The 288358-nt window shown below is 43.8% G+C and overlaps 6 protein-coding genes and 1 pseudogene across 15 annotated transcripts in view; 4 read left to right on the plus strand and 3 right to left on the minus strand.

Moving 5' to 3' along the window:
• Positions 1-4182: 4182 nt before the first annotated feature.
• Gja10 (gap junction protein alpha 10) lies at positions 4183-9800 on the minus strand. The gene is made up of 2 exons (XM_052175446.1): positions 8361-9800; positions 4183-4221 (listed from the first exon to the last, which is right to left on the minus strand). The coding sequence occupies exons 1-2, from the start codon at positions 9798-9800 to the stop codon at positions 4183-4185; spliced, it is 1479 nt and encodes a 492-aa protein (XP_052031406.1).
• Positions 9801-29334: 19534 nt separating this feature from the next.
• On the plus strand, positions 29335-68096 carry Casp8ap2 (caspase 8 associated protein 2). 3 transcript variants are annotated; one of them, XM_052176186.1, is made up of 11 exons: positions 29335-29409; positions 38366-38448; positions 44531-44599; positions 45323-45423; positions 46468-46542; positions 49432-49547; positions 54133-56327; positions 58664-61784; positions 63165-63264; positions 64410-64495; positions 67483-68096. In XM_052176186.1, exons 2-10 carry the CDS (start codon positions 38394-38396, stop codon positions 64464-64466), a joined length of 5889 nt encoding a protein of 1962 aa, XP_052032146.1. In that variant the 5' UTR covers positions 29335-29409; positions 38366-38393; the 3' UTR covers positions 64467-64495; positions 67483-68096. The 3 variants fall into 3 exon arrangements, with proteins under 3 accessions (XP_052032146.1, XP_052032149.1, XP_052032147.1); XM_052176189.1 differs by having other exon boundaries at positions 64410-64462; XM_052176187.1 differs by lacking the exon at positions 29335-29409 and adding an exon at positions 29438-29656.
• A 2443-nt stretch (positions 68097-70539) lies between these two features.
• Positions 70540-70716, minus strand: LOC127679851 (DNA-directed RNA polymerases I, II, and III subunit RPABC4-like). The gene has a single exon (XM_052175447.1). It carries the CDS (start codon positions 70714-70716, stop codon positions 70540-70542), a length of 177 nt encoding a protein of 58 aa, XP_052031407.1.
• A 958-nt stretch (positions 70717-71674) lies between these two features.
• On the plus strand, positions 71675-192594 carry Mdn1 (midasin AAA ATPase 1). Of its 3 annotated transcripts, none has more exons than XM_052176190.1 (102): positions 71675-71886; positions 80379-80605; positions 83715-83939; positions 84403-84510; positions 84594-84786; positions 86110-86352; positions 86600-86731; positions 88005-88108; positions 88799-88913; positions 90298-90482; positions 91366-91447; positions 93102-93197; positions 95360-95472; positions 96532-96680; positions 97908-97968; positions 101633-101844; positions 102753-102856; positions 103978-104122; positions 104607-104703; positions 107605-107718; positions 109245-109392; positions 109823-109933; positions 112401-112552; positions 113416-113594; positions 114056-114264; positions 114681-114827; positions 117129-117270; positions 119156-119290; positions 119369-119507; positions 119967-120105; positions 120323-120450; positions 121040-121184; positions 123495-123624; positions 126521-126739; positions 127328-127525; positions 127972-128180; positions 128886-129008; positions 130439-130636; positions 131901-132008; positions 132341-132529; positions 134685-134774; positions 134860-135123; positions 135264-135525; positions 137304-137463; positions 138157-138273; positions 139734-139942; positions 140217-140365; positions 140684-140895; positions 141447-141667; positions 142905-143018; positions 143676-143808; positions 144817-144932; positions 146197-146330; positions 147761-147918; positions 148080-148200; positions 148450-148651; positions 148938-149166; positions 149412-149529; positions 150084-150254; positions 151638-151852; positions 152152-152539; positions 153173-153282; positions 153997-154699; positions 157096-157257; positions 157392-157665; positions 158215-158450; positions 158835-158930; positions 159394-159488; positions 159738-159859; positions 160239-160385; positions 160914-161023; positions 161517-161590; positions 162049-162244; positions 162806-162968; positions 163816-163962; positions 164737-164863; positions 165925-166030; positions 166644-166759; positions 167683-168165; positions 168392-168618; positions 169060-169215; positions 169353-169534; positions 170287-170448; positions 172055-172192; positions 173551-173689; positions 175184-175353; positions 175758-175901; positions 176390-176537; positions 177587-177891; positions 178120-178284; positions 179120-179221; positions 180156-180351; positions 182109-182279; positions 182664-182821; positions 183887-183976; positions 184752-184867; positions 185468-185642; positions 187901-187974; positions 188494-188608; positions 189280-189343; positions 190686-190828; positions 191301-192594. In XM_052176190.1, the coding sequence occupies exons 1-102, from the start codon at positions 71785-71787 to the stop codon at positions 191487-191489; spliced, it is 16734 nt and encodes a 5577-aa protein (XP_052032150.1). In that variant the 5' UTR covers positions 71675-71784; the 3' UTR covers positions 191490-192594. The 3 variants fall into 3 exon arrangements, with proteins under 3 accessions (XP_052032150.1, XP_052032152.1, XP_052032151.1); XM_052176192.1 differs by having other exon boundaries at positions 177590-177891; XM_052176191.1 differs by having other exon boundaries at positions 175187-175353.
• Positions 192595-196271: 3677 nt separating this feature from the next.
• Lyrm2 (LYR motif containing 2) lies at positions 196272-198039 on the plus strand. Its single transcript, XM_052176199.1, has 3 exons — positions 196272-196344; positions 196710-196850; positions 197210-198039. The coding sequence occupies exons 1-3, from the start codon at positions 196300-196302 to the stop codon at positions 197288-197290; spliced, it is 267 nt and encodes an 88-aa protein (XP_052032159.1). The 5' UTR covers positions 196272-196299; the 3' UTR covers positions 197291-198039.
• A 2781-nt stretch (positions 198040-200820) lies between these two features.
• The window catches only part of Ankrd6 (ankyrin repeat domain 6), a 147594-nt gene continuing 60056 nt past the window's right edge, over positions 200821-288358 (minus strand). For 2 of the 6 annotated variants that reach the window (XM_052176195.1, XM_052176196.1), the window contains exons 2-16: positions 254669-254928; positions 233097-233195; positions 224806-224904; positions 223139-223237; positions 220362-220460; positions 218976-219074; positions 217843-217941; positions 216941-217018; positions 213990-214094; positions 212686-212817; positions 212075-212260; positions 210230-210382; positions 205992-206105; positions 204578-204704; positions 200821-203452 (exon numbers count right to left, since the gene is read on the minus strand). In XM_052176195.1, coding sequence (XP_052032155.1) covers positions 202926-203452; positions 204578-204704; positions 205992-206105; positions 210230-210382; positions 212075-212260; positions 212686-212817; positions 213990-214094; positions 216941-217018; positions 217843-217941; positions 218976-219074; positions 220362-220460; positions 223139-223237; positions 224806-224904; positions 233097-233195; positions 254669-254788 — 2136 coding nt within the window. In that variant the 5' untranslated portion in view covers positions 254789-254928 and the 3' untranslated portion in view covers positions 200821-202925. Of the gene's footprint in view, positions 203453-204577; positions 204705-205991; positions 206106-210229; positions 210383-212074; positions 212261-212685; positions 212818-213989; positions 214095-216940; positions 217019-217842; positions 217942-218975; positions 219075-220361; positions 220461-223138; positions 223238-224805; positions 224905-230015; positions 230352-233096; positions 233196-254668; positions 254929-257267; positions 257406-288358 lie in introns of those variants that run through there. The other 4 variants (XM_052176194.1, XM_052176198.1, XM_052176193.1 and 1 more) reach the window with 4 other exon arrangements.
• LOC127680227 (enoyl-CoA hydratase domain-containing protein 2, mitochondrial-like) lies at positions 278298-286995 on the plus strand (annotated as a pseudogene).

Here is a 288358-nt window from a genome sequence, read left to right on the forward strand (position 1 = left end):
GTCATTAGAGTGGACACAGGTGTGAAAGGCTAAAGCAGACTCATGAAGGAAGGTTTCACTGAAGCAGACACAGGAGAGAGGATGTTCTGCTAAATCAAGCACATGAAAGGACATGGGATGAAGGACTCTTTGCTAACAACATGCATGTATTGGTCTGCCTTACACTGCATAGTTGAACTGAATTTGTCATAGAGAGAAACACACTAAAAACCTTCTGGGAGTATGCTGCAGTTTGTTGCTGCTTCCAAGGACTTAGACTGATTGGATGCACGTGCTGAGGCTAGACATGTGGAGGACACGTGATGGAGAATATAAGTAGGACTCCACGGAGTGACAGAGACAGAGCTCGGCTTGCTCATAGGGTGAGCTGTGCAGCACTTGTGGCTCTCTCATCTTCGCTGATGTTCTTTTCCCTGACTGAACTTCTCCTGGTGTTCCTATTGATCCCTCCTGCTGACTCGAGCCAAGGCTGAGGCCTGGCTGTCTCTGCTAGGTTGTGTCACCACTGTTGCTAACCCGACTCTAATGAACTGGCCTGCTAGTGTATCCATGAAGTGTTTGCGAGTGGATGGAGCTGCTGCCACCTGCTAACCTGTGAGCTGACTGCTGATTTCCAGACAACACAGACAGGAGTTGCTCCAAAGAACCTTTCTAAACAGGTCCACTCCCCCTCCCCGTACCCTTTCTTCTCCACTCCCTCTGGTGGGTGGTGGATTTTAAGGAAGGTTAAAGCGTTTACAAAACATCATTAAAAATAGGATTCGAGGGGGCTGGAGAAATGGCTCAATGGTTAAGAGAAATGACTGCTCTTCTGAAGGTCCTGAGTTCAAATCCCAGCAACCTCATGGTGGCTCACAACCATCCGTAATGAGATTGGATGCCCTCTTCTGGGGTGTCTGAGGACAGCTACAGTGTGCTTATATATAACAAATAAATAAATCCTTTAAAAATATAGAATTTGAAAAAATTAGTTATATATACATGGCAGCTCAAAACTGTTGATAACTCATACCTGTACACAGACATATATGCAGGGAAATACCAATGCACATAAAATAAAAATAAGATATAAGCAAACAAAAAACTAACAAGCACAGAATGAAGAAAGGAAAAGGGAAACAGGAAAACATTGTATATAGTGAGATACTAAAGATGGGGGAGAAAGGGAGTCTGGGAGGAATGGGAGGAAAGGAAAGAGAGGGGAGGGGAGGGGAGGGGAGATCAGGTGCTTACAAGGCAGGTACAAGGTTAGTGGAACTTTGTGAGTCACGTGCCACATTAACAAGTTTTAAGTATTTATCTCACAGCATGTCTTGGTTAGGGTTTCTGTCTCTGTGATAAAACACCATGACCAGCAGGCTGCTTGAAGAGGAAAAGGTTTATTTGGCTTACACTTCCATATTACTATTCATCACGAAGGAAATCAAGACAGGAACTCAAACAGAGCAGGGATCTGGAGGCAGGAGCTGACGCAGAGGCCATGGAGGGGTGCTGCTCCCTGGCTTGCTCCTCATGGCTTGCCCAGCCTGCTTTCTTATAGAACCCAGGACCACTAGGCCGGGATGGCATCACCCACCATGGGCTGGGCCCTCCTACATCAAACACTAAATAGGAAAATGTCTTACAGGATTGCCTTCAACCCCATATAATGGGGCATTTTCCTAATTGAGGTTTCCTATGACTTTAGGTTGTATCAAGTTAACATAAAACTATCCAGGCCGGGCAGTGATGGTGCACGCCTTTAATTCCAGCCCTTGGGAGGCAGAGGCAGGCGGATTTCTGAGTTCGAGGTCAGCCTGGTCTACAGAGTGAGTTCCAGGACAGCCAGGGCTCTACAGAGAAACACTGTCTCAGGAAAAAAACAAACAAAAACAAAAAACAACAAAAAACAACAAAAAAAAAACTATCTAGGACATGGCACATAAACGATACAGAGCTTCATAATTCTGAACCAAATTGATTCTCCTTATGGACTTAAAGTCTTTGTTGCAGGGTACATGGCCAGTGTTTCATGGCAGTCTGGTCATGTGATACAAGATAAAAGAGCTAAATAACTCCTCCCACACCCTACCTGCCTCTCTGCACAGTGGGGTCCAAGTGCCCTTTGAACTTCCTCTCCTGGGTGGGTCCTGACTACAGGAAGGGTGAAGACAAGGTAATGACTTTTTTTTTGTTTGTTTGTTTTCAAGACAAGGTTTCTCTGTGTAGCCCTGGCTGTCCTGGAACTCACTCTGTAGACCAGGCTGGCCTCGAACTCAGAAATCTGCCTGCCTCTGCCTCCTGAGTGCTGGGATTAAAGGCGTGCACCACCACTGCCCAGCTCAAGGTAATGCCTCTTGGTAACCTCTGGGAACATTTTTTGGGCCACAGTCAACATTTATTATCACTGACAGTGAATGTGTCAGCAGGGATATAAGCCGATTGTGGGCGTATTTGCTGCTGTTTAAGTCGTTGCTCAATCTCTATGACATTTATAAATTAAAATTTCAGGGGCTGGAGAGATGGCTCAGTGAGTAAGAGCACTGATTGCTCTTCCAAAGGTCATGAGTTCAAATCCTAGCAACCACATGGTAGCTCACAACCATCTGTAAAAGAGATCTGAACCCTCTTCTGGTGTCTGAAGACAGTGACAGTGTACTTACATATAATAAATAGATCTTTATAAATTAAAATTTCATTTTCTTCATGCTCACAAAATGAACTGATGTGAGAGATCACGTGAGAAGTTTCTCATTGGCCTCTCCCTTACAAACATAAAGTGTGCTCAAGCCCAGGTTGGGTTTGGAGTGTCCAGCTTGTACTGGATCTGTAGCCTGCTGCTGCAGACCTGGTGCTCTCTTTTTGTGTTATTAGGGTTTTCTATGGTCGTGAAGAGACACCATGACCAAGGCAACTCTTACAAAGGAAAACATTCAACTGGGGCTGGCTGACAGGTTCAGAGGTTCAGTCCATTGTCATCATGGTGGGAAGCATGGCAGCGTGCAGGCAGACACAGGCGGCAGAAAGGGACTAGGTTCCACACTGGGCAGAGCTTAAGCATAGGAGACCTCAAAGCCCGCCCACACAGTGACACACTTCCTCCAACAAGGCCACACCTCCTAAGAATGCCACTCCCCATGGGCCAAGCCTTCAAACACTTGAGTCTATGGGGGCCATAGCCATTCAGACCACCACAGGTCTCTCACTGGGCTGCTGAGATTAGGAAAGTAGAATGGTATTCCAATCCTCAGGGCAGAACTATGAGCAGTTGTCTCTAGAATTTTTCTCTCACAATTTCTCCCCAGTGGGTCTTCAGACCTGCCACAGATGACATGACCAGGCAGAGCTGTAAGAGGCTGCCTGCAGTCCCCATAAGGGGCTCCAGCAGAGGTGAACCCTGCCTGGTAGTGTTAGTCACTTGCTGTGACTCTAACAAATACCCAAGAGAATTAACTTACAAAGTGGAAAGGGTTGCTTTGGCTGGTGGGATTAGAGGTCTCAGCCCAGGGTCAGCTGGACTCATTACTTTGGCAACTATGGCTCCCCAGCATGTCATGGCTGGAGTCCATGACAAGACTTACCTTGTAGCCAGTATGCAAAAGAAAAGAGGGGAAGGACTGGAGAGATGGCTAAGTAGTTAACAGCACTGACTGTTCTTCCGAAGGTCCTGAGTTCAAATCCCAGCACCCACATGGTAGTTCACAACCATGGAATTTGATGCCTCTTCTGGTGTCTGAAGACAGCTACAGTGTACTTACATATAATAAATAAATAAATCTTTTTAAAAGATAATTTAAAAAAAAAAGAAAGAAAGAAAAGAGGGGAGCTAGACTTGGTGGCTGTGTATTTAGACCCAGCACTGGAGAGGAAGGCAGGTGGATCTATGTGAGCTTGAAGGCAGACTTCTCTACACAGAGAGTTCCAGGACAACATGGGCTAAATAGAGAGATCCTGACTTGAAAAAGAAAAAGAAAGGAGAGAGGAGAGCAGTTCCATCTTTTCTTCAAGGGCACATCTCCAGTAACCTAAGAGTTCTCACCAGGACCTCTTAAAGGTTTTACGATCTGGGACCTTTAACCTGGACCTTGAAAGACACTCCAGATCCAAACATACAGCCTGGCAGACAACGTAGAGTTCTTCTAGATTCTTCGAGATGACAAAGGCATAGCTTTCATCTTGTAGATGGCAACTTCTCTTGGTGCATTATTTTTTCATAATGGATGAAAGTTCTAGGAGCATATTCTGAAAGAGATTTCAAAAATAGACTCAAAAGGGCTAGTGAAATCAATTCTGCCCATCCACTTAAAGAGTTCTGTGTCACACACATGAGGGATCCAAAGCCTGCTCCACAGAGTAACTCTGTGCAGTTCCCCAGACGTGTGTCATGGAGATGGTCCTGTCCACTAACTTTAGTAGAAAAGCTTTGAATCCTACCTGCAACTGCCCCATCCTTTCCCACTGTCATCTGTCCAAATTCCAGACCTAAAACAAAGGTCAGTCTTTTCTGAAACCCCATTATAACTGTCCTTCAACTAGCCAGATGTTCACAGGGGAATGTGTCAGGTCCAAAAAAAACTCAGGACACATAGCTGTGATGCCTATTAGCTTACCAAAGTTGCTGCTGGCCTCCAGGTTTTGCAGGATTTTGAATTCTGGTTGCTTTTCTCAGCTCTTCTCACCTCATCCCTACCCTAAACCTCTTCAGCTCCTGGATTTCCTTCCCTTCCTGTCTTCTCATTCCCTTGTAACCCTGTCATGCCAACCCTGCGCTCTCCTGCTCCCTCTCACTTCTAGCTTTCCCTCTCGGCCCGCTCTCTCTTGCTCCTGTCTCACGGTCTCCTTTGCCTGCGCGCTTTGTTGCCTCTCACTCTTCCTGTCTCTCTCCTCTCAAGGCCCAGTCCAGTCTCCAGGCCAGGTTCCTCATACTTCCCTCTCTCTGCTCTGAACTATTCTAGATTCATCTGGCTGTACCATCCCTCAAATCTACAAGAAAACCCTTCTCCTCAATCACACCTTGGAGTGGTTATATCCTCAGTTTATACATCTGGTGCCCAAATCCTCAGTATATACAGAAAGTAATTCAAATATAGAGCAGTCCCTTGGGGCTGGAGACATGGCTCAGTGTGGATCAGGGTACTTGCTGCTCTTGCAGAGGACCAGAATTCAGTTCCCAGCACCCATGTCCAGTGGGTGGTTCACAAACATCTATAACTGCAGTTTCGGGGGAGGGGAGAGGTGGTCCAAAGCCCTCTTCCAGCCTCTGCAGAATGAGCAGGGAGCAGCAGTGAAAGATGAGAGGTTGAGCTTGGATTGAAGCGGATAGCCTTAAGACAAAATCCAAGCCTATTCACAATCCAATAAATATAGACTTAGCCCTGGCTATGTCCCAAGAATTGTGGGTCTCCAAACCAAATAGTACCTCCTGGTACAAGTAACCCACTTCCTTTTCCAAAACGTGGGCTTTATCATGGACCAACAGAAGGGAGCCTGTCTAAACCACAGCCAGGCCCTTGCTAGAGTGGGAGACCTGCCTCTACTTTTTTTTAAAAAAAATTTTTTTCTTTCTTCTCTTCTCTAGCAATTGACAAATAATAAAATTTTCTTTCTTTTCTTTTTTTTTAAAAAATTTATTTACTTATTTTATGTATATAAGTACATCATTGCTCTCCTCACACACACCAGAAGAGGGCATCAGATCCCATTACAAATGGTTGTGAGTCACCATGTGGTTGCTGGGAATTAAACTCAGGCAGGACTGGAAGAGCAGTCCTTAAGTTAGGTGCTCTTAACTGCTGAGCCATCTCTCCAGCCCCTAGTAAAATTCTCTAGGCCAGAGACTTAATAAATCTTAACAAATCTCCCTTCAAATGCCCTTGTTAATAATCCTGAGGTAGTGGGGCATAGTGCACCCTTTAATTCCCATACTTGGGAGGGAGAAGCAAGTGGATCTCTGGGAGTTCAATGCTAGCCTAGTCTACATACTGAGTTCTAGGAGAGCCAGGCCTTTGTAGAGAGGTCTTGTATTGAGAAGAAAAAAAGAAATATTGAGGCAAAAGTTCCCTTCTGTGTTGGCTATTTTTATGTCAACTTGACACAAGCCGTAGGCATCTAAGAGGAAGGAACCACAATCCAGAAAATGCCTCCATAAGTTGGGCTGCCAGCAAATCTATAGAGCATTTTCTTAATTAGTGATTGATGTGGAAGGGCCCAAGCCACTGTGAGATATGAGCTCGACCAAGTGAGCTCAGCTTGGAGTCCCCCGCCCCCCAGACTTGGGGAGAGTTTCATTTTACCGGAAACAAGCAAACTCTGGCTGTTCAGAGCAATCATTAAAACAAATGTCACCCTTTGTTTCTGAATTACAAAGAAACAAGAATAGCTGTTCACTGTGCTTACAATGACTGTGGAAATATTACTCTCGTGGTGGAACAAAGTTAAGCCAAGGCAATGCTAGTCTTAGCCTTTGTGTTGCCTTTACTGCCCGAGGTATTAACTCAACAGTGCATGGCCTCCTTAGATGAGAGCAACTCAAGCTTACACATAGTATCTGCTCTAAGTCATTCTCTACACTTTGACAGACACAGCTTTCTCTTTGTGTGTGTGTGTGTGTGTGAGAGTGTGTGTTTCTGAGTGTGTATGGGATGAGTGTGTGTTCATGCACAGTGTGGAGGCTAGAGATTAATATAGACTATCACTCTGCACCTTTTGTGGAGGTAGGCTCTCTCACCAAACCTAGAGCTCTTCGGTTTGGCAGGTTTAGTGGCCAGCGACTCTCTAAGAACCTTACCGTCTCCACCTCACCAAAGCTGGGATTGCACATGCATTTTGCCACTACAGCCCTATATGTCTATATTGGGGATTGGAACTCGTGAGTATTTTACCACTGACCCATTCTCCCAGCACCCACCAACACATACATGAGCATATGCACACGCATGCACATACACCTACTTTTTATTTTGTAATTGCTTAACTAGCTGATCTTACAGACCCTATCCAGCAGTAAGGAAAGACATTAGCTGGTAAAAACAAGTCTCTGATATGGCGGTTGGCTGCTGCTCATGGTAACCACTGCGTGTTATGAACACACAGTTAGTCAGGAGAACATTGATTGTTATGCATTCAGTTCCCCAGTGAAACTTGTCTTCAATGAAAGTAGTATTAATGCTGCGGGTTTTAATGCTCCTAGAGCCATCTCTTAAATAATACTTGCCATCCTGTCTAACAGGGCATGTGGATTGCTACCATAACGCATGTGTTTACCAAGTGGGCCATCTCTTCAGCTCTGCTTCTGGTCCTCTGTTGGTTCTGCACTCCCTCCCCTCAGGGCCTTCATGCAGGTTTCTCTTGCCATCCCTGTCTCTACGCCTCTCATCCTTCTCTATGCTCTGGCCACCCACAGCTGCTCCTCTAGGGAGCCCAGCTGTTAGGGTTTGCGTGCCCTGCACTTCTGATGGTACAGCCTTCTTCCGTGTGCTGTAGTCCTCTCAGCTCTGAAGAAACATCTTTCAAGACTCAAAGTGACTTCACCCATAAGTGTCCCCAATCTGCCATTGTAGAATCACCTGCTCCTGCCTCAGCCCCTTGACACCCCCTTTCACCAGCACAGAACTTCCATCTGCCTTGCTTGCACAGCTACACTCTGAGACTTATAATGGAAGAGATGGTATTTTAACCATACCACACATCACTTATAATCATGACTATTGTCATTTTTTTCTTTTTAAAATTTATTACACCAGGCAGTGGTGGTGCACGCCTTTAATCCCAGCACTTGGGAGGCAGAAGCAGTCAGATTTCTGAGTTCAAGGCCAGCCTGGTCTACAGAGTGAGTTTCAGGACAACCAGGACTACACAGGAAAACCCTGTCTCAAAATAAAATAAAATAAAATAAAATAAAATAAAATAAAATAAAATAAAATAAAATAAAATAAAATAAAATGTATTTATTTATTTTTATGTGCATTGGTGCTTTGCCTGCAATGCATGTCTGTGTGAACGTGTCAGATCTTAGAGTTACAGACAGTTGTGAGTTGCCACATGGATTCTGGGATTTGAACCCAGGTCCTCTGGAAGAGCAGTCAGTTCTCTTTACTTTGGAAGACATCTCTCCAACCCCATAGTGAGTTTTTCTATAAATTTATTTTATTAATTAAATGGTTATTCTTTAATTGAATGATTACTATTTAATATTATTCACTTCAATTCTTTATTATTCAATTATTAATTAAATAAGTTTAACTGAATATAATTAATGAATTGATTTTTCATAAATTAATTTCTCTCTCAAGTCACTTCTCTTTTAATACACATATACATATGTCCATATACAATGAAAGTATAAGAGTAAGAAGGTGAATCAACATGGTTGTTTTACTTACCATCGATGCTCTGTGCCCAGTGGTGGACGGCAGAGGTGATGGGCTGTTTTCCCCGTGCGGAAAATCCAAGCAGGAGCTATTCAGAGACCGTGAGCTTCCTGAGTCACTATGCCTTTGTCCCTTTTCTGACAGCAGCCTCGATAGAAAGCTGGCCTTGCGACTAGCTGGGCCTAACCTATCTGCCCAAACCTCACTTTCTCTTGCACTGCCATCACTGCCTTGGAGGTGACTCTGGCGATCTGTGAGAGGTTTGCCTGAAACTTCTGGGCCCTGGCTTTGCTCCCAGGTTTCTAACGCAGAGGATGCACGGTGATGAGAAGCTGTCATTGTACTGAACCAGGACTGAGACATTGCGGTCTTGGGGCCAAAGACAGAATGGCATGGTTGCTGTCCGGGGTGCTGAATTCTGGCACTGCGGTCGTGTGGACATGGGCTATGGACGTGGAGTTGTCCACTGTTCTCGACTTTCTCAGCCCAGTCTCTTTTGCCACAGGGAACATCCACCTCAAGTTGCCTGGGATGAGGAATTTGCCACATGCTTTTAGACCTTGGTATATTGACTCGGATGACTTGCTGTTTGTTGTTGGGTTGAAGCAGTGTGATCCTTTCAGGCAAAGAAGAACAGACCACACACGGCTGGGCCCCTGAGTAGTTTGTTGAATGGAATGGAGGGCCTGTTTCATTCTCAGCCTTCCCACTGCTGGATTTGCCATGGAGTGCCCTCATGATTTTCCTGATGCCAAGATGAAATATTTCCAGGATATTGAGTAACAAGGAGATGGCTGCAATGCTGTGCATAAAGAGCATGAAAATGGTCTTCTCTGTGGGCCTGGAAACAAAGCAGTCCACTGCATTGGGGCAAGGGGGTTGGGTGCACTTGTAAATGGGGCGCGTTTGAAACCCATAGAGAATATATTGGCCTATCATGAACCCTACTTCTAGCACAGATCTGGTCAAGATGTGTAAGACATACGTGCGCAGCAGACATCCTTTCAGAGGGACCTTATGAATCCTCTTCCGCTCCTCGAGTCTCCTCAGCTCCCTCTCTACCCTTTCTTGCTCTTCCAGGTCAAGCTCTGGATTCTCCATCTGGGCTCTAAGGAATAACTTCTTCTTCTGCCTTTGCTTCTCAAAGTCCCTGAGTCTATAAAGTGCATGGCCCATATATACCAAAGAAGGGGAAGACACGAAGATAATCTGCAAAACCCAGAATCTGATCAAAGAGATGGGGAAAGCATCATCATAACAAATATTGTTGCAACCTGGCTGCTGGGTGTTGCAGGCAAAGGACGATTGTTCGTCATCCCAGACATCCTCAGCAGCGACACCAAGTACTAGCATTCGGAAGATAAAGAGAATAGTCAGCCAGATTTTCCCCACTATAGTGGAGTGGGAGTGCACTTCCTCTAGGATGCCACCCAATAAATTCCAATCTCCCATGGTTAGGAATTCACGTCTGAAATATACAGAAAACAAGGGGTTATAAAACTGAGGGATGTCACTTATTAAAGGTGCAGGCTCATGAGTAGCACAGATTCTTTGCTTAAATCAACACAATTCCTGATAGCAACTTCATACCTGAAGAAACTGGAATTTTCCAAGGAGTACTTGTTTCTGAACAAAACACTAACCCCCTATAATCTAACACTAACCCCCTAGAATCTAACACTAACCCCCTATAATCTAACACTAACCCTTATAATCTAACACTAACCCCCTAGAATCTAACACTAACCCTCTAGAATCTAACACTAACCCCCTAGAATCTAACACTAACCCCCTAGAATCTAACTCAATTTACTTCTCATCCTTTTCTTTGCCACATACATTTCCCTTTCATTCTAGGATACCCATTAGTTTCCATATTTGTACAATATATTCCACAGTCTTGCTAACTTTTCTTCTCCTTTGAGAGGCCCAATTATCTCACATCTAGAACGATCTTAAGATTCAAATACTCCAGAACTTCTCTCTAAGCAGGCCAACCCCCTACTTTTCCCTTTCCTAAGCTTCTACTACCACTGATTTGACATTTAGCCTAGAAGAATTTTGTGATGTGTTCATTTTCTGTCTCACTTAAAGGTGCACTCCCTGCAAGTAGAGTCTCTCCATAGAATACGGGTCTCTCTACACAGAAGGTATCAATATGTTCCCCTGAGTCTTTCACTGAATTTACCATCAACAGGGAAAGCAAAAGAGGATCTCCTCATATTACCACACTCACATCTCACACATTGTGAAATAAAGCACACATAAAGAGAAATCAGCCACTGGGCGGCGGTGGCGCACACCTTTAATCCCAGCACTTGGGAGGCAAAGGCAGGCAGATTTCTGAGTTTGGGGCCAGCCTGGTCTACAGAGTGAGTCCAGCCAGGGATACACAGAGAAGCCCTGTGTAGAGAGAGGAGAGAGAGAGAGGGAGAGAGAGAGAGAGAGAGAGAGAGAGAGAGAGAGAGAGAGAGAGAGAGAGAGAGAGAGAGGTCAAGTAAATCCTTGGGAACTGTTTCCAGCCAAGGTAATGTTGAGGCAGACACAAAAATAGTGCCACTAAAACACATCTGGAAAGCCAGGTCTTCATAGAATTCTTTCTTGGTTTTTCAAGATAGAGTTTAACTACATAACAGCCCCAACTTTCTTGGAATTCACTTTGTATAGCAGACTGGTCTCGAACTCACAGAGATTTGCCTGCCTCTGCCTCCCAAGTGTTAGAAATTAAAGGGCTGTGCCATCACATCTTGTGTCTTTATGGAATTCTTGAAAACTTGTAAAAGATAATTTAAACTGTTTCTCTAGAAAGTTTGGAGTCAAGGCAAAAGTGCCATACTCAAGTGACTTTGTTTATCCTGGAAAATTATGTTTTTCAAGGTTCTGTTAGGTCAAAACACTGTCTTAGGGTTTCTATGACTGCCATGAAAACACCATGACCAAAAAAGCAAGTTGGGAAGGAAAGGGTTTATTTTTTCAGCTTATACTTCCAGATCACTGGAAAAAGTCAGGACAGGAACTCAAGCAGGGATGGAACCTGGAGGCAGGAGCTGATGCAGAAGCCATGGAGGGTGCTGCTTACTGGCCTGCTTTTCATGGCTTGCCCAGCCTGTTTGCTTATAGAACCTAGAACCACCAGCCCTGGAATGGAACCACCCACAATGCACTGAGCCCTCCCCACATCAATCACTAAGAAAACGCCTTACAGCCAATCTTATGGAGACATTTTCTCGATTAAGTTTCCTTCCCCTCAGATAGCTCTAGTTTATGTGTCAAGTTGACACAAGACTAGTCAGAACAATTACCTAAAGATATCTAATATGTGGAAGGCTTTCAGATATGAAAATCACAGGGGAAAATATAATTAAGTTGAAGTAGACAAAGGTAAGGAACAAACAAAAGAAACGTATTCTAAGTACTACCATTTTGCTTTAAGACTACATTTAATCATAAGAACAAACTAAACTCAAGGTCCCAGGCTCTAGGGACTTCCCCATAGCTGAACAGTTTCTGTTGTAAACAGTTGTCTGAGTCCAGACACCTCAGGGGCAAACTGTAAGGAGACAGTCCTCAGAATCCACCCATCTCAAGGACAACGTCTTCCGTCTTGCTGGCAGGGTCAAACAAGTTCAAGTTCCTAAGTCTAGGAACGAACTCCTAACCCACTTCTCCAATGTTTTCTTAATCATCTGTTAACCAGTAAAAAATTATAGAAACTGCTGTTATCTAAACCAGGGTGCATAAACTATAAAATATATGTCCAATCGCCTGTTGTGCCCCAATTGACTCTGCTGCTCGCCCTCTCCTTTGCTCCCTTATCATTCTAAAATTCCAGCCCAGAGTCCAGGAGGGGACCTGGCTGCAAAAAATGAATTTGCACCTTGAAGCCAGGTGCCCTGGATACAGCCCAGACAGGTACTTTCTTGCTTAACCCAGCTTAGCTTGTAATGTCAAATTACAACTGGCTAACACAGCAGCTCCCCCTCCCCAGCTCCCTCAGCTTCCCCCAGTTCCCCTCAGCTCTCCCTAGCTTCCCCCAGCTCCCCCCTTGCTTTGTGTTCACATCCTTTAAAAATGTACACTCACCCTTCTGGGAAGCAGTTCAGATCCTGAGCTGGCCACCTCCCTGAGCACTCAGAAAACTTTCTTTTTTGGTTTTTTCGAGACAGGGTTTCTCTGTGTAACCCTGGCTGTCCTGGAACTCACTCTGTAGACCAGGCTGGCCTCAAACTCAGAAATTGAGCCGTCTCTGCCTCCCAGAGTGCTGGGATTACAGGCGCGCCCACCACCGGTGGTTGAAAACTTTCATTTTTAAGCCTCTGCTTCTGAAGTGAGTTTTCTCAGCTTCCACCCTGAAACCAACGACAATGGCATAATTTATAATTTTTAAATTCGTCTCTCCAATATTTTCTGAAGTGTTACCTCCTCTACCTAGGCTTTATCTCAGAAGCCACAAATTCAATCACAGTTATGGTATATCTGAGGTGTGGGACACACACACATTGGAATTTCACCTGAAAAAAACCAACAGGAATTGGAAACTCATTATTATTCCTCATGTAAATTATTCTGTAGGTTGTTGTAAAACTTTCAATCACTGAATAAAATAAAATGCCATAAGTGTACACATATACACATGTGTATGCAAGAAATACATGATTATATGAGCATATATATGAGTGTGTGTGTGTGTGTGTGTGTGTGTGTGTGTGAGCATGGGAAGGAAAGTCCAGGAGTATAGTTGCAGGAAGAATTAGAAGGGAGAAGGAAGAGGCAGAAAATAGGTAAAAAAGAAAAGAAAGGGACAACAGATTTCTAAGAAAATATGACTGAGACTGGAAATATGGCTTCGGTTATAGTTATGATTGGAATGGTTATGTCTCCTAGCACCCACATGGTAGATTACAACCGTTCATAACTCTAGTTTCAAGAGATCCAACTCTCTCTTCTGACCACTGCACTTACCAAGTTGGAAGTGGTGCACAGACATATATCCAAGCAAAACATTTATACACATAAAATAAACCTTTTTTTACAAAAGAAAAATATGATTTTATTTAATAAAAACACTTGTGTAAACTTTACTTGTTTTCACGCATACATATGAAGAAAATTTTAAATATAATTGTCTTAGGGTTTCTATTACTGCAGCAAAACCTCATAACCAAAGCATAAGTTGAGGGAAAGGGGGATTATTTTCCTTACACTTCCATTATCATTGTCCATCATCAAAGGAAGTCAGAACTCACTCAAACCGGGCAGGAACCTGGAGGCAGGAGCTGGTGCAGAGGCCATGGAGGGGGGCTGCTTAAAGGCTTTCTTCCCATGCCTTGCTCAGCCTGATTTCTTATAGAACCCAAGACCACCAGGCCAGTGGTGGAATAGAAACCAATCACTAATTAAGAAAATGTCTTACAGGCCTGCCTACAACCTGATCTTATAGAGAGATCTTTCTTAATTGAGATCGCCTCCTTTCAGATGAACCCATCTTGGGTCAAGCTGACATAAAACTATCCAGCTAAAGAACTGAGAAAGGAGATGTTTCTCAGAATTTGACGATCTTTGTTTTAAGACATGATCTCACTATACAGCTCAGGATGGCCTCAAAAAAAAATTCTCCTGCGTTAGCTTCCCAAGTATTAGGCATTCAGACATGAACCACAGCACCCAGTCTTCCTCACAAAAACTGGAAAAATAATGAGGACATTTTTACATTTTATTCTCTATATTTCTGAGTTACTTGAAATGTAAAATAAGAGTGTAAAAATTATATTTAATTTATATTAATTTAAATATAATTTAAATTATATTTATGTATTTCAGTCATTTAAGTAGTAATTCCTTAAGCTTGAGCCTATCTAAGTTATATAATTATTCTTCTAAAAATGTATAAAATATTCAATTTTATTCTTAGTCTCTATTTTGACATCCTAAAATATATATGCTTAATTTGTCCCTGTTTATTTTAAATGTGGAAATTGTTTTTAAATAGCAAAGAAAATTTTTCTGAAGTTCCTAAGAAATCACAATAAACTGACACCAGTATGAAAAACAAGGTCATGTACAAAAGTTGTTCTAAGTTCCCTAAAAAGAACTTTCCAGTGGGGCAGTGGTGGCACACGCCTGTAATCCCAGCACTCTGGGAGGTAGAAGCAGGCAGATTTCTGAGTTCGAGGCCAGCCAGGTCTACAGAGTGAGTTCCAGGACAGCCAGGGCTACACAGAGAAACCCTGTCTTGAAAAAAACCAAATCCAAAAAAAACAAAATAAAACCAAAAAAACAAAAAACAAACAAAAAGAAAAGAAAAGAAAAGAACTTTCCACCGACTACAGTTAACTGACTACAGACCCTTCAACCATTCAGGCTTGTTTTGCTACCAAATGCCACTTTAGCATCCCCTGTTTAATAAGCTAACAGTCCTCGGCAGCATTTGATTTTAGATTGTTTCTTTCTGTCCCAAGAGGGACCTCTTATACATTTCTCATAATCAGCACAGCCTATACATTTATCACTTACCTTACAGTTAGACCAGAAAATTCCACTTGAGTTCGCAGAACCTTCAAGTTGCACCATGTGTGGCTGTTTAACAGAACAGATGCTTCTGCTGCTGCTTGCTGGTACAAAGGCTCTGGTCAGGTGGCTGCAGGGCTCTAATTCAAAATGAACACAGCCGTTTCGATCAATGTACCTAACCTAGTTGCCACTCTGATCCCCAATTAAAACTGTCCTTTACTAATTTGAAGTTTTCTTGTCGTATTGGTTTAGTTGATACCACCTTAGGATAGCATCTGGTAGAACTCAACAAATAATAGTCGTCCCTTTTTGTTTGTGAATAAGTTGATTTGAGTTGGGTATATTTCTGTAGTCCATTGATTGCTCTAGAAATTAGCACTCACAGATCAATAAGCCATGTCCAGTTTCACAGCTGCCTGGGGAGAATCTGGTCTCATCCAGTGTGAGCAAAAAATGCAGAGTGACAATCAAACCTAAAGTGTTCTTGCAAACTATGCCATGCTAAAATAAGAAACATCTCCATAGCAGGATCAACACTTATACACCAGAGGCGAGCTGCGCCTGTGTGTACACTCCATTCTAGTGAGAGAGAGTCCATTAGACTGTGATCTATGGCTCAGGAAATACTTTTCTCCATATAGAGAGAACTGGAATGCTAAGAGTATCCTCAGAACCCATGTCTGATTTTTTGAAGAGAACTAGAATTCCAGAATGGTCAAATAACTTGCAGAAAATCAGGAACTAGTTTCTCTAATTTGTAATCCCCAGCATTTTTAATAGTCATATTATAAGAGTGTATCATCTTGCTGGGTAGTGGTGGCGCATGCCTTTTATCCCAGCACTTGGGAGGCAAACTCTCTGAATTCGAGGCCATCCTGGTCTACAGAGTGAGTTCCAGAAGGAAACCTTATCTCAAAAACAAACAAACAAACAAATAAACAAAAAAGAGTGTATCATCTTGCTGTAACATTAAAGGGTACAATTAGGTCTCAAAGAAACCTGAGACCAAAGGCTGAGGTTCCTATTTAACATATCAAAGTAGATGCTGTCGGCCAGGCTCTTGGAGTATACCTTTTACACAATCTCCTACCTATTACACAGTCCCCTACATATTACACAGTCCCCTACCTCTTACACAATCCCCTACCTATTACACAGTCCCCTACCCATTACACAGTCCCCTACCCATTACACAGTCCCCTACCTATTACACAGTCCCCTACCCATTACACAGTCCCCTACCCATTACACAGTCCCCTACCTATTACACAGTCCCCTACCTATTACACAGTCCCCTACCCATTACACAGTCCCCTACCCATTACACAGTCCCCTACCTATTACACAGTCCCCTACCTGTCTTTAGCACCTCTCTCTCCTCCACCCCTGTGGTGATTTGAATATGCTTGGCCCAGGAAGTGGCACTATTTGAAAGTGTGACCTGTTGGAATTGGTATGGCTTTGTTAGAGGAAGTATTTCACTGTGGGTGTGGGTTCTAAGACCCTCTTTCTGGCTGCCTGGAAACCAGTCTTCTCCTGTTTGACTTCAGAACAAGATGTTGAACTCTTGGTTCCTCATGTGTCAAGCCTGCCTGGGTGCTGCCATGCTCCTGCTTTGATAATAATGAACTGATCCTCTGAACCTGTAAGCCAGCCCCAATTAAATGTTGTCCCTCTCCAGTTCTTGACCTTGGGTTCCCTCCTGTATTAATTGGGGTTCTCTACAGTAACAAATTTTATAAAATGAATCTATCTATCTACCTATCTATCTATCTATCTATCTATCTATCTATCTATAGCTATTTACCTATTCATCTATATATTTGTGTATATATATTCATCTAAATCTATGTCTGTATATATAGTTATATATATGTATCTATATTCATTTATATGCATCTATATGTCTATCTATAGATATATTTATCTATTTATATAAAGATTATGTTTATATGTCTATTCAGAGAGAGAAAGGAAGAGAAAGAAAGAGGGGCCATTGTCTGTAGGCTGCAGTTTGCTAATCCAACAATGGCTGACTGAGATCAGAAAGCCCAAAAATTCAGTAACTGCTCAGTCCAAAGGCTGGATGTCTCAGATGGCCTTCAGTATATGCTGGTATCTGAAAGAAGAGGCTACCGTGCTAATAAAGGAAAGGATGTGCTTGCAAGGCAACAACCAAACGAGTCCTTCTTTTATGTCCTTATATAGGTTTCCAGCAGTCCAGTTCTTCCTGCCTCAAGCTCTAGATCAAAGGTCCAGACTAGAAGTGGATTCCCACACTTCAAGCCAAGCAGAAAAATCTCTCACATGTGTGCCCTCCATGTCTGGATTGAAGTTCATTCCAGATATAGTCAAGCTGACAACCATTCTCTTTTTTTGGCCTGTTGGTCTTTTACTCCTCTCTTCATCCATTTTCTTTCTCTCCCTTTCCCTCTCTCTTCTCTCCTCTCACGGCCTGGTCTACTCAGCTGGCCATGTTCAGTCTGGGTTCTTCCAGATGCCTCTGCCTGTGCTCTCCCTCATTTCTACAACAAAACCCTTCTCCTCCGCCATACCTAGGGACTGTCAGATCCTCATTTTCATTCAAATACTAGAACCCAATGACGGTTCTAAAGCATAGCTCTGGGGTATGTTTCTTTCTTTTTTTGGGGGGGGGGAGGGTTTTTTGTTTGTTTGTTTGTTTGTTTTGTTTTTTTCTTTTTTGTTTTTCAAGACAGGGTTTCTCTGTGTAGCCCTGGCTGTCCTGGAACTCACTCTGTAGACCAGGCTGGCCTTAAATTCAGAAATCTGCCTGCCTCTGCCTCCCAAGTGCTGGGATTACAGGTGTGCGCCACCACGCCCGGATCTGGGGTATATTTCTAAGCATGGACTTTTCCATATAAAACGTAGAAGTAAATGTAAAAACACTGATATTTCTTACTACTTGCCTATCCTATTTTTAGGCAGATTTTGTTTTGTTTTGTTTTGTTTTGTTTTGTTTTTTACATAAAAGATGACAATGAAAGATAAATTGGTAAGGAGTCAAGTTGTTTTTTCTTTATTGGAAATAGTTTTTCACACAATATATCCTGATTATGTTTTCCCCATCCTCTCCTCTTTCCGATTTTCTATATCTCCCTCCCAGATCCACTCCATTTCCATGTCTCAACAGGAAAAAATAGCTTCTAAGGAATAATAATATAATATGACATAATATAATATAAAACAAATGAGAATAGGAAAAAAACAAACAAACAGAAAACAGCCCAAGAAAAGGCACAAGAAGCAGATTTAGATGCAGAGACTCACAGTCGTATGACAACCTGTGAAGACCTGCACGAGCTGCCTCAGCCTCTGAGTTCATATGTGCATCAAGAATGCTGTATTTTAGATTTTTTTTTTGAGACAGGGTTTCTCTTTATAGCCCTGGCTGTCCTGGAACTCACTCTGTAGACTAGGCTAGCCTCGAACTCAGAAATCCACCTGCCTCTGCCTCCCAGAGTGCTGGGATTACAGGCATGTGCCACCACTGCCCAGCTTGACTGCTGTATTTTAAAAGCCGTGTTTTCTTGGTACCGTCCATCCCTTCTGCCTCTCACACTCTTCCTGCCTTCTCTTCTCCAGGGTTCCCTGAGCTGTGAGGGGAGGAATTTGATGGAGACATCCCATTTAGGGCTGAGTGTTCCTCCAAGGTCTCTCACTCCATGCATAGTGTCTGCTTGTAGGTCTCTGTATTTGTGCCCATCTGCTGAGGAGGAAGCCTTGAGGAGTCAAACTTATCTAGCCTCAAGGATAGACTGACCGTCAGGAGGACTGAGTGAAAACACACTATAGATGCATACACATATTTAAGTAGTAATGGATCATTGTCCAAGGAGCTTTTAACATTTAATTATAAAATCTACAAGCAAAATAATGAACTCCATACATTTAATGAATATATTCAGTATTGAAACACAAAAATTGTGGCCACAAATGTCTTTAAACTCAACAATAGGGCAGCAGATACAAGCCAGTCTCTAAGTTTACTGCCAGCCTAGTCTGTATAGTGAGTTCAAGGTCAGCTAAAATGACATGGTGAGACCATAACTCAGTAATAAATAAGTAAATAAATAAAATTGTTCATTCATGCATAAGCTAATTACAAAAGAGAACAAGAAGTTCCTAGTATGAACGGTCTCAAAGCAAGTTTACCATATGAATAAGAAGGAGGCAGGAAAGGTACTTGTGCAATGTACCTCTGGTGTATATACTCAAGAAAATAAATGTTCAAATTACAAGACAAAATGAATATTAACTACATATGTATTTACTTAATTCAAACTTTTATTATGATCATAAAGCACCATTAAATTTCCTTGACTCTCACAGATCAATCAATCTGATCAGCTCATCCTTGAAGGCTTTGAACAACTGATTGAATGCTATGAAGGCAGAACAAAGGCTGTGAGGAGACTACATCCTCATAACCTCACAGCAACAATAAGGAATACTATCTTGAGAAGGGTACTGGGCTGGTTTGAATGAGAACGGCTCCTATCAATTCAGATATTTGAATGCTTGGTCCCCGGGTTACTGGAACTGTTTGGGAAGGAATAGGAGGCATGGCTTTGATAAAGAAGATGTATCAGTGGGGTGGGCTTTGAGGTTAAAAAAAAAACTACAGCCATTCCCAGCGACTCTGCCTTGTCTCAAGATTTAAACTCTCAGCAACTGCTCCAGCGCCATGCCTGCCCACCTGATGCCATGCTGTAGATGTTAAGCCTGAGAAACTATGAGCCCCCAAACAAATTCTTTCTTCTGTAAGTTGCGTTGGTCATGGCATCTTATCATAGCAACAGAAAAGTAAGCGAGACAGCCGATGAGGAGACACTAGCTCTGAGAAGGAGGCTCACAGCAGGATGTAGGGCACACAACAACCACAGAGAACAGTGAGCTTCAAATTTCCTGCTTCACTTCCACCAAAAGCTGTGCTGAATCTACGAGCGCTTCAGGCAAGCAAGGTCCAGAGAGTGAAAAGGAAGAGCAGAAAGATTAGAGATCGCACATATCTAAAGATGAGAAGAAAAAAAAGGCAAAAGATGGAGAGAGCCAGGGAGACGGTAGGTGGGTGAAAGCACTTGGAGAGGAAGCCTGATCTACTGGGTTTTGATCCCAGAACACATATGGTGGAAGGAGAGAACTAGCTCCTGCATTCTTTGCCCTCTGCACACACTGTGGAGTGTGCGTGCCCACACCCATATACATAGTGGTAGAGCACATGCACAGGAAGAAGAGATTTACACAATGTAAAGACAAGGAGTGCTTCTAAGCTAGTTCATAGCACCAATATAAGGCATGCTTAGTGTGTGAGGGGCTGGGTTCAGGGTAAAAAGAATAAGAAATAGAATAGAATAGAATAGAATAGAATAGAATAGAATAGAATAGAATAGAACAGAATCAAGATGTACCCATAACTAAGACAGAAACTCCTTGAGAACAGAAGGGGAAGTGTGGTCTCTGTGAAGCTGTTTAACATTTATGGTGGTGGAAGATGACATTAGAAAATACACATATACCACTAGGTCAAGTTAATGTAGTGGAGGGTGGGTGGGTACAGCAGACAAGAAAGGTGTTTTCAGGAAGCTCACTTGTGTTTGGGTCCTCGCCAGAGGAATATTATTCAGAGGAACCTACAGTGAGAAAATAAGGAGCTAAAGAAGAAATTTTATAAACTACCAAGTTCTCATGACTTAGCAGATAAACACTGCTAAATCGGAGAGTAGCCTCACCAGTAATAGCAGAGCACAGCTACAAAAATTCTTCATGACCAAGACTAATGCTTTTCAAAAATATTTTTTTGCAACAGCATCTTAATTTCTTTTTTTTTTTAAAGATTTATTTATTTATTATATGTAAATATACTGTAGCTGTCTTCAGACACCAGAAGAGGGCATCAGATATCTTTACGAATGGTTGTGAGCCACCATGTGGGTGCTGGGGTTTGAACTCATGACCATTGGGACAGCAGTCGTGCTCTTAGTGACTAAGCCATCTCTCCAGCCCGCATCTTAATTTCAAAATGGTGGTTTGAGTAGTAAGTTTCTCCCATAGTCTCTGGTATTTGAATACCATGGTGTTTGGATGGGTTTGGAAGGTGTGGCCCTGCTGTGGAAGTCTATCACTAGGTCAGACACTGAGAGCTGAATGCCTACCTTACTCCTCATTTGCTCACTGTGCTTCAGCTCTCACCTTTGTGATCCCTCCACCATGCCTGCCTGCCACCATGCCTCCCAGCCATGATGGACTTCTATGTCTCTAGAATTGTAAGTCCAAAAAATTCTTCCTTCTATAACTCGCTTCTGGCCATGGTGTTTTATCACAGCAATAGAAAACTAACCGACACAAAGCATTCATGTGTTAAGATTTCCAGCCAAGGGGCTGGACCTGTGATTGATCAGTGAAGAGCACTCAGCAGTTGGCTGAGTTTTGGCTCAGGATTTGGCTTTGGTTTCCAGCACCAACCTTGTGGCTCAAAAGTGTACTGAAACTCAGTTTCAGGGAATTAGTAGCCATTTCTGGTCTCCATAGCACTGCACGGAACATACCATGCAATTACATGCATGCAGGTATAACACTTATACACATAAAATAAAAATAAATAAATATTTTTTAAAAGTTTCCATTTGCCAGGCCGTGATGGCACATGCCTTTAATCCCAGCACTCAGGAGGCAGAGGCAGGTGGATCTCTGTGAGTTTGAGGCCAGTCTGGTCTACAGAGGGACTTCCAGGACAGCCAGGGCTATAAAGTGAAACTCTTGTTTTGGAAAGAAAAAAGTTCTAATCTAAGTGCCTCTTGTGGTGGTACAGCCTCTAATCCCTGCACTCAGGAGGCCGAGGAACCACAAATCTGAGTCCAGCTTGGTCTGTGAGACATGAATATACCAAAAACATTTCTAATTTAGCAACCTGGGATCTCAGGGGCAGTGCAGGCTCCTCTGTCCTGGTCTACACACCAGGGTTCTGCAGTCTAGACAGATGCCATATGCTGAGGACCTTGGTTGTTACTCATTCACTTTGATCGTTGAGAAACTAAATCTATTGGGTTCAGACTCCATCTTAGAAAACCTGACCTAAGGTTGAACTCAAGTAAACTAACAGGCCGGTACCTAGCACCTGTTTCCAGGTTACCCCTGAACAAGTCCTACTTCTAACACCAGTTTCCAGGCTACCCCCCATCCCCCACCCCCACCCCTCCCCCCACCCTGAACAAAACCTACATCTAGCACCAGTTTCCAAGTTGTTCACCAAAAAATCTGCACCCCTAGGTTACAAGCCTGTCCCCCACACTTCACTTCCTAACAACCTCCAATCAGGAGGAAAATGGAAGTTAAGTTTGTGGTTTGGTTCCTAGCACCAGCCAATTATGTTAAAGGCCATAATGGCTCCCCAGTCAGAAGTATACCAGGCTAGATGCCCCTTTCTTGCCTCTATAAATGTTTTCCTGAAACTAGGCTCAGGGCTCCGCCTTCCTGCTGTGTCAGGGTTGGCGGGAGCCCAAGCTCAAGCTTAAATAAAGGGACCCTAATGCAAATACATTGAAATCAACTCCTTGGTGGTCGTTTGGGGTCCATGAACATTTCCTGGCACAAAATCATCATTGTGACAGGTGTTCCTTGATTGAGAAGCAGCCTAGGAGGAAGAGGCTCTGGTCCCTGTGTTTCCTGGCCTGAAAAAATATCCTGAACCTGGAAGAAAGCAGCTTCTTGCAGAAAGCCCTGCAGTGGGTTCTAGGACATTGGGGTGCAGGCCTGGATTATCTATTCTGTGCTCCTCAAGAGCTCATCAAACAGCAGCATCCAGAGAAAAGGGAAGATGAGGCAGAAATGGGAGCTGAAGAGATGCTAGACTTGGACAAGGGGGACATGACAAAGGTTACAGGAAGAAGACTCATGTTCTTTCAGGATCCACGCATGCTTCCTGGGTTCATCTTGGGAGACTCGTGGTTACAGGATTCATGGTTGTGGGATTCATGGCTGCTAGATTCAGGGTTCCGGATTAAGGGTGGCCAGATTCAGGGATGAGGAATTCATGGTTATAGGAGTCATGGTTGAGCTAGAGAGATGGCTCAGCGGTTAAGAGCACTGACTGCTCTTCTGAAGGTCCTGAGTTCAATTCCCAGCAACCACATGGTGGCTCACAAGCATCTGTAGTGAGGATCTGATGCCCATATCTGGTGTGTCTGAAGACAGTGACAGTGTACTCACATACATGAAAAATAAATAAATAAATACATACATACATACATACATACATACATACATAAATCTTAAAAAAAAAAAAAAAGAGTCATAGTTGCCAGACTCACGGAGGTCTAGATTCATGGCTACCAAACTCAGGGCTGCCAGACTCGTGGTTTCTGGGTTCACGGCTCCCAGCTTCACAGCTGACAACCTCCAGACAAAGTGGCGGCACCTGGTACTCCTCCCCCTGCATGGAGTTTCATGTTGCTGAGAGGAAGCAGCCAGACTAGTGGGTGCTGGATTCCAAGTTCCAGAGTCACTGGGAAGAAGAAGAAAAGAAAAGGAGGAGGGAGGGAAGGAGAGAGAGACAGAGACAGAGACAGAGACAGAGACAGAGACAGAGACAGAGACAGAGAGAAACACTGGCATGGGTTACTTCTGTAAGCCTTAGGGAACCTGTGGCCAAGCAGGCCGCTGAAGCTCCTAGGTTACCTGACCCGGAACCAGGAGGCTGTGTAGAAGCAAAGCCAACAGCAGGTAGATAGCTCAAGGGGTTCCTGAAGGATTAAACCTGGTTTCCCAGTAAGGTGTGAGGTCTTGGAAGCTCTGGGTGTCTTATCCCTTCATTACCTTTCATTTCTGACACCCTGAGCTCCCTGGATAGCACCCACCTGAACTCCATCCTTGCCTACCGCTTCAGTTGAGGGATCCCAGAGCCCCTGTCCTGCCAGCTCCACAGACCTGCACCTCTTCCTAAGCCTTGGCTGAGATGACCACATTTCTTTCCCAGAAGTGGTAGAATTGAACTTTTGATATTAAAATCTAGCTTTTGTCTCCTTCCCAGTGTAGCAAAACCAGCCATGTAAAAACTTTATCTGATCCCCTGCTTTAAATCATGAGCAGTGTGGTGGAGAATACATTTTTAGGGGATAGTCAGACATATCCTATAGGTCACAGTTTGTGCACAATCTTGCCTTGTCAGTCCCAATAAAACAAGTGCCCAGGTTTAAAAAAACCAACAAATTGGAAAATCCAAAGTGTATCTAGGGAATTTCTCTACCTCCTCCAGTCTAGAACTCAACTGAACTTGAAATATTCTGGATTCTATTAATGAAGGTAGAAAAAGAAGGTTCCAAGACTACATGTTGCTTAAAGACACTAGGAAACCATTTAAAGTACCTTATAACTGAAGGTCAATAAATTATAGATATATGGTTCTTTTCTAAGACAAGAATTTTGTTTCATGTAAAAAACCTTTACTTCCAAAAACAGAAAAAAAAGAGAGAAAAAAGGAAAGAAAGGAAGGAAGGAAGAACTTTAGGGAGGGCTTAGCTGTTAAGGGCACTGGCTGCTCTTGACAAGAAATTGAGGGCACTGGCTGCTCTTGACAAGAAATTGAGTGTGGTTCCCAGCACCCACATGGAAGCTCACAAGGAATCTGGTATACTCTTCAGGTCTCTACAGCAACAGGCATGCACATGGTACAGAGAGAGAGAGAGAGAGAGAGAGAGAGAGAGAGAGAGAGAGAGATGTTTCATGCACAAAGTGTAAAGACAAGAAACAGAGCGAGTGTCCCCAGTAATTGCTCTTTCATACTTCAGTTCTGAGGGGGCAAGAAGACACATTTCACCTCAGGATCACCACACTCCTGGGAAGATGTTTTGTCTTACAAAGTGTTGTCTTTAAAATATGCTAACACGAATACTACAGCATTTAATAACATTTGTCTTCAAAACCTATCACCAGAACATCACTTCTGGCACTTGATCAAAGGCAGTTTTACAAAGCATGAAATTACAACCTAATTTTTGTCTGTAAAAATGTTTTAGAAAAATGCCAGTTTTACAGATTTTATAAATCTTTGAAACAGAATCAAGACTATCTCCTATTTAAGGCACACTGTGTTTCATAAACAAAGCACTTCTTCTTTGCCATCTTTAGCCAGTTCCTCTCTTAACCCCAAGTTCTGACCTGCTAACATAATGAAGTCTCTTGCTCTGGAACTTAGCAATATTCTTATTCTCTGTGAGCCTGGAATTAAGAAATGGTTTGGCTAAGAAATGGTTTGGCTCTTCTGGTCTCCGGTGCTGTGGGAACCTCAGTTTACCATGCAGACATGGTCAGGTCCAAGAACCACATGGCACACAAGGAATCCTGCAATTGGCACAGGAATAGCATCAAGAAACCCAGTTACAAAGATACAAATCTCTTAAGGAGTTGGCCCCAAGTTCCTGAGGAACACACTCTTTGCCAAGAAGCACAACAGCAAGGCCTGAGGAAGATGCAGACGAACACTGCAAGCACGACGAGTGGACGAGCAGAGGCCGTCAAGGCCTGTGAAGCCTAAGGCGGTTAAGCCCGGTGTACCAAAGGGCCCGGACCACAGCCTTAGCTGTCCCGCTTTCTCTGCTCACCCCACCCTTGGGAACTGGATTTGAAGCCGGCTACATAGCCAAGGACCATAGGCGCTGCCAACAAAAACCCAAGGTTCAAACCAAAACAGAGGCCCAGCTTCAGCTCCAGCTCAGGCTCCCCAAGGCGCCCAGGCCCCTGCGAAGGTCCCATAGAATAGGCTTCTATCCACCAATGTGAAGCCAGACGGGCCGCTGGGACACACCTAACTACACACGATCTGCAGATGACCAGTGACCTGTGCTGTGTTTACAGATGAACTTGAGGCCAGATCTGTTTAAAAAAAGAAGAAACGACATCTGTGAGATGACTTATTATCATATTGGTGGCATTTGCCAATGTACCTACCAATAAGGGATCTACTTAAACAACCATGGTATAGTCACATAATGTTACATTTCCATGTATGCCAAATAATTGAAAGGCTGGGTATGTTGATGCATATCTATAATCCCAGCACATGAGAGGTTGTGACAGAAAGATTATGGGTTTGAAGCCAAGCTAGACAATAGAGAGAGTTGAAGGCATTTGGACTAAATAGGAAGACCCTGTCCCAAGAACCAAAGAAGAAGGAGAAGAGGAAATAAGGAAGAAAGAAAGGAAGAGAAGGAGAGAGGTTGTGTGTGTGCGTGTGCATGCGCGCTTGTGCTAATACAGATTATGCTCCAAGGATCAGGAGTTGAAGAGCATTATCAGCTACATCATAACTTTGAAGGCAGCCTGGACTATGTGAGAACCTATTTTATGGGTGGGGTTTGGGGGAGAAGAAAGAGATGGGAGGGAGGGGTCAGCAATTAAGCGTACTTGCTGCTTTGGCACAGCATCTGAGTTCATTTCCCAGCACCCACATGACAGTTTAGAGCCATCCACAATACCATTTCCAGGGAGTAGGGGGCAGCAGCTCTCTCTTCTGGTCTCCACAGCACTTGGTATATACATAGTGCACTGAAATGCATGCAAGCAAAATACTCACATGTATAAAATAAAAACAGATAAATTGAAAACAAAAATACCCCAAATAGATTTTTCAATGTAGGTGTGGTGAACATATATGTATATATTCATGTTTGCATATGCATGGGCACATATGCAAGCAAGGTACACACATATGTTTGCATTTAGAGACCAGAGGTTGACATTCATTTTCTTTTTTGATGGCTCTCTACCTTATGCCTTATATATTGAGGCAGAGTCTCTCACTTGAATTCAGAGCCCTAGTTAGCCACCTTGCTCCAGGGATCCCCTGTCTCTTCCTCTTGTGACCGGACCAGCAGGTCCAGTTATTCAGGGTCCCGAAGGGGTGCTACCTGAGGGTCAAAGCGGGGAGAGAAAGGAGGAGGCCAGGCAGAGAGGGGTTCAATTGTCGAGGCCTCCTCTAATGCATCGGGGTACACAGGTTTTAAGGCTTTCAGGAGGGACGTGCCTCAAGGCAAGGACAAAGAGGGGCAAAGGTATTCCTGGCATTTATGGCAGAGGTAAAGAGGTCATCTGATGAAGATACCCGGTGTCAGCGGTGTTGACGCAGGCAGGACCATTCTGCAGTTATCTCGAAACAATGGCTAAACCAATGCCCATGGGAGAGGTTCTTATTTTCTTTTCTCAGGACCTTTGCTCTGTCAGCCGAAGTGAGGGTCTCTAATGGCTTCCCACACTCTTGAGCCCTGAAATTACAGATGAGCCACGAACCCAGCATTTACATGGGTTCTGGAGATCTAAATTTCATACGTATGTGGAAAGCACTCTCCTTGCAAAGCCATCACCCCAGTCATACGGATACATCATTAAATGAAGTAGTCAAATGTATATTTTCATCTAAGGACTATGAATACATTTTTATTTGCATAAGTACTGAGCTGGGTGCAGTAGCTCAGTGGTAGATCACTTGCTTAGCATGCACCATGAATGCACTCATTCTGTACCATTATGGGATGAAAATCCTAAACAGATATTTAAGAACATGGAAAAGTTAAGCCGGTGCCCAACTAAAAGCGTTCCACTACTGACTAGTATTCATGGTGATGGAAAGGTATTCTGGATGCTGCTGGAGGTGAAAGATAATCATCAATATTACCTATCTATGGACCCACCCACTTACAGCAAGAGTATCTGTAAAACAGACTTGTATGTTCCCGTGTTTACTTACCGGGCCAAGGTAGAAGTGGCCGTTAGAAATCATATTAGCCTAGTTGGAGAGTCCACAGTAAAGTTTACGCTGTGGCAATTTTGAGAGCAATTAGATATTTTATACCTTTATCAGAAACAGAATTTAATGGCAGTTACCAGGATCAATACAGTTGTCATTGCCAGGATACAGTGATGTTTGCAAACTATAAAGGGTACACAAAATTAATGTCTAAGACCTGTTGTTCTGTCAAGCTTCCTTCCATGTTTCCTTGACTTCTGAGGGACCATATATAGAAACCCGAAGAGTCCTGAGCACTTCACTGCCTGAGGCATTTGGTCTCTCAGGAACTGGAAGGCACATTGTGTGCTTCAGGAGCCATGGACTCTATAAACTGAGAACCTATTACACATGACCCTTAAGGCATCAAGGCAGGGTCACCGCCATGGGTCCCTGCACATACTAGTGCAACAGTGGCACGCTTGTATCACATAGGAATAGGAATAATAAACCACTTTCTGGGTGGATTTTAGACCTGCTCAACGAGTCCACAGCTGACACTTTCTGGAATGGCCAAGAACCTGAGACTAGATAGTTCATAAGCCTAGAAGGAAAACTACTACTATGATTCTGCTAAGGGCGATAAAATACTCATCATGACATAGTGCTATACCCCTAAATCACTGCATTATTCAAGTCTCATCAGAGAAACTTCTTACAGTAGGAAGCAACTAACAGCAGGCAGGGAGTGAATCTTTGGAGCACGTAGCACTAAATGGGATGTCTTCATCAAACCCTTTGCCTCAGGGATCAGGGATCCATTACCCAACTGGAGGCAGAGAGACTCTCGACAGCCAGAGGTGGCAGATGACTCCAAGGAACAGCGTCATCCAAACACAACAGGACTAATACATATTTGAATGCAGAGGCTGATAGCCCACATAAGACCTGTTGGAGTTCAAGCAGGAGGAGGTATTTACAATTGAAACCTGTGGGGAAAGGAGACAGCAGTTTTCTTTAGTAGAGTGACACTGGTGTATCAGCCATGTTTTGGGGAATGCCCAGGAGAGGTTGACCAATATAAAACGAATTCTATGTTTTCGTGTCTGAGCTTTTATGTTTTGTATTGCCCTGGCGTTATTTGTTTCTTACTGGTTTCTTATTTGTTTGTTTCTTTATCTGAGAGAGAGGAAGAGAACGTGAAGTTCGGTGGGTAGGGATGTGGGATCCGAGATGAGCCGTGGGAGGGGAGAAACGATAAAAGTAATTTATAATTGTATAAAAATTTTTAATTAAAAAAACCCTCTTGTGCCCCGCCGAATGAGTAATTCTGAGCTACGTTTACCATCCAAGATGGCATCTAAAGGCCTTTAGCACGCAGCTGACATAATCTATAGACTAAAGAACTAAATAATCAAGCCCTCTCCCTCCGCTCTCAGCAGAAATAGCTAAGAGCCTCCATCCTTACTTTCCCTTTCATTAGCGTCCCCGCCCCCCCCCAGACCCGCCTCACTTCCGCTCTGGTGACGTCTTTTCCGCGGAGAAATCCCGCCCCGTGGTCACTGAGGTCACCGCCCGCCCATTTCCCTTTAGAGCCACAGAATTGTACACCAGAGTTTGGCGCCAACTGGAATTTTTTTTTCCGCCTTCTATGGCGGGAACTGGCTGTGTGCGCCGAGACGTGCTTTGCGTCTTATCTAATTGGCTGGCGGCGCTCGGTCCCGCCCTGGCGTCCTTCCTGAGGGCTGGGATTGGTGGAGACCGCGGAGCGCCTGGCGTCCCGACAGCAGCCGCTGTGCGGGGCTGGCCGGCCGGGTAAGTTCCTGAGGGCCTGTGGCGGGGCTGCTGGGGAGAGGCAGCGGGGTGCCGCCGGGGATGGCTTGCGCTCTGGGCGAAGGGTTGTGCCTCGCTGGGCCCCAAGGAGCCAGCTGCTGTCCCCGGGGACCGCCCTTCGGGGCGTCTCGGGGGGCGCTGGGGCGAGCACACGGAGCATCGCCCGGTCTACGGGGCGCCCCTCCCCTCCCCCACCGGTGTCTCCCAGGTCCCTACTTGCGAGCCTTCGGTGAGTGTGGAGAGAAGGCTGTCCCGGGTGTCAGGCGCTCACTGACGTGGGCATGTTCCCAAGCTGATGCCTTGAGAGAAGAAGTTGTTTCTGTTGGTCTCTGCAGCGTCTGGAACCATCGCTGACAGGGATGTGAGCGAGGATGTGAATGTAGAATTCTCGGGAAGCATTTGTGCTCCGGGATCGACTTGGCGGTCTTTTCTGTTCTCTCCGCACTGACACCACACCTTTTGCTTAAGGCCTTTCTTTCTCCTATGAGCTTCAACTCCTCTTTGGAAGGGAATAAGCCATTAGGCAAGACTTCTTGGCGCTATTACCATACCCCCAAATTATTTTTTTCATAGTATTTCCTGCCGTCTTACAGGAGATGCCCAGAGATTTATATTTGAAGGGCTGCTTTTGATTTTTGACATCTGACTGGAATTTATCCCAGCTCTCCACTCTCTGTTGGCTGCAGCAGATTTTCTAATTGGCTCTGTTAGTTTCCTCATCTCTTTCAATGGGATAAGAAATAATAGAGACTTGAGAGGAACTTCAGGATAATTTAAAGTGAATCAGTACTTTAGCGCATTTATAGCAATACTTGACTCATAGTAAAGGTGCAATGTATGCTGTTTTTCATGTCTTTATCGTCCTCAGAACCTAGAATGAGATTTGCCTCTTAGCTTTTGCCTGCTTCCCCCCCCATAAATGCATGTTTTTCTTATATTGAAAGATTTGAACTTCATACTGCTTTCAGAAAAGACCCCTAAATGACCTGTCTCTGCGTTTGCTTATGAATCTGTTGGAGCTGTTTATCCTTCCAGATAAATGGGTATCAACCTGTAACGTTTTTAAAGAACATTTTGGTGCTAGGGTCTGGTATGTTCAAAGCCTGTGAGGACTGCACACTACTGAGCAATGTTACTAGCCTAGCAGCTGTTATTAATCATTGGCTTCGCGTTTCTTAAAACTTGGCTTCTGCATGTTTCGAAGTTGTGCCACTCCACTCAGTAGTAACTCAGATGGGAGATGAGAAGAAACATAGAAAGATCTCTCTCCTCTCTCTCCCCTCCTCCTCTTCTTCTCCATCCTTTCTTCAATCCTGGGAGACTCACTGACTTGTAATTTTTGGCTTGTTTTTTTTTTGTTTGTTTGTTTGTTTTTGTTTTTGTTTTTCGAGACAGGGTTTCTCTGTGTAGCCCTGGCTGTCCTGGAACTCACTCTGTAGACCAGGCTGGCCTCGGACTCAGAAATCCACCTGCCTCTGCCTCCCAGAGTGCTGGGATTAAAGGTGTGCGCCACCACTGCTGCCCGGCTATAATTTTTGTTTCTAATATACCTGTCACCATGATGCTAATGAGTCCCAAATCATAATATCTATCATCTTAACTCTCTTTTTCTTTTAAGAAAATCTGTTAGGTATCCAACTCTATTTCTAACCTGGTCATACATTTTCATCTGATTCACCGGATCTTCTTTATTTCTCCATTACCATTAAAAGAATGCCTTCCACCTTATCAGAGGTAGAGATTTCAGAATCATCTTGAACTAATTTGGCATTTCATTAGCTCAACAAATGACTATTTTATTACTTACCAACCACTAAGCCAGACTGTACTAAGAGCTGATAATGGTGGGGAACAAAACATGACCTTTGTCCACCTGGGCCTGTATTGTCAGCAAGGTGGGCATTTTTTCCAAGTCCCATGGGAATGTAGAGTTGAATATAAATGTAACTTTATTCACCTGATGTAATTGTCATTTCCAAGGCTTACTAACTCAGTCTGCTAAACTAGGCCTAGTCCTGAAAGCTTCTGGCTGCTGTATAATCTAATTAGGCCTGGAGTGTTTTCAGCCTCTGAGACTTACTGCTCATCTTTTCTCGTTCTTTCTGAACTCTGGCTGGCTCCTTCTGTCTTTCTGTGTCTAGCTTGTTCTCTCTCTGCAACCTGTCTCTGTACAACTGTCCCAGTAAAGCTGCCTCCTCTTGCTTTTTTTTCTTTCTCTCACTTCACTGCTCTCTAAGTATCATCCCTTTCCTCTCTGTTCTAGTGAGAGTTGAGCATATTGTGGTCTATCAAATCTTTCTCTGATTCAGAACTTTGCCGTTCAATTAGACATCACTTTCAGACATGGGTGTTTCCTTCTACAAGCTCTACCTTGGTTTGGAATTAAAGGAGTGTACTGAGGGCATGCCTATATTCCAGCCAGAGGAATTAAGGTGTGTCATAAGGGTTGAATCACACAAATAGAAACAGACGGGACTTTTCAGTAAATAAAGATCCTGGGTTCACAATGTGATATCCTGCAGCAGTGAAAGAAATCCTATGGGGAAAGGATGCGGTGGTGTAAGGATATAGAACTGAAGCGAAGTGGCATACACTCTTGGTCCTGGCACTCAGGAGGCAGAGGCAAGCAAATCTCTGAGTTTGCACATTGCCTTGTGTACAGATTGAGTTCCTGCATGGCCAGGGCTACATGGAGAGCCTTGTCTCAATGACCTCACCCATATGCTCCCCAAAAACCAAAAAAAGAATATAGCAAAGGTCCTTACTTAGTGGGTTGAGATTGCGCCTAGGGGACATTACTTAGGCCAAAATATCAGTTAAATAATGGTAGAGTATTAAGCAGACAGCACTTTTCAGAGTTGCTGACTGGGAGAGAACAAGTGTGTTCATAGAGCTATTTGTGAGATCTACATAGACTGCAGGGGGGGTGGAGAAGAACTGTGTACAGAATGACACTGGTGCAGGTCTGGTATGCAAGACCTCTGCAGACCTGCTAACAAATGTGTTTATTGTCCTAAGATCAGCAAGAAGCACCCAAAGATTGTTAGGCACAGCAAGAATACGATCAGATTGCTATTTTGAAGACAGCTCAGGGTGGGTGGAATAGCTTAGCCAGGAGCTGATGCCAAACCTGACAATCTGACTGAGGTTGACACACGTAGTAGAAGGAGAAAATAAACTCCCCCAAGTTTTCCTCTGACCTCAATTTGTGTATAAACACAATAAATAAAAATATGTATATATAATATTTATATATAAATATTTATTTTATGCTTTATATTGTATATATAACATATATTCTAAGGACTTTTGATATAAAGGAAATTTCAAATCAGAAAGAGTGGACATTTGAATAGGTTTGCGTGCAATAGAACTACTTTGCCTTGGAAATCTCAGAGCTAGACTTTGTCTTTTGCTAAGTCCTTGATTCTTTGTCTTGCACAGTTTTCTTATACTTGTTTTGAGGTAGGATTTCACTGTGGTTCCTGATTCAGCCTTCCAGCTACTGAAACTAGATGTGTATGCTGTTGGATGGTTTTTCTCTCTAGCTCCTGGCCACTAGCATCTGAGATGTGAATTTGATTAGCTTCTGCTTTAGATTTTAAGTGAACCCTCTAGTCGCTACCAGAGAGAATTCAAGTATCTTAAACATATAAACTGTTTCTTCATTCTTTAAAACCTCACATTCTGATCTTGTGTTCACACATTTTAAACTGAGAACATTCATATCTTGTACTCATTTATATGTGAACTCATAGGTAGACTTGGTACAGGATAGATCTGGTGAGATAGTGTCAGAAAATATGTCTACAAACAGAATCCTCAGAAATTTGGAATTTTAGAAATCAAGGTGGCTAGAAAGGTACCAGTTTAAATCAAAATAAGGAATTTGGGCAAAATTCACTAGATGTTGGCAAGTTATGGAAAGTTTTTGAGCAAGAATTGCTACAGGCAGTGCTTCTATAAAAGAATTAGAATTGTTTGTAGCATGTATTTAGCAAACTTGGTAGCAACAGTAGGGCCTAAAGCACATTGAAACCCCAGTGAATGAGGGCAAATGGACAGATGGATGTTACAGAGGTGATGTCAGTAGTCTAGAGTATGAGTGTTATTCATAAAAATAAAGATGTCAGGAAATATTCTTTTGATCTGGACTTGGTGAATGTGTAGTTTCAGAGGAATGTATTTGTTTTATTTTTTTGTCATATTACTGACTATTGCTTTCTGTCTTAGTATAAGCAGTTCTTAACTCTCCAGTACTCTGAGGAGGCAACAGGCATTCTGTTACTCCTACCAATCAGTCTTTTCGCTCTTGAATCCTGTGCTCCTCTTACCCCATCAGCAGTTAGACCAAGGAGAAAGTTTATGTTAGTGTAATTAATTAAAGGTAAGATCATATCTGAATTCATAGCCTTTGGAAATTACTCTTTCATTTGTGTAAGTGCCCAAAGGCATTTATAGTTTGTTACTGAGCTTGTAATAGCCACAGCTCTGAAATCCTTTAGATGGAACTTTTCTGTGGTAGATGAGACTACCTAGGCCAAGAGTGAGACCAATGGACTCATCATAAAAATAAACTATGAGCTTAAACTTTTTGGCTCCTTTAGTCTTTTTTTTTTTTTTTTTTTTTTTTTTGAAGGTGGGGGAGGTTGCTTTGCTTTTTAGTAAATATTTGTGTCCATATGTATATATTGAGTATATAAAACTCAGTCCTTACCTTCAGGTCATCTGTGATCTGACTGGTATCTGTTGGCTACGGTGCTGTTATTTAAATTATTTAAAATTTAGCTGGGCAGTAGTGGCACACACCTTTAATCCCAGCATTCAGAAGGCAGAGTCAGGAGAATGAGTTCTAGAACAGCCAGGGCTACATAGAAAAACCCTGTCTTAACCACCCCCTCCAAAAAAAAAAAGGATTGAATAAATCAGTTCATTATGGCCTCCTGAAAGATAGCTGATTTCATACCTGTCATCTGTAAATATATAAGCAAATATGACAAAAGAGATTCTAAAGATATGTTTAAGGATTTTGCTTCGAGGCAGAATGTCATGTATCCAGGCTGGCCTTGAAGTAGCTGAGTGTCTGCCTCTGAGTGCTGGGATGACAGGCAGGCTTTGTGTATGTGTGATAGGCAAGCACTCTACTAATTGGGCTACATTTTCTCTCATGACTAAGAATTTTGAAGTGGGGAGAATTATCCTGAATTCAAGTGATCACAGAATCTGTCACCCAGGTTCTAATAAGAGAGGAATAGGAAAAGAGGTGTTAGGATTCTCCATGTGATGATCGGGGCCTAGAGGGAGCATAGCAGGCTAGCATGCAAACGTAGTTATGGAAGCAGACATTGGAGAAGAAAGGAGATGGTAGGTCTTAGACTCTGAAGATGGAGAAAGGAGGTTCCAGTCCGGGAATGTGGCGCTATTAGAATGTGGAAAATGATGCCGGGCGGTGGTGGCGCACGCCTGTAATCCCAGCACTTGGGAGGCAGAGGCAGGTGGATTTCTGAGTTCGTGGTCAGCCTGGTCTACAGAGTGAGTTCCAGGACAGCCAGGGCTACACAGAGAAACCCTGTCTCAAAAAAAAAAAAAAAAAAAAAAAAAAGAAAAGAAAAGAAAAGAAAAGAAAAGAAAAAGAAACTGGAAAATGTGAACAGCCTCTCTCAACCCCCATAGAACCACAGCCCTGATGACACCTTGATTGTAGACCAGTAAGATTTCTTTTTTACCTCCAGAGCTATAAAAATACTATGTGTTAAACTGTTTGGTGTAACTTGTCAAAACAGAAATAGAAGACTAGTTACACAATCTTATTGTGCATATTTCATGTATCAATGGCTACATGTGCTTATAGCTACTCTTGGTAACAAAGCATTTTGACTATCATAGAAAGCTGTTTGACGACACTGGCTTGAAATATTTTATGATTATTTTGAAACTGTCTATGTGTGTGTGTGTGGGGGGGTGGAAATGTGCCTCTGCCTAAGGAGTCCAGAAGAGGCTGTCAGATCCCCTGGACCTGGAGTTATGGGTGCTTGTGCGCAAGCCACTTGATGTAGGTGCTGGGAACAGAACTCTGGTCTTTGTAAGAGCAGCAAGTACTTAGCCCTTGGGCTATCTCTATCCCCAGTAACACTGTTTTAAAGATAGTCTAAGCATCCAAAATCAAAATGACCAGTTCTAAGCTTAGAATTACTAAATGAAAAACATTGAGGAAGGAACCTGTATCAGTCTTATATTTTAGTTCTTCCAGGTGTTTCTGATGTAGGCTGTCATCTAGGAGAGCAAATTAGGGAGCCTGCAGAGATAGCTCAGTTGATAAATTACTGATTAAATATGTAGATATGCATTCAGATCACTAGAATCCATGTGAATAGACAGGCATCACATGCCTTATATATAATATTAGTGCTGGCTAGCCAGAGACTAGTGGATTACCCAGAGTTTAGTGCCTAGCTAGTCTTGTCAAATCAGTGAGCAGATATAGAGACCCTGTCTAAAAAATATGGTGAAGACACCCAAAGTGGCTCTTTGGCCATACATGAACGTGTATACATACATACATGTGCTATCCACACAGGTACACATGTACACTAAAGCAAATTGTAGTAGTTGTTGCTGAGTGTAAGAAGTTCAGTGTGTTGATGGCTAAGATTAACTCTTCTGTACACAAAGGTCATTTCTTTTGTGGTTGCTCTTGGATCACCATTCTAAGAGGAAACAGGATGATCACAATAAGATGAGTTAGGAGACTGACCTGCTGCCCTTGCTACCTGTGTTCTAAGAGGGTAACAACATAGAATACTTCAGAAATTGCACATACAGCCATTTCTGCTTTGGTGTGATATGTTAAAGTGTTTGTTTGCTTGCTTGTTTGTTTTGGTTTTTCGAGACAGGGTTTCTCTGTGTAGCCTGAGCTCCAGGCTGTCCTGGAACTCACTCTGTAGAGCAGCCTGTCCTCAAACTGAGAAATCCACCTGCCTCTCCCAAGTGCTGGGATTAAAAGTGTATGCCACCACTGTCCGGCTGTTAAAGTTCTCTTAATTTTTTTTTTTCTTTTTGTTTGTTTGGTTTGATTTGGTTTTGGTAGTAAGGATTGAAACCAGAGCATTGTGCTTGGTGAATATGTTGTGCCACAGAGTCATATTCCCCATCCCCTAATACAAACACACACACACACACACACACACACACACACACACACACACACCTTTAATCCCAGCACACAGGAAGCAGAAGCAGGCAGATCTCCGAGTTCTAGGCCACCCTGGTGTACAGAGTGAGTTCCAGGACAGCCAGAGCTACATAGTAAAATTATGTCTTGGGAAAAAAAGTGTGTGTGTGTGTGGGGGGGGGCTTGCTTGCTTTATTTATTTATTTTGAGATAGAGTCTTGCTATGTAGCACAGACTGACCTGGAACTTTCTATGTGGACAAAAAATGGCCTCAAACTCTTAGTCATTTTGCCTCTGCCTCTGCAGCACAGGTTCATGGCATAGCTCTAAATGCAATGCATGCACCTATGTATTGTTCTTTCTTTGCACCATGTGGGTCCTGGGGAGTTAAATGTAGGTTATGAGGTTTGGCAGCAAACATCTTTACTAAGACAATTCACTGGCCTTCTAAAGCCATTAAAAAAGAAAAAGGTCTGGGTTTGTTTGTTGCTTGATGACCTGAGTTCAGCCCTCAGGACCCACGGGGTGTAAAGAGAGAATAGACTCACGAAAGTTGTCGTCAGACGTCCATATCTGTACATCATGGTACATTTGCACAACTCCCTAATCAATAGGTAAAAGTTTTTAAAAAGTACTTCTTGCCCATTTTTCTAGGTACATATACATGTGTATTTGTGTCTTTTTAAGATTCATATTTGCATGTGTGTGTGTGCCTGTGCATGTGTGATGTGAGTGCATGTGTGATGTGAGAGCCCATACAGGACAGAGAACAACTTAGTGGTGTTGATTCTCTCTTGCCTTTACATGGCAAGTTCGGGAATGAACTTGCGTTCAGGCTTTCACGACAAGTGCTTTACCTAATGAGAGTCTTTCCAGCCTGTGTGTTTCTCTCCTATTTATTTGTTTTTGTGGCACTAATTATAGAGTAGAGGGCTTCACACACGCCTGCAAGTGCTCTACTGTTGAGCCATACCCCAGCTTGGACGCATCTTTTTTATTTTTAGTGTTTTATTTACTGCTGTTGTATTTGTGTGAATGGCGTATGTATGAGGGCAGGCATGTGCTTGCTGCAATGCGTTCTCTTTCCACAATGGGTTCTGAGAATCGATGGATCTTAGGTTGTTAGGCTCCTCCCTGTGATCCGTGGGGGATAGCATTTGTATTTCTTGTTATATGAATATGTTTTATGAGTATGCTTTTAGTGCTGATGGTTCTTATTTTAGTGCAAAAGTTAATTTTTGGGCTGGAGAGATGGCTCAGAGGTTAAGAGCACTGACTGGTCTTCCAGAGGATCTGAGTTCAACTTTCAGCATCACATAGTAGCTCACAACCACCTCTGATTCCCTCTTCTGGTGTGTCTGAGGACAGGTACAGTGTACTCCTATACATAAAATAAATAAATTATATTAAAAAAATTAATTTGTATTTTGAGATTCCTTTTTCCCCCTGTGATAATGGGGGCCAAATTCAGGGCCTGGTACATTCTAGCATAATTTGGCCTGTTTTATAAAATTAGTGTCATTTACTATTTTCATGGCCTATCTGTACTAACGACTTTAAGAGTTTCATTTTATTAGTGTAGACTTTTGCTCTGAAAAGGTTAGACTTTTTTTTCTTTTAATGTATAGGTATGTTTTTTTGGGGGGGCGGTTGTTTTTGTTGTTTTTTTTAATGAGAATGAAGTTATTCAAGTGTGCTCAAATTAGAAGGTTGCTTTGTAAGATGAAGCTATTCTAATGGTGGGAATCTTTATGCTTAATACCATAGATGGCACCTATGAAAAGGATATAGGACCATGGCAGCAGATGATGACAATGGTGATGGAACAAGTTTGTTTGATGTCTGTCCTGGTAAGAACTCTCAGTTGTCTCTCTGAATTTACTTACTCTTTGTTTTGTTCTAAGCTTTGGTGCTGGGAGCTTAGAACCAGGATCTTTCAAATACTAGGCACATATTCTGTCCCAGTGATAGCTTTAACCTCCCTTGATCTCAATTAGAAAACCATTTACTTATTCTTAGGGAAAATGATCCTCACCTTTTTTTACTGTGCATAAGTGACTTAACATAGCAAAACTCTTGGAACATAGGGAGTACTTAGTAAACATGAACTTTTTTCTTGTTTTGTTTTGTTTATAGTGCTGAAAATCAATCCCAGGGCTATATGCTTGACTACACAGCACATTACTCAATAGCTATATCTGTACCCTTTGTGTGTAGTTTGGGGATCTCACTATGCTTTGAGGCTGGGCTAGAACTCCTAGGCTCAAGTAATCCTTTTGTCTCAGGCAACTAAGTAGCTGGGCCTGTAGGCACAAAACAATGTGCCTGGCTGACTTTATTCTCTCCCTCTCCCTCTCCCTCTCCCTCTCCCTCTCCCTCTCCCTCTCCCTCTCCCTCTCCCTCTCCCTCTCCCTCTCCTTCTCCCTCCCTCTTTCTCTCTCTTTTTCCCACTCCCTTCCTCCCTCTCCCTTTCCTTTTTTTCTTCCTTTTTCTTTTTTGTTAAAGATATGTTTATTTTTGCATTATGTTTATAAGTGTTTTGCCGGCATGTATTTATATACATCATGTGCGTGCCTGGTGACCAAGGAGGTCAAGGGGCGTTAAATCCCCTGGAACTGGAATTACAAATGGTTGTGATCCACTATGTGGGGGGCTTGAACTGAACCTGATGTGTAAGAACAGCAAGTGTTCTTAGCCACTGAGCCATCTCTTTAGCCCTTGGCTGACCTTTCTTGTTGTGTGCTTTTAAGTCTCTAAATATAAGTAATCAAGGAAGCAATTTTGCTAACATGATAGGTCATAATATCTATTGTCATATTCCAAATAGATATGTTTTACTTTTGAAGTAAAACTTTTTGTTTGTTTGTTTTGTTTTGGTGTTTTTGAGACAGGGTTTCTCTGTGTAGCGCTGACTACCCTGGATTTCATTCTGTAGACAAGGTTGGCCTCAAAAGAACTCAAGAGATCTGCCTGTCTCTGTCTCCCAAGTATTAGGATTTAAGGCAAGTGCCTTACTTTGAAGTACCTGCCTTTGACTGCCTGACTATGAAGTAAATATTTTTAATAAATGAAGTTATGCTTTTTATTATTGTTTAGGGAAGCATTGATAGTCATTGATAATTAATTTAATTATCCATTCCTGAATGCGGTGGTACATGCCTATAGTTTGAGCACTTGGAAGGCAGGAGAACTGAGTTCTAAGGCCAGCTTAGAAAAAATGGGAGTCATTGGTATAAAGAAGAGAAGCAACAAGAGGGGCAGGGGAAGAAGGGAAAGGTGGCAGTGGGGTGAACAATGATACATCAAGACATGGTAATAAAATAAGCTCATAAAATAGCTGTTTTGCAGGGGATTACAGGAAAGGGGAGTCCAGAGCCTCATGCATGCTAGGGAAATACTGCCAAATGAGCTATATCTCCAACCCTAAATAGAAATAGCTTACATGTCAAATAGAGTGATATGTAGGTTTGTGTATCACATAAACATACACACAGATACATTAACTCCTCCCATGTCTATAACCCACTCCTTCTCAAATTCATTACCTTTTCTTTAATTATGGCCACACACCCATACCCTGCTGAGTCTGTTTAGTATTGCTTATATGTGTATATTTAAGGGCTGACTGCTTGGGATTGGACAGCCTCTCAGGGGCCTTCTCTTGTTCTCGTTGGGCCTTATGAGATTTCCCCATCCATGTTGGCATGTCAGAGATGTCATTTTCCAGGTCTTGTTTAGGCACAGGCTATTTTTGTGATTTTTTTTTTTTTTTACAGGTGCAGCTTCCCTGTAATATATAGGAGCAGTCTTACAGCAGTTGTCCTAGTTTTCTGGCCCTTAACAATCTTTCTAGCCCCCTCTTCTACAGTGTTCCCTGAATCTTAAATGTAAGGGTTGCAGTGTAGTTCTATCACTGTGGTTAAGTATCTCTTAGTCAGTTCTTCAGTCTTACATAAAATGTATTTTTAAAAGTTAATGTTGGTAGACATAGAAGGGCTCCTGTCCCATCAGCATTATTAACACCATGAGTAGAATAGTTGTTACTTGTTTAACAGCTAATGTAGTTTCAACTTTTTACATTGCTGTTATTATATTGTAGGTTTTTCCTTTTAAAAAGCTAGGCATTGGTGGTGTACACCTTTAATCCCAGCACTCAGGAGGCAGAGGCAAGGAGATCCCTGAGTTTGAGAATAGCTTGGTTTACAGAGGGGGTTCCAGGACAGCCAGGGCTACACAGAGAAACCTTGTCTCAAAAAAAAAAAAAAAAAAAAAAAAAAAACCCCAAAAAAAACCAAAACCCAAAAAACAAAAAAACCAGAACAAACAACAACAGAAAAATTCGAAGTATAATATAATGAATACCTTCATTTTTTTCAACTAAATTAAAAAAATGTTTAAATTTTTAAAGGTTGTGCGTGCTTTTTTTGTTTTGTTTTTTGTTTTAGTTTTGTGGGTGTATGTGTCTGTCTGTCTGTCTGTGTATGAGTGTTTTATCTTCATATGCTGCTCCATGGATATGCTTGGTGTTGAAGCCATGGAACTGGAATTACGGATGGTTGTGAGCTAGACATGAGTCCTGAGTACTGAACCATAGTCCTCTATAAGAATTTAACTGCTGAGCTATCTCTCTAACCTCTCACAAATGTTTATCACACTATTAATTTTAAAGGGAAAAAATTACATTATTCTCACTTACTAGATATAGCTTCCTGTTTTTTGTGCATTACTCTCAAGACTCTTCACAGATTTACTTTTTTCTTACTTATTTTTATTTTTGTGATGCTGAGAATTGAACTCTGGAGCTTGTACATGCTGGCAAACATTCTACCACTGACCTACACCCTGACCTGTATGTTTAAATAGTGGAAGACTGCCATACATTCTGTTTTGAGTGTGCTTTTGAATTCCATTTTAATCTTTATTTATATGTGTGTCTTTGGATTATACTGCTTTGCTTTATTGTTGGTTGTTCAAGGAATTGTAATCTTTTAGGTATTGTTAACATTTGTCCTATGACTTGGTCATTGTTAGGAGTGTCCTGATGGCAATCCAAATATGGTGTGTCTACAGAATTAACTCAATAATAAGATGCTTTAACTTTTACTTTAAATAGTCTTAAAGAAATTAAAAGCATTTAGGAGGATAACTTTGATCATTGCTAGTCTTTTAATATTACCATGGTATCATTTTCTCTTTATCCTTTCTTTTTTATTCCTAGACTCCAGTTATATCTTGTGGAAGATTTTGACCGTATTCTGTGAAATTCTTTAAATATTTTATTAAGCTTTTTTCACCTTATTTTATTTGTGTTTTGTCTGCATGTAATGCACATGTATCTGCATGTCTGTTAAGGGTGTGCTTGGTGTCTGCAGAGGTCTTCATGGTTGTCAACCACTATGTAGGTCCTGGAAATCAAATCAGATCATCTCATCTGTAAGAGCAGCCAGTGTTCTTCCCTACTGAAGCATCACCAGTCTCTTATAAGACTTCTAAAGGCTTTCTCCTCTTTCCCTCTTTTTTTTACAGACTTAGTTTAAAAAAAAAAAAAAGAGTAATTTATACTAATCAGTGTAGTTCACAGTCAAGCATATCCAGAGATGATGATGATGATGATGATGATATTATAATTATTATATGTAGCTTTCGGTTGTTTTAGAGTTTTCGGTTGTTTCTTTTCAGTTGGTTGGTTGGTTGGTTGGTTGGCTTTTGTTTTTCAAGATAGGGTTTTTTGTGTAGTCCTGGTTGTCCTGGAACTCACTTTGTAGACCAGGTTGGCCTTGAACTCTCATAGATTCACCTGTTTTGTTTTCTAAGATGAGATCTTACTCTGTAGGCCTGGCTGGCCTGGAACTTGCTGTGTATACCAGGCTAGCCTTTAAGTTTTAGGATTATAAGTATACACCACCATGCTCAGCCAGTTGGTTCTTTTGTTGTTGTTTTGAGACAGGGTCTCACTGTGTAGCTCTGATTGTCTTGAAACTCACTCTGTAGACCAGCTACTCCTGAGTGCTAGGATTAAAGGTGTGTGCCACCCGGCCTGGCCCCACTTGGTTCTTTTAATTGTTTCTATTTCTCTGGTGAGGTTTACTAAATTTGGATTGTGTTGGTTACAGTCTAACTTATATGTAATCCCAGCACTTGGGAGGCAGAGGCAGGAGGATTTCTGAGTTCGAGGCCAGCCTGGTCTACAGAGTGAGGTGAGTTCAGGACAGCCAGGACCACACAGAGAAACCCTGTCTCAAAAAACAAAACAAACAAACAAACAAACAAACAAAAAAACAGTCTAACTTATAACTGTGTGAGGACTCAGGATTCTGTTCCTATTCTTTATTTTAACAGGTATTTGACTTGACTGAATTTGCACTTAACACTTTCCCTGTAGTTGGAGGAACTAAAATCTCTGTCTAGGTATTTTAGCTTTTGGTGTATTTCGGAGTTTGTTCTCTTTGGGGGTTACATAGCTGTCTAAAGCACAGTTTGGGGGTCCTGTCCTTGGCTTTCTGAAATTGCTCTCTCAGCCATAGTTGCTCTTTCCTTAGAGCCTTTCCTCTGGTTTTCAAGCCTGTAGGTCTAGAAAGGTTGTCTAACCTGTTGACGTTTCAACATGATGATGCCACCTACAGATGTGGCAGGCTGCATCTTAACTATTCCAGTATGCATGTGACCTGTGGACCTTAGGTTGGACATTCTTGGCAGAGATTGTCCTTCTGTAGTTACTGCTGTAGAGCTCTAGTATAGACCTCTCTTTCAACAAACAGCAGTGATAAAGGGGAGAAGGTACTTAGAGCTTCTTTTATTTATTTACTTATGTATATGAATATTCTGTCCATATATGTGTGTGTACCACGTACATGCCTGGTGTTTGTAGGCTATAACACAGTATCAAATCCCTTGATAATAGATTTATAGATGGTTGTAAGCCTCCATGTAAGTGCTGGGAATCAGACCTGGATCCTGTGAAAGAGCATCTACCTCCTCAGGTAGCTTTACTATTTAGTTTGGTGTTTATAGTGTTATATGAAGATGGAAAGTAGCTTATTATTGTTGAAATTAAAACCTCATTACATATTTTTTAAAGATTTGTATGTGTGTTTGCATGTGCTTGCACATGTGCCCCTAAGTGCAGATACCATGAAGGCCTAAAGGTGTTGAATACTCTGGAACTAGAGTTAGTTATTAGCAGTTGTGACCCATCTGATGGGGTGCTGGGAACTGAATTTGGATCCTTTGGGAAAGTACAAGTGCTTTTAACTGCTAAGCTGTCTCTTTAGTCCCAGCACTAGTAGATTTTTTTTTTTTATTCTACAAGAGATTTTAAAAAAAAAAATTAATTAGGTGTAAATGAATGTGTCCATGAAGGTATGTGTATAGATAATGTGTGCTGGTATCCATAGAAGTCAGAAGAAGGCATCTGATTTCCTGGAGCTAGAGTTATGTGTTTGTGAGCCTCCTAACATGGATGATGGGAACCAAACTCAGGTCCTTTGCAAGTGCTCTTTACTTAAGAACCATCTCTCCCAACTCCATATATTTTTTTAAAGTGAATTTTTAAAGTAGTCAATTAATAAATCTCTACATCAAAAATTTTCTATTGATAAGCACATATAAATCTTGACTTTTTTTTCTTCTCCTTTTCCTGTTTTTCTTCTTTGATTGTTTGTTTGTTGTGCGTTTGTTTTTCAAGACAGGTTTCTCTGTGTGGCCTTGGCTGTCCTGGAAGTAGCTCTTTAGACCAGGCTGGCCTTCGCCTCCCAAGTGCTGGTATTAAAGGTGTGTGCCACCACCACCACTACCACCAGGACCCTTGTCTCATCATGCTTTAAAGCAGAAATAATATATTCCTTTCCTATCCTTCCAAGTAGGAATTGAAACAAAAAAAAAAAAAACCTCAGCCGATAAGCTAGTTTTAACTAGTCTTTGCTATTTTTGCAGCCTCTCCTCTTAAAAATAATGATGAAGGCTCATTGGACATATATGCTGGGTTGGATAGTGCTGTTTCTGGTATGTAAATTTCATAAAACAGTCTCATCTTGTTTGGTTGATTTACTGTGTTTGTTTTATTGTTAATGGCACTTGGTAACTTCACAGCTCTAAAATAATGTCTTTGAAAGGATTCCACTGAGGTAATTAGTTTTTGACCCAAAGCTTGATCAGAACATATTAACACAGGCATTATTAATATTAATTATTATTAATCTGTGATTCAAGTTTTATTAGGTTTTGTGCAAAAATCTTTCATACCATTGAAATGGCAGCTAGTGCTCTAGTGTTATGTGTTTGTGAACCTCCTGACATGGATGATGGAAACATGCATTCCTGGCTATGCTGTCACAGAGAGACTATTTCTGTGCATGTCTTCAAATGCATCAGTAACAATGGTAATGGAGTGTCTCACCACCTGTTCAATTAAGAGCTTTCTACAATCAGATCTGTCAGTGTTTTGTAACAGATAATTATCACACTGGATTCATTGGAACAGCCACCTTGTGGCATTCTTGTGATCATCTGTAAAATTAGTATAGGCTGTAGGAAATGCTGGTAAGGAGAAATGTAATAACCCTTTGATGTAGATACTACATCAAGAATTCTAGTATAAAGAATAATGGTATACATGTAGAAAATATGAAAATAACAAACCATTCTTTATGCTTACTAAAATGTTGATAAAACTAATTCACAAAAATTCTAACAAGTATCTTAATGTAAGTTTTTGTTTGTTTTCAGACAGTACTTCTAGATCCTGTGTGTCATTCAGAAACTGTTTAGATTTGTATGAAGAAATTCTGACTGAAGAAGGAACTGCGAAGGAGGCAACATACAATGACGTATGAGTTGTTCTATTATTAAGAATGTTTATTTGTAGCTGTAATCCCAGTACTCTGGGAGGCAGAGGCAGGCGGATTTCTGAGTTCGAGGCCAGCCTGGTCTACAGAGTGAGTTCCAGGACAGCCAGGGCTATACAGAGAAACCCTGTCTCAAAAAAAAACAAATCCAAAAAAAAAAAAAAAAAGAATGGTTATTTGTTTTTGTAGCTCCTGTAGGCTACAGCTTACTATTGGACAGTCTGTGTTTAGGGATGACTTCCTTTTTATTTATTTATTTATTTATTTATTTATTTATTTATTTATTTGATTAATTTATGTGAGTACATTGTCGCTGTCTTCAGACACACCAGAAGAGAGCAGCAGATCTTATTACAGATGGTTATGAACCACCATGTGGTTGCTGGGAATTGAACTCAGGACCTCTGGAAGAGCAGTCGTGCTCTTACCTGCTGAGCCATCTCTCCAGTCCCGTAGGGATTAGTTTTTAAATTAATATTTAAAGCAGTTTCTGCCTCTGATTTGTTAAGAAATACTTTTAGAATACATGTCTAAATTCAGTTACAATTTTATTTGACTGAACTTAAGTATCTAAATATATATAAAGCTATAGTAGACTATCAGTGAAATGCTACATTTTATTTCTTTCATGATTTATATTAAGTTGTGTGTTGCATAATGTGTCAAGACTTATATGTCACAAATTTCTTTTAACTATATTTGAACATTAAGGTTCAGAGTTACACTAAGAAGCTTACAAAATGTACCATGAATGAGGTGAAATTTAAAAACCAATAGTCTGGGCAGACACAGTGGCACTTGCCTATAATCTCAGTGCTAGGGAGGCTGAGACAGGAGGCTCAGTAGTGAAGCAGCTTTGCCTATCTGGAGACACTGTAGGAAACAATAGCAACAACAGAATACAACATAATCTGACTTAACAGCCTATGAGTACATTGATTCCCGCCCCCCAAATTTTAAATTTTAAATGTCATTTAAGCTAAGAAAGTATAATAATGCCAAAATTAATCCTTTTGTGTTTTACAGTTGCAGATAGAATATGGAAAATGTCAGCAGCAAATGAAAGATCTGATGAAAAGGTTTAAGGAAATACAGACACAGGTATCATGGTTATTTCTTCTTCATTAACATTTATATGTGAGTGTGCACATATGAGAGAATGGGTGTGAGTGAGCTTGTTTGCACATGCATCTAGAAGCCAGATGTTCCTTGGGTGTTACTCCTCAGACACCATCTGCCTTATCTTTTGAGGCATGGTTTCTAACTGGCCTGCATCTCACAAAGTAGGCTAAGCTGCAAAGCTAGCAACCCGCAGGAATCCACCTATCTCCATTTCTCCATTACTGAGGTGATAAGCATGAAGAACCCAAGATAGCTTTTCCTGTGAGTTCTGAGGAATCAAACTTACATTCGCACACTTGCGTGCCTAGCTCTTTACTCAGTTCTCTTTCCAGGCAGCCCTTTGTTTTAGAATGCCTGCCCTCCTAGCAGAGCTGTAGCCATTTTGTTCCATGACCACCAGCTGTTTCATATTGTTGCTGTAATATGCCTGCCAGTCACTAATGCAGAAAAATAACTTGACTCAGAGCAGGGTCATGCTGGCTATATACCCTGTTTTGTTCTGTATGCTGTGAAGTTTGTTAATCTTAAGACAGTCTACAACCATAAGCTTCATTTAGGAACACCGTCAAATTAAAGGTCAATATGAACTGTTACATCTGAAATGGGCTTGAATCAGGGCCGACCACCCTGCAGTACTTCCTGCACTTGCTTATGAGTTTTTTTGTGGTTTCAGGCTTTTTATGCTGCCCCTGAGGAATTCCCTGCGTGCAGCTTTCAGTGCGCACTGCCCCCCCCCCCTGCCCCCAGTCTGACGCTGTTGCCCTGGTTGATCAGTCTTTAGGTGCACGTTTAATAAACCGCCCCTGTCTGAGGTCATTGTTCTCGTGCTTTGTGGGACAGCTCCTGAACATCAGCAGTATAAGAACGTAATAACTTGGGCATGATCTCCAGGATGGGCAGACAGACAGACATAAGAATCTTTTAAGCACAGTACCTGTAGTCCAAGTTACTTAAGGGACCAGGCCGGGAGGATCACTTACCGGTGGGGTTCTGGGCCAGCCTGGGTAACATGGTAAGAGTATCTCCTTTTTTTCTTTTTCTTTTCCTTTTCCTTTAAGGCAGGGCTACTCTGTATAGCCCTGGCTGTTCTAGAACACCCTCTGTGAAACAGGCTGGCCTCAAACTCAGAGGCCTGCTTGCTTCTTCCTCCCTATTGCTGGGATTAAAGGCATGTGCCGCCACTGTCCAGTGAAACTATTTCCTTTAAAAGAAAAAAGTTATAATTAAAGTTAAAATATTAAAATCTTAGCAGTTTAAACGTTTAATACTGGGGCTAGAGGGATGGCTCAGATGTTAAGATCACTGGCTTTCCTTCCAAAGGACCCTGGTTCAATTCCCAGTGCCCACATAGCAGCACACAACTGTAACTTCAGTGCCAGGGCACCCAACACCCTCACACAGACATTTGGGTAAGCAAAACACCAACGCACATTTTTTTAAAAGTTTAATACTCAAGTTTTGTGCATGTCTACCACTGAAGAGTACCCCCAGCCCTATTTTGGGTGGCATTAGCTATTAAGGTGGTAAAGTATTGGCAGCTTATGAAGTTTTTTCTATTTGCTAGGGTTTGAACCCAAGCCCTGGGTGTCTATCATGTGAGCTAAGTATGCAGCATCTGACATTTCTTTGTATGTGTAAAAATTCCACTTATTCCTTGACAATTTCCTACATGTTTATACTATACCTTGGTCATGTCTATCTATACCTCTCCACTTTTAAGAGTGTTTTGTGTCATTTTTCCATTTTAATTTTTTCTTGATTAGTGAAAGGATTATAGGAAAACTGCTTCAAAGTTAAAATGACATAACAGACATAAATGATCTGTTGGATGATTTAATAATTGTGTGTTAAGTTTAGAAGTGGGTGGCTTAAAAGAGGGTAGTTCTCTTTTGTTTTAAATGATCCTACTGTGCAGCCCTGACTGGCCTGACCTTCCTGTGTAGACCAGTCTGGCCCTGAATTCAGAAATCTGCCTGCCTCTGCCTCTCAAGTGCTTGTACTAAAGGCATGTGATACACCATATACAGCTAAAAGAAGAACAAAGATTAAGTTTTTTGGTTTTGTTTTGTTTTTTGTTTTTAGGAAAAAATGGTGATCCACAGTTGTCAGACGGTTCTTTTTGTGATTGTGCCGCAAAAATAAAGAATGTCATGGTGTTCTACTTTTTTGTGCTTCTCTTGATTCTCCTTTCTTTCCCTGAAAGAATCAGCTCCAGATTCTGTTTTTGCTAATTTGAAAGCCAACATATCTTTGCATGTTTAGTTTTTTAAATAGCTAATGCTTAGCATTTCTTAGTGGTTTTTTGTATTAAGGCATGATCCCACTGTGTAGCTCTGATTGGCCTGGAACTTTGTATGTGGACCAGGATAGCTCTAACTTTCAGAGAATCTGCCCTGCCTGTGTCTACTGAGTGCTGGGACTAAAGGTGTGCACCACCACACCTGGCAGATCATGTTTTAGTTATTAAAACTAAGCAGAACTTATTGCTTGTGTTACTGCTTTTACAGTACTTGTCTGAAGTATGTCTGATCAGGTGGTTCTTTCCTGGTATTGCTTATTGTCTCAGAATCTCAGCTTCTGTATGTGAGCAATAGGAAAACTAATTTTTAGGGAGCCGCATTTCAGAATTACACATAAGATAAAATGTATAATGCCTAGCATTAGTTAGTACTCAGCAGTTAGTAGAAAGCTGGGTATGGTTTCATAGAATCCCCACATTGGAGGCTGGGGCAGAAGGATCAAGTGAATTCAAGTCTATCATGTATAGCCAAGCTTTATCTTTAAAAACCTTACAACTAACACTACAAATAGTACTATTAACAGTTGTATACATTTTGGGTCTGTTACTGTGTCTTATCTGTGTTTTAGAACTTGAACTTAAAAAATGAAAACCAGTCTCTTAAGAAGAATATCTCAGCACTTATCAAAACTGCCAGAGTGGAAATAAACCGTAAGGATGAAGAGATAAATCACCTTCACCAAAGGTGTGTAGATGTCACCTTTCACCAGTCGTATAAAGTATGGTTTTACTTTCAGTCAAAGGGCGAAATAATGTATTTCATTAAAGAGTTATGGTCCTAGTATAAATGGCAACTACCCTGCTAGTGATTTATAATGATATCTATGGTTACTGATGGAACAGTATCGCCACAAGATTCCTAAAATACATAGTTCTGTAAATCCTTGGGGTCTTGCTCTAGTACTGCTTACTAGAGAAAGTCATTGTGCATGTACTAAGTTCTGCTGGTCACATCAGAAACTGAGACACCAGGAGCAGGACTGGGGAAGTAGCTCAAGGAAGCCTGAGCCCAGAACACCTAGAAGAAAGAAGGAAGGAAGGTTGAGCGAGTGAAGACACTTGGGGCCAAGCCCGCTGGCCTGAGATTGACCCTTGGGATCCGTCTGCTAGGAGAACCCACTCCCACAGGTGTTCTGGGACCTCTGCATGTGTGCTGTGGCATGCTTGCGCTCCCTCCTTCCCAAATAAGGAAACAAAGTAATGCAGTTTATAGATGATAGTAAAGGAGAAATATGCACTTAGCCTTTTAAATAAATAACTCTCTAGAGTGGATTTTCTTTCTTAATTTTTCTCACTCTCTTAAATTCAGGATGACCTTTTTGTATCTATGGCTACCCATCTTTACCATAGACAGAAGTGAAAGAATTATCGGTTAAACTTGCTGCTACCATCTCCTCCCTTTCAGTTGTGTTTTGTTTTGTTTTAAAGGATAGGATGTCTAAGGCTGGCTTTGAGCTTTCTGAGTATCCTCATGCCTCATCTTGAAGCATGCATCATCACATCTGCTTCAAATTCTGCTTTTTGTAACATGTTCTTTGTTGTAGTTTTGATTTTGGGTGGTGTGAAAAGTTGAACCCAAATTTTTTTGGTATTATGGGTTATGCAAGTGCTTTACCACTGAGCCCTTGGTACTTTGTAAATAGTGCGTAGGTGTTCCTTGGTGGAGCTTTACTTCCATCGTGTGGGTTCCAAGTATTAGATTCAGGTCAGCAAGTGCCTTTACCCACTGAACCATCTTGCCCGCCCCCGTTGTACTTATTCTTGAGCCAGATCCTATCTGACTTTTGATCATCAGCCACTGGTATAAGTCCATCAAATAGCTTCTGACTTTCCACTTAGATTGTCTTCCTGTGGGCTGTTTCATTCTATTACTCTCCTGCTTTGAAGCAGTCTCCCTGTAATTACATTACATTTGTAATGTGATTTTTTTTTTTTTTTTTTTATTTTCCTGGGATTTGTTTTTCTGCCTTGACTGTTCTTTTGAGTTTTTCAAAGATCAAGCCTTTGTCCTTTTTCTCTCTTTTAGATTTATTTTCTTTGTATATGTGCTTGCCAGTGCCCATGGGGGCATCAGATCCCCTTGGAGCAGGAGTTTCAGGCACTGGTGAACTGCCCAATCTTGGTACTGGGATTTGAACTCTACTACTCTAGTACTCTACAAATAGTAGAATGTTCTTAACTAATGAGCCATCTCTCCAGTCTCCCTGCTTCATTCTTTTCTCTTTTAGTTTCTTCATATGAACAATCTCATGCATCCTAGGCCAATTTAATTTGTATGTATGTATGTATATATATATGTATGTATGTATGTATGTACTTTATACCCACGTGAGTGTCTTACAAGGACTTTTGAAATTAATCCAAAATGTTTGCCACAAAGCCTTTTCTGTTGTTCTGTAGCTTAGTAGAGAACAGTGTCATTTATTCGGTTGGTATAAGCCAGACCTCTAGGAAGTGGGTGGTATTTAACTTACTGCAGACACGAGAGTACTTGTGAGAAGTTGCTGTTAATAGCATCAAGACTCTTGATAAACTATAACACATCATCCCTGCCTATGAAGCTTCCCTCTCGACACTTCTCAGAGCCACCACTTGATGCTTCTGTCCCTGTGATCTATCTGGCAGTGTATCTCTTCATTTATTCACATGCTGCAGCCCACCTAGTCCATGCAAACCAGCCATAAGCCATTGTGCTGCCATCTCTGCATCTGCTTTGCTTTCTTTTGCCTCTGTTTTTTTCTGAAGCACATATCTGAACAAAGTTATCTTATCCTCTTCTCTTGATTAAATCTATTAGGAGCTTTTGACTGTTCTTGGAATGAAAGGTCAAGTATCGGGGCTGAGAGATGGCTCAATGGTTAAGAGCACTGACTACCCCTCTGAAGGTCCCAAGTTCAAATCCCAGCAACCATATGGTGGCTCACAACCATCTGTAATGGGATCTGACACCCTCTTCTTGGGTATCTGAAGATAGCTACAGTGTACTTACATATAATAATAATAAATAAATCTTTGAAAAAAAAAAAAGAGAAAGAAAGGTCAAGTATCTTAACTTGCCCTTCTGGTCCCTTGCACTATAGGCCCAACCATTTCTTAGCCCTGCCTGTGCTTACCTCTGCATGAATACCATGGCCCTGGTGTTCTTTCAGGTACCCCAAGTTCTGCCTTTCCTTGCGTGTGTCCTTTCTCTACTGTGTGGAATGGCTGTTTCTTCATCCTCTGGTTTTAGCATAGCCATCTTGTTTTTATTGTTGATGATTGTTTTTAATGTGTATGGGTGTTTTGTCTGTGTGGATGTGTGTACATCATGTGTGTACCTGGTATTTGCAGAGGCCAGGTGAGGGTGTCAGATTCCCTTAGGACTGGAGTTGCAGTTGGTTGTGAGGACTTGAGCCCAGATCCTTTGGATGAGTAGCCAATGCTCTTCACCACTGAGCACCCCTCCAGCCCCTAATTAGCCATCTTTCTGGCTGGAGATACTTATCTGTTCTCCATCCCAAGTCAGATTTCTTTTGTGGGTTTATGCATACTTGTAGTTCTCCAAATGATTGAGATTCTTTGCCTAGTGTCTTCTGCTTTTACTGCAGTATACATTTCATGAATCAGAGATGTGTTTGCTTGGATTCAGCATTTTCCAGTTACTTGCCATGGAATCTGGCATATTGTAGATCATTGTTGAAAGAGTAAAGACCTCCATTGTGTGGACTATTTTGCGTTATTTAGGCTTTTACTAATCTAAGTCATTCCCAGTGTACCTTGTATTAATGTTGGTTCCTGAATGGAGAAGTTATTTGGTTTGTTGTTGTTTGTTTGTATATAGCCTCGACTTGGATTTTTGTGTTAGATTAGATTATCCTGGAAGATCCTCTGCTTCTAACTCCGAGGGTTGGGATTAAAGACATGTGGCACCATACCTAGCTTGAAAAGTTGTGTGCATTCATGTGTAACCTTAGTATTAGTTCGTTTAATGTGGCTATGCATTATTAAATAAATATTCTACCAAATATTTATACTGTGAACTAACTAGTATTATAATAGTAACTAATGAGCATTTAGTAGAAATTTAACATTTACTGAAGCAAAATTGAAATATTAACATATAATGAAAATAGAAAAATTAAGCATGTGAATACTGGGAAATGTATAATGTAAAAGTATATTTAAAGGTGAGACTTGAAGACTGGTAAAATGGCTTCTTTGATGAAGGCGCTTACAGTCAAGCCAGATGTGTGAGTCCATTCCTCAAATCCTCGTGGTGTAGAGAACGAACTCCCACATGTTGTCCTCTTATACACACACACACACACACACACACACACACACACAAAACTCAGAAAAATAAGTAACTATAATTAAAATCAAACTTTGAGTGGTAGTGCTTTGTAGTCTGTACCAGAATCTGTGACCCAGCACTATCTTTTAGGAATTAGTAATTTGATAAGTATGGGGTGCATTACATGTACACAGCGTGTTTTAGGTAAGTGAATTGCAAATGTCTTTCATTCTGTGACTTGCCTCTTGCTCTTTTTTTTATGTCTATTGAGGACAGAAAGTTCTGTCTTTCTGTTCTATCTAAAATTAAGGTTAGTTATATTTTCCTTTTATGGATGCAGTTTTTTGTCACATTTCCCAGTTGTCTCAGAAGTATCTTCTAGTAATTGGTTGTTTTTCTGGTGGAGAGATTGAACTCAGGGCCTCATACATGTTAGGCCAAAGCTGTATCATTGAGCTACTACTATGACCCCTAATTGAGTTGGGATCTGTGTTGTTTTTGTAATTTATTGTGTTCAAATAAGGTTATATTCTGAGATACTGTGTTAAGACCTCAGGGTGTAAACTTACTTGTGGTAGATGGGACCAGTACAATTCAAACATAACAGAATTAATATAAGGTGTATATGTAACTGTGGGTTGTGTGTCTCCTGAGTGTGCTGTGCTGACTTGGGAGTTATGTACCTGTCCTGAGTCCAAAGAGAACTGGCAGGTGCTGGGGTAGAGTTCCTTTGAAGCAAAAGCAAATGTGAGTTCCTTGCATTGAGAATGGGTCTGTTTAGTTGAAAACGGATACATTCTGTGTTTTTAATCCAGTGTTTCCTGCATGCTAAGTAAATACTTTCTCATTGAGCTACACCCCAGCCCAAATCACTTGTTCCTACTGGTTTTGCCAATTTGTAGGCCCTTAAATTTGAAAGGTATGTCATGTGAGTAAAATCTGGAATGCTATTAAATATCAATTAATTGCTTTTTTGTTAATTCCTGTATCTTAATAGATTGTCTGAGTTTCCACATTTTCGAAATAACCATAAAACTGCAAGAACAAAAGATTCACGATCCAAATCTCCCCATTTGGACGATTGTTCAAAGACTGATCACGGAGTTAAAAGTGATCTTCAGAAAGATGTACATCCTAACACTTCACAGCCAAACTTGGAAAAGGAAGGAAAACCACATTCTGAAGCACAAAATCCTTTGCACTTGCCTACGGGTATTGAGAAACATTGTACCAACAATGTCTGGTCACGCTCTCCTTACCAGGTTGGAGAAGGTAACTCCAATGAGGATAATAGGAGAGGAAGGAATGGCATTAGACATAGCCAATGTAGCAGAGGAACTGATAGAACACAGAAAGACTTGAATAGCAGCTGTAGTGACGGTGAGCCAAGGGACAAGGAGGCAAATTCCAGACTACAAGGAAACCCTGAGAAACATGGAAACAGTGAAGCAAGGGCCGAGAGCAAAATTTCAGAGAGTAAAAGCAGCACTGGTTTGGGATATAAAAGCGAGCGGAGTGCCTCTTCTTGGGAAAAAGAGACTTCCAGAGAAAGACCACACACTCGAGTGGAACCTCAAAATGATAAAAATCTAGAGAGACAAAATGAAAGATTACAAAATACGCACAGAAAAGAACTTCCATCTCAGGACAAAGCAGAAAGAAAAAGTGATGTGAAGTCTAAACCATCAGGAGAGGAGCAGGGGCATCGGGGAAGAGTGGACCGGGCATTACCTCCTCATTCCAAGAATGATGCGAAATATTATAGCTTCAATAAGTATCATCCAGAAGAGAGAAGGGGAAGAGAAGATTGTAAAAGAGACAGAGGGATGAACAGTCATGGCTTTCCAGATAGAAGATGTTCATCTTCTCTTTCAAGCAACAGAAATAGCAAGTACCCACACTCCAAGGAAGTCAGTGTTACACACCAGTGGGAAAATACACCTTTCAAAGCAGAAAGACATAGAACCGAGGACAGGAGGAAAAGAGAACGAGAAAACAAAGAAGAAAGTAGACATGTGAAAAGTGACAAAAAATCACCTCCAGAACACTTACAAAGGACTCATAAAGACTCTAAGAAAAGCACTGCTGATGGAAAGAGACAGACTGAGCCCAAGCATGGTAAAGGTGCAGTCTCGAACAATGACCTTTCTAAAGGGACAGACAATAAAGAATGTGCAACGAAAGTGGAGAATGGGCCAAATGAAGCAAAGGGCAAGGACTTAAAGTTAAGCTTCATGGAAAAACTGAACTTAACTCTTTCTCCTGCTAAAAAGCAGCCTGCTAGTCAAGATAATCCACATCAAGTAGCTGGTGTTCCCAAGCCCAGTGGCATGTGTGAATCACAGTCCTTGGAGAAGACTGAAACGGTGGCATGTCTTTCTTCTGTCAGTAAACATAATAGAGAGGAAACCAAATCAGAGTTACCAGAGCCAAAGGAGGCTCTTTCAGCTACATCTCAACTCAGGATTAGCATTCCAGAAAACAAAATGAAGGAAGAAAATAGGTTGTTATTTAAATCTGTTGAGAATACCGTGCCTTGTGAACTGCTTGCTTGTGGCACGGACATTTCCTTCCCAGCACCTGGAGAAATTGAACAAGCAAGATGCTTGTTCCAGTCAACGGAAGTGGAAGAGACGAGTAGTGGTGCAGGGGCAGCTGCTTCTGCGGTGATGCATGTATTACCAGAACATTCTTCTGAAGACTTCAGCCAAGAATTGGGCACCAAAAGACATGATGGTATAAATTCTTGTGATATTTCTGAAGGTGAAAAATCAAAGGTGGTTCTTTCACCAAAAGCAGCTGCAGTCAGTGAGAGCCATCTAGAGCCTTTGGTTGAAGAACCTAGCAGTTCACTAGTTAACTGTTCAGGAGACAGTAATCCTAAACTTGAATCTTCTCTTGAAGAGAGACCTATAGCTGAGACTAAATCTTATCCTTTGGAGCCTTGTTTACCTAAAGAGACTTTTGCACCTTCACCACAGAAGACTGAGTTGATTGACCACAAAATAGAAACTGGAGAATCAAACTCAGTATATCAAGATGATGATAACTCAGTTTTGAGTATTGACTTTAATAATCTGAGACCTATTCCAGAACCCATCAGCCCTCTGAATAGTCCAGTGAGACCAGTATCCAAAGTTCTTAGCGTGGAGAGCTCATGTGCAAATCCACTGTATGATAACAGTCATAAAGGTAATAGTTTATGTTATCTTCTATAAGTTGTCCTTTTGTCACTTTGAACAACAAAATAAGTGCTTTAGAGAATTACAAAAGTTATTCATTTACATTATGTGTATATGTGATGTGTAAGGGGTTTGTGCTGAGGAATGCTTGTGGAAGGAAACCAGAGGACAGCCATGAAGTTGGTACTCTAGTACACCTTTACATAGGGTCTAGGGATTGAAATCAGGCCGCTCACTAGACTTATTGAAGCAAGCTCCTTTCCTTAGTCTTCCCTGATTTTCAGATTTATTTGTGTGTATGTATAAATGCCTGCATGTGTGTATGTCCATCAAGTGTGTGCTTGGTCCCCCTGGGGGCCAGAGGAAGGCACTGGTTCTCCTGAAACTGGTATTAGAGGAAGCTGTGAGTTGCCATGTGAGTGCTGGGAAGTAAATCCTGGTCCTCTGGAGCATTAAGTGCCCCTAACCAAAGAGCTACCTCTCCAGCTCCTGAACCATCTTTCTTGATATAAAAAAAAATTCAGATATTAACTAGAACTATACTCTGAGTCTTTAAACAACTTAATTTTCTTATGTAGCATGTTTTGATCCTGTTTTCTACTCCCCAACTCCTTAGCTCTTCCTCACCTCACCCACCCAACTTTATATTTTATTTTACACACCCCCTATAAAACCACAAAAACACAAGTAAAAAACAAGTAACAAAAAAAAAATTACAAAACAAATTGAAACAACGCCCCCCCCCCCCAAAAAAAAATAAAGCCAAAATATCTTGTGTTAGCCAACTACTTCCAGACATGGTCCCTGCCCTGGAGAATGGTTGATATACCAGTGAGCTTCACTGAAGAAAACTGATTTCCCCTTGTCAGTGCATATCAATTACAAATAGCTTGCTGGATGACTCTGTCTTCCAGGTACAATTGATAGACATTTCTTAATTGCTGCTGGGAATTGAGCTCATGGCCTCTTGTGCTACATATGCACTCCTGCCAAACTCTGCCCCAGCTCCGTAAGGTGCAAAGGTTTTTATTACATGTATACGTGGTGTCCAAATGTACACATGTTCATATTTATATGCACTAGTGTGGAGACCAGGTTGATGTGGTATGTCTTTCTCAGTCTCTCTCTTACTGTATCTAATTGAACCCAGAGCTCAACAATTTGGCCAGTCTAGCTGAGTGAATTGCCAGAGATCTCTCTCTCTCTGCCTCCCTTACACTGAGATTGGGGGTGGATTATCACACCTGCACAGCTTTGTGCTGGGAATCGGAACTCCAGTCCTCACATTTGAGTGATAAGTACTTTATTCACTAAGCCATCTTTCTAACCTCTCCTCACTCCTCTCAACAAGTGTTTTCTGTCTACCTAGCTTGGCCTTACTTTCCTAGGTGTTAAAATTGTACTTGTAGCCGGGCAGTGGTGGCGCACTCCTGTAATTCCAGCACTTGGGAGGCAGAGGCAGGCGGATTTCTGAATTTGAGGCTAGCCTGGTCTACAAAGTGAGTTCCAGGACAGCCAGGACTATACAGAGAAACCCTGTCTTGAAAAACAAAACAAAACAAAACAAACAAAAAAATTGTACTTGTATACTACCATGCTCAGTTTAATTGTTTTTATTAAAAAGGGGAGTGATTGGACAAATTATTTCAAATGATCTTTACTTAAACATATACATACATACATACATACATACATACATACATACATACATACATACATACATAATTCTATTATACTGTGCTTGAATATTAGGCCCAGGGCCTTGAGTATTCAAAGCCTGTATTCTACTAATATTGAGCTATAGTCTTAGATTTCATATATACTTTCATTGTTCAGAAGCAATCATCAAATGGCGTTAGAAGAGGTGATGCTGGTAAAATAAAATAAAAATTATTCAGTTAACTGACATTTTGAGACATTTAATTTTTTTTTTCCTTTTTCGAGACAGGGTTTCTCTGTATAGCCCTGGCTGTCCTGGAACTCACTTTGTAGACCAGGCTGGCCTCGAATTCAGAAATCTGCCTGCCTTTGCCTCCCAGAGTGCAGGGATTACAGGCGTGCGCCACCACCGCCCTGCTATTTTGAGACATTTATTTTCCCAATGCTCAGAATCAAATTCAGAACTTCAGTTCACACTAGGCAAGTGCCCTATCACTGAATCACAAACCTAGCATCTTTTGAATTCTTTGTAAATAAAGGTCAGGGGAAATGATTTTAAGTATTAAGCATAACATTTTGCCTTAAAATTGGAAAGGTTATTAAAATAATGCTTTGTTGTTTTAGGATGCCAATGTCAAATGACTAAGACTCAGTGGTCATGTGATTTTAATATATTCTTCTCCACAGATGAGTTTCCATCCAATTCAACTCTTTCTACTTTCAAGAGTCAGTCTGATCTAAATAAGGAAAATGAAAAACCAGTTCCCAAATTTGACAAATGTTCAGAAGCAGATTCTTGTAGGAATCTGTCTTTAGATGAATTAGAAGAAGGCGAAATTAGAAGTGATGATGAAGAATCTGTAGCACAAAAACGCTTGGAAAAGAATGCAAAACCTAGAGCGTCTACTGAAGTGCAGCCAGGTAAAAGCAGCCCAGGAAGCAGGAGGAGCACTGAGCATATGCACAGGGACAGTGGGAGGACAGCTGTAAAACTCCCTCGGGACAGAATCACATGGAGTAAAAGATCGAATGACTCCAGACCATCAAACACAGAAAGGAAAAGTAAAACAATGAGCATCTCCAGCTTGGAAAAAATACTTCCACTTATTCCTGCACCCTCTTCCGTATGGGAGGTTATGCATATGTTGCGGTTGCTAGGGAAACATGTAAGGAAAAATTATATGAAATTCAAGATAAAGTTTTCATTGACACAATTTCATAGAATTATTGAATCTGCAATTTTGAGTTTCACATCACTAATTAAATGCCTTGATCTGTCTAAGATCTGTAAGTCAGTAAGTACTTTACAGAAGAGTCTTTGTGAAGTTATAGAATCTAATCTTAAACAAGTGAAGAAGAATGGCATAGTTGACCGTTTATTTGAACAGCAACAAACAGATATGAAAAAAAAATTGTGGAAGTTTGTAGATGAACAACTTGATTATTTGTTTGAAAAGCTTAAAAAAATCCTACTAAAGTTTTGCGATTCTGTAAACTTTGAAAATGACAATAGTGAAGGAAAACTTGGAAAAAAATATAAAGAGAGAACCCAACATTCAAATTGTCAGAAGAAAAAGATGGACAACAAAGAAATACGGAGAGAAAAAGTGCTAAAATCAGAAAATACTGTGAATTTTAAATCTTCGCCGGGATGTGAAAAATTTGAAGAAAAACATCAAGACCAAAGTAAAACCAATACTAGTATAGTAAAGCATGATGTAAAAAGAACTTTCAGCACTTGCACTGATAATACAAAGAACTTTGAACGTAAAGAGCAGTTTCTGGAAATGAACTGCCCGAGCACCCCCAGGCTAGGAAAAAATGAAGGAAATACTGAGGAGGAGACACGCGTGGCTCAGCATGCAGGCGCTAAGTCAGAGCGGAGCTTTGAGATCCTTACTGAGCAGCAGGCATCCAGCCTTACTTTTAACTTAGTGAGTGATGCACAGATGGGTGAAATATTTAAAAGTTTGCTGCAAGGTTCTGATCTGTTAGACACAAGTGGCACTGAAAAAGCAGAGTGGGAATTAAAGACTCCAGAGAAACAGCTGCTAGAGAGCCTCAAATGTGAATCTACACCAGCTTGTACAACAGAAGAGCTAGTTTCAGAGGCGGGCTCTCTTTGTCCAAAAGTGATCAGTGATGATAATTGGTCTTTATTATCATCTGAAAAGGGTCCATCTCTATCTTCAGGGCTTTCACTGCCAGTTCATCCTGATGTGTTAGATGAAAATTGTATGTTTGAAGTATCTTCTAACATAGCTTTAGGTAAAGATAATGTATATAGCTCCGAAAAGAGTAAGCCCTGCATCTCCTCCATACTCTTAGAAGATCTTGCAGTCTCTTTAACAGTACCATCACCTCTGAAGTCAGATGGCCATTTGAGTTTCTTAAAGCCTGAAGTTTTGTCAACTTCAACTCCTGAAGAAGTTATCAGTGCACATTTTAGTGAGGATGCTTTGCTTGAGGAAGAGGATGCGTCTGAACAGGACATTCATCTAGCTCTGGAGTCTGATAATTCAAGCAGTAAGTCAAGCTGTTCATCATGGACAAGTCGGTCTGTTGCTTCAGGCTTTCAGTACCACCCTAATCTTCCCATGCATGCTGTCATAATGGAAAAGTCCAATGATCATTTCATTGTAAAAATACGGCGTGCAACACCATCTACCTCCCCTGGCCTTAAACATGGTATGGTTGCTGAAGAGTCATTGACGTCTTTGCCTAGAACTGGAAAAGAAGCTGATGTGGCAACAGAGAAAGAACCTATCCTGTCTCAGAGTACAGTTTTAAAGCCTGTCAAAGACTTGGAAAATTCTGACGAAAATATTGACAAGAGCAAACCAACTCATGAAGAACAGAGCTCTATAATACAAACACAGGTTCCAGATATATATGAATTTCTTAAAGATGCCTCAAATAAGGTGGTTCATTGTGATCAAGTGGTGGATGATTGCTTTAAGTTGCATCAAGTATGGGAACCAAAAGATTCTGAGAGCCTTCAAGAATTGCCTTCAATGGAAAAAATCCCGCACTCTGTTGATAATCATCTTCCTGATACACACATAGATCTAACCAAAGATCCAACCACTGAGACTAAAAGTTTGGGGGAGCTGATGGAAGTAACAGTTTTAAATATTGATAATTTGGAATGTTCTAAAACAAACTTAGGTCAAGATGCAGCGGTAACATGTAGTTCTTTACAGCCTGATACTATAGATGCTTTTATTGATTTGACACATGATGCTTCAAGTGAAAGTAAAAATGAAGGTAGTGAACCTGTGTTAGCTGTTGAAGGTGCGGGATGCCAGGTGATATGTATAGATGAGGATAGTTACAAAGAAGGAAAGATGGGAAGGGCAAACAGTCCTTTAGAATGTATTGTTGAAGGAACTTGTATTGATTTGACCTCAGAGTCTCCTGGCTCTTGTGAAATAAAGAGACATATTTTAAAATCGGAGCCTCCATCAAAGTTGGATTGTTTAGAGTTGCCTGAAACTCTAGGTAGTGGTCACAAGAAGAGAAAAAACAGCCCTGATGTTAATCACTCTTCTCATAAAAAACAAAGAAAGGACATAGACTTAAGCAGTGAAAAGACCCAGAGACTTAGTCCTAATTCTGATAGAAATGGTGATGCTCACAGAAAGCAAGACAGCAAGAAAAGAGAAGCTGCAGTAAATGACACGTCCTTGTCGGCAGAGGCCAGCCCAGAGGTGAAGGGTTCAACAGCAGCACTTGCTACTTTTCCAGCAAGTCTTTCTGCAAAAAATGTTATCAAAAAGAAGGGAGAAATTATAGTTTCATGGACAAGGTAAGACTTTTCTGAAATGTTTTAAATTAGAAAAAGATGAGAAGTGGGCACTCTAATCCAACACTTCCTCAGAATTCTATTGCATCCTAAATAAGAAACATGATGGATTGATTACTTTAGTAGTGGCCAAAGTGGGCTGGAGTGGGTTCAGTGGTTAAGAACACTTGCTCTTATGTAGGAGGATGTGACTTCATTCCTAGCACCCGTATCAGCTGGCTCACAGTCCAGGTCCACGAGAACCAATCTCTGCCTTCTGAGAACATTTGAACTTCCTTGCGTGCTCTCTCTCTCTCTCTCTCTCTCTCTCTCTCTCTCTCTCTCACACACACACACACACACAATTTAAAAAGGAATTGGCTAAAGGTAATTGGTAGTGGGTTTTTCTTAGTACAGCCTAGCTGTGGTGTAGAATAATCTAGAATAATAGTTTTTATTCAGTGGTATGAATGACTTGTCTTAATCAAGCTATTTATTTTTGGTTTGGTTCTGAGATATGATCTCATTGTATAGCCCTGACTAGTCTAGAACTCACAGATCTAGTCGCCTCTGCTTCCTGAATGCTGTGATTAAAGGTGTGTGCTACCATATGCTAGCTGGTTAGCTTTTAGAGTTGATCTCACTGTAGCATATAGTGACCTCACACCTAGAATCTCCCTGCCTCTGATTAAATCTCCACACTAGGTTACATTTCTTTTAACTTTGCTTTTTCTATTTTTTTTTTTTAAAGAAAAAACTTCTTTCATTTGGAAAGAAATCTTTATAAACACAGTTTAGTAGGGATGTGCATAGTTGGTGTTTCTAACTTGTCTCATAAATGGAATGTACTTTTAGTTTTATGTGAAGTTTTAAAGAAAAGTAGATTTTGTCAGCTGCAGCTGTTGCACATCTTTAATCCCAGCACTCAGGTGTAGAGTTTGGTCTACATAGAAAATTTTAGGGCTACATAGAGAAGACCCTGACTCAAAAAAAGAAAAAAGAAAAAAGAAAACTTTGTTTTAAGTAACACCTAAGCTAAGTATTTATGATTTTAGCATATAATTTCCTTTTTAAAAATTTATTTTTTCTGTAGAAAAGTAAGTTGGGTGGAAGCATGGATGAGGCAGAAGTTCTCTGTCACAGTCACCAAGACCTAGTTTGTTTCTTGACTAGACCTAAAGAGCAAGGAGGAGGGGAGATTAGAAATTATTTGCTGTCTATACTACAGAAAATTTGAGAAAATATGGGTCATTGATAGCGGTGTTGGTTTTGGTGTATACACACACACACACACATATACATTTACTATGCATTTTAATGAAAGTTGAAAGATACGAAAGCAGTAGTAGAATTTATTAACTTTTTAAATCAACATGAAGCTAAATACCAATCTTTCCTCCTTAGAAATGATGACCGGGAAATATTATTGGAATGTCAGAAAAGAATGCCATCCCTGAAAACATTTACTTATTTAGCTGTTAAGCTGAACAAAAATCCAAATCAGGTAATTACCCAGTGTGTGTGTGTGTGTGTGTGTGTGTGTGTGTGTGCTTTTTTTTTTTTTTTTTTTTTTTTTTTTTTTTTTGGTTTTTCAAGACAGGGTTTCTCTGTGTAGCCCTGGCTGTCCTGGAACTCACTCTATAGTCCAGGCTGGCCTTGAACTCAGACATCCGCCTGCCTCTGCCTCCCAAGTGCTGGGATTAAAGGTGTGCGCCACCACTACCCAGAAGTTTTTATATTTTTATTAGATCACAGATGATTGCTGCTTGACTTGCTTAGATTTATTAATTAATTTACTTAGTTTTATGCTGGAGATTGAACCCAGAACCACATGTATTGCTACCATTGATCTTGATTTTGATCACTATACCTGAGTGCTGGGATTAAAGATATGTAAAACCCACACCTGACAAGATCTACTTTTCTTTAAAAGTACATATAAAATTCAAAGTATATTCTATTTATGAAACAGTTTAGAGACATCAGTTATGTTTAAATTTTTAGTTAACATTTAATTTTTAACCTACCAAAAGACAAAAGATGTTTATCGACTAACTTGCTTAAAAATACTGCTTCCTGTAGTACTATTGTTTTATGATTGTATAAGAATTGAGAAAAATGAGCCTGACACCCCCCCATTCATGTATTTATTTCATTTCAAGGACCTTGATAGTGGTGTTTCCTTATTAATTATATAAGATTTTGTATCGAGAATTAAAGCAAAAAGAGAGTGCATGAGTGAGTGAGTAAGTGTGTGTGTGTGTGTGTGTGTGTGTGTGTGTGTGTGTGTGTGTGTGTAAAGAGACAGATTGATTCCGACAAGACTTGAATGAATAGCCCTTGAATTTCCTGGGGAGCCAAAGATAACCTTGAATTTTAGATCCTCCTGTCTCCCTCAAGATACCAGGGATTACAGACATACACAACCATGCCTAGTCTATGTAGTACTGGGGATTAAACTCTAGCCTTGTACATGATAGGCACCACTCTGTCAAATGAGATATGTCCTCGGCCCCAAAGATGTTTTATTTTTCTAAACATTATTTTATCTCTTTATTATTTAAGATAATTCTGTTTATATATGTTTTATGAAAGTATTCATCAAAGTCTTAAAAATGAATATATTTGTAAATGTTTTTTATTTTTCAGGTTTCAGAGAGGTTCCAGCAGCTGAAAAAGCTCTTTGAGAAGTCAAAATGCAGGTAGTAGTGGGTCCATCACAGGAGGCTAATGCTGTAAGTGCTAGGCCCTGCCCTGTGTCCCAGCCTTCCTCATTGAAGATCACAGTAGTGGTGTGAGGATGATTACAGTTGCTAATGTCTCCTTATCTGCAGCGCAGTTATAGTGAGCACCAGTGAAGACCAGATGATTAGGGCTGGCCCCTCAGCTTAGCGCCTGTGGATAAGTCATTAATTGCTGAAATACATTATAATAATTAATGAATTATCAGTAGTTCTGGAGATCAATCTCAGTGCCTTGTGCTTACTTGGCAACTATTCTACCACTAAACAATACCCCATCACAAAACACATTTTTAGGGGCTGGAGTGATGGCTCAGCGGGTAAGAGCACTGACTGTTCTCCCGAAGTTCCTGAGTTCAAATCCCAGCACCTGCCAGGCAGTGGTGCCCCACGCCTTTAATTCTAGCACTTGGGAGGCAGAGGCGGAGGCAGGTGGATTTCTGAGTTCAAGGCCAGCCTGGTCTACAGAGTGAGTTCCAGGACAGCCAGGGCTACACAGAGAAACCCTGTCTCAAAAAATGAAAGAAAGGAAGGAAGGAAAGAAAGAAAAAAAATAAATACATCCATCCCAGCACCCACATAGTGACTCACAACCATCTGTCATGGGATCTGATGCCTCTTCTGGTGCCTGAAGATAGCTACAGTATACTTACAGGTCTTAAGTAAATCTTAAAAAAAAAAAAAACCAACATTTTTTTATAGACTAAGAATAAAAAAGCAATGTTTTATTATCACAGGGTTTATTACATAATCTGATCACACACACACACACACCAGGGCCTCACTATGTAGCACCGTCTACCCTGGGTCTAGCTCTGCAGACCAACCAGCCTGTCCCAGAACATAAGGGCTCTGTTTCCTGAGTTGGGGATGTGTGACAGCATTTCCAGCCTCATTGTTTTTTTTCTTTTTAAATGTGTTTGGATGTTTTGCCTAGATGTGTGTATATGTACCATGCGTATGCCTGGAGCCTGAGGAGACCAGAAGAAAGTATTAGATCCCCTACAACTGGAGTTGTGAGCTACCTTGTTGGTTTTAGAAATCCAATTTGCTTCTTCTAAAAGAGCAGAAAAATGTTTTTCTTTTTGAGACAGGGTCTTTCTTTGTAGCCCTGCTGTCCTGGAACTCACTCTGTAGACCAGGCTGGCCTGCATCTCACTGAGATTCTCCTGGGTATACTCCTGGGGAGCTTGGAGTGAAGGTGTACACCACCACCACCTCCGATGTATGCAGCAAGTCCTTTTAACCACTCAGCCATCTCTCCAGCTCAAACCTCACATTTTTTAAAATATAAAAAATGTGTTCGTAGATGTTAATCTATTGTCATATGACAAGACTGACTTTAGTCAACTATTGTAGTGTTTGAAGTCATGTTTCCTTGGTTTTCGTTTAAGCCATGTTATATGGGTTGATTAAAGCAATGATATTTAAATTATCAGCAATTTTTTCTGCAACATCTCATATAAACTATTTTGTGTTTTGTGGGGTTTTTTTTTTTAGATTCATTAGATGATCATCATAGATAGTCATCATAGTCATCAATCATTCATAGATTTATTTTTAATTATATGTATGTTTGTGTGTGTGTGTTGGGGTCTGTACATGAGTGCCAGTGTCCTTGTTGACCAGAGATGTCATAATCACCTGGAGTCAGATTTACAGGTTCTTTTAAGCCACCCAATGTTGGTGCTAGAAACTGCAAGAACAGTAAATGCTCTTAAGTAGTGAGCCATCTCTCCAGTTTTTATGGAAGGAAAAACTATTATGGTATTTAATGTATCATTGTATTTTTCAGTTTGTCATCAAAATTAATTGAATGCACACCTCAAATTTTAAAATTAGACATGGTGGCACATCCTTGTGATTCCTGCACTTGGGAAACTGAAGCAGGAAGATCTGCTCAAGTTTAAGGCCACTTGAGTTGCATAGTTCAAGGCCAGTTTGGTGTAAGACTCTGTCTCAAAGAAACAAAACAAAACTACCTCAAACAAAATCCAATTTTTAATTAAGCTTGATTTAAGTCTAAATGGAAATTTTATTGGGTGCTTTTAAGATAGCTCAGTAGATAAAAGCACTTTCTGCCAAGCTTGATGAACTGAATCTGATTCCCAAACCCCACTTGGTAGAAGGGGAAAACCAACTCCTACACATCTTCCTCTCAGCCCAGCTGTGCTGTGGCACACATTTTCCTCCTCCTCCATCCCTCCTCTTCCTCCATCCTTCTCCTTCTTCATCTTCCTCCCTCTTCCTCCTCCTCCCTTTTCCTCCTCCTTCCTCTTCCTCCTCCCTCTTCTCTTCCTGCACAATAAGTAAATACATGTAAAGATTTTAAGAGTCATATTTGAATATAGATCTTATGAAGGGCTCTAAATATTTTTGAGTTACTCTCCATTTCTAGCCCATTGAGTTACTAATCATCTAGCCTCTACTATGTCTGATCTTTTACTATCCATGTCCTTGTAAAGCAATTGATTTGCTAGTGAGATCCTTAAAAGATACTTAGTTTATTGTGAAATTTAGTTTCTGTTTGTATAATTCAGACTATAAGACTTAAAAATAATAGACTATTTGAAGACTAACTTACTCTTAAACTTTTAAACAGTAGTAATGCAATGGCATTGCTGTCTTTTGTTATTTCATTTTTAACTATGTCCGATTCCTACTACCCTTCCAATCCCTACCATTATAGCTTCATTTAATTCTTGGGGGCAAAACCAGTTTATAATTAGCAAATTGATTCTGTATAAACCAGTGTTATAAGTTTAGCTGATTTAGAAGGTAACAGTATGAAAGTGGGTGTGTATCAGAAAAACCCCCAGGCATGGTGTCACACAACCAAACAGCACTTTGGAGGCAAATGTGTGAGTTTGAGATCAGCCTGGTCTGTAAAGTGAGTTCCAGGACAGCCAGGGCTGTTACGTAGAGAAACCCTGTCTCAAAAAAAATCTTAATTATAATGCCAGCATTTTCTTCCGTTACAGATGAGTTGCTGGATTTCATGGTGCCTCACTGATAACTCTTCTACAAAGAAGCTTCCATTCCTCGTGTTTTAAATGGGGAACTAGATGGAGGTTTTGTCTCCGTTTTGACGTCTAGATGATCATCAATTTTTTTTTTTTTTTTTTTTTTTACTTTCCTGGTTGTTGTGCTTGACTTATTCAGATTAACAGTCTGATTTCACTTACCTGTTATTGGTCAGAATATTTATTTTTAATCATTAAAAGTTGTTATTAAATGAAAGAATAAAAGCAACCTCGATGTAATACTGAAACCTTAGTTTTGATATTGGATGAAATAACTTCTTTAGATTTAAAGAAAACATTTGTAGCATTTTAAATGTAATGACTATTTAGTTCATCTTTCTATTCTTTTTGTTTTTATAATTGCCTCATTTTGGAAAATTGTCAAATAATTTAAATAGTTTATTTGTATATATGTATAATTACTGTGATGTAAAATACTGTAAGTGTATTTGTCTGTGTGTATGTATGCACATGAATGGTTTTGCTAGCCAAGGGTTTTTTATCTATATAAAATATTTTGTATAAACTTTCAGTTACTCATGTATAATAAAAACATGTAAAGTCCTGTTTTATTTTTATTAGTATGCTTCTTTTATTGTATTTAGATGATTTCTAAAGAGGTAATATTCCAAGGGAGAGTAGGGAACTCTTTGAAGTATTTCAAGATGTGAGAGTAACTAGCTCAGTTACTGAGGCTGGCGTCATTAAATTCTTTTGCCACTGCCTGCTCTTTCACACCATGTATTGATACAGTGAACCCTACCTATTCTGCAGATGTCTTCACAAATACAACTAAGTCAACACAGAAAAGTGATTCAAAGAAAACTAGTGTAAGTATTGATTCAGCCTGGATACCTCTTTCTAATCTCATGAAAGTGCTGGGTTATAATCTAATCCAGGATGTCCAAGGGGGAAAGTCTTAACGTAAAAGATTGCTTGGTAGATAGAAACTTGAAGAACGAGCTGGTTTTGTAGTATGAGACCTTGGCCCCTTTCTTCTGTAAACTGGAGGCCTGGCTTTGGATCATCTTCCAGGGCATCTTGTCATCCTCTACCATGAGATAAATGAATTCACAGAGTAAAATGATGAGAAAGAGATGTTACTGGTTCAAAAGAAACCAGATTAATGAAGACCTTTGGAATTTAAATGAAGGTAATAAGCATTGAAAAAATATATTAAAGCAAGAATGATGAATAGGATATTCCTACATTTAAAATATTTTAAAAATGGGGGCTGGATAGGTGAGAGTTAACTACTTGTTGATCAAACACCATGGCCAGAGCAAACTGGGGAGGAAAGGGTTCTTTCACTCACTGCCATATAACAGTTGATCAAAAGCAGGGCAGAAGCTAAAACTGGAAGCAGGAGCTAATGTAGAGGTCATGAAGACTACTGGCTTGCTTCTCATGTCTTGCTCAGCTGGTTTGGGCTAGAATCATAATTAACTGGGCCCACCAATATCAATCACTAATTTTAAAAAAATGCTATACAAGCTTCTTAAACAGCCCAGTTACAAGAGAGGCAATTTCTCAGTTTAGATTCCTTCCTCTCAGATATTTTAGCATGTTTCATGTTGACATAAAACTAGCCAGGACACTGCTTTTGAAGAGGATCCAGTTAATGGGTTGCAGCAAGTAGATGGCTGCCTAGGAACCAAGCAGTGGTGTTGCATGCTTTTAATCCTAGTACCTGGGAGGCAGACCAGGCACATCTCTAAGTTGAAGGCCAGACTGGTCTGCAGAGTTAGTTCCAGGATAGCAAGGCCACACAAACCCTCTCATGAAACCAAAACAAAAGAGCAAAAAAATAACTGCCTGTAATTGCAGTTCCAGAGGATCTGAAAGACTCCCGAATCCCAGGAGACCCTCACTCAAGTCTTGGGATAAGACGAAGCCCCAAAAATTCATGAGAGACCGTTCTTGATGCAAACACAAGGTTTATTTATCTAGTGCACTGGGGCCGAGCTTGTTTCCCGCGCAGCTGCAGTCGGGGGTTTTTAAAGAAGAAAATTACAAAGAAATGGGGAGGTTCAGGCAGTGATCTATGTCATAAGGAATGGGGAGATCAATTCATGGCTCAGCGGAAAGTTAAACAGGAGTTCCTGGAGCAGGGAGGGAGCACTATCTTAAGGTTAATGGTTTCCCAGGCTGAGAGCAGAAAAAACAAGTTGCTTTGTGTTTAGGCTAATTGCTAGGGCTCTTGGATCCAAGCCCTCTTGGAGTTGGGGGGGTCTCTTGGATCCAAGCCCTTTCTGGCATCTATGGGCTTCTGCATACATGTACACTAAAAAATGCAGGTCCACGCACACACATTGTGATGGACACTCCGAATCCTAACATTTGGGAGGCAGAGGCAGTCTAAATGTGGGCCCAGTCTCATGTGTATACCAGGTTCCAGGACAGCCAGTGATATATAGTGAGATCCTGTTCGGCCCCCCTCCCCAAAAAAAAGAAAAGAAAAAGAAGAGAAAGAAAGAAAGATAGCATAGCATAGCATAGAATAGAATAGAGGGACTCCAGACATGGCTCAGTAGTTAAGAACTTGGATCCTCTGAAAAAACATGTGGTCTTAACTGATGCATTTCTTATCCTCTCCCCAATGAATCTTTTTAAAAAGAAAGTAAAATCAGTTAAAGAAAGAGTAAGCTGAAAAATCAGGTAGAGAAACTCCTAAAGAGAACCCAAAAGGAAAGCATATTTAAGAAATATAGAGAACAGAAATAGATGTGCTGATACTGAAAGACACAGAGAGAGAATATATCTAGATATGTGTTGACATTTGTAAGTACTAAAGACAGTAAAAAAAAAAATCTTAAAGGTTTGTAAAGTACTAGAATAACTTTTTTGAACCAAATTTTCCTTGATACAAAGTATTGAAATACAATTGCCTTTCTAAAGTGAATTCATAGATACACAGTTGTAGTCATTAAGTAAACTAAGTTAATAGCTATACAATAAAGAGAAACATCAATGGGGCAAATGTATGAATAAAGACACTCCTGAATTCCTCTGTTTTTATCGAGTATCAAAAACCACCAATCTTTTAGTCCTTTTCTTGTACTTTATTCTGTATCCGCATTCTCTGCATCTGATTGAATCCCTGGATTTTATTTCATTTTTGATGTGACATTTTGCCCAAATATTTATCATTAGCTGCTGCTTTGAAGGTTGAACACCTTTCTGGGTGTCCATTGTTAGTGCCTCCATAGCTGGAAGAAGTATCCCTTCTCTGTGCACCCAGAATAAACTACTTAAGTACTTTTATCTACTTAAGTTCTTTGTGTGGGTTTCAGAGATTGAAATCAGTTTGCCAGACTCGTGGAAAGCATCTTTTACCTCCTGCTGAGCCATCTAGCCAAAATCAAAAACAAAACAGTCAGGTGTTAAAGCCACTCTTTTAATTCCAGGCCTGAGGAGGCAGAGGCAGGTATATCTCTGAGGTCGGAGGCCAGCCTGGTCTACAGAGGGAGTTCCAGGACAGCCAAGGCTACATAGAATGAAGGCCCACATCTGCCATGGTGCACAAGTAAGAGGTCACAAACCAACTCTGGGATTGGTATATCAAACTCAGGTCATCAGACTTGTATCACAGAACTTTTAGCCAGCTAAGCCATCTCACTGGCCCCTACCCTCCGTTCTGTTGTAGTTGTTGTTTTGTATTGTTTTGTTTTTTCAAGACAGGGTTTCCCTATATAGCCCTGGCTGTCCTGGAACTCACTCTGTAGACCAGGCTGGCCTCGAACTCAGAAATCCACCTGCCTCTGCCTCCTAAGTGCTGGTATTAAAGGTATGCGCTACTACTTCCAGGCCCTACCCTCCTTTTTAATTAAGCAATTATTTCTAGTATTCGGAAGAATACATCAAGGGCCATTTTCTCGTAGTCACTTTTCTATGGGACAGCGAATCCGCTTATAGTTCACATCGGACATATTTTGATACAGAGTAAGTCACTGCGCTTAGGTTTCACGCGCCTGCAGCTCCTCGTTTGGAGACATCCGTTTGGCTCACAGAAAGAGCACCCCAACCTGACAGCCGGCAAACCTCAAAAGCTACTTCCGCTTCCCTTCCTACTAGCAGTGGCGCGACGGTGACGCATTTCCGCTGTTGTGGGCGTGGTAGTAGTTGCGCCGCCGCAGGCTGATGACGCAAACGTGAACTCCTTCACCACGTGTGTGTTTGCTTGCCGGCTCTAGGCGGTCTCCTTGCCGTCGTGGGTTTTCGTCGGTCCCCCCCGCGGCCTCGTGGCCGCGGCTGGAGACTATGGAGCACCTTTCTGTGGAGCTGGTAGCCGGGCCGCTGCGTCTAATCGCCACCAAGAACGAGAAGAGCAGCGGCGAGCTGAACAGGTTCCTGACCAAGTCGGTGAGCATGGGCGAAGGGAGGCGGGCCCGGGTCGGTGAGCGCGGATTCCCGGGAAAGGCGAAAGGGCCTTTGTTTTTCGGGGTCAGCTCCATTTCCTCGCTCCCTGCCCGGCGCTCAGACCGTGGTGGAGAGCATGCCCTTCCCGAATAAAAGCAGGTGGCTTTTCTGCGAAGCTGCTTCTGTCCGCCTCCCCACCCCCGAGACACGTGCAATGCCTAAATCAAAGTTTACCTTTCCCTATCCCTCGTTTGCTTGCAAGTATGTTTTTCTTTACTTTGTCCCTTCTGTTTGGCCTGTTGACGTACATCGGTAGTATTTTTTTCTGGGCGTCTCAGTATACCACTGAGGAGACAGGAAAATCTTGTCTCTACACCAGGGGAGTTCGCATCTTCTTCTGAGACGGTTCATAACAAACAACTGAAGGCCATAGCGAAACAGTTAGCTTTAGGAATTGGGAGGCCAAAGAGTTTATTTTATTTTATTTTGCCAAATGGGTTCTTGCCTTATTGACTACTGCCAGAGCTGCGCATCCTTTCTAGGCAACTTTCCACCTTGCATTTTAATTTCCTTTTAAATTTCTCTCCCTGCTCTGTCTGTAAGCGTGAGTCTAGAGAAACGTGCTTTTAATTTTGTAAAACTCATCCGGTCAGGAGTTTATTAAGTACATATATACTTAATCGTTTTAGTAATCAACATATATCCAGTGGTTCTCAACCTGTGGGTCACCTCCGACCGTCGGAGGACAACATGTTTACATTACGATTCATAATAGTAGCAAAATTACAGTTATGAGTTAGCAACGAAAGTTCTACGATTTGGGGTTACCACAAATGAAGAACTGTGTTAAAGAATTCCAGCATTAGGAAGGTTGAGAATCACTGGCATAGATAGAACCTGAGCCATTTGGAGCATCGTACAATTCGCCAGAGAAAATTCTGAGAGGTTTTTTTTCTGAGGTGTTGAGCCTACATTCTGTCTCTGAATTATACCCTTAGCCAACGGGCATTTTGTTTATTCCTTTTGAGACAACATCTCTTTTATGTAGCTCAGGATGTTTCTGAATTCACTGTGTAGACCAGGTTGGCCTCTAACTCACGGAGATCCATAGCGTGCTGGGATTCAAGGTAGGCTTTAGAACCAGCTTGGCTCCCAAGGCATTTCTGATGCTAAATTAAATGTGAGAAGCCAGACTTGGTGGGATCATCTGGATTTCTGGCCTGTGGCTCCCTTATCAAAGATGATTAGGAAGCTGGGCGGTCACGCCTGCAATCCCAGCACTCTGGGAGGCAGAGGCAGGCGGATTTCTGAGTTCGAGGCCAGCCTGGTCTACAGAGTGAGTTCCAGAACAGCCAGGGCTATACAGAGAAACCCTGTCTCCAAAAAACCAAAAAAAAAAAAAAAAAAAGAAAGGGCACGATTTTAAAGGTACCCCACATGCTGCGGGGCGGGGAAGGATGGGGAAGAAAAGGAAGACAGGAAAAGAAAAATATGAAGCCGTGATGACCAACACTTCAGTTTCTTACTTCGTGGTCCCGAAGAACCGCCATCGCAGGAGCTGGCTCAAACATCAGACTCCACAATCAAGAAGATACTTGATTTTTCTCTTCTTCCGGCTTGAGGGGGGGTTGGAGCTGGCACGTGAAGCAGCCAGGGTGGAGGCTGGACCCTTTCAGGTGCTGCAGCTTCCTTGACTGGGGTCCTGCTTTAAGCATTGACTGGAGGCTGGGGAGGTGGGTGGTGGTGGTGGTGGTGGTGGAGGTGGAGTGAAGGGCTCTCTCTTCCCGGAAGGCACTTCGGTTTGGGGCTGGAGCACTAGCTGATCTGTATTTGTCGTAATCATCGCTGCTGATCTGTATTTGTCGTAATCATCGCTCTCTCTCGGTTCACGTCTTAACGGTCTTTCATTCTTCACATTTGCACTACACTTCCTGAGCTTTTCGACTCTCCTCTCTTGGGTTTGTTGATATGTTTATAAAAAGATAAAAGAGAGGAGGGGCACGTTCCACGGAGGTGTGGCGAGGTATGGGGGAAGGGGCGCCTTTGCGGGCGGGCACATGCTGGGGCACCCCTCCCCCCTGAGGGACTAGCCACACCACCATATAGTATGAGGACATGGGGAGGGGAGTTAAGAGGGTAGCAGAGGCAGAGAAAGGCAGAAAGAGAGTAGAGGAGTAGAGGCGTAGTGGCCGGCCATGCGCACAAGGACAGAGAAGGGGAGGGAAGCAGAGAAAGAGCAAGGGAGGAACAAGAGGGCAAGAGAGCGAGGAGGGGAAAGCAGCCCCTTTTGCAGTGGGGCAGGCCCACCTGGCTGTTACCAGGTGACTGCGGTGGGCGGAGCTTAGACGGAATGCTAAAGTTTGTCCTCTCTGTTTTCCTTCACAACCACTCTGAAAGTATCTTAGTTTAATCCCAGCCCTTGGGAGGCAGAGGCAGGCGGATTTCTGAGTTCGAGGCCAGCCTGGTCTACAGAGTGAGTTCCAGGACAGCCAGGGCTATACAGAGAAACCCATGGGGGGGGGGGAACAAAAAGTTGCTTACGACTTATTTAGACTGTAGATGGTCTAGAATTCTTGAAGTGGAAGAGCATCTGCTTAGCATACAGGACATCCTAGAGTCAACTCTTAGCGCCTAAGGTGATTCAGATTTATGTTTTGGGTGTGGGTGTCTTTGGATGTGGTTATAATATTTTAGGACCACTAACACGTACATGTAAGAACCATGTACTGTAAATTCTGAAAATAGTATAGTAATGCCACAAAACTAGAAAGCTTCCTTGACTTAAAGACTTGGGACCTTGTTGAATTCTAGCCAGTCTCGGGAATCTTTCAGATTTATTTCTCTCTCTGTTGGAGAATAGCTTATATATTTTCATCCATGGTTGTTTACTGTAGTTTTTGTTTTGAATTTGGTAGTCCCAGGGCTGAGGGAACTGGTACATACTACCATGTTCATACACATCCCTAGTTCTGGAAACAAAAACACTTCATTAGAGAATAATACAGATGGGAAAATATTGACTCACACTGGAATTTGAGATTTGAAGAAAGAAGTTTTTAGGAGTGTTTTCTTTTTTCTCCCATTATCCAGTGATTATATCCTGATTCCAAGAATTGGGTGCCAGCTGTTGGTGGGAGGGTTGGGTGCATCATTCTGGGTATTGAGTCCAGGGCCTCACACACCACTGAGTTTGTTTTTTGAGACAGTATCTCATGCTGACCTAAAATTTGCTATATAGTCTTGGTTGGTCTGGAGATCACAGATCCTCCTACCTCTTCCTCCTGAGTATGGTTATTAAAGACATGTGCCACCCTACTTTGCCTTGGTATTTTAAAAAAAAATTAACTTTTTGAGACTAGATTACAATGCTGTATATATAAGGATGACCTTGAATTCCTCATTATTCGGCATGTTTCCAAGCACTGATTGCTGGTGTGTACCATGGGCTTATTTTCCTTTTTTTTTTTTTTTTTTTTTTTGCTGTTGTTGATTGATTGATTGATCGTTTTTCCGGACAGGGTTTCTCTGTCTAGTCCTTACTTACTCTGGAACTCACTCTGTAGACCAAGCTGTCCTTGAACTCAGAAATCCACTTGCCTCTGCCTCCCAAGCCCTGAGAATAAAGGTGTGCCACCACTGCCCAGTTTTTTGGTTTTTCCCCCCCCTTATTTTCAAAAGTTGTCACTGCAACTGTGATGCCTTCTCTACTTTGACCACTGTCTACATTTACATTTATAGAGAGCAGAGGGTTTAATATAATACCAAACTTAGGTACAGGGACAGCGTAGCATAACTGGAGATTTGTGTACATGGAGGCCAGAGGAAGGCGTCTGATTCTCTAGAGTCCTAGTGCAGGACACAGAGATCTGCCTGCCTCTTCCTCCTGAGTGCTAGGATTAAAACCATGCAGCACTACCCCCAAGTTACTCTCTGTATTCTATGTATTTAATCTATCTTGATTAAATACATATAGTGGCTTTAAAGTAGAATAGTTGTCAGTAGAAAAATGTCAGCATTTTTCTTTAGTTTATAATGTGTAAAATGGGGGTGACAGTATCTGATCTGAGGGTCGGTATAAGGAAAAAATGCATGGGGGATTATAAGTGCTGTGGATAAAGTGTTTGCTGTGGTAACTTCTATACATACAGTTGCTCTGATGACTAGAAAATATAGGTGAGGAGGATGCCAACAGCGCCTACCACTAAGTAGTTAGCAAACTACTGCAGTGAGCATCGTTTTAGTATTTTTGTGGGATTGGGCTTCACTGTGCTAGGCAGCCTGCCATTGGACACTCCAGCCCTAATGTATTGCTGTCTTTTTTTTTTTTTTCCAATTTTTTTTTGAATTTGGTTTTTTCGAGACAGGGTTTCTCTGTGTAGCCCTGGCTGTCCTGGAACTCACTCTGTAGACCAGGCTGGCCTCAAACTCAGAAATCCGCCTGCCTCTGCCTCCCAGAGTGCTGGGATTACAGGCGTGCGCCACCACCGCCCGGCTATGTATTGCTATCCTTATTATTTGTATTAATGGTAATATTTAGATGGGGTCTTGCTGTGTTTTCCAGAGTACACTTGAAATGCCCACCATGTCTCAGACTCCAGATTACCTGTTACAAGCTTGTTCTTCCACAAGGCTTGGTTCTACAGTCTTTTTTTTTCTTTTTTATTGTTTGTTCATTTAATTCTGTTTGACGCCACAGTTGAATCTAGAGCTTGCACATGGTAGGCAGTTTACCACGTGATCACAGGTTGACAGTCCCCTGCTCCTGGCGTGTGCCCCTTTTTTGTTTATCTTTGCATTGTTTCCACTTAGAGTGCTTGTCTTTCCTCTCTCTTGCTGTGATTAGTGCAGCGAACGCTAACGTGGAGTTCATGGTAGAGAAGAACAGCCTCTCTGGGTTCTTTTAAGGTGGAAAAGAGAGCAACATCATTCTGCAGTTTGGTGTGTTTGCAGAGCACTGCAGGTTACTGGGGCATCAGGCCTTTATAGAGCTTTAGAAATCAGGGTTCAGAGCTACTTAATGAATGGATGTCTCCAAAAGGGCGCACCTGAAGGCATTTTCCTTCTGGCAGCACACTGCCTCTTTCGTAATCAAAGGGACATGTGAATGGTAACGGAAGAGTTAAGGTTTGCCCTAAGAGCTTTCCAGGCCTGTGAACAGCCGCACTTGACTTCTGTTTGTTCTGGAGAACTGTTTTTGCAGTTATTTTCATGAACCCGTAGGAGGATTTGTCTCTGTCACTGCTTACTTTGTTTCAGACTAACAGTTGGAAGCACCTACCTTAGGAGGACTGTAGCTCTGGTGTTTAGTCCAGTGTCAGGCAGGTAGGGGACACAGCCTGAGCAGGACTGTCTGCTTCTACATTGGGATTTCCTGTTTCTTTGTAGAACAGTTTGAAAACTTTTCATTGCTTCCAGCATGGGATGACACATTAAGGCTTTATCTAATTCAGCTTCGTTGTAATAGTAACAGCTCCCTGGTGTGTGTGTAGAACGAGAAGCAGGACATTTTTCTTTGTTGTTGTTTTTTTTTGAGGCAAGGTAACCCTGACTGGCCTGGAATCAACTATGTAGATCAGGCTGGCTTTGAACTCCCAGAGATCTGCTCTGCCTGCTTCTGCCTCTGCCTCAAGTGTCTCTTGATTACATCATCATGCTCAGCTTTTTTTTTTTAAATTGAGTACCCTGTAGACACACCAGAAGAGGGCATCATCTTAACCACTGAGCCATCTCTCCAGCCCTAAAGTACATCTTTAATAAATGAAATTATAAGTAACTGAGTAGAGATAAAAATCACAAAGGAAACTTATACATCAAACTCAGCTTTGAGAAAAGGCGAATCTCTTTTATCTCAGTTCAGTAAATAGGCAAATCTACAAATTATGAAAAAAGTTTTCCTTTTTTTCCTGGGCTGCTTTTGGAGATTTTGATAAATCTTAGTGATTGTGCTAGTTGAATGGAAAAAAAAAACTGAAATAAAAGGAGGAGGAGATGACTCCTAAAGTATGGAGAAGGTTTTTATTACACAGCTATAAGGGGAAAGCAGGCAGGGGGAAGAGTACAGGAGAGGGGAGGGGAGGAGGATGGAGAGTGCAGAGGGGATGCTGATAAAGAGAGAGACTGGCAAATCCAAAATGGCTGCGTTATATGGAGCCAGACTGGGGGTCCGGAAGCCCAGCTTATAGGGGGGAGAGATTTGCAGGGTGGGAGATGGGTGGGGTAAGGGCTGCTGGGGGGAGCCACAGCCTGCTTATTCCTGTACTGAATGAGACTTGTCTTAGGTCTTAGGCCTAACACTAGTTATAGCAAAGGAACTGAATTGGTTGCTCGGTTTTTTGGTGTGTTTTTTTTTTTTTTTCAAGACAGTTTCTGTGTGTAGTCCAGGCTGTCCTTGAACTCATATTGACCTGCCTGTCGCCAGTGCTGGGATTACAGTGCCATCACATTCAGCTGGTTGTTATGTTTGGTAAGGAGCATCTTAACCACCCTAAAATGTTTGATTTTTTTTTTTTTTTTTAAATTTTACATTTAACATGTGCAGACAGCTTGTAGGATGTTCTCTTCTTTTACCACCTGGACCCTGGCAATCACCCTTACCTGCTGAGCCATCTCACCGGCCCAGGATTTGGTAGTTCAATCAGTGTCTTGAGCTTGCCTCTGACTAGCATGCATGTTAACCACCTAAATAACTCACTCGAGCTCTGTGAAAGAACAGCAAGGATGTAAGTACCCAGGAGGCTTCTTCGGCAGTGCTCATTTACAGAGGCAGGATTTCCCAAGAATGCCTTACCTGGGTGGTCTGGGAGCCTTGGATTTGGGGGACAAAGCCTTGAACATTCCCTGTCATTGTTGCTCTGGCAGCCAGGACACGGGATTAGAGATGCTCTGGCTTGCAAGCTGGGCCTATGAAGAGAAAGTCGGTTATATAATTAATTCTCCTGGGTAACTGCTGCCCCTGCATGCTCATATGTTTATATGTGTTGGTGAGTGAACCCTCAGGGCTTCATGGATGCAAAACAAGCACTCCATCAGCGGAGCCGGTCCTCAACCCTAAGCTTTCTTTCTGTTTTGAAACTTACTATACTGTCCATCCTAACTCCTGCCTCAGCTGTGGGAGCGGCGAGAGTGGCAGGAACCATAGACATGCCCTGTTAACTAGCTCTCCATGTTGCTCAGGCTGGCTCAAACCTGTAGTCCTCGTGCCTCAGTTCTCCAGCTCTTCGGATTGCACATGCGCCACTACGCTTGCTTTCATTACTTAAACTTCATGAAGTAGTTTTATTTATGGCAGAGAATTGAGGAAACGTAGGACAGTACCAGTTTTGTAGTTCATGCCAAGACTGGGGATATAGCTCTGTAGTATGGGGCTCTGATTCATAGCACTGCAGAACAACAGCTTGTAGCTACCAAAAATAATAAGAACGTCCTGGCCCCTAATATTTGATGTCCTTTGGAAATGGGGCCTTTGAGACCATAATAAAATTATCCTAGTTTCTTTGTTATTGTTGTTGCTGCTGCTGTAATAAAATACCTAACAGAAATAATGCAATGGAGCAAGAATTTATTCTGGTTCACAGTGCATTGTGGCTGGGAACTCCGTTCAGGAGCAGGCGGCTGCTGGGCGTATGTCCACAGCCAGGGTTGGAGAGGATGGATGCTGCTTCTTAGTTCTTTTTATACAGTTCATATCTGCCCAGGGAGTGACCTACCAGATTTAAGCGACTCTTCCCGGATCAGTTAACATAACCAAGGTAGTCCCTCATTGGCACTCTGGAAGGCTGACCTTGGAGAGACAAGTATGCTCAAAAGATTTGGTCAGTTTGACCATACTAACTGTCCTTCACAAAGGTAAAATATGAAATCATTAGAGTCTTAATTCAGTGTGACTTAATTTTGTGAAAGGATGGAGAAATAGCATGGGTGATCCTGATGAAGCTAAGACTGGAGTGGTGTAGCTGAATGCCCTGGACCATGCAGGACTGATAGCCACTGCCAGACATGGCCTATCCAAGCAGGCCAGTGATGCTCCTGGAACCAACCACCTGACTTCAGACTCCAGAGATAAATGACTCTACTGTTGGGTTTTGTTGTTGTTGTTGATGATGATGATGTTGTTTTTTGAGACAGGATTTCTCTGTGTAGCCCTGGCTGTCCTGGAACTCACTCTGTAGACCAGGCTGGCCTCGAACTCAGAAATCCGCCTGCCTCTGCCTCCCAAGTGTTGGGAGTAAAGGCATGCACCACCACTGCCTGGCTTTATATCCTTTTATATACCCTATATAAAATCATTATTTAGATAACTAGGCTAAAAAGAAATATGTGATTTGTTTTTGGTACTGGGAATTAAGCGCGCCCCTCCCATGCATGATAGGTCAAGTGTTGTATTACGAAGTCACTTAAGAAATTTAGGAATTAGTGTTTTGATAGTAAGCTAGTATTCTGATCATTCTGGTACTAAAGAATATGGCTTACATAGACATTGCTTGCTTCTCACTCAGGTGTGGACACCTCAAGATCGTCAGTGCATCCTGAATGCCTTGGCACAGTTGCTCCTGGATAAAGACTATACCCTTTTGCTTGGGCGCCAGTTGCGCCCTATCCTTTTGGATTTGCTGGAAAGAAATGCTAAAGCCATTAAAACTGGAGGCCAAGTCAACCACGATCTGCATGAACGGCTCAGTGTGTCAATGAGCAAACTCATTGGGAGCCATCCTGACGTTCTTCCGTGAGTAGCCATTAGATTCATATTTCTCTGTAAGATGATCACCTCTTTTCTCAAGTCTACTGGGGTGGCTCTTGCTGTAACCAAAGCACTTGGGAAGTTGAGGTGAGAGGCTTCTGAGCTTGTGGCCAGAGTCCATTATATAGCAATACCCCTGTATTTTTTTTAAAAGAGTCTTTAAATTTTATTTGTGTATTTTTTTTTTATTTTTATTTTTTATTTTTTTTTATGTAGGAGTCATGTCAGAACAAGCCATCAGATCCCTTTATAGATGGTCATGATCTATCTTGTAGTTGTTGGGAATTGAACTGAGAACCTGTGGAAGAACAGCCAGTGTTTTTAAATGCTGAACCATCTTTCCAGACCCAAGTTTTGCTTTTTGTTTTAAGTTTTGTTGTTGTTATTTCGCATACATTTGTAGAGGTGGCACAGAGGTCAGAGAACAGATTGGGTCACTTTTCTCCTTCCATGTGGTTCCTGGGAGTTGAGTTCATGTGTTCATGCTTGGACATGCTTGGAGATGCTTAACCCCCGAGCCATCTCCTCCCCAGCTTTTACTGGATATCTAGACTGACTTCAATCTGTGGTCCTCTTCCAGGAGTCTACCAAGTGCTGGGACTACTGGTATGTACTGGTATTCCTGGCTTAGCTGTCATGACATGTTTGAGAAAACAGCCATGATGTCCCAGTTGTCGCAGAATCTGGCAAGATGTGCAGATGAGGTAGATCTGAACTTACATGATGCTATTGGAGAAGCAGAAGGAAGCGACCTTAGAATTGAGTCAACTTGGAAGTCCCACCTCTAGAGAATGTGTTAGGAATATGTTAGAGATTCATTAAGCTAATGAATTAATTTTCTGTTTTTCCACCAGCATCAAATTTATGTTCTTTTGTTGTTTGGTTTGGGCCTCAAACTCGGAGATCCACCAGCCTCCACTGCCCTAGTGCTAATATTAAAGGCTAAAGGCATGTGCCATCCAACTCCGTCAGCCACCCCTGGTATATTATCTTCTCTGTTTCTTGTCTGCGTCTTGTTTTAGTTTTTGTTTGTTTTTGTAACCTTTTGAATTCAAGTAGTGCAATCTGTTGGAAAGCAGAATGGTCTTTTGGCTGGATGCTGTACAGGTGACTTCGTGACAGCAGTGGCCATGTCATGTCCAGAAGACAGCCTGACACAGCACCCTGAGCCATCCTCGGGTCAAAGAAAAGCATGCTTAGCTGACACTAATGTGAAAACTGCCCTGGGCTCTTACCTGAATTATGCTATAGCTTTTCTTTGAGTCATAGGTGTATTTCAGCATTATCCATACCAGTCCATCATTAGAGAACACCCCAGATCCTTCAGGATTCCAGAATGGGCACAAAGCCTTGTTTAACAGTATAATACAGACTCTAAATAATTACAAGTTCATGCTTGGGGATATGAATAGCCTGGGTTCCTGTGGCCAGAGGAGGCTTGTCTTTCAGAACTAAAATTTCTGTAAATTGTAGTGGTGCTACAGGCAAGACAGAAAATGAGGATATCTCCACCCCCCAGCTCTGGTGTAAACTGTAAATTAACTCATTTGATCTTAACTGATCTCTGTCTCAGGGTTTTGGTAAGCAATAAATCTCAGACCCCTGGTAAAGTTTTCTCGCATATTTATTTTGTGAACAATGCGATTATGTACACTGATGTATTATTAATGGGTGAGTAATTAAAAATGACTGTAGTTCAGATATAGTTAAGAGTAATTCATGTTATATGCAACTATCAACACAGTCATGTTAGAGTTTTTGTATGTTTTTTTTTTTTCTCCTGTGTTTTGTTCCTGGCAATTTAACTTGAGGCCCTGTACATGTTAGGTAAAGTGTTTAGACACTTCAGTCTTCTCTAGTCCTTTAAGTAATATTTATAAAATTGCTGACTTTGAACTTAATGGTCCTGTTGCCTTAACCTCTGAAGTTCTGGGAGTATTGGACACCTGATACCAATTCTTTGAATCCTCTCTCTCTCTTCCTTCTTCCCCCACACAAATCTGAAAGTTTACAGTTTTGTTTTTGTCTTTAGAAAACCCAGCTTTTACATTGGTTTTTATTATTGAACTCAGTTTTTTTTCTGTTAATATGATGTTTACTTTCTTCTAATTTGAGATTTCATATAAGATAATAAACTTTGCAGTTAGTACTACTTTGACTGCATCCAGTAAGTTTTTTAAGGTTGCAGTTTTAGTTTCCTGGATGGCCAGGGATTTTTGCGTGTGTGCGTGCATACGTGTGTTGGTTGGTGGTGGAGAGATGGATGATGTAGGGGTTGCCCATGTGTCTGCACCAGGATTTCTCAAGGACTCAGATCTTCCACAGAATGTATCTGCAGAGACCACCATCTTAGCAGAGTGGAGCCCCAGCATGTTTCCATAACATCTGCCTTGGAGAGTAACCTGGTCCTGTCCTCCTCAGTACTGCATTTCCTGTCGATGACTTCTTGTTCTTCACCTGTCACACGTGCACTTCATATTGATATATGTTGAATTTCGTGTTTTATCTGCAACTAACTATTATTTGTGTGTGTTTGTGTCTGTGGGTACATTCTCATAAAGATCTCTGTGTGCTTTAATTTGTAGCCTAATCACCTGATTTTGCCTCCCCCAGGTTCAGTTGAGCATTTCTCTTTTGTTCCTCTTCTGTTTCTGTATGTGGCTCTCCCTTACTCTGCAGCATGTCAGGGAGAATTGTAGCATGGGTTTTTGTATCTCTAGTATGTTCCTTATGGTGAGAATTTAGTAAGTGTTGAGTGAGTACAGTTAGCAAGTACCACCCAAGATGTGTGCTGCTTTTGTGGGTAAAGCCTTTGGTGATTTGCAGATTCTCAACTGGTATCTCATGCCTGGGCCTGGGTCCTCACCCTGAAGTGGTTTCCATCTTTAGGATTGTATGGCTTCTGCACTATGCTGCCCACATTCTGAAGTAACAAAAGTTCTGTTATGTTCTGCAGTCCAGTCCCTGAGGACGATTGGGCACCTGCCTTCTTCTACAGTCAGTGAAGATGTTCATTTCTAGTCTTGTCTCTGAGTACAAATGGGCACATGAATGCTAGTACTGATGATTGATGATATTGTCTTCTTTCTTGAAGGTTTGCCATGCACTATTTCAAGGACACCTATCCAGTGTTTCAGAGACTCTTCCTTGAGAGTTCTGATACAAACCCAGTGCGCTATGGCCGTAGGCGGATGAAGCTCCGGGACCTAATGGAAGCAGCCCATATATTCCTACAGCACAGGCAGCCTGTTTTTCGGGAGCTCTGGGACTGGAGTGTGTGTGTCCCTCTCCTCAGGAGCCATGATGCTTTGGTGCGCTGGTATGTGAATTAGCCTGTGATAATTTGGGAGTGGGGAAAGATAAAAACTCTTTAGATATGGGTGTTGAGTTTTAGTGTGTCTGCATGTTTGTTGCATCCCAGGAATTGCAGTTCTGGATGCTTGTGAGCTGTCGTGTGGGTGTTAGGAATTGCACTCCAGGCCTCTGGAAGAGCAGTCAGTGCTCCCTACTGCTGATCATTTCTCCAGTCCTAGAGCTTTTTGTTATGTTTTGTTCTTACCCCTTTCCTTAATCATCCTGGTTTGCATTAGAAAAAGATTATATACATGGAGTATCACCTTTTTTCCTGCTCTACCAAAGGAATTCATTGTGTTTACTTTGTGTTTTATACGCATAAGTGTGCGTTGTGCTGGTTAAGACTTTATTTTCTAGTGTTTAGCTGGTAAGTCCTTTTGTTAATTAACTAGAGGTCAGGAGAATAGATGTGCTTCTTTTTACTTCAGGCATACAGCTAACTGTCTTGCTTTGGTGACGTGTATGAATGAAGAACACAAGTTGTCCTTCCTAAGGAAGATGTTCAATAGCGATGAGCTGGTGCACTTCAGGTTAAGGTAAGCAGGGCTTGCTTAAGGTCCTTGGAGGGCTTGCTGTGTTCTTTCTGTAGCGATTCATGGACCTTTTTTTCCCCTCTCAGGTTGTTAGAAGAGGCTCAGCTACAGGATTTGGAGAAGGCCTTGGTTTTAGCCAACCCAGAAGCCTCCCTTTGGCATAAGGGAAAGGAACCTCAGTACATTCAGGGACACCTAGTTTCAGCTGACCTCTCTTCCAATGTGGCCGCTGTGTGTGGTGTGGTGCTGCCTAAGTACTCCGCCAGTCCTGGAGAGCAGGTATTGCGGCCTCACCAAGGGCTGTGCTCCATTAACTGTGAATATACAATTTCTTTGGTCAGGGTCCACAAATCATGTGTGATCCACATCGAGTGTGCTAAAGTGATGTTCCATTTTAGAAGTGTTTAGTGAGAAATGAAGATAAATTCATCCCCGAGTTTGTCCTGAGTCTGAAAGTAGAAATATAATGTCATCTGTGTGATGCCATAAACTTTAGCAAAATTTGAAGCTGGGCATGGCAGGCCTATGGTCTCGGGAATAATAAAGAACAAAACAGTAAACCAAGACTGATGGTGAAAGAGATTAAGGACTGAGGCTATAACTTGGTACAAAAGCACATACATTGGCTAGGCCAGGATCACCTGACAAAACAAAAGACTGCAGTTCTTCCTGTACCTGAAAACATCACATGTACTGAAATATAATACATTCTCTCTGTGCCTACATTTTCCCAGCTGTCTCACAGGCTGTGCACTCTTTTAGTATATGTGTGTTTCTACATCTGTGCAAGAAGTACATGTTTAACATGTACTAAACATATAACTAGACTGCCAGTTCCCACATTGTTGATCTTTTAAAGTTTTCACAAATTTTCTTTTTAATTTTTATGTGTAGCTGTGTGTGCCTAAGTGTATGTTTTGTGCATCACGTGAGTGCAGAAGGTCAGAGTTTGTGTTGGATATCCTGGAATTGTAGTTGTAAAAGCCTCTGCACTGGTAATGTTAAGTATAAAATGGAAAGTGGAATGAAGGAAAAAAAAAACCACTGGTGATTGATGAGGCTCTTAAATTAATTTAGAAATTGTCCTTGGACTGGAGAGATAACTCCAGTATTAAGAACAGTTAGTGGGCCAAGTACGGTGGCCTTTAGTCCTAGCATTCAGGAAGCAGGGGAAGCCAGGCTACCAAGTGAGACCCTGTTTCAAACGAAAACATTCAAAAGAGCATTTACTGCTCTTCAGGGGAACCACAGGCCCTTCAGTTCCCAGCATCTATAGCAGACAGCTCACAAGGCTGTGTGTTTTGCCAGTTCCAGAGGATCTGGTGCCCTCTTCTAGACTCTATAGGCAGCAATATATACACATACATATAAGTACATATAAAATAAAATGATTTAAGTGAATAAAAAAATCAAAAGGGTACCTCACACTTCTGCTCTACACAAAAATAGTTTTTAAAATATGAAGAGCATATCCTTCTGAGTTTGGCTCATACACTTGTTTTAATATGAGCTCAGTAGAAGCATTGTTGAAGAAATTAACTGTGTCATTTGGGAGAAGGCCTCTCTTAATAGTTTTTTTCCATTTCTCACTTTTCTTCTTAGGCAAGTGACAGGAGTTCTTCACGGGAACAGGAGCTGGCTCTTAAATCCTTTGTGTTGGTTGAGTCTGTGTGTAAAAATCTTCAGATGCTAGCTGTTGCAGTGGCTTCTCAGAATGCTGTGTTGTTGGAAGGACCAATAGGCAGTGGCAAAACTTCCTTAGTTGAATATTTAGCTGCAGTAACTGGTAGAACCAAACCACCTCAGCTTCTCAAAGTCCAGCTTGGAGATCAGACAGACAGCAAGGTAACTATTAAGAATGGCAAGTATTGCTGGCTTGGTTTGTTTGTAAATATCAGCATTCTAATGTTTTTGCTAAGGAAACATAGAAACAGTTATTGCCCTTGCTTCTGACTTTTGGAGCAAGCTATTTATACGTCACATACCTCCTTTCCTTGTTGAAATTTCATATGCCTTTGAAAGTACTGCCTTTGAAAAGAAGTACTCTCGCTATCTCAGGTCTTTGATTTCTCTAATTCACCTCTTTCTGCAGATGTTACTGGGCATGTATCGTTGTACAGATGTTCCTGGGGAGTTTGTATGGCAACCTGGCACCCTGACACAGGCAGTCACAAAAGGTCACTGGATACTTCTGGAGGATATTGACTATGCTCCTTTGGATGTGGTATGTCATCTTGCTAAGCCCTTTACTCTGCACACTTGGAAGACCGTTTTGTCCGCAGTACCTGGGGATGGTTTGCTGTTCTGAGTCTTAGGTTTTATGTGATACGTTGTAAGCAGCTCATTCATAGTTACCTGCCTAATCTGACTTGAGAACTTGGGTTTCTTCACTTGTCTTCTGTTGCATAGAGTATATTGAATGTTTTGTGCTGTTTTTGTACTGATTGAGTACAGTGAGCTGTCTTACTGCCTGGTAGGAGCAGTCAGTGAGACTTAGGGACCTTTGAGATCAACTTCCCAGGTGTGGCAGCTGTAGAATAGGGCTACAAATGGTTGGGCTTTTGAGAAGCTTTTTATTATATACAGCTGTGAACTTTACTATAGAGTCCATGCTGATCTCGGATTGGCATGCTTCTTGCCTCTGCAGTGATTATAAGAGCATGCCACAGTGTGGTCTGCTTTGGTGTTTAGAACAATCACTTCTGCAGTGAAGTGGCAGTCTCTGTTTGCTCTGAAATCCGTAAACTATGACCAAAAAGATGTCCTATGGTTAAGGTGTTTCTACGCAGGTTCTATAAGTGCATGTTAAGTGCATATTGAATTGTACACACTGGAGAAGACAAATAATGGTTATGTGTTGGGAGAGGCATTTCTCTCCCACCAAATCTAGCCGGTTCTGGCTCATTCTTTGTAATTTAGTGAATCTTTTTTGTTTTGTTTTTTGTTTTTGTTTGTTTGTTTTGTCTTTTCGAGACAGGGTTTCTCTGTGTAGCCCTGGCTGTCTTGGAATTCACTCTATAGGTAGACCAGGCTGGCCTCGAACTCAGAAATCCTTCTTGCCTCTTCTGGGACTAAAGGCATGTGTCACTACTGCCCTGTTTTTTATGTTTGGAGCAGGTTCAGTGAAATTTTTATGAATCTTTTTATGTTTGGAGCAGGTTCAGTGAAATTTTTATGAATCTTTTTATGTTTGGAGCAGGTTCAGTGAAATTAAGCTTATAATGCTGTTTGGCCATTTGCATCTTCTGATTTTAAAAGTCCTGAGTCCTGTGTACATCCTGCTCTCTTGCTTTTTTTTATAGTAGCACTCAGTGAGTTAATAAAGTGTACTGGAATGCAACTTGGAAAACACAGATGCATTTGATTGCAGTTTGCACTGTGAAAACTGGATGGAGTTTCCTTTAAGGATATGTAGTACATTTGGTGTTTGCTTATTTGCATGCTTGCTTGTTACTACCTCTGTCCCATGGCTTTATCAATGGGGTTTTGTGACTTAGGTTTCTGTGTTGATCCCTCTACTGGAAAATGGAGAACTTCTGATTCCTGGACAAGGTGACTGTTTGAAAGTCGCTCCTACATTTCAATTGTTTGCAACCAGGAGGTATGTGTGACACTTTTTGTTCCGATTCTCAACCCATTTTTTTGTTTTTATTTGGCTGAAGTCATTTATGCTTCACAGAAACATCTTATCATTGATATATAAACACACCATGGCATTATTCCAGTGATTTAAAAACAATTTGATAAAAATTCTATCAGTCCCATTTTTAAAAAAGACTTGTGGGTCAAATAACCTGCCCTAGTTTACCTGTATCTAGCACTGAAATGGCAGCTTTTAGTTATTAATAAGGAGTTGTATGTATAGCAGTCACCCTTTTATGATTTCACTTACCATGGTTTTAGTTGCTTAGTCAGTAGGATTTGAAAATATTGATGGAAAATTATAGAAATAAAATCCATAACATTTATATTGTTCTAATTGATTATTTTAGAATTTCCTAGATTTGTTGTAGAGACTTGGAATAGTCTGTCATCAAACTCAATTAATAAGCTTCTGTTTCTCCCAGGAGTGGGGCTATTATACTTTATTCTTGTTTGTCATCTCTTGTTTTGTCTAATTAATAAAACTTTACCATTGGTATCTATGTGTAGATTTTGCACTGTCTAGTTTCAGTCATCCAACATAGTTTTGGGGGGGCATGCTCTACATATGAAGCAGGTTGTCTGTAACTCAACATGAAATCTGAACCTTTTATGTGCCACTGTTTGAATTCTCTCCTTTAAAATGCAGGCTCTTGAGCTGTGGAGGAAGTTGGTACCGACCACTGAATAGTCATGCTACTATGTTAGACAAATACTGGACCAAAATTCACCTGCATAATCTGGACAAGAAAGACCTGAATGAGGTATGCAGCTTTGGGTAATAAGAGTGCTTTTATTTCTTTTTTTCATCACAATGCTCCACTTAGGTAGAAATATAGGAGCATGTCTAAATGAAATATCTGAAGTCTAGTTCAGAAAAAGACATCCAGTGCTCTAGAACTAGAGATACTGCACTTTAAACAGAATGTTGATCTCAGGACACCTAACATTTTTTTAACCTTCATTCTTTTTTTTTTTTTTTTCTTGGATTTTTTGAGACAGAATTTCTCTTTGTAGCCCTGGTTGTCCCAGAGTTTGCTCTGTAGACCAGCCTGGCCTTGAACTCACAGATAATCACCTTTCTCTGTCTCCCAACAACTGAGAGTAAAGGCTTACCACTGTTCTACCATTTTCTCAAACTTTGTTTCTCAATTATATCTTTTTTTTTTTTTTTTTTTTGGATTTGTTTTCCTCCCCACCCCCACCCCCAAGACAGGGTTTCTCTGTATAGCCCTGGCTGTCCTGGAACTCAGTCTGTAGACCAGGCTGGCCTCGAACTCAGAAATCTCCTGCCTCTGCCTCCCGGAGTGCTGGGATTACAGGAGTGCACCACCACTGCTCGGCACTCCCAATTATATGTTGATTGGAGCCTGTATTCTCTGCTGGCAGTGTCTGCTCAGCCACCTGTGACTGACAGGCTCCTTTTCTACTCTTTGAAATCTTCCTTGTCTCCCAAGCATCCCTGACCACTTGTTCATTTGGCAAGGTGATGCCCTTCTCAGACAAGGCAGATGAACCTAGGATTTCTCTTTTATGTTAATTTACCTGTCAAGCAGAAGTGTTGGTTGGGTGGTGTATATGTGATGCTCTCCACTGCAGTGCTGCTCAGCTGTTGGAAAGATTAGCACTGGACCTGGGGCTTCAGAATTTTACTTTAACCTTGCAGAATTTAACTGTTCATCAGTGACTCTTTTGTGTTCTGCTTTAATTTTCTTTCCTACATACCTTTTTATTTATTTATTTTAAGATTACATAATGAACAACTTACACAAAGTAGTTCTCAAGGAGTTCTTTAGTGAATGAATTCCTTGTACTTGGGTACCTATGGGTTGTTATTTGAGTATCTTGGTTTTGTTCTCTGTTGTAGAGCTAGTTTGTCAATGAGGAGGGGGACAAACTGAATTTAATTCACCAATGGTGAATGGGTGGGAGCAAAGGGAGAGCACAAGTCCTGTGCTTGGTAAAGGTTTTATGTTGTACAAGAACTCTTTGGTTGACTAGTGTCAGTAGTTGGTATGCATTCCCCCTCCCTGTGTTAGGGCTAGGACCCAGGTCCCTGGCCAGGCTAGGACAGTGTTCTTCTGCTAAGTTGCTAAGATACTTTTAAGTCTCGCTAGCTGTTCAATTTTTCTTCTCGTCCTGAGTCAGGTTCTTCAGAGCAGATACCCAAGCCTCTTAGCCGCAGCTGGTCACTTACTTGACATTTACATTGAGCTTACTGGAGAAAAACACTGCTGTCCAAGTGTTGGCTATGACAAGGCTCCACAGGAAGTTTCAGAAGCTGAGGAAGAAAGCAGAAGAGTGGTCCTTGAGGGAAGAGAATTATCTTTAAGGTACCGCCTTCGCTGGAAAGTTTGTAGTTAGAAGCTGATGGTCTGGACAGGTCAAGTTTACAGATTAAGCATGTGGGTTGCAGGTGACATCAGATCCCACTGGGCTGGGTTGGTTGGGGGTACCTCGAATGTTGTAATTCTAGCATCCTAAGTGTCTGAGGCAGGAAGATCCTCCAGGCCTGGCCTGACTGTAGACCCAAACTGGGATACGGAGCTTACATAGCACAAAACAGATGTTTTAAAAATTAAATAGCTGGGCGGTGGTGGCGCACGCCTGTAATCCAAGCACTCTAGGAGGCAGAGGCAGGCAGATTTCTGAGGCCAGCCTAGTCTACAGGGTGAGTTCCAGGACAGCCAGGGGTATACAGAGAAACCGTCTCAAAAAAACAAAAAACCAAAAATAAATAAATAAAATTAAATAGTTGCTTGTTTGCTCATTTGTGTGTTCATTTGTGTTCTGAAGTGGTGGGGTGGGGATTGAGACAGTCTGTAACCCCCCGCTGTCTTGGAACTCTATGTAGACTAGGCTTGTCTCTAACCCAACACAGCCTGCAGCTACCTCCCAAATGTCGGAATTACAAATGTGGGTCACCGTTCCTGGTCTTTATTGAAATGTCTTCAAGCCTTTCTGGATTTGCTCCATATAATGAGTTCTATGCCTCAGCTCTCCAATCTTGGTGGGGATTAGGAATGAGTGAGTCACCTTTTCTGGTATGGGTCAGGAAGAAACTGGTAGGGTTAAGGACTTAATCTATAGTACTTCCTTCATATTGGTAGAAAAATGGGGGAAACTTTAGTCATCACATAATGTTAGATTTAAGAGTGCTAAATAGATTGTCATCTCTTCAGCCTATGTTTTGTTGTTTGTTTGTTTGTTTATCAGGGACCTGCTGAATTGGTGTAATAGAATTGCTCATGGCTTTGACAGTACATCTTCTACAGCATTAGTGAATGTTTTTCAGGAGGTAAGATGCTGTTGATGTCCTCAGTGCCTGCCAGCTTCTCTAGCTACCATATACCCCCTAGCTACTTAAAACTGAGCTGCCCTCAAGCTAATCAGATACAGTGAATAACTTACCTAGAAGAAGTAAGGATTACAGTAAAGCAGTGAGAGGAGAGCCTGACTAATGGGTTGGTATGGTGCATCACAGTCCTCCAGAGCTGTGGTCCTCAGAGCTCATGTTCTTCTCTTCATCTGTTTATCTTTGCTTTAGAGAAGACTATGGCAGCTTCAAAGTGTAATGGAGAAAGTAAAAATTGGGGAGAAGGGAGGCCCTTTAGGAGAAGAGCTTTGTTAATTCCCTAGAAACACAGTAGGTTGCCTATAATGGGCTCCTAAAACACTAATGGAAGGGACAGCCACAACCAATGTAGTTTGCATTCTTTCAGTGTGTGTGTGTGTTAAAGTCATTTAAGTAGAAAGCAACCTCCTTTGCAGTACATACTCTGTTTTCTGCACCTTAAAATACTTTGTGGCCTCATTGATTCACTCATTCATTCAGTTTTTCAAGGCAGGGTTTCTCTGTGTAGTCCTGGCTGTCGTAGAAGTGCTGGGATTAATTTGTGAGGTTCAAAAAAGAGGAACACCTGATCCCAGGAATTTCGCATTATTTTTTGCCACATTATGAGAGCCTGTCTGGTCTGTTTTGTTGTTATTTTCTTTGAAGTTAAATAATTTTGAAGATTTATGAGTATGGATATTTTTTGTGTGTCTCTGTGTGTTACGTGCATGTCTGATGTCCGTGGAAGTCAAAAGAGGGCATCAGATCCATCAATTGTGAGCCACTGTGTGGGTCCTGGGTTCTCTGCAAGGATAGTAAATGCTCTTAACTGCCCCAATATAAAACAGAATGAAAAAACAAATTACTAATATATAACCCACTGTAAAATTTCTCCCTCTTGTTCATTTTTAACCTCTATTTCCTAATTTTTTTTTAACACTCTGGAGAAGGCTAATCTAACCGTCTTCAGGTGTCTTTCTACTTGCTCTCCTAGACTGGACATAAGGAGGGTCATGTCATCTATCTGCCTTTTTAAAGCCAGCTGCTGCCTTCTGCATGTTTCATCCTGTACCACTTACTCTGTTTTCAGACAGAATACTATTTCAGTTGTTCATGACGTTTGCATTTTTCTTTTAAGTTGTTCATAGGGCTTTATGCATCTTTGACAGTTATGATGTATGCATCTGTGAATATTCCTATACAAGTACTTTTTTAGTAAATAAGCAATATTTGTGTTGAAAATAGGAAAGGTGTATTGGTTTCTTCCATCAAATGGAAAAATTATGGTGGCAGAAACTTGTGTGACTGCACCCATAGTCAGGGAAGTGGACAGAAATGAATCTGATGACACTCCATAATTTACTCTGACAGATGGAGTACTGAAAGATTTTTAGTGGATGTGTCTGTCTGCGCTTCCTAGATATGAATGTAGACGCCTATAAAGGTCAGAAGATGGCTTTGCATGCTCTGCAGCAGAGTTCCAGACTGTTGAGAGCTGTCCAGCATTAGTGCTGGGAACAGAGTGCAGGCCTTCTGCTAGAGCAGTGCATGCTCTTAAGCACTGAGCCTTCTTTCTTGCCCAGTGCATTATTCTTGTTCCCTTGGTTGTTCTTACTAGGCTCTGGACTGTTTCACTGCCATGCTTTCTGAGCAGACAAAGAAACTGAAAATGGCAGAAGTTATTGGAAGCAAACTGAACATTTCTAAGAAACAGGTATGTACCTGCATGTTGAAAGACAGTTGGGTTGCTTTGCTGGGGTATTGATTCTTCTTTAGACATTACTGGTGTGTTACTCCCTGCCGGAGATAGTAGATTCTTTTTGTTTTTTTTTGAGACAGGGTTTCTCTGTATAGCCCTGGCTGTCCTGGAGCTCATTCTGTAGACCAGGCTGGCCTAAATCTCAGAAATCTGCCTGCCTCTGCCTCCCAGAGTGCTGGGATTACAGGTGTGCGCCACCACTGCCCGGCCAGGATAGTAGATTCTTAAAGTGACATTATTCCTGTCATCTGTGTGCCCTATATACCTTGTTTTCTAGCATTTCAGTGGACATCTTGTTTTCAGAGTAGAAACACTCAGGAACATCGTAGTCTGTATTTCTGTGTACACATTTTTTCTGTTTTAGTTTTATTATTTTTTAGGCAGTGCCTCACTGTAGCTCTTTCTGGCCTGAAACATACAATCTGTTTAAAGACATGTGCCACAACCGCAGCTTACTGTTTTTCATTAAAAGTGAAAGTGAGTTCATTAGGTCCAGCACTGAGGTTGTGGGGATATCTTACCTTTTAGTTTTTAAATCAAGATGTGTGTTTTTGAGGGGCTAAACTTGTAACCCAATGATAATATGTGTGCTCAACATTCGTGAGGTCCTGGGTTTGATGTACAGAGATATATGTACAGTTTTTAAAGGTTAAAAACCTTTTAGCACTGGTATTGGTGGTATTGAAGCCTGCAGAAAGGCTGGACTAATTAAGGCATTCTTACTTGTAATATGACATTCAAGAATTGAAATAGTAAAATTGTTTGTTAAGCCTTTGCAGACTGTTGAGTACCCTCCTGAAAACAGCTGATAAGTATGTTCATCACAGTAAGCAAAGGGTGCGAAACTGTGATTGGCTTAGATGGGTCAGTGTTTCCTCTGCTGATTGGAAGGTGAGGGCTCCCTGTAAACCTTTTACCCATTTATTCTAGGCTTAAACCTGAGCTTTTATCCTGGACATTGCTGTAGTTTTTCTTTCTCTAGAGATAGACCGTCTTACTTTATTGTTAGAAATGCAAAACTGCCAAAAGCACAGATAAGAACAATTGACTTTTTATGTTGGGAGTGGATTTTCTTTCCCTCTAAGCTCTTGGTAAGGGTCAGTGTGTTCACTTTTATCAAGGTACTGTACTGGCTGGTTTTGTGTCAACTTGACACAGGCTGGAGTTATCACAGAGGAAGGAGCATCAGTTGGGGAGGTGCCTCCATGAATCCATCTGGTATTTTCTCCATTAGTGATGGGGCGGGGGCAGGCCCCTTGTGGGTGGTGCCATTCCTGGGTTTGTTATTCTTGAGCTCTATAAGGAAGCAAGCTGAGCAAGCCAGTAAGAAACATCCTTCCATGGCCTCTGCATCAGCTCCTGCTTCCTAACCTGCTTGAGTTCCGGTCCTGACTTCCTTTAGTGATGAACAGCAGCATGGAAGTGTAAGCTCAATAAACCCTTTCCTCTCCAACTTGCTTCATGGTCATGATGTTTGTGCAGAAATAGAAACCCTAAGACAGGTACTGTTATAGTTTCTTTTTGGTTGCTATGATACAATCCTCTAACAAAGCAGCAGAGGGAAAAGGTTTATTTCGGTCACAGTTGGAAGTGAAAGCCCTATCACTGCAGGGACATCAAGAGGTGGGAGCTTGAGAGAGCTGGTCAGATTTTATCTCCACTTGAGTAACAGAAAGCAAGGAATGCTTTATTGGTGCTCAGCCTGCATTTGTTTCTACCGTTCAGGGCACCTACCCAGAGAGTAGTCCTCTCCAGAATCAAGATGGATCTTCCCACACCAGTCGTCATTGTCATGACAGCTCTTCATAGGTGTGGCCAGAGACTTTGTCCTCTGGGTAATAATGCATTCAGTCAGGCAGGCAGGCAGTTAACACTAGCTGCCTTCGGTACCACTCCTTGGATGTGTGTTCAGGGTTAAGCATTTAAAAAACCTTGGAAAGTAAAAGAAAATAAGAAAGCAGAAACCTTCATGTAATGCTAACTTGGATGTCTTGGAAGTAGACACTGCTTTCATGGTGAAGCGTTGGTGAGAAGGGTTCATTAGGTACATTGGCTGAAGAAATGTTTAAAAACAAGTAGTTTTTAACTTACTTATTTGGAATCTTTCTTTCCCACAGGCTGAATTTTTCTGTAAACTTTATAAACCAGAAATCGTCATTAATGAGCTAGATGTCCAAGTAGGTCGAGTGCGGCTTTTGCGGAAACAAAGTGAAGTTGTTCACATTCAGAAGTAAGTAGAGCTCACTAGCTGCAAATTGAGTCTGAACAGAGCATGCCTGGGCTGACAGACCTCCAGTTGCTGCATGCTGGAGGAGTAGTAATTGTCCTCCAAAATAGGTTCTAGGATTGAGATATTGGTAGCTGTTAGCAGCTTGGAACTGATGGAGGTCTTTGATCTGACTTAATACAATTTAAATAGTGAAATATGTTCAAGTGTGTATCAGACTGTCCTGGTGTATAGATTCCTTGATGGCTAGGATCATATTAAATTCTAAATAATGTGTATAGGAAATGTGGTTTTTTTTGACATATCATGGTGTTAAGAGTTACAATCAGTCGCACCAGCCATTGAAGTGAAGCAAGCACTCCCCCTATCCACCTCCCCTACCCATCTCAAGACAAGTCACAATTTAGACTCAATGTGGGGGGAAGACATTTTAACACATTATAATTATATAATCTTGTTTAAGTACTTCAAGATAGCTGTGTATCTTTATGATGTGTGTGTGGTTGTGTGCTGTGGCATGCAGTGTGAACATCACAGGGCAACTATGGTTGTCAGGCTTTGGTCATGGGTAGAAAGTGCCCTTACCTGCTGAGCCATTTTCCAGTTCTGTGTAAATGAGGAATTGAAGCTAATATAGATAATGTGAGTTGTTCAAAAATATGCTTTGCAGGTTTTGTCTTATGTTCTGGGTGTCCAGAATATTGCATCTTAACCACAGGTGTTATCTTGTTATTTGTGACACTTAACAGCTGAATGGATGTTCAGTATTTGTAGAGCACAATAAGTTTGTATCCCGCATGTTCTAAGAATATATACAATACAAAGAAAATGAGTTATTTTCTCATTTTTCTTTGGATTTGTTTTTTATATCCAACACAAAGAAAAACATGAAGCCTACATGTTTGTTTTTCTGTTATTTTTCTGCTGGGACTTGCTCAAGACTATCTCTGAGCTATATTCGTAATTACTGAGTTTGAAGTAGGATATTACTAGATTCTCTGGGCTGCCAGAGTCATCATGCCTGGCCTGGCTAGCTTATCAATCCCCTTTTCCTTTTCCTAGAGAGAAGTATACTTTCGCTGCTACCCGCCCTTCCTCTGTTCTCCTCGAGCAGCTCGCAGTGTGCGTCAGTCAAGGGGAGCCTGTGTTGTTAGTAGGAGAGACCGGAACTGGTAAAACCTCTGCTGTCCAGCACTTGGCTCATGCCACAGGTAACCGGTGGCGGATTATGAGCAAGTGGGGAGGACACAGGCCCCACACATAACCTGAGGAGCAGGGCAAGGACGGGGGAGCAAGTAGGGGAACATAGGCCCTGCCTTGTAGCCTAGGATTGGCCTCAGACTTGGAGTCTTCTTGCCTTAGCCCCCCCTCCCATGTGCTTGCATTATATGTGTGCGTGCATCACCATGCCAGGTGTAATGTTTTTGTTTGTTTTCTTGTTGTTGTTTTCCTCTAAATAATAAATCTTAGGACATTAAATTTAAAGTGGCCTCATTTCTCTGGAAAAACCTCTAGCTACAGATTGGCATTAAATTTTTTTGTTTTTGTTTTTTTTCGAGACAGGGTTTCTCTGTGTGTATCCCTGGCTGTCCTGGAACTCACTCTGTAGACCAGGCTGGCCTCAAACTCAGAAATCTGCCTGCCTCTGCCTCCCAAGTGCTGGGATTAAAGGCGTGTGCCACCACCACCCAGCTGGCATTAATTTTTTTTTTTTTTTTTACAGTTTCTACATACACAAACAAGCATACTTATGTATTGATTCAAAACAAGTGAAATACCGTACATCTGTGTTTCTTTTATAGCTTAGCCCAGGTTGACCTACTTAGGAACCTTCTGCCTCAGCCTTCTTGAGTAACATTACAAGAGGGTGGCAGACGTGCTTTTGTTTGTGCTTAATTAAGTTTATTAGACAACCTTTAAAAATGTCTTAATCCTTTTGATGGCCAAATAGTAATATTTATTTAGTTCTAATTTATAGGCATCAACTTATTCAAGGATCTTTTTATTGTTTGTTTTCTTGAGACAAGTTCTGTATGTATCCCTGGCTATCCTGGAACTCACTGTCTAGACCAGACTAGCCTTGAATTCAGAGATCTGTCTGACTCTGAGACTCTGACTCTGGTGCTGCCACCACCTATCTGAAGAGTTGTTTTCTTGGTTACAGTTTTTAGATGTTAAGGAATTCTAACTAAGGCTTGTTAAATTAATAGAGATGGTCAAAAGAAAACGTGTGAAAATTTGTCCTGCCTTTTTAAGGAATACATTGTGATTTTCCAATAAGCTTTGTTTGGTGGTTTTTGTTTTTTGAAATAAGTTTTGTTTGTATTTCTTCAGACCAGGCTGGGCTCATAGAGGTCTCCCTGGGATTACAGACATGCACCATCAAAGCCTGACTCGTTTAAATGTTTGACTTAATTCTTTTCCTTTGTTTCTTAAAGGCCAGCATTTGAGAGTTGTCAATATGAATCAACAAAGTGACACTGCAGACTTGCTCGGAGGGTAAGTGTCATTCACATACAACTTAAATTCTATGTTGTGTTCACTGCTAGAGTTGGGAAATGCCATGTGCTTACAGAAGTCAAATCTACTCTGCTTGGAGGTTATGCAGAGACCTATCTCCTTCCCCCATCACACTACACTTTGTTTTTTGAATCAGGGTCTCACTGTAGTCTGGCTAGTCTGGAGCTAACTATATAGATCAAGATGACCTCCAACTCACCTGCCTGGCTCTGCCTCTGCAGAGTACAGGAACTGTTCCCAGTGTGCAGTTCAGTAACGGGCTGGTCTGTTAGTGCATGAGTGCCATAGCACACGTGTGGAAGACAGCGGGCAGGTTGCCCTGCACCGTGTTAGATTAATTATTGCTGTGTGCTTGAAGTTGCATGTCTGTTTCAACATGAAGGCAAGTTGCATGAATTCATTTTTTCTCACCATCTGAGTTCTGGGGTTGTCAGAAGAAGCAGCAAACCCCTTTACCCACTGAGCTATCTCACTGCACTGAGCTATCTCACTGCCTATCTCTTAAATTTAAGTGACAGCTTAAATTGAAGTCCTTGTGCTCAAAGAGGTATTTATTTCATAAAACCTTTATTGTTTGTTTGTTTTCAAAAACAGGGTCTCACTTTCTGTAGTTTTGGCTAGCCTGTAGCTCACCATGTAGACCAGGCTGGCTTTGAATTCAGTGATCTACCTGCTCTTGCTAGGATTAAAGGCTGGTACTACTTGACCTGGCTCAAAGGCTCTTGAAGGAGAAAGTTTCAAGAAAGCAGATGTGTATGTCACCTAATGCTTGTGTTAAATCCTTGTTCTACATAACTGCTTTTACAGGTCTGTTTTTTAACCAGACATGTTTATAATACCATGTACTTGTTCTAAATATGTTAAATATGTTTTCAGCAATTTGCAGCTAATGGACATTCTTAACACAAATGGCATTGATCTTGCATCATTGATCATGGCCTGAGTCCTCTTTCAGGAGCTGGTAGTGCTATGCCAGCCATGGTAAGAGGGCACTTTAGTTTGGTCTTCCTTCCCCTTAGTGATCTGAGGGTTTAACCCTCTAGTACATTGCACATATGTGCAGAAGGATGACTCTACCCTCATGCAATAAAACATTTGGGCCAGTGTATACTAAACTACAATTTCGTTTTAGTTTCAGTTTCATGAATAGAAGATATCTTTTTCTCTATTTAATGCACTACCTTCGTTACCAAAGGAAAATGCTACATTTTCTTAAAAATGAAACATAATTGCCTGGCAGTGGTGGCTCATGCCTTTAATCCCAGCACTTGGGAGGCAGAGGCAGGCGGATTTCTGGGTTCGAGGACAGCCTGGTCTACCGAGTGAGTTCCAGGACAGCCAGAGCTATACAGAGAAACCCTGTCTCAGAAAAAAAAAAAAAGAAACATAATTTATTTTCTGTACTATGCAGAAATTAGTATAAATCCGGTCTTTTAATATAGACTACATTGTTTAAGAATCATTGTGCATAAAATGAGAAGGCCAAAAATAAACAAAATTTGGTAATACTCAGGGAGATATGGTAATATCCTATTCCTATGATGTGTAATTAGTTTCATGGTTTATAACTCATGTTGAATGTATTTAAATATAACATGTATTAAAAGTGTAAGTAGGCCTAAGTGGCTTACAAATCTTAAGTCGTTGTAAAAGAAATTTATTACAGCAAAGACACTTTAAAATGAAGAACTTTATAGCTTTTCAGATTTATACTGAAGTTGCTTTCTGATTGTTTTTTAATTTTGTTTATGTATATTATTCCAGTGCTCTTTGGGTGTTTTTTCCCAAACAGTATTTTTATTCTTTGAAAATCCTATGTATTTGTGTGATGATCTCTTAACTCTTCCTATCTTACTACTTCCCATCCCTTCCCTCCCAAATCTGAGAAGTTTTTTTTCTTCCTTTCTTTCATTTTGTGTTTCTTGGTTTTGTTTTTTATTTTATTTTTTCTCTTTAAGTCTAGTCTAGTTTGTTTCCAGCAAGTAGTTGCTCTGGTTCTTTTGTTGGTAAGTTTTTGTTAGTGGTGCTTTTGTTTGTTTAGAGAAAGTTTTGCCATGTAGCTCAGGCTTCCTTTAAACACTGGGTTCTCCTGCTTCCACATTCTAAATGCTGGGATTATGGGCCTCTGCCACCATATCCTGTCTAGGCCTTTGTTTTTTTATTAATTTTAAATGATGAATGTTATTAATCCCTTCTTAGAAAGCAGACTCTGGGCTGTGATGATGTTGGGCAAGCAGTGTGCTTCTGGTAGGCCACACACACCAGACACACAGACACACCTACCTTTATATTACTTGTGAGAGAGAAAACCAGTTTCCAGGAGGGTGAGGATGAGGAGAGCATAAAAACTCTGTGAACCAGGGACTGGGGTGTAGATGGAGCCGATGGCGCCCCCAGGAGGGACGTGACTTAGCACAGAGCATGTGACCATTTATCATGAAACTTGAGAGTCATTTATAATTCCAGTTAGTAAAGAGGGAAAATTTCTCTTTGGAGAAATTGAGAATGAAGAGAAGAAAAAGACTGAAAAAAAATTAAACTTAGATAAAATGGCTACTCTTGACTTGCTTGCCATGCTCAGACCGTTTTTAGAAATAACACTGAAAAGGGATGGATGGATGGATGGATGGATGGATGGATGGATGGATGGATGGTGCCAAGCTCGCTCTGCCAACCCTGAGGGAAGGCGTTGTGGTTCTTTGTTTCTGCGTCGTTCATTTTCATAATTTAGCCTGGGCTGTTTTCTGTCTTATTTTTCTGTTTCTATCAGTGTGATAAGTCCTCCTTTGTTGTAGCCATTTTAAGATGAGTTCCTAAATATAGCCCCAGTATATGTTATAGGTAGCTGGTATCCTTGATGGGGGCAGATATTTTAGACCCATATTCTGTTTGGCAGAAATTTCTGAACTTGCTCCTAAGATACCATTTCCAAAAGACACGCTGAACACTTTGCATGAACAGTTGCGTGTAGGTCTGTTTTTGTATTCTTCCTTTAGCTGGATTCCTTTGAGTATCTGTGTTGCATTGATTGATGCCCCTATTGATTCTTTACCACAGTTAGTGTAATCCATAGTACCTAAACCACTGTCTGATGGTATATGGAAATGTTTTCTGTGTCATCTCTCTGATTAGGTTATAAACTACATCAGACCAGGACCTCTTGGGTATTGGCTGATTCACAGCTTAACAAATGAAAGGTGCTCCATAGATTCCTATTGAATAAATGAAGTTAGAAAAGGCTTGTCAGTGTGCTAGTGAGCGAAAGCCTGAAGCTCCTCTTACCCACCATTCTCTGCAAAGTGCTTCTGACTAAAGCTGAGGGCAGCTTCCCCTGAGCCACCAGACTCCATCTTCCATCCTTAGAAACTGACTGAAACATGCTTTTTTCCTTATGTATTTATTTAAATGAGTGACAGTAAAATATCTGACGTTATCTTTTACAGGCCATTAGAAATTTCAAGCTTTTCTTAGTGCTTAAAATGTTTACTCTTCATCATAAATATGTCATACACTTGCAGTAGATCACAGCTGAGGTCCTCAGAGCTCTTTGCCATATCTCTGACTTTGAGTAGTTTGCATTGTGTTTCCTACTTTCTGCTTCAAGAATTTGTAAAATTATCTCTCTCCCCCCCTCACCCCCTAGGTTCAAGCCAGTGGACCATAAGCTTATTTGGTTGCCTTTACGAGAGACATTTGAGGAACTATTTGTACAGACATTTTCAAAAAAACAAAACTTTACCTTTTTGGGACACATTCAGACCTGCTACAGGCAGAAACGATGGCATGATCTCCTCAAACTAATGCAGCACGTACAAAAGTCAGCTATTACCAAAGAAGTGAAGGAGAGCCAGCCAGGTAAGATTGACTGAAAGACACTAAGTGAGAGAAAAGTTGAACTTTGTAGTTCTTCAGCCAAAGGTGGCAGGTTTGCAGCTCCTGCTGCTTTGCTTGTAGACAGTTCATAGGGGGGATGGATGGTGCTGGGGACTGCCTAGTAATTAGGATGACAGGTGCTCTGAAGCATCTGGCTTCCACAGGAAGCGAGTGCTTGTCTTCACATTGCTTCCTCCCCTAAGAAATGGTAACTGCAGGAGCTCCTTCAAAGTCTTCTAAGGAAATGCATCGCACAGTGTGTGTACATGTGAGCCAATGGTGACTAGCACAGAGTTAGCATTATGGGTGTTTAGACTTAGTTCCTTACACTTTGTCTACGATGCTTACTTAACACTCTTGTTGCACAAGTCTTAAGGTTGTTTGAGAGTCGTGCTGTGTCCATATGCAGCATCTTCACAAACTTTTGCATCACTTAACCAAAATATGTGACATCTTTAAGGAAAGAAGGTTTATTTGGCTTGCGCTTTAAAATTAATTTTAGTCTATCATGATAAGGAGCTGTGGTACCAAGCAGGAGCAGTCTCATCTGTGGCATTAGGACTATACGATGATAGTTGGTCCTGTCAGAGTAGTCCTGACAGCAGAGAGCAGCTGGGAGTCAGTTCTCTCTGGGCCTGTGGAGCCTAGGTTGTCAGGCCTTGTGACCTTTATTCACTGAGGTGTCATCTGTGAAGAGCAACGCCAGGGCGTTCTGACACCCCTGGTCTCTGGGCGCCCACCCTGATATACACAGTATTAAGAAAAACAAAACTAAATTAAAAATAAAGTTCTGCACAGGGAACGTGCACTGAAAACATGTGCCTATGGGAATACTTTAGATGGAAACTATTCCACTTCAACTGTGAGGTCATGTCTTTATTCTTTCCTAGGAGTACTTCTAAAGGAGAAATGGGAAGCATTTGGCCTCAGACTCAACCACGCCCAGCAACAAATGAAAATGACTGAAAATGCCCTTTTGTTTGCATTTGTGGAGGTATTTTATTTATAATTGAGGTTAATGAATGTTGGTTTGATGGAGAACAGTCTGTGGAGGGTTATTATTCTGTATTGTCTTTGTGTTTTGCCTGCTGTTTAAGACAGAAACTACTTAATAAACAACACTGTGAGAAGGTGGGGAGCAGTGTTCGTCCCAGTGTATAAGGCTTTAGCAAGCACCAGGGATATGCACTGAGGATAGTGTCGTCTGTTACTTTTCTTTCGTATAATGGACCAAGTACAGGCTCCAGCATAGTTTTCCATGTGAACATCTGCATTTGGGTGTGAATTGCATGTGATCCAATCAGTGCCTGATTTGATTCCAGGCCATGGTCCACTTCTATTTGCTGTGGGCAAATACTGTCTTGATTAAATATAGTCTGTGGGCAAATACTGTCTTGATTAAATATAGTATCAGTGATGTAGAACTGAATAGATTCATTTTGATATTCTTAAATACACACTCTGGTAGACTATGAATTACAAGTGGTAAATTGATTTGAAAATTTTGGGGTAAGATCTTATTAGTAAGATTTGGGGGGGGTGCTTTTTTGTTTGTTTTTGACAGGGACTTGCTATGTAGCCTTAGTCTGAAACTCAGATCTGGGATCAAGGGGTGTCTCCACCCCCACCCCACCCCTCCTCAGGTGCTTTTAGCTAATTGGATATTTTCCATCATCTGAATTTGTTGTACATTTGTTTGTCCATCCATATAACTCTTGTTTTTGTCATCTTATAGGCTTAAAGATACTTTCTTGACCATTTTGAACATTTACAGAGTTTACATGGCCTAGTAACACTGCCAACTGTCTGTAGTCATTTGTCACTTACAGTATTGGCTTATTGTGGGAAACAATATGCCCTTGCCTCTGTTCTTCACCCCACCCCCACCCCCCCAGACAGGGTTTCTCTGTATCTGACTGTCCTGGAACTCACTCTGTAGACCAGGCTGGCCTGGAACTCAGAAATCCGCCTGCCTGTGCCTTCCAGAGTGCTGGGATTTACAGGCGAGTGCCACCATCGCCCGGCTCCTTGCCTTTGTTATTCTTAACCTCACTTGTGTAACTACTTTTGCTGAGCCTTCTTTGGAAATACAGTCTTTAATATGTTATCTTCCAGGGTACCTTAGCTCAGGCTATAAAGAAAGGAGAATGGATCTTACTGGATGAGATTAACCTGGCTGCTCCTGAAACCCTGGAATGTCTCAGTGGCTTACTTGAAGGATCTTCTGGCTCTCTGGTTTTGCTTGATCGAGGAGACACAGGTAGCATTTAATCTCCGTGGGGTTTAACTTGTTACTAAGTCTTGGTCAGTTAAAGGTGAGATTCTTTTAGCTAGACATACTGCATGGGTCTTCCAATGATATCTATTATTTAGGTATAAGTTCTTGGAAGTATATTGAAATATAATTAGCAGCTATGGGGTATGTAAAAAAGAATGAGGCAATTTGTTAAGGCATTAAGTTGTAGATATGCAGACACTGTCCAAATAAATACGATACAGGTAATGTGTAATAAAAAAACATTAAAAGTGATCAAACACACCAAGCTATGAGAAAGAGTATGTGTCTCTGTGTGAGTGCATGTATTTACAGTCTGTCTGTCTGTCTGTCTGAAAAGATCCATTAAGGCATTAATGATAGAACAGGTCCTTGTGCTCTGTGAGTTTAAATTGTTTTTCCCTTGGGTCCTCTAGCAGATCACTTGATTGCTGAAAGTTGTTAAAATTTTCTAATTTTCTCTTCATAGAGCCACTGGTTCGGCACCCTGATTTTCGTTTATTTGCATGTATGAATCCAGCTACTGATGTGGGCAAAAGAAATCTCCCACCAGGAATAAGAAACAGGTAAGAACTTTGTTTTCCTTTTTTATTGGTAATATCAACATAACCAAACTTCAAACAGTGGCTGAAATTTATTGATATCTGATAGAGGAATCTTGGTTTCCTTGTTATTTCTGTTTTTATAAATTGTAGGCATGTCAGCAAGTCTAGAACATTGGAGAACCCTTCTCTGTTGCTGTTTATTATTATTTATGCTACTTCTACGACTTGATCCTAGGCTGTGTACGTAGTTCTTTGGTGGTTACTGTGATCTTAGTAGGCTTTGTTGAACACAGAACATCTTTTAGCTACTAGGGAAAATTCATTTGTAGTTAAGAGCTTAGTTTTGGCATTTTATATATTAATCCTCAAGAATGAGATTTAGTGTCAGTAATATTTATGTTGTTTCAAGTTTGGAAAGAGTCACTGAAGAAAATTAGGGGCCAGCAAAATGGCTTTGAAAGCAAAAGCACTTGTAACCAAGCTGAGAACCTGAGTTCAGTCTAGAAACTACATGTTGGAAGGAGAAACCTAGCTCCTGCAAGCGGTGCCTGAGTGTATAGTGGCAATATGACGGACAGTGTGACACCACTGTCCTCTGTACATGCCACAAAAGTAAGTTTTTAGAAAGCCTGTTCAATCTACCATTTACATTATTAAAAAAATAATGGGAATATTATGGATATTTTTTAGAAAATATATTAAGATAATTTTTCTATACCATTTTAGTTTTTATTATGTGACGGAGAGAGTAGGAATATGGGTGTGTGGGGCTGGTCAGGGGATTGTTATTATTGTTTATCTTGAAACAGGATCTCACTGTGTAACCCTGGCAATATTGGAACTTGGTATGTAGACTAAGCTGGCTTTGAACTCAAAAGATCAACCTGTTTATCTTTAAATTCAGAAGTAGGGTTTTGTTTTTTAAATCAAATTGAGCACCCTACTGCTTTTACATTTATAATAGGATAGTAATACCTTCTTAGTTACTTGTTGCCTTGAGTAGAATGAAATGTCCCTCTTCGTCACTTCTGATTCATTTCAGTTGGTATGATTCTGCTTTGTCAGGTATCAGAATAGTGATGCCTACTTCATTACAGCCCCATTTCATTGGAACACTTTTGTTTATATTACTCTTTACAACTAAAGTGTTTTTTATAGACCACATATAGACAAATATTCTCTTTAGATCCCTTCAGTCAGCCTATATGTATCTTTTGATTGGAGAATTGAGGCCATTGAAGCTAGTGTTGAAATATGTGTATAAGTTGTTATCATGTTACTGGTTTTGGTGGTAAGGCCAGTGTTCGTGGAGGTAGGCGGGAGTTCGTGGAGGTGGGGCTGGTGTTTGTGAAGGTGTTGTGTATTTAGTGCTTTTCTCAAGCTCGCCGCTCCCTCCCTAGTGCTCATTCCTCTCTGCAGCCCAAGGACCGCTCCGTGCATTCTCCTGGCTTTAGTTTTGGGATGTAAGTGTGTATACCTATACTGTAAAAAGATTTTCTTTCTCTTTCAGTTCTGGCAGGTGTTTTTGCTTGGTGTTTCTGTGGGTTAGCCATCTTAGTCTTTTATGACTTGGAATGCCTTGTTCCAGGCTATTCAAAGTTTTCATTGAAAGATCAGCTTTTATTTTGGTGGGTTTTCTTTTATAAGTGACTTGACTTGCATCTTCTCTCTCGTGCAGTTTTTGATACAGTTTCTTTGTTATGTAATGCTTAATGTTTTAACTATTATATGCTATGGGTGTTTTATTTCCTGTATTGTCCATTTAGTGTTCTGTATGCTTTGTGTATTTGTAGAATTGTGTCTTCACTTTAGGCACATTTTCTTCGTTGACCTTGTTGAAAATGTGATATGCCATTGATTGGGATTTTTCCTCATCTGTGTCTGTAATTCGAAGGTTTGTTTTTGTCATGCATGGTGCTCCACATTTCCTATGTGTTCCTTTCCTGTGTTTCTAAAATGTTTCATATCCCTCTATTTTGAGGATCTTTGAATCCTAATAAGTCATCTGCTTGCTTCTACTTGTCAAAAATTTTTGAGGGGGCATTCCAGCGAGGCTATTGGGGGTGTGTTTTGTTTGTTTTTTCAATTCCTCATCAGAGGAATTTATATCTCACAATTGAATTTTGTTCTCAAGTTCTATATTGTCTTCATCGCTTTGGTCGGCCTTCTGTGTCTGTCTGTTTCCATGGGCTTCACTCAGAACTTTTTCCTCCTCCTATTCTTTCCCTTTTCTTCTTTAAACTCCTTGAATTTTTGATCAAATTTATGATTGTTCATTTAAATTCTGAATCTTTTGCTTCATCTCTATAGGACTGGTAGGTTCGGAGCTAAGATACTGTCTTGATCTCTTATGTTGTTACTTTTGTGGTGAGATCTATACATGTTGTTAGTTCTCTGTCTGATATAGACAGAAGAGACAATGTATGGGTGAGTGGACCTGGAGCTCACAAATGACTTGGGAAGAATGACATCAGATAGGCATAGAGGACTGGCTGGTATACAGGGTGTGCTTCTTTGTCCAGTCCTGCAGTGTGGGGGGGTAGGTCTGGCTGACTGTATAGGTTAAAGGTGACATGGGAGAAGCCTGGTGGAAGTCTACAGGTTGACTCCAAAGGAGACTCACCAGGCTAGACCCTAGAGCAGTGGTTCTCAGCTTTCCTAATGCTGGGACCCTTTAATACAGTTCCCCATGTTGTGGTAACCCCAACCATAAAGTTATTTTTGTTGCTGCTCCATAACTAGAATTCTGCTACTTTTATGATTCATAATGTAAATGTTCATGTATTCTAATGATCTTAGGCAACCTTTATGAAAGGTTTGTTCTCCCAAAAGGGGTCACTCCCTATAGTTTGAGAACCGCTACCTCAGAGAATGATGTAGGACTTACTAACTAATTTCTTATAAACGATCATTTTCTTACAGGTTCACAGAACTGTATGTAGAAGAATTAGAAAGTAAAGAAGACTTACAGATTCTTATTGTGGATTATCTGAAAGGACTGAGTGTGAGCAAGAGCACTGTGCAAGGAATTGTGAAGTAGGTTGTCCTTTGCTTGTCGTTACAATTACCTCTGAACATAAAAGACCCATTCCATGCAGATACACATTCTCATGATTCCCTTCTGAGTGAAGAAAACTAGTAGAAGGATTTGCTTTAAAATGGAAATCTTACATGAATACTCTGAAAGTTTCTTAACCAAATTACTTGGGCTGGAAATGGCTCACCAGCAAAGAGCACTGACTGTTCTTCCAAAGGTGCTGAGTTCAATTCCCAGCAACCACGTGGTGGCTCACAACTGTCTGTAACATTGTGACCTCTGACCTCTTCTGGTGTGTCTGAAGAGATTGGCAGTGTGCTCACATACATAAAATAAATGAACCTTAAAACAAAAGCTGAATGAAAGAAAAATTACTTACACTACTAAGAATCAATGCCTGTGAAAATAAATAGGTACAGTTTGCTTGATTAATTCTGTATATATTCACAGCTTAGTACTTGAATTCCTAAATAGTAAATTATTCTTTTATTTGTCTTTTGCTTTGTCTCTTTCCTACTTAAAATTTCCATAGTAACTAACAATAGTTAGCAGAAACGAGAAGTTAATTTGCTATTGTTGTAAATTGAATCATGTTTAGAATTAAGAGACTTGCATGTGTAAGCTATTAAACTGTGGTGTGGGTTGATACTTTGTGTCTCTTTCTCATGTATTGCAGACCATATACAGTCTAAGGTGCCGTTTTGACCCACAAAGCTGGAAACTATTTGGTAGTTTTGAGCAAATCACTCTCCTCCAGAAGGCAGTGTGGGATAGGAAGGGGTTGAAATAGGACATTAGCTTTTCGCTTAGAATTTTATAGCTTATTCCTTACCCTACCCCTGAACCTTTGGTTGTGCTGGATATCAGACCCAGGGTCTTGTGTATGCTAGCAGGCACTCTGTAGCGTTGGCTGACATTTGTTTAAGAACAAATGTCTTGTATTTCTACAGGGGCTTGGACTTTATCTGTGATTCATGTTCGGTTTCATGTGGGCATACAGCTGATCACCAGTCACAAAACTTGACAGTATGGAGATCATATTTCAGTTTTCTACCTTGTGAAGGACATTAGTATTAACAGTGTAGACATCATGTCCCTGTAACAGTTTGACATTACTGAAGATAGAGCTGTGTTCTTTGAAGTCTCATGAATTCTGTTTCCTGTGTATAGTTCTTCATTTGCCCCTCAGGTAAAGCCTACTCTGGCACACTGCATATGAGTCAACCTTTTCAAGTCACAAGTTTCACTCCATTGGTTCCTTTTGGCCAGTGAAGTGTAGGATGTTGCATTTCCTGATTTTCAAGGATACTTATTAAGGTGTTTGAAAGATACACTTTAGATTATATGATCTCTGTGAGTTCAAGACCAGCCTGATCTATAGAGCTAGTTCCAGGACTGCCAAAGCTACACAGTGAAACAAACCCCATCTCAAAAAGAGGAAAAAGGAAAATAGCCTTTGGAGTTTGAAACAGCAGAAAAATATTTACAATTTAATAAAACTGCCCAAACTTCACCCCCTTTGTAGCTTCTACACTGCTTTGCGGAAAGAGTCTGGGAGCAGATTGGTAGATGGAACTGGCCACAGGCCTCACTACAGCCTTCGGACCCTCTGCAGAGCTCTCCGGTTTGCAGCATCCAACCCGTGTGGCAGCATCCCACGCTCACTCTATGAGGTGTTTGTACTGACTGACTTACAAGCCGGTAGATGCGCTCACTGGAAACGGGAGGGGTAGGGACGCAAGCACACGTGTGCCTGTGCTTGCCGTGAGATTGTCTCTTAACACTTCAGGGGAGGGCTGCCCTGCTCGTTTCTCTTCCACTGTACCACATTAAAAGTTATTCTGGGGAAGCCGGTGGTAGCATACACCTTGAATCCCAGCAGAGACAGGCAGATTTCCGAGTTCACAGCCAACCTGGTCTTCGGAGCAAGTTCCAGGACAGCCAGGGCTACACAGAAACCCTGTCTCAAAAACACAAAAACAAAAAAAGTTGTCCTAGGAGAAAAAAAAAAAGTAGCTCCAGGAGGCTAAATTTTAATCCTGAAATAAATTGGACTGTTATAGAAGGCTAGGCTGGGTTCATCTGTTTATGTTTTCTTTCTAGGGCTTTTGTTTGGGATTCCTAACACAGCTTGATCGGACATCACACCCCATAGTTCAGAAGCTCATCTGCCAACACATTATTTCTGGCAATGTCAAAAGTCTACTGAAACAGGTTTGTTCTTCAACTTTCAACTTGTGATTTTATATATATGCTGAATTAATCACGATTTTGGCTGTTTGAGGAAAACTCTTTTTCCTTTATTCCATGTGCCTGCATGTGTTGACTATGGAACACTTGTGCCTGGCATACGGAGGCCAGAAGAGGGAATTGGATCCCTTAGACTTAGTGAGCTCTGAACCACCACAGAGGTGCTAAGAATAGAAGAATTGAACCTGAGTCCTAGAAGAGAAGTCAGTATCTTTAATCTCTAAAGCCATCTTGCCAGGTCCTTGTTGCAAGAAATTTTAAAAGAGTACAGATGTGTATTGTCACCATGCCACTGGTAGTGAGTGAGACCCGGGGGAATGGAGCCTAACACTGAGGTGGACTAAACCTCACGCAATAGCCGACTTTATTCAGAGCATCAGGTAGCTTATACTTTGAGAGCTGAAAAGAGTCTCTTAAGTGTACACTCACAAGGACAAGCCATAATCAAAAGCGTGTTTTTCCACAGTCATATAAACAAATAAAAATATCCAGTTGTAATGAATAATCTGGTGTAAATTCACTCTCATCTGCTATACCTGGTAGGAGATTCCTACACATTCCTAGAACAATTCCATGTTTTGAAGAACTTACAAGACTCTTATTTTCTTGTAGTTTTCTCAGAAACACTCAAAATTCTTTTCACATGACTCCATTCTTGGACCATGTTCCAGTAGTATATGTCTAAGATGGTAAAAATTTCAATTGATTTTGCTCACAATTTAAATTTTATATATAACCATTTCCAAAAATATGTATCTATGTATTCATTTTCTTATATGTTTAAATTCTAGTGAGCTTGTTGATTCATTGTGGTAAATTCTGATACATATTTTGTATATGTGAGGCTTTTACACAAGGATATTACTATGTAGCTTTCCTGATTGGAGTCAGGGAACTACTGGGATCAAACTTAGGATCTCAATCATGTTGGCAAGCACTTTAGCCTTGAGCTGTATTCCCAACCCTAACTTTCCTTGAAAAAAAAAAACTAGTTAATGAACTTTGTGTGTGAGTGCAAATACACAAGAGCCACAATATGTACGCCATGTTCACGGGGTAGCTTCAGTGGGCCCTCCTGAGCTGAGGGAGGGGCTCGCTGTTTCTACTTTTGTGTTGAGTACTCCAGGCTAGTTGTCTCGTATGCTTCTGGCTGATCTCCTGTCAGCCCTTCTCATTTCTGTAAGTGTTCTAGCGTCACAAATGAGCATTGCCACATAGGTTCTGAGATTTGAATCAGGTTGTTAGGCCTGTGTGTCCTGTCTTTAACCTAGCTTTTTATTTAGCCTACCCATTTCTTAAACATATTTTTTTTAATTGCCAGTCAGTCATTGTGATTTCTCTTTGCTCTATTGCTGTAAAGAGACACCATATCCAAAGCAATCTTTATAAAAGTAAACATTTACTTGCAATCTTGCTTACAACTTTAGAGTTAGTCTATAATGATGATTGTGGGAGGCACAAAGGCATACATAGTGTTGGAAGGAAAACTGAGAGCTTTATAATCTGAACCATAGAAAGTAATCAAAAATAGAGAATTCCGCCTGGCATGGGCTTTTGAAACCTCATAGCGAACACCCAGTGGCACACCTCCAACAAGACCATCACTCACAGTGGGCTAGGTCCTCCCACTCTAATCATCAAACAAGAAAATGTTCTAGTTTAATTGAGGTACCTTCCGTTCAGTTATCTCTAGGTTGTATAAAGTTAATATATTAAGAACCAGCATACTCATAAAGGATCAGTTTCTATACAGGGTCAGTTTGTGTCTTCCAAGTGATCCAGAATCTACCAGTGTAAAACCTCTTCCTTCATTATAGTACTGGACCAGTTTTGCGGAAAATGATAGGTATTTTTGTATTTTTAAAAAAAAATCAAATTGGTCCTTTTGCTAGGTGAGAAAGCTGAACCATATGTTTAAAATTACTTTAATCTCTGCATTTTTTCCCTAAACCTTTCTACTCATTTAATTTTCAAACCAATATGAAAAAAAATGTTCTTATTCCCGGAAGTAATTTTGTGTTTTTTGATTTGGTTTGGTTTGGTTTGATTTGAGACAGGGTTTCTCTGTGTAGCCCTGGCTGTCCTGGAACACTCTGTAGACCAGGCTGGCCTTGAACCAGGCTGGCCTTGATGAACTCAGAAATCCGCCTGCCTCTGCCTCCCAAGTGCTGGGATTAAAGGCGGGTGCCACCACTGCCCAGCAATTTTGTGTTTTGCTCACAGGTTTTTTTTTTCTTTCTTTGGTTGGTTGGTTGGTTGGTTGGTTGGTTGGTTGGTTGGTTGGTTGGTTGGTTGGTTGGAAGTGCTCAGAGCAAAGAAGTATTCTTGATAAGTACTTTATTTTCTACTTTACTCTCCTCGGAAAGAATGCCAAAGTTGACATAGGACTCTAGTCATTTCTCAGCGTCCTTTTTTTTTTTTTTTTTAATAGCCTATTCCAGAACCCAAAGGAGGCCGCCTTATTCAGGTTGAAGGCTACTGGATTTCAGTTGGAGACAAGGAGCCTAAAATAGATGAAACATATGTCCTGACGTCTTCTGTTAAACTGAACCTGAGGGACATTGCCCGAGTGGTTTCTGCTGGGTATGTGTGGGTTTTCATTTCTGGTATTGTGAAATTTCTGTAAAAGGCATGGTGGTTACTTAGCCTGGTTTCTTAAACAAAGACAGAGCTTCACTGGTGCTTACTGGCTAACAGAATTATTTCTTTCAAAAAACAATTGCCCTATGATGTATTTCTACTTGTGTGATTGCTGAGAAAGGTGTAAAGATACTACTTGGATGGTTTTTAAGTTGTGTTTCGGGAGACGTGGCTCAGTGGTTGAGTGGGCTTGATGCTCTTTCAGAATCTGGGTCCCAGCACCCATATCTAATAGCTTACAGCTTGCCAAAAGTAGTGCCACAGGATCCAAAATCAGTTCTGGACACACATCCAAAAATGAAAATTGAAAGTAATATTGCTTTGTAATTTTGTTGATTAACACTTACATATCTTATTGTTGAGTAAGTGATGAACAGTAAACTCCGCTTTTTCTTACAAGACCTGCAAGAGATGTTGGAATTGCATCTCAAGGCTGGGCATGGGATACAAGCCTTTAATCCTGCCCCCACCACCACCCTGTCTCCAACCCCAGCTTTGGCAGGCAGGAGATTCTTGACCGATTTATTCAAAATTGAAGTAATCTCACATAACGTTTGAGACTTGCATGGCAGTTGACAAAACAATATGTTCAGCCAGGCGTGGTGGTGCATTCCCTTAAGTCTAGCATGATGGGGCAGAGACAGACAGATCTCTGTGAGGTCAAGGCAATCCTGGTCTACATAGCAAGTTTCAGACTAGCCAGAGAGAAATCCTCAAACAACAAAATAATTGAACCTTCTTGATGCATGGGTATCTAGCTTTTCTCTTCTCTTTTTATAATTGCTCTGTTGGTTAATATTTTACAGAACCTATCCAGTACTGATCCAGGGAGAAACATCAGTTGGTAAAACAAGTCTGATACGGTGGCTGGCTGCTGCTACTGGAAACCACTGTGTGCGAATCAACAATCACGAACACACAGATATTCAGGAGTACATTGGTTGTTACACGTCTGACACCTCCGGGAAGCTTGTCTTTAATGAAGGTAGTGTTACAGCGTCCCTTGGGTGTACTGCTGTTAGACCCATTTCTTCTTAGAATCCTTCCTAATTGAGTCTCATGAATTAGAGTAGCAGAGAGTTAAGGATAATTTCTAGAGCACTGGGATTCCTGTGTTGGGCTAATCTTGAACAAGACAATTAAAGAATAGAGATCAAAGAATAGGGCAAAGAGAAAAGCTTAGAATCAATAATGAGAATTTGATGATTTAATAAAATTAGATGTCAAAGAGAAAATTTAACAGTCCTGGCTCCTTCTGTGGTTAGGAAAAGGCTATGTCAATTACAAGTCTTATTTCTTGGATCATTAGTATCACAGATTGTTTGAGGGTCACAACTAGCTGCACAGTAATTTTCTTATCGATTAGGACTTTGGTTTGTACAGACACATTTTAAGGCCTTGGAGTCATTGATTATACTTTGGATATTTCTTATCATTTCCTCCTAGGTGTTCTTATTGATGCCATGAGAAAGGGCTACTGGATTGTCTTAGATGAATTAAATTTGGCACCCACTGATGTTTTAGAGGCACTCAACAGACTGTTGGACGATAACCGTGAATTGCTCATAACAGAAACACAGGAGCTTGTTAGGGCACACCCTCGCTTCATGCTTTTTGCCACCCAGAATCCTCCAGGACTTTATGGAGGCAGAAAGGTATGTAACATTTTCATCCAAAATCTGTTCATTACCATGTGAAATGGTAAACTCTTGGTTAGGAATAGCACATTTGTTTTTTGTGGTGAGTGACTAGCCTGCTATTTGCAAATCAAAAGAATAGGAGCTTTTTAAAAATAAGATTTTAATTTAAATGATTGCATCACTTTATTTCCACCTACCAGACCCTTCCATGTTTCCCCTTCCCCTTCCAATCTTCCCTGCCCTGATTCTATAAATGCATTATGGATAGCTTGATAGATAGACTGATGCACAAATACATAAATAAACCTGCTAAGTCCACTTTTTGTTCTCACACACACACACAGATTGAGGGCCAGTCGTGTGCTCATTGTTAGATTAAGGCTTCTCATACACACATACACATGTCTTACTTTATTTTGTACATTCCCTAGGTGCTGTCTAGAGCCTTCAGAAATCGATTTGTGGAGTTACACTTTGATGAGTTGCCCAGTTCTGAGTTGGAAACAATTTTGCACAAGCGATGTAGTTTGCCACCTTCTTACTGCAGTAAATTGGTTAAAGTCATGTTGGACCTTCAGGTATTTTATTTCTTCATCTGCACTTAAATGTAGTTGGAATATATTAATTAGCATTGGCATCACAGTTTGATAGCTTTCTTAAGCAGAAGTATGTTCATCCGTTTAGTTTTAGAGAGGGAGGCATTTGTTTGGTAAGTGAGTTTGTTTTCATTGGGGGAAATCTTGTTTCTAAAATATATCTGGTAATATCCATTTTTTGTGTGTTTTCTAGGGGCTGGGGAAATTTACCCCAGAGCTTGTGTGTGCTATGCAAACTCTGTTACTGAGCTGTGTCTCCAGCTCCTGATTTTCTAAATCAGCACTTGTATCATTGTACATTTTTATGTCATTTGCTATATACGATGATAGTTTGTATAAATAATATACATGATATGCCTTTGTACTTAACAATTTTTTTTAAAAAAAGCTACTTTTTTTTAAAAACACCCATTTCCTTATGTTGCTTCATGTAGCCTAGAAGTTGTGCCTTTTTTTGGCTTGGGGGGGGGGTGTTATTTTGGTTCGTTAGATGTAGGCAGTTGAGCCAGTGCAGTGGATAAAACACTGACAACCTGAGTTAGATCCCAGAACACACTACAGCAATGAGAGAACCAACTTTGGGAAATTATTCTCCTATATTTGTGTCTGTGTACTTATAGACAGTCCAGAGATGATGTTGGTTCTGTCTGTGATATGACACTTAAGTGGAGTGCTGGTCATGATCATCTTACTTTTCCTTTGATAATTATAAACCTGCAGTTGATTCCTTCCACCCCAACCAAGGCTGGTGATAGGTTGAGGGCATGGCACAAGCTAAATGAAGCATTCTACTAACCCCTAAGGTGCCATTGTTAAAAGTCGTCCTTATCCGAAATTAATTAAATTGGATTTGAAAAATCTGTTAATCCTCACAGCTTCATGTGGGTTTTTTTCCCTGTGTTGTGTAATCAATTGAGTTAGTTTAGTGCTGTCTGCATGAAGTGGAGGCTACTTCCCAGTGGTACACCTCTGAGGAGAAATGGTTCTGCCCTCTGCAGCCGGCAGTTGCCAGCAGTGTGTCAGCTTCATTTAGCTGGGCTCCATGAGTCCCTCCTTCATTCACACTTGAATTTCCACAGTTTGTGTGGTGAATGACTCAGTATGCGAGGGCAGTGGAGTCAGATGACAGCACTCCCAGTGCTTCCTATCACCCAGCTCTTCTTTATGGTGCTCCTAAGCCTTGCTGACGTTGATACAAATGTCTCATTTGGGCCGAACATTTAATCTGACATTTTTTAGACCAAGGTTAAAACAGCACTAATTTATAAATGAAATTTTAGAAGGCAGATAATGAGATTTCTATTTAATAAAGTAGGACCCTCCCTAGGACCTACTTCAACATGTCTTTACCAACCATGCATTTGTGTTTAGGTTTACATTACCAGGCATGATGTCCCTCCTACAGAGCAGAGCAGGCTTCATATCCAGTTAGAAGATAGTTACCCCAAACCATGGCTCTGTTGCATCAGTGGCTACATTTTGCGTGGCCGGTCAGTGTTGCAGCATTCAGGGTCTACTGCTGGGTACTCCACTAATTATTCTCCTCAGCAGACTGTTCAGGTTCCTTTTGTACTCTGAAAATTAGTTAGCAGGGAGACAGTTTCCAGATCAGTTTCAACACAGGCTCTGTCCTACAACCAAAGTATGTTGCATCTTCAGTAGTAGGATTTTATGGTCTAGTTAAAGTGGACAACCAGTGGCAGAGCGTGTGTTGTTTAAGGCCTTCCTGAACCCCCTAGACCAATAACAACTCATAGGGAGTTATCCCATACCTGGCACAGGTATTTGGGGGTTTGTTTGTTATAACCCATGTTTTCTGAAGGGAGTATTGTTCACCCATGCAGATAACCCTCTTTTCCAATGCCTTCTATTTTTTTAACTTATATTTTGTAATTAATTTACAAAGCAGTTGACTTCCATAATGATTTTCATACACCTTTAATTTTGCTGGACCCACCTTCTACCCTTTTCTTCCCTCAAGCCTCCTGCTCTCTTTCCTACTGTATCTCCAGTGTCCTCCCCTTTCACATGTGTTCTAGTATCTCATTCCCCCAATTTTCTTACTATCTAGATTATTCTCTTTTTTTGCTGTATAGGCGATAGGATTTATTTGTTTTCTGTAGGTGTATATTACTTTGAACATTTTGCCCAGATAATTGTGGGTGATTTGCATTTCTGAGATGTTAAATTTGGTAAATGAGTTAACAATATTTTTATAAGATATAATGTATGCTTTCTATTCAATACAGTAAGAAACAATTATTTATTTTTATACCTTGCTAGTCCTACCGGAGACGTTCCTCGGTGTTTGCTGGAAAGCAGGGCTTTATTGCCCTTCGAGATCTGTTCCGATGGGCTGAAAGATACAGATTGGCTGAGCAGACTGAGAAAGACTATGATTGGCTACAACATTTAGCTAATGATGGTATGTTTTAATACATAAAGTTATGCCAGATGTGCAATTACAACAAACACTTTCTAAGTTATGTGTGGTGTGTTCATTTTCTTGCTTGTTCTAAGGCAGGCTTTCCTCTCAGCTTTCGCTGCTCTTGTGAACAGTTGTCAGTCCTGCAGGCATCTGCTTCCTGTGCTTCTCTTGATTTTGGCTGGCTCTTGCTTCTTCAGCTTTGCCTATTTTGTAACTCATGAATCTCTTGCCACCAACTGTGAATGCTGGCATTATAGACTTGACCAATATGCCCAGCCTCATAGACCATTTGCAGGAATTATGCAGGAGGTTAGTACTTACTTTCAATGTGCTTTTACTTTCAATGCCGTGACCATAGTCCAAACACTGGTTTGGTTATTTTAGTAATATATGGAAAGAATTTAATGCTATTTGCCATGAATCATTTCGAAAATGAAAAAAATAAAAATCTTGAAAGCATTTTGTACTCTTCTGGTATGAAAAGTACCAACAAATCATTATATGGCCCTTTTAAAATAGGTAGCTTAAATAAAATTGGCCTGTGACTTGTTTTTCCCCTCTAGCATTAAGGTTATGGTTTGCTTGGGCATTAGGGATCAGTCCTGTCACTACCGAGGGTAGGGACAGGATCCTAACTCAGGAAGAATGGTTCTTTAGTAGGTCAGTTCTGGACGCTTGCTTTCAAGTACCCTGGTGAAAAGTGATGAAGTTGGGAAGACATCTGTTCTGTTTATCTATGATCAAGGCTGGGGCTAAGCAGGGCATGGGACAAAAGTGCACAGTCTGATGTGTTCAGTCTCATAGGAGCTAACCAGCTTTTGGAGGACAAGAAGTAAGTATAGTTAAACAATGTCTAGGATCTGGTTGATCTTTTTCTTAGAGTTTAACAGTGTGTGCTGTCAGCTGTAAAAAAGTCTCTGCTACCTGAGGGTGCTGTTGAATCTTGTCATAGGGTGTTTATCCTTTCTATCCGTTGTTTTGGAATATAAGGTACACTGCAGGAGAGGGTGACTCTGAGAGAGGACAAGCCAGGGTGGACAAGATAGTGGACAGCCTTCAGGTTTAGCACAGTGGCTATACACTTCTGGGAGCTGTATTGGTTAAGGTGGCAATGGACAATCTGTTGATTATGATGCCCCTTTGGACCTCGGTAATGCCAAAGTTCTGTAACCCTAGCACTTAGATTAAGGCAGGAGGATTAGAAGTTTGAAGCTATCTTGGGTAGCATAACGAGACTCTGTTGGGAGTGATAGATAACACATTTTTTTTCTATTAATGAAATATAGGATGAAGCATTTTTATCTGTGTATGCATCCAGTATTCTCAAATTTCAGATGTAGTTCATAAGAACTGAGACTTATTATGTAGCCCAGGCTAACCTTAAATTCATAAATCTGCCCTGACTTTCAAAAGATGATAGGCTTGTGCTACCTGTAATGCCCAATTTCTTTTCTCTTGTATGTACAGGTAACCATTTCTTCTGACTTGTCCTAAGTATATGTCTAAGACATATACTTAACTATACTTTATGAGCTTTACCCACATGGAAACTTTTGTGTTATTGTGTGTCGAGGGACCAAATCCTCTATTTTCTTTCTTTACAATGGTACAGTGAGTTATCCTATGGCAATAGCCCAGTTGAGGCGCTTGCTCTGTTTCTCATAGTCATAGGATCCTTGGTTTGGGCTGTTAGGAAGTATGTGATAATCTCATGTTTTTAGAGCACGTGGCTCTAGCATCTGGTTGGTTTACTAGGCTCTCGTTTCCCAAGGTTTCTTAGATTCCTGATGCAGTGACATCAGTGGGTAACCGTTACTCTTACTTCGTGTCTCAACATTCTTCACTATCAGATCCTTAAATGCTCATTTATTTCAACCCTCAGGCTTCATGCTTCTGGCAGGCAGAGTCAGGAAGAAGGAAGAAGCTGATGTGATTCAAGAAGTCCTTGAAAAACATTTCAAGAAGAAATTGTGTCCTCAGTCTCTTTTCTCCAAAGAAAATGTTCTAAAGTTACTGGGTGAGTAAACCCAAACCCCATAGGAACATGAATACTGTTGTGGTCGGTAGAGCCTACAGTTCTGTTCTGTGTTGATAGGTAAATCATCTACCCAGACAAGTGTGTTGGAGTCTGAGTTCAGTCATGTGGTGTGGACTGAAGGCATGAGGAGACTGGCAGTGCTGGTGGGCAGGGCGCTGGAATTTGGAGAGCCAGTGCTGCTGGTTGGAGACACTGGGTAAGCTCTGAAACCGCTTGTTGAGAAGTCCTGCCTCAGCAGTGGGCTTGCATTACACCTCCAGGGCTGGTGAAGTTTTTCTTCTCTTCCTTTCTTTCCCTCCCTGTATCCCTCCCTTTTCTTTTAAAACAAGATCTGTTATTTCTTTACCTTTATACTCAAACGTTATTTAATACGTGTGGAGAGAAGTTGTTAGTGTTTCTTACAGAATTCATAATGATTATTTCTTCCTCTCCATTGATTGCTGTTGGAAGAATTAAAAGAATGAAATGTATGTAGTTGATGGCCTTTTGTACAAGGATCTGAGAGGGGCTGCTGTTCTACAGAGGAACACGTAAACCTGAGTTGCAGGCTCCTGAGTTGGATTAGGCTTATAATGAGGTCTCAGTGTGGCTCACCTCTTGCTGATACAATGTCTGTGACTACGATACTTCCTAATCTAGTGTATACTTTTAATAGGTGTGGGAAAACTACCGTCTGCCAAATGTTTTCAGCCTTGGCAAATCAGAAACTATACTCAGTCAACTGCCATTTAAACATGGAGACATCAGACTTCCTGGGTGGCTTAAGACCCGTGAGACAAAAGCCAAATGACAAGGTTTGTTTAGTAGCGAGTGTTGATATGTTTATTTAAAGAAACAATGTGGTTTGCTATCTAGTTCAGATTTATGTGTGTTGCTACTTTAGGGGCATGCAGGGTATCTCCACAGTTTTGTCCCTTTCTTAGACCCTTGCTTCTTGAGGATTATATGTTTCACCTCGGACATCTAGTTCTGTGCGTATTTAATTCACCCTGCTTCTTTCCCAAATCATAGGAAGAAGGAGACACAAGGCTCTTCGAGTGGCATGACGGACCACTGGTTCTGGCCATGAAGGAGGACAGCTTTTTCCTCCTAGATGAGATCTCGTTGGCTGATGACTCTGTCCTAGAAAGACTGAACAGGTGATATAAATGGCTTGTCAAATTATTGGCCTGGTTCTGGCCTTGTGTGTTTATTGATGCTCCGTGCTTGGCTCATCGGGAATGAGGGAATGTCAGAAGTTGCTGTGCTTTTGGCTTTAGGGCTGAGGTGTTTTTTTTTTTTTTTTTTTTTAACTCTTCTTTGTCAGCAAGTCCCACAAATGCAAACTCAGCTCCTCATGCTTGTACAGCCGTCCCTGTATCTACTGAGCCATCTCCCTACCCTGCTGAAGTAAAAACTGGAAGTTGGGGTGTTACTGGCCCCAGTCGTCTTCCCTCAGTTCCCTGACTGAATGCTGGGATCCCCAATGTGAGCCGCCGTACCCATGCAGCTCTGCAGTGGCCTACAGCATTGTGCTCACCCTCACTGTCTGTTGGTATTCTTGTTATCTCCACTTTGGGTGTGCTATAAATGGTGGAAGAGTGAACCGCTGCATTGGAGACACCTACTGCCATGATGCTGCGTTACTAGGGCAATGTAAACAAAGGAATTGAGTGCTAAGAATGTTGACATCCACAAAATATAGTACATATGCCTTTTCTAATTTTTCTTCCCCATATCTTCTTTTAGTGTCCTTGAAGCGGAAAAATCTCTGGTATTGGCTGAGAAGGGCAGTTCTGAAAATAAGGACAATGAAGTAGAGCTCCTGACAGCTGGGAAACATTTCCGGATCTTGGCAACCATGAACCCCGGGGGTGACTTTGGTAAAAAAGAGGTAAAATTGCTTCCTGGGAAAGAATATTGGTTTCTTTTTTTTTTTTTTCCTCAGATATGGACATGCATAAATGTAGTATGTTATAATACATTTGAATTATATTTTTGTTAACAATTCAGCAATAGATTATAAATCCATAAAATATATCTATAATTATAATAATTATTGAAAAACGTGGACATTTCTATATTTGACATTTCATTCTGTCTACCAAAGATGTCATGCATCTGAGTTGTTCCTGTGGGTTGCTCCCATTTTGTCTGACATCATGCTAGTCTGGCTTGTACCTTGCTTTGAAACTCTTTCCATGTGTATTTGTCTTTGAGACAAAGTCTCTGTGATCAAGCCCCCTAGGAATGCAAGTGTGTGCCCACATGCCTAGATAGGACTTTACTTTTTTAAATGCTAGAGTGGACTTATCAGTGATTTCAAGGTATAAGTAGATGTCACAGCGATTTTAGCCTTGTGGTGCATGCCTGCAGTCCCAGCATTGGGAAGATAGAAGCAGGTCTACAGAAATCTTGAAGCTAACATGGCCATATAGCTTTGTAGCTAGAATATGTTTATTCTCTCATGAGTTGTGTGAATCACCATCATTGTGAGTAAAGTTCTTTTTCTGCAAAAGGTTGGGCTTAAAATCAGGCAAGAGCCAATCAATAATCTTGTGGTTTGAAAAAGCTCGGGGATCCATTTGATGAGAAGGTCATCATTGTGTCCCCTGGTCAGGTATGACAAGAAGAAAAGAGAATTGCTGTTTAATGAAGCAGTTACAACTCTTGACTAATTTGTTGGCTGTCTAAAACATGAACATGGTATTTTCTCAGAAGCATAAGAGGAAAAAAAATGTCACGGTACTTTAGAGATCTCTCTTCAAGATTATTTACATTCACTCATACACATAATGAAGACACACATGGTTGTACATACCACAAATAAACACGTTTAAAATGAGAACAACAATGTTTTATAGCTGAGCAGACTTATAACATTCTTACAAGTGCAGTGTACTTGGTTAAGAGCCCTAAGATCCCACTTTGTTAGCACTGAATCTCTACTTGGCTAGACAAGCATCAGTCACTGCCTGGCTAGGCCAACTCTCCCATAGCATGTATATTATATTCTGTATGTTGAGCTCAGGTTCTTAAACTGTAGCTTGTCACCACATAAAGAATTGTGCCAGTGAATGTGGAGATCATAAAAAATGTGACATTAAAAGGTTGCTGAATCTGCAAAGACCAAAAATTAATTCAAAATCAATACGTTATGATCCAAAGTATTCCTCGCAGCTCTTACCATCTTGCCTCCTGCCACGTGGCTGAAGTCTTTTTTTCTGAACACATGACATAACATGCTTTGTCCTTCATATAATGTGAGTGGCAGTGAACACTACGTGAAATCTCTTTGCTCACATTTAAGGCCATTGTGAACTATCCCTGGTGCTATTACTGCATGGGCAGATTGTGGGAATCTTGCAGAAACAACTGGCTTAATTATCGAAAATAAGGCATTATTATATTTTAGAACAGTCCCATCCACATGCCCATAACAAAATAACAGCACAAACATTAGTTATGTTGACTTGACTGCCAGATTTTGCTTACACTTTACGGAAGATAAAGTGGTTATCTTTTACATAGGAAAAGCTGCCTTTTTTTTTTTCTGTCTAATAAAAGAGAGGTAAGCTCCTAATAGAGCAAGTACTAAGGGGGTTGATCATCCTGAAAGGCAGTGTGTATATGAGAAACACGAACCAGGGTGAGCTGGCTATAGAGATTGTTCCTGCTCTCTGAGTAGTAGGCCAGGTAGACGATAGTCACTAAGAAGTTGATAATAAATATTGTCCGTATAGCACTGTAGACCTACTTCATCAGTGGTTCTGATAACATAGAACAATAGAATGTAGATCAGAAGCTGTAGGACTGCAGTAGTTAAACAAGTTTTTGTTACATGTGAGGTGAGATGGCACATGTCAGCTTTGAGTCTGTAAATGACATTCTCCTTTTTACTCAAGATAGCACTTCTCCGGGGGAGATAGCTGTTTGTGAAACTGGATAGGAAGTAAAGGGAAGAATCTATGCTTAAGGGGTAGAAGTCACATTTGACCAGTCCTGGTGTCCTGTCGCTGCTACCACTTCCTCCCTGAGGTCCTGATGCTCTGCATAACATCAGTAAATGGGCCTTGCATCATCTGTGAGGATCCTAGCCTTCAGTAGATTGTCTGCTTGCAGAGGGAATAAGCAAGACATCTGGTATTCACTGCAAATGTCCCTTTCAAGTTTTAATTCACATTAGCCATTGTGTTCCTTACAGCTGTCTCCTGCCTTACGAAACCGATTTACAGAAATATGGTGCCCTCAAAGCACGAAGCGTGAGGACTTAATTCAGATAATAAATCATAATCTTCGTCCAGGATTGTCTCTAGGCAGAGTGGGTCATAAAGGTGAGTCTGGCTGGTGCTGGTGGTAATGGTTAGAAGGGCTGTTTTGGAAGTAATGCGACTTTATGGAAAAGTATTGTATGTATAGTCAGTGTGTAATAAAAATGAAAGTGATAGAAATAGGAACAGAATAGATCTGTGGGAAATACAGTATTTGCCTCTTATCTTCTAAAAGTATCTCTTCACCTTTTTTTCTCTTTCTGTTTTTATAGGTTGATTGTATATGTATGTATGTGCACATTTGACATGTATATGGGGCAGGCTGAAGTCAAGAACGGTCTTTTGTCTACTTACTCTTTGAGGCAGGCTCTGTTACTCAGCTCCATAACACACCAATACGGTTACTGCTAGCCAGCTTTCCATGGAGAATCTCCTTTATCCTCTGAGGTGGATTATAGGCAGGACATTGTGCCCACCCAGCATTTCCATGGTGCCAGGGATCTAAACATCAGTCCTTAGCTCTGGGTGTTAAGCACTTAAACCTCTGAGCCAATCCCTAACCCTGTTAATTTACAACTCGACAGGTTCATATGAATGAATCTTTTACTCTGTCCTGCTTCCAAATTTCCATTTTCCATTTATAAAAAAACCATTCAAGCAAAAGGAAATCAGAATAATACTTTAAAACTCCTTTTTTTTTTTTTAAAAAAAAAGATTTGTTTGTTTATTTAATGTATATAAGTACACTGTAACTGTCTTCAGAGACACCAGAAGAGAACATCATGTCCCATTTTACATGTGCCACCATATGGTTGCTAGGGATTGAACTCAGGACCTCTGCAATAGTGCTAGACGCTGAGCCATTTCTGCAGCCCTGGTTTGGTTTTTCAAGACAGCCCTGGCTGTTCTGGAATGCACTCTGTAGATGTAGATGACCTTGAACTCAAGGAAGTTGCCCATTCTTAAATGCATCAAGTCTCACCATTTTTTAAAACCTTGTATTGGTTTAATAATATAGGTTTTAATTGTGGAAACCAAGTGGACTAAATTGAGACTCTAGATTTGGTTCTAAATTCTCACACACACACACACACACACACACACACACACACACCTTTGCAGACCTGTGTTCTTTTTTTTCTTTTTGGAATCAATGAGTTTTATTGGGGCTACTCACAGGAATGGGGTTAAAGGTTTGTTTGGTTTTTTTTCTTTTTATTGAATACATTCTTCATTTACATTTCAAAGGTTATGCCCCTTCTTGGTTTTCCCCCTCCCTCAAACCTATTTTCTTAATAGAGAAAGGAAGGGTATGTGTTTCTTTGGGTTGTGATCTGTAGAGATGTTATTCCGCTTTAAAAACATATCCTGGAAGATGGTTCTGGAAACTGAGCTGGGTGTAGAATCACCTCCACATTGCCTGTTCACTCTTGTTGCAGGAGAAACTGGCACTGTAGTCACCCAGTAGAGGCATACTTGTTTAAACACTAGATCCCTGGAGCATGGAGGAGTAGGACAAGATATACAGTTCCATCTGGCAGTGGATCAGAGATACAGTGTAAAATCTTGGCTAGGTAGCCCAGGACAGCTGCATGCATACCATCCTCTGCCTCAGTCTTTGAAACACTGATCATGGTCCACTACTCCTGGCCTATTCCCCATTTTCAAATTACCGTTCATTGCACAAGATTCATAGAGACTTCTCTGCTTTTCATTTATGATGCTTTGGATCTTTAAATATGTACTGCCTAAGAATGTTCTTTGTTTTCAATTATTTCATGATATAAAACTTTGTAAGTATAGCCATTTGATTTGAATCTTGAGACAATTTTATGTGAAGCCTCACTCCATTTGCCAAATGGATTAATACCTAGATTAGAAACATGCGGAAAGAAATAAAAGAACTGAACTAATGCCACCAAAAAAGGTAGCACTGCTCATTACAGTAGAAAGAATACTGGCAAATTCTCTCAGGTCATGGTGAGCTTTAGAAATTGGAAATACATGTAACTCCTGCCATTGTTTGCTCTTTATTGCTGTGATCAACACTATAATGAGAAGCAGCTTGAGACAGAAGGACCTTATTTGGCTCATCACTCTACATCACAGTGCATCGTGTAGATAAGCCAGGCAGGAACAAAGGACACAGAGGACATAAGGAGAGGAACACTGCCTGCTGGTTTGTTCCTTGTGACTTATTTCAACTTAAACAGTTGAGGGATGGCACTGCCCACAGTAGGCTGGCCTGGGCCTTCCCACATAATCAAGAAAATGATTAGTAGACTTACACACGGGCCAACCAGATGTGCAGTTGAGACTCCCTTTTTAATAATGTCTCCAGCCTGTGCTGTTGAGAGAAAAGAGGGGAGGACGAAAGCCACCAGCACAACTATCAAACATGGGCGCTAGCAATAGGACAGAGGAGCAGATGAGGTGTTTTCTCGAGCAATTCCTTTTGTTTTTTGTTTTTTTTGTTTTTTTGTTTTTTTTGCATAGGAATGCTTAGTTACAAGAAAAATCAATGCAGAGGTCGTTTGTGTTGTCCTGATGTTACTGTGATGTAACTTCACACTTAGATGTTTTGGAAATGAACCTTGTTATCTAGGTTGTCCGGTGCTGAGCATGTAGCAGACTGGCGTGAACCTTAGATCTCCTTCTGCTGAGCCTCTCAGTGTGTCAAGTGTGTCTGCCATTCCACTGCCTTATAAATGCTTTTTTCCTGTGTGTTTTCAGGGCAGCTCTTTAGTCTTGGGTTTTACTTTTTATTGTAGTTTAATGGATTAGTACTCCTCCTGATTTCCTTGGAAATACAATAAAAACTACTGACTCCCTTCCTTTGCAAACAAAGCTCTGGTGCACATTCACAACATTTTTTATATAAGCTGAGAAGCAGAGAGACCTTGCCTCCTCACTGTTCGGCCTGTTTCATAGAAATGTCTTATTTTTGCTTTATTTTAAGGAGCTGACATAGCTGAGGTGATGCTGGATTTCATTACCTGGCTGACCCGCCAAGAGTTTGGGCGAAAGTGTGTGGTCAGTATCAGAGATATTCTGTCTTGGGTTAACTTCATGAACACCATGGCAGAGGAAGCTGCTGTGAAAGGGCTGGAGGCCATCTCTTCCGTGACGTCCCTGGTCCACGCCGCGTGCCTGGTGTACATAGATGGAATAGGTTCTGGTATGTTTTCTTTTGGGGCACAGTAGGCTTGACAGATAGAGGAAAGTTGGGAAAGGAACCAGGACCAGATCATATATTTTCAGAATCATTTTAAGTATATACTTTTAACAGTCCTTATGCTTGTGAAAAAGTTGGCACTGTTTAAAGGTAGGTTCTAAATAACATAAAGGGATCAGCCAGTGAGGTAGATCAGGGTGGAAAGGCATTTGTCACCAGGATTGATACTGTGAGTTTGGTCCCTGAAACCCACCTTGTAGGAGGAAAGAACTGTTTCCCAGTTGTCCTCTGACCTCCATTAATGGGTGGGGCACATGTCCTGCCCCGCCCTGAACACAAACTCAGTAAGTAAAGGAGCCCAGTCTCCAGATGAGCTTGTGCTGGGTTCATCCCTGAAGACGCTGCTTTATTTTGGGTGGAGAGACTGTTGGCTGTGCATTCTTCCCGTCGTCCTCAGGGCTGTTTTATGGTGTAAGGTATATTTAGCCTGTAGTTCTGCTGAGCCCTTTTCTTCAGCAAAGGTTTAAGCCCTTGCTAATCACAGTGGGTTTGATGGTGCTAACTTTCTTAAGACCCGATTCTCCTTTATAGGGGTAACTTCCTCTGGATTTGGTACAGCCCTCTTAGCTCGAGAAGAATGTCTGAAATTCCTAATAAAGAAACTTTCCAAGGTAGCCCGACTAACAGAACGTCAGAAAGACGAGTTGAAGATTTATGATAGACTCAAACACAAAGAATTCACTAGCATAGGTGACCTTTGGGGAGTTCATCCATTCTTTATACCAAGAGGTAAGAGTATTTTAAAATAAATAGCTTATAAAAGTACTTCTGTTATGACTTAGTTTTGTTTGGGGTACTCAGGATTATTTTTCTCTAAACCTACTAAGGCTAGCAAACCTGTAAACAAGCCCTGATGTTTTATAATGTATCTTTAACTATAAATCCTGTTGTATTTTTTACAAAAAAACGCATTTGTGAACCCTTAAGAGTTGGTGGTGCCTCTCAGTGGCAGCTGATATATAACCTGGCAATTGGAGAAATTCAGAAAATGTCTGCCGATTGAGTTAGGTAGATGAATTAGTGGTTAAATGATTGTGTTATATGTTATATATTATATATTGGCATTTTATAGATTCAAAAGCAGCAGAGTTCCGAAAGGGGATAAATATGTTCATTCCAGTAGAACTCAACTGATGGTGACTTACACTGTCTGACTTTGCGCTTCTTTACCTAAGGACCTGTCCTGAATGAGCACAATATTGCTGACTATGCACTCAGTGCAGGCACCACAGCTATGAATGCCCAGAGGCTCTTAAGAGCTGCTAAACTGAACAAGCCCATTCTCCTGGAGGGTTCACCTGGTGTTGGCAAGACAAGTTTGGTGGCTGCATTAGCAAAGGCTTCAGGAAATACCTTGGTTCGAATCAACTTGTCAGAGCAGACGGTAAGCTTAGGTATCCTAAAATGCACATGAGATGAAGGAAGGAGAGATGATCTGCATCTGCTTATGAAGTTTCCTGGGCAGAAATCATGGCTCAGCACCAAAAGCATGTCATGTGGTAATGTCACAGAAGCATCCAAACTCAGTCTTGGAAACTCATTCCTCATAGGTGGCACTAACAGTGTTCTCCGTTTTTTTTAGATGTTTTTATTCTAATTTTCCTAATTTTCCTTTGGCAAAGGACTCCTCGTTTTAGTGTGTCATGTATCATTTTTAATATTTTTTTCTTTCTCAGAAACCTTAGAAGTAAAGTAACTTTTTCAAAAAGTCTGATTAAATGTGGGCCAGAAATGAAAACTTGATAGGGTCTGGGAGCGCAGTCCCGGCGTTGCTCTGCTTGGCTAGTGTGTTCTGGGGCTCACCTATTAGTCTCCAGAAGTGATCTGAGCAGCTACTGAAGGAGCCTGCTCTCAGGTGCTTTCTTACCAGTGTGGGGTGGGGGTCCTTGTGCTTCTGCTAAGGAGTGTCAGGAGTGGTTGCGACATCTGGATTCAATTTCCTCACTCCAGAAAAAAGGAAGGGCAGCAGTATTGTGTAAGGTCTACCCAGGCATTTATCATTTCAGATTTAAGATTTTTAGGTTCCAGGAGATCTGTTTGCCTCTGGTGTGTGTTTTGTTTTTTGGTAATGATGTGGCCTTTGTTACAGGACATAACTGATCTCTTTGGAGCAGATCTACCTGTTGAGGGTGGCAGAGGTGGAGAGTTTGCCTGGTGTGACGGCCCCTTGCTGGCAGCTTTGAAAGCCGGCCATTGGGTTGTGTTGGACGAGGTGAGCATCATTGCCAGGATGGGATCACAGGTCAGTGAGGAGGCAGGCGTGAGACCAGGCCTCTTAGTGGAGGAGCGCATAAAAAGATCCTTTACTGTCATTGCCAGTCAGAAATTTCACTTGGCAGAGTGTGCGTACAAAAGGGTACGTCATGTTGTATTCTGTACTCCACCATCATTCCTTCACCAGAATCTATTTCAGATTGAAAAACTATACCTTGGGGCTAGAGAGATGATTCGGTGGTTAAACGCACTGCACTGGCTGCCCTTCCAGAGGTCTTGAGTTCAATTCCCAGCAACCACACGATGGATGGTCACAACCATCTATAATGAGATCTGATTAATTCAGAAAGTGCTGAACAGAAGAAATGATGTGGATGACAGCTTTCCTGATACAGACTCCTCCCATGGTGCTGGTGACACAGGATTCTATAAGAGTCAGCCAACTGAGCTGCTGTCTGCTGCTCAGAGCCGATAGCACAATAGATTCCCTCAGTTCTAGTGGGGGCCAAGTCAGAGTATCTTACACAGAAGAAAATGTAGCTTTACGCTTACAAAAGAAAGTGTAGCTTTACACTAACAGCCACAGGGGCTGTATTTGAGCTTGCATCCAGGGATTGTGGGGCATTCTGGGCTTAAATGCCCACTTACAGCAACTCTCTATTTGGGGGATTCCAAAAAAAGAGGACTTTTCTGTGCTTGTAGATGAGGTTCTGGTAGAATGCATTTTACCAGTTGATTTTCTTTTCAGATGATCTAAAGAGCATTAATGTCTTCCATCCATGAGCTCCACCTCAGCATCTGAAGGCCTATTAGTTAGCTCTTTCCATTCTTTATGTTCTTGATCACAAAACTGCTGGTGAAAGGTTACTGCAGTATTTGCTCATGTTATTAGAGAGACCAGTGTAAGTTCATTATCATTCCCTGATTATCTGTGTGTAAAGATTTTTAAAGCTTTTTTAAAAAAAAAGTTTCCTTATTTTACTTTAAAAACTTTTACAAGGGGTTGGATAGATAGTTTGTTGTTGATTATGAACACTTGCTCTTTCAGAGTGCTGCTGTTTCCAGTCTTCATATTAGTGGTTCACAGCCATCTATAACTTCATTTCCAAGGAATCTGAGAGTTTCTTCTGACTTCAGCAGCCACTAGGCGCATGTGACACATACATACATGCTAGTAAAACACTAATCCATATAGAATAAAACAGATAAGTCTTAAAAAAAAAAAAAAGCAAAGCCCCATATATAGGCCCTAATTGATGAATACTTTTAAATTTTATTTATCATAACAAATTTATATATAAAAGTATATACAGACCCCCGAATTTCTTAAAATACATGAGAAAATTTGAGTTTCTCTGACTTCAGGAAAGCCTATTTTACTTTATTAACCATAACTATTTTCTTGTCTCTTGTTTCTCTTCCAAATAGCTTAACCTGGCTTCTCAGTCCGTACTCGAAGGACTCAATGCTTGTTTTGATCATCGAGGAGAAATCTACATACCAGAGCTAGGCATGAGCTTTCAAGTTCAGCATGAGAAGACCAGGATTTTTGGTTGTCAAAATCCCTTTAGACAAGGAGGTGGGAGGAAGGGCTTGCCTAAGTCTTTCCTTAACAGATTCACTCAGGTAAGATTCCTGCTACTCTAGAAACCAAGGGCACTGTTAGTATGCCCACTGTGCATATAATAAACGACCTTCTGAATGCTCTCCTGAGAAGGAGACTTCCTTCCCTGTCTTTGACCTGGAGTTCTTGGTGTCTTATCATTTAGAAGACAGATTGCTTCCATCGTAAGGAATTTATTAAAACACTTTGGCATATAGGCCAGTTATTAATGAATACAAGTGGCCCTCTGTTGCAAAATTTCTTTACAAGTTTTGTAATCAAAGTAATGTATTTCAGTTTTTAGAATGTGAGAATAGAAAACTTAGTGTACTGACACACACCTTTAATCTCCACACTCAAAATGCAAAGGCAGGTTGACCTCTTGAGAGTTTGAGGCCAACATGGTCTACATAGTGAGTTCCAGGATCCACAGAGCTACATACTGAGTCTCTGTCTCAAAAAAAAAAAAAAAAAAAAAAACCAGCGACTGCTAGTAATAAAAGGTCTAGTATCCCTGAATCTATCATTAATAAAATCAAAAATATGTTAAACCTTTTTTTTTTTGCAGAGGGATTTGTATATACCTGCTTATTTTAGTTGGTATTTTTCATTTTGGCTAACTTAGCATTTTGAATTGCCCATAGATGTTAAGCTGTAATATTCCTATTCATTGATGATAGTGAGATTATGTCATTTAGTGAGGTTTATTGTGCTGGTGAAGTGACTCACCAGTGAAGAGCTGGTTGCTCTTGGAGGGGGCCCCCTTGGGGTTTGATTCCCAGCCGAGTTGTTCATATAGCCATCTGTAACTTCATCCCAGGGGATCTGACACACTCTCTGACATCATTAAGTATCAAGTACATGTATGATACACATACATACATGCATACATACATGCAGACAAAACACTGACATAAAATAGTATTTTAATAGAATATTATTAAAATTGTCAAATACTGGAAAGTTTGGTGAATTTGGTAGTGATGGTGTGTCCTGTCCATCTGAATCTGAACGTATTTAAGAGTACTTGTAGGAAATTGTTGAAAACGGCGGTAGAGTTTAAAAATGGAATTACACATGCCTCTTTAACTTACATGATACAGCTTGAAAGCCAAGCTTGTTATCTGTATTTTGAAAATTCTATAATTCTTTATTTTTCAAAATTTCTAAAACTCAGTTATTGGTACTTAGTTATTAAGTAGGATAGCACATAGCTTGGTAGGGTAATCATTTTCTAGTGTTTTCTAGACAAAAGCATTGATACTGTGTGATGTTTGGATTTTATAGGTCTTTGTGGATCCCCTGACAGTAGTTGACATGGAGTTCATTGCCAGTACCTTGTTCCCAGCCATTGACAAAAATATTGTTAAGAAAATGGTAGCTTTCAATAACCACGTAAGTACCAGTTTGTGTTTTCCTGGCTCTTTTGAACCAGCATTTCCTTAGTATCAGACTCTGCCAAATTACAGGTCTAACAAAAGAAAATTGTATAATTATGTACATTTGTACTGGAATGTTTACTACCCTTTGGTAGCTATCACCTTGGTGTAAGGCATAGCAGTAATGCTAGCAGGGTCTTCTTGGCATTTGGAGGTTTAGGTTATTAGGAGGAGCCATTTGAATCAAAGCTATTAATTTCCATTATAAATCCCACATGTAATATATTATCAGTATAAAATGCATTTCCTGATAGGATATGCTTTTCAATAATAATGTTTTATTTCTAGATTGATCATGAAGTGACTGTTGAGAAGAAATGGGGACAAAGGGGAGGACCCTGGGAATTCAACCTCCGAGACCTTTTCCGTTGGTGTCAGTTGATGCTGGTTGACCAATCTCCCGGCTGCTATGATCCTGGTCAGCATGTGTTTCTAGTTTACGGTGAAAGAATGAGAACCAGGGAGGACAAAGAGAAGGTGAATCTCGTACTTGTTCATTTTATCTCTCTATATAAAAAGCAATTCCTTCTTAATCTATCAAGAATCGTCCCACGAAAACACCAACAATTGGAAATTCTGAAGTTGCTAGAATGAATAAAGCATTGTCTTATCCTAATGGAGTTTTGAATCTAGACAATTTGGTTTTGTGTCTATAATTCCCCATAGGCACAAATCTAAGACCAGAATGGCTAGAACTTCCTTGGTTTTAATGTATTCTATATAGAAAGAATAGGTAGAAGTATAAAAGAGAAGATTGTTTGTATCTAAGTGAGGTAAGATTACATATTTGTAAGAATAACATAATACTAGAGTTTGTAGCTTACAGAGTTATATCATGTGTGCTTCTGTTTTCTAAGGGATTTTTCTGTGTTGCCCAAGGCTGATCAAAAATGTCTGGGTTCATGTAATCTTCCCACTTCAGCCGCCTCTGCCAAGATTACAGGCATGCTCCACTGTACCTTGTTCTTCTGCATTTGAGTTTGTGGTAAAGACTTACTCATTAAATCTCAAAACAGATGTGGAAGTGGCATCATGACCTTTTGAAAAAGGAGCCATGTGTCACTCACAGAGTCTTGTAGGTAGCATTAGCCATAGGTACGGTGAGCCTGTTTAGGTGCTATAAGTTTTGCCGCCTGTTAGATTCTACTACATCTCACCAATTAAAACTAATTGTGGGTGGGAGATATGGTTCAGTGGCTTTGAGTGATAGTGAGTGTCTATGTTGTCTCTGAGAATGTTAGGGAAGGAGGTGAGCTTTGGTGTGAGCTGTCTGCCAGACTCCTGGAGCTGGAGCATCGCAGCAGTGCCTTGTCCGTGCCTTACTACTCCACTACACCACTCTATAGTGAGGGAGGTTCCTTACTTTTATTTTCTGACTTTGATATACAATTAAAAGAATATTGATGCTTTTCAACTTGATAACAGTTTTGGGGGTGATTCTAACTTTTCCTCTTTCTGTGTGCTACCTAGTATTTTACCCCTACTCATCTCCCACCAGTTTCTTAGGCTTTAAAAAGCAGTCAATTGATGAGTAGTTGATATAGAAAGTTTCTAAAAGCAGGGTTTTGGGGGAAATCTTTCTTATTGATTAGATGACTCATTTACGAAGTGGAAACAATTATTCTGTGGCTCTAAAGGGCAGAAATAGTCCCTGCCTGTTTCTTTTATTTTTTTTCTTTTTTGGTTTTTTGGTTTTTTGGGGGTTTTTTTATTTGTTTTTTTCGAGACAGGGTTTCTCTGTATAGCCCTGGCTGTCCTGGGACTCACTTGTAGACCAGGCTGACCTCAAACTCAGAAATACGCCTGCCTCTGCTTCCCAGAGTGCTGGTATTACAGGTGTGCACCACCACCGCCCGGCTCCCTGCCTGTTTCTAATGCAGTGCTCTGGCTGCTACATTTTTCCTCACGATACTCAGGTTAGCACTGATATTTTTATGACATGAAGGCAAATGTTTTATCTTGAGATTTGCTGTAGTGCCCATGGCTTCATTTTAATTTATTTTATAATTTTACTGTAATTGCAAGTAATTTGAGGTCATGTAACTACTATATAATTTTAATTTTATGTGCATGGATGCTTTGCTTGCATATATGTCATGTGCATGCCTGGTACTCACCAAGGCTAGAAGAGAGCATTGGATCCCCTGTAACTAAAGGTTCAGACAGTTATGAGCCACTCTGTGGGTAATGTAACCCAAACTGGGGACTTCTTGAAGTGGTCTTAACCACTGAGCCATCTATCCAGCCGCGTTGCTCAGTTCTTGAGCTCAGGTTACTTTTGTTGTTAATACAGTTTGTGCTTTTTGTTTGGGGTTTTAATATTAGGTCTTAATGTACTCGAGGCTGAACTAACCCTGACCATGTAGCCCAGACTTGCCATTAACTTGTGTTCTTCCTGCCTTAACCTTCCAATACTGTGGTTATAGGTGCATGCTACAATGCCCAGCCTATCCTGCAATGTTTCTAAGAGAAAACTCAAAGGGATGGGAAATATTTGCTGGTATCGTCTTAAGTGTTGACTTGCTGCTCTGCTTATTTTCTAGGACCGTCCATTTCAGCATCATGTAAGAATTTATAATGATTTTTAAGAATTTATAATGATTTATATTCTCAATGCATTATCTTCCTTTAGGTTCTCACTGTGTTTAAGGATGTGTTTGCTTCTAATTCCGTGCCATACATAGGAACTAGAGTATTTCATATTACTCCCTATGATATTCAGGTAAACAGACTGGAATTAACCTTTTCCCTATGACAATTTTCCATGGCTTCTATGTCGCTACATATGACTTCCATGTTTTCTTCAGATTGGCTACTCAGTCCTTTCTCGCAGCAGCTATGTTCCTCACCCGGCCCGCCGGCCCCTGTCACTCCTACACCAATCATTACAGTCTCTGGAACCCATCATGAAGTGTGTGCAGATGAGTTGGATGGTTATCCTTGTGGGGCCAGCCTCTGTGGGCAAGACCAGTCTGGTCCAGCTTCTGGCACACCTTACTGGCCACACCTTAAAGATCATGGCTATGAATAGTGCAATGGATACTACTGAGCTTCTAGGCGGATTTGAGCAGGTACCATGGTATACTTCTACATTGACAGGGTAACATGATAACTTGTAGTCTGGCTAAGGGGCTTTGGCATTGGTGGAGACTACTTGCAACAGTATCCTCTCACCTGGCCAACGGCTCTTGATGTGCTCTGGAAATTTCAGGTTGATATTATCCGGCCTTGGAGGCTACTACTTGAGAAGGTAGAGCGTACTGTCAGGGTCCTGCTAAGGGATAGTCTTCTTATCAATGCTGATGACACGGAAGTAGTGTTGCGAGCTTGGAGCCATTTCCTTCTGACATACAAACCTAAATGTCTTGGCGAAGATGGTAAAGGTGTCACCATAGAGATTGTCAACAAACTGGAAGCAGTGTTGCTGCTTATGCAGCGACTCAATAATAAAATCAACTCCTACTCCAAAGCAGGTATGTGTATAGGACGTATGTGTCATATAATCAGCATTACCATGTTGTTGTCTGTTTATAGTAATATATCAGCGAATGTCATGTCACAGTTTTAATACAGGTAGTGATTATTCCTCAAAACTTGTTTACTTCTAAAGTAAAATGCTATGAAACGGGATTTCAGATTGATGACACTGAAACAGCCAGTGCTAGAATGGCTGGTTACCAGGCTCTGCTGCTCATTACATGTTTCCCCACTCCAGGCCAGTCTTGGCTAACACTAGCAAGTGCTTTGGTTTTCTTTTAACTCATTTTCTCACAAAGTGAGCATTTTTCATTTTTCTCTGTCTAAATTTGATTGAATGTTAGACATTGATTTTATGTTGTGAAGTACTGCATTATATAGTGATATATTATATTTGGACTTTTCTTGATAGGTAATAACTTCCTTATGGATTATTTTAATCTTAAAATAATTTTAAAGCTTTTCAGGGTTGGGGAGGAGGAACATTTCCTCTGTGACATGACCCTAAAGCATCTCATTTGCTGAGGGTTCTCTTTGGCCTGATGGTAACTGAAGAGTCCCAGTCTTACTCCAGACCAGTAATTGCTGCTTCACCTTTGGGCAGATGACTTTATGGATGTGCAGGGTTACTTAGCCATGGGCACATCTGCCTCATTCGGGACTTTGATGCCTCTGAGAAGCCCTCCTTTCATGTATTCTGCTGCTCTTTCTAGTTGCCCCTCCTGCCTTGCCTCAGTAAGAACCTTGGCTTCTCTTCTTGGGTTTCCCTCCTGTCTTCTACTCCCTACAAAAGTGGTTGTAGGTGGGGCCTCTATTGGTTTACCTCCTTCCTCTCAGGCACAGTGCTGTGCTGCCTCTTAAACTCTCCTGCCTTCTGGCCAGTTTTTAAGTTAAAAATGGAAACTTAACTATATTCTCATGTGTAAATGAATTATTCTAGTTGGTGCATATATAAAAGACACCCAGTCTTGGTATTTTGTTTATAAGCTGTAAATATAGATTGGGTGGGTTGTGAGCTGTTCTAGCTTAGATCCCAGCCATGTCTCTTGTTATGTGTTTGAGTCTCACCTGGGTTATTCCTGCTCCATCAGCAGCCCTTGGAGCCCATTTCCCCTGGCCACATGCTCATGGTCCATCTCCTCTCACTGCTGCCTCCTCTCTCTGTCTCCTTTCTCCTTCTCCCCTGCTCACTCCTGAGATCTCTCACTTAATCCTCAAAACCCACCTTTCTCACTGTCTCACTCTCACAGGCCCCAGCCTTTTATTAACCAATTAACTTTTAAGTTGGGGGCACAGGTTTACATAGCATCACTTGGTATACATGAGGTGCTTGTTGGGGGCAGCACCAGACCAATCCCCAGTACTAATAGCTCAAAGCAAGAATCCAATAATATAACATAATTTCTAACAGAACACCATTTGAAAAATTCTGGACAAGGGCTGTCAGTGTTAGACTATAAAGTATTTGTGTGATACATCTATAGATAGATGGATGGATAGATTTTAGTGGCATTAGTTCTGCTATCCTGGTTTATAAAGTTAAAATGGATGAGACTATTCCTTCAGGCATTTGAAAAATTGAAACACTAAAATTATTCATCAGAGTTAAATCCAACTATGTAACTTAAATTATTACAAGTGTTTGTGCTAAACATAATTTTATTAGCTGTGTTTAAACAAGTGTTGGGATTTGTTTGGGGTTATCCTGGCTAGGAGGCTGAACATTGCTTTAACATTGAGTACTGGATGCTTATTCTTGTCTGTAACATTACAGACTTTGCCAAACTTGTTGAAGATTTTCGGGCTTTCGGAGTAAAGCTTCTGCAGTCAGCCAGCGGCCGGAGTCATGGCAGCTTTGAGTGGGTTGACAGCATGTTAGTTCAGGCCCTAAAGTCTGGTGACTGGCTTCTGATGGACAATGTCAATTTCTGCAAGTAAGAACTATTATATACAATCACAAGTGGGTGTGACTGATGGAAACTTGGCTTGTGCTTGTTAATTGTAAAGACTCACATTCAGGCTATATTTTTAACCTATTGGCTTTCTCACCTTAGCACTACATCTCCAGCCATTCTTGGACTCTGGTGTAGTGAACAGTCTGAGTTGGTCATTAGTTAACTGAAGTAAAGGCTAACAAAATTTGATTACTTCCTATTAACATCATCAATCTCTTGTTATGGTCATTTTAAATACAAGAGCTAATACAGGCAAACATTAGTAAATACATATGGCTAATGACCAAAATCCTTATTACTTGCTATCCCACTAGGAAATGGACAAGTAGGAAATTGCTACAATAAGAAGCTATTTTTAAGTGATAACTTCTATTCTTGAAATTTTTTTCAGCATGTTTTTTTGTTTGAAATTCAGTTACCTTCCGGTATATTGGTAATTTTGAGAAGAGGGAGTGTTGCCTTTCCATGTTTCATGGACTGTGTACTTTTACCAAGCTATGTACCTTAGAGAATGGGAAGGAGAAGAGGGAATTGACTCTTGGAAGAAATCAAGCTGAGAGAGTGATCTCTGGAAGGGAGATGTGGTTCCAGAGGCAAGTGTAGACATGTGTCAGAACGGTAGAGTGAGGGCAGCATGTCGGCCTGAATACCATCTGAACTCTGTCTGTACAGCCCATCAGTGCTGGATCGTCTGAATGCCTTATTGGAACCTGGAGGTGTCCTCACAATTAACGAGAGAGGAATGGTAGATGGATCCACTTGCACAGTGACACCAAATCCCAATTTCAGGTATTCTGTCTCTTACAGTAATAAAGAACTTGGTGACTTCTGAAAAAAAAAACCTCTTTGAAAACTGTGTACCATTTTCTGAGAAGACCACTTGATCATTCAGTTAAAGAGAATGTATTAAGGGCCAACTGTTAGCCAGGTACTTACTAGACTTTGAGGTTAGCAGAATACAAAAAGAAGTGAGGTCCTTCTCTAGTGTTAACTAACCAGAAAGCATAGAAGGTAGGAAGTCAGTCACAGTCCTTTGACAGCCTCCAGAGAAGGCTATCCTCCGTAGCTTATGTTGAGGGGGGCAATCATATAGGTGGGACTTGTGAGTTGAGGAAAAGAGACAAGGTTGATATCTCTGGTTTGGACTGGAGTAGTGGGCAAATGAGAAGCCGTTTATTAGAAGGGTAATACTGGCAAAAGAGAAAGTTTAGTATAGGACAGGACAGCCAGCCAGAAATTGTTCTTTTGTTTCTAACATAAGTAGAACTGTCACATGAGGATGTGGAAGGACATTGATGAAGAAAAAAATGACTGTTATAGAAAAGTTGTGCTGGCTAGATTTGTGTCAGCTTGATACAAACTAGAGTCGTTTTGAAAGAGGTAGCATCAACTGAAAAAAATATCCCTACTAGATTGTCCTATGGGCAAGTTTGTAGTGCATTTTATTGATTGATGATTGATTGATTGGTTGATTGATTGGTGTGGGAGGGCTCATTGACTCTGGGCCTTGCTACTCCTGGTCAGGTGGTCCTGGATACTGTAACTGAGCAGGCTGAAACTAGCCAGAAAGCTGCAGTCCACCATGCCTGTGCTACAGCTCCTGCCTCCAGATTCCTGGCTGGCTTCAGTCCCTCCTGCATTCCTTAGATGATGGGCTGTGATGTGGACCTGTGAGCTGACGTAACCCCTCATGCTGCTTTCCCCCCACAACCTCCCCGAGACCAAAGTTCACTGCTGTCCTTTCTCTCAGTGTGGCTTGATGAGAATAATAAATAAACTTGGCCTGAGTTGGGAGTATCTGAAATCAAGACTTTGTAAGTCCTTAGCACAGTTCCTTAAGACAGCCAGTATGTGAGGTGGAGGGAGAGGTGGCTCTGGTTGCAGCTCCTGCACAAGTCACCAACACCCATCTAGGGCACCTCATAACTAAACTCTTAATTCAGGGGATCTGAGTCCCTCTCTGCAAGCACCCACATATGGGTGTATAAACAGACTCAGATACATACATGTAGATAAAAACAGATCTTTAAAAGCAAAAGTAGCTTTAGGGAAACTGATTGGTATTGATATGTATTTAAAAAGAGGTACAGGTATCACACAGTGAGATGGAGTTAGCTTCTTCCATGGATTCCCTGTAGGTGAGGGACGTATAAATTGCCCATAACAATTGGTACTAGAAGCCATTAGTTACTCTGGAATTTGGTTTTTCTCTCTCCTCTATTTTTAATTTATAATTTCCTCTTCATTAGGCTTTTTCTGTCCATGGATCCCGTTCATGGAGAAATTTCCCGAGCTATGAGGAACCGTGGACTTGAAATCTACATTTCAGGAGAAGAGGATGGAAGCACCTTAGATAACCTGGATTTAAAAGTTCTGCTGCACAGCCTTGGATTGGTGGGCGACAGTGTGTGTAACATCCTCTTGGCTCTGCATACAGGGGTCCAGGGCCTTGTGAGAGGTGAGGTTCTTGATTTCTGGGCCATTGCGGTTTTAGTCCTGTATCTGATAATGTTCCCTGTAGTCTTGGAGTGTTCTCATTTGGTGTACATTGAAATAAAATTGATCAGGAACTCGTGTTGAAGATGTAAAGTTCAGATGCTTCAAGAATGGCGTTCTCATCTGGGAGAAGTATAACCATCAGTGTGTTAAACTCCACATGGAACTACTCACTAATGGCAGGAACTTGCTCTTCCAAAAACTGTTGGTCATATGTGACAATGCTTTGTCTCTAGGTTCTCCCGCATCATCTGTCTCCGCTCTCAGTCACACAACCATACTCATTGTTCAGTACCTGCAGCGAGGCCTGAGCTTACACAAAGCCTTTTTTGAAGCATGCTGGGAAGTATATGTCTGTTCTCAGCATTCAACAGCAAACCAAAAGGTATTGTAAATGTTTCATACCACTGTCCAAGTTGTAATGTTGACAGAGAGGAAATTACTTTTGTGGATAGCAACATTTAGGAGAGTTGACTGCTATTTTATTCCAGTTAAAGGTCTGGTATCTGGGTACTTTTCTGGAATTAATTTAAATGTAAATATTCTTTTCCTGAAGCATTAGCAAAACAAACCATTGTAGAGTGTGTCTCAGAAGTGTTTACAAGTAGCTGTGTGAGCCCTAGATTCCCTCAAACGTTGTCTGTTGGTAACTTTGATGACAGTACTTTGTCAGTGCCCTTGACTCTGTGCTTCACATTTACAGCTTGTACAGGCTTTGCTGGAAAGTCAGATGTCATCTCTGCAAACCAGGGAAACTTGGGGACGCTCCATTCTTGCCCCAGGGCTGTGGCCAGATTCTGTGCCTTCAGCTCTCTTTGCAACAGAAGACTCTCGACTCTCTGTCGTCCGGAGTGATGGACAAATCCTGGCATACTGCCTCAACAGGATGAGCCTGACAGCTAGCAGCTGGACAAGGTCAGCAGACTCTGTAGTGTGTTCTCTTGGATAGATTTTGGCTTTGCTGAGAATGGCGAGCACAGTGTTGCTCACTCAGCATTTGTGGCCACTTATTGTATTGTTTATATCAGTCCCATATATTTAGAAGTCCTGTGCAGAAGTAGATCCTTCTAGACTGATGAGCCAGAAGTTATGGCTATGACTGTTTGTTACATGCTCACAGAAAGCAATCAGAATGTATAGGCACATACTAGGACAGGAATTCAGGCCTTTGTCATGCTGAGCATGTGTGTATTAGCCACACACCATCCCTTAGTACCCATCCCTAAGTATAAAAGGTGTCTTTTGTCTTTGTCTCTTCACTTCTTTATATGGTGTTTGTAAACCAATTAGTGGGTTTGTTTTTTTTTAAATGTCATGAAACAACTGTTCTAATTTGGGTTGGGGATTTAGCTCAGTGGTAGAGCGCCTGCTAGGCCCTGGGTTGGTTCCTCAGTTCTGTTAAAAGAAAAGAAAAGAAAAGAAAAAAAGACTGTTCTAATTCTAACTTCTCGTTCTGTGAGCTTCAGGAGTCAGCCTCTTACTCTACAAGATGTAGAGAGCATTATGCAGACTTGCAGCCCTGAGAACCTGACCTTCAGTGCAGTGGAAATGGATGCTTGCTGGGTCGATGAACCAGAGGTTTTATCCATGGCTGTTAAATTGCTCATAGAAAGAGCAACCAATCAGGATTGGATGCTCAGAGTTAAGTGGCTTTGTCACTTAGCCAAGAACGTACCACAGGGGCTTGGTGAGTAGCAAAGCTTGGCCGTGTGGGAGAGGTTTGTTCAAGGGGCAGACACAGTAGCCTGTGACTACACTGTGGAGAGTATAGCAGAGAGAGCAAAAATGTGTGACACTGTATTGTTTATATAGCTGTTAAATTAGGGAGATGTCTGCACCTTATGTATCAAGAGCGATGCCTCAATATTTCAGGGACTGTCCTTTTCAGTTCAGAAGGAAAAGGTATTGCATCATGTAACTTTTTAGCATTATTTAGACTTTTTTTTTTTTTTTTGAGAATAGTGTTTTTTGTAATTCATTTACCCTTACAGATCTTACGATTCTAATTTATTTTTTGTTTGTTTGAGACAGGGTCTCACTATGTAGCTCTGACTGGCCTAGAACTCACAAGGTGTACCAACCTCTGCTTCCCGGAGTCCCGAGATTAAAAGCTTTTACCACTGTGCTCAGCCCCAAGCCTGTGCTTAATTTGTTATTCAAATTTGGGTTGAATACAATTTGGGAGAAAAACAAAAGTAGTAGTCTACATGCCTACATTGTAAGTCATTGGATAGGGAATTTGTTGGTAATGGGTAATTCCCACTTCTTGTAAACAGAAGTGGGAGCTCCTGAATTCTTTTAATGCCAGCAACAAGGAGACAGGAGGTGGCTTGGGGCTTGTTGGACAGTGTAACATAATTGGTAAATTCCAGACAAATATGAGACCCATCCATCTCAAAGGAGTTAGAAAGTTAAAAGTTGTCAAACATCTTTCTGTGTATGCATACCCATTTCAAAATGTCAACCCAGGCAGTGTGGTACACACTTTTACTTAGTACTTAGGAGATAGAGCCAGGCAGATCTCTGAGTTTGAGGCCACTGTTGTCTACAAAGAGAGTTCCAAATTAGCCAGGGCTAAATAGGAAAACCCTATCTTGAAAAACAATAAAGTCAACCCTAGTAACTGAATATATATGAAATCTTGTGATTCCCGAGAACTTATAAATAAGCCACTGTATACATGTCTCTAAGTATTTGTAGAGGGAATTTGTGATGTGTTTCTCTACATTGTTTCATATGATTGCCAATACCAGAGATAGTAACATAAATGAGCAGAACAAAGTCTTGGGAACTGAGTACCTTGTAAACCCAGTGCTTTATTTGCCCTAACCCCAGTTCAGTCACTCCCTTGACTGTTCTACCACTGCACAAAGTTCATTTGCACAGCACAGCTTTGGACCTTAACAATGCCTCTCCTCCTACAGAGCCAGTGCGGATTCATCTGGAAGCCAGTGCCACTGCTCTTAGGAAGTTTTACTCAACTTCTCTCTCAGCTGGAGTTAGTAATGTCTTGAAAATATTACAGACAAACATAACAGGTATTTACCTGCTGATTTCTTCTCTGAACACGTCAAGGGAAAAGGTCACTCCCACTGTCAGCACAGCCCATCAAAAGATGTAATATGGGGGCTGGAGAGATGGCTCAGCAGTTAAGAGCACTGACTGCTCTTCCAGAGGTCCTGAGTTCAATTCCCAGCAACCACATGGTGGCTCACAACCATCTGTAATGGGATCTGAAACCCTCTTCTGGTGTGTCTGAAGACAGCTACAGTGTACTCATATACATAAAATAAATAAATCTTTAAAAAAAAAAGATGTAATCTGGGCAGATGGAAACTGACTGAAGGGACAGGAAAGACTGTTCTCAGCTCTTAGAGCGTAACTAAGAAAAGGAGAAAAATTAAGATTTATATTTCTCTGAGTGTTTTCTAATTTGAAGATTCTTTTGTTTACTGATAAGTAGAAGAGTTTTCAGCATAAAATGTTTCACTTGAAGGGAAAGTATACAGGATCATTTACTTTAGATAATGCAAAGCCTTATTGGTAAAAGTTATTAGCCTATGGTGTTTCTGCTTTTGATAATTGTTTAATTCATTTGAAAGTTGGTATCACATGTTCACACTGACAGAAAACAGTAAAAATACTGAGGCTTGCTAAGCCAGGCATGTTAATTATTTAACTTTTCTTTAAACTAGATGACTTTGTGATCCCCTTGGACCCTCGGTGGAATATGCAAGCTTTGGACATCATTAGAAATTCACTAGACTTTGATCCACAGTCAGACCAGGCTGAACAGCTCTTTGCGCTCTTAGAATCAGTTGGAAACAAGTAGGTGGCTCTAGACACTTTCTCTAATGGGCTTTGATTTGATGAAACAAACTTTAGGTGTTACACGTCCTTGTGTTCTCTCAGCATTAGTGGTGGACAGTTGTGTTTCTGCCAATGGGTCCCAATACCCTCCCGTTACCTTCCCATCTTCTCACGTGTCTGCCTTAGAGTTCATCTTCAGATAAGGCAGACAGGTGCGACTCCTGCAACTTAAGTAAACACACATGTAAATAGTCTTTTTTTAAAAAGATTTATTTATTTTATTTATTATATATGAATACATTGTAGCTGCCTTCAGACACTCCAGAAGAGAGTTCAGATCTTGTTACAGATGGTAGTGAGCCACCATGTGGTTGCTGGGATTTAAACTTAACCGCTGAGCCATCTCTCCAGTCCTCAGTAAATAGTCTTAATACATTCTTTATTTCATTTTCCTTTTTGCCATGCAACATTTTGGTGTTCTGTATTTAACCAATAATTGGTCATTAGTGTAAAAAATTTTAAATAAATGTATAATAGAAAAATAGTATGTATTACCTGAAGGTGTGCTAAGAATGAACACATGATTTTGATGAAATTTCTTCAAATGAGCGCATGAACATGTCTAGTACTCTAGGGACCATCCTGCTTCATGCTCATTAATGCAGTGACAACCACTATGCAGAGCTCAGGTTACTGTCAGATTACGGCAAAACAGCAGAGTGGGATCCAGTTGTCTTCCTAATGCCAGCGTCTAACAACCACGTATAGTTCTTGCACTCTTACTCTCCGGTCCAGAATTCAGAGAGACAGAATAGACATGGGCTTGATGTAGGGCTTGATGTTACCGACGTTCAAGACTTTACTGTGCTATGGCTCAGTGAGAGGATAGTTACCCAGTGTGCTTACTGCCTGAGTTTGGTTGCAGTATTACTCGTGCAATCCCCACCCCACCCTCAAAAAAACAAATTTGTTAATTCAAAAGAGGTTCTGTTAACCAGTAAGAAACTGTTTTGGATCTCATTATAGGACAATTATTTATCTTGACCGGGAGAAGAGGATTTTCACTGAAGAAAATTTGGTATCTATTGGTAGTAAAAAGTTAAGAAGCAGTGTTTTGAGGATGTCTTTTGAATTTCACAAAGGTAAAAACATTTTCTCTTTTGTAGTCTGTTTATGCTGTTGAAAGAGTTAGGAGACTGAGTATGTCTCCTAACTTTGAAATTGCTACTGCTTTTCTATTCCCTTTGATGTGTTGACCTGGTATGAAATATACTCAGTATTGATTTACTGAATACTAGCTATGCCAGGTGCTCAGCAAAATGCTGTTTCTGCATTCTCACAATAACCCTCGAAAGCTAAGTAAGGTTCTCATGCTCAGGAGCAGAGAGGTTCAAGATCACATAGTTTGCACGTTGCAGAACTAGCTGTTGAAAAGCAGATTGCTTAGCTCAGAGAGTATTGTCCAGAAGCACGTGGCTGTATGGGAGTCAGTAATTCCCTATTCCTTACATACTGTAAAACATGTGCCATTTAGGAAAAAATCAATACCATATGAAAGAATAAATGTTTTAAAAGCTATTTTTTTTTCAGCATAACACAAACTGGGGTCATTTGAAAGGAAACCTAAATTAAGAAAATGCCCCAGCTGCAGCAGGGCCCAAGGGGCGCCTGTGTGCGCTTTCCGGATGGAACGTGAACTGAGCTTTGTAAGCCAAGTAAACACTACTTTCAGTCTTGGTATCTTATCTCAGCAGTGGACATGCTAAGATGCCATCCAAATACATGTGCTCTGGTCCAGTGTTTTCTGATGGGTTAATTTTTAAGTTATGTGTGTGCAGGTTTTGCTTGCATACATCCATTGTATCACATGCATTCCTAATGCTCTTGGAGGTCAGAAGAAAAGCATCAGATCCCCTGGTATCAACTGCCATGTGGCTGCTGGTCCTTTGATTAAAAACAGCAAGTGCTCTAACTGCTGAACCATCTCTCCAGCCCCAGTTTTTTGTGTTTAAATACAGGTATAAAATATGTAACTTTGCTTTTTAGCTTAAATTTTCCACTAGGACTTTTTTTTGTTTGTTCGTTCGTTGTTTTTTTTTTTTTTTTTTGGAGACAGGGTTTCTCTGTGTAGCCCTGGCTGTCCTGGAACTCAATCTGTAGACCGGGCTGGCCTCGAACTCAGAAATCCACCTGCGTCTGTCTCCCAGAGTGCTGGAATTACAGGCGTGCACCACCACTGCCCGGCTCCACTAGGACTTTTTAATACATACAAAATATGTTTTTGATTTTGAGCTTTCTAATAAACCTTTACACTAGAAATGAAATTAGAAACTAGATTATAATTTATTTTGCAAATGTTTTAAAGATTAATGAAATGTAATTGTTTTATTTGTGTCAACTCTTAAGATCCAGAGAGCTGTCATAGCCCGCCCCATGAAATTGTGGCCAATCTTGCTGCTTTTTTTGAATTGATTGATGGCCTAATCCTGCTCTGGGTACAGTCTCCCCATGGAGTGGTTCCGGATACTCAGATCAATAAGGTGAGGCAATGCTTTGACCTTCAGTGGTTTTAGAGTACATTTCGACATGCATATATGCTTGTAAAACCAATACAGCGATGAAGATAGTAAGATACTTATTCTCATCCCTAAAAGTTTCCTTGTGTCCTTTTGTGTTTCTATTCCTCTCTCCTTATCCCTATCTGTAATCATGTAGCCATTGAATGGAAATATACATTATAGATCTCTGGTGTGGTTAATTTAGAGATGTGTCTTAGTTACTGTTCTATTACTGTGACAGACAGGATAACATTTAAGGCTTGCCTGCAGTTTCAGAGGGTTAGTCCATGGCCATCACAGTGGAAAACAGGGCCATGGGCAGCCAGGTGCAGCAGGGCAGCCGTGGCTACCCATGGCTGAAAGTTTGCATCTTAGCCATTAAGTACGAGGCAGAAAGAAAATCAGACTGAGCCTGGCTTGTGTGTTTGAAACCTCAAAGCCCACCCCCAGTTCCTCCAACTAGGCTGTACCTTCTAAGAAGTACCCTTCTAGATAGTCCTCCAACGGGAGACCAAACATTCAAATATATGTGCCTATGGGACCATTCTCATTGGAACCAACAAAACTTAGATCCACGTAGTTTCATGTATTAGTACTTTGTTCATTTTTATGACTGATACTCTCTTCTAGCAATGTTCTACAATTTATCGCTTTGTCTCTTAGTGTGCATTTGGTTTTTACAATTATATTCTAATTTACCTAAAGTTTCGTTTATGCCATTTTAAAATATGTGTTAAATAACATTTTGTTTATTCTTGTAAATCTAGTAAAACTTTTTAGCCATCGAACCCCTTTCCCATAAAGGTTATCAAAAACCACAGAAAGGTTTTGTTTCTATGGTTGTATTCTATCAATATTAAGGACCATTTAGGAACTGACATAGAATATCTTATATAGTCTGTTAGCATGAATGATACAGTTTTTTAATAAAAGCCATTTTTCAGTTTGAAATCCGCAAGATGAGCAACTATAACTAGTAACTGCTCTAATGAATAGCTTCAGAGACAAAGGCTGGGTTTAGTGTCTGCTCCTGCTGTTTGTCTTGTGAAGTGCAACTGGCCTCCTACAGCTCAGGAGGTTGGAAAGGACTTAACACTACTTAAGACATGAATGTTTCTAGTGGTTCTTTATAACTCTGACGGGTTTGGATGGACTGGGAAGCACCTTTACTTTGTCTGTCTGCGAATGTTCCAGTTTAGCTTTATACTACTTATGTCAGGCTCTCTTGGGTTTTATTTCAGGTCAAACTGATAGTGGATTGTCTTTGGTTTTTTGAAATAAGGTAGCCCAGGCATTGGGCTCACAATAAATTCTCCTGCTCTCCAAAGTGCTGAGAGTAATAGTTTTCAGCACCATGCCTCACATGTTGTATGTACTTTACAGACAATAGTCATGGTTTGTTTTGTTTTAAGATCTTAGGTTCTGTGCAATGGCGGGACCGGTTTTGGACTGTGGCTGATACAGTGACAGTAGATGCTTCCGGTCTGGCTTTACTCGCCCTCCACTGGCACTGGGTTTCGAAACATTTGATCCATCAGATCCCCCAGCTCCTGGTGAATCATGAAAACAAGTAAGACCCTATTTCAAGTAGTAATGTTAAAAAATAAGAGAATTTTGAATTGAAAACCATTTCCTCTTACTTGGTGCACTTCTTTGGCTTTCCTAAATACATTAAAATATAGAAGTGTAGCTTTCTCTTTATTACCCAGCATTTCCCTCCATTTTTTGAAGATATTATAAAGAACTGCAGGTGGTCTCCGAGCACATACACAGTTGTCTGGGCAGCCCTGATGGCAGCTTTGTTGGTGTAAAGATGCTGCAGGCGTTCCTGGGACGACCATTCCCTTTTAAGGTACACCTAGAAACATGTGGTCAGTGAACCTGGATTTCTCCTGAACCTGAAAGCTCAAGTAGATTTGGTTTTGCTCCAAAGCTGATCCTTTATTTCATAAGTGCATGCTACCTTGTATTCACTTGAGGCTGGGTAGAGCTTTATTACCTTAAAGTCTACCAAAGCAACTGGAGTATATATACTATGTCTAAACTATTGAAAAGAACTGTCTTTCAACTCTTGAGTCAGCTCTCTTTGGTTTTATTTTAGGACGAGCTGGTTGTGGACTGTTTTTTGCAGCTGCAAGCTCTTAATAAGGCCCTGGCTATTGGAGAGCAGCTGCCGGTCTCTGGGGGGCAAGAAGACATTAATCGCCTCCAAGTGGTTGCTTCTGAGTGGACTTTGAGGAAAAGTCTGCTACAGGCCTGGGGATTGATTCTCAGAGCCAATGTTCTGGAAGATGTCAATTTAGGTAATATTTTCTGGTATTTGGTTTGCTGAGTGCCTTCTTCCCTGTTGCTCATAAAGTTTCCCCTTTGGACTCAACTTCACAAGTATTAGTTATAGCATTATGTGTGTAGAAATTAATATGATGGTACTTGGGAAATCTCGAAATTCGGGGTGAACAGCCAGCTGATGAACTTGGGTTGATAACAAGTACAGCCATGATGATAGAGATACTGCCATGCTGCCAGATGTTGGGAATCTAGACCTTGGTTACGTTGTTCTAATGCATGTCTTTCTGATTGGAATTGAAGAGGAATTGAAGAATCTTGTGAACAGTCAGTGTTCAGAACTAAAAACCAGAGGACTTTCACGAGGCATTCTGGAGAAAGCACATGAAGCTTCTTCCCCATGCCAGCCAGTCCTCGGCTCTTTGGTCCACCTCAGCAGGCGTGTCCAGCTGTGGCCTGCGACTGAGTACCTGGCTGTGCTGTGGCAGTACAGAGTGACAGCTGACTTCATAGCACAGGCCTGTCTGAGAAGGTAAATGCTTTTTTCCCCATTACTCTCTGGAGGGGGACGGATTCCCTTGTTGTGCTATCTTGTGGAGACCGTGTGGAGTGATTGCTGAGGCACAGGGAAGTCATTGCCGTTTTGGTAAGACAGATGTTTTCCTTTGGCTTTGGAGTCCAGAACTGTAGGCTGTGTGCTCCACCTTCTCTCTAAAGGAAGCTCCTTGGTGGCTGTCGGTGGCCCACTCCATCCTCTCCCTGATTATTTTGGAATAGGTCGAGCAAACAACAGATGGATGAGGAGATAAGTCAGCACATCACATTTTGTCTGAAGCACACACCAATTGCACCTCAGAAGCTTTGGAATCTTTGGTCTTTACTCCATATTCAAAAGGTAAAGGTCAAGAGGAAAATAAGCCTCCTTCTATCTTGGTTGTCTCAGTCTTAGATTTCTGCTGGACATTGTACTGACTTTCAGAGTTCAACATTGTGAACTTGGATTTTCAACTTCTGCAGTTAACAAAGGTTTTATATAACACTTATCACAGAATTGTCATATTGACTACTTAAAAATTCCCAATTGGCTAGAATATCATGTTTTCTTTACTCCGATGTTTAATGTGAATTATGGTAGAATGTGGTTAATATAATTCCATTAGAACAACCTTAAATTTGGAGGGAAGGGAATCATATTTTGTATATTTCCTGTGCTAATTTTATAATTGAGTGAGTTATTTTACTTACTGTACTAGCTTATAAAACATCTAATCTTAGTTTATAAAGCTGCAAATGCCCTATATAACTTCACCAAGATAATTAAAGGGTGATGAAAATAGGAAGTTTAGGTTTAGTACCTTTAACCACTATTGAGTATTGGATGGCAGACTTGATAACTATGCTTGATGGAAACTTTTTCAAATATTCTTTTATCTTATTCTTAATCTCTAGTTGTCTGCTCAAGAAGTTTCTTGTTTGTGGTCTGAGTTATTCACCTCTACATTCGGGTCTTCCTGGAGCAGTCCAGTTATCACAAATCCAGAGTATTGGCTCACATGGAGCCCTCTACCTACCGTGCAGCAGCAGGAAGTGCCCAGGTCCCGTTGGGACTCTACACTCAAGGTTGGTTGGCATAAAAGTCTTAAAAGTACCTGTAAGTTAAGATACTTTTAAGTATCTTAAAAGTTTCTGTGTACCAGTTGGCTTACATAGGTGTTTTTGATACATTTTTTCCCGGGGGAATATTAAGCATACTGTTGTCAAAATATTGAATGATTTATATAATTCTGGGTTAAAGTCAACAAAAGTTATCTTTAAAAAGACATTGAGTTTTGCTGTGTATGGTAGTGCATGCCTGTAGTCTCAGCACTCAGGAAACTAAAACAAGAGAATGACACAAAGCAAAGTTAGCCTGCCTGTGCAGCAAATGTCATACGATGCCCAAGTCTCTGATTTATTCCTAAGCATAAAATATTCAAACTACAAAGAAGTGTGTGTATATAATGCATCCTTGCCATTTCTTATATTTCTAATAACGCTTTCTTTCTTCATAAGTATGGCATGAAATGTGTCTAGCTCACTCTTTACTTTATTTCAGCATTTTAGAGTTTATGTATTTTCTTTTTTAAGTTTTTGGTTTTTGAAAATAGGGTTCTGCTATATAACTTTGGCTGGTCTGGAGGTCACTATGCTATTAACACAGTCAGCATAATTTCCCACAGGCCTGCTCCAGGTCATTCTAGGTTCTCTTTAGTTGACATTGAACAGAACTGACATTATTCCAGCACAGAAAGGTTTGAGAACATCTGTGTGAGGACCCATTTCCTATACGTTACTATGTAGTTACTGCCCACTGACTAATCATTGTCTGTCTTGATTATAACTTGTATTTTCTTTGATAATGCTTATAAACATTTTTTTTCAAGTGTTATTATTTACACCCCACCAACCATGGTACTGGGAATCAAAACTCAGAGCCTTGTATTTGCTGGGTACATACATGACTTTAAGTCTTGTTTGTTTTTTTCTTTTTACTTTTTATTCAAAAAAATTTTCCCCCAATATAGTATATTCTGATCATGATTTCTCCTACCCTTCAAACCCCATGCCTTCTCTTGCTTTAGAATAGAAACAAACCGTGGACTGGAGGAATAGCCTAGCAGATAAGAGCATTATTGCTCTCCCAGGGGTCCTGAGTTCACTTCCTGACAGCCACAGGGTGGCTCACAGTTGTCTGTAATGGGATCTGATGCCTTCTTTAGGTGTGTCTGAAGATAGCAGCAGTGTGTTCAAATACATAAAATAAACCTTTTTAAAAAAATATGTATCTTTCAAAAAAGGAGAAAAAGAATCAAACAGGAAAGGAAACAAAAAGAAAAAGCATGAGAAACATGCACACAGAGACACACGCTGAGACACAGTGCGACTGTTACGTTGATAGTCCAAGGAAGACAGCATGACAGTCGTGTGCTTCCATCTGAGTTACTTGGTTCCCTTGTTGTTCAGGGCCCTGGCAGCCTCTGCAGAGCTGTGTTCTCCAAGTGCTGCTTCGGGGTGCTAACCAACAGTAGCAGAGCAAGCTATTGGGATGTGAGTGGCCTGCCCCTCCTGTCTTCCTCACACGTCATTCTGGGAGAGTGGGTTGAGAGAGCACAGCAGCTCCAGGACGTCAGTGCATTGCTGTGGACCAACATGGCTGTGCCTTCAGTAGCCGAATTCAGGTATTTCTCTCCTTGGAATAGTCTAATGCTGTTGTCTGCTTCCCATCATGTGTAGCAAGGGCTCACTCAGAACTTCCTTCTGAATGAGCACAGATACCTGATTCTGGTGAGCTAAGGTGAGAGTAGTTTTTTATACATTTACTTGCTTAGCAATCCATAACAGGCTGCTACGAGTTCAATTCCAGTATGAAAAATTCACCTCAACAGTCTATGGTTATTATTTCCTGAATTGATAGTATGTATTCAGGATGTTGTTTGATTCACAGTGCCTCTCTAAGTGCTGTGTCATGTCCCCACAGACGCACAGACTCTCGCCTCCAGGGGCTGGTCCTGTGCCGGCACCTGCTAGGCCTCTCGGAGCTTCTTCCTACAGCCCAACGGCAGGAATACATGCAGAACTGTGAACATCTGCTGCTTGGGAGCAGTCAGGCCTTCCACCATGTGGACCAGATTCTTGGGAATATAGGTGCTCAAGAGATGCTTCCCAAAGAACTACTCTGTCTCCTGCTCACCTCTTTGCACTACTTTATTGGTGAGGGGGAGAGTAAGCAGAACCTTCCTGAACCAGTGCGTCGTGGGAGGCTCTGGGTAAGCCTTGGCTTACTGCAGATTCAGACGTGGCTTCCTCGGGCCCGCTTCGACCCTGCGGTGAAGAAGGCATATAAACTCAGATATGCCCAAGAGGAGGTGAGAGGCGGGTGTGGAGCCCGAGCCCTTCACTGCTGGCTGAGCTTGGTCATGGTTTACCCCTGTACCCCATAAGACTACTTAGGGTCTGAGAGAGCTTAGGAGTCTTGTTTTGAGGGGTGTTTGGTTGTTTTGTTTATTTTAGACATGGTTTCTGTGTGTCTTAAGAACTCACCTTGTAAACTAGGCTAGCCTCAAATTCACAGAGATCCATTTGCTTCTGCCTCCTGAGTTCTGAATTGAATGGGAGCACCACCACACCCAGCCTCTTACGAGTCTTATAAAGACTGCATTTTCCTTTTAAAATTTCTGACTCCATTAGACAGGGAGATCTAGGCATTGTCAGAGAAATAGTGGACTCCTGTCCCTGGACCCTAGAGATTGTGACTGCAGTTCACATAATATGGGACTCTCTTTGAACATCCCTAGCTGACAGGGTGAAAGCCTCACTGCCGTTGGTGGATACTGGAGAATTTAGTAACATGAGGAAAGCAGTTTCTTTTGGCTGACAGCACTGAACTGGGTCATTCAGAGTCTATCCCTTTTACTGCTCTAACCATACTCAGGACATTGTCTTCATCTGCATGGTCGTGGCTCTTAGCACAGAAGGCCTTTTATTCCTTTTTCCAATAGTTATGCCAGCTGCAGTGTGAGCTGAAGACCCGGAACCTGTTGTCCCACCTACAAACCGGAAGAGACCTGGAAGACGACCTAATAACCCGACACTCTCATCCACACATCAAGTAACGCAGCAAAGTTGGGGGTGGGGGGTAACTGACTCCTTGTTTTTTTAAAGGCAGTATGAAATTGACTGTTGTACTATAATTATGCTAGTGTGGTAGTGATGTATATCTCAGAACTACATGACCAGTTACAGCCCAGATCCTTCATTGTGGTCACAAAACATGTATATTCAAAAGACATGGGGATGGAGTAAAGAGGTAGCTTGGTCTTTTTTTTTAATGTGTGCTACTCTGGCAGAGGACCTAAGTTGGATTTGTATCACTCATACCAGGAGGCTCATGGCTGCTGTAACTGCAGCTCCAGGGTATCCTGATGCCTCACCCCTCTGGCCTCAACAGGAGCCCCCATTTTAGGGTGCATACCTACATAGAGACACACAACTAGAATTAAATAAATCTTGTGTTTAATGCCATTATAGGCTGGGCAATGGTGGTGTGTGTGCTTAATTCCAGCACTTGGCAGATCAGAAGCACACAGATCTCTGTGTTTTAGGCCAGCATGGTCTAGACTAGCTCCAGACAGCCAAAGGTGTGATAAGATGCGTTTATAGTACTTATCAAGCAAGTGCGGTAATCCATGAAGAGTAAAGATGGTCCATTTTCATTATCATTGCTATTGCTACTCCTACAGTTTTTCTTAGCAGATTGTTTTTTTTTTTTTTTTTTTTCATTCTCTTTTCTAACAGCATTTATATGTTGTTAATTTACCTTCAGGTTACTTCCCCAAAGGATCAGTCAGCTGGAGAATTCAGTTCACAGCCTGTCAAAAAAACAGGCCTTCAGACCCCACCTACCCAGTTATGAGACCTTGGTACAAGAGATCCACCACTACATCACCAGCATTGCTAAGGTCACTGCTGTTCAGGACCTACTCGTCCGGCTTCTTCAGGCACTTCACACAGATGGACCGAAGTCTGCTCAAATGCTCCAGAACCTTCTAAAGGAGGAGGCCTCTTGGCAGCAGTCACATCACCAGTTTAGGAAACGACTAGTAGAAGAGTATGCCTTGTATCCAGACACTGTGACCCCATTACAGGCATCCATCTTGCAGCTCCAGCATGGCATGAGGCTAGTGGCATCTGAAGTCCATGCCTCCCTCCACAGTGGTGTGGTCTGTGCAGAGAATCTGGGGGCCCTGGCCATGGCTGTGCTGGCTTTCCCGTCTGTGGGCCCCGGCTTCCCTACCTACTATGCTCATGCAGATGCTCTGTGCTCAGTGAACTCTGCGGAAACTCTTCGAGGTCTCGGGAAACTGATGCTCAAGCGTGGGGCAAGAAAGGAAGAAGCCAGGAGCCAGCAACTTTATCCTTCCCGGGAGCAGTTGCTGATGAATGCTCTCCTTTACCTGCGTTCCCATGTACTGTGCAAAGGGGAGCTAGACCAGAGGGCCCTTCTGCTCTTCAGACACCTGTGTCAAGTAAGTCAGTCCCTATGAGGTCTACCTGCACTCTCCTAAGGGAGCTGCTGTGCTAGAACATGGTTGGAAAAATGGGTATCCACTTGTCTAATGCTGTCTCTTCTTTCCTTTGACTACAAAGTATGTAGGGTGGGGGTTTGCTTCTTTGTTGCTGTTTGGATGTTTTTTGAGACAGCATCTTAACTATCTCTGGTTGCCCTAGCACTCATTATGTAGGCCAGGCCGGCCTCAAACTTAGGACACTTATCTGACTTACCATCTTAAATACTGAGATTTCAGGTATGTGCTAGCATAGCATAGCATTCATGGCCAGCCCCCCTCCATCTTTTAAATGATCAACTAGGCCCTTGTTTGTGGTACATATTCCAAGCATATTTTTCTTTTGAAATAATATACCTCAAGTTTGCTGATTTATTTATTTGTTTATTTATTTTTTGTAGAAACGACTTGCTAAAACTTAATATTCTAACATTAATGACTCAGAATTCAGCAACAAAAAGATGGTCAGGGTCAATTCTGGACTATCTGTGGAGCCTGATTGCCCTTAAATTGCTAGAGCTGTAAGACAACACAGCAAGACAATGAGTTCATCTGCTTAGTATTCAAACTTAATAGCATTTGGTAGTCACTCCTGCTCACTGTATTATTTATTCATCATGTGTTCTGTTGCAAATTTCCTACTATATGTTAGCATATTTAATATTTTGTTTACTGTTTTGAAGGGGAAAACAATGTATCTCATAGTAAATAGTCTTACATTTTTGGGTAACCTAGAGACCACGATTACAGGACAAAGTTTAAATCTATGTTGCAAGTATAGGTTAGTGAGCAGAGTGCTGACCCTGCACACCATAGGACCTGAGTTTGATTCTTCAGCACCTCCTAAACCAGAATGCTTGCATGTAGGCATGTCATCCCGATCGGATGATCATTCCAGACTTCAGCCAGTTCTTTGCTTACCTGGCTGCTTGAGACTTTGTCTCAGAATTTTAACTCTTATCTTTTAAAACATTAATAAACTGAAGATGTGGCTCAACTGTTCTTTAGAAGACCTTGGTTTGGTTCCTACAACCCACATGGCCTCTCTCACAATCCCTGTAATTCTGGCTCCAGGAGATCCAGTGCCCTCTCTCAGCCTCCCAGGGCACAAGGCATGCACATGGTACACTTACATGAATATAGGCAAAGCACTCAAACACATCAAAACTGAGTCTTTGAAAAATGTAAATGTTTAAACTTCTTAGACATTTAACTTAAATACCTTTCTTTAATGATAAATGCTATTTCTTCAAACCTTAAAAATATTTGGTGGCACTGGGCAGTGGTGACACATGCCTTTAATCCCAGCACTTGGAAGGCAGAGGCAGGTGGATCTCTCTGAGTTCAAGACCAACCTGGTCTACAGAGAGTTCCAGGACAACCAGGGCTATAATGAGAGACCCTGACTGGGGGGGAGGGGGGGGGGACGGCGAGAAACAAAATAAAAATAGTTGTTGGCAATTGATAATTCCAGCACTAACAAAGAAGAGGCAGGAGGATCAGAACTTCAAGTCTAATTGCAGCTACATACAGAGTTTGAGGATAGCCTGAGATGTAAGAGACTATTTTTAAAAAAGAAAAGGTGTTAGAAAGATGGCTCAGAGACTGAGAGCACTGGTTGCTCTTCCAAAGAACCTGAGTTTAATTTCCAGCACCAATGTGGTGTGGTGGCTTACAGCCATTCGTAACTCTAGTTCCAGGGGCCCTTCTCCATCTTTTGGGCCGTGTTTGGCACTAGGTACACCCAGTGCACAGGCAAGCAGGAAAAACGGACATACATATTCAATTCGATTTAAATTTAAAAAGACTTAAATAAATAAGGAAACCAAACAGTGAAAAACCACATTGCTAGTATGTTGGTGTCCTTCATTTACTATATTTTTGTTGTTGGAGACAAGATTTCACTGTAGCTCTAGCTGGCCTGAAACTCACTATTTAGATTACTCTTTTCTCTGCCTATTGTCATTTATAGTTTGCCCATCTAATGGCATTCAAGAAGTGTGTAGCATAGTCTAATGTTGAACTCTAGGCTAGCTTGCCAAAGTGCCCACTAAATGCACTCTTTGTCAACTCCCTTGAACAAAAAGGGCACTAGGATTAGTTGTGTTGTAGCAGACTTGGAGACCTTTGAAATTACAACAATATAGAAAGAAGCCAGGAAGTTGCTGAAGACCCACGCCTTGAAAGAAAGCTCCTTTGCTCTCTGCTGGTGGGGGTAGGGGGTGGAGTTCATTTCTAAGCTGTTGACCTTTGTTTGGGGGCCTATGGAACTTTTTATATTTGTGAGAAGCTAAGATTGAGGAGTCTTGCTTATGTTTTATGAATGCTTCCTTTTTTCTGCCCATATAACTTTTCAGGAGATCATCAATGAGTGGGATGAGCAGGAGCGAATAGCTCAAGAGAAGGCAGAGCAAGAGAGTAGCCTGTACAGATTCCGGAGCAGGAGCCGCAGGACAGCCCTAACTGAGGAGGAGGAGGAGGAACTGGAGCTCAGGAAACTGTTCCCACTGCATGAAAAGGTAGCGAACTAAGTCTGTGGCTGTGTTGACATTCAGTGTTTCAGTCATTATGTCACTGTTCTCTTGATAGTTCATTCTCCTCCTCTTCGTTTTCTACTGATTATAACCAGATGAATTGTCTTATCACTGTTTAGGACTTCGCAGATATCTTAATGGAACCAACACTAGAAGAGAAGAAGAGAGCTTCGGATGGAAGAGAAGAGGAAGCAGCCACAGACCCAACTCTCCTGTCCCAGAGTTCAATGCAGGCAGTGATGCAGATACACCAGCAGCTGTGCCTCAGCTTTGCACGGTCCCTGTGGTACCAGCAGACTGTGCCACCACACGAAGCGAAGCACTACCTCAGCCTGTTCCTTTCTTGCTATCAGACTGGAGCATCACTGTTGACACACTGCTACCCTCTGATGGGTATGGAAGTGCTTGATAATACTCTGGGAGGTCAAAATGAGATGATATTGCTATTCCAGAATAATTAGGATAGCAAAATTCCCAATTTCTTTCTTTTAGTTCCTAATTCCTGTAGCTTGAAAATTGAAGAAATTGATTAAAAAGTCTGCAGTAGTGCAAATTTTCATTAGCTTCCTATGAGAAAGGATGTAGACTTGGTGTCTGCTAGTTTTCCCTGAATTGTTTCCACTTTTCCTAGTCATGCTTTCCTAACAGATTCATGGGGGATGTTGACGAGGGATCTTTAATTGTTTATGGTGCAGGGAGGACAAATGTCATGCCTCACACACCAAGAAACGTTCCTTTCCTCTAACTTCATATCTCTTTAAAACACTTCTGAGACTCTTAGAATCTGGTCGATATCAGTTGGTTTCATGAAGTTTCCCACATGGTTTTATCAATTACTTTATTGGAAAGAGGCTTTAGTCTCAATTAGCTCATTGTTTCTTTGTAATGTACTGTTCCACTGTCTTTGTGAGTTCACTGACTTTTCTACAATCTTGTTCACAGGAGTTGAGCTGAATGACCAGCTCTTGGGAAGTCACCTTTTGGCCTGCACCCTCTCATCTAACACTCTCTGTGGGGAAGCTACCTCAGACCTGATGCTGAAGCCTGAGGGGCCCTATGATTTCTACCAGCACCCCAATGTGGCAGAAGCACAGCAGTGCCAGCCTGTGCTTCAGGGCTTTTCAGAAGCTGTCAGTCAGCTGCTACAGGACTGGCCAGAGCACCCTGTGCTTCAACAGGTAGTGTAGCCAACTAGGAAGGAGGGACTTGCCCAAGAATGCATGTTTTCTCAGAGGATGCATCTCCAGGGATGCTGACTTGTACATTTATACATAGAAATAAAGACTCAACTACCCTCTAACCCAGTGAGGTTTTCCTCACATGCAGGATGAACATGCCAGCTTTAGCAAATTTTATATTAACTCAATATAGAGACTAATATCATCAGAATTAGTCCTATTTCCAGGATAAGGCTTCCCTCAGATTCCATGACCACATAAGCTTTCTTCCACAGGTTTTTGTAGGTGTTTGTGAAGCACAGAGTAAAACTTCTCGTTAGGACTCTACACTGTCAGTCACTGATAACTCTACTGAAATACCCAAACTTTTTTTTTTTTTTTAAGCTACTGGTTGTAATGGACAGAATTCGTGGTTTCCCGCTTTCCAGTCCCATCTCCAAACTCCTGAATGGCTTAGAGATCCTTCTGGCGAAGGCACAGGTAAAATGAATCATTCCTGCTATTCCTGCTTTTCCCTGTTTAGCTTTTGTCATTTGGACAAGATTTTTCTGTTGATATTTGCATTATAACAGAAAGGTACAATAAGGTTTAAAGAAAGACTTAAGATTCTTGCTTGGTATTTATGAGTTGGGATGAGGTCGTTGCTAGTGAGCTGGTAGTGAGCTGCCTGTGGTAAGGAGTGAGCAGCTGTTTGAAGGGTGGGGCCTAGTGGCCCGGACCCCAGGAGCTCTCCCTGTTGGGCAGCCTCTGGCCTGCAGTCACTCTGCCCACACACACTAACTTTGGCCCTGCTGGTGTTGTATCACATGACCATTTGTTGTAATTGATAAAGTTCTTATGGAACCAGTAGTCTTCTCTTAAGGGAAGTACTGAGATGTTACTGGGGGAGAGGAAGTGACTAAGGTGTTGGATGACAGTGGCGAATGGGTCTCTGTTTCTTTAGGATTGGGAGGAGAATGCAAGTCGAGTACTGTCTCTTCAGAAACATCTTGATCTAGTCAGTCAGATGATCATTCGGTGGCGTAAGCTGGAGCTGAAGTAAGTGCCCTCTCTTCTGCCTGCCCCTGGGTTTATCTGTAAGACGGCAGCTACAGCATATGCTTAACTGTGGAGTTTAAAGCAAACACTAAACATGCTATACAGTCTTATAGTATAAATGAAATTTATTTGCTACCTCAGAATGTCTAAACTGACATTCTGAGGTAGCAAATCAATTGTGAATCTGATTTCAAAGGGATTTACCTAAATGTTTCCACTACCTTTTTTTAACCCATCCTTTACGGTCAGCTGCTGGTCAATGAGTTTGGATAATACCATGAGACGCCATACTGAGAAATCCACCAAACACTGGTTTTCCATCTATCAGATGCTGGAGAAGCATATGCAGGAGCGCACAGAGGAGCAGGAAGGTAGGCAGGTGTCTGTAGCGGGGCTAAAGACCCAGCCCTGTGATATCAAAAAGGCATGCCAGGACATAAATCTAGGAACTAACTCAGTGCTTATTGCCTGGTGTGAGTGATGGTTCATATCAAAAGCTGCTTCACAGTAATACACTTACATACAGGTTCTACGTGTCAGTCATCCCTGTAAACATAATTGTTGCTTCAGTTTGATGTGGCACCTACCTACTGGGCCTTCCCTTCGGTTTGACGTTTGCTACCCTGGATGCATCTTATAGATGGGAAGGGGGTTGAACGTGCATAGGGATGGGAAGGGCGGTTGAACGTGCACGGGGGTGGGAAGGGCGGTTGAACGTACACACGTGGTTTGCTTTTTGTATCTCTAAAGATGACAAGCACATGACTCTGATGTTGCTGGTTAGCACGTTACAAGCATTTATTGAAGGCTCTTCGCTGGGAGAATTCCATGTACGACTCCAGATGTTGCTTGTTTTCCATTGTCATGTCTTACTGATGCCACAAGCTGAAGGAAAAGGTGAGGGATTTTTCCTCATTTATGATGCACTATTTGTTCATTTGGAGATACTGCCTCACTGTGAAGCTATGACTTGCCAGGAGCTCGCTGCATGGTAAGGATAAGCTCTGTGTAAAAACTGCTGTCAGTTTTAGTCACAGCAAGTTTGGAATTAAGTCATCACTAAAAATTAAGTGTATATTGTACGTGAATGAGCAATTGAGACCAACATTTTAATATGCCATTTTTCTAATATAAGCATGGTGTCTGTTGATTTTTATGAGTTTTTGACAGAGTTTTGAAGGCTTGGTCTAAAGAGAGTCTCAGTATATCATCTGCAAGAAAAACAATGGCAGTAAATCTGCTAGAAGCTTAAATGAAAATAGACCAGCTTTAACAACCTGCATGTTTGAGAGGTGCTAAGCTCAGACAAGTTTTTAACAAACCTGACTAGAATGCGCCATAATTTTGTGGCGTGGGTAGTAAGGTACGTGCACAGGAGCACATACAGTGGATGCAGCATGTTGATTTCTTTCTCATTTCTTCCAGATTCACTCTGCAGTGTTCTGTGGAATTTGTACCATTTTTACAAGCAATTTGTTGACCCAGTCCAAGCTAAAATTGTGGAACTTCGCTCCCCCATAGAAAAAGAGCTTAAAGTAAGATGAGTGGTTGTCATAGTTACCCTTTAAAGGACAAAGCCAGCCCAGCCCTTTTCTTTAGTTCTGTTCTTTGGTCCTTCTGATAGTGGGGTAAGAGACAAACAAGGAGAGGCTGTAGGAGGTAGGGGAGCCACCACAGGAAAGGCTGTGCTCTGCTGCTCTTTCACATGTTTTCTGTCACCTAAGAAGTGTGCCATGGGTACTTAGGGCAGGAAGAGACCCCTGTTTTTAATACTTTAGTGATCAAAAAGAGTTGAAGAACCAACACCGACAAGAAGAACATGGCTAACTGATTTTTAAGCTGGAGTGCTTACCAAATGAGTTATTGATCTCAAATCACATAAAATGGTTCCCCTTTTATTGTACATATTCCCTGCACGTGCTCCTGTATTTGGGAAGGGATGGCCTTGGACCTTTAACAAGTAGATAACGTAGGAACAGAGGGTACAAGCTTTGTAAAGCCATCTGCTGAACATCCTTTATCTTTCAGGAATTTGTGAAGATATCCAAGTGGAATGATGGCAGCTTCTGGTCCATTAAACAGTCTGTGGAAAAGACACATAGGTAATCTGTCTTGTAAGGATGGGAGTGACCTTTAAAAACACATTTGAATGTTGGCTTCAAGACTACATTATTTCCATGGCCAGACCTATACTATTCTCATGCTACCACAAAGAAATTCTCCTTGCAGGGAAAATATATGCCTCGGGCAGAATATACCTTGTGCCCACATGAGGGCCTTGTCTTCTACCTCCCACTAGCTGTTGACCTTGAGCAAAGCAACCTTATTGTGGCTGGCCCCAGTTTTCTCTTGTACAAAAGGTGGGGGTGACAGTATTTGGCATATTTTTTTCTCCTAAAGATCCAAAATGATTGTGGCTACCTAAAGAGAATAGTATAGCTATAGGTATAAAAGATTGTGTGTGTGTTCCGTTCACTCGCATGTGACCACATTATAATTCTTTCAAACCCCATTAAAATGATGTGTTCCTAACCTTACACCTGTTATTTCATGAGATCAGGACCCTCTTTAAATTCATGAAGAAATTTGAAGCTGTGCTGAATGAACCCTGTCAGTCGTGTCTGGTGGAGAGCAGGGAAGGACAGCCTGATGGTTTGCCAAAGCCAACAGAGGAAGCTACAATGGAGACGTCGCCCATTCAGGGTCTGAACAATGCACTGAGGGAGACCCTGTTAGCACAACCAGTATCATGGCAGGTACTAGCTCATGGGATGGTGTGAATTTAATCCCAAGCCACTCAAGCTGGATAGATCAGGTTTGGGGATGTATTAGGAACTAGCTAAGGAATGTGTTTCCTTATTTGGCTCTGTATAGAATTTGTTTGCCTCACTATGCTACAGAGTTAGGCAGAAACCACAGTCTTGGGACAGCTAGGTGGCTCACAAGTAAACTGATTGCTATGTACTCTTGATGACCTGACTTTGAAATCTGGAACACCACATAAAGGATAAAAGAGAATCAACTGCAGTCTTACTGTTCATTCTGTTTTGATAGGTTAAAAGTTAATGTCTAGCTAGATCAGTCACATACAAAGAAGTAATTTCGGTTTCTCTGTCTTCTGAGTGCTGAGTTAAAGGTGTGTGCCATCATTGGCCATAATTCGGGTTTCTAAATATGTGCTTATTTCTACTATTGGGATAATGATGATTTTGTATTGTTGTGTGAGGAAGGAGGAAGATGGGTGAAGTTGACTTAAATTTAGTGTCCATTGAGTTAAAAGATTCTTGGTGGTAAAATTAACCTGTACTCTCCCAAAGCCTTCAGGTACAGAACAGTGTCGGGATGCAGGTCCCTTGTCTGTGGAGGGAGAACTTCTGCGTCGTTTGCCACGGCTCTCAAAACGAATGAGGAAAATGTGCCTGGTGTTTATGAAGGAGAGCCCCCTACCTCACCTAGTGGAAAGCCTCGACCAGTTCACTGGTGAGTGTTAACAGCAAGGGTAAAAGTGGGACTTGCTCTGTCCCCATGGCTGGGAATGTAGGACCTGTGTCGTTTTTGATATCTTATACAATATTTAAATAAGTTCGCTGGAAGTCAGAGCCCTAAGACTGAGGCCTGCTAATAACAGTGTCATAAATTCATCCCTCTGCCCTCACAAGTAGGCTGTAGTTGGCTTGTTGTGTCTTTCTCTGTTGGCCAGGTTGGTCTCAAACTATGGAATTTCAGTGACTTCCTGCCTCAGCATCTGCATGGAAGTTCAGGGAATCCAACGCCCTCTCTGGCCTGCAGGCACTAGGCACACAAAGGGTTCGCAGACATGTGCAGGCAAACACATAAAACTAAAAATAAATCTTTTTAAAACAAAAGTTAGTTGGAAGCCAGGTATGGTGAAGCACATTCAGGAATAAAAACTAGGTGATTCTTTTAGTTCAAGGCCAATTACATACCAAAAGTGGGGGGAAGGTTTGAACTGAAACTGCAGATAAGTGCTTCTATAGTTGTATAGATTAAAAGAGAATTAGCAAATACTAACTATAGGGAAGGAACAGAATACAATTAGCAGAAATTCCCCTCAGCTGATTAAAATACATGCTGTAATACATGCTACTCATTCAATAGGGTTGGGTTGGGTTTGGTTTGTTTTCAAGAGGTAATGAAGCTAGGAGATATATTATTTACCATTTCCATGCATTTTACAAGTATAGCTCAAGCAGAGTTCATGGGACATTTGTCAAATGTGAGGGACTGTTGAGTGTTCAAGTAAAAGACAACCTGGAGCAGATGTGCACGCGTTAGTAAGGCCTTGGGGTTTTATTTTTCCCTATAGGTGGAGTGATTTCCTCGGTGAGTGAGCTGCAGAGCTTAAAGGTGGATCTCTCTGCTGAGAAAGAAAAACAGCACTCAGAAGCCAAGCACATTCTCACACAGAAGCATCGCGCTTTATCAGACCTCTTCAAACACCTTGCAAAAATCGGTAAGGGTTGCTCCTGAAGCACTATAAAATGTAATCATCTTATTTTTTCAAAGTTTTAATATGTGGGTGCTCCCATGTGATATATATGTAAGGTTGCTTCCATGTGATACGCGAGGGTGCTCATGGAAGTCTAAAAAGAAAATCTCTTCTCCTGGAGTTGGAGTTACAGCAGTTGTGGACTGCTATATAGAGAGATGCTAGGAACCAAACTGAGAGTCATCAGGAGGAGCAGCAAGTGCTTTAACCACTAAGCCAGTATCTGCGTTTTGGTAACATGAGTGGCTTGTGGGAAGCCTCGGAAACTACAAAGCAGAGTACTAGGCAGAGTTGTGAAATGATATTCTAAGACTGCAGACACACTCAGGAAAATCCTACAGTGAGCTACTGCCTGTACAGTAAACTACAGTGAACTTCTCAGGGTTTGTGGTAAGGTGTCTCAGAATTGAGATTTTTCTGCTTTCAGCTGTATCATGTACTCTACTATCAAAGAACCACATCAGGGTCCCTTGGAATCATGTTGAGATGCAGGACCCTGCTTTAGTTGGTGCATTTCTTCACTGCTGCATAGTTCAAGTTGGCCTCACACTCACGATCCCTCTTGACCTCCCACGTGTTGAGTATAGGCATGAACTGTGTTCCTGGCTACCTAAGCCCGTATTTATGACAGGTTTCTGGAGATACATGACACAAACTTTACTTTGACTAGAGGGGGTCTTAGGGGGATAGCTTTTTCTCACTGGCTTTCTTTTCTTTAATGAGTGCTGTTGATTTCAGGTCTGTCGTATCGAAAAGGTCTTGCCTGGGCCCGTTCCAAAAGTCCTCAGGAGTTGCTCCACCTTCACCCGTTAGATCTCCAGAGCGCGTTGTCCATAGTCAGCAGCACTCGGGAGGCCGATTCTAGGTTGGTTTGATTTTGACTTGTACTTTGAGGAAGTCAAGAGAGTTAGCAATTACCAAGAGATGTGTTACTTACTAGCCTAGGAATTCACTTTCTTCCATCGTTGCTTCCTGTGTTTGCTGCCCTGCTCTGTGGGTCCATGGTGTAAGTGTGCTTCCACTGCTGACTGGCAGCTCCCCCAGGCCGGCTTGCTCTGCTCCTTTGGCTCCCTGAGCTCTGCGTACTTGACCTGAACTTACAGCTGGGAATCAGTCTCTGGATCTCTCTCACTCTCTTTCTCAGTTTTTGAAGACAGAAATTCTCTCTATAGCTCTGGCTTATCCTGGATCTTATTCTGTAGACAAGGCTGGCTCAAACCTGGAGATTCACCCACCTCTACCTTTGCCTCCAAGTGCTGGGATTATAAGTGTGCCCCACCATTGGGAATCTCTTTATGGCCATATTTCTTTGCTATCTTTTGTGTGTGTAAGTTCTAAAAATTTCAGTTTGAGAATTGATTACCTGTGAGACAGAGCTACCTATATTCTAATCTGTGTAAAAGTTTTATAGGGGATCTGGATTTGTTGTAATGCCATTTCTTTGTGGGATTTTAAATTTGCGCCAAAACAGCATTGTAAATGGAGACGTTGCATAGCAGCTTTCTAGTTTTTGAGGACGATTTGCCAATTGGTCTCTATGTGGCTGTGACTGGGCTGTACCTTTCTTTTTGAACGGGACACGTGCTTTGCAGATTATTTTTATCAGCTTGGCCCCTGTGTCACTTGCCATTTTGTGCATGTATGTTCCTCGTTGTCACAACAATTAACCCCTGTTCACATCACGGTACAGGCTATACCTTCCATTTAGGTATATTACCTTCCAAAATTAATTTATAAAGGGTTCATTGGAGAAACTGCTTATATGATGGTAATGCTTCCAAAACAAAGTATTCTGCTCAGATATACCAATTTCAACGGTTGACTGTGGCTTATACCTAAATATTCTCAGAAGTCTTGAGTCCTTGGGAACTTCAGAGGGTAGTTATTGTGGTTTTAATACAATAAGTTGCCTGATTTCTTTCCTAGGCTCCTCAGAGAAATTTCGTCTTTGTGGGATGGGTGCCAGAAGTATTTTTACCGCTCTCTTGCCCGGCACACCAGGCTTACTGCAGCACTAGCAACACCTGTCAAGGTAGACTGACACGGGCTGGGGAGAGTGTCTGGTCTGTTCATGTGTCATCCTTACCAGGCATTGACAAGCTGTTAAATTTAAATCAGGGTTAAGTTAGTGTGGGTCCTAGAACATCTTAGAAGTTCCATTGCATTTGCCAAGAGGATCATTTTACTTCTGTGACCATCTTTTCCATTTTTTTGGTGTCCTGCCTCGTTCTTCCTTATGGATGTTAGTCCTCTCTAGAAGCTAGTCTGGGCCACTCTGAAGAACACGAAGGCACTGCTGCTCACCCCACCATATATGATACGTTAGCCTCTGTTTCAAGAAATAGCTTTTGGGGACTGGAGAGATGGTTCAGTGGTTAAGAGCACTTGCTAAACTTGCAAAGGACCCAGGTTCAGTTCTGAACCTACATAGTACCTCATTACTGTCTGTAACTCTAGTTCCTTAAGGTCACCAGACATGTATGTGATGCACATATATACATGCAGGCAAAACACTTAAACACATAAAATAATTTTATTTTTTATTTTAAACAAAGAAATAGTTTCCTGGTGGAACTTGTGGTGTGTGTGTTGGGAGGGCGGAGGCTGTCAGCAGTGCCTTCAGCATGGTTTTCTCTTCCTGCCAGGAAATGGGCATGGGTAACGTGGACAGATGTAAAGGGTTCTCGGCACACTTGATGAAGCTGCTTATCCGACAGCGTCGCTCTCTGACCACACTGACTGAGCAGTGGATCATCCTCAGGTATGCTCTGCCAAGGGGCTTACAGCAAATCAGGAAGATCTGTGCTCCTCAGCGTTACCTGCTGAGAGGCTTACCCTCCACTCCCTGGAGTGAATTTGAGCCCAAAAAGGCAGACAGAGTTTCTCCCCGCCCTACTGCTTCCTTTTGATGTCAGGCCATGGCATCACTGGCAAAACCAGTCTGTGGACTGAGTGAGGGCTGAGTTATGTAAAGTGGTCTGAAAAGAGGACTTTGTGTCATAGGCTGGTAGTCAGGGGTGTGTCTCGGTCAGGGGTGCTCCCTGGTCTTGGACTGGAGTTGAGTCGGCTTCTGTCAGACTTTAGATTTGCCCAAGGCAGTTTGTTCCTCAGTAATGAAAGATAATTAAGATGGGGAGAGTTAGGAAGGCAGTTAGCATCTGTTGACTGCTCAACAGATTCTTGGCTGGGATTCTTGGCTGGGATTCAGTTTGGCTTCTGTTTCTTCTCAACTCATTGGGGTTCATTTAGCAAAACAGTGCATTTGCGAGGTAGTGAGCTTAGATCACTGCAGCGCTGTGACTGTTGGCTGTCTGGCAGAGGGCTGGAGGCTTCTACTGATAGTGGCATGAGTTTGGAGACCATTTCTGAAAGACTGAAGAATGTATTTCATTTAACAAGGCATTTTAATTCCGGGATTTTTTTTTTTTTAAAACCTGTTTTCATAACCTCTCCAAAGAGCATACCTAGAGAACTCTGTCTTGCGTGTGTGGATGTGTGTGTGAATGCATATAGTCATGTGCTTAACCCTGGCTCCTGTTGGTGAGTCCTCTCCCTCAGAGCTACATCCCCAGCCCTTCTTATTTTCATGAAAAAACGATACATTTTCAGAAGCACACAAACAAATTTACTCTTTACAAACAACCTGGTGGCATGAATGAAGACGGCATTGTCTTTCCTGCACAGGAACCTCCTCAGCTGTGTGCAAGAGATTCACAGCAGACTGACTGGGCCCCCCGTCTATCCTGTGGCCTTCCCACCTCAGGACAGTGTGCAACAGTGGACAGAGCGACTGCAGCATCTGGCCATGCAGAGCCAGATCCTCCTGGAGCAGTTCTCCTGGCTCTTCCAGTGCTGTCCCAGTGCAGGGCCAACTACAGGCCGCAGTGATACTCCAATTCGGGAACACCCTTCTGCCTCTCATCTGGAAAAAATTGATATCAAGGAGCCAATAGCTGGGGTAATGCCAGACTTACTTTCCTCTGATCTGAGCTACCCAACCCCAGTACCTACAGGTCAGCTGCCTTCCGGCTGCCGGATGAGAAGAGGAGATCAGCTTTGGCAACAGTCAACTGCGGGGTTGACAGAGATGCTGAAAACTATTAAAACTATGAAAGCTAGTGTTGACAAAATTAGGCAGCAGTCTTGTGAGACCCTCTTTCATACATGGTAAGTGTGTCTGTCTTGACCATTTCTTGCCTGTACAGAGTTCAGTTTTGTGCTAAAAACATGAATTTATCATGAATCAGATTTGTGCTTGATCCTGTCACTCAGCAAACCTATATGGTGCTTTGACATATATCTAACTGTAAACTTTGAGACATAATATGTTTGCTGTGGTTAGAGAGAGGGGGGCGTAAGTATGGCTTTCAACATTGTGATGTTTCTGTTGCAGGGAAGATTTTGAAGTTTGCTCTTCTGGGCTGAATTGCCTGTCCCAAGTGTCAGCTCATTTGCAAGGCCTAGCGTCCTTGTTCATTCTTCCAGGGATAGGGCTTGAACAGACAGATTCACAAATGGCATTAGTCGAAAGCCTGGGCTATCTAAGAGGAGAAGTCAGTAAAGCCATAGATGACTTCACTGCCTGGAGAGCACGTCTGTTCATTGCACACAAGCAAGGAGGTGAGGACTTAGACGTAAGGTGATGGGATAGCACGTGCACATCTGTCCTGTTGGAGGTTTGTGCCTTCCTTGGAGGAGCGGAAGCTTGCATGTCCATTGCAGTTTCCCTTGGGCTCAACTACCTGAGGCCAGTATGTGAAATAAACCGGGTGTTTGTACACACCACCATAACTATTGTTGCTGCTGCTGCTGCTGATGATGATGATGATGATGATTTTTTTGTAACAGTGATATGAAATAATAAGCTCTTAGGTTTATACAAGCAAGGAAGCTGCTGTTTCTGTACTTGGATCCAGCACAGATTGGCATAGTGGTTAGCAAATAATAGAAAACTTTACTTAAACAGCCATTTGAAAAGTAACTCATGATTATTACTCATGATTCAAGAGACACCACAGGGAGTGAGTGCTGGGCTTTGCTATGTACCATGTTGCTTACTAGGAAACCAGATGTTGGAAGAAAGCTTTGTTGAAGACTTTTCAGAGCAAGTAGAAACTGCCATCCGGGCCATTCTCTGCACCATCCAGAACTTGGCAGAAAGAAACAATAAGAAAGCAGAAGACAGTGCTGCTGACAGGAGACTGCAAGAAGAGGATGGTATGTCTGAAAAATAACTTTGAGTTGTTGTAACTTTTATAACTAACAGGCCCTTTGGCCAGCTAAAGACAGATGTGAGATACCGGCTGCATGAGTAGAGATCTGAAGATGTTCACTCTGCTGCTTGTGTGTTTAAGGAGGAAAAGATGAGGTGGCAGGTTTTAAGAGCCTGCAGCAGGGACATCTGACAAAGCTCCTAGAGGACGACTTCTGGGCCAGCGTGAGCACCTTACACGTCCAGAGGGTCATCTCCTCTGTCTCCGAGCTGCTGGAGAGGCTCAAGTCCTGCAGTGAGGATGGCAGCACAACCAAGCACAAGGTAAGCGGCGGAGTGAATGCTCTCCAGAGTGTCCTTCACATCACTCCGAGCGGACAGGGCACTCCCTAGCTGACCCCAGTGCCTACTGGTTCACTGGATGTGTTTTAGTCATTGATGAGCTGGGAAAAGGCTGAGAGCATTTGCTCTCTGAGAGGTGAAAAGAGCGGGCCCTCCAGAATACACACTGTCAGGCTTATTTTGCACCCCCATCACACGCTCCTGGGGGGGAGCTCTGTCAGTAAGCAGCAGTAGTCAGTGACTAGCCCAGAGAGGTGGCCCATTGTACTTCATTGCATCTAGTTTCAACTTTGGTATGTTTGTAGAGTTTATTTATAGATAACTTCTTTTTTAAAAAAGAATTGGTGTACTGAAGAGTTAAAAGTGTATACAACTCATTTACAGGACATGAGTTTGATCCCTAGTATCTATGTTAGGAGGTAGTAATAATAATGCTGGGTATCATGACCCAGACTTGTTATCCCAGCACTTGGGAGGAGGAGGAGGAGACGATGATGGTACTGTTAAGTAACTACTAAATGACTGGCTGAGAAGTACAGTGTATGTTGATGAATACACTTACATATGGAAAGAGTCTCTAAGACATGAGGGAAAAACACATGCCACTTTTACCATGATGACTCAGCACATTCCTAAGTCAAGTACCAACCATGCCACCATCTAGTTCTAAAGCATCCCATCCCTCCATAGGGAGTGCCTCTTAAGCACTGTGATTGGGCATTTGTCTGTCTCAGGTCTTCAGCCAGTCCTGTGGCTTGCTGGTGCGCCTGATACCCATGCTCTGCGGCTTCTCAGACCTCCTCCTTTTCTTCCTGACCGTATCACTGGCAACTCACCGGAGCACCGCCAAGCTGCTCTCTGTACTTGCGCAGACCTTCACAGAGCTCGCCCAGAAGGTAAGGGCTGTGGAGTGCCATGGAACAGCACACACACACTTCACATCTTTCAGGGCTTGCTGGGGCTTTTTTTTTTTTTTTTCTGGGTTGGGGGTGTATATTCTTTATTTACACTTCAAATAATGTCCCCTTTCCTGATCACCTCCCTTCCCCCCCCCCCCCCCCCACGCTTGCTGGGCTTTTTATGATAGACTCAGCAATAGCAGGCGGTGGGTGATCCTTGTGGATCCTTGTGGATTTAGGGCTTTGTCTTTGGGGGTGGGGTTGGGTTTTTTGAGACAGGGTTTCTCTGTATAGCCCTGGCTGTCCTGGAACTCACTCTGTAGATAGACCAGGCTGGCCTCGAACTCAGAAATCCGTGTGTGTCACCACTGCCCAGCCCAGTCAGATCTTAAAACTAGCAAATCCCATCTTGACCAAAGGGACTATCTAAAGACTACTGCCTTCTCTTAAATTAGGCTTTCTCCCTGTCAACTTGAAGTCTTCAGAACCTTCAGATTATGGTTAAATGATAAAAGGGCTTTTGGTGCTAAGGAGGAGAAAGTTGTTCTTTCACTGAGATACATACTACTGTGAAAAGCAGCAGAACTGTACAGCGTAGACCCGCCTTTGGTTCAGACTTGGTGAACGCTAGCCGACTGGGGTGATGTGAAAAGTACAGCTCTGGGACTCAAGCTGGCCGCTTGCCCAAGTAGACTGACTCCACCCACTAGTGTTTATGAGCACCACCTCTAAGTGACTTTACAAAGTTTTCTGTGATTTCTTCCCTAGTATTCTGAGATCTTTTTCAACTAAGTACAATATAAATGAAGTAGGAGATATAGAATGAATGAATGAATGAATGAATGAATGAATGAATGAATGAATGAATGAATGAATAAATAGAATAGAATAGAAGCCTGGACTTGTAAATACTTAAAAATTTGAGCACTGGCTACTCTTCCAGAGGTCTTGAGTTCAATTCCCAGCAACCACATGTTGGCTCACAACCATCTGTAATGGGATCTGATGCCCAATTCTAATGTGAATAAAAACAGCTACAGTGTACTCATACCCATAAAATAAGCAAATAAATAAATCTTTTTTGAAAGCACTTAGCTCCTAGAAAGCTACTTCATTGTAGCAAAGTCACAGTGTTGTTCATCTTGGACCCCCTGATAATTGGTAGCTTCATTTTTTAGTAGATTTTTATCCTTGAACTGACTGCTAGCATGTTTTCTTTTAAATAAAATTTCTTATTAAGAGCCATTACTTTTAGTGTTTGTTTTCGAGCTTCTTTCCAAAGGAGTTAGTTTTGCTGCATGTAATTGCAGCTGAGCCTGTCTCTCTGTTCAGTAGATGTGCTCTGCCCTCTCCTCAGTGGATGGGTTCTGCTTCTGTTATGTGGCTTGCTCCTAAGAAGCCATTCTAACTATCCTGATGGTATAGTTCATTCTTGGTTTTGTCTTGCCAATGTGCCAGAGGTGTCTACACAGATAGTCTTAGTCTTAAAATCTCAAATTGTGAAACTACATGATCACTCTCAGTTCTAAAAGGGAAAAGAATGTCAAAAATCTGTTGCATTTCCAGCCGGATTATAACATTTGCTAACTCTTTTCCCCTCAAGGGGTTTTGTTTACCTAAAGAATTGATGGAAGATTCGGCAGGAGAGGGAGCAACACAGTTCCATGACTACGAGGGAGGTGGGATCGGAGATGGCGAGGGCATGAAGGATGTGAGTGAGCGAATAGAAAATGAGGAACAGGTATGTTCGTACAGCTTGTGTAAGATGACCCTGAGTGTTTCTCAAACTTGTTAGTAGGCCAACAGCCTCATCCTGATCTCTGTGGTCCTGGAGGTCCTGGAGCGTTGCACTCGGCCACTTGTTATGACTGTAGTCTTGGAAGGATTGACTTTTGCAGTTTAACTTTAAATGGGGATTTGCTGATGATTTCTGAAGAATATTCTGGGGCCTATGATAATTGGTATTGCTTTGTTTAATTTTAAATTACATTTTATTTCGTATAGGAATGGAATAAGGCATACACGTATGAGAGGTCAGGGATAGGTTGCGAAGTTATTTTGTCTGTATATCTGTCTCAAAACAAGCAAGCAAGATAACACCAATCCAAGTTATTTTTCTTGGAAGAAAAAACTAGAAAGAAATTTTAAAAATGATGCTGGTGTTTATGTGATGACTTCATACTTACTGTTATTTCAAATTTTCTATATTTTTCTAATATGCAGTCATAGAGTACAAGTAGAAAAGTACAGTTCATTGCAAACATAAAGTAAGATAAGGTTAGATTCACTAAATTTTGGCTTACATAGATACTTTTTGGGTTTTTCGAGACAGGGTTTCTCTATATAGTCCCGGCTGTCCTGGAACTACATAGATACTTTTAAAGATATTTTTTTCATATAAACGGATGATTTGTCTTGGGTATATCTGCACACAGTGCCTTCAGTTGTAAGCTGTCATTTTGGGACTGGCGATCATACCCAGGTTGTCTGGAGAAACAGCCAGTTCTATTTACCTGTTAAACCATCTCTCTCCCCAAGTATACTGTTGTTCTAATGATCAAAGTGACAAAAAAACAAAGAGAAAAGATTCAGATAATAAGGCTGGTATATGGGGTAGTGCTAAGACAGCATACATTTAGGTAGCCCAGGCTAACCTCAAATTTGAAATCTTTCCGAGTTCTGTGATAACAGGTATATGCCACCACAACTCGTAGGATTTTACCCCCTTGTAACTCTGTCTTATCATCACTCCTGGCAAGAATTCCATATTCTTACAAATATCTCTGAGATGCTGATTTGAGGTTTTGGTTGGTTGGGTTGTTTGTTTTATGATGGTGGTAGTGATTTTACAATTCTCATGAAGAAAGGCAAATAATATTCTTCATTTTCTGATCAGAAAATCAATAAAATAAAAATTTACTCCAGAAATATGAAGCAAGCCTTCATAAATTACTGCATGTGGCCATCTTTATCAGGTTTCTTGTTTGCTTTTTCTCTCCTGCTGCAGAGAACTTTCAGTGTTAAACTTAGCGTGTATATTATAAAATTGAAGCATGGGTGAAGCAGTGTTCACCGGTGCTCTTGCATTTCTTCCCAAAGGTAGAAGATACATTTCAGAAGGGTCAAGAGAAGGACGAGGAGGACCTTGACTCAAAACCTGATACTAAAGGCGAGGATAATGCCATCGAGATGTCAGAAGACTTCGACGGGAAAATGCATGATGGCGAGCTTGAGCAAGGTCCGAGACTGTCATCTCATCCTGCTTTCTGGATACTAAATAGTTTGTACCGAAACTTGTAGGGCGTCAAGAAGGAGCTGCTGTATTGTGTGCACTACGCTGGTTGCTCACACAGCTGCAGCCATGGGTGCCATGCCTGTCCCTTCTGAGGCAGTGAGTTACAAGTGTGTTCTCCTCTGAGGGAGCCACAACCTTGATTTTGTTGGATGAAGTGGCTCCATGTCTACAGAGAAATCCAGACGATGACCACTAACAGCTTGGCTCTACATTTGTTTGTAGAGGGTTTTTTTTTTTTTTTAATTATTATTATTGTTGGTTTATTTTTTTATGACTTTTTCCTTAATTGCAAAAACATTATGGAGCTGGGAAAAGGCTGTGAGTAAAATCACTTGTTGTGGAAACATGAAGACCTGGGTTCAAAGCCTCAAATTCAGATAAGCATCTATAATCCCAGCAGATTATAGATGGGACAGATGGGAGACATTAATAGGAAAAACTCCAGAAGCTGGCAGACAAACTAAATTAATGCAGTAGAAAAACAGACCCTGTCTTGTGAAGTGAGAACCAAAAACTGACACCTGTGGTTTTCTTGACCACACACCTACACTCATAAACATGTGCACATACACACAAGTAATAAAGGAAAACAAACTGTATTTCTTGTATGTATGTAAACTGTAAGAACAAAAATTTGGGGCATATAGGCACCCACATAGGCCATACTCAGTTCTGTGGTTCACTTTCGTTTTATTTTTAACATCTTCCAAGCATGCTTCATGTGACTTTTTTTTTTTTTTTTTTTTTTTTTGAGACAGGGTTTCTCTGTGTAGCCCTGGCTGTCCTGGAACTCACTCGGTAGACCAGGCTGGCCTCGAACTCAGAAATCCGCCTGCCTCTGCCTCCCAGAGTGCTGGGATTACAGGCGTGTGCCAGCACCGCCCGGCGACAATATTATTTTTATAGCACATCATCACCTGGCATGTTGTGCCGTAATTCAGCACTTAGTCTAATTGACAAAAAAGAAACTTATCTTAAAATACAAGGTTTTATTTTAAGTGAAGGTCTTACACAAATGAGTGCTAATTTACAGTACAAGAAAAGCATAAATTTTGCCAGTGAAGCATAAGAGTGAACCCATCACCAAAGGAGACAAGATGGCCAGAGATGAAGGAAAGGAATAGTGAAGGATTAGAGAAAAAAAGAATGAAATGTTCACAGAAAAGATTGGGGAATACAGTTGCCTGTCACTTCATAGATCTGAATTGCAGCTAAATCTAAGTGTGGGTGCTGGTGTCTTCCCCAGCATCCAAACCAGACTTCTTATTGTTCACTCACACCTGGAAGTCCTTGAAAGGCTTGGCATGTGCCCAGTTTCCTGTAGAAGCAGGCAGTAGATGCTAATGACGCCTTTTCTGTGAAGTATCTGCCTTTTACACATGTGGACCTGGATGGGTGGGGTGTCTGCCTAACTAAGTGTAGCATGCGCCCTTTCAGAAGATGATGATGACAAGTCTGACAGTGAGGATGGAGACCTGGAGAAGCAGATGGGCAATCTCAATGGTGAGGAAGCTGACAAACTAGATGAGAGGCTTTGGGGAGATGATGAGGATGATGATGAAGACAATGACAGTAAAGCTGAAGAGACAGGACCAGGAATGGATGAGGTAATTAAAAGCTTGGGTCCAGGCCCTGCTCTCTTCTGCGTTTCCTTTTCTTGTTTTATCTTGGGTTTCTCTCTTACCTCATATTCAGAGCATCCAGCAGCGTGACCCAAGTCCTCCCGTGAGCTGCTCTGTTGTGGAGGAGGACCATCCATGCCAAGCCAGTTCTCCCCATGCAGCCTGCCTGGCTCTAGCTGAGACTGGCAGGGTAGGGCAGTCATGCGAAAACAGTATGATGTCTGTTCTTGCTGCTCTTGGGGCAGACTGAGGTAGTTATCTCCACCTCAGAAATAATAGTACCCTGTCTGCCAACTCTGTACTGCTTGGGCCTGGCAGCAGAAGTCATCTGTACCTGAGGAGAAAACTATCTCCTGGATGAATTTTCTTTATTTTTATTATTAATCTAGGAAGATTCTGAACTTGTTGCTAAAGATGACAACTTGGATCCTGGAAATTTAAACAAAAATAAAAAACATCAAGATGAGAAGGAAGACTTGGAACCTGAAGATGTTGAACAAAGCCAAGAGAAAATTAATGAACAGATTGATGAGGTAATGAACCCTTGGTGTTTCACCTCCTCACTAAAGACCACACTCCACAGTCCTCTGAGTGTCTAAGACATTTTTCCTTCCTATTTTCCTTTCATGTATTTCGTAGAAGAGTGCATCAGAGCCAAGCATTCAAGATGCTGAGGCAGGAGGATCATGAGTTCCTGTCCAACCATAGTTGGGGAGGGGGTTCACAACATTTTATTAATGTATCTTAAGTTGGTTTCTGCTAATGTGCTGCTTGGCTTAACTATGTTTTAGAAGCTAAGATCTGTGGTCCTTTATTTTTTTCATAAGTTTTAGGTTTTAACATTAAGTAACAAAGGGCCTATTATTACCTTTAGAGTCTATACAGAAAATGAAATTTGAAGTTCTAACATGAAAGACTGAAAATACAATTAAGTCACTTAAATGTGATAATAATATTAAAGAAATCATAGCCTCTGGTTTTATATGGTTTTTGCTCTCCCTGTTCTCTCGATGTCCCAAAGAGGGAATATGATGAGAATGAGGTAGATCCTTATCATGGCAATCAAGAAAAGCTGCCAGAACCTGAGGCCTTGGACCTTCCAGATGACTTGAAACTTGACAATGGGGACAAAAGTGGTGGCGAGGACACAGACAATGAGGAAGCAGAAGGTACGTCTTTGCAGACGCCCATAGCCAGAGGTCATTGGCAATGGGCAATACTGACAAGGCCAGAGGTGCCGCTTTGCTCGCTCGCGCCATTCCGGTTTCAGTAAACCTCCGGCATGTAGACCAGCATACCTCTCCTCCGATGTGCATGGCCAAGGACTGGTGATGTTTATCATGTACACCTCTTACTCCAAAGCCATTACCGTGTTCCCACCTGGCGGGCTGATGTGTGCACCAATTAGTCTTGATCTGTCAGGGCTCTCACACAGCTCTTTTAGAGAAGCAATGGATTTAGCTAGTCATGATAATAGAGAATCAGAGCAAAGAATTCCCAGAAAGTCACACATACTATGACAACAACCTAGAGCCCCTTCTACGCATTTCATCCTAGGGATTCCTCTAAGGATTATAGGAAACTCTAATTGAAGAGCCTGAGACTGATCCACCTCATGGAAAGATGCTAGATGGTTTCACTGATTTGACTGAATTACATACTTAGGAAAGCTAATTTTAATTATGTATAATTTTTACATATATGTTCAGACAAATAAGTTACAAGGAATGAGCTAAGACCATTTATTAAAAAAAATCTTAATTGTGGAATCTGTCTTTAATCATAGTTCCATCAACCAAGCATACATAAAATTAAGATTAAAACTGCTAAGTATATATATATATATATATATATATATATATATATATATATATATATATATATATTATCCTATCTTTCTTAAAATATCCATTTTATTTAGGCTCTTTAGATTAGTATTTTTGAATCAAAGAACAATCATGTTACTGGCTAATAGCTTTCTGAGATGTGCAAAGTGTAGGGATGGATACTCTTCTAATTAGTAAAACTTGGAGCCTCGCAGAGATAACTCAGTCACTGAAGTCCTTGCTTTGTGAGCATGAGAACCTGAGTTAAACCTCAGCATCCATGTGTATCGACTGCATCTGTCCCAGTACCACATGCATGCCTGATAAAGTATTTACTTAGCCACCCTCAAGATTGAGACATCAAGAGTTTTAAAAATTGTTGTTTTGATCAGAAGAGAATCCTTTGGAGATCAAAGAAAAGCCAGTAGATGTGGAAGAAGCAGACCATGAAACTGAAGAGCCCGAGGGTGGTCCGAATGACGGGGAAAGTCCACACGAGCCTGAGGAAGGCCCCAGTGAGGGCAAGGAGGATGTGGATATGGATAAGGGAGCTGATGACCAAGACAAAGATACATCCAGCCGTGCAGAAGAGCGTCCTGAGGAGGAGGAGAAAGAGGAAGAGGAGGAAGACAATGCTGCCACTGATGGAGTTGGAGAGAGTGGTGTCAGCCCTGTTGATGAAGATCTTCAGCCCCAGGTATTAGGGGATGTGGAGCTTTTCTTGTATTAAAAGCAATAGGAAAAACACTTTGTGCCAGCAGAATCTGTTGTAAGATACTTCTTACCACTACAGAGTTTTATGTTTTACTTGAAAACCCTCTCCTAAGCAGTCTCCTCCATACAGACTCCCTCTTTGCGCCCCTCCCCTCACCCCCTGTAGCAAGGAGTGTTCTTCCCCCACAGCATGTTTGTTTTCTCTGTGCAGAAGGAGGAAGAGGAAGGGGAGAAGTCTGATGCTGAGGAGCAGGTGCCAGAGGCCACAGAGAGAAAGGAGCACCCCTCCTGTGGGCAGACCGGAGTGGACAGTGTGCAGAGTGCACAGGCTGTGGGGCTAGCCGGGGCTGCACCAGAGAAGGAGGAGGGGAAAGAGGTGATGGGTCTCCACTGCTCTGTCCGCCTGGAATCGTGTTCTCTTCAACAAGTGTGGTCTTTTTGTTTTTGCTGTTTGTTTGTTTGTTTGTTGATGTGTAAAGGATCATCTTTCATTTTTGGAGAGAATGGTTGTTTGCCTCTTTGTGCGCTTCTTAGGAAACAATTCATTAAGAATGTGTGCTGTAGACTGAGTGATGTCCTTACTAAGAAAAAGTTACTAGATTTAAAGTCTATGGGAGCATCAGGTTTGTGTTAGTTTTCAAAAAACTTCCAAGAAAAGAAAGGTCAAATTTGGGCTTCCTTCACAACCCTGTACCTCTAATGGCATTTGACTTTTCCCTGCTGTTTGCTGGGCTTCTAAATGTCCTAATTTCACAAGGAACCCACTTCTCTGTTGACCTAATGGTACTGTGTTCTAATGGCAGCACTTTGGGCTGTGGGCAGACAGGATGTCGCTGACATGCTCCTTCACTGCTCCAAGCCCAGTCAGATGCCATTCTGTTTTCTCCGTTTGATATTTGAGGAAAATACGCCTCAGTAAAGTGGAGTGACAACCTCCACACAACTGAGCTGATGATCGGGCCTGTTCTGTCTGCCTGTCAGAATAAGACCTAACATTCCTAGGAACTAATCAGAGCAAAGCCAGGCCCCAGAGTGTGTCGGTGTTGTGCTGCTGTGTGCCAAGGGCCTTGGTTAGCGCTGGGATTGTATAGCAGACGGGTATACTGAGCGGTAGCCACTGAAGTTACAGACCACTGAGAGAAGTTGGAACCAGGGCAGCACAGCAGCCATGGCCTTAACATAGGTTTCCTCTTCTGGTGTGGATTTCTTAGGAACACGGCACTGGAGCTGCGGATGCAAACCAAGCAGAAGGCCATGAATCCAACTTGATCGCGCGTTTGTCCTCCCAGCAAAACACCAACAAAAATACTCAGGTTTCTGTCATTCTCTGATTAAATTTAGATGAAGGCAGGCAGAAAAAGATGATGTGAATGAAGTGATTATGAACAGCAAATGAAGAGCTGGAGAGATGGCTCGGTTTAACTAGGGCACTTACTGCATTGCAGAGGGCTCTGGTTTGGTCCCCAGTACCTACATATATGGCAGTTCACAACTGTCTGTAACTCTAGTTCCAAGAGACTTAATTCCCCTTCTGACCTCCACAAGCTCACATGTGCACTTGTGCACACATGCGCGCGCACACACAGACACACACACACCCCACCACCAACAACAACAAATGGCAATCTTTCCATTCCAGCCTTAGCTGATAAATGGCAGGCTTGGAGAGAAGACCCCAACCAGAAGGCTTTCCCTGCTCTGTGATTGTGCTGCCATCCAGCACCAGCCTACCAGACTTACTCTTCATATTGTCCATGGCTTTTCAGACTTAACAGTGTGTAAATGAGGTGTATTCATGCTTGTGAAATTGCTATTCTCAAAAAACAAACCAAGCACTCCCCTAAAAGCCTTCATGCTGTTTTCCCAAACCTCCAAAGGGACTTTGCCAGAGTAAGTAAATGCCACCGGTGTCACATATACATATGTATGTTTCTTTGCTTTGTTGACTGTTTTATATCATAGATCTGGTCATAGTGGCATATACCTTTTATCCCAGCATTTGGAAGGCAGAAGCAGGGGGGTCAGGAGTTGAAAGTTTATCTTAGCTGTAGAGCAAATTCAAGGCCAGTCTGAGCTGGGGGCCGGGGTGTTATCATAGAAACTATGTAAGAGTCTGATAGCCCATTCTTTTAATAGATGTATTGAATCCCACTGTTGGATGGCTGTCCCTGGGAATGAGCATTGGTTGTTTTGAGGTTTAACCTTTGCAAATAAGACTCTGATGATCGATCTCCTTATTTCCTGCAGAGTTTTAAGAGGAGACCTGGGCAGGCTGACAATGAACGCTCTGTAGGTGACCACAATGAGCGTGTCCGTAAGAGGCTGAGGACTGTGGACACAGAGAGAAAGACTGAACAGGAGCCAGGCCAGGCTCAGGTGGAAGATGCAGACACGTTTGAACATATTAAACAAGGCAGTGATGCGTATGATGCGCAGACCTATGGTAAGGTGCTAAGAATACTTCTTAGCAAGCATTTCTCTGACCGAGGCTGTGCCACATGACTGCCTGCCGGGCAAAGTAGAAGGGGAAAGAAATAGCTATCTAAAACTCTCAATACATTTTATATTATTATTATTATTTATTTATTTATTTATTTATTTTGGTTTTTCAAGACGGTGTTTCTCTGTATAGCCCTGGCTGTCCTGGAACTCACTCTATAGACCAGGCTGGCCTAAGAAATACAACTTGTTTCTGGTAGTAAGGTAACTGTAGCCAAGTATAAAATGCTCAGAGTTCTTAGGGTAAGCCCTTTATCTTTACCTGGTGCTGACCTTCAGTTTCTTGGTATTGAACATTGTTGAATGTCCTTGAACAGTGAACAGCCATAACAGAAATGGGGAGGATGAGGTCAGCGGCCATCCTCACACTTCCCTTGTGTTTGCTTTCTTCTCTTCCTGGAGTACACTGCTATAACCATGTGTACCTCTGAGCACAGGACAGAAATATGACAGTGCTTTGTTTCTCTGTGTTTCCAACATGAAAGAGAAAGTTGGTCCGTGTGTATATACACTACTTGGTCCAGATCCTCCCTTAGGCCGGGGCCTGGGCCTGTTCCTTCCTCACACTAGACGGTGTGTAGTAGCTTCTAGTATGGCAAGACCCCACTCTGGGTCCCTACAGACTCGTGACACTGAGTGACTTGAAGGTGATGGGCAGTGGATGGTGAATGGATCTTGAATTCTGTTGTTAATTCACCTAAGAATGCTTGCCTAGGGCTGGAGAGATGGCTCAGCGGTTAAGAGCACTGACTGCTCTTCAAGAGGTCCTAAGTTCAGTTCCCAGCAACCATATGGTGGCTCACAACTATCTGTAATGGGATCTGATGCCTTCTTCTGGTGTGTCTGAAGACAGTGACAATGTACTCATATAAATAAAATAATTCTTTAAAAAAAAAAAAAAAGAGCCAGGTGGTGGCAATGGTGGCGCATGCCTGTAATCCCCGCACTCTTGAGAGGCAGAGATAGACAGATTTCTGAGTTCGAGGCCAGCCTGGTCTACAAGGTGAGTTCCAGGACAGCCAGAGCTATACAGAGAAACAAAACAAAAAAACAAATCCAAAAAGAAAAAAAAGAAAAGAAAGCAAGCTTGCCTAGCGTGCACAAAGCCTTGGATTTGAGTCCTGCCACTACATAAGGCTAAGTATGGCCTGTAATCCCAGCACTACAGAGGATTATGGGTTATTCTTGACTATGTAGCAGGTTTGTGGCCAATCTATATGTGAAATCCTTTGTTATGGGACAGAAAGACTGGATCATGCCTTGGTATGAATATTCTCTTAGCTATTGCTGTCAGAGACATGGTTATAGATTTTCTCAAATCTCAGCTATAAGGTCTTTAAAATTTGTCTAAGATTAAAATGTTGAGACTTCTTTCACTCCCCCGTTTTATATCTAGTTTTTCTGTTCACAAGCTACTCTAAGCATGGATCTCAGTAGCTGCTTCAAGTCCCATGTCCACACTGCACCCATCAGTAGATAAGTGCCAGTTTCTCTTGCATGTGTGGGTACATCCTATCCTCTAGAAGCAGGTCTGCAGGAGAACAGCAGGAGGTAGTTAGGCCAGAAAGTGTCTGGGCCCATGGTTGGAAAACCAGCTTTAGTAGAATCCTGAAAGGTGGGAGTGATGGAGACGATAACCCGCTCAGTATCCCCTTCCTCGGCAGGGAAATTAAGCTTTGTCCCTCTGTGCACTGTTGGCAGATGTGGCCAGTAGTGAACAGCAGCAGACTGCAAAGGCCTCCGGACAGGATCAGGAGGAGGAGGAGGAGACAGAAGATATCCTCATGGATACAGAGGAGGAGCTGATCAGAGCAGAGGACACAGGGCAGCTGAAACCAGAGGCAGTCAAGTCAGAGCCTGCCGCAGCTTCCGGTAAGTCCTTAGTGAGCAGACTGGATGCTTTCTGTCCTCTTGGGTGGTGTACTCTTTGCGCTTTCCTATTCTAATATCTGGCTGAGGTGAATAATTCACCTCTCATGATCTTAGAAAAGAGAGTCTTGAAGATCAGTCATTGAGGGAAAACAATTTCTCACAAATTCGCTTCTGTCTCTTTAAAATATATTTAGAAAAGCAGAATAGTATGTTCTTAATTATTATAGAGATTCCTTTATTACATAAGGTTTAAGCATAAAGAAAATGAGGAAATGGAGTGGAGAGACACATGTGAAAATTATTAGTTGGGTTGAGGCTTGATTCTTTGTTAGGACAGGCACTAGTGACCCACATGATAATGAAACTGTCTTTGTATGAAAATAGGCCCTAGTGAGATGGAGGTGGATATGCAAACACTTACAACAAAAGAAGACCAAGACCCAAGAACAGCCACACCTCAGCCGGAGAATGAGAGGCCAGAAAGAAGCCGAGATTCAACTATTCATAAGCTTCGTCAATTCCTTGTGGATTCAGTTTTCCAAGTACTGAACCCATAGCTTGCTGTATTAACCCTTGGTTTTAAGTTAATTTAGAACTTTTATGGAATAGCTCATTTGGAATATCAAATCTTACCAAAATTATTAAGAGTACTCTTGGTGTAACAGATAATCTCTTAGCAACTATCATTTGCTAACTACAGTGTGTGCCCACACTTTCCCATTATGGTGGCACTAGTTCTTAGCATTGGCTCCTAGGCATCGGCCTTCCAACCTAGTCCACCACTTACATACAACTAACAACTTATGACAGTTATGTAATCATTTTTTGTGGGGGGAGGGGAGGCAGTTGGGTGCAAGGGTGGTCAGTGAGGTTTGGGGTGTGTGTGTGTGTGTGTGCGCGCGTACGCGTACGTACGTACATGGGAAGCCAAAGGACAAGTTTAGGTTTCACTCCACACAAGCAATCCATGTTTTATTGTTGTAGTTATTTGCTTGTTTTAGTGGGGTTTTTTGTTTGGGGGTTGGTTTTTATTTGACTAGTTGAGACTGGGTCTCTGGTTGTCCTAGGATTTCCCAAGAAGGCTAAGGAGGCTGAGCAGCTAGCTCCAGTGAGCTGTGTGTGCCCCTCAGCACTGTTTGAGCATGCCTGGCTTTGGTTGCATGGGTTCTGAGGCTAGAATTGGGGTCATACTTGTAAGACATGCACTTACTAACTTAGCCATCTCTCCAGCTGTAAGAGGAGCCTTATAGCTGAGCCTTGCCCCACAGTAATTGGACTTAGTGGCGACAGAGGCTTATCAGAAAGTGGAGAAGAAACCCTTGAGGTGGTCTGTTGTCCTCTGGTCTCCTATATGTGCATCTGAATATACACAAAAAAAAAGAGATTTGGTTTGTTTTTTGTTTAACTAGGCTATATTTATAAGTGATAAGAGTTCTGTTCATGCATTTGATCTTGAAAACAAATGGAATCATCTGATTGCACCTTTAAATTTGCTTGAGTTGTAAGTTCAGGCATACAACTGCAACAAAGTTAGACCACAGGACAACAGTCAGTTATAAGTCATTGATTTCAACCTGGGCCACCACTCATGTAGCTTTCCTTCTTAGCCCTTTCTAAAAGATGTCGGTGAGCTGAGACAAGAGATGGAAAGGCAGCTGGAGATGTGGCAGGCACACGACTACGGCAATGCAGAAGAAGTAAGTTAGAGTTTTGGGGCTTGTTCTTCTTTTCCACAAAATAACTTGCTTGTTTTCTTAAAGGTATAACTCAGTAGGTTCTGAGCTCCAGTTACCTCTGTAAATGGCTGATGGAGACTGTACTGAGAACTTCCCTAAGCTGGGGATCCACTGATTGTGCCCATTCTGCCACTACACCTATAGTGTCGTTAAAACAGACATAGTTGGTTCCTTTAACTTGTATTGCTGGCTTCTAAGGACACTAGGCAAAAGTTCATGCTGTGTAGTCTTGAACAGTCTTCAGGTCCTTGCTGGCTATGTGGAAATGTATTTTATTTTAATGATTTAACCTCTAAATATACAGTGTATGTGCATGCTTATATTCTGTGTTTATTATACCTCGCATGTAGTACGTGCTCTGCTATAGTCAGTATGAAGCCTGTGTGTGTATGTATCCGTGGCTGTTGAGAGGGATTTGTGTACACTGTCACTCTCCCTTTTGAAAACTGATGAGCGCTCAGGTACTTGAGCCTTGCCCAGAGTCCACATTAACATGTGACTGCAAAGCATCAGGTCGAGTTCTTGAACTGGCAGGAGCAAACTGTTGAGTTATTTGTGAATTCCCATTGTTAACAGCCCCTTGGAACTGTATGTTAACGGGATTTAGGGGCCAGTGGGATTTATGTAGTTGGATTGCTGCTTGCTGAGCAGAGCTGTAAAGTGCTTTCTGAGAAGGTTTATGCAAGTTCTTTTCTGCTTCAGCACTCTAATAGTAATTTCTACTTTGCTGTCCTAGGAGAAGGCCGCAGATGAGATGTGGCAGAATTACCTAGTCTTAACTGCATCTCTTTCACAACAGCTGTGTGAGCAGCTTCGTCTCCTACTAGAACCTACACAGGCAGCCAAACTAAGGTAAGTCTTCCCTGCTTGAGGCCCTCAGAGGTCAGGGTCAACCAGTGCAATTACACTCGGCACTGAGCAGGTACAGTGTTGGCTTGCTGTTCCTGCTCCCTTGGCACTATTGTGGTGTCTGCTACTGTCCCCTTTTAGCTGTAAATAGGAACTGTGTGTGTGCATTTCTGTGATGAGGAAATACATCCATGAAGGCAGCTTACATTCTGCTGTGTGGGAAACAGCTGTAGATGTGGTACTGTTTACTGTGTTTATGGTGTGTGACAGAGCTAGGATCAGAACCACAAAGATTTGGTCAAAGTCGTGGTTTAGAACTGAAAAGGGAAACATGAGGCTTTGCATTTAATACAGAAAAATCACTGTCAAATTCTGTAAATGTGTTTTACCGATTCTGGAAAAGCTTAGTTATTCAGTCACATCTGAGGCCGGCGCTCTGGCTGACAGAAGGCGCTAATTACAGTCTGCATTAGATGTCAGCATTTTGCCAGGAGTAGTTACCTGACACTGTGGCCTTTTTAAGATTTTAATAATGTGATTTTGTCTTAAAATTGTGTGGCATGATCCTGTGTTCATCTTTGCTCCCCTTGGTTCCTGTAACAGAGGAGACTATCGAACAGGGAAACGGCTGAACATGCGTAAGATCATTCCATACATTGCCAGTCAGTTTCGGAAAGACAGGATTTGGCTTCGTAGGACCAAGCCCAGTAAGCGGCAGTATCAGATTTGTCTGGCTATTGATGACTCCTCGAGCATGGTAGACAACCACACCAAACAGGTAAGGGGAGAAGAAGCAGGCTTGGGGCCTCCCTTGGGCTAGCTGGCCGGAAGGAGATGGTGATTCCATCCAGAAAGAGGTGTAAGATTGCACACCATGGGATTTCTGAAAGTGTTTGGTTTCTAGGGAGTGCTGGTTCGGTTCTTTTCTTTTCTTTTCTTTTCTTTTCTTTTCTTTTCTTTTCTTTTCTTTTCTTTTCTTTTCTTTTCTTTTCGATTTGGTTTTTTTCGAGACAGGGTTTCTCTGTATAGCCCTGGCTGTCCTGGAACTCACTCTGTAGACCAGGCTGGCCTCAAACTCAGAAATCCGCCTGCCTCTGCCTCCCAGAGTGCTGGGATTACAGGCGTGCGCCACCATCGCCTGCTCTTGTTTTTTTTGTTTGTTTGTTTGTTTGTTTGTTTTGTTTTTAATGGTGATTTTATTTGGTGTAAGCCGGCACCTGACCTAAGATAGCGATGCTCTCCTGGAAGAAGCTAAGAATGTGCCCCCTGAGTCCAGTGCACATCTCATCTCCCCATAACTTTGGGCAACTTGTCAGTTTCACTCTCTTTAAAAAAACAAATAAGGATTATAACAGTACCTACATCAGTGGTGAAGACTAAATTAAATATAAAGTACCTAGTTGAATGCTTTTTTTTTTAACCAATTTGTTCTAAAACTACTGTCATTTATGCAGGTAGTAATAAGAATTTTCTCACAATTCTTCATATGTGGGCACTATGTTGGGTTGATTTACTGATATAGATGATAAAAGAATTGTTTAAATCAATTCTGGCCCAGAAATTGAAAAAAAATTAAAAAACAAAGAGGGATATGTTTAAAGACGGATGTTTGATCAGAGGAATGAAAAAAACCTAAGAAAATGATTTCATTTACAAAGGCTAATCAGCAATCTTGTCCAGTTTTTCATTGTGCCTTTAAAGTTCTGTCTCTGTGTAAAACTTTTGAATTGAGTGTTTTTGCCTTTTAAATCTCTTTGGATTTGCTGCAGATGAAGATGATGAATTGTTACATGTTAAAATTGGCAGTGTCCAAAGAAGGCAGAGGGTTAACTGTCCTTAGCTATCGTACATCCCAGTGTACAATGAGACGTGTTTGTGCTGCACTAGTGTGGAAGTGTGACTGTTGTGTGCTCTCCACCGGGTGTATTCATTACCAGGACTGCATTCAGCCCTAGCTACTCACAGCTTAGCTGGTGGGGCCACAGAAATGCCTCACGTTCCCTGCTTTATTATGTATTCGTTACCCTGAAATTTAGGACCCACAAATTGGCAGCCTTATTTCCTCCCATCTGTTAAGCATGCTAGTAACCATTTGTAAATGAAAAACAATTTTCTTCATGTGCTTTATTTCATGGTGAGCTAGAGTTTTCTTTATGTGTACAGGAATGTTATTTTCAAAATATGAGTTTCTATGTTTCAAGGGATTTCAGGTTGTCTGTCTGATTTAATAACTTACAGTTAGTTGCTTTGGGATTATCTTTAAAGCCACACAGGGTCTTTGAGTAGTGAAACACAAAAAAATAAATAAACAAACACACAAGCACATGTATGCCTTCCCCTTCCACTCGGGACAGAAAAAAAAATATTTGGATCTTTTCAGAACACTTAGAAAAATACAAGACGCCCCCCTCTCCCTTTCAGTTTTCCAATTTTTAAAACTCATTCTTCCCCAACACTCGTAAGATAATAGTGCTATAGTCTAGGGCCTTACTAGGTTTGTTTTCTCTACCAGTTAAAGAATTAAAAGGCAGGAGAAATCTCAAGCATTGCAGACAGAATCATCAGTTGAAGGAAGGCATTTACTGGGGGTGGGAAACGTACACAGTAGACACAGAGAAAGGTCCTCTGCAAAGTTGACTGGGACTCGGAAATCTGAATAATTCTGGTAATAAAATTTGTAGCTCAGTTCTCTAGTCTGACTCTACCACGTGAGAATTAGTTCAAACTCTTTTAACTTTAGTTACATAGATTTTATATAGGCTCCGCTATGGAAAGAAAGGAAAATTTGCATTTCTGGGACATATTTCTCAATACCACTGTTGTTACTTAGTCTGTAGAGCAAACCACTCCTCTCGCTATTGCACTCGGGTTTAATCAGCTAAACACCAGGGAGGGTTCCCGGGGCCCCAGCCTGAGTTGGTCGTGTGACTGTCATTCACCTGTTTGCCATACAAAAAATAATGCTTTCTGTAAACTCTTGAAGCAAACTGATTTAGGAAAGTTTTAATGCCTTAAACTCCTTTTTTGTCTTCATAGCTTGCATTTGAGTCATTGGCTGTGATTGGTAATGCTCTAACCCTCCTAGAAGTGGGTCAGATTGCAGTGTGCAGGTAATGTTGCCATTTACAAGTTTGTATTGTTTGTTTTTGTTGTGGTTTTTACTTCATGTATATGGGTGTTTTGCTTTTGTGTATGTCTGTGTGCCACATGTATGCAATACCCTTGGGAGCCAAAAGAGGCATTAGATCCCTAGAACTGGAATTATAGATAGTGGGAGCCACCAGTGGGTGGTAGGATTCAAACCTGGATCCTCTGGATGAGATGCTCTTAGCTGATGAAGCCGTCTCTCTGTGCCTTAATACTACCTTTGGTTTTTGTTTGATTGTTTTGTTTCTTTAGGCAGGGTTCCTCTGTAGATCCTTGGGGCTGTCATGGAATTTGCTTTGTAGACCAGACTGACCTCCAACTCAGAGATCTGCCTGCCTTTGCCTCCTGGGGTTAAAGATCTGGATTGCCACTCCAGCTATAATGTTGCCTTCGAACCACAGTAGGGAAATCCTGTTCCCAACCTTTATTGTTTTGATCACATGATTGAAGAAATCATGTTGTGTCTGATTTTTCTTTCCAAGCTTTGGAGAGTCAGTAAAGCTGTTGCACCCATTCCACGAGCAGTTTAATGATTCTTCAGGGTCTCATATTCTACGGCTCTGCAAATTCCAACAAAGGAAGACTAAGATTGCTCAGGTATACTGATGAAGTCAAGATTTGTTTTGCACAAATTCTAAAGCTGATTAGATAGTAAGAGACATTAATTTTTAGAACCTCCTGGGCACATTCTAGACTTAGGACAGACAGCATGACACAGTAGTAACTCAAGTCTATATGTTACTAGAACAGTTTCCTAGGCATCCCTTAACCAAGGTGTGACTCCTTTTTCTCACTCCTCGAAGATCATTGACCTGAGCACAGTTGAGCAGTTTGAAACATTTGAAAAACAAAGTTTTCCTTTAGTATCCTAGGATGTCCTGTTGGTCAGTTGGGTTTGGGCCTAGTCTCTCATTAAGCCTAGAGAAGCAGCCTTGGGAAGCAAAGCTAGAAATTTCTGAAGAAGATGAAATAACAGCCTTTCCACTCTTAGTTCTTGCTGTTTTGCTCAACAGATTTATTAACTTGAAAGAAGGAGACTGTTTTATTCATGCCTGTTCATATAAGTCTTTTCTTCTTTTGGAGTGCCCTGTAGAACACTAATAGAACATTAGCTGGTGACAGTCTTGTCTGTACTTAAGCATATCAGTGTTCAGTGGTAAATGCTGCCCAGTAGAAAGACAGACCGTTAAGTCAGAAGCCAAGGGAATCGCTATGATTAAGAAAGGGGAGCTTAAGTAGTTATATTAATTTGTGCTGGTTCTGTTTAGTTTCTAGAATCTGTAGCCAAAATGTTTGCAGCTGCCCAGAAGCTCTCCCAGAACGTCAGTCCAGGTGAGCTGCTTGCAGTGTCTTTTCTCTCTCTCTGCTCTTTTGTTTTTAATTTGTGAGTGAATGTATTTTTGTTCGCGCATGTGTACAGATGCATGTGTGTGTGGAGGCCTAAGGTTGGCTTTGGAAGTCTTCCTTGATCACTCTACCTTGTTTATTTGCTCATTTAATTTTTGAGAAAGGGTCTTTAATGAACCAGGAGCTCACAGCTAAGCTGGTCCTCAACCCCCAGGCTTCTTCTGTCTCCCGCTCTCCAGCACTGGGATTACAGGCATACATTGCCACTCTTGCCTTTTATGGGGTACTGACAATCCTAAGTCAGTTCCTCCTACTTGCATAGGAAGCAATTTACCAATGAGCCATCTTCTGAGTCCCTTTAACCTCCAACACCTTTTAAAAATATTTTCTATAGGAAAAAACAAAAAGATGGACTTCTGTCATTGATGGAATTCTTTATTCATTATTTGTTCTGAAATTCATGCTGAACTCAATTTTTTTTAAGACTTATTCATTATAAGTACACTGTAGCTGTCTTCAGACACACCAGAAGAGGGTGTCAGATCTTGTTATGGATGGTTGTGAACCACCTTCTGATTGCTAGGATTTGAACTCAGGACGTCTAGAAAGAGCAGTCAGTACTCTTAATCACTGAGCCATCTCTCCAGCTCCACTGAACTCATTTTAAGGCTTATAATTGATAAGTCACTAATTACAGATTAGAACATACTATATGATAGATTAAGTTCAGCATTGGATAGGAATAAGGTGTATGGAATTAAGTATAAAGTTCACACTCATTGTAGAATGTAATCCAAAAATGAGTTAATGTAATTATGATTGCTTTGGGGCTTGAAATATGACATTCATCTAGCCCTGATTCTGTCATGGAAAAGAGGGAAAGAGAAGGAAATTAGGGACATAGAATTGTCCTGTTTAGAAATGTCCAGAAGGCAATATATGAAATTTGGATAGTTCTAGTTTACTAATTGGGTCACTTCTGGTGGCCCATTCATCTCTATGGCTGCTGGAGTCCACAGACGTAAGCATGAGGGTCACAGAGCAACTTCTGCTTGTATCATGTGAGTCTCAAGGAATAGGTCGAGGTGGTCAGGAAAGAGCAGGGCCTCCCATGGCCCTCCTGCTTTGCCTTTAATGGAGTTGATCTAAACTTGACCTTCTGTCTGCTGTGCTGACCAATTGAGGATCGTGTCTCTCCTGTTTATGTGCAGAATGTGGCAATTCCAGGGATCTGTCTGTCTTTAGAATGCCCACAAATGGCTTCCAATTGTTCACATGGGTTTTATCTTTCTCCCACCCCCATCCCCCCAATGCACGGCTTCTGCAGAGACTGCCCAGCTGCTCCTCATAGTTTCTGATGGACGAGGCCTTTTCCTTGAAGGCAAAGACAGAGTCTTAGCAGCGGTCCAAGCCGCCCAGAATGCCAACATCTTCGTCATTTTTGTTGTGTTGGATAATCCCAATTCACGGGTGAGTGAGCAGGTGCCAAAAGCTACCATGCTGTGTCGGCCTGAGCTTGCTGAGAAGTCGGCTGCAGCTCTGCCCTGGTGTCTAGCTGGCGCTCAGTGGTCTGCTTCAGTAAGCTCCACATCCTCACAGAATGGCGGCTGTCAAAGTGGGTTCTGAGTTCCTTTAAATAGAGACCAGCCTTTCCCATAACATCCTAGCAACTGGCAAACTCAGGGTCTGAGGAAGCACATAGCTGCAGGTCCTGACTGGCAAGGTTCTCCATAGAAAGTAGAGACACTGTTGCAAGGAAAGCAGGGTTTCTTATTTGTTCCTCTTCCTTGAACTTCTCCTATCAGAAAGAGCTGCCTTCTTCATAAACATTTTGAAAGTTTCTCTTATGTCAGCTTTTCCTGTCAACTAACAAGGTCACCAATGAACTAGTTAAGGATCTATTTAATTTTTCTTTTTCTTTCAAAATGTCTTCTGTTAACAGGATTCTATTTTGGACATTAAAGTACCACTATTTAAAGGACCAGGAGAAATGCCCGAAATCCGATCCTACATGGAAGAGTTTCCATTTCCATTCTACATCATTCTTCGGGATGTGAATGCACTTCCTGAGACCCTCAGTGATGCCCTCAGGCAGTGGTTTGAGCTGGTGACTGCATCTGATCACTCCTAGAGCAGAACACAGTCAGTGAGAGGCCTCGGGATCACAGCATCCCTGGAGCTCCCCTTACACGGCTGTTCGTGAACTCAGTGCTCTGATAACTGCTTCATCTTGGATCTGATTTTTTTTTACTGTATCAACAGTTATAAGAACATATTTTATTGCACTATACATTTGTATTTACAACATAGAAGAGCTTGGCGCAGCTCTTGGACTCCTTGCTGTACTGAGCACAGAAAGCTTACAAGCAGTACCAGGGCTTGGGACTGGGGACCAGGTAGAGCTCACACTGCCCTTCTCTAGAGCTCAGCCGCTTGCTTTTCTCTGCTCAGCACCTTGAGGAAATGAATCTAGGAACACGGGCTGCATTCTGCCAGCCCTTTGGACAGAGGACTAAAGGGGGCTGCGCTCTGGTCCCTGCCTTAAGCTCTACCAAGTCACTTGGTGGGACACATCTTACCCTGCTTAGAGATCAGGAGACTCAGATGGTGTGTTCTCATAAGGCAGTCAGCACAGGTACAGTAGAGCTGTACAGAAGTGAAGCAGCTGTCTGCGCCCTTCCCAGCGGCTGCCTCAGGAGACTATGCAATAACGGACAGGTGATTCTCTCTTATTTCATTCTCGGGCTGCCATAGCCCCTGCTGTAATTTATTTCTTTGGCCATCCTTTCCCCAATACTAAGAGGAAAAGTTATTCCTCATACTGCTTTCAAGCTACCCTCAGCCAGTGTCGCTGTGGAAAGGAATGAAAGGATGCTGCGTCCACAGGAACTCAACAGCTCCGTCTTCCCTCAGCCACTCAGCACGGGAGTGTTGGGCTTGGGTCCTTCAGAGCTGGACACAGTTTTCCTTGGCCAGAAAGCAGTGTTTGAATACTTGAAATCATGTGTTGTGTTGTGTTTAAGTGTTGTCTGTAGGCATTGTGCTGTGCATCTGTCTCCATGTCTGTTTCCAGATGACACTGTGAAGTGTGCCACCCGTGTATGGTGGTCATCAAAGACAGATGGCTTATTGTTTAACAAAGTGTCCTAAAGCATGTACTTAAAGTTATATTATTTTTTATTCAAAAATGCTATGCAGCTTATATTCTGAAAACTATTAAATAATTGTTGAGTTAATCTTTGATCATTCTTAATGGCGTATGAGAAAGATGACAGGATTGAAAATGTGTTTGGGATTGGTCTGATCTGCCAATCAGACGGTGCTAGCACACAGACCTGTAGTTCAACATGGTAAAGGAACTGCCTCACTGGTCAGTTGTATGATTCCTGAGCTGCAGCGCGCAGGCTTTGTAGCATGGGAACTGGGTAAGTTGGCAGAACCGCATGGGTGGAATAAAGATTCTGTTCTGTAACTCTTCACTCATGACGCATTGAGTACAGTAACAGTCGGCATGTGTGGCTGGGAAAGGGCCTTCCAAACCAGGTACTTAACAATGATTTCTTTGCCCATAGGGAAGCCTGGGGCTCTGGGCAGAATTCTTATGAACAGGTGCCATTTCAACTTGGGTTGTCCCAGGAAAGGGGACTTTTTGCCCTCACTGCCTATCCGCCCGCACCTACCCAATCTGGCCAGATAGCTGCGCCCTCATATTTAAACACTGTCTGAATGCCATCTTTGTAATCTTACTCAGATAACTTTCCCATTGACACAGCCTCAAAATCATCTTATCAGAAAAGTCAGTGAAGGTGGGTGTAGTGGTGTTGCACACACACACTTTGTTTTAGCACCACTAAGCCTGGAGGTGCTTGCTTTTATTTCAGCTTCTCAACAGAAAAAATACCTTTTGGGTGTGATATATATGTGTACACATATATAACATAATATACATATATAACATAAATATGTGTATACATATTTATGTTCTCAGCACTTGAGAGGCAGAGACACGTGGATCTCACCTGTTCCAGGACTACATAGCATCAAAAGATGGTCAAACTGTATGAAGGTCCAGCAAGGCATTTTTTGGTGTTCTCAAGTAGACATGGGTCACAAAGCAAGACAGTGTCATTGTATAAGTACAGTGTGTGATGCTTAAACAACTACGAGGTTACTCAGTGTAACCTTAGGAGACCACCACCAGGTATTGTCATGTGTTGTTAACTGACAATGTCTGACTCGGGTAACGGACTACAAATATACTCGTAGTTTTTGACACCGTTTATTTGAAATAATGCACTATATTCAGACACGCCAAAATGGAGTGGTACATTCAGATGTACCGTTTCCTCTCAGCAATGCCTTCGTGTTTACTGTTGAGGAACGTGACGTGCTGAGGTTTCACCCACGTGTCTCCTTTACAACTCCATCAAAATCCTGTCCAGCCATCTAGTTAGCATTATCTGACATTCATCTTCCCTTTGCCTCTGATTGTACTGCAACTGAAATTAGTTTCCAGCCTGACATCTCAACTAGTTATTTTTGCCTATACTACTTCATGTTACTTACCGTATCCAAGTAGCTTTCTCCAGCGGAAAAAGCCCTTCAGAAGCAAGGCGGAGTAGTGCGAGCCTTTAAAAAAAAAACAAAAACAAAAACAAAAACCCTTCAGAGCTCTGTACATGCTCGGCAAGCTTCCCTGCTTAGCTCTCTTGTTCCTTCCCCTCTCCACCAGAGAGATTGCCAGAGTGTGTAAGGTACCTGTGTGTGTGTGTGTGTGTGCACGCGTGTGCTGCCTGGATCTTACTGCAGTGGCTGGGATGGCGCCATCCTCCTTTTAACAGTCACATCCACCTTAACATGTAAGGAAGTTCCATGCCTCTGACCACGGCCCAGGTGAATAAATCACCTGCTGAGTGTGATAGCCAAAACGTGTCACCTGAGCCCTTTGACCTATAACTGACAGTGATGACATCATAGGTTTTGTCTTTAGGAAAGCTATACCCCCAAGCTTTGGTGTTCAATATCTTTGGGGCCAGAACCTGTCCTTGGTTGCTAGCTAATAAAGAACTCTATGGCCTTTTATGTGTAGTAGTCTGGACTGTTTAATTATGAGAAGCTTCAGAGAAATTACTCCCTCCCCACAGGAATCGGCCGTGCTCCAGACCTTTCTGCCTCGCCCTACCCCCCCACCACCAGTTGGGAAGATGGGAGGGTGGGATGCTGAAGACAAGCCATGTCTCCCACTGAGCCCAGAGTGCTCTGGAATGGCTGCTGTGCTCCCTGACTGCCCTGTCTTCTTCCATTCTGTCTCGGGGACAAGAGAGCGACTGTTCTCCAAGCTCTGACTTTAGTGACCAGAAGCCAACTTGACGTGTGCACCTCAGCTTTAAGGGAGAAATCCGCTGCCCTTGTCACCTGTCACATGAGTTGTGCAGATTACTTTCTAGGCTTATACTTGTGGTTCCAGAAAATTCCATCCTATGATTTCATCTGCCTTTTGTCTGTGGGCCCCCAGCTGCCTCTTTCCTTTCCCTCCCAGGTTCCATATCTCTCCTCAGTTCCCCCCTTTCCAGCCTTTTCTTCCTCCTCTCAGGGTCCAATCTTGACCCCTCATCCTCATCACACAGTCTGCTGAAAGCCCAAACCAGTCAGCTCAGCCCAGTCCACCCATAAAATCACACTGGCTGTGTTCTTGTGACTCTCGCCCTGTGTTTATGTTCTGACTTTGGTTCATATATAACATAATATACATATATAACATAAATATATGTATACATATGTGTGTATCATGTTTTCAATTCTCTGGAAAGCTGTTTCTGGGAATGGGATTTGTCCTGTCTCTTTCAAAGCTTTCCTACCGAAAATATACAGGGAATATATATCCAATATGACAACACTGCCTGTGGCTAGCATGACTGTAGAGAAAAGAATGTACAAAATACCTGTCCTCAATGCCCAACTTAGATTCAGCACTAACTCAGAATTATTATAAATAACCCCAGGTGATGTGGAAAGAAATGGCTCAGTGCCTTTCCAAGGGTCATAGAAAATAATAAACTATCCTAACGAATTACTGGATCTGCCAGAACAACAAGACTGATCAGATTATTCAGACCCTACAAAGACTACTACAATGGCCAGAGAAAGTCGTGCGTTACTTAATATATGATCTTGGATATTTAGTCTAATGGTTGGAAAAGAACTTAGATCCACGAGGTCCCATATTAGAGAAAAATTGAGAAAACACATGAGAAGCATTACTCAAAACTCCTGAAAAGCTGAACACCGAGAATTAGAATTCTGTGCGTCCGGAGCTGCTCTGAGCAGTTACACATGACGCATTGGCGAGGGAGAGGCCGTTTCACTGTACAGTACAGAGATGAAGCCATAGCGGGGAGTAGAACACAGCCGGAAAGGTTGAGCACTTAGATGACGACTGAAGCAATCAGATGCTCAGTATCGCATAGCTCGACGTTTTTGGTTCTACGTTGATTTCACATAGAACTACTTGGAAAGTATTCTGGCAGAGATTCAATAACCTGACTTCTGAGTATGTGGTGTAGGGGACAAAAACAAAAAAGCGAGAGGCCTCACGAATAGGGAAAGTGCACGGAGCCGCACAGATCAGGGTGACATGTTTGCTAAGGACAAGGTTTAGAGAAAAAGAAAAGCTTCCAGGATGCAAATAGAATTTGCTAAAGTAATGGCGGTCTATTTCAAGGGTGCTCAAAAAACAGTTTCTCCCCTCCTGTAAAGCGACTAAGCTCCTGGGTAACGAGTTTCTTGTAGCATTCTCGGTGGAAAACCACAGGTATCACAGGAAAACCGGGACTCACGCGTCTCCTAGGAACCAGGTTCGCCCACCCCCTATTTCTGCTTCCGTGTCCCGGTTGCTCGAGGTTCACTTCCGCTCTTGAGCCACAGCTGCTTCCGTAAGCAACATGGCGGCTTCCCGCTTGCCTCCCGCGGCCCTGACGCTGAAGCAGGTACGGCTGTTCCCTCGGCCCCGCGGCCCCGGGTACCCGCCCTGAGCAGGTTCAGACCGTGGCTGGCGGTGCCCGCGGACGTAGCTCCGCTCGAGCGGGGTTGTCTCCTCCTGTGTGCTCTTGAAGCACTCTTCCTGCGACCTGGCTCCCCACGGCCACCGCGGGCCTCGGCTTCCAGCCTCAGGCTCCCGAGGGCGCGGGTGATAGGTGTGCCCTCCCCACGGAAGACCGCCCGGCACGAACTTTGATTTTTGTCTTGTTCTGTTTGGTATTGAGGATCAAAGGGACATCCCTGCTTACAGTTTTCTTTGCTGAGGTGGGGCCAGTGAGGGTGTAGTGATTTACATTTCTCTTTCCCTGAGCAGTTCATGAGAAGGCAACAGGTTCTCCTCCTCTACAGAAAGATTTTGCGAGCGATTAGGCAAGTTCCCAGTGATTCTGACCGAAAATACCTCCAGGACTGGGCCAGGGAAGAATTTAAAAGAAACAAAAGCGCAACAGAAGAGGTGAGAGCAAGAAGACCACGTAGGGGCCACGGCTCCTTTGTCCCATTGTATTATTGAACTTGTAAAGTTTAGCCAACGTCTTGGAATGTGCCACCGAGGTGGGTCATTTTTGTCCCTGCTGGTTCCCACTGGGTATTTTACATTTGTTTTGCCCCAGCAACAAACCGTGGACTGTGTAGCCTCGTGTCCAGCTTTCCGCTTCCTACTACTAGTTGTTGTTGTTGTTTCCTTTGGTAAAGGGTATGAATGTAGCACCTTGGGCTTGGTAAGCCCACAGCTACAACCTGTAACCAGCTACTGTTTACAACGTGCTTGGTTAACCTGGCAAACCAATGATTAGAGTCTCCTCTCCTCCACAGGATACAATCCGAATGATGATTACCCACGGCAATATGCAGCTAAAGGAACTGGAAAGGACACTTGCTTTAGCCAGATCTTAACTGAAAGGTTTGCAGACCCCCATGTGCTCCGCATAGACTCCGAACCACTGGAGCCACCGTCACAAAGCACCCAAAAAGATGATACTCACTCTAACCAAGAATGTAAATGAAGGTGTGTTCATAGTTCCACTACAGTTGGTGGCTGTCATTAAAACGTGAACTAATGTCAGGATGAGAGCTCAGAATCCTACACTGCTCTGTGGGAAGGTGACATGGTAGCCACTTTGAAAATCAGACTGTTCGTAGTTCTTGAAAAGGCGATGAGGGCAGGGCTGGTAAGATGGTGCCATGTGAAGGCTCCTGCTGCCAAGGACCTGAGTGTGGTCCGTGGGGTGCACATGGTGGGAAGAGAAAACCACTCCAGAAAGTCCGCCGACCTCCACATAGGCAGCTGTTGCTCACAAACCAAAAAAATGAGTAAATGTATGGTATGTTGTGATGCCTAGATCACGAGCTGTTACAAAACCAGGACTGGCAGTGTACGACTCTAGGAGACACTCTAGAAAAGCGATTCTCCCTGTGGGTCGTGACCCCCTTTGGGCCAGACAACTCTTTCACAGAGGTCTAGTGTTAGAGACTTACATTATGAGTCATAACAGCAAAATTACAGTGACGAAGTAACGACATTTTTATGGTTATGGTCACCATACCGTGAGAGCTGTGTTAAAGGGTCACAGCATTGGGAAGATTAAGAACTCACTGGAAACTGCTCTAGAACTTGCTTGAATAAACCTGCTTTGTTCTTCAGAGTTTTGAAGTGACTTTCTTCAGGTGTGATATGGTTTAATAATCAAAAGGCTAAGACCTCACGGAGCTTTAGCGGAAATAGCTAAGAACACCAAGAGGAAGGAGCCCTGGCTGGGTAGTCCATCTCCCACTCCTAACATCCTCACGGAGTGAGGAATCACCATGGAAGCGTCTTATGCGCTGCGTTCTCCCGCAGACATTGGAAGAAGAGAAATACATTGCAGCATTGACCATTCAGTGAGCAAGTGCAAGCTGTTGCTGAATCTGAATTTCTGTGAGCAGAAGTCCCATCAACACAGAGAAGCCAACTGGGAACCTGACTGGAACCCTGTGCTCGGGTCCCTGCGATGATGGGGCAACAGCAACCCAGGAGCCTTAGGGCCCATGTACAGCTTGGCATGAGAATGAGCTAACGCTTTTATAAAAAAGTCAGTTTTTTTAAACACATGGCTTATGCAAAAATAGCTGACAAGCATTGGGAACAATTTGGGGGGGGGCGGTATTTTTTTGTTTATTTGTTTGGTTTGGTTTTTGAATTTGGGTTTTTCCAGATAGGGTTTCTCTGTATAGCCCTGGCTGTCCTGGAACTCACCCTGTAGACCAGGCTGACCTCGAACTCAGAAATCCGCCTGCCTCTGCCTCTGCCTCTGCCTCCCAGAGTCCTGGGATTACAGGCATGTGCCACCACCACCTGGCTGGGGTTTCAATTTTTGAAACAGGGTCTCCCATTCTAATTCTACACCCTCCCCCTTTCAAGTGCCAGAATTGTAGATGTGAGCCACCATGTTTCCATCAGCACTGAGGGAGATGTTAAGTAGTCCCTTGGTGGTCTGCTTGACATGCAAATCCAAATATAGACCATGAGTGAGTCTAAAATCTTCAGACTGAACACTTACTACATGTGAACAGTGGTTTCACAGTGTAGACCAGGCTGGTCCTGAACTCAGATTCTCCTGCCTCTGTCAAAGAAGGTAAAAACACTTATATGATTGCACTGTTTTCAAAGGGAGAGGTTAATGCAACACCCGACTTCCCCTTCCCCTTTGCGGTGAGCTGCTTCTCCAGCTGGAACTAACCCCTCTGGCTTGTAGGCCAAGTCTGGCAGGCCTTTTGTTTCTTTATGATTTATGTTCAGTGGTGTTTTGTCTGCTTGTGTGAGAGTGACAGATCCCGTGGAACTGAAGTTACAGTTGTGAGCTGCCATGTGGGTGCTGGGAATTGAACCTGGGTCATGAGGAAGGTCTTATTAATGTTTTCCTTGGGTACAGGGCCTGAGTCAAGATGTTGGCCAGATGGCACTGCTGAAGTTTTATTCATCATGAAGGCATTTTTTGTGGATTCAGGATTGTATAACCTGGGTGTCTTCTGTAGTGTTCTATCTAAATGTCAAACTTGTTCCTGGATTTAAGATGCTTGAATAATTGACTATGCATGTGAACTACAACTATCCAGTTGTGAAGGCCTTTAATCCCCAAATTCAGGAGGTGCAGGCAGGCAGACTGAGTTCTAGGTCAGCCAGACTTCCATAGTAAAACCCTGTCTCAAAAAAAAAAAGAGATTAACAAGTGGAAAAAAGGAATTTACACAAAAGCTTCACAACAGATAAGTGGCAAAAGCCAGTTTACCAGTTTGCCCTGTTGTTCTCCCTGTTAACAGGTGCCGTCAGGCTGCACATGTCAAGTTCATACACAGCACCGCTGCAGATGTGACTGGTATGCTGTGGTGGTGACTGAGGAGGTCAAGCCTGAACAGCAGTACTCTTGGGAGACACAGACCAGAAGGACCTAAGAAAAGGCTGTTAGAAGCAGCCCACATCTGCCTTGGAAAGGGAAAAGGATTATATAGAATCAGGCCCAAAGAGATAAAAACAAAAATTGTCACCCTGTGGAGTCAGATTCTGATTTTAAGAAATTATATTCACATTAAATTTAGATGTGTAGAGGACTGGAGAGCTGGCTCAACAGTTATGAAGAAGGCCAGAGTTCAGGGCCCAGTACCGACTTGGTGCCCGTTACTCCAGCTCCAGGAAATCAGGGCCGGCAGGTGCCTGTACTCACCCCCACCCCATAACTAGAAAGTAAGCCTCTTTATTATTTACCATTTGTGGTTACTGCAAATCACTTTATTCTTTTATTTTTGGGAGACAGCATTTTTCTGTGTGATAGCCCTGGCTGTCCTGGAATTTGCTTTCTAGACTAGACTAACCTCAAACCCTCATAAAACTAACTGCCTGCCTTTGCTTCCCTCATGCTGGGATTAAGATTTATTTATTGTATGTGAGTACCCCATTGCTCTCTTCAGACATACAAGAAGAGGGCATCTGATTCCATTGCAGATGGTTGCTGGGAATTGAACTCAGGACCTCTGGAAGAGCAGTCAGTGCTCTGAACTGCTGAGCCATCTCTCACCAGTCGCCCCTGCCCCCAACAGATTTAATATGCTCTCATTAGCAACGTAAAAGGACCCCACAAGCACACACAGGTTGCACCCACATTGTATTGATGGAAGACACCTGATGTTGACTAAACTGGATGCACTTGCTCTAAGTAAGTAAAGTGGTTGGGAATTCTTGAGTGCAGTGAGCAGAACTAATGACTAAAAAGTAGAATACTGCCGGGTAGTGATGGTGCACACTTTTAATCCCAGCACTTGGGAGGCAGAGGCACATTGATTTTTGAGAAGCCAGCCTGGTCTACAGAGTGAGTTCCAGGACAGCCAGGGCTACACAGAGAAACCCTATCCGGAAAAACCAAAATAAATAAATAAAAAAGTAGAATCCTGACTGACAGAACTGAAAACCTTTAATGCTTAAAGGAGGCACAAGTTCAAGTCGATAAAATTAGACAACATGCTTTGCACACACAAATCTAAACATGAAAAACCTGTATTTTGGACTTTTCAAATCAAAAGCTGATGTTAGGCTAACACTTTCACCCCGTCACAGATACTCAGTATACAGTCTAAGGAATGATGTGCTAACAATTGTTTTAAAAGAGGACATTGATAAATACATTACTGTTTTATAACGTGTTTCTCCACAGCTGTTGACACTTCTTAGGCCTCAGTTTGAAACATGATCCATGTGAGAGTATATGGTATAAACAGTTATCTGTAAAAGTACAGCTGGGAAATTTGTTTTTTTCACATAGCACAAGGGGAAAGACACAGTTGACCTTCCGTGCTCTACAATGCTGAGGACCAATGCAACAAACCTAACACTGGTGTTACAAACAAAGCATGATTGGCCATGGGCTCACTCCATTAATCCCAGAACTCAGGTGGCTGAGACAGGAAGATCAAAGCTATTCTGTAGTACACAGTAAAGCCTTCCAAAACAAACCAACCACCACTTAGAAGTCAACCCTGTGAGTAAGGGGACTGGCCTTACTCAATAGCCTGGTCTTTATGCTTAATGATGACAGAAACATCCATTCACAGTGATAAGCTGCCTGCTTCTGATGGGTAGGAGGTATATCATCAAAGTACTGCCACCAAGATAGTCTGTGATCTAGACTTGATGTTCAATTACAGTTGATTCCTGCATTTCTTGTAAAGGGTATCTTGAGGTAATAAGTATTCTAATAGTGAAAATAACTCCTGCTTGGAACATGACTTGCTGAACTCAGGGGGTTTCATCTCTTACATAGTATTAGGCAGTTCCCAATAATTCAATAGATAAATAAGGAATGAACCTACAGGAGTAAGTGACATTTTGTTCCTGGGGGTGTCATAGCAGGGTTTGGGGCAAGTGAGCTGAGAACAGGACTCCAGTGAAGGAGAAGGGGAAGAGCTGCACCTCCCAAGAGGCTGAGGACAGGTCAGTCCCATGAAATAACTGGACTTCCTAGACTCTGTACGCGCATATCTACCCTGTTATGTTTACAGGAATGTATGTATCCATGGATTGTCACTGTAAGAAAAAGAAGAACTTGGCTTGACAAGGGGATAAATGCATACTATTCCACAAAGGCCACTTCTCTTTGGCTCAATGAACAGCATTTTAGTCACAATTCATGGACAGCAGTTATTAGGTCCTTAGGCTTAGAGAAACAGAAGTTTCTATGCATATGTGGATCATGTGGAGACGGACATAATCCGTGTTCTAAAGGATTAGAAGGCGAAGCCAAGGTCCCAACCGAGAGACCATCAACACTTCCAGTCTGGTGCATCTTACTCAGTAAAGGCTTCTGATGGCTGACGTTCTTCAAGGAGAAGTTAATTCAAAATTAAACTTTCGTGATACTGCCTTATTTCTTTACAAAACAGAACCAGAGTCTTGACTTTAGAAAGGTAATCTAAGGTATCTGGCTGGAGTTGTCTGGTGAATGTTTTTCCATTAATCGGTTCAGTTATTTGGCTAAAACCACAGTAACTGACCACTGGTTTAAACTTTTCTCACTTGACAGTCAGCAATTACTCCTTATTTACGTGACCCTTAAAATTAGTTTAAGACATATTAGACACAGAGATCTTTCCTCAGGATCTGAAAGGCTTTCACCCCTATCAGCATCTTGACTTAGAGGGGAGAAAAGGGGCTCCCGGCATCTGAGTCTCTGCTAGGAGGACTGTGCAGGCACAGCAGTGTCGCCATGACTACTGGCCTTCCCACAGTAATCGGCTCTGCTTCCCACATAATCCATATCACTGAATCGCAGACTTGGGTACACCTTCTCATCTTGGTGTGGCTTGCTTTTTGTGAACATCTCCCCAGGATTCATTTTAACCAGTGAAGAAGGCCTTGTAACTTCAGAGCACAGGAAGTATGTGTCCACAACAAATTCGTGACTTAAAGGCAAGTCCACCTTGCATGACAACCAACTCCTGGGACACAGTAACTTTGCTGTTATCAAGCCAGAAGCCCTGTGGGGTCCACCCCAGGGTCTGGGTCTCACTTCTGCACCTTTGTCCGCAGCTTGGCAAGCTCCTCTTCCAGACTTCTGATGTGTTCCTTCAGTGTGGCCTCATCTTGCTGAGCTCTCTGACTGGCTTGGCTTCGTGCTTCTTCAATTTTCCGTTCATACCACTTTTCCATCTGTGCAGAAACGGCCTCAAAAAAATACTGGGTCAGCTCGAGGGCTTGCGAAGCGTCTCGGGTATCGTCGCCTGCTGCTGGCGGCTGCCCACTGGGGCTGCTGGCTAGCGGCTGCTGGCCTCGATGCCTGGTCTGCCCGCTTCTCCCCAACTTCTTGGTCTGAGTGCCTCGGTTGACACAGGATCCAGTCTGCTGGTCACACCGGGAAGTGCCCGGAGCCTTGACCTTCCTTGGCCCAGAGCCTGAGCAGTCAGATGGAAGCAGCTCCTGCTGGTTTCTGTGGGCAGCAGTGGCACTGAGTGCCTTGTCCTTGGGCCTCACAACCTGAGAGGAGCTGTCAGGAGCTGCTCCTGGCCCTGCAGCTGCCGCTGGTTGGTCTACAGCTGTTTTCAGGGAAGAGACAAACGGTCAGAGCACATCTGCATTCAGCCATGGGACTGGGGGTTCTGAGACCCTCAGCTTCGCCAGGCACCCCCACCCCTCCCACCCACTTCTCCGTGTTTTCCCACACCTTTGTCTCCCTTCCTCCCACTTTGTCTCCAGGTTTCCCATCCGAGTTCCCCGGGGCTCTCCTGGATTCTGTGTTTGGCTATAGGAATAACATCGGCTAGATTTCAGGCCGTTCCTCTGGCCACAGACGTCTCTGGGTCCTATTTCTAATGCCTAAGAATGATAAAACTTGCCGGACAAGTGCTGGGATTAAAGGTGTGCGCCATCATGTCTGACTAGAACGTAGGCTTTTAAAGTTGAACAGGTGCTGTTTGGAAAGAACTAGCAGGATACCAGGTGGGGTTTGAGGTGATGCACGAGTGTGGAAATACAATGGAGCTATTTTGTACAATGAACACATGCTAGCTGTAAGAACTATCAGGGTACTCACTGCAGCTGAGGACGCATCATTTAAAGGCTGTCTTAACACCTGGGGCAACTTCAGGACACTCACGGCTGCTTACAGGCTCTGCGGGTTTAAGTACAGGCCAGAGGCCACTGAACTAGGAGCAAACGGGAAGGGCCGGCCCGGGAGAGAGCTGGCTGTTCATCACTCCAGCTTCGGGATCCACTGACCCTTGACAGACGCTAGGGTCCCTCAGCTGAGAGAAGGCGTCCTTCAGGCTGTCTACAGGCGGGTCTGTGGAGCATCTTCCTCACTAACGGTTGATGCCTGAGCCCAGCCTCTTGCTCGTACTATTACACCTAGGCCTGGAGTATGTAAGAAAACAAGCAGGGAACCAGGACTTCCTTCAAGGTCTGCTTCAGTTCCTGCCCTGACTTCCCTCAGTACTGGAGTGTGACCTGGGACGCCATGCTAACTAAGCCCTTTCCCCCCAGGCCGCTGTTGGTCATGGTGTCAGCATCCCTTCTGTACTCCACACTCTCTCACGTCCGGTTACTTCAGGCTTCCTAACATTTGAGCCTCTCAGTGTTGGCTGCAGCTCTGGAGTATGGGAAGTACTCAGGTCAGGAGGAGGAGGAGTGGATCTCTCAGAGACCTTCTGTGTGCAGGTTACCTGGAGAGGAGTCAGAGGGAGATGGTGTGGATTTAGCTCTGAAGGTCCGAGACTCTCCAGAAAGTCTCAGCTCCAGATTCTGGATCTTCAGCATGCACCAGGCTTTTAGTTCATCCACCAAAGACATCTAAAATAACAAATAACACACAGAAGATTGAGTTCGCTGAGGTTTGTGAAATAAAGCATCAGGAGTGGAGTTTTGGGGGGCTGGAGGGATGGCTCAGCAGCTAAGAGCAGACTGGTCTTTCAGAGGACCTGAGTTCTATTCCCAGCACCCAGATATCAGCTCACAACCAGTTTACAGTCTATAACTCCAGTCACAGAGAATCTAAGAGCACCTGACACCCACATGGTACACAGACACATGCAGACAAGACCCATACACACAAATAAATAATCTTTTAAAACGATTTTATTTAAAGACCGATTTTATGGTCTGGTAAGCTGGCTCACTGGTGATTACATTTGGTGCCAAGTCTAAAGACCTCAGTTCAATGCCCAGAACCCGCGTGGTGGGAGAGAACTGCCTTCCACAGCTGTCCTCAGCTCCACGCGTGCGCCTTGGCATGCACATCTTCCCAACCCACCGTGACAATCAGTGTGCATTTGTGTGAACACGGATGCATGTGCATGTACCCCTGGAGCTAGAGTGACAGGTGCTGTGAGCAACCCAGTGTGGGTACCGTGGGTGCCGTGGGTGCCGGGTCCTCTGGAAGAACAGACACACTCTTAACTACACAGCCAACGCTCTAGTGCCCAAGAATGAACTTTTTAAAGATTTTATTTATTGTATGTATGTGAGTACACTGGTATGTCAGACACACCAGAAGAGGATCCCATTACAGATGGTTGTGAGCCACCATGTAGTTGCTGGGAATTGAACTCAGGACCTCTGGAAGAGCAGTGAGTGCTTTTAACCGCCGAGCCATCTCTCCAGTCCCAGGAATGAACTTTTAAACTCTGACACATGAGGTTACAGTCGGCACATATAAAGGTTAGGGGTCACTCATCCTCCCATAGGCCACCCCTGCCATCCGAGCCACCCACCACTCAGAAGCCTAACACCTTACAAATTTTCCACACTAGCGTTTTTTGGCTGCTCTCACAAACTCACAGGGACCAGTCCCAGTTATTGGCCTGGAAAAGCTTTCGAGTCCTGAAGAGGGAACTGAAGAACAGCCAATCGAGAGAACTGACCAGCCAAGATGGCCTTTCCAGCACTGTGCAGCAGGCTCGCAGCTCGCTGACAGGATGACACGCTCTGTGCGCCCAACTTTGTTAGAGGAACAGAAACGATGGGCTGCGGAATGCAAACGGCCTTCTTGCTCTCAGCCTCGGTTTGCCCTGCTAGGCCTGGCCCGGCTCTGCAGATGGGTGCAGCGGCAGTGAGGGACGGACAGACACCGGCTCTTACCTGACGTTTCTCTCCCTCCTGCTTCTCAGCAGCCGCGTGCTGTCGCAGGCGATTCATGCATTCTGTTCTCTCGGCGGACAGACGCTCTGCCATCAGTTTGTCCAAAACGCACATCTGGTGTTCAAGAGACAGAGCACATCCCAAAATGATCTAAGAATGGACTCTGGCCGCCACCATAAGCAGAGTCCACGAACACACAGTGGACTCCCATTCCTCCTTCCGCCCTATTTCATAGCACAAGATTCTAGCTTTTCAGGATCCATACACATATTTCTTTTTTTTTTTTTTAGATTTATTTATTGTTATATCTAAGTACACTGTAGCTCTCTTCAGACACAACAGAAGAGGGCGCCAGATCTCATTATGGATGGTTGTGACCCACCATGTAGTTGCTGGGATTTGAACTCAGAACCTCCTGAAGAACAGTCGGTGTTCTTAACCGCTGAGCCATCTCTCCAGCCCCCTTACACATATTTCTGTAAGGCCACTGTTGTCCCTTGTCCTAAGTGCTTAGTAGAGCACAAGTTCACAAAATATACAATATTTGTAATATTATTTTGTTAATGATATACATATATATTTTAGGTTTTTTTGAGACAGGGTTTCTCTGTGTAGTGCTGGCTGTCCTGGAACTCACTCTGTAGATCAGGCTGGCCTCGAACTCAGAAATCCACCTGCCTCTGCCTCCCAAGTGCTGGGATTAAAGGCATGAGCCACCACCGCCCGGCTTATATTTTCTTTATTATATTTTGTATATGTATATGCAGATCGTGTAGTCAGGGATTCTGATAGGCCTTAGAAATGTAAGTGCCAAAGCTATCATTAAGAACAACTATCTAAACCCCCAGTGAGCATGTTTCCTATTGCTTCACTAAAGGCAGCCAAGGCATGAGTGGAAAGGGAAGAGGCTATTCCAAAGGCTGCCTACAAGAACAAATGCTGCTGTCACTCAAAGACCTTTCTGGGGCCTTATAACAATCCTGTGGGCCCTAACTCCTAGGCAAGACCAAGCTCACTGATCTGACACGGTTCCCAAAAAGAGAATAGAGCTAGTGCTAGAAGGAGCTAGTCACAAGGGCTCACTGCTGGTGCGCACGGACTTTCACAGGGAGGCTGCACCAGTTTCAGAATGCGTGGGGGTGTGTCTCTTGGGTTCCCACAGTCTTCTGTGAGCTGATTACTCTCCCTGTTTCTTTCCATCTCCTCTTCTGCTACAGGGACGTCCACAGCCAAAGCAGTCACGTGTGCGGGACTTCGCTCAAAGGGACAGCATTTAAGGCTGCAGAGACGGGACAGCAGTTAAGATCACTAGAGAACTCAGGTTCAATTCCCAGCAGCTCACAATTGTCTCTAACACTAGTTCCAGGGGAGCTGACACCCTCACACTGATAGACATGCAGGCAAACCACCAATGTATATACAATGAAAATAATATGGGGGGGGGGGGAGACACGAACGATGACCCAGGCACCTGACTTACCCCTCATCCTGCCCTTACCCCTTGGAAAGAAGACTGACCACACCCATCAATCCGCCATCTTCTGCACACTAAGAGGCCCTGAGGATCTAGCTTTCACCCCACACAGTCCTTTGTGGGCACAGACTGGCTAATGCATCATGACCTGAAGAGTTTTCAAATACCCTTCCCACAAAAGGCAAAGGCAAGTAAATCTGAAAACTGTTCAGCCTCTGAGAGCATGGTGGTGCACCTCTATCCTGCATGCTGGAGGCAGAGGCGGGTAGATCTCCACTAGTTCCAGGCCACCCTGATCTCCCCAGCAAGTACTAGGCCAGCCAGGGCTACAAAGTAACACACTGTCTGAAAGAGGTGTGCCCAAGCATTGGGGGGGGGGGGGGCAGTTAAGACTGCAACTTTGCCAGGCATCAGAATTAAAGCCGGGCATGGTGGCACACACCTGTAATCCCAGCACTTTGGGAGGCAGAGGCAGGTGATTTATGAGTTCGAGGCCAGTCTGGTCTACAGAGTGAGTTCCAGAACAGCCAGGACTATAAAGAGAAACCCTGTCTTGAAAAAGCGAAATCCAAAAAACCAAAAAGACTGCAACTTCATCATAATCAAGGAAACGAAACTTGAACAGTAAAAACGCCTTCATTTAACACAATCTTGAAAAAATAAAATACTAAGTGATGCTAAAAAATTTGAGACAGAAACTCAGACACTGGTGGAATGTACACGGATACAACCTCTCCCTGTGGTAATCTGTGCAGCACTGATCAAGAACTTTGAGCATTAACATTGGACACAATTATCCTAATGCTAAGCCCAAATCAGAGAATGGGCCAGCAAGATGACTCAGTAGGTTAAGACACTTGCCACCAAGTCTGAGAGCCTGAATTCAGACCCTGGGACTCACATGGCAGAAGGAGAAAATAAACTTGCATTAGTTGTTTTCTGACATCCAGTAGCATGAGCACGCACACACCCACCCCCTCACACCCACACCCATACACACTTAAATGTAAAAACATTTTCAGTATGAGAAATAGCCAAAAATTATCATATATAAACTTTCATCTCAATATTATTGAGTATAAGAAGACTATTTAATAAGTACTTAAGTTAATTATGGTATATTAATAGATGTATACTATGTAACTAAAAACATGGGAAAGTGGTTGTGATGTATATATAGAACTAAGTGAAAAGGTGTGCGGACATCCTCCCACACAGGTGTTGGGAAGCATATTCCCACAGGCGCGGAACGCAGCCTGGAGTTCACACTGCTGACCGCGGCACGTGCTTGCAGAAGTATTTCTTGGAACCTAAGTAACTGGTGAACTGTTGTTCCCAGACATTAACAGCAGCACTTGGAGGTCTTGCTAGTTACAGGTTTGTGGGCCTCACTCAGAATTCCAGGCATGGAGATTAAATTCAGCTCTGTAGATGAGGAGTGGGCCAGCGAATTCACCTCCCCAGCATCCGCCGCCGCCGCTGCCACCTAGAGACCACACTCAGAACCATAAACCGTGCGGCAGACCTCGCTGTCGGCAAAGCGCAGGGTTGAAGACACAACTGAAACACTTAGGAGGAAACTAGCAAGCAAATCCAAAAGGCAACAGGACAACCGGCGTGGGTGCTTCGAAGAGACAGAAAGCTGGAGGAAGCTGGAGGCGCTCGAAGAGACCACAGAAGCCCCGTCAGGTGCCCAAAGGATCCAAACCAGGATTCTAACCAACAGCTCGGTGTGGCAGCACATACCAACCATTCCAGCATATGACACACTCCAGGCCAGCCTGGGCTACGTGAGACTTTGTCTCCAAAAAATTAAATTAATAAATAACCTGTGGGGGAAAAAAGAACAATCCCCAGCATGTGAGAACAACAGTATTTTAATTTTTAAATCACCACAGGCTTGTGGGTAATGGACATCCTCTGTAATGCTGAGTTTTCCTTTTCCTTTCTTCAACAACAACAACAACAACAACAAAAAGCTCTAGCCAGGTGGTGGTGGTGGTGCACGCCTGTAATCCCAGCTCTTGGGAGGCAAAGGCAGGCGGATTTCTGAGTTCAAGGCCAGCCTGGTCTACAGAGTGAGTTCCAGGACAGCCAGGGCTACACAGAGAAACCCTGTCTCGAAAAACCAAAAAAAAAAAAAAAAAAAAAAAAATGCAGCTCTGGGCTGGAGAGATGGCTCAGCTGTTAAGAGAACCAACTGCTCTTCCAAAGGTCCTGAGTTCAAATCCCAGCAACCACATGGTGGCTCACAACTATCTGTAACAAGATCTGAAGCCCTCTTCTGGAGTGTCTGAAGGCAGCGACAGTGTACTTACATATAATAATAAATAAATCTTTAAAAAAATGCTCTAAAATGAAAATGGATTGCTTTTCCCTTTCTTTTTCCCGTTTTTGGTTTTTAAAGACAAAGTGTCTCTGTGTAGCTCTGGTTGTCCTGAAACTCATTCTGTAAGACCAGGCTGGTCTCACACTAAGAGACCTCTTCCTCTTGTGTGCGGCGATTAAGGGTGTGCATCCCACCCCCACCTTTTTTTTTCTTTTAAGACACAAAGACTCACTATATTGCCCAGACTGTCCTTGAATTTGTGATTCTCCTGACTCAGCCTCCTAAGTGTATGCACACAGGCGTGCGCCACTATGCCTGTCAGGAATACATGACTTATAATCTTGACTCTCTACGTGCTCGAGGCTGGCCCGTGTTGGGCCAGGGCGCACGCGCGCCCTCCCCAGCTGTCATCCGGAGGCCACGCCCCTCGCGTACCTGGTGCTGGGTCCTGCTCTCCATCTGGCCTAGCTTCGCGTTCACTTTGTCCTGCATGGCCCCCAGCTCGGCCCTCAGCTCCTCCACAGTCGCCTCCAGCTGGTTGTCCAGCTTGTGGATGAGAGGTTCGCAGCGACAACCTTTGATCGGTGCCTAGGAGGGAAAGGAAACGGAATCGGGTGGAAAGATGGCTTCGTAGGCAAGACACTCACTGTGCAAGGTCGGGGGCCTAAGTTCAGATCCCGGAACCCGTGTAAACACACAGGTGTGGCCGGCTGTATGTCTGTGATCCCAGAGCTGGGGGAGGCAGCGACAGGAGGATCACTGGAGCTGCTGGCCTTTGGGTTCAGTGAAAGACCCTGTCTCAAATAAGGTGGGTCGGGCGGTGGTGGCGCACGCTATAATCCTAGCACTTGGGAGGCGGATTTCTGAGTTCGAGGCCAGCCTGGTCTACAGAGTGAGTTCCAGGACAGCCTGGGCTACGCAGAGAAACCCTGTCTCAAAAAACCAAAAAAAAAAAAAAAAAGATAAGGTGGGAAGGGCTAGAGCAGGGCACACAGCACCCTCTGCTGGCTTCTGCAAGGGCACACACCGGAGTGTACACATACACACACACACACACACATACACACACACACATACACACACACACACACATACACACACACACATACACACATACACACACACACACACACACAGGCTTTAAGGTTTGGTTTGTTGCTAATGTATTGCAATGCTAAATTCTGTACCCGAAAGGTTGAGGCCTACCAGTAAATTTTTCTGTTTACAAGCTTTTGTTGAGCAAACTTTGTTCCTTAATTTAAAACTATGAGTTAAATAAAATTGGTGAGAGCCAATTATCGGAGAGATCAGAGGTAGATGGAGCTTGAGCTACTGGGCTGGGGGTGGAAGAAAGGACAGACGACAAGGGGGAGCGGAGAAGGCACCATGCGAAGAGAGCTGCGGTGAGCACAAGGCCAGGAGAAACAGCAGGCACTCGGGGGACGCTGGGGAGGCAGCGCTGGAGAGGCAGCCGGGCCAGCGGCTGGAAAAGCAGAGTAGTGCTTTACCCTTCTCCCCGCCCCATAACCGTCAAACCAAATAAAGTAACCATAGTCTGAAATGGTTGTACTACCTACACACACACACACACACACACACACACACGAGAGAGAGAGAGAGAGAGAGAGAGAGAGAGAGAGAGAGAGAGAGAGACAGAGACAGAGAGAGACAGAGAGAGACAGAGACAGGGAGACAGAGAGACACATAGAGAGAGACAGAGAAGGAGGAGACAGACAGACAGACAGACAGACAGGTTGAAATTAGCCCTTCTTTATTCAACAACCATCTTGAGCATCCACTGTGCAAGGCAAGGCAGAATACCAGGGAAAGACTTAAGAGGCCACACTAATCCCCACACTAGCTTCGGAACATCCCATAGCTGAGCGTTGGGTCCAAAGGCACGAAGATTCTGCGGTGAGACTTAATTCCAATCTTTTTTTGGTTTTTCGAGACAGGGTTTCTCTGTGTAGCCCTGGCTGTCCTGGAACTCACTCTGTAGACCAGGCTGGCCTTTAACTCAGAAATCCGCCTGCCTCTGCCTCCCAAGTGCTGGGATTACAGGCCTGCGCCACGGTGCCTGGCTTTAATTCTGATCTTAAAGAGGCTTAGAATCCGCCCACTCTGGGACGGAATGCTGCAGGCAGCGCCCCCCCCCCCCCGGGGGTCTACACGGCAGGGCGCATCTGCGCTGTCTGGACTGGGCCACCAGCCTCCAGGCACACGCTCCACGAGCCCTCGGCCCTGGCAGGGCTCCCGGTAGCCTGACGCGGCTCGCGGTACCTGCATCACTTTCCCGTCCTCGCCCCGGTACAGCGTGTAAAGCTGGTACGCCCTGAACCCGTGGGGCGGAGGTGGGGACCAACAGCGATGTCGGCTCTTCTTTTTGGGGTGGTGATGACTGTGCAGGTTCTTTTGGTGTCCAGGCTGCTGGTCTGCTGCTGGGGTGGGGTCAGATAGTGCCGACACCTATGGGAAGGAAGGTCGCCACTCCTAAGTCCCAGCAACACCCACCAGTGTGACACCCTGCCTGCATTTCCCATCTCCCGCGCTACACTACATAGTATAATCCTGTCTCAAAAATAAAAAATAAAGAGCCCCACCTTGCTTCTGGTCTCAGAGCACAACCAGAAATCCATGAGTACCGTCTCCTCTGTCTAAAGTCATTCTTGGGCCTGTTCCCAAACAGCCAGCAGAAGGACACTGTCCTAGCTGGACAAGGCACCCTAGACTCTCCTGTAAGTCAGCCCCATGGCTCCCCTCCAGTCCCTGCTTGTCCCTCCCCTTCCCGCTTGCCCCTCCCCTCCCTGCTTGCCCCTCCCTTCCCTGTTTGCCCCTCCCCCTCTCTGCCTGCCCCTCCCCTCTCTGCCCGCCCCTCCCTGCTTGCTCCTGACCTCTGGCCTTGACTTTCTCCTCCTTTCATCTTTTCTAGGCTCCTGGGAAGCTGGTGGGCAATCTCTTCTAGCTTCCTCTTTTTGGGGTACAGCTTGTTCACTGCTGGGGGTATCTCCTGCTGAGACACTTCCCTACAAAGGAAAAAGCCCCCAAATTATTCCACTTGAGCCTTTTGCTTCTGACTCCAGCTGGGAACACTTGTGCTTGCAAGACTACATCCAGTAATGGACCCACAGGGACATTAACCAATGACCCTACACGTCTTCTACACAGTGGGCAAGCTCAGCAGCAGTTTCTCTTGTCCGGCTGGCTGGGCTGTTATTTGTGGGAAATGAAGCATACTCTTGGGTGTATACTTGGATGTTTGATTTAAAGGTGTGTGGCACCATGCCCAGCTTAGAAATAACATCTTATGTGTCCAGAAAAAGTCTCTATATCATGGTCCCTACTCAAAGATCTGGGCACACCACACACATCTTTAATCTCAGCAGGGAAAGGTACATCTCTGAGTTCAAGGCCATCTTCCTCTACTTAGTGAGTTCCAGACCAGCCAGGGCTACACGATGAGACCTTGCCCCCCTGTACCCTCCAAAAAAACCTTACAAGGGATACGATATTGTTCCCTGCCCAATGGCACCTGCTGAGGGGTGAACAGACCAAAGGGTTCTCCAACACAAGCTCGAAACGTATGTACAAGCCGGGCGGTGGTGGCGCACACCTTTAATCCCAGTACTTAAGAGGAAGAGGCAGGCAGATTTCTGAGTTTGAGGCAAGCCTGGTCTAGAAAGTGAGTTCCAGGATAGCCAGGGCTACACAGAGAAACCCTGTCTTGAAAAAACAAAAACGAAAAAACAAAACCCTATTACTGTCCAATCCTGGTGAGCCTGAAGATGCAGCCTGCCCTAGCGGGTCTCAGAATCACCTCGAAAGCTGTTTCCAACAGACCAGGTTGCCCACCCGAAGCTCCTGCTCCAGCAGGTCCCAGCTGAGCCCTGAGCATGTCCATTACCAACAAGGCTCCAGGTGACAACATGCAGCACAGAAGACCCAAGACTCTGCACAACTCACGGTGCAGTGTGGGCGTGTGCTCGATGGGACAACAGCCGAGGGCACGTGCGGCACATGGGGAGGACAGACGAAGGGCACTCCCTTACATACACGGAACGACACAGGATCCGGAACCATGGACAGAACTAGGGACACGAGGGAGGGGCGGCACTGAACCCGGGGAGAAGGGCAGGCTGCAGAGGGCAGCAGTGGGGCTGGGCCAGAGGCACCTGGGGTCTGCGGAGGAGCCCCGTACCTTGCTCTGCGCCACCTCATCTCTGGGCACAGACTGGGCCCTCCGCTCTCCCTTGAGCTTCTCTCTCTTTTTCCTCAGGCTTCTCCCGCGACTGAAGCGCAAGATCTAAAAGAGACAAATACCCTAGTTGCCTGGTCCGTGGAATCGTACATCAAGGCACAGCTGAACTGAAGCTTGAACTTCTTCACATTGTAAAACGCAGCCGACATATATGATGAGTGACTCAAGGTCATCTGAACCCCAAACAGCAGCAGCAGCAAGCATCCTTCCACAGATGTGCTGTTAGCCCCGAGAAGATCCGTAAGGACCCCAGCTGTTCTCGGGGTAACGTGGACCAAACGGAACATTGGCAGCACGATCCAGGTTACGCTGTAGTCACCAAAAGCTAGACTCAACTAAGGGCTTCAGAGAAGGGACTTTTGTTTACAGGCAAAGCAGGTAACAATTGGCAACAAAACAATATGCAGAGAGTGTATGTATGTATATATGTATGTATGTATGTATGTTCAGAGTTACTCAGTGCAAGGGTGAGATCTGGTATGTAAAACTGGATGTGGAATGTAATGGTTTGTATATGCTTGACCCTGGGAGTGGCACTGTTGGGAGGTGTGGCCTTGCGGTGGAAGTCAGTCTTCCACTAACAGCCTTCAAATGAAGATGTAGAACTCTCAGCTCCTTCTGCCCCATGCCTGCCTGGATGCTGCCATGTTCCCATCTTGATGATAATGGACTGAACATCTGTACCTGTAAGGCAGCCCCAAAGTTGCCTTGGTCGTGGTGTCTGTTCACAGCAGTGAAACTCTAAGACATGCAATTTCGCCAGGCAGTGGTGGCGCACGCCTTTAATCCCAGCACTTGAGAGGCAGAGGCAGGTGGATTTCTGAGTTTGAGGACAGCCTGGTCTACAGAGTGAGTTCCAGGACAGCCAAGGCTTCATAGAGAAACGCTGTCTCAAAAAACCAAAGAAATAAAAAAAAAAAAAATGAATAAAAGACATAGAATTTCTACAGCAGGTCATCTATCCAGCTGCTGTTCAGTTGTATATAGAAAAATCTAAACCATTTTAATCAAATTTTTCATGTGTATTGGTGTTTTGTCAGTGTGTGTGTGTGTGTGTGAGAGAGAGAGACAGAGACAGAGAGAGATAGAGACAGAGAGAGAGAGAGAGAGAGAGAGAGAGAGAGAGAGAGAGAGAGAGAGAGCCATGTGCATGCAATACACACAGAGGCCACAAGAGGGCACTGGATCCTTGGAACTGGAGTTATAGATGGTTGTAAGCTATGGTGTGGGTGCTGGGAATTGATCCTCTGCAATTTGAGAGCTGAGCCAGTGCTCTCAGCTCCCAAACTACCTCTCCAGCCCCCTAAGCCACTGTTCGGCAGAAATGCAAAGGAGAGCTGTTGAGGGAGAGCAAAGGGGAAGATCCTTGAGCTGCGGGAGACAACTGCCAGGTGGGAGGAGCACGCAGCACTCTGTGTGCCTGGTGACTCTGCAGTCCCACAGGACAGGGGGCCCTGTGTGTGTGGCTGAGGACGGGGCTCAGTGGCTATCAAGTGTTGAAATGGCAGACAGATGGGCTGCTGCGGACACCTGTATGGCACTCCACTTTCTGACTGTGACAGATCGGTAGTTTTCTATCATTTGCAAAGTGGAAGTGAGGTGGGGTACCCCAGGCTTGCATGAATAGGGTCCTGGGACCCTGACTAGGGGCATCAGGGAATGAAGAACGCAGAGGCACACAGACACATGGATGTGGACACAGAAGGCTGAGATCAGCTTGGCTGTGCTCACGCTGACGGAGCGGCCGCAGCCCCCTGCAAGCTGAGGATGCTCATTACATACAGTCGAACAGGCAGCTGGGGCTCCTGTATGCAAGGGGCGGGTTTGCCGTAGACCACTGAACAAGGAGGCAGATGTAGCTTCTCTGAGTGTGAGCAGATTCTGCGGGAAGCAGTCCTAGACTGCAAGCATCCTGGAGGATGAATTACGGTAAATAGTTTTGCGTGCCCTTTCAGTATCCGCACGGGGACCAGAAGAATTCTGAGCCCGTCCATTCTCAGCCTTGAGGGCTCACTGGCTTTGCCATCCCTCCGACATCAGTGGATCTAAGGCACCCGGGTCCTCGGCACAGGCATTCTCAGCCCAATGACACATATTCCCTCAGGATCTTTACATTACACCCCCGCCCACCTCGGAGTGCATGGAGCACAGACGCCACTGAGTAAGACCGACTCCATGTGTCCCTCTTACAAAAGAGAAGAACTGCTGGCAGTCATCTCAGCGTGAGGCCACGTGGCATGCTGGGCCCTGGTCCTAGCCGCATGGCGCCCGCAGGCTTCTTGCCACTTCCCGAGCCCCGACAAGGTGGACAAAGCTGTGTTTCCTGCCTTGCTCGGGAGCAGCCTGCCTTCCCAGCACCGAGGAAGCGGCTCGTGGGGTAATGATGAACACTCCGGAGCGCTGTCCTGTCTCAGCTATGACATGAGGGAGGGTGGGAAGGGTAGGCCCAGAGGCTGTCAGCAGGGGTGTAAGTATGAAGGGAAAAAGCTGTGATTTCAGGTTGCCATGATTACGACTGCCTCTGGTGCGTATTTGCTGATCTTTGCAGACAGAACGCTCCTTTGACCCACTGACCCACTTTCTTTGGGAAATGGTTCTTCATTTCCCCAAGGCCCTTGTCTTGATGTTGTAGGAGGCCCACCCTCTCCGGCCACCGCCTTGTCCTACGGTGGTTTGAACTGGAACATCTTCTCTGGCTGGGCATTTGAGAAGGGAGGGTAGGAAGCTCCTGGCAGCGAGATCACCCCTCAGCGAGACAATGGCACCCTGGAGTCTTCCACTCTCTCTGTACTGCCTGGCTTCTCGGTTATTTTCAACTGGCTTCAGTAGCTCACAGAGGAATCCCACCTCCCGCACAGCCCCACATGGTCAGGAGACACAGAGAGTCCTACCTGGGGAGCCTTGGTGAGGAGAAGTGCAACTTCGGGATTGTCGTGGTAGCGGGCAGTCTCCAGCGGGGTCTGGCCTGCCTGAGGAAAGACATGGAGAAGGCAGGTGACAAAGGAACATCAGGGGTAGGGTAACACTTCACATCACACTCAAGGAAGGGCCACTCCTAGACCTCAGCCCCTCATTGGACTGCAGCAGCAAGGCCCATTAAAGCCTCTTAGTCTCAGAAGGCAGGAAAAGGGGGAGGCAAACACGGGGAAGGGCAAGGCAGACATTTCTGTGGAGCAACACGGGATCAGAAAGCCCAGCTGGGCATGAACTCTCCTACGGGAGCAGCCTCCGCACAGAGCTCCAGTCGTCACGCAGGTTGCTCAGTGAAAAGCCACGAATGGATGTCGGTGAGATCCAAAGGAAAGGAGGGTGTGACCTGGCCACTGTGGACACCACCAGACAGGCTCAGGGCTGTACTGGAGGAAGATGGGGAGGGGACAGGGTGAGCTAGACCCAGAAACAAAGAACACCAGCTTCTGCACGGCGGGTCCCTCGGAGGAAAACGGGACCTACAACTGTGGGCCCTACAAAAGTGACTGGGCATACCAGAAAAGGAAGGATGGATGCAGTCTCAGAGAGAAAGGCAGTGGAGATCTGGGCTCATCAACTAACTGGTCAGGAGGCCATCTTGAGACACACAGGCCAGCTTGTTGAGAATCCCCAGAACTCTCCTCTTGCCAGGCTATGGTCACCCAACCCAGTGTCTGAAAGGGTTGCTAACTCCTGGGGCTGCTTGGAGCTGGCTCAGTCAGATGAGGCCCCGGGGCTGTGGTGTGAGTGATGTCCTTGGTGATGTCCTCGGGATCCTTAGGACCTTCGAGTCTGTGGAACTTACTGCTGCGGTTCAACTTACATTGTTCACAATGTTTGTGTCAGCACCCGCTTCCAGCAGGATTTTAACAACCTTCTTGTGGTTTAGGGCAGCAGCCACATGGAGGGCCGTGTCTCCAGCCTGCAAGCAACCAGAAGACAGCCTGCTCAACAGACCTACTGGCTAGCTATGCATCTCTGCCTAGAATGTTCTCCAAATCCAACCAAGACTTGCCGCAAAAACATGAAGCTCTCCGCGCAAGCCTGGAAGCGGCCCCAAAGCTGAACGGCCAATGCATCCACCACAGACTCCTTCCTGCCTGAGAAGTCTGGAAGCCACAGACCAGGATTATATTTGTAGAGGTGAAAAGGACCAGTTGGGTAGCTGAGAATGGGGGGGGGGGGTTCCTCTGGGAGACAGGCTTAGCGGGGCTAAGATCAGGTCACCCCGGGTGTCAGCCCAGGGAGGCTGGGGTTAGGAGCACTTTGCTTCTGAGCTGGCACTGAGGAAAAGCTGAGAACTCAGGCAGCTGCGTGGACCGGGGACCCCAGGAAAGTTCATCCGCAGGCTCAGGTGGAGACCCTGAGGCCCAGGCTTTGGTTAAAGCTCACTGCTTTCTGCACTTCTATCTCTAGCCTTCACGTTTTCATACTCTCCTGTAAGACGTGTTCCCAGAGGACCAGCTCTGAAAAGAAGGACAGTTCCCAAAGGCTCGATTTTAAAGAAACAGGAGACTCGGCAGAACAGAACAGTGGCAATGCTGAGACACCTGTTGCCCTGGTTTCTTTTCTATACCACTCTCTCTTTTGTAGGTTTTCTTGGTTTAAAAAAAAAAAAAAAATCCCAGTATAAGCAAAAGCCACGGCAAGCTCTCCCCAACATGTTCACTGTGTAGGTGTGGGGATATGCACTGGAATGGAGAGGATGCTCGGTCAAGGAGGGAGGCAGCCAGGTCAGCCAGGGCCACTGGGAGATCCACACAGAGCAGTACTGGCGGGTCCCGGACAAGCCAGTAGGCAACACTTCCCAGCAGCCCCACCCCTGTCATACCCCATCAGGCTGCCCTTGCGAGGACAGTGCCGTGACCATGCACGCAGGCGCGCACATACATACATACACACACACACACACACACACACACACGCACGCACGCACGCACGCACGCACGCACTGACCTGGTTCTTTTCATGAACAGAGCAGAAAGCACTGAGGAGGAGTCTAATGACAGACAAGTGGTTATACCGCGCAGCCACATGCAAACAGGTGTCCCCCGCCTGTGGATGGAAAGCGAACTTCAGCAGTCGGCAGTTACAAAACAATGACGACGACAACGACGACAACAGTCATCACCTAAAAGCTGGCAGACAACTGTATGCTGTAGGGAGTGTTAACCTGAACTATAAGCCAGCCCTATAACCTAGCTGCTCCAATCCCAAGAATCTTTGCTTTGCTTTTATACATATAAAACCAGATGCCCACTTCCAACGAGCACTTTGGGAAAGTAATGTGGGTGGTAATGGAGCCTGACTGACCTCCCCTACAACAAAAGTGCCTGAAATAAATGAAGCGAAGATCTAGCTTTGGAAATGAGTTTCACAGCATCCCAGATGGAGGCTGCAATTATCCCCTGCGGATCACTAGGGAGCTGAGGAATCAGAGACGCAGAATCCTTCTTAGTGGGCAAGTCAGCTCCACTGCCTTTGACAACACAGAGACAGCACCATATCCCACAGGCCCCGGCTGGGGTTTTCCTTCTGTCTAGACAATCACGACCACTTAGAAGGCTGTCTCCTTTGGACTAAGAAACAGCCAGCGAGCTGTATGGTTCAGAGAATTCTGGAACTACATTATCTAAGTCTGCCCCCGAACAGGGAGATATTGGCAGTTTCTGAGAGAAGCTTAAACCACAAGTTTTCCTCAGAAGGCACAGGGAAGAAAGATGTTGAGCCCTTCTAGCGACACATTGTTCTAGAATGGCTGCCCTGCCTGTGCCTGGGAAGGGCACTGCAGTTACCATCAGCTGCCCTTCAAAGAGGCGCCCTACTGAGTCCCACAGAACAGCTCTGCCTGGTACTGTCCCCTCAGCAGCAACCCGACCCTCTGAGGGTTGACGTTCTTAAAGCATGTATACAAGTGGTTCTCAACCTTGCTAATGCCGTGACCCTTTCATGCAGCTCCTTATGGTGACCACAACTGTAAATGATTCTCCTTGCTACTTCCTAACTGTAATTTTGCTACCATTATTAATTGTAATGGAAATATTTTTGGAGATAGAAGTTTCCAAAGGGGCTGTGACCCACAGATTGAAACCTGCTGATTTACAGGCTTTCTAGGCCTTGCAGACACACAGTTAAGAAATGCTACGGTCAACGTGAGGCTTCAGTGGGGAAAGCATCATTTTTCCCAAAGTAACCCCTCAGGAAACAGCAAAATTCTAATTTAGAGATTAGGCCCCAAACACTCTGGCACTTTAGTTGTAGATGTTAGCACAGCCTCTGCTGTGGGGCAGTCTTCTGTAAGGTTATAGAACAGTGCTGTGAGAGCCTGGTGCATTCACCCACATTGTTTTTGAGGTCAGCGCGGGAACCGCCCAGCAGGAGGACGCGTGTGCTCTGGGAGTGACTGTTCTGGCAGGCCAGGTGCAGAGCCGTGTTCCCTGCCTTGGAGAGACAGAGAGAAGGGGGACGCGTTAGCAGCACACACCTGCACAGACCCGCAGTGCACAGTGGAATACTTACTCAGGGAGAAGTCGGCCATTGTCACATTCTGCATCGTGACAGGGCTCCCAGCTGCTGTCTCAGATACAGGAACCATGGCTGTAGAATCCCCTCTGTCCTAAACCTTGGCTCTGAGCCCCGCCTCTGCCCCTCATGAGTTAAAGCCATTCAGGAAAACATTTCACTCGCTTAGCCATGACTTCTTTACCAGAAACAGATCTTGAGCCTCCTTCCTGAGGCCCTGAGCATGAGTCATTGGTCCTTGTATTTTCTGAACCACAAGCAAGTGTGCAGTGCTGAACCCATCTCAGAGAGGGCATTGTGGGCAGTAGCTGTGCCACGAACACTTCCAGGAAGGGGAGGCAAACATGTGACTTGTGAGGCCTGTGCTGAGATGCCTGTTCTTCAATGTTTTTAAACATAAACATTTGAACCTATGGAAAATCGCTGACCTAAGGGGGTGATACTGTTGTTTAAACGCCACCTCAGAAGAACAAAAATTTTGCAAATGCCATGGTGTGAACTGAACTCTTTGATTCCAGGGGGACAGGGTCCTAACAGCAGCCGATGACCCCTAGAAAAGCATTTTCTCATTACTTAGTGGGCAGGAGCAGGTAAGGCACTCTGAGCGCACAGCAGACGAGGGGCGGGCTCCAGGCTCTGTCCTGCTGAGCTTGCGAGCTGTGGTCACACCTGCCCATGGCTCTGCGTGTTCCCTCCCACACCTGCTCTCCTCTGCACCTCACAGCACGGGCTTCAGAGACCCCAGGGACTCGGTTCCTTTTGAAAAGGGACATGACACCATTTGAGGACGTAACAAGCAAGCAGATTAATAAGTAAAACAAAAACTACGTGTGGTCAGTGTCCTGACTTCTCGTACCCACGGCTCTAGCCAGACCTGCCTGCTGGGCATTCACCGGGGCTGAGGAGGAGGCAAGCCCTGTGGCCTGGCGAGGCAGGCTGCCCCTGCCCTCCCTGTGAACCCTTGCTGCACGCCAGAAGCACCCGGGACCCGGGAGGAGGATGCTGTCACGCTCTATCAGGGAGGGACTGGACTCTGATTTCCTCAGCCTGTGGGGTGAAGTCTGGCCAAGCTGGCCAAGTCTCACACACTCTCTGGTCACCAGACCCGGCTGACGGCTGGCTTTTTGTTGGTGCATTTTGTTAGTTGTCTTGTTTGTTTATGTTTTTTCAGGTTTCAATTCTCCTACAACCTATTGTGCAGCTAAGCTGAGAACTGAGCAAGGTTAGCTCTCCACAGCAAGGCATCTACTTACGCCTTAAATGCTCTTGACCTGTGTGTAAGCTGTTGACCTGAAGGCAGTGGTTAAATACATGCTGAGAAAACTAAGTGAAGGAAAGAAACTCAGCGGTTCTAGATGATGGTGTATTCAAGCTAACTTTGCCACTAAGGAAATAACCGTTATGAGAGTGCATTGTGGGAACTCCTCAGGCTCCTTAAACAGTGGTCACCCAAGGAAAGAAAAGACAACCCCTCCTCAACGCCATACCCTTATCAAACCCTCTACAGAGATCCTGAGGGTTCTGCTCATGCTTCTTTTGTTTTTTAAATAACATAGGTCTCTTCTCCCAATGGCTGAAGAAATAATCAGTTCAGTTTAGAAGTTTTGGAAAAGGCAAGAAAGTAAAAATAACATCAAAAATTAGTAAATCTAAATTGAAATAGATAGCCACTGTTAATAATATTCAGCTGATATCTCCCCGGGCGTGTAAATTCACATTAGCACTGAGGCACACATAGACACCACGCTCTTTCGCAACTCCTAACATTATCATCAAAACTGTGACTTAAATTATATTAGGTTGACTCTGACTGAGAACTTTATTCCTCTCCTGTATGTTCTACTGCTTCGCTTACTGCTATCATAAATATACTTACGGATAAGTTCTCTTAGCATACCTCATTGCTTTAAGGACAGAAACCTCAGACGGTAGTCACCATATAAATAGGTAAGAACTTCTTTTCCTTTCTTTTGGGGGGGGGGGGGTTCGAGACAGGGTTTCCCTGTATAGCCCTGGCTGTCCTGGAACTCACTCTGTAGACCAGGCTGGCCTTGAACTCAGAAATCTGCCTGCCTCTGCCTCCCAGAGTGCTGGGATTACAGGCGTGCACCACCACTGCCTGGCTCTTCTTTTCCTTTTAAGGGATACAGGGATTGACCTGGTGACCATGGCAGGCAAGTGTTCTATTCCTGAACTACATCCCCAGCCTCCCGAAGGCAGCTGCTCTGACCCCGTCTCCCTAGCCCACGTGCCGGTGCCACGATGCTGTAGCTATGCATGGCAGCTCTTGGCTGACAGTTTTCAGGTCAACTCTCTACTGCTGTCCTTTTATAACAGCGTCAAAGGTGATGAGGGCAGGGGCTTCTCACAGCGGCATGGTCTCAGCACGGAGGAGGCATGCGTCCCTTCCGCTGCCTGGAGCTCCACCAACCTACCTCTGCAGAGAGCCGTCCGTCCGTCGCGGTGAGGCTGCTCTGCAGGGTTCTCCGTGCCCCAGTGAGCTCGCCCTGGCGCTTGTCAGGGAGAGGAAACACTCGGGAATGAGGATTCCCACAACCTACCCCACCTGCGGAGGAAGCGGTCAGCTCGGGCCTCACCTTGTTTCTGGCCAGCACGTTGGCTCCGGCTTTAACGAGCAGCTTGGCTGACTGGCTGAATCCGTGCCAGGCGGCTTCATGCAGGGCGGTATTCCCATCCTGAGAGACAGACACATGGGCAAGACAACACCTTAGTCAGGCTCTGGCTCTTCTGCCGAGACAACGCACTACAGTGGCTACGGGGCCTTCTGCAGCCGGCGGCCAGCGGAACCAGAGAGGCCAGGAGAAGATCTGAGGGGCCAGCTTCTCTGCTCTCCTAGAGACGGCAGGACAAGAGCCACTCTGGACACGTGGAAATGGCCTCCGGAGATGCAGCAGGTGGGCCGGGGAGTAAGTCTCCTGGGAAGCTTGCCATCGAGAAAGGCTCCAGAGCCTCCCACAGCTGTCTATAAAAAACAGCAATCTTGTTCGCCGTCCCCTAGACTTCACCACGCTCCTGATACCAGAGGACACCCTGAGAAATGGGCATATTACATAGAAAACTATGTAATACTCCATTTCTTCACATACACAAAATATTTATTTAGTTATAGAGTCTCACTATTTAGCCCTGACTGGCCTAGAACTTGATAGATATATAGACGAGGCTGGCCTCAAATCCAGAGACCCCCTGTGAGAGCTAAGATTAATGGCATGCAACACCATACCCTTATCTGTCAAAATTTATTGGTCTCTGGTTTAGCATTAACCCTTCCAGAACTCAAAAAGACCAATCATCAAAGAAACACTGATTGTAAATAAGCTAGCCAAGACTCCTAGATACATGGCTTTTAAATATAAAATAATAAAATGGCTCCCACTCGCTTGAGTTACTAGGAGAAAGGGAATGAAAGGCGGGCAGGCAGGAATTCACACGCAGCTAGTTCCAGGCCGTCATGCTCCGGCAAGGGCGCATTCTCCGGGTATGGACACCGAGAGACATGCACGTACGGCCCAACGCACGGGCACCCCAAAGAGGACGGCCAGGGTTCCAGAGTCGAGGAGCAGGGCATGCTGCGGAGGGCCAGAGGCCACCAGGCCCAGCTGGGGCCATTACTGGAGGGGCGGCAGAAAGAGCCGGGAGGACAGAAGGGCTCTGGGCTGTGGAGGAACCACTCCTGAGCCAAGGCCTGAATGAGGCAGGGATGTGCTGAGAAACCTGTCCTGCACGTCCTGTCTGCCCGCTGTCCAGGCTCACGACACCTCTGAAAAGCTGGCGGCCGAGAGAAAGAGCAGAGGCTGTGAGGCACTAAATACAAACACCTACATTCCGAGATGTGACACGGGGCTAGTATATGATGTGTCAGTGGGATTCTCAGAAGAAAGAAATGATTGGTTCATTTTTTTTTCTTCAATAGCTAGAAATTTTAACTTCTTTGCTCATCTGAAAAACAGAGCCCCTGACGGCGCCTCTTCCTCTCTCTCACCTTCAGTAGATTTTCACAGGCCCTGAGTTCTGCATTTCCCTTCTTTAACCTGGACTTAAGCTGATATAGCACAGAGCCATAGAACAGCAGGAAGGGTTTTTAAATACACACAACAACGTCTGGGGTCCCAGATTCTCTCTCGGAGACGTCTGGGTCGACTTCTCTTGTCACCTGGGAGACAGATAGCATCCTGAGGGTACTGCAGTGAGGCAAGCAGGCTCCTCAGCTGGCTGTGGCGTCAGCCCTCACCGCCCCACTCACCTTGTCCTGTCTGTCCAGGGCACATCCCTCCCGGATAAGCGCTGTGAGGATCTCGGTGTTCCCCACCACAGTGGCCCTGTGCAAGGCTGTCTGGTCCCCCTACAAATGACAAAGAGGCAAGAACAACAGATTTCTCTAGCAGACCCATATCACTCCTCCCTTAAGCCAGACTCCGGGCTATCTCCTATCTCCTCAAGGAGGAGACTGGTTACTTGCAAAAGAGCTTGGTCACCACGGGCAAGGCAAGCTTTGGGGTCCCATTAGTAGAGAATGCACGCGGCAGAGCAATTTGTTCGTAACCTGGCAGGTATCTTATAAGACCAGCTAATCTTATAAGATCTACCTCTGAAGGAGAGCCAGGCTCTGTATGTCACACAGTTCCACCAGCAGTTCCTGAATCCTAGTCCCTGCCAGGTCCTCAGGCCCAGATTACAGAGGAATCACTCCCTACTTGCGACAGTTTAAGGGCCTCCTACTTTGATGACAAGTGTGTAATTTGTTCACTGATTTGCACTAGCCCCAGAGCAACACGGGGGTGTGAGGACCCGGGACTGCAGCCTCCTACTGCATATTTCTGAGATGGTTCCTGCTGACTTATGCTGTGTTCGGACCCTTCCTCAGCAATGACATTCCTGGGGTGACAGCTTTTCTCCTTCAGGCACCAACGTATAACTTGCCTCTCCCCTCCCCCCCCCCAACTGTGGCAGAGAGGAGGACGAAACACCCCAGATAATAACGAAAGGCTCCGAGCTCTGGCCTTCCAGGAACACAGGTCATCTCTGCACACACTGAGAGTCAAGTTAAGGCAAAGCCAAGTCATGCCTGAGTCCAGGCTTGAAAGGGGAGATGGGTGAGCCGTGTGGATATTCTCAGGTAAGGACAATAAGCCAGCAGCCAGGGGATCAGGAGAATGGGTTTATATAGTTGTCTATAGCTTGTAGGGCCTCAGGGACCTCACGGGAAAAGGCAGGGCCAGGGTTCTCTTTCCTTTGGGAGTCTACTATTCAGCTGATATAGTAAATTTTCCAGAGAGAACACAGAGGGGCAAGGATAACATTCCTGGACTTTGCTGAGACCCAGTCCAAGACAGGCAGCAGAGGCTGTAGGAGACAGGCAGCAAAGAACAGCCTCAGGAGGGCTGGGCCACTAACTACGGCAGCTTGGATGAAGCTAAGTGACGCCACTGCGATTCACCACAAAGAGACACATGAGAGACGCTTGATCCAGGAAGAAAAGTTCCGGAACTAGATCGTGGTGGCTGGTGTGCAGGATTTTACCCAAAACTGTATAGAAATATGGCGAAGAAAATACATTTCATGTTACCGTGTGTGTGTGTGTGTGTGTGTGTCCATAATAAAACCCACTCAATCCTAGCCAAAACACACATGCAGCTGGGTACATTGGTACACACCTATAATCCCAAACCCTAAGGCGGCAAAGGCAGGTGAATCATGAGGTCAAGGCCAGACCTGGCTACATATTTCCAACTCAAAATAACCTCAAATCTACTTTTCTTAAAATAAAAAAAATTTAAAAGTCTTTCTTAAAATCCACAGGAAAAGGGCTGGAGAAATGGCTGAACAGTTAAAAGCTCTGTCACTCCTCCAGAGGGACCCAGCTTCTGTCCCAAATGCACGCTCGCATGCACACGCACACACGCATGCAGGCACACACACGCGCTCATGCACGTACACACGCACGGCAGCTTACAACTGGCTGTAACTCCAAAGGACCTAACGCCCTCTTCTGGCTTCTACGGACGCCAAGTATGCATGAAGTACACACACTTACATGTAGGCAAAAGATTCATGCACGTAAAATAATTTAAAAATTGTTAAACTACAGTGTGTGATTTTTAACTTCTCCCTTGTCCTTTTGAATTCTCTTAGGTTGCTAGTGAGGAGCTGCCACTAATCACCCCACTCAGCTTAGACCCAGCGTGCAACACCAGCCAGTGAGGCAGAGGAGTCCCCTGGGCAACAGTGACAAGTCTGGGCTGGGGGTGCAGCGGTTTGGAAGGGCTGGCTCCCACGGGCTCACACACGTGAATGCTTGGTCCCCGGTTGGTGGGAGTGTTTGGCAACAGGTGTGACCTTGTCAGATGAGGCAGGTTTCAAGGTTTCAAAAAGCTTGAACTGTTACCAGTGTGCTCCCTCTTTCTGTCCCGTGCTTGAGGATCATGGTGTGAGCTCGTGATCGTGGTGGCTGCTCCTGCCACCAGCCCATCACCGATTCTAATTCTCTGAGGCCATGAGCTCAGTTGAGTTCTCTGAAGTTGCCTTGGTCGTGGTGTGTTATCACACACTGGAAGGCTGAGGCAAGGTGGTGACCATCTGCTTTCTGACCAGGTCTGATGTCTGCTCCACGGTGGAGAACCACATCTGGTACCACACCCGCAGTTAGAAACCCACGGCCCCTCCCCCAACCCAAGCGGGGAAGCTCCAGCTGCTGTTTGGCATCGACAGGATGTGCCTCTCAATAAGGGCTATGTCTAGAGAACAGTGCTGGTGTCTGCTTCAGTTAGGGTCGCTTCTTTTTGCAATGGTCATTGGTGACTGCAGACACTCATAACTGGTCAAAGTACTTCTCAACTTAAAAAAAATTCTTTAAAGATTCATTTATCTATTTTATGTATGTGAGTACACTGTAGCTGTCTTCAGACACACCAGAAGAGGGTATTGGATCCCTTTACAGATGGCCATGAGCCACCATGTGGTTGCTGGGAATTGAACTCAGGACCTCTGGAAGAGCAGTCAGTGCTCTTAACCGCTGAGCCATCTCTCCAGCCCCCTTAAAATTCTTCTTTTTACCTCTTTTGAGACAGGGCATCTCCACTCTGTATGCCAGGCTGCCATTGAAGTCATGGGGATCCTGCTGCCTCTGTCTCCTAAGTCTGGAACTAACAGAGTGCACCACCACCTTTCGGCTTTTTAATACTTAACATATATAACTTTATACGTTAGGTAAAATTACTACCAATTACAATTTAAGCCATAAGAAGAGATCAGGAACAGGACTGCCCCCTTTACAAGCCTTTCTCTCAGTTTACTTGATGATTTAAGGGGCTTGTAGAGGGCTGGAGAGGGTGTCCAGCCCCAGCCCCAGGACTGTGCGTGGCTGGCTCTGCTCTCAACAACTCCTTGACATCGCTGTGGACTTCCATCGCATTTCCCCTTAGATCTGGACTGTTTTTCCTTCCCGTTCACCCTCCAGGTATCATACTCAGAGAGGACCCTTTCGGTGCGCCTTGTGGTGACAAGGAAAATGTAACACTTAGAAGCGGCTGCCTGAAAACGAACTGGGGGCATCAGAAGGGCTTTCCAGGCCGAGTCCTGCTCCATGCCCAAACACGTAGGACGGGACCGTATCCAGGTCTCAGCTCTTTAAAATTCCACTAAAATCTCTAAGACATCTTATTTCCCTATCAGATCAGTCATGGGTTTTCCCAAAATGATCATAAAAAATGACTGTTCTCAACAAGAACTGTGAGTTCAGTGCTGACTCAGTCAGGTTCCCAACAGGAGAGGCCTTTTAATCACCCCACGGTGACAGGCATTCTGCCAGGAATTCCTGGGATCAATCGGAGCGACCCTTCTAGACGAATCCTGCAGTTCATGCTATGCATGAAGTGGAAGCGACACGCCCTAAGCATGCAGGTCTTGTCAAACGGTCCCAGGAAGGGCTTGATCCAGGTCAAACGGGTCTCCGTATTCCATACGGACAAATAAAGAGCTGGCGTGGCTTTGGGCCGGCAGGGCACTGTTGCTTAGTATGCCTTTGCTGACCTATGGGGGGGGGGCGCGTTTGCTTCCTTTGAGACAGCTTCTCTTTATGAGAGTCCAACTTCATAGAAGCACTAAGCCTAACTCTCAGGCCGGCTCTTAGCAGAACATTCCCAGATGAACTGCGAGACTCCAGGAGATCTGGCGGTTGGGAGCAGCCATGGGGAGCAGCTGTCCTAAGGCAGCTGGCCAGCCCTTCAGTTGTCCCTGTGACCAAGCACCCACGCCCCACCCAGTCTAGGTGTATTGCCGCCACTGAGAGCCTTGCTCTTGGCTGTCCGTGTGGATTACCGCTCTTCCTGGCGGGACAAACAGCGCTGTTCATGACGGCTAAACTGGTCCCAGGGGGCTCCTCCAGTCTCAGAAGCTAGCCCTCTAATGGTACCAAGATGAGAATGGGAGGCTCTGAGAAAGACAAAATTCAGGGGTGGGGTAGGGATGGGGGCCTGCCTGCAGCCATGCGTGGGACTACTTACTCTCCAGACCAACACGGCTAAACCCAGACCCTCAGCTCAAGTACAATCAGTTACCTGAAAATCAATTCTTGGCTCTTATAAAATCAAACCTACTAATATGCTATAATATTTAGTATATTATTATTACTATTATTATTGTTTATTTTAAATATACTACTAGCTACATGCCCTCTTCAAAACACAATACCAAGGCTGCACTTGACCTACAAATGGACCCACACAGCAACTCTGACATAACCCTGCTTGAATAGGATCTGTATCAACCAGGAAACTCTGAAACAGAAGAAAATGCCAAAGAAAACTGAGCTCTCTCAGCACATTTTTCAACATTCCCTCAATATTTATCAGTCCCTAACTAGTCCTCTCGTTATATTGATAAGCCTCACCCAGGACAGCTAACTAATTCAAACTGTAAGGCCTCAATGCCTTCACAGCAAGCTGCTACCACCTTTTGAAGCCAGTTAACCTTAGCACGGGTCTCCAAAAGGAGCCGTTGTCTCTGTGAGCCTGGGGCTGCCTCACTATGCAAGTTGGGAGAACAGCAGAGAGGCCAGGCCCTAAGTTACCCAGGATCTGTTTGTTGAATGATTAACTAAGAAGCAGCAAAGGAAGAAACACTGCCAGGTACTAGAATGTTGTAGCAGCAACACTGCATTTGACACTCTGATCTGGAACATATTGACCTGCTAGCTAACACACTGGACTGCCCACATTCGACTTCCCCGAAATATCAGGGTTTCTCACTGCAGAGGCCTAAATCTTTGTTCTGAAAGACTTTGATTTCTATCTCCCGTACAGTGAAAAGCGTTGGATGTTCCAAAGCCAAGCTCAGGAAAGAAGCCCTGGTGGTGCAGGGAAGGTGCACACCGCTCTCGAGGCAGCCCCGGGGGCCCAAGCAAACATGCCGGAAGCAAGCCCTACAGCGTAGGCGCGCAAAGCCCGCGGGGCTGACCTTTTCTCTCTCAGATCTTCGAGGGTCCTTCCTAGCCTTTCTTCTCTGCTTTCTCTTATTTTTGTCTTCCTTCACGCTTCTTACCATGGCCACAGGATGCTGGACTATTTCTGGGGTAGGAGTCATGTGCTTACTCATTGACCAATCAGAGATGGTGTTTGAGCTCCACTGAGTGTTGATAGGATTAGTGGGAGACAAGACAGAATTTGCTCCCGGAGCTGCAGATTCTAAAGAACTGGTTTCCACGGGTTGAAACTCATAATAATCCCACTCCAGGCCACTGAAGGTCATTCTTCCTCTAATTCTCAGATATTACCAAGCCATAAAGTTCAGTCTCTGTAGAATACGAAGTTAGAAGAAAGCTTTATAAAGTCAACATTAGGCGCTTCTCTCTACCTACCAGACAGGGAGCTTCTAAAGTGACACGCCCCTCCGTAGTTAGGGCCTGCTCTTCTTGAATGATAATAAAGCAATTTATTTGCATTCTTGTAGCTATTACAAAGCTTGATTGTCAACAGGCAAGGTAAATACACAGGAGAAGGGTGTCGCATCAGTCCCGCCTCCAGATTTCACACTGGTGTTACACTGTCCAGGGCTTTATATCAGATGGACAAGGTATGCACTGTACAGAGCAGGAGAGGATGTAGAAGACCCCAATGGTTGAAATAAGAGCAGTGTGCTATCTCAACACAGGGCCGGCTTTCCTTCTGCCCTGGCTCATTCGTGCGGGCTCTGCTTCCTTTCCAGACCAGAAACACCAGCCTAGTGTCTGCACATGAGCCCACAGCAAGCCTCAGACTCAGGACCTGAGAACTGATATTAGGTCGGGATAGGTGAGATCATAGCATTGTGACCTCGCCACAGTGGCAAGCAAGACCTTTAATTATCAAAGAGAAGCCTAGATTATCCCAACATGCTTGGACCAGCACCTCGAGGCCCCACTTCCCTCTGACCATTTATCTACACCTCTCCCTGTATTTTCCATCTGTCCCCTAAGAAGATGATATGGGTCAGGAATGTTATATTGGTTATAGTGTAGAAAAATGAAGAGTTATCACCCAAGGTGAAAATCAAAAGCTTAAAGCTAAATCAGCATTTCTCAGAATAACACCCTAGTGACCCAGCAGGCTTCAGATATAACCAGAGATTTTTATGATATGCTGATAAATCCTCTCCCCGTGCATAAAATTAGTCCACACATCTACTTGCTTGCTTGTCTATAGATAGGGTCTCACATATCCAAGGCTAGCCTCAAACCTACTATGTAGCCAAGTCATTTGGGAATGTGTTTGTCAGATTTTAGGATTCTGCACAGAGTTACAAGGGATGTTATAGCTAGTGTTGCTAACAGTGAATCTGGAAGAAGTTCAGACTCTGTAGGATGTTTTACTCAACTTTTGTCAGAATTCTACTGTGGTGAGCAGGCTCAGTGGTTAAGAGGGCTGTCTGCGCCTTATTTATAATAGCCAGAAGCTGGAAAGAACCCAGATGCCCCTCAAAGGAGGAATGGATACAAAAAATGTGGTATATTTACACAATGGAATACTACTCAGCAATTAGAAACAATGAAATCACAAAATTTTTAGGCAAATGGTTTGATCTGGAAAATATCATCCTACGTGACATAACCCAATCACAAAAGAATACACATGGAATGCAATCTCTGATAAGTGGATATTAATTAGCCCAGAAGCCCTGAATACCCAAGGCACAAATCGCATAACAAATGACTCCCATGAAGAAGTATGGAGAGGGTCCTGATCCTGGAAAGGATTGATCTAGCATGGGAAGGGAATATAAGGACAGAGAAAAAGGAGAGAGGTGATTGGAGAAGGGTTGAAGAGAAGAAGGTTTATGGGACATATGGGGGGGGGGGATCCGGGAAAGGGGAAATCATTTGGAATGTAAACAAAGAATATAGAAAATAAAAATATTTAAAAAATTATATATTGGGAACAAAGGTACAAAAAAAAAAAAAAGAAAGAAAAAAAAAGAGGGCTGTCTGCCCTATCAGAGGGTGGAGTTTGACTCCCAGCACCCACCGCTCTCCCACGGCAGTTCACAGCCATTTATTTGCATTCTTGTAGATATTCCAAAGCTTGCAAATAACTCCAGTTTCAGAGAATCTGATATACTCCTCACCAGACATCCTGTGGTACAGGTAAAACACCCAGAATAAAATAATATAGGAAGGAAGGAAGGAAGGAAGGAAGGAAGGAAGGGAGGGAGGGAGGGAGGGAGGGAGGGAGGGAGGGAGGGAGGGAGGGAGGAAGGAAGAAAAGAAAGAGAGAGAGAGAGAGAAAGAGAGAGAGAGAAAGGAGTTGAAACACTTTCTGAAAATAGTTCCCAATCACATTGCCATAGGGTTTTCTCCAAATAACTCACTGGAGGACAATTTACGCGAGCACTCCTCAGAGACTCCACCTTCTCCAAAGACCCAGGAGGACAGGGCTTTGTGCTGTGTGTGCAGTCCCACTTATCCAATGCTCATCGATGCACACCTGACACGTGATGTTGGAGGCCCCAGGGTGAGTCCTGTCCTGGCATATCCCTGAGCCGATGGAGCCCCATCTCAGTAACAGCACAGAACTCTTTCTAGAGGCCTTGATCCCGCATTCTAAATCCCTGCTCCCCTTTTAGTTGGGATGGAGCTTCCAACTAAAGGAAGCTAAGAGAAATTAAGATTAAAAGGGGGTTGGGGGAGGCGAGGGGTTCAGCTCTACCTTTGCTTCAGCAGTAAATGTTCAGACACACATCCAGTGGTCTTCCCCACTGAAGGTGCGTGTCCTCTGTTCTAAGACAGGACACAGGTAAATGCTCTAGAGACTGCGCTCAAATGCTAATCGGGTGATAGGGAACCAGAGGCCTCCAGCCCACTTGCTGCCGAGAATGGGTATTCCCCAGAATGCTTCTGCCAGCACAGGGCCCAGGCTGGAGCCAAAACCCTCTGGCATTCTTCCCCTCCCTCCTCACACCGCCAGCGTCTGCACTGAGGGATGCTGTGCCAGCGTCTGCACTGAGGGATGCTGCCGCAGGCTAGCTCCCTGCCAACCCTGCTCCGGAGGGAACAACGCTACTTACATCATCTTGCACATCGAGGTCGCAACCAGCCTTCAGCAAAATCTGCACCACAGAAAGATGACCCTTATTGGCAGCCAGGTGCAAGGGGGTCCGGCCATGCTGTTAATGCAAAAGAAACGATTGGTTTTAGAACAAGATGCCCCAAGCAGGCAGGACACCGAAGCAAAGATGATGAACCTGATTATAAGAGCACTCCTGCCCCTAACCCGAGGTGTTCTTTGCTCTGGCAGGCGATTCCCAACCAATTTATCCAGAATTGAAGTTGCCTTGGTTAACTTTGGCCAGGGCTACATAGTGAGACCCTGTCTCAAAACAACAACAGCAGCAACAACAACAGCAACAACAATGTTTTAAGAAAGCAAAAATTTCCCTTAGTGAATAATTTTTACGTATTTTTTAAAAATATTTATTTATTTTTTTATGTATGTGAGCACACTGTCACTCTCTTCAGACACACCAGAAGAGGGCATTGGATCCCATTATAGATGGTTGTGAGCTATCACGCGGTGGCAGGGAATTGAACTCAGGACCTCTGGATGAGCATGAGCCATCTCTCCGGCCCACATCTTAATTTTTAAGCATCAAGTGGTAAAATGCAGGGTTTCCTGCCCTCCTGTTTTCCACAGGTGCTAACAGCATAAGGTAGTAACGAGCTGTGACCAAGAACCTGAAAGGAACCCAGGTGAGACACAAGCAAACGTCAAATTCATCAGCTCCTGAAGATCTAGCCAATAACTCCATCATCTTAAAAACCAAATGGAAAAGCTTCTGCCTCCTCTTAAAGACAGATCTTAAAATTACAAAATCAACCATTTAAAAATATAGCATATTGGGGCTGGAGAGATGGCTCAGCAGTTAAGAGCACTGACTGCTCTTCCAAAGGTCATGAGTTCAATTCCCAGCAACCACATGGTGGCTCACAACCATCTGTAATGGGATCTGATGGATACCCTCTTCTGGTGTATCTGAAGATAGCTACAGTGTACTCACAATAAAAATAAATAAATCTTTAAAAAATATATATATAGCATATTAAGATCCACATACCTGCCAACTATTTAAAAAGAAACAACAACAACATCAAAAATTCAGAGAATCCATGGCTGTTCCTGTGACTGTCTTCCAGACCTCTTTGTGGCCACTAAGAACTAACCTTTCTTTTGAATTTGGTATTTATCTTTCCTCTGCCTTTAATTACACTGTCATTTCCTGTTTACTGCCAGAGGCAACATACTGATTATTATTTTAAACCTATCTCAGCCATGTAAAGCAACAGAGTATCAGTTGGAGTTTCTTCTTGTAAATTTGTTTGTTGTTGGTTTCTGGTTCAACATTCTATCATGGTGCTGTTGTACACTGTTCGTGTTTTCCCATGTGGTATCTAGCCGTTCCCTGTGGACTGTTGTGAGGGCTAAAATTATGTTTTAAGTTGAAATTACTGTGTGTTAAGAGATCTATAAAGATCTATAAACAAAAATGGCTCTAACCTATAAGCCGCCCTTGCCCAAGGACGGGTAACTTCCTGGGGTGCTGGGGCTGTTGTTCATGGGATAATAAACCATGGGTTTTCACTTTGTAAACAAGGTTGGCTGCCCCAGGTGCTCAGGATGTAGGTGGGAGGTATCAGACAGTAAGGACATCAGGATACATGCTTGCCTGATTAGACAAAAGTGAGAACCAAGCAGCCTTGCAGGCTTTGCCTTTATAAGACTAAAGTTATTTGGTGCCATACTCTGGGAATCCTGTGAATGGACCTGGCCAGTGTCTATCGTCCTGGTTAGTAGTTAATATTAGGCTCAAATCTTATAGTAGTGGTCTTACTCTTGCCCAAGCACTAACTCTACACTGAGATGGGCTTCTCAGCGCTGTGGCTGAGTCACAGGGAGAATCATTCCCTTCTCTGTATTAGGTTTGTGGGATCCCATGGTTCGTGATACCCAAAAGAAGTGCACTTTGCTGGGTGTACATTAGCTTCTGTCCAGGGATCTACCTTTGTCAAACTCCTGACGCTCCAGGCTCTATCGGAGACATCCTGTTTCCCTCAGGATTTACCATGAAGAAAGTTTAAGTGACTATGGCATTTGAGGAGAAGGGACTTAAGGGGGCCTTGTATCTAGCCTTTCTCACTAAGAACCCACTGCTGTTATTGATATTCTAGTGGGATAAGCATGTTTATGATCTAGATAAAGCACCAGTTAGCCATGATAACGAACCGTGGAGAAAACCACAGACAAAAATGGGATCTTAATTCCTAGCTATGAAATCCAATCAAAACAGTAGAATGAGTCTGGAAAGAAAGAGGCCAGAGCTTGCTTTAAAATTAGAATTCTTAATTAAGGGACAAAGTTACTCCCAAGAATTAGGCTACAAAAAAGCCATTACAAAAAAAGTCAAGGTCATAAATGAGACAAAGGATTGACCTTTCTCTCTTCGTCAAGTGCTACTTACTTAACCTTGATCCTCACCACGAGGCACAGTGCCCAAATGCAGGAAAGTGACCAGGTTTTATTCACTGGGCTCAGGCTCCAACAGTCATTGTATGTCCTTGTCAATGACCTCATAACTCAACACTGACTAAGGCACCTTCACAAACTCTTCTAATGCATTCTGAACCTCAGGATAGCTCGTCGTGGGGCTGAGGGAATGTGTGTGCTGTGAGGAGAGAGACTCTGTAGTCAAACACAAAAAGTGCCTTAAACAAGAGAAGCAGCAGAGAACAGGCGTGGGGGACTGTCTGGAAAGAAGCTAGACCCAGAGGTACAGCCAAGGATCCCTGCGGACGCTCCTGCCAGCACCTACCTATTCCTGACGGGCACGGAGGATGGAAGGTTTGTCTAAGTGAGCACAGCCAGAAGGCAGAAGAAGGAAACGATGTGGCTGTTCCTCTGTGGAGCCTAATCTTTGCATGAATGTCTGGTCCTAAGGATCCTGTGCTACTGACCACCCTCGGCGGAATGGCCTTTGGGCAGGTGAACCTCACAACAGGATGAGTGTCCTGTAGACAGGACAGGGGAAGATACAGTGCCACAAGGGTGCTGACCCCCTGATTTGGACTTCACAGGATCGAGAACTAGGAGAAGCAAAGGTTTGCTGCTTGGGCAGCCAGGCTATTAGCACCCTGTTTCAGACGCTGGGACAGGATGGTGAGTTCACACCAGATCACATGCGTGAGTGCACCCAGAAACACAGTGTCCCTGAACTGCAGACACATCCTAGTCCAAGGTCATCAGAGGGTTCTTGTAGAGAAGGAATAGGCTAGGACTGCTGGAGCCAGAGAGGTCTCAGTCAGATCCAGCAATGCCTGCTGCAGGGGTTTCCAACCAACAGTGGGGACCATCTACCAGCTCATACAACCTCCTTGGATGACCGCTCTGTGACAGGTAGGAATACGGGAAGAGATGAGGGCCCAGGATAAGTTTCCAGGGAGCGTCCCTGTGGCTAAACCTGCCGCCTGGCCTGCCTGGGTGACAGGGATTCCACTGGTTGCACTTTCTTTGGTACCCTCCTCATTGTCAACAGTGCATAACACTGAACCAGAACATTTCTTCTCCATGCTTTGGCAGTTATATCCACACGCGACATAAAACCATGCAGCTCCTTGTAGCAACGGTACATCTAATGACAGTAGTCCTTCCTCTTCCCCCGGGCAGCAGAATCTCCTGGAGGACTAGTGACAACAAAGGCAGCTCGGAGTCTTGCCAGAGTTTCTGATTTGCCATCTGCATAAATCCTAATAATCTGCATTTCTAATAACCCTAAGGTGGATCCTAAGAGTGTGGACTACCAGAGTGAGAGCTACGTGCTTAACCCGAACTTCTGAGTCCTATCACACCTACAATCTGTTTGCTTTGGTTTTGTTTTTTGAGACAGGGTTCCTCTGTGTAGCCCTGGCTGTCCTAGAGCTCGCTCTGTAGACCAGGCTGTTCTCGAACACACAGAGCTCCGCCTGCCTCTGCCTCCCCAGTGCTGGGGATTAAGGCGTGCACCACTGCCGCCCGCCTCCTATAATCTTTCACGAAGATGCATTTGCCTTTATTTTCATGTGCACGAGTGTTTTGCCTCCATGTGTGCAGGTGCTTGGCGCCTGTGGAGTTCAGAAGAAGCATATCCCCTGGAAATGGTGGTTGTGAATGGTGAAAACCAAACCTTGGTCCTCTGCAAGAGCAACAAATGCTTTTAACCTCTGAGCCATCTCCCGGGCCCCGAGTTACCTATACTCTTTTAATAAATCCAAAACATAACCACCAAAGGATTAAAACCTATCAACGTTATGTGGGCTCCTGAGAGGGTATTTCCAGAATTTCTGGTGATCCTAGTGTGCAGGTGAAGTGGTGACCTGTCTGACCCCTCTGAAGCTACTCACTGGTTCCCAGATATAGCTTCAGGATGGGCCATCCCAGGCCAGGAGAGTGAGGAGGTACCTCTTGTTTTTCCTTCATCCAGTCAAGGTGAGATAAAGGCTCAGGCCAAGAGTAAGTCCAGCCTGGAGACGCTGTCAAACGACAGCTACAGAAAAGTGGCCCCACTGTCTACCATTCTGGGACACCGGGTGTGACGGGCATCCACAGAGCGGACGCACTGGACCACCAGAGCGCCTCCCTTCCAGCAGGTAACCCATAAATGATACGCGCTGGTGATTAGAAAGAGGAGCAAAATGAACCCTGCCCTCCCATGCCTGAAGTAGGGAGGGCTGCCAGGGACATTCCAGAAGGAGGAGTCCCGCTAACTGAGTGGTCTCCTACCAATGAGGACGACGCAGACAGGTAACCAAGGCAAACTAAACATCGGCAGAAGCAGACGTGTCTTTCCCCTGGTACATTCAGATGCAGACACTGAGAACTCTTTGAGAAGACCTCAAATAACTCAGGGTCGCTTGAGAACCAAACTATAGAAAAAGGTAAAAGATCCCATGGTCCCCAAAGCCTTCCCAAGTCTGGACGTGTGGGTACACATGACTCCCTTGGGTCACCCATCTACCCAGGCCACAGCTCCTGCTGGTGTTCTTACTAATGGGCAACTTTCGGAGCAGCAGTGCGGTAGAGTGACCTGACGCTCTCCCAGCATGCTCAGAGGGTGAGGGGCGTGGGCGCTGGCTGTCACTCAGTCACCCCAGCAACACTATGGCTTCACTCAATGATATCCATCTGCCCAGAGCCACACAGAGACCCAGGTGGAAGGATTTTCCTTGTCCAATCTATTTAAATGTTAGTGCAACGGAGGCCTGTGATTGGACAGGGAAAAGGGAGGCGGAGCTGAGAGTTGGGAAGGCAGAGAGGATGGGAGGGACAGAAGACAAGATGGAGGCGGACAGACCGGAAGAAGATCCTGATCCCGCTTGGTTTTAAATAGCCACGGGTAGTAACGAATATCATATAGGGGTAGAATAATTGGGATAACTTGTCTGATCTAGGTGGGCAGATTGTATCATTATCAATTGACTCTGAAATTATTGTGTGGGCATCTTGTGAATTGAGAATGTATTGATATATAAATCTGACTTGTTAATTATAAGCTTCTAGAGTTTTGTGTCGACCAGGTTGCTGGGTGTTGTGGTGGCTGACTGTGGGGTGACCGGTTGCTGTGAAGGCGAGTTAGAGACAGAGCCTGCTGGACCTCGCCTGGGCAGAGACTTGTCGACAGTAGTGCAGGAGCCTGCCAATTATTTTTAATATTTCTCGAAACACCAGAGTGCAAAGGAAGCAGGGGTGAGGGAAGTGACAGAAAGGAGACTCGGTAGCTCAGAGAAATAAAAACAATTAAGCCATTTGAACTGGGACTGCTCCGAGGAGACAGATGGATAGATGTGGCCCACACAAGAGCAAACCTCAAATGGGAAGAAAAGGAGGCCTGTGCATCTTTTCCACAGGAGATGTGAGAAACACAGGAGATCAGAATCACGCAGCTCTGTTTGGAGGTGAGTAAGGTCTCTGTGTTATCCATAGCAGTAGGAGGGGAGTGTGGCAAGAAAGAGCGTGCCCGCGTTAAAGACATGACATTCAGATGGAAAAATGACAACATTTTTTTTAAGTTAAGATCTTATGCAGCCTAGACTGGCCTCAAACTCTTAATCCCCCTACTACCACCTTCCGTGTGCCAGGATTAGAGCCGTGTACCACCGTACACCTAGCTTAGAGAAATACCCATTAAGTACTTCAAAAGAGCCTCCACTTTCCTCCGAGATGTCCCAAGGGCATCTAACCACTGACCTGGAGAAAAACCTTTAGAAAGAAACCGCCTGGGTAAGGGGCAGGACGGAAGTGAAAGTTCGCAATTAGAAACATCTTATGGTCTACAATTTTCCAGAGCTTCCGTTCCTTATGAGAAACACGCTTTGCCTACTTGGACAAGTGACATATCATATCCTAACCAGACCAGAGGTGACGAAAAGCAGCAAGACTGAAGAACTGCGTAACAACAGGACAAAATATAATGGAACAGGTGGCGACTCCTGACCAGGCAACAACAGCTATTACTAGACCAGCCCTTTAGAATAATAACAATAATCACCAATAACTTGGAGAGAGTATTTGAAGCATATTTTTAGTAATCAATTATTTCTAATAATTAGATTTCCTTTTTTAAAAGTTTTTAATTTTTTTTTGTTTTTTTTTTGTTTTTGTTTTTGTTTTTTGGATTTGGTTTTTTTCGAGACAGGGTTTCCTCTGTGTAGCCCTGGCTGTCCTGGAACTCACCAGGCTGGCCTCAAACTCAGAAATCCACCTGCCTCTGCCTCCCAGAGTGCTGGGATTACAGGCGTGAGCCACTACTGCCCGTTTTTTTGTTTTTTTTTTTTTAAGATTTATTTTATTCATATGAGTTGCTATCTTCAGATACACCAGAAGAGAGTGTCAGACCCCATTACAGAAGGTTGTGAGCCACCACGTGGTTGCTGGAAATTGAACTCAAGACCTCTGGAAGAGCAGTCAGAACTCTTAACCGCTGAGCCATCTCTCCAGCCCCATAATTAGATTAATGAAAACAATTCCTTTTGTGGTGACTCAGTAATCTTCATACTTCAGTTTCCCTTAAAAATTCCCACCAGAAGCCGGGTGGTGGTGGCGCACGCCTATAATCCCAGCACTCTGGGAGGCAGAGGCAGGTGGATTTCTGAGTTCGAGGCCAGCCTGGTCTACAGAGTGAGTTCCAGGACAGCCAGGGATATACAGAGAAACCCTGTCTTGAAAAAAAACAAATCAAAAAAAAAAAAAATCCCACCAGTGAAGTGATTAAAAATGGAACTGAATTGGCTGCTGAGGATTCCATTATTGCCTACAGTGCCCAGGATGCTCAGCGAGAAGGCATCGCCCGCACACACCCTTCGAAGGGAGCCACTTGGACTACTCCTCCGTGAACTGGTGCATCAGCGGAGAAAGCATGGTGACCCAGCACGACTCACTACATATGGACGATAAGGGCTGTCTTCTCCAGGCACTGAGTCTCCGCCCTTTCAGCAACTGAATAGGAAGTTTCCCTCTTTTAATGTGTTGGCCTGGGCACCGTGGCTCGCATCTGCCATATCTGGGAGGTAGTGGGAATATCAGAATGCCATGGCAATGAGGCTGTCTATGTTGCTTCTTGGGTCAACTTTTTTGTATGTGTTTTTTTTTTTTTTTTTAAGATTTATTTATTGATATATGTCAGTACACTGTAGCTGTCTTCAGACACCCCAGAAGAGGGCATCAGATCTCATCACAGATGGTTATGAGCCACCATGTGGTTGCTTGGATTTGAACTTAGGACCTTTGGAAGAGCAGTCAGTGCTTTTAACCGCTGAGCCATCTCTCCAGCCCCTGTGATTGGTTTTATTGTGGTAAATTATACACATCATAGACATTTATTGTCTTACCTAGTTTTAAGTGTAAGATTCGGAGGCACCACGTGGATTTGTGAGTTCCACAATTGTGACTGCCATCCACACATGTAGACTGGTGTCCAGCCTGTATACTTCCATGCTCCCTCTCTCCCTACCACGGCAGCGAATCTCTAGGATCCTGCAGGATGGGCGTGGTCTCAGAAGGAAAGTGCTTCCTTTCTCACCGAGAAGCCCGATGCCAACAGACGGCTCATTTTTTTGGTCATGTTTGTTTTCTCAAGTTGCCCTTTATCATACCTAGAAAACTCTTGATTTCTGATTTGCTGAATTGGAAATAAAATGTTGTCAAATGATTTCTTTCTTTCTTTCATTTTTTAAAAAATATTTAGTTTTTTATTTTATGTAATGCAAGCACACTGTAGCTGTCTTCAGACACACCAGAAGAGGGCATCAGATCCCACTACAGATGGTTGTTAGCCACCATGTGGTTGCTGGGAATTGAATTCAAGTCCTCTGGAAGAGCAGTCAGAGCTCTTGACTGCTGAGCCATCTCTCCAGCTCATGATTTTTTTTTTAAATAAAGATTTCATTTATTTTTATTTTACATGTAGGCATGTTTTGCCTGAATGCGTGCATGCATATGTGCGCGCGCACACACACACGTACCTATATATATATATGATCATATTGTGTGCATGTTGGAATATTTCTGTGTGGCCCATGGAGGCCAGAAGAAGGCATCAGACCCCTGGAACTGGAGTTACAGAGAGTTGTGAGTCACCATTCCAGTTCTGGGAACTGAAGCCGGGTCCTCTGGAAGAGTGAGTCCTCTTAAGTGCTGCCTCTAAATGCATTTTTCTAGATCTGCTGATATGATCAGTAAGTCCTTTATCTGTATCCTTTGGAACTGGATCCAAGACCTCCAAGGGTATTAAATGCTGCAGATACTTACATGTCATACAAAAAAATGGCATAGTATAGGCATATGAGCCCCACACCCCTCTGGTATACTGCAAACTGCCTCTTTCTAAACTATTTACAATACCAACAATAAAAAAGAGTTGCCGTGCTGTTAATGGCAAGAATGGAAAGTCATGTTCGGTACATGTTACAAGTACAATTTTTTTTGTTCCTGTTGTTGCTACTGTATTTTGAAACAGTATCTAACTATGTAACCTTGGCGGGTCTGGCACTTACTTTGTAGACCAGGCTGGCCTCAAACTTGCAGAGATCTGCCTGCTTCTGCCTCCTATGTATTGGAATTAAAGGTATGTGTCACCATAGCCAGCTTCAATTTCTTTTTAAAGTTTCTCACTCTCTCCTCATCTAAGGATGAGGATAATTTATGGTCTGGAATAGTGTTTCCACCTTCGGTAGGCTGAATCCACGGTGTGGATCCAGAGAATAAGGAGGGACAGGTACACAGTTTCTCTCCCTCAGTTTGTCATGAGCCAAGTGTCTGGGTCTCCCCTGGAATCCAGATGCCAGTGCTCTCCTGCCCTCAGTGCAATAGTGTCTACAGATGAGGCCTCTGGGAGGTAACACCACATGAGGTCATTCTATAACGGTACCAGCTTCCCACTCTGCCCTGAGCTTGTGAGGACAGAGACACAGTGGCCATCTACAAACCAGAAAGAGCCCTTGCCAGGAATCAAGTTACTCCTTGATCTTCACATCACCCCCAGTGGTGAGAAACAACTGTCTTTTTTAAAACAGGACACACATGGCCTGACCTAGAACACCCGGGCATCTGTAGTATATACTTCTACTAAAGGACTTGCAAGCTTGAAGTAAACTTCTCCTGATGGCTGTACAGGATTCTTTTTCCATATTGCTGCATTCAATAGAAACAAGGACTCTACACAAACCAGGCTCACACACCACCCATTCAACCACATACCACTGACTTAGAACAGCCTAAAACATACGACAGCCAACTCTGGCTGGAAGCAATGTGCCTGCTGAGGAAGGAATTTCAGCCTCTAAACATGCTCCTCAATCCACTTTCTGATGTTGTTACAGATTAAAAGAAGGACATAGAAGGACTCTGAGTACTCACTAGCATCCACCCGTCACCCCACCACCACCACCATCCCCACCAGTTCTGGCCAGAGGCCCCCAGGGCAGCTCAGAGCCAAGGAGGTAATGTTCTTGGCATCTTTGTTGTCTAACACCCAACGAACAATAGTTGGCAGATTGCTGCTTTGGGAATCTTACATGACTGGCCTGATTTGTTCAGAAAGATACAAGTATTAGGGAGCACTTTAAAATTCTGATGCTTAAACTTGGGCCAAAACATGTAACATCATGTGGAGAATAGTTAAGACCCATCAGGCACATTAACAAAATGTGCTCAGCAGGTAAAGGGACTCACCATGCAACTTGGCAACCTGAATTGGCTCCTGGAAAGGTGGGAGAAGAGGACAGAATTGGTAGGAGCTGGAGAGACGGCTCAGCAGTTAAGAACACTGACTGCTCTTCCGGGAGTCCCGAGTTCAAATCCCAGCAACCACATAGTGGCTCGCAACCATCCGTAATGAGATCCCATCACTGCACACTCCCCCCTCCCCCATATCATGCACATGCTCATGAGAAATAAACAAAGCATTTAAAGGCCTGTCGCCTGGGAGTTTAGGACTTAGGGCCTACATGGTTTGGGGGGACTGCATGGATGGTACTTCCCAGGCTACCGAACACTTAGATGCGTACGTAGATGGAGGCTTTCTGGGCGAGCCCATCCCTAGGTCCTGAGGTTTGTTCTCCTCGGTCACTATACAGCTCCTCAAAGGCCCAGGCAGAGGCTTATGCCAACCCCTTCATGTACATCCTTACAGTATACCCCTTAGTCTGAGCAGTCCTCATCTAGTCTGAGAGGTTATCATCTCTCCTTCCTCCGGAAAGCATCTCCTGAAGGTGTCTACATACTTCTGCTAGAAGCACGCGTCCCCATGATGTCTACATTTTCAGGATCCTCAGAAGAGTAAGGTAGTGATTATCATTCTATCATTGACCAGATACTCCTCTGGGCTTTTTCCCATAGGCAAGCCACATAAGAATTCACAGCACATATTGCGGCCATACTGAAGCACCTATTTCCTATTAGACTGAATGATGGCATTCAGAATATCAGTATTTCGTGATATTTACCAAACTCCATAGACTGTGTAATCCTACTGCTCACATGAGAGAAGTTCCGAGAACAGAATATATTCTCCCTCTGAATGCTTGGGAGCCCCTCAAGCCCAGAGACTCTGGAATCATACCTAAGCATTATTATTATTTTCCAGGGCTGTCCAAATGTTCCTACCTGCAGCCAATGCTGAGAACCACTGACCCAAAGGTCCTCTGAGGACAATGAACTCCAGTGGGGACACAGTCATCACACTGATTGTAGCTCTCATCAGCTGAGCCTTGTCCCCCTCTTGGATCACCCTGTGTAAGCACTGTACCTGGATCACCTCACTTCATCACCAAAAGAAATCACAGCTACTTCACACACAGGAAGTGAAGGCTTGGGAAAGCTAATAAGCTCGCTGGGCTTACAGAGAAGGTGCTCATGATTCATTTTCTTCATGCTTAATAGAAATTGTGAAAGACTTTCAGAGGTAACAAATTCAAGAAGACAGGACGTAGAATGGTGGTCAGTAGGGGCTCCGAGAAGGGGCAAAGAAGTTAATCTCCAACCCAGACAGAGTTTTAGAACTGTCATCGGAGAGATGAGGACGTTCTGGAGATAGGCTGTGGGGACAGACAACAGGTGGGGACTTCACAGCCCTGGACTGTGTTGGGTTATAAGGTGACAGCTGCATAGTCAGTGAGCCACAGGTGACACAGTCAACCAATCGCAAGCCACGGCATGACTAGTGGCGATGCACTGTGGAGACCCCGTGGATACTGGCCAGTATTACACCACTGGGCACGTTTTCACTTTACTGATAACCTATATATTTGAAAAGTTTCCACTTACTGTTTGGATTAGTTGTAACATCTCAATGGTTTCTCTATTAATACACTAAGCAAAATCTTAGCACCGTATTAAAATTATTGCTCAGAACTACCACCGTAATCCCTTTCCCCCAGCGATTTCTGACAATAATCCACGGAAGCCTAAGTTTTTCCATTTGAGGTTTTCTTTCCATTGGCAATGCCAGTTGCCAAGCTGATATCTGAGGGCTAGCGTAAATGGGCAGACAGGCACTTGCTGGCTGTGCACAAGACCATGGGGCTACTGCCCAGCGCTCCCGCTCATCAGATATCTTATTTAGCTTGGCATGCAAATCTACAGCTGCAATGCCCTGTAGTATGCTCAGTGTAATATACTGCTCCACAGACCACAGGGGGCTAGGTATGGCAACAGCTGATGTAGACCCCAGCCCAGATGCCATGCCGGTTCAGGAAGCAGTTCTGCTTTCCAGTTGTAAATAAAAGGCAGGGGAGGGGAAATGAGATGTGGGGTCAGCATCCACATTCCTTCCAGCTTACTTCCCCGGTCTAGTTCCCAAGCAAACGCTATGGACCCAAGCTGGCCTGAAGAGAAACAGAGGTCAGAGGTCAGACTAACTATACCAGCTCCAGAAGAGAATGCAAGGAATGAGTTTAAATGGGGGAGGGGGGAGGGGGCGCCTTCAAAGAGAGCCCAGTGTTCTCTCACAGTGCTGTGGACATCCTCTGGCAAGCACATTGATCAATTGGCTCTGGCTGTCAAAAACACAAGGACACACACATTCTGGCCCAGCAGTACCACTTGGAGAAACTTGCCCCACATAGAAGCACATTAGGCCACATGACCTCAAACAAAGTTAATGCAGCATCATTAGCAAAAGCAGAAGATTAGCATAATCTATGTGCCCACCAACACAGGATCAGCTTATATATATTATACTTCTAACCTACAAGCCCCACATGCCCAAGGACAGATGATTTCCTGGAATGCTGGGAGCTAGAGTTGATTAGTTGATGTAAGATAACAAGCTACATGTTTTTACTTCTATAAACAAGATTGATTGCCCATATAGGCATTACATCAGGATGTATGCTTGGCTGAAGGCAGGAAGTATGTAGCCTTGTGAGTTTTGTCTTTTTTGTTTTGTTTTGTTGTTTTGGTTTTTCTAGACAGGGTTTCTCTGTATAGCCCTGGCTGTCCTGGAACTCACTCTGTAGACCAGGCTGGCCTCGAACTCAGAAATCCACCTGCCTCTGCCTCCCAAGTGCTGGGATTAAAGGCGGCACCACCACTGCCCAGCAAGTTTTTCCTTTTTTAAGTACCAGACAAATTGTAATCCATGGTCATTCTCTAGGAATTCTGGGTATGGGCCTGGCCAATGTCTATCGCCCTGGCCAGTATTTAATAAAGCTTGCTTCAAATTTGGCTCAAAATTTGTGGTAGTGGTCTTCTTCTCACCTGGTAGGATTAGTATCACCTCTTCACAATGCCACAACCAGAGACCAGATCTTTATGGGTTTCTGGGGGACTTACCCAAACTGTAACAAGCCCTTCATCCTCAGAGATGTCCCGGCCTTAGGAGAAAGACAGCGAGCCACTCATCCACAGCCCTTGTCTCTGGCAAAGCACAACGAGACTTTCACCCTCGTTGTGATCATGCCTCTCAGAGCCCTGACCTTCAGCACCCCCAGGCACTCCTCCCTTGCCCTTTCCCAGCTGGTTACCTCTACTCTGACCCCTCGCTCTCTAGCTAATGTCCCGTGTGCCAGTGATCATGACTTTACTTTGCATTTGCAGAAGTGAAGGATCTGAGATGATGTCACCTGTAGCAGGCTGAGCCCTTACCACTTAAGCGAAGGTACTCTTCACCCTGATGACACAAATCACAGACAGAAACCCATCTGAAGACCGAGGAGGGGGCTGGGTGTCACCCCAGCAAGCCAAGAACCACCAACTACCAGCAGCAAGAAGCAGCAGGAACAGTCCACCCCCTCAGGTTCAGAAGGCACAGCCTGCAACAGTTTGCTCTCACTCTCAAGCCGCCAAAAGTCTAAAACAGCCATTTCCCTTGTCCAGGTGCCCCGTCTGTGGGAGCTTGTTAGAGCTGCTGTGGGAAGCCTGTCGAGTCTCTGTCTCTTTACCTCCTTATTCCCCAAATTTCTCTGCTGGCTGGTTAAGTTAGTGTGTCCCTCTAGTGGGATCGTTATAATTTTAAGAGATCCCCATTATGCTCCAAGGATTTTCTAGGAATTTGCTCAGTCGAGATCACCTATGTCTGGAAGACACGTCCCAGTATAGACACCGCAGCATACCAGGAAGACCAGCAAATGATCGGCCTCCACAGGAGGCAGCTGCTCAAACCGTTCCAGTCTAACCACATAATGGCGAATTCAGGGCCTTTTCACCAAATAAGTAGATCTGCATGGTAAAGCTCTTAAATAGACTATAAAGAGTCACTGTGCTGGGTATGGGCCCATGTACATTTCTAAGTGATTTAGACCTGCTTTTACTTGCATACATATTTTTGGAAACACACACAAATATTTCCTGGTCTTGGGAGCAGGACTCACAGGAAGATTATACAGGGAGGAAAGAGAGACAGCGATGGGGTGGGGTGGGGTGAGGGGTGGGGCTTATGATACACCAGGCCGCTTATGATACACCAGGCATTGTTCTTGATGCTCTCTGTGGACTCTTCTTCCTCTGGGCCGTCCCACCACCACGCTCTACCCCCTCCCACCACCACCCCACCACCCCCGTTACAGACAGCAGGGTACAGATACCAATACAATGCATCCACAAGCGATACAATGTATCCACAAGCGGAACACCAAGGAAGGGTGAGTGTAAGCCACTGGCAGGGGTCACATGGGTATAACTAGGGGCAAGGACTGAAGCCCAGGCAGCCACCTCGGAGCTGGCATCTTGTCTCTGATCTTGTATCACCTGCAGATGTCCTCTTGTATGGAAGACACACAGGCGGGCGCTGCAGAGCTTCTTTAAGAAGCCGTCAGGGGCCCTCCTGAATGCTGCCCCTCCCCCCAGGCCTACCCTAAGGAGCACCCTAGGACAGATCCCTGTGCACAGCATCCTGGGTTCCATGTCTTCTTTTGTTTTGGTTGAGACTCACTGCAAAGCTCAAACGACCTTGAATCTGATCTTTTTTTTTTGAGTTGAAAATGGTTTTTTTCTTATACAATATATTCTGATCCGTTTCTCCTCCCTCAGCCCCTCCCACTTCCTCCCCCACCAGCCCACCCTAGGTTTTCTCTCTCTTTACAAAACAAACAAAACCAGAATAGGACAAACAGAGAAAAAGAAAAAAACAAAAGCACAAGAAGCATATACACATGCAGACACACACACACACAGAAAGCTCATAAAAAACACAAAATCAGAAACCGCAATATACAAGCAAGAGACCAGAAAGGTTAAGAAAAATGTACAAGTTTCATGAGACCAAACAAAAAAATGAACAAAACCTCCAAAAATATCATTGAGGGTTTTTTTTTCTTTTTTTGATTCTTTCTGTTGGCTTTAAGTGTGGTTTGTGTTTCCGTCAGACAACACCGGAGAAAACGAACTTTGCTTTTGTGTGGTTGTCAATTGGACCTAGCTTCTGGGTTAGAGTCGCGTCTCCTCTTGGCACTGAGACCTCACCTGGCTCCTCCGTGCGGACCCTGTGCACACCTCTCTGAGCTCCAGTGTGCACCAGCCCTGCTGTGTTTAGAAGGCCTGAGTCCTTGGTGTCCTCCACGCCCCTCTGGATCTTACAACCTTTCTGCCTCTTCTTCTAACAGGGTTCCTTGAGCCCTGAGGGGAGGGATTTAACGGAGACATTCTATTTAGGGCTGATTGATCCAAGGTCTCTCTTTCACTCTCTGTACCTTGTCAGTGGTATAAGCCCTCCAAACTCCCAATCTGCTTGCTATCTTCAGAGTACTGGGGTTACAGCTGTGCACAGCCCCTCTCCCAACTGGTTTCCGTTTCTTAGTCATCTAATCCAAATTCTATTATCCAGGGCCAGTGATTTTCATTAAGTGATAAATATTCACTTGTGAGTGAAGTTTTATTTTCTTCTCAATTGAGGTTTCACACCAAATAACTGTATCTGGATAGAGGAAGAGAAAACCACAGCATCCCAAGAAGAGCATCTTAACCTCACAGAAAGCTAGCCTACCCTACAGTACCTCACTGCCTTTAATTAAGCCTGTGGTGTGTGCTCAGACCAAGGCAGAGGGTTTACCCAGGCAACAACATGCCTGTAGATGCTAAGCTAGTAAAATGAAGCCTCGGGTGGAGATCCTTCTTAGGTGAGGGAACTCTGAAGAGGGCACAGTCACCTATAACGCCAAGTCTTTCTCAAAAGAAAATGAACGCCTTTGTGTTTTCTAAGAGGCATCTCCTATAGCATTAGTGCCACCGGCAACCAGAAAGACACCAAGAAGAAATCAGGAGGGAGCATGAGTGGTCAGCCCACTGAGGGAGGCAAGGGGAGGGACATCCGGAGCCAAGGAGGAAACAGAATGGCTACAGGGTAGCACGCAGGGCTGCCACTCACTGCAAAAGAGGAACAGGCTCCATCTGGGAACACCCACACCAATGTGGCGTGAAGGCAGCCAATTGTAGCCACACTGCGAATTGGTTTCAGGCCAGTCCGGGCTACACTGTGAGTCCTTGTCTCAAAGGAGAGAGAGGAGTTCCCTGTGCTCAGGAGGGAACCGAGGAGGCTGTGTGTAAGGAGAACTTAGCTTCCATTTGGAGAGATGAACAAAGGTCTGGAAGTGCCTGGTGGCAACCGCCAGGCTACAGGGACAGTGGAACTCACACCTACAAGTGGTTAAGACATGACTCTGTCCTTTTGCCAGGGTGACTACTGCAAACTTAAATTATGTGCCCTAATTTTAAAAATCAAGCTGATCAATCAATTAATATTACACATATATTCTAAGAATGTGGAACTAAGCAGTTAGGGAGAGAAACAGCTAGGAGATGTGAAAGTCATTTCTTAAGACATCATGGGGGGCTGGAGAGATAGTTCAGCAGTTAAGAGCACTGACTGCTCTTCCAAAGGTCCTGAGTTCAAATCCTAGCAACCACATGGTGGCTCGCAACCATCTGTAATGAGATCTGACTCCCTCTTCTGGAGTGTCTCAAGACAGCTACAGTGTGCTTAGATATAATAATAAATAAAATCTCTGGGCCTGTGCGAGCAGGGCCAGAGCAAGCAGAGGTCCTGAATTCAATTCCCAGCAACCACACGATGGCTCACAACCATCTGTACAGCTACAGTGTACTCATATACAGAAAATAAATAAATCTTTAAAAAAACAAAAGGACATCATGGGGTTATGGAAAGGGAAAAGTTCCTCAGCCCTGGTTCTCTTGTCCTGTTGACTGATCAGCCCCAAGGCATGTTCTCCTGAAGATCTCTCAGATGTCAAAGACAGTAAATAAACTGCTTACCTGCGGCCAGAATGATATAATTTAGCCTTGAGTTCTTGGCATTCTTCTCATTCTGAATCTTAATGCCACCTCCTCATAAAGCTTACAGTTTTGCTTACAAAAGGAAAGATCTTTAACCTTTAAACCTTGTTGTAAGTGATACTGAGCCATGTAATTCAGAAAGACCCAGGATGGAGACGCTGAGGACAGCCTCCTTTGAGACGCTCACAGCCACACTCAGAGATCTCTTTCTTTCCCTAGGCATCTTTCTGCTCAACCATGTGCTTAAGGTCTAGGTTATTCTTCTAACAAAATCTGCGGCTATCTGGATCATCCCGAGAGCCCTTCCTGTGTGTGTTGAAGTCAGAGCCCTGCACGTCTGAGTGAGGTGCAGAGAGGGGGAGGGACACTCAGCTGAAGTGGAACTGGGGCGCCTCTAGCAGGCTCTGGAGAGATGACCTGGGGTGAAGGACACTGGCTGCTCTTCTGTTCAATTTCCAGCACCATGTGAGTGCTGGAGGATCTGACAACCACTAGCAGCCTCCCAAGGCCCTACACGCAGGGGAGCATACAGACACGAGTGCAGGCAAAACACCCATGAACACAGAATACAGCTTTTAAATTCCTTTCGTCTCTTTTTTTCCTTTTAGAGACAGGGTTTCTCTGTATATCCCTGGCTATCCTGGAACTTGCTCTGTTGACCAGGCCTGTCTCTGCTTCCAAAGTGCTAGGATTAAAGGTGTGTACAACCACCACCAGTGTACATAAGTTTTACTTTTGTAAAAACAGATAAAAATGATCCCTGGTTTATGGTGATTTGACTTATGATTCTTCAACACTGACTTCTTTAAAAAGTAATTAAACATTCACCATAAATCACTTTGAATTTTGATTTTTTTTTCCTTCCCCAAGGCTAGAAATATATAGTATGGGACCCTTTTGGGCTGCGGGGCCAAGCAACAGCAAGTCACAACTCTCAGTTTCCTAGGTGATGGGAAAGGGAGCAGAGGATATCCTGAGTGTGGATTCCTACTAAGCGGAGAGGTCAACAGGTTAGGTGTAGAAAATGCATTTCACCTTACAGTATTTTCAACCTCTGATTCTCTGCATTTACAAGTAAACAAAGACCAGGCATGGTGGCTCACACCTGTAATCCTAGTGCTAGGAAAGCTGGGGCTGTCACATGTTCAAGGCCAGCCTAGGCTACAGTCATGCGACAACATCTCCATAAACAAACAGCAGGGTATGGTGAGCACGGTGAAGTAGAAAATGGCACCCTCCCTCAGGCGTTCTAGTGGGAATGTGAAATTGTAAACCCTCTTTGAAACCAGGCATAGCATTTTCTTACAGTGTTAAACTATTTATTATGTGACTCGGCAAGTCTCCCTGATATTCACCTGACACAGATGCAAGCTCTGCTCACACAAACATGTACATGTACGCAGATGCTCACGGCTGTGACCGTGTTTTAATAATAGCCCTAAACTAGAAGCAGCCGGAAATGTCAATCAGCTGCCTAAAGGGCAGAAGTGATTGATCCTCCTCTACCCACACCTCACTCCTATAATAACCCATTGTCAGCGCCAACCGCAATCTGAAGTGGGAACTGGAACATTCAAGAGATAAGGAGATCTGGAGTCTGAAACTGCACACCGTTCGGAGCAAAGCTGTCCCCTCCTTCCCTCCCACCAGGGACGTTAAGCACACCCTTGTCTGGTGTATCCATGCTCTCTACCCTTCCTACATACATGTATTTCTACCTATGCTAATCATGCATCACTATCCAGCCTCTCAGTCACTGCATCAGGAATAACTCTTGATAACTGGACACTACAGGAAGGAAATCAGGACGGAAGACCATATGCTGTATGTCTAATTAGGGTTCCTATTGCTGCCACAAAACACCAGGACCAAAAAGCAAGTCAGGAGAAAAGGGTTTATTAGGCTTACACTTCCGTATCACTGTTCATCCTGGAAGGAAGTCAGGACAGGAACTCAAACACAGAAGGAACCTGGAAGCAGGAGCTGATGCAGGAGCTGGAGGGTGCCACTTAGTGGCTTGTTCGAATTGGCTTGCACAGCCTGCTTTCTTAAAGAACCCAGGACCTGCAGCCCAGGGACAGCCCCACCTACAATGGGCTGAGCCCCACATCAATCCCTAACTAAGAAAATGCCCTACAGTCTTACCTACAGCCCGTCTTATGGAGGCATTTTCTCCACAAAGCCTCCATAAAGCTGATGATCCTAGCTTATTTGCTGGCATAACATTAACCAGGTCGCCTGTAATTCCATTTCTTTGTGATATCTAAGAAAGAAAAACCCATGGAGTTTTATAACAAAGTGGAGATATCACATTGGTTATATAACATTTATAACAAAATGGAGATGGATGGCCATTGAGAGCTGGGGTGAGGTTGGGGAGATATTAAACGGATATATAGCCTTTTACTGGGTGACTGAAGCTTTCTAAAGTTAGGATGCAGTTGCTCAGGCTGCCACAACAGAAATGTATCTCCCCCGAGGAAGTCCACCCAAGATGAGGGCACAAGCATGGATGGGCCCTGGTGAATTCTTTCCCTAGCTTGCTAAGGACGTCTCACTGTTTGCTCAAAGGGACAGGAACTCAAACGCAGGAGTGACTGAGACTGACGGCTGACCAACCTGTGGCCCAGAAAGTCAGAGAGACTCAGTGCTGGTGCTTCTTCATGCAGGGACCCTCGTCTCAGCACAGGGACTCATTAGCCAGGTTTATTACCCCTTGAATTCTGTCGACATGAATGAGAGGGGCAGCTCAACACTGGCTGTGGTAATGGCTGCACGGCAGTGTAAGTACGGGAAATTTCTGATGAGATTAATCTTGGGGCATATAAAATATACCCTAATAAAGCTGTGCACAAAAACAAAACAAAACAAAAAACAATGAATAGGGTCTATTTGAAAAATAAAATGAAGCCTGGCAGTGGTGGCGCACGCCTGTAATCCCAGCACTTGGGAGGCAGAGGCAGGCGGATTTCTGAGTTCAAGGCCAGCCTGGTCTATAGAGTGAGTTCCAGGACAGCCAGGGCTACACAGAGAAACCCTGTCTCAGAAAAACCCAATCCAATATATATATATATAAAATAGCAACCTATGTGGCAAATTCTTTGACTAGGTTATTGTTATATCAATAACCTGAAAGGCTGATATTATTCTTGTATCTCAGACAGGGAAACTGAGGCTTAGAAAAGTTAGGCTAGTCACACAGTTTCGCAAACACAGCAGAGTCAAATCTGAACCTGGCTTATCTCCCTTTGATGGGTAGCACCTCCTGGCCTGGCCACAGGAGGCAGCTGGTCAGGATCCTTCCACCAGGCTCAGGCTACACTCGCAGATCTCTGGCGTTCCTGGGCAACTGACAAGATTTTCTCTCTCAAGGCCAGTATGCAGTTCAAAGGGACCGAGACTGACGGCTGACCAACCTCAGGCCCAGAATGTCAGACATTAACACCTGAAGAAATGAAGCCGCATGTATCTCCAGCTGTGCAGCTCTCTCAGGAGCGGAAGGCAGGAGAGCTTTGGACCAGGGCGCCAGGGATGTAAGGTACATTTCCACCTGGACAGAAACATCTTCAGGACAAGAAGAGAATATTGTCCAGGGGGCTTCAGGGTACTCACAACAGCACCGGAAGCTGGATACATTCAGATCAGCATTACCTCAACAATGACGGGCCTGACTTATTTCGTTCTATTTTTTTTGCTTATTTTTATCTCTGTAGCCCAGGATGTCCTCAAACTTATGATCTCCCAAAAGCTGGCACAAATACACCTGGTCAGGACCTACCTTTCTTGGGGTTTTGCTATAAAACTGCCTTCAGTCAACTGTTCCCTGATCTGCTGTTGTACTACCAGTTGCTAAGGGATGAGCAGCATCTTACAATGCCCCGCAGTAAGGACAGCATCTGGTCCAAGCTGTCAGATCGGACAGTAAGGCTGCAGTGGGGGCTGGTCCACCTTGCTAAGAGGCCTGCCTAATGTGATTACCACTCTCCTGTACCCCCCCCAACCCCCCCTCCGGCCAGCTCGATGTTCAGTGAGTCTCTGAGTAGGAACTTCGTCCCCAAAAAGACATCTTGTCCACTGGCTACAAGTGGGGGCGGGGGAGGGGGGAAGGAGTCATAAGTGATTTTTTTTAAGACTGTCAAATGCAAATTACAAACTCCCCATGTGAAAGATGACAACGGAAACATTTTCAGTGCTTCTTGTTACTTCCCAAGCCTTCATCCCTTTACCAAAAGCCAGTTCTTCTAAAACTATGAACCAAACAACAGTTCTGCAGGCAGCAAGAGGTAAGCTATTCCCGGAGAACAGCTACAGCGGTTTTTTCCGTGTTACCTTGGTAACCGCTACCTTGGCACCCTTGTTGATGAGCTGAACCACATTCTCTGCCTGGCCTTTGTACGCAGCTATGAGCAGGCGTTCGGAAAGCGCAGCGACCGCATCCTGCTGGCTCATGAATTAGGAGAGAAGGGGCTCTCAGGAAAGCAGATCAGTTTCTTCCACCCCACATGCAGCCTCCGGCTGGGGCTGGAGTCCTCGGCAAAAGGTGCTCCGAATCATGGGGGACGCCTTTGTTACTACTCCATCTTCAGGTCCTGGGAGGGGGGTCACAAAACAAAGCGGCCATCAGTGCCCCTCAGCACAAGAGGACAGACAACCACACCTCTGCTGACCTCAGGGTGTCCCTCTGCTGCACAGCACAGGGGAGGAAAGCTCAGGAGACAGGAAGCCAAAAGCACACGTCCACAGCACTTCAGAGCGAAGGCAGCAGAGTGCGCCAACCTCTCCGCTTCCTCCCTCCTCTGGACTATTCTCCACAAGATGGGCAGAACTGGGAGGCTGCGCTTCTACCCTGGGGAAAGAGCCCTGATATAACACGGGATGGAGGGAGGGAAGGCGGGAAAATGACATAATTATATTTTAATTATTTTTTTGAAGATATTTATTTATTTATAGATTTATTTATCATATGTAAGTACACCGTAGCTGTCTTCAGACACCAGAAGAGGGTGTCAGATCTCTTTACGGATGGTTGTGAGCCACCATATGGGTGCTGGGATTTGAACTCATGACCTTTGGAAGAGTAGTTGGTGCTCTTACCCGCTGAGTCATCTCTCCAGCCCCATTAATTATTTTTTTTAAAAGAGGGTTTAAAGCCGGGCAGTGGTGGCGCACGCCTGTAATCCCAGCACTCTGGGAGGCAGAGGCAGGCGGATTTCTGAGTTTGAGGCCAGCCTGGTCTACAGAGTGAGTTCCAGGATAGCCAGGGCTATACAGAGAAACCCTGTCTCGAAAAAACCAAATCCAAAAAAACAAAAGAGGGTTTAAAAAACCAGTATATAACTGGTTATATACATAACAACATGTACTATGTATGATCAACCTTTAATCTTGAGGCCGGTGTCCTGTGAGCCCACTATGGCTAACATGCACTGAGACCCTGATAGGCAGGGTGTCTCTCTGAGGAAACACCCCCAATCCCCATCCCTACCCACATGATTTCCTTCATCTTTTACTTTCTGCAAAGTCTCCTGCATTCTGGATCAGACAGAGAACCAAGCACAGCCCAGGGTTGACCCCAGTTCCGAAATGATGAAGCGTTCCCTAGGTGAAGAAGCAGACGCCTCACTCAGTCCAGGCAGCCCTAGCACTGCCGCCTTAGGGACAACCCCCTTCACAAACACCCCTCACCCCCTTGCTTAATGGGAGGAAAATAAATGGCCACCACTTAGGGCCGAGCCCTAATAGAACTTTAGACTCTGCTCAAGCAGCCCTGGTAATATCTTCAAAACAAACCAAGTCAGGGATACTGATTTCAGCTCTGAGGCAGGGGGAAGAAGAGGGAGTCTTTGTGTTTAAAACATGTTTGCAGTGGCCAGGGAGATGGTATAGGGACTTGCTGGAAAGTCCGAGAATCTGAGCTCAGTTCCTATACCCACACCATGGAAGGGAAGAACAGACTCCGGCAAGCTGGCCTCTGACATCTACAAGGGCACCAGTGTGTACACACACACACGGAAAACCACACTCTTCAAATCAGATCATGTTTTGGTGTTCAAGAACATACTGGCATCTTTCACAGTTGCTTCCAGAAACTTGATAATCATTCAACCTTAGGTAGAGTCTCATATACAGAACAGAGCCCGACCATTTCATTATAAGAAAGAAATGTAGCCAGATGTAAACACTGTAATTTTAGAAAGATAATTCTTACCTACCCCTAATCTCTCCCATCACATTTCATATTGTTCTCCATCCGTTGCCCCCAATACAAGCAAAAGATAACAAGGAAAGAGAAAGAAACCGTGGCGAGGCCAGTCTGCTCTGCTCACCAGGTCACCGGAAGCACAGTGTCCCAGCTAGTCAGTCCTGAGATGTACATTTCCCTTCCTGTGCTGGAAATAGAGCCCAGAGTCTTTCACATGCCAGGCAAGCGTGCCACCACCAAGTTACACTCCCGGCCCAGAGAAAGGACAGAGGTAACACTCAAAGCAGTAAGAAAAACAGCTAGAAATGCCTTTGGAAGGCCCAAAGCCACACAGACAGAGCACACTTGGGGCTTATGTCCTACCTGTCTGCTACACACAGGAACACAAACACACATACACACACATACACATCAAACACACACAGAGCACACTTGGGGCTTATCTCCTGTCTGCTACACACAGGAACACACACACACACACATCTCTCTCTCTCTCTCTCTCTCTCTCTCTCTCACACACACACACACACACACAGTTTCTTCTTATGCAGGGACTACGTTCTGTTCACACAAACTACACTGATTCGCTGCTCCTTCAATTCAAAACACTGCAAAACCACTCTGTGCCAAGTTCTGAAAGATACAGAGCATTGGCCACCAGCTCCCAAAAGATGTCCTCCCATCGCAGCGCGGCCCCCCCCCCCTACCCATTTTCGCTCTACCCACTCAGCTTTCTCTGTGCCCTCTCCCTTAGAAGGCTTCTCGCAAAGGGTATCTGAGTCACCCAGTCTACTCCAAAGCTTGCCCGAAAGGGCGAGGAGCTCAGCTGCCCTTTCACCCACACTCGCCCCATTCCCACGGCAATCCAGCCTCCTTAGCAACAGACACGAGGTCCAACCAGCTTCTGGTAAATGGCTTGCCACTCCCATCCCAGACAGCAGTCTCATGCAACAGATGCAGCCCCTCAGATAATGAGACTAAAACCAGAAGTTCTTATGGTTACAGCTGCGGGCTGAGATAGCTCCATTTAGATGATTACCAGGTAAATTGTCCTTTGCATGCAGAGCTACCATCACTATTAAAAACAAACAAACAAACAAACATACAAACACCCCATTGATGGGAAAATGTTCATCAGCCAGCAATGACATTTTATGTCGTGCTTTTTTGTACTTCCCCCGCGATATAACCCACACCCCTGCAGGACAGTGGCCATTCACGACACATCTTGGATACACCCCGTCACCCCCAGCATGCTTGTGCAGAAAACTGCCTACAAGATGAGCAGCAGTTACAGCACCCCAAGTTATCAGTTCTTATCTGCAGCTAACACCGTCCCCTCAAAGCTGTTCTTGATTTCAGTGCTGGGATCACCTCGCTGTTAGGACCTACGCCTGCAGACGCTTGACACAAAGGGCAGGTGCTTGGGGCCACAGATGCTGAGTCTCCTCTCTGGGAGTGACAGGATGCTCTGCTCCCAGCCTGGGTACCAGCGAACTAGGCCAGATGGAGATAGGCAGGGCTAGGGAAGGATGGAAAAGCCCAAGAGAGGAGAAGGAAATGCAAGGGCGTGACCACTCTGCAGGCTGAGTTAGACTTTACTGCTAACCTGTTGTGCCCTGGCTGTCGTGGCTTTGGCCTCTCGTGAAATCGGAGCTTCCTCTTCCAGGAAGAGAGCCACCATTCAAGAGGGCCTGACTGCTGGAAGGGAGCAATCTCACACCTGTCAGTCACGTCCTTTGTCACGGGATTCGCTGTGTTTTCACTGTGCTCTGGAGGGAAATGCTTAAAGGCAAACTCGCTGCCTGAACACAGTAGGTCCACAGCGTACACCACGAGCCGTGGGGGGTGCCCCCGAGACCCCCAAGACGCCTGGCCTCCTCCCCTCCCAGCCTATCCCTTCAGCAGTCACTGCTCCCCAGCCGGCGATTTCTTTTGTTGTTTTTCTGTTTTGCTGTGGACGGCAAAGGATCTATGAGGTTTGATTTTTCTTCTTTATTTACAACCAGCTCTCCTGGTGCCGGTCAATGTGGGAAAGCCGCCACATTTCACCTCCTCCCAATACACGACTCTCAACAAGCCTTTCAAAGAAAAGTCCTAGCCGGGCATTGTGCAGAGCCCACCAGAGCTCCACCCCACCAGAACACACAGACTCACAATCACTAGCTTTTTCCCATCGGAGAGATTACTCACACACGGAGCTGTCCTCTGGGCTCTGTCTGGAAACGCAGTCAATTCTTTCCTAGGGAGACCATAAGCTTCCTGGGGCTCCTGCTCCGGGTGGCTTGATTTACCTACAGCGATGATAAGCCTTCTTCCTTAGCTTCCCCTGCCAAGGATCGCTGCATCACCAACCTATGAAGGCATCCATTCAGCTCCAGATGCTCTCTGTTGCCACCGCTCTGAGTGTGGCAGAGTCTGATTTTGCTCTCTCTTACCAGCGGAGGACCTGTAACCCTGCCCAACGAGAGTCGGAAGCGATCCACAGCTGAGCACAGTGCTTCAGAGGGATGCTCGGGGTGACGGAGAGGCAAAGTTTGCAGCCGGTGTGAATGGGAGCACACGGGCAATAAGAGGACAACCCTGTGCCGTCCTCACAGGAACAGCTGGGGAAATGCTGGCATCCTGCACAGCGACCCAGGCACAAGAGGCTTGAGGCAGAGTCCCATAGAGGGACTGCAGCATCAGCGACGCAGACAGGGTCTGGCCAAGTGGCCACTGAGATGTCTGGAAAGCCAGTCTGCTGGCAAACACCTGCGCAGTGTGTGCCAGGGAGCGGGGCAGGGGAAGCGGAGAGCCCCTTCTGAAGCAGAAGCCGGTGCAGTCGCTCCGAGGGCATCACACGTGCGCCTTCTGGCCCTCCTCCTTCAACAGCAACTTCCTACAGGCTTTCCCTTCGACCTGAGCCCAGACACCACACTTTCCACGTGAAGACAGGATTAGAAAGGGGAGAATAATTCAGCCACAAATCCTCTGATCACCGTCCAGTCTCACACCTCACCCCTGGTCTCCTGAGGACAGCAGGTCCTGTGGCCACAGGACCAGCTTCTGTCCTCTGGCACAGAAAGGTCAGACTATGGACTCCGGCCTATGCACTGCATAAATGTGGAAATATACCAGGGGAACAACTGCCAAGACATAATAGCAATGTCTTCCCTTTTCATTCTGGCCATATAAATGTATTATTTTCATACTAGTTCATCCAAAAACAATCAGAACCCTACTACTGCAATCACCACCGGGGGCTATGTGAGATTATAACAAAGGTGAACATAACTCGATTCCTACTTTGAAGAAACTATTAAACCGGCCACCACTAAGTCACAACGAGGACCCAAAAGACTGCGTGCCAGACACAAAGCAGGCAGTTTAGAGCCCGCTGTCTCAAGGAAGCATGAGAGTTCCTCCTCCTGAGGCCGTAAGCACAAGTCAGGGGACAGACTGGCTGCTCGCAGAAGGTTCTCGGCACAAAAGAGGAGGTGGCAAAGCGGAGAGCTGCTCTTCAGGCCTCGCCTCATACGGCCATTGCGAAGCAGGAGGGACAATTGTTTCTTGAGCTGTTGCAAGGACAAGCGAATCGGATGGTCGCCCGAACCAATCATCCACCACCTTGGCAGAAGACAAAGAAGCTGTTGCTATAGAAGTTGGGTGATGCCAGGCAGTTGTGGCACACACCTTTAATCCCAGCACTTGGGAGGCAGAGGCAGGTAGATTTCTGAGTTCGAGGCCAGCCTGGTCTAAAGAGTGAGTTCCAGGACAGCCAGAGCTACACAGAGAAACCCTGTCTTGAAAAAAAACGAAAAAGAAAAAAAAGAAACAAACAAAGAAACAAAAAACAACAAAAAAGAACTTGGGTGATCTAATTTTAATTTTCTCAAACCCTAAATTTTTGTTGTTGTTGTTTTGGTTTTTTTTGTTGTTTCAAGACAGGGTTTCTCTGTATAGCCTTGGCTGTCCTGGAACTCACTCTGTAGACCAGGCTGGCCTCAAACTCAGAAATTCGCCTGCCTCTGCCTCCCAGAGTGCTGGGATTAAAGGTGTGCGCCATCACTAACCAGCCAAACCCTAATTTTTAATAATGGTTCTTAAATGCTTTAACCTCCCTTCTAGCCCATCCACATGAGGTAGTGGAAAAGAAGGCATACAGGGGAAGAGGACCTGTTTAGAAATGCTGCTTTGGAGCAAATCCCATCTGCACTGTCAGGATATCGGCAGTTCAGTTCATAAGTCAGCAGCGGCAGCTCCAGCCATTCAAACACTCCAGCGGTGCAGCTCAGTAGAGTCCTCAGAAGCAGCAAGAAGCCACAGCAAAGAACCCTTCATCCCGTGTAGCAGAACAGCCTTTCAATTAATGCCACTTCAAAAAAAAAAAAAAAAAAAAAAAAAACAGAAACAAAAACACCCCTTCACGTGTTTGCCCCGGCAAGGTACCATCCAACACAACTGACTTTCCAAAGAACCCAGAAGTTTCCACTTGGGTGGCAAGCGTATATCATCCAGGAATCCTGGGTTACACAGCTCTGCGTTTTAAAAAAAGCTGCTTAGAGGTGAAACTCATTAGCTCGGCGGGCCAGAGCGGTACTCAGTGGCCTCCCAGTCTCCTGAGGGATGATTGCTTCCTGTAGACCGACCACAGCAGCTCCAACTGGGGCTGCACAGGCCCAGCCCATAGCAGGCGACTCTACATGTGCTCAAAACTTAGCCCCTTGCTGTCCCTACAGATGACATCTACCACGGCAAACAAGATGTTCCCATCACTGTCACCTGCCGCTCTGCTCAGGTTCCTGCAGTGGACCAAAGCCCATGCCCCACTGTCACTGTCACTGAAAACAAGTAGCAATTAAAGTGAAATCGGGTCACAATGGGATAGTGTTGTATAGAAGAGACATCAAAGAATCCAAAGTGCCAAATGTACTCTCTTTCCCTCACCTACTGGTGAAAGGCCACAGGGACAACGTGGGAAAACAGCCACCTGCAGCTGCAGAGAGTCTCCATGAGAAACTGAGTCCTGCTAGACCTTTATACCTTTTAGCCTCTAGAACTGAAGGAAGATAAAGTCCTGTGGGTTTGCCCTGTGAAAAATGCTATATGGCTCCAGCTGGTGTCTGTACCCCAGGCTGAGCCCTGCTCCCACCATCTAGATCTGCAGTGCCTCTCACCGTGCACCAACATAGCTGGTCCTTATTATCAATTACATAAATGATAGGAAAACTAACAGCCAGTTGCTATGGGGCCTCGGGGACCCATGGATTTTGTAAGAATGACAGGACGCGTCACCTAGACAACTTGTCCTTTCCAGATGAAACAGGTCATGGCTCCAACCCTCAGAGAAAACAGGAATAAGATAAGTCTTCCCTCTCCTTCCTCTCACAACAGAGGACGACCTCCTGAACTCCTGGGATCTGAAGAGTTACTGAGCCGGAGGCCGTCCTTAGTGATACCCATTAGCAAGAAAGAGCTGGCCTACACCACAGCCGTGGGGAGCTGCCACCAAGACCCTATCTGGGTGGCTCAAAATAAAAACAAAAAACAAAAAACAGGAATGCACCCAAACCAACAAAACCTCCCAAGACTGTTTCCATGCCCTATCACGATTGCCTCCTAGAGCTTTGATCAATTGTTTGGCTTTTTATTTACTTTGTGATGTTTTAAGTCTTATTTATCTATTGACTGTAACAGAAGAGAACAGCAGACACTAGGAGAGAAATCTCTCATCTTTAGTGCCTAAGGGACAGGAGCCCAGCCAAGGGTTGGGGACAGGGCAGAGGCAGACACAGGCAGTCAGAGGAGCTGGGGGTGGGGTGGTTGGGTGGTCGGAAGGCCTGCAGATTACCAACAAGGAGAAAGTAGCAACTGCCACCAAAGCTCTTAATTCAAGAGCAATGGCGATACCAGGTAAACCAGGAGATGGCACTTGTCATACCATCTGCCTGGCGGCGGGAAGCTGGCAGGCAGGAGAGCGAGGTGGAACACGGGCACTCCCCATTCACAGCAGGCCTGCCTCTGCTCGCGGTGGCATGCACACGGCTTCCTCTCTTCCTTCAGTGATTTTGCCTTTTGTGCCAGCAGAGGCAGGTGGATCTCCGTGAATCACGGACCAGCCCCTGGTTTCCAACAGGACTTGGCCTTTTACACAGTTCCTTTTCTGTCACAGGGCTCAGTGGGAAACTTTAACCAATGTCCCCACGCTTGCATCTACAGTTAATGTGTACAGAACAGCTCCATTCCCTAAAAATCCCTTGTTCAAGGTCCGCACAGCTTTTTCTTTCCCATAATGCCACTGTATGCTTCTGACTCTGTCACCTTTTCAGAGTGGTTACTTTATACTAGCAATAACCATTTAAGGTCCATCTCCCATATAGTTTTGTGGTTTGATAGCCAATTTCTTTTCAGTGGTGACTAATACTCCATATTGTATGGACGCACCAGAGTGTGCTACTCCATCCACTGAAGGGCACTTTGGTTTCTCCCGAAGCTTGACTGCTCCGCACGAAGCTTCTGCAGACATGATGCAGGGTGTTCATCTCACTCGGGGAACACGGGGAGTACAAAGCCCCTTATCCCACACAGCAGGGTTGAGTTTGGTGAGAAGCTATTGTTGGGTCCTCCCGGTGTAGCAGCTGCTTTTACACTGATCTAAGCCCAGGCTCAGCGACATCCTTTTAGCTCCTGCCTTATATAGTTCCTCCATCCCTGTCGTAGTCAGGGTTTCTATTCCTGCACAAACATCATGACCAAGAAGCAAGTTGGGGAGGAAAAGTTGTATTCAGCTTACATTTCCACACTGCTGGTCATCACCAAAGGAAGTCAGGAGTGGAACTCAAGCAGGTCAGGAAGCAGGAGCTGATGCAGAGGCCATGGTGGGATGTTACTTACTGTCTTGCTTCCCCTGGCTTGCTTAGCCTACTCTCTTATAGAACCCAAGACTACCAGCCCAGGGATGGTACCACCCACAAGGGGCCCTTCCCCACCTGATCACTGATTGAGACAATACCCCACAGCTGGATCTCATGGAGGCATTTCCTCAACTGAAGCTCCTTTCTCTGTGATAACTCCAGCTTGTGTCAAGTTGACACACAAAACCAGCCAGTGCAATCCCATCAGGCACTACCACCTGCGCCATCGATGGCCCTCCCCTCTTAGTATCTGCGGCCTGCTCTGTCCTCCTCCTATCACCCGGGCCCTGACTCTCCTTTCTGTCACTGGAGGGCTCTTCTCTCGCAGGGACCTTAAATGTTGCAGGACCTGGAGGTTCTTGGCTCTCTTCTCTAGTCATTTTCCTCTCCTCCTCCTCCTCCTCCTCGCTGCCCACACCCTCTTCTGCCTAGACGCGGATCTCTCCACGTGCACGTCTTCAGCCTTATTCATGTTTTCTACAGCGCTATATTTAAACTCCAGCCACCCTACGTCTTACTTGGATGTTCCCTCTCAGCATGCTTCCTTCAAAACCTCTTCCTTTTCTTGTGTCCCCACCTTGATAAGGGGCTGAAGGTTTCCTCTGTCAACGGGGCTCCCTCATCCGAAACTGTTCTCTCCTTTCCTCTTCTCCCCACGCCACGAACCTGCACTAAATCACCCAATGCTCCGATTTGAAAGAAGACAGAACAGAGATGACTAGAGCTTTGTGGTTAGATACCTGGGCTTCCGCTCCAGCTCCACTGCTAACGTCGGGCAGTGTTCTAAATGACTGTTTCCTTGTGCGTACTAGCAATCACACCTCGCTGGCCGGAGACACAGGCACCCCAAAGGACGTCAGGCGGCTGTGCTCAGAGAGAGAAGCACGGTTATCAGGTCACTTTCAAATGGCCCTTGTTCTGTCTTCTCGGGCAGCACCGCCTGGATCCGGTACTCGAAGATAGCTGCTCTTTACCTGGGCACTGCGAATGTTTTCTGAGGCCCCTATCGGCGGTGACCTAAACGTAGAGAGTGCTCGGAGCTCAGTAAAGCAGGCTTCAGCTTGTATGTGGAAACCTTCTTCCATAAATGGGTCTGTACCCAGGGAGAAAGAGAAGCCAGACCAAACTCATATCCGAGGTTCAGACAGCGGGTATATTTCAGCCTCAAATGTATCTTCCACTAACGAAAACTGTACTCAAGCCAACACAACCCGGACACAGAGTTGCTGGGATGCATCAAACTTGACTCCCAGGCAGGCCAAGTTGCTGAGTTAACAGTAGTCACATTCTCTGGCTGCTCACCAGGTCCCAGATCATTGAGCTTCTGACAGACATGTTTCCCTATCAGATCTGTCACTCTTCGGAGGTGATGAGAAATGAAGCCCTCTACTTCCATCTGCTTCAAGATGGCAAAGATAAAGAACAGACCGTGAACTGACACACAGAAGGAGCTCTTCGCCCTGTCTCTGCAGGCGGTAGCCAGGCCTTTGGTGCCAATCTTCTCCCCACAACCCCGTGTGTGTGTGTGTGTGTGTGTGTGTGTGTGTATGCATGTGTGCATGTATGTGTGTGCATATACATATGTGTGCGTGTGTGTATGCATAATGAATGTCAGCTGTCTTTATTACTCTCCACCTTATTTTTGAGACAGTCTCTCACTGAATCTGTAGCTTACCAGTTTGGCTAGGTTAGCTGGTTAGAAAACCCCCGAGCAGGTGGTGACCTGTCCCTATGCCACCCCAGCTGAGGTAACAGAGGAATAACCACACTCAGTGTTTACGTATCTGTATCTACTGAGGATCCAAATTTAGGAGCCCATTGTCCTGGCTGGTTTTGTGTGTCAACTTGACACAGGCTGGAGTTATCACAGAGAAAGGAGCTTCAGTTGGGGAAGTGCCTCCATGAGATCCAGCTGTGGGACATTTTCTCAATTAGTGATCAAGAAGGGAGGGCCCCTTGTGGGTGGTTCCACCTTTGGGCTGGTGTTCTTGGGTTCTATAAGAGAGCAGGCTGAGGAAGCCAGGGGAAGCAAGTCAGTAAGGAACATCCCTCCATGGCCTCTGCATCAGCTCCTGCTTCCTGACCTGCTTGAGTTCCAGTCCTGACTTCCTTTAGTGATGAACTGCAACGTGGAAGTGTAAGCTTAATAAACCCTTTCCTCCCCAACTTGCTTCTTGGTCATGATTTTTGTGCAGGAATAGAAACCCTGACTAAAACACCCATCCTTACACAGCAGGTACTTACCTGACCCCGAGTCAACTCCCTAGATCCTGGTGACAATTGTTTTGCCTGTATCTGTGGACTTCTCTATCTGTGTTTCTTGTTAAAGAATGCTTTATGCGACAGTATTCCCATAAAGACTAGAGGCTCTGCTAATCACAGAACTGAACTTGCACATTAAGCCATTTGCTACGCTGGTCTCTTTGTCCCTAGTCCTGCCCGCTCCTTCCTCAAGTTTCTTCTAACAGTGTGCGAGTGGGCATGTTTCTCCTTAGCTATACCTGTAACGTCAGATACACAACCCTCGAAGCCCAGGGATACCAAGCCTATCATGGTCTGCCCCACGCTCTAACTACAGCCACTCTGGCAACCCTCCCCACGCCCTGCTCCCCAGCTTAGCGACAGGGGTAGTTAGAGTATCTGAAAGCACCCTTGTGCTATTTTTACTTCTAATTTTCTGTACACCACCCCCAAACCCCCTTCTCTTTCATATCTAATTCAAAGTTGGCCTCCTCTCAGAAGATTCCTGTCCCTCCTTTGTTCTCCAGGTTCCCACAGCCTGATTCATACTAGGTAGCCATTCCAGCTCAGTTATTTACTTTGGAGCTCTCCCTCCTCTCTGTCTGTCTGTCTCTGTCTCTCCCTCCCTCCCTCTCTCTCTGCCTTTCCTTGATATAGGATCTTATACAGTCCAGACTATCCCTGATTTCACTATATAGCTAAGGCTAGCCTTGAACTTCTGATTCCCCTGCCTCTACTAGCCATGCTCCAGGATTACATGTGTGCACCCCCACACTTGCCTAGGAATGTGCATTTTAAACCTCACGGTAGCCTTATGAAGCTGGACTGAGACTGAGTCATTACTGCCAGCCTCTCTTACTACCCTTTGACAGGGCCCTGACGCTGTCCTGACCAGAGAGGGTTCTGGGGTATAAGATGCAGAATTACAGGAGAGGCTGACGAGGCTGACTTACGAAGGGTTCAATTCCCAGCACCCACACAATGGTTCATAACTACAATTCTGAACTAGGGGATCCAAAGTCCTTCTGACCCCTGAGGGTATAGAATGCATATGATACACAGACATGCATGCAGACAAAACCCATACACAGAAAAATAGACAAAATGTTTAAATGATTAAAGAAAATTAATGATTAATGATACAACACAGTGGTAAAACACTTCTCTAGTGTACTGAGACCCTGAGTTTGGCCACTAGCACAAGTGATAATAGTAATGATAATTATTATATTTATAATAATTATACTATACAATCATAATAATATATACCATACTATACTATATAAATAATAGATATTTTTATTATTATTTATTATACTATTGGGATTTAGACTGTTTCCTTGAATATTCCCCTACAAAGCCCGTGAGGCTGAAATTCTTTAGCACTGCTCCTGTTCACAACATCTCTCTTCTCAGCCTCTGAGTCTTTCCATACTCAGCCCGTGTTTCATTCCTCTATGTACGATCATCACAAGTGTGCGGCCTAGCACCTAGTGCAGGAACAAGAAGACATGCTCAGGAACAGACAAGCACTGTGTTTACCCAGGCGCATTACAGCCCCTCAGAGAGCAAGTGCCTTCTCAAGCATCTTCTCACACTGCATATGTCCAAATAACTGATGTTATAGTGACTCCTCAATAAGCAAGCCCATGTTTCATTTTGTTTTAGTTTTTTTATCCATTCATCTGTTGATGGACATCTACACACGTATACATACATGCAAAGAGACATTAAGTGTGGATGAGTCTAAACATCAAACAAGGAGATGGAAAAAGAACAGCCTCAGGTGATGTGCAAGGACAGGGGTTTGGCAAAGGCAAGCGTGCAGACAGATGTGCAGACAGATGTGGCTTTCACTGTAATACAGGAAGTCACGCTGCCAGGGGACTTAGGACCAGGAGGGAAGAACAGTGGGGGTGGGGGGTGGGGGAGGTAATCTCTCACCACACAGAGCTTAAGAGGGGATTAACTACAGGGGACTTCTAAAGGGGATCCAGGCCTAGAGGCAACCATTTCTGGAAAGCACAGCAGCAGAGAAAAGCAGAAGCCAGCTGGGAGGGGCTGAGCTGTAACCTGTAACCCTGGCCCCTGAGTTCCCTGGCTGTGGCCCTCCAGGCCTTGAAGGAGGCTTCTGCCCCCTGAGGAACGCAGGAGGAGAAATACTACTGAAAATCAAGTTAAAGTGGAATCGACTCAGCGGGCTGTGACTTTATGTTAACGCTGTCCACTTCCTGCTGACAGATGCCAAGACCTAAACTGCGTAGACTCTACCCTCTATTAATACCGAGTTAGCAGGGCACTGTTAGATCCAGTTTCTTGTTTCTCTGCCAAGGTTGGCTGAGGCAGGATGGAAACAGCAGGAGGAAAGGAGGTCTATTTAAATAGTGCACCCACAAACTGTTCTTCAGATCTGGGCAGGTTACATAACAGAATTCCTGGGAGCTAACATTCTTGTGTAGTAAACAGAGTTAGCTCTGTAGTTAACAGCAGCAGCTCCTGACTTTATAGGGTAGCCTGCATAACCCACACAGTAGGTGATACAGCACACAGCTCAGAGAAGGTACCGCATGAATAGGAGGGGTGCACATCTGAATATGAAGTTAGCAGCAAGCTAAAGTCTTCAACTGGCTTCCAAGTCTTCCCCGACTTTTGCTCTGCCTGGATCCCAACCTACCAACTAGGCTAACACAAGGGGCTGCCCCAGGGATGCCTTCTGGGCACACAGAACAATGTGCTTGGCTTCAGCTTTCCTGTGATCAGGTGTCCTGGCAGAGATGGGGATGAAGACATGCGCAGAGCCATCAGGGAGGCCCTGTGGTCCTCCCGTCACTTCATCACACACCAATGCTCAGGCACATGTGTGCACAGAACATGCTTTGGAAGATGCTCTCTGACCCTCAAGAAGTTAAGGCAGAATTAGGTAGAGGGCTTCCCAGAATTCCCAGCCTGAAGTCAGCTCAGGCTCATATTCAGCATCTTCCTAGCCCAGGTGATTCATGGGTATCTATCTTCTAGCTAAGGCTGTCTTCTGAATCACATATTGCCCCAGGCTTTAAGTTCCAGATATAGACAAACCACCAGCAGTAACAAAACACACCGCAAATACCAAATTATCACAACAGTCACTATGAATTATTAAAATTAAAATTCTGTCACATTGGGTTAGAGGGATCACTCAGCAGTTAGGAGCACTGGCTGCTTGTCCAGAGGTCCTGAGTTCAACTCCCAGTTCCAAGATAGTGGTTCACAACCATCTATAAGTGTCTATATTCCATGGTATCTGATTCCTTCTTCTGGTGACATAAAATATATAAATAAATACATTTTTAAAAACTCTTAAGTAAAAACAAATTCTGTAAAAAATAAATTCTACCACATCTTTGCAAGGAAAGATTCTTAATGTGAACCACTGTAACCGGTGTTAATGGAACTGACGCTGACCTTAAATTGCTTATTATATGCCCGGAGTTAATCCTAGAGATATTCATTCCCAAGAGACTTAAACAGACTTAAAATAGTCATTTCTGTCACCATAGTCCAATTATTACCATAATCAAATTACTTCTACAACGAAAATACATTTAATTAGTTCAGCTGTGAGAGTCTTTAGGAGAGAACCCGAGAAATCACAAATTTCAGGTCAACCCAAGAGATGATAAACCTTCAGTTCTTCACACAGTGGCAGGTTAACCCTGAATCTTCATCCTTTTGATTTTTTTTTTCCAAAGAGAGGCTTTGTTTTCTCCCAGTAAGAAAATCTAGGTATAGCTGGGCGGTGGTGGCGCATGCCTGTAATCCCAGCACTTGGGAGGCAGAGGCAGGCGGATTTCTGAGTTCAAGGCCAGCCTGGTCTACAGAGTGAGTTCCAGAACAGCCAAGGCTATACAGAGAAACCCTGTCTCAAAAAAACCAAAATCCAAAAAAAAGAAAAAGAAAAAGAAAAAGAAAAAGAAAAAGAAAAAGAAAAAGAAAAAGAAAAAGAAAAAGAAAAAGAAAAGAAAAGAAAAGAAAAGAAAAAAGAAAAGAAAATCTAGGTATACTTTGATAGCTGACTGACTTTCCTCTCTGGGGCTTACATTTTGGATGCTCTCAAGATGGACTCAGGCTGGAGAGATGGCTCAGTGGTTAAGAAGCACCGACTGTTCCTCCAGAGGTCCTGAGTTCAATTCCCAGACCACGTGGCGGCTCACAACCATTTGTAATGGGCATCCGATGCTGTCTTTTGCTGAGTCTGAAAACAATGACAGTGTACCCACATACATGACAGTGTACCCACATACATGAAATAAACATGGCTGGAGCGGGGCCACGTGGGGGTGGGGGTGGGGGGAGTTGAAGGACTCATCCGTGGGAAGGTCCATAGACCCCTCTCCAGAATAAGATTCTAGCACGGAAGTCTCTCTTCCACTGGCGTCCCACCACCCTGTGACGGGAGGTGCTACACGTGCTATAGCCTAGGCATCAAGTGTCCAGCAGCTGGAACAAGGCAGACACCAAGAATAACGTCTTTAGTTGGTGACCCTATCAGATTAGGCTTAAGTAATTCCGTGAATATACTCCAATGATGGGAGAGGATGTCAGAAACAGAATTAGGAACGTTACCACCTAAACCTTATGCCTTTGGGCCCATCGGCAAGACCCTGTGCACCGCTTAGACACAACTCTGTGACTGGATTTTAAAACCAAAGCAAGAAAGCTCCACAGGAAAAGCACCGTGTCTCACGCAGCCGAATCTTCACACCCATAACAGGACAGTTCGAAAACGCTGCGCCAGAAACGACTCTCTTCAATTTATTATTTATTTTAAGATTTACTATCTTTCAAAATGTGTGTATGCCTGTCTGCACAGGTTCCATGAGTGTGCAGGTTTCTTCAGAAGCCATAAAAAAAGATGTCTGATCACCAGAGCCAGGGTTTCAGGCAAGTAATTATGAGCTGCCTCACACAGGGGCTGGGAACTGGGCTACGTTGGTAGCTGACTGAGTTTCCTCTCTGGGGCTTAGCACAAAGCTTTGGTAGAGCAGTAAATGCTGTTAGCCTCTGAGGCATCTCTCTGGCTGTACATTTTATTTTTATAGTCTGCAGATACTCAAGCATTTTCAAGGAAAAGTCTAGTTAATGCAAAGAACTGTCACAGAAATGCCACTCCTAGGCATATATCTAAGTGAACTGGGGTCATGCAGTTACAGAGAACTGGTCCACACATGTTCTCAGAAGCATCACTTACAACGACCAGAGAGAAAACAACTCAACTGTCAACCAACCAACAAGGATATAGCAGCACAGTGCACAACTGTCATCCACAGAAGATACGAGACTAACAGCTCACATTACAACAGCAAACTAACTAGGAGAATCAGACATAGACAATCACATACAGTATCCACCATCCTGCTAACTCTCCAGGACAGGCAAATCCAAAGACACAGGAGAAATGGCTTCCAGGAGAGAAGGCGAGGAAATAGCTACAGCTGCCAATGGGTAAGGGCTTTCTCTTGGGAGAAATATAGACATTCTAGGATTAGTGACGATGACTCACCTTTGTAACTAGACTGAAAACCCACCAACTGCATCCTTTAGAAGAATGAGTTCCATCTGTGAGCTACAGCTCAGTTTTAACTAAGAAGTTCGGTACTGCGGCACTGAACCAGGCAAACAGGAGTGTAAGTCTACTGTATCTCAAATGCTGCAGACAAGGAGTTTGAGTCATCTCTCTATTCCTCAGTTTCCTCCTCTGCAAAATGGGGATGATGACAAAAGAATTATTAGTATGGATGCTGTGAGATTAAATAGGAAAGTAAAATGGTTGTCATGGAGACAATGCACAGATACATGTCAACATGACAGAAAGACTAGGGCCTAGCTATCAGCCACCAGACCTTTGACCCTGCTGGCATATACTCCATGGTTCTACCCGTCTCAATAAAACATGTGCTTTTCTATATAAAATTATGTAAGAAGCTAAGCTGGTCAGATTATTCAAACAAGGAAAATATCGCAGTCCAGGAAAAGACATCCACAAAAAAATGCCAGCCATTACTGAGGAGACAGCTCGCCTGGTCCCTCAGCCCATCCGTGTTGCCACCTCAGATACATGGGAACATGACATCGTGGGGTGTTGGTACCCCACACTATTCCTGCTGCTCAAATGCAGGCAGCACCAAGGCTACAGGCCGGAGAGGAGGCATGTCACCACCAGACCTTGACTCTGCTCAGCTGGCTGGCAGGAGAAAGGTGTGGGGGATAGGGGGCCCTGCCTCCGTGGCTCAACTCTTACCAGATCCACCACTATATCTACCTCCTATATCTACCTTAATTTTTTGCTGAAATGCATTATGTGTAAACCCCCCCACAAGTGACTGCTGTAAGGACCTCTCCAGAAGATAGCTCTACCCTTCTACTCTGGGCTGGTGCACTGAGTATACCTTGGGCATGAACTCCACAGCCAGTTCCACAACACCCAGGGGAAGCTCCACTCCCAGGCAAGCTAACATGCCCATGATCATAGGATCAGAGGGGCCCTGAGCAGAACTTGGGCATGAACTCTGCAGCCAGTCTCACAACATACAACATACACAGGAAGCTCCACATGCAGGCGTTCTAACACGCCCAGGATCCCAGAGCTTGGTCACACCAGGATCGCAGAGTCCCAGTGGCAGCTTGACTCTCAGGAGCTCTCAGAAACCCAAGATCTCAGGATCACAAGATCTCAGGATCACAGGATCCCAGAATCACAGGATCCCAGAGACAGCTGAACTTTAACACAACCAGGATCATATGAAGAACAGGCTCCAGTCAGATGGGGGGTGCAGGTAGCACTAGAGATAATCAGATGGTAGGAGGCAAGCGTAAGAACGTAAGTATCAGAAACCAAGGTTACTTGGCATCATCAGAACCCAATTCTTCCACCATAGCAAGTTCTGGATACACCATCACACCGGAAAAGCAAGATTCGGATAAAAAAAAAAATCACTTCTCATGATAATGATAGAGGACCTTAAGAAGGACATAAATAATTCCCTTTAAAAAATGCAGAAGAACACAGGTAAACAGGTAGAAGTTCTTAAAGAGGAAACACAAAAGTTCCTTAAAGAACTTCAGAAAACACAATCAAAGAGGCAAAGGAAATGAACAAAACCATCTAAGATCTAAAAATAGAAATAGAAACAATAAAGAAATCACAACGGGAGACAACCCTGGAGTTAGAAAACCTAGGGAAGACATCAGGAGTCATAGATGTAAGCATCACCAACAGAATACAAGAGAGAAGAGAGAATCTCAGGTGCAGAAGATACCATAGAAAACATTGACACAACAGTCAAAGAAAATGCAAAATGCAAAAACCTACTGACTCAAAAGATCCAAGAAATCCAAGACACAATGAGAAGACCAAACCTAAGGATAACAGGTATACAAGAGAGCGAAGATTCCCAACTTAAAGGGCTAGTAAATATCTTCAACAAAATTACATAAGAAAACTTCCCTAACTTAAAGAGATGTCCATGTACATACAAAAAGCCTACAAAACTCCAAACAGATTGGACCAGAAAAGAAATTCCTCCCATCACATAATAATCAAAACACCAATGCACTAAACAAAGAAAGAATATTAAAAGCAGTAAGGGTAAAAGGTCAAGTAACATATAAAGGCAGACCAAAAGAAGATAGACACACAAACATAACTCCACCTCTAATAGCAAAAATAACAGGAAGCAACAATCACTTTTCCTTAATCTCTTAACATCAATGGACTCAATTCTCCAATAAAAAGACATAGACTACTTAAACAGGACCCAGCATTTTGCTACATACAGGAAACACACCTCAGTGACAAACACAAGCACTACCTCGGAGTAAAATGCTGGAAAACAATTTTCCAAGCAAACGATCTCAAGAAACAAGATGGAGTAGCCATTCTAATATCGAATAAAACTGACTTTCAATCAAGAGTTATCAAAAAAGATAAGGAAGGACACTTCCTAGTCGTCAAAGGAAAAATCTACCATGATGAGAGAGACTGTCCACCCGGGGATCCATCCCATATACAGTCACCAAACCCAGACACTATTGTGGTTGCCAAGAAGTGCTTGCTGAAAAGAGCCTGCTATAGCTGTCTCCTGCAAGGCCCTGCCAGAGGCTGACAAATACCAATGCAGATGCTCACAGCCAACCATTGGACTGAGCCCAGGGACTCCAATGGAGAAGTTAGAGAAAGGACTGAAGGAGCTGTAGGGGTTTGCAACCCCATAGGAAGAACAACAATATTAATCAACCAGACCCCTCAGAGCTCCCAGGGACTAAGCCATCAAACAAGGAGTACACATGGCTCCAGCTGCATCTGTAGCAGAGGACGGCCTTGTCAGGCATCAATGGGAGGAGAGGTCCTTGGTCCTATGAAGGCTCCATGCCCCAGTGTAGGAGACTTGAGAGTGGGAAGGCGGGAGTGGGTGGGAACACCCTCATAGAACTACTTAAAATAGGGATGGGGGATGGGATAGAGGGTTTCCAAGAGAGAGACAACCGGGAAAGGGGATAACATTTGAAATATAAAGAAAGAAAATATCCAATTTAAAAAAAAAAGAAGATTGCTTTAAAGTGGTATCTCTTAGGACTAGAGAGATGACTTAGCAGTTAAAAGGTACTGGCTGGTCTTCCAGAGGTCCTGAGTTCAATTCCCAGCAAACATCGTGGTGGTTCACAACCATCTGTAACAAGATCCGATGTCCTCTCCTGGCATGCAGGTGTATATGTAAATAGGACACTCATATATATAATACATAAATAAATAGAGCTTTTTAGAAAAGGAAGAAAGTAAGTCAGTCAGGTAATACACAGGTTTAATCCCGTCACTTGTGAGACAGAGACTAGAGATTCTCCATGAGTTCAAGGCCATCCTGATCTACAGAGCAAGTTCAGAACAGTCAGGATACACAGAGAAAACAATGACAACAAAGGTGGCATCTCAGCCATTGCCATTCTTCTCCTAACTGCCGAGGACGAGGGAAAGCTGCCGGCAGACCTGTTCCTCCTCACACAAAGAAGAGCAAAAACAAAGTTGACATCGGCTGCTACAGTCCACAGGCTGAGGAAGGGCCCTGTGATATATACATCCCCAAATAGTTCATACGACAATGAACAGTTCATGTAAAATCATTTCACTGATCTTTCTAGAAAAGGCCCGGCCAGCACCTACAGATATCAGACCGGCAGATCTGCCAAAGACTATTAGATGGTCTGGGTGGACTCTGAGACCATAGGACCTAGGATAGGGTTCTCCAGTAGTAGACGGACTTTATGAAGGCTTTATGAAGTCCAGGTGACAGATAAGGCAGAGGCCAAAGCTGTTTCACTGTAGGTCCAGGAGTCAAGAGAAGCATCATGTGGTTATGCTCTGGTCCTCAAGGTCCAGACAGACAGACTTAGAAGCTGACAGAACCTTACCATGGTTCAGAAGATGAAGAGCGAAGGTATTGCAGAGAAGAGTTAGGCTTTCCTTACGTAAATCAAAACCCTCTGTATCGCCCTGGGAACGACGGTTCGCACCCATCAACTGGACCAACTTACCCAAGCAGCCCGCCTTCCTTTATGAGGCAGCAACAATCAACATCCAACATCTGCCTGCATCTGGTGGGATAATATTTGCAGGGCGATGGAATGACTTTCCCTAATTACTTTTTCTGGCATTTCTGTAATCTAGTGACTTGAGTTCTGTCCAATATCAAGCTTAATGTGAAACACCAAACATCCCAAGAACAACCAGACATCTGGCAATTCGAAACTGAGCCATTAAGAGTCACTCACTTTGGGGAAGTTAAATATCCTACGCTCTGCACAAACATGCATTCTTTTTAATGTCCAGAAATGGAAATGTGTGAGACAGGTGTGAAGTAGGAACTGCAGCCACTCTCTGACATTGAAGTCCAAAGGCTCTCTTTAGGAGTACTTGGGAGAGCAGGGAAGTGGTGGCACAGGCCTTTGACCCAGCGCTCAGAAGGCAGGGGCAGAGGATCTCATTAGAGTTCAGGGTCAGCCTGGTCTACAGATCGAGTTCCAGGGCATCCCTCGATACAAGAGAAACCTTATCTTAGAAACTCCCCCAACCCTACCATATAAAAGGAATTCTTGTGAGATAATTTTTGCTGGGCTGTGGAAGAACTTTTCCTAGTTGCTTTTTCTGGAGATCTTAAGTAATTTTGGATTTTAGAGCTTATCCATATAGTAACAGCTAAAATTTTGAGGTTGAGGACTTGTGCCTACTCCATTTACTACTCTTGCCTTGCACAGAACAGATATGCCAACAGTCGGCGAAGCACCCAGGAAGGTAGTACAGAGCAAGGAAGGATTTTTGATGATGGCAGGAGGATTGATTAGGGGGTCCTGTACTAGCTCCTCCGCATACTGATATCATCAAGTCTGTCTTTCCAATCACATTTTCTAGTTCAGAAGCATGGTGATGAATGAGGAAGGAATAAGAGGGTTAGTATGCCATGGTGTACACTTTCCAGTGAGTTACCGGATCCTCGTGATGGTCATCAGCAGTGGACACAGACGGGAAACACCTGCTGCAAACCCACCCCTTTTCATTGCAGAATCAGCTCCTGCAAGCTGTCCTCGACCTCTGCAGAGAGGAGGAGGAAGAGGAGGAGGAGGAAGAGGAGGAAGAGGAGGAGGAGGAAGAGGAGGAAGAGGAGGAAGAGGAGGAGGGGAGGAGGGGAGGGGGAGGAGGAGGAGGGGAGAGAGGAAGCAGCAGCAGCACCCGGAGACTGCACAGCCCCTACTGGAGGCACATAAGAAGCTGGTTCACCAGTGACATGGCCACTCCACCCCGGGGGAGGGCTGGAAACGCCTCACTCTAGCACACTGGGCAGAGTCAGTTTCTATTACATACACAAGTCCAATGAGACAGAACACTTAGCTCCTGGAGGAAGTCTCTTCCTGCCTTCCTTTATCACTGTCCTTTCTAAACTGTGACATTCTGAAATACTTGTCAAGCATGGTACTAGAAAAGCCAAAGCATTAGAAACAGAAAGAGGTCTGTAAGCAGCGCTTTCACTGAATGCTTTGCAGCAGAGCTTGGCAAAAACTCTGCGAGGATGGCCAGAGAGCAGCCACACAGCTCTCCCAAGCCCTGCACATGTCCCCAATGTGTTGCTAAGAACCTCTGGGAAAGCACAAAGCTGTCAAGGCTGCCAGGCCTGAGGGCACCTATGGTGAAGGAGGCAACAGTTACTGAGTTTCGTGGTAGGCACGGGTTATAGGGAGGGCTCCCTTGAATCCTCCTGAGTGGCTAGCCACATCGCACTCACACCTCCAGCTAAAAGCAGAGGTCAGAGGTCAGGCTACCACCTCAGGAATGCACAGCAGATGGACGGTGGGGTCCACCTGAAACCAGGCTGCAAAATATCAGGCCAACTGCAGGGGCCGCTGTGAGTCTCTCGCTTTCCTAGTCAAGGGGTGAGCTTCCTGTGTTAGGTCACAGGTAGGCAAACTCTGCTGCCAGGGTCCTCACTGCAGTAGAAAAAAAATGCCTTTGTGTATTTGGTGGCCTGGCTCAGGGCAGAGTTCAGACAAATGACCATCTGTTGCCAGTCTGTCTACCAGGCGTGATCCATGGGGATCCGAGGGCCTCTGACCTGGACTGAGTGGCCAAAGAACTGCAGCTCTCCGAGGAGAAGTCAGAGCAAGGCAGGCTGCTGGGCCTCTTCCGCTGCCACCGCTGCCACCGCTGCCCGAGTCGGTGGCAGGTAGCAGGCCACAGAGGGCAGCCAGCCGCCAAGGTCGGGGCCACAGAGCAGGAAGTGGCTGTGGTAGGTTCGAGCACCCAGCTGGTTACTCCAGGTAGCGGTCCAATGACAAAAGCTTGGGGAGAGAATACTCTTCCCTGGAGAGTCACAGCTTGATGTGACAGGCACTCTCAGACGATCTTCGGTGGAATAACTCATGCACATTATTCCCTGTGGATGGGACCTTATCAACATTTTGGGGTGGATTGGGATCTAATGGCAGATGCTTTCTATTGGCTTGGTCTGAGCTGTTAGGGATATCTCATCTGCAGGGAGAACTCAGGTGTTGTCTCAATGTCACAACCCCCTCAATGCGGTGTCGTGGTCATGTGTTCTAGGACAGGACCCTGGTAGGAAATAGATTTAAATGACTACTGCTGTCACTTATGAGAATTGCTGGGGTTCCTGGATCTGCTGGGCCTTACCAGGTTTTGTCTGGTGGCACGGTCTACTGCCCTACAATCTATGTACCACAGTACAGTCAGTCATCAGTAAAACCAAGACACAAGGTCTACTTCTTCTGCACTGATCTTGGATGTGTGTGTGTGGTGTGTTGAGTTCTTATTTTACTTTTCTTATCTGAGCTGTCCAGGCAAAGTTATACAGTTCACAGTGTCAGGATCTTCAGAGCAGGTATTTTTCCCAGAGCAATGGGCTAGTCTTGAAAGATTTTTAGAATTTATTTTATGTGTATTTATGAGCGCCTGTACAAATTTATGTGCACACATTTGTGTGTGTGTGTGTGTGTGTGTGTGTGTGTGTAGGTGCCTGTGGAGAGGTCACAGGGCATCAGATTCTCTGGAAGGGGAATCTCTAAGAGTTGGGAGCTGCCCGATATGGGTGCTGAGAACCATGCCTGGAATGGTAAGTGTTCCTAGCCACTGAGTCACCTCTCTAGCCCCAAACATGAGCATCTCATCTGGTTTTATACTATAGACATCTGTGGCTAATTACTTCCAAATACCTAATGAAAGCAAATGGTTTACAATCCATTCCCACTTTCTAAATCAAGATGCCCTTAGGCCTCGGGAAGGAATTCAGCTATCAGTACTTACACTGCAATAAGGTTAATCATTAGGCAGCTTTAAATATACATTCTGTCTTAATGAACTTTATTAAAAGCAGTGATTTGGGAACCGTATTCTTGTTTAATTGTTTAAGACTTTGAATCTCTTAGTCTCTTTTCCCTAAAGAAACTGCATGCCCCACTTAGCTGGCTGGAGTCTAGACAGACCCCACTAGGAGTCTGCCCTCCTGCCCACCAGCTTACCAGGTGGAGCAGGTGGGTGGGAATGAGGCCCCTTCTCAGCTCCCTACCTGTCCTATAACCTGGGCAGGTTTGTCCCTTCTCCACATGGCCCTGGTCCATCTGCTTGGGCTGCCTTCTTACTGCACGCTAATCTGCAGACTCCTCCACTCAGCCCCAGCCCAGGAGAGCATGGATCCAGCAGGACCCTTGTGCGGCTTCACACAGCACTGGTAACCCCCCCACCCCACCCCTATCCCCGTGAACACCCAAGCGGCACACTTACAAACATTTGTCAAGAGAATGAGTTGGATATGAGACAGTGGGGAAAGAATGCAGACACGGAACCTGAAGACCGGTGTAAATGATCACTGTAGTCTTCAAAATCTCTTTACACAGACATCGGCTAGGCAACAGCAAGGAGATGTCATCCTCTTCACTCTCAGGAGAGGAAACACATTTACTAATCTTTTAAAGATTTATTTTGCGTATACGAGAATACGGTGGCTCCCTTCAGACACACCAGAAGAGGGAATCAGATCCCATTGCAGATGTTTGTAAGGTACCATGTGGTAGCCCGGCGGTGGTGGCGCACACCTGTAATCCCAGCATTCTAGAAGGCAGAGGCAGGCGGATTTCTGAGTTCAAGGCCAGCCTGGTCTACAGAGTGAGTTCCAGGACAGCCAGGGTTATACAGAGAAACCCTGTCTCAAAAAAAAAAAAAACAAAAAACAAAAAAAAAAAAACACCAAATACAAACAAACAAACAAAAAGGTACCTTGTGGTTGCCAGGAATTGAACTCAGGACCTTTGGAAGAGCAACCAGTGCTCTTAACCACTGAGCCATCCTCCACCCACATTCATGAATGACTGCTGTGAATGTGCAGGGACTGAGGCTTCCTGAGCCCAGGCCTTACCAGGCTAAGCAAGTGTCTTAGTTGCTTCTCTGTGCTGCAAGAAAACAGTGACCAAAAGCAACGTTGTGAGGAAAGCGCTTCACTGTCCTGAGAAGCCGAGGCAGGGAATGAAACATGGACCGTGGAAGAGGACTGTTTACTGCTTGCTTCTACACTCGCTGTTCAGCCAGCTTCCCTTCCTGTATCTTATGTGTACAGATGATTTGTCTGCATGTATGATGTCTGGGAGCCACACGCAGGCCTGGTGCCTGAGGAGGAACAGAAAGGGTGTCAGCTGGATCTCCAGGGACCAGAGTCACAGATGGCTGAAAGCGGTCATCAGTGCTGGGAACTGGACAGTGCTCTTGACCATGGAGCCAACTCTCCCGGCAACTCTTTTTCTTTTTCTGAGACAAGGCTTCCCTATGTAGCCTTGCCTGGCCTGGAATTTGCCATGCAGACCAAACTGGCCCAGAACTCACAGAGATCTGCCTGCATCTGTATCCAGCTGATACCACTGAGCCTGGTTAAGCCAGCTCTCTAATGCCTCCCGGGACCACCTGTCCAGGGGTAGCACACAGTCGCCCTCCTGCATCGGTTAACAATTAGGAAAATGCTCTACCGACATGCCCAATCTGACGGAGGCAAATCCTCACCTCTGCCCTGGTGTGTCAATGAAGATCAGCTTTCACAATAAACGTCTAGTGAGCAGCACTCACCCCCACTCAGTTTTCTATGTCCCTTCTTCAGGCTAAGAAAAGCCCTCTTTCTGCAAATAGGTTTTTGCTGTGGTTTGTTTTGTTTGTTCTGGTTTGTTGTGACAAGCCAAAAGCCTGTACTCCCCACACCCGTGTCTCCTCTGGATGTCAGGGAGGATGTTAGGGTGACAACCAGAACCAACTCAGTGACCAGAGAGACAAACGCTTCAAGTCAGCCATGAAATTGCCTAATTGTCTTTGCAAATTAAACTCTGTCCCAGTAGTCACATTGAGCTCCAGTATTAATGTGTGACTTAGAACGAGAGAAAAAGACCTTCCCGTCAGCTGGGGAATTAATTCTTCTGGGTGTCAGCTTCACAGTGTAATACACTGCAGTTGCCATTTAGACATTAGGCGCCATAGTATTCCAGATGAACAGCTGGACTCCAAGGAAACCTTGGGGACCTATAGGTTCAAAACAGATACACTTTTTACAGGGACTGTGGGTGTGGCTGAGCGGTAAAGAGGTGGCCTTGCTTGTGTGAGGCATTGGGTTCAACACTCAGTACTGCAAGGAAAAAAAGTGACTTTTAAATGTTGCATATAGAGAGAACAATGTTTATTTATAACATTAACCCTGAGTCATCAGCAAAATAAGTAGTAGTGTTGGCCAAGAGAGGCAATGTAATACCACGTACCCTTAGGGGTTGGTGTGATGGCTCAGAGGATATAGCCTCAAAATCGACCCACCTTCTACAAGTATACTGCATATTAGTTCAGATAAATAAATAAAATTAAACTAATAATAAATAAATAAAATTAAACTAATAAAATAAAACTAATTTTAAGTAAGACAAGCAACAGACCTTACACTTGGGCTGGATTTCAGAAAATTATATCTTTTTTAAAAATGTGTGCGTGCACATTCACACATGTGTGCACACACGCAGGTTTACGTGCATGTGGATCCATGTGTACACACACACACACACACACACACACACACAGGCCAGAGGTCAACTTCACGTGTCATTACTTAAGCACTGTTTAGGTCATGTAGGTTTCTGAATTAATGTCTGACCCTTATTGGGCACTATGCAGCAGACTGGCTAGCCGTTTTATTAATTCTTTTGAGGTCCAGCCTTAAGTGTGAGCATGTGAATGTTTCCTTCACGGTGTTTTCCTATGTAAGGGGAGAACCTGGCACCCTGTAAGCATTCACCCCTCTCATTCACTGAATGATACTTGAGCAACCCGGACATGCCAGACACAACAGCAAAATCAAGACGCTCCCCGCCCTCATTAGGCCTGACGTCTTTCGTGGAGCCTGACTGTGTATGAGGTGTGCTATGAAGGGGAGGTAGAGGGTGTTGTAGTGATGCAACCCCGAGGGAACCAACCACCCTTGGAGGTCAGGGAGACATCCTGTGCATCAGGGGGATTTTAGCAGGCACAGGATTAAACAGCATAGGCCGGACAAAGGGGCACTCCAGACAGAATAAACTGTATGAGCGAAGGCCCCAAGTGCAAAGGTAGTGTGTCTCACTGGAAAAGCTAGAGGACACCTAGGATGACAGATGACAAGACTTAACCGTTCTTCCACCCAGAACACACTCCCTTGCCCCTGTGTTTCACTCTATTGATTCTGTTTGCTCCTTTCCACAGCCTTACAGTGGCATAACTGTGAAGGCAGAGGCTGAGGGCAGCAACAGACCCAATACATTGGCAGGAGTCTCAGTCAGGAGCAACCCTCCTGTCCCAGGAGGAGGATGCATCTCTCAGGGCAAGGAGCCGTCCTGCCTCCTGCAGATGCACAGTTCTCTTCAGGATGTGCTGCAGCAAAGATTCATCTTAATTCCTAAGGCACACTGAGCACAACAAGGCCTCCATCTTGAATCCTTCACTTAATTACTAAGGCACACCAAGGACAACAAGGCCTCCCAGGGACGCCTAATATTGCATTCTGTGCATACATGGTAAGAACAAACCTTACATACAGCCTTTTTATGAAAGATTTTATTTCATTTTTAATTCTGTGCAGGTGTGTGCACGCCTGTGTGGGGCGTGTGCATGCAGATGCACCAGGAGGCCAGAAGTGCTAATACTCTGGAGCTGGAATTGCAGGCAGCTGTGAGCTGCGCGATGAGGATTCTAGGAACTGAACTCGGGTCTTCTGCAAGAACAGTATGTATTGTTAATCGCTGAGCCATCTCTTCAGCCCCTCAAGAGTCTGGTTCCTGGCATTCAAATGTAGAAATGTGATAAATAGATTTTCTAGAAGCAATAATTTGATTTTTATATGATGAGGCTTTTGCCATTTTTTGTTTGCTTGTTTTCTCGAGACGGGGTTTCTCTGTGTAGCCCTGGCTGTCCTGGAACTCACTCTGTAGAGCAGGCTGGCCTCGAACTCAGAAATCTGCCTGCCTCTGCCTCCCAAGTGCTGGGATTATAGGCGTGCACCACCACTGCCCGGTGTTGCCAGAACCTTTCTACCTCCACCAGCTAAGACTTCCTGTGTCAGTTTCTCTGACTAGTCTCACAGCAAGCAAGATCTGTGGCCAGCAGACCTTCCTCTCCTGCTGGCCCTGACTGACTCTTGGAGAGCTGCGAGGCCAATGGAAGCACAAAGCAGAGCCTGTGAAAGGAAACCAGGCTCCTGAACTCCCTGCTACACAGAGAGCGTGCTTCACTAACAGAAATCAGGCCACACCCAAACAGCTGCTTACTTCCCTTTCCTTAGAGATACTCAGGTACTCAAGGGGACCGGAGAGATGGCTCGGTGGATAAGGGCTTGAGTCAGTTCTCAGCACCCACATCAGATGGCCCACAACTGCCTATAGCTTTAGCTCCTGGAGATCAGATACCTCTAGCTCCCATGGGTACACAAACCACACACAGATACACAAAGATAATTTAAAAATCGAAAAACAAAGATACTTGGGCTGGTTGATTTTGTGTGTCAATTTGACTAAGCTAAGGGGACCCCAGATAACTTATGCAACGTTATTTGTAGTTCCAGATAGCCATTGAGAATAGTTTTTGCTTCCAGTAACACAGACCCTTCTCTGTGTGGGTGGGCATCACTGAATGCCCCCAGCCCCCATCTCAAGCCCCTGGAGAACAGGAAGAGAGGGGACAGTTGAAGGCTGTGTACTGGGAATTTTCTTCTCCGCTTTACATTTTCCCACTGTACTGGGAATTTTCTTCTCTGCTTTACATTTCTTAATTGTCAGGCTTTCAGACTTAAGCTAAAAGCGCCATGTGAACTCTCGGGCTCTGTCAGTTCTCCAGTCTACTGTGACAAATGGTTCCACTTCTCAATCCCTATCAACGTGTGAGCCTTCTGAGTCTCCTAGAACTATATGAACAAGTAGCTCCTAGTGCTTTTGCCTTTCTGCAGACCCTGACGACTACACGGTTGGGGAGCTCTAACTCCATACCCCACTCAGAAAGTGGTCCATGGAGCACCCAGTGCCCTGTAGGATGAGAACCATCAAGAGGTGGGGGGGCCTCCTGGCTTCCCCCCCATCTTCTCCTCAGCAGTAGCCACAAGCTGCAACTTGAGGAAGCATAGTTCAGAGCCTGCAAACAGACCTGGTGAGGGCTGACAGCTACTGTCATCCCTCCTGGAGATCCAACACATCCACAGATAGAAAGGCTGGAGCACAGCTCAGCAGCAGCGGGAGGCTCAAACTCCTATTTCCGGTTCATGGCAGCCATTCTGCCAGCTTGGCTCTACATGTCAGAAACAGGGAAATCTGGGTAAGACAGACCATTCAAACCACTTGGGATAATTAAAAACTGAGTCCATGGCAACCAGAGCACACACACAACCACTCACGAGCAACCTAACTGCTCATGAAATAAGAAGATTGCCACTGAAGAACTGAAAGTATGCAAAAGAGCAACGGGAGTGGGGGTGGGGTCGGGTGATCTGGGTGTCTAGAGACAAGCTTGAGGAAGGAATGGCAACTGAGGCAATTGAAGGCCAGGGCAAGCCATTTCTAGGCAGGAAGCCTGGGCAGAGGCTCTGGAGGAGACGGCCTATACGTGCAAAGCTGAGCTGAGGGAACCGACCTCCCTCCCCTTCTGGGGAGGACTGCGCATGCTGACTTCACTAGCTTTGGGTAAAAACCATAGAAACGGGCACCATTTAACCGCCAACCAATTGCACAAGCTCACTTTATTATAAAAACATGCTTATAGCCAGACTACACCAGAGACAGAAAATTTATTCTAGGATTGATTACTAAGATTACTAAGAGCCGGGCGGTGGTGGCACATACCTGTATTCCCAGCATTCTGGGAGGTAGAGGCAGGTGGATTTCTGAGTTCGAGGCCAGCCTGGTCTACAGAGTGAGTTCCAGGACAGCCAGGGCTACACAGAGAAACCCTGTCTTGAAAAAAAACCAAGTCCAAAAAACCAAAAAACCAAAAAACAAAAACAAAAACAAAAACAAATTACTAAAGCATTATTAGTGCTGGAAATGCCAGTGTAGTGACTCCACACTTTCACGTCTCCGTTCTCAGCACTGTGGCCAGCTGTGTGCCTCTCCATTGACTGCTGCCCACAGCAAGAAGCCCCTCTATGGCTTTGCCATCTTTTTATTCTGTGCCCACGCGTGCACGAACTACCTCCCACACTGTCTGCAGGTCATCCAGCGATAAACTGCTCCAACAGCAGGGAAAGCCTTCTTTAATTGCCTCCTCCGTTTGTCTGTTCCAGTCTCTGGAGCCAAAGTCCGTCCTTTGACTCGCCATGAGCCAGGCATCCCAGGCCCCTCCACGACAGCAGCTGCTTGCTGATGCTATGACTGAAAGGAGGGCATGACTGCTCCTAGGTATGGTTGGCTTTCACTGTAGCTGAGGGAGAGAAAAGCATCTGGAAGAGTCCCTGAGAGGCGGAGTCACCCCAGTAGTCTGGTGCTGTAGTCTTGTCTTTGGAAACTACCGTGTATGCTGGAGTGCATCTGGCTGCAGGTGTCAACAGAGCAGACAATAAATGAACTGTTGGCTGTAAGGTTTGCGTTAGACTCATCTCTTCCCTCTTCTTTCTTCAAGGCCAATTGCTTTTTGTCAGGTCCCAAAGGAACTGCAGACACAAGGCTACCTATAGTGCCTATTAGCCATGCCCAAGCGCATGGTGGCCTCTAGGTTCTCTCAGCAAGCATCTGTCACCCTGCCTGGCATCCCCTGTCTCCTACCCTAAACCTCTCCAGCCTGGGGGCTTCCCTTCCCTCCCCCCCACACCCCCAGCTCCTCTTTCCTATATAATCCTGCTATTTCAGCCACAGACTCTCTTGGTTTTCCTCTTGGTCCTCTGCTGGGTCTTGGCCTCTCTCCCTTGCTCCTCTCTTTTCTTCCTCTCTCACTCTTCCCCATCTCTCTCCAAAACTACTGGGGTAGCTCCACCTCTCAGGGACTTGTTTTCTTCTCCCCTCTGCTGTCCAGGGCCCACCATCATCCTGTATCTCGGTCTAGAATTGTCTGCTGTGGTGGCTAGTGTTTAACTGTCAACTTAACAGAACATAGACTATCCTGGGAGACATGTGGGCGTGTCTCTGGGCATGCCTGTGACGGACTACGGGAAGACCTGCCCACTGTGGGTGGCTCCATTCCCTGGCTGGATCCTGGACTGGATCCTGGACTGTACACATGGAGAAAGAGAACAGGGACATATGTTGCTCTCCTCCCCCCAGCTGTGGACCTAAAACTCCTGTGCTCTGACCTCCCTCAGCTTGAATATATTGGACCTTGCACTGTGAGCTAAACTGAAACCTTTCCGTCTTCAAGTTGCTTTTGTTAGTTGCATGAATACAATAGTCTAGAGACAAATAACCCAGAGCGACATGTCAGTCCCAACTTCTCGACCTCTCAAGAAAAGCCATCACACTTTCACGATGACATACCCTGTTCAAATTTCTTTACAAAAATAAAAGAGGGTCTCCTGCCCCAAGCGCTGTCCCCTCGATTGTGCCTCCCACACCATGACAGTGGCACACTGCCCTGTGCGCCCTGGCAGGTCCAGCTCAAAGAATCACTGAGATCCTAATGAAGCGATCTCATGCCACAGTGGCCCGAGGAGGACTTTTGTTAGTGAGCTGCTGGAAGCTCTGGCCAGGGGCAGGAAGGCCAGCAAATGTGTGTTCTACTCTTCAGAAGTTGAGTGAAGCATGCGTTCTGTGCAGGCGTGGACCTGAAAGGAGTGATATATTAGCCGGGATCTTTGTCCAACAGCAGCTCTAAGGCCTGATGGACGAGGATGCTATGCCCCTCGTTGTAGCCATGGATGGATTTGCCTCGGGTGGGGGACTGGAACTTGCCCTGGCCTGTGACCTCCAAATCACAGCTGTCAGGGGGTAACTGAGACTGCCTGAGGACTCCTCCCAGGGATAGGAGGGATTTGGAGGATGCCTTGCTGCCTGGGGGTGACAGAGGACTCATCTTCACAGGACAGGGACTCATGAGTCACACTGTGTCTCAGAATGGGGAGGGTGAGACTGCCTACCACCAGACACAAGCACTGGCCCGGGACATCCTGCCCCGGACCCTCAGAGAGTGCAACCAGGCAAAGTTGCCACAGATGGGAGAATAGCGTGCACGTTGCATCAGGGACCGTCCTGGAAAGAACGTGCTACACAGAGAACATCCCAAGCCAGGACTGGCTAGCGGACTGGCAGTCTTCAGGGAGTAACCCCCAGAATGTGTTGACAAGTGACCCCCCAGTTAACTTTAAGCACAGGAGATACACACAATAAGGATCCAGGGGAAGGTATGCAAGCTAGCCCTCAACACGTCCTCTCCCTGGCCTTCAGTTTCTTCTCCAGGGCAACAGCAGTCACTGTGACTGGTATGGTGCCTCGGACCCAGGTCATATTCCTCATCCTGACTGAGATCTAGAACCTCCTGGTTCTTCCTCCTCAAATACACTCTGGGCCTGTGTCACTGGCACTATGGGAAGTCCTCCTTTCTTCCTCTGGAAGAGAATAAATCCATCTAGGTTCCAGCTGGGCTGGTATCAAGAGCCAGACCACAGGTTTCAGCTCTCTGCAGGCAATTCACTGGAAAAATTGGACAAATCCTTTAACCTCTCTGAACTCAGCTTTTGTACAGGGAACTGATCAGATGTGATGACTTAAAATCCTCCTGTTTAGTAAACATATTGCAACTGTGTATGTAGCTCAGATTTTTCCATGCAGCTAAGGACTTTGAATTTCTGATTCTCCTGCCTCTACGTCCCAAGTGCTGAAATTATAAGCATAGGTTCACATAGTCTATGAGCTCTTTCTTTGGTCTGATTTTGCAGTAGGGACTCCAGGGTACCCTGGAGCTTGCAGTCCTAAGCACTGCTGGTGTTGGGGCCACAGACACAGCTGTCCCCTATTTCATTTATTTTTCTTACAGTCTTGAAAGCACAGTCCTGTTCCTTGGCACTCTGCTGGCAAGGAACAGAGGCTGGCAATTCATTCTATGACCGCTTGGAATGTTCCATTAACAGCTCAGGAACTACAAGAGCAACCTTTAAAGTTAATGGCAATTGCCATAAAGCCTAAAAGCCTGAGTTCAATCCCAGGAAGCTACTTACGGAAAGAGTAAACCAACTCCCGGGAGTTGTCCTGTCCCCCTGTATATGCGGTAGGACATGCACATCCGATACACACTGTGGTTTGAGTGAGAACGGTCCCCACTGACTCGTGTACTTGAATGCTTAGTCCCCAGGGAGTGGAACCATCTGAGAAGAATTAGAAGGATAAGGAAGCATGGCCTTGTTGAAGGGAACGGCTCTGGGGCTGGGCTCTAGCTTTAAAAGCCTAAGCCAGGCCCAAGGTCTCTCTCCGCTTGCTGCCTGAAATCAGGATGTAAAGCTTGCCAACCACTGACAGTCATGGGCTAACCCTCTAAAACTGTAAGCAAGGGCTGGAGAGGTGGCTCAGCAGTCAAGAGCACTGGGTGCTGCCGGGCGGTGGTGGCGCATGCCTGTAATCCCAGCACTCTGGGAGGCAGAGGCAGGTGGATTTCTGAGTTCGAGGCCAGCCTGGTCTACAGAGTGAGTTCCA

Source organism: Apodemus sylvaticus, chromosome 3 (assembly GCF_947179515.1).
Source record: "Apodemus sylvaticus chromosome 3, mApoSyl1.1, whole genome shotgun sequence".
Classification (NCBI taxonomy): domain Eukaryota; kingdom Metazoa; phylum Chordata; class Mammalia; order Rodentia; family Muridae; genus Apodemus; species Apodemus sylvaticus.

Coding starts and splice junctions, on each gene's coding strand:
- Gja10 (XM_052175446.1), bottom strand. CDS start 9,800: ATGGGAGATTGGAATTTATTGGGTGGCATCCTAGAGGAAGTGCACTCC. Junction 4,222..8,360: donor CTGGGCACAGAGCATCGATG/GTAAGTAAAACA, acceptor AATCTCTTTCAG/AATATGCTCCTAGAACTTTC.
- Casp8ap2 (XM_052176186.1), top strand. CDS start 38,394: ATGGCAGCAGATGATGACAATGGTGATGGAACAAGTTTGTTTGATGTC. Junction 46,543..49,431: donor TTAAGGAAATACAGACACAG/GTATCATGGTTA, acceptor TCTGTGTTTTAG/AACTTGAACTTAAAAAATGA. Junction 63,265..64,409: donor TGAACAAAAATCCAAATCAG/GTAATTACCCAG, acceptor TTTATTTTTCAG/GTTTCAGAGAGGTTCCAGCA.
- LOC127679851 (XM_052175447.1), bottom strand. CDS start 70,716: ATGGACACCCAGAAAGGTGTTCAACCTTCAAAGCAGCAGCTAATGATA.
- Mdn1 (XM_052176190.1), top strand. CDS start 71,785: ATGGAGCACCTTTCTGTGGAGCTGGTAGCCGGGCCGCTGCGTCTAATC. Junction 112,553..113,415: donor GCCCGAGTGGTTTCTGCTGG/GTATGTGTGGGT, acceptor AATATTTTACAG/AACCTATCCAGTACTGATCC. Junction 168,166..168,391: donor GAGACCCTCTTTCATACATG/GTAAGTGTGTCT, acceptor TTTCTGTTGCAG/GGAAGATTTTGAAGTTTGCT.
- Lyrm2 (XM_052176199.1), top strand. CDS start 196,300: ATGGCGGCTTCCCGCTTGCCTCCCGCGGCCCTGACGCTGAAGCAG. Junction 196,345..196,709: donor CGGCCCTGACGCTGAAGCAG/GTACGGCTGTTC, acceptor TTCCCTGAGCAG/TTCATGAGAAGGCAACAGGT. Junction 196,851..197,209: donor ACAAAAGCGCAACAGAAGAG/GTGAGAGCAAGA, acceptor TCTCCTCCACAG/GATACAATCCGAATGATGAT.